Source organism: Euprymna scolopes, chromosome 29 (assembly GCF_053919585.1).
Source record: "Euprymna scolopes isolate OS-2025 chromosome 29, ASM5391958v1, whole genome shotgun sequence".
Lineage (NCBI taxonomy): Eukaryota > Metazoa > Mollusca > Cephalopoda > Sepiida > Sepiolidae > Euprymna > Euprymna scolopes.
The window spans coordinates 88,548,703-88,777,668 of record NC_136510.1 but is presented as its reverse complement, the minus strand read 5'-3'; the positions used below and the strand labels follow the sequence as shown (position 1 = coordinate 88,777,668).

Here is a 228,966-nt window from a genome sequence, read left to right as displayed (position 1 = left end):
CCAACACGTTTAGCTTCAGTCACAAAGGAGACAAAAAATAGGTGTGATACTATAAGGATCTGAGTTACTAAGTGCTGAGAGAGGGGGGGAACAATAGACAGATAGGAAGTGTCTTACAATGAAACGGGAAATAGCAAACAATGAATCGTTAGGTATTTTTTAGATCGAGCCTTTTAGATTTGACAATGACAATAGAAACCTACAGAACAGATAACAAAGAGAACCAAAAACGCTGGACAGGGGTATCAATGAGATGCTTAGAGAGGGAAGGGCAACTTCCAGGTAGTAGAAGTGGAGGGCTTCAGATAGCTACGAGTTGCCATTTGCGATGGATGGGAGCTGATAGCAAGTAGCATTGGACAATGGATGCACAGGTTTTCAGAGCTGACAGCGAAATAGAGAACGAGACAAATGACGAATTACGACTGACAGACGAACGTAACATCAATAGAACGAGGAGAAAACACACACACACTCACGAATCCAACTGTCAAAAATATGTGAACTATTGGTGTTTGTGTTTTGCCTGTTCATTTTTTATATATATATATATATATATATATATATATATATATATATATATACGTTTTATTTCTTATTACCGTATCTTTCTGTTAAGTTACATTATTGTTTCGCAACCCCCCCCCGACCTCATTCCACTCTTTCATCCCAAAATAGCGAACATTTCTGTAAAAGTCTGAGGACGCTACAGACGGACAAAAAAACCGCCGTGTAGCCGAAACAATAATGTAACTTAACAGAAAGATACGGTAATAAAAAATAAAACGCATATTTGCTCTACAACAGTATTGAGCACTTTCTTCAGTTTTTATTAATTACCATCTCCACTATATATATATATATATATATATATATATATATATATAAACATGCATATATTTTTACTTTGTGGACTCACGTGTGTTGTCGTCGACAGTCGCCAGCAAGAAAATGACGATCCGGGAATTAGAAGAATAGTTGAACAAAAAATCCACGGCACACGACATTGGGGGTCGGCGGTCTGTCGGTGGGTCACGTATCTTATCACATAGGAAAAAGCTTCAACTCACTTTTTCTTTGTAATAATAGCATTCATTTCCTCATTCCTATTTACTTTGCCTCCCCACTGGGGCAGAGTTAGACACTAGGGTCGTTTTTTAATGTGGAGAAAAGGGACAAAAAATAAAAATTGTCTCAGTGGCGGAGGATTTCTCCTCCGCTAACTGAGAACAAAAAAAATTTGAAATGTAGCACAGAACAGATGGTATTTATTTGCTCCCCCACCGAGCAAATTAGGCACAAGGCCAATTTTTAATGTGAGGAGTGAAGGGAGGGGGAAGGGAAAAAGGGGACCAGCTCCCGAGAGGTGGGAAATGGGAGCTGGTTAAAGGTCAGGTATGTGGGGTTTCCCCCACATCTGGTCCTTGCTTGCAGTATCTGCCGGAACAGATGGTATTTATTTGCTCTCCCACAGAGCAAATTAGGCACAAGGCCGATTTTTAATGTGAGGAGTGAAGGGGAAATGGGGACCAACTCCCCGGGGAGTAGGGGAGTTGGATAGTGACAATTGGTATGAAGGGTTGCCCCTACATTGACCAAGGTCTTATATGTGGGGTTGCCCCCACATATGGTCTTTGCTTGCAGTATCTGCCGGAACAGATACTACACTTTGATCTTGTTTATATATTTTATTGAGAAAGAAAAAATTGAACATAAAAAACGTACAAAAAATTCAATTCAACAAAATTAGGCACAAGGCCCTACAAGAAATTGGGAGGGGGAGGGTACAGGGTCTTTTTGACTACGTAACAGATGAGACTTTGAAGTCTTACTCTTGACTGGCAACATTTACCAAAATACCTCAATCACTCTGTGGATCCTAATCTAACTAATAACCCCAGCGTTCAATGTAAAATTTAACTATGTACAATTTGTATATTCATTTCTGTATGTTGTGTGTGCATTTTTTTTTTTTTTTTTTTTTTTTTTTTTGTGTGTGTGTGTGTGTGTGTGTGTGTGTGTGTATGTGTAAGAAAATAAAGTTCGATTTCATTAGAAAGAGTTCTTGAATTATTTGGCATAAAATGTTCGTGGAGTGGGAAAAAACTAATGAAAATGTTCATTTCAAAAAAAAAAAAAAAAAAAAAAAAAAAAAAAAAGGAAAAAACTACTAATGTGTTGTTAGTAAGACCCCCCTGTACTATTCTATGTGGCTAGATCCCCCACTGTTTTCCGGGGAACCGAAAACAAGCAGAGCATCCCTAATGGGGTTTGGGGAAGTCGCCTTAATGGAGGTGGGAGAAAATAAAGCAACGGATGGAGGGGGTAGGAAGGTGACCTCTGAGTAGGGGGATGACCGGGGGCATCAGAAAATAAAGATGAGGAGCAGGGGGGTTGGGCAGACTCAGAGGTTCTCTAATACCAAAAAATAAAATCAGGAACAGGATCTCATTTGTACCACCAGTCAAGAGTTACTTTACTGAACTTCTAATGCTAACCTAGGCGGGATGGGTTCCGTAGGACCCAGCACCGCCCATGCCATGCCTAAGGAGGGAACACGTATTGAAACTTGGCTCCTCGACGGATGCACAAACTAGTGCTGTGCACCCACCTCTTGTCAAATTCCACTCTAGGCAACCTCTTCCAATCGCATCTGATCTTTACTTTAAGCAAATGTTTAAAGTAAACGATCAGATCCCGATCAGGAACAGATGTCCCTTCGTGGACCAACTTGAGGCGCGTGATCCAAATGGTCATACGCGCTACTGCTAGGATCGCCAGGAAAACCAAACTTTCCTCCCTGGGGAACGGCGGCTCCATGTTGTACACAAAAGTTCCTACGTCGAGATCGAGCAGACACTCGGCATCGATGCGAGCTGTTACCCCCTCGACGTACCTTAATAGGGGCTGTATCCGGCTGCAACTAAAAAACGCGTGCTCGATTGTTTCGGGCTCGCGTTCGTCACAGCACAGACAGAAGCGGCTGGTATGTTCTTTATACCAGAAAAGTACGTCGAAGAGGGGCAGCGCATTTCGGACCAGTCGCCAAGTCAGGGAGAATTCCGAGTTATTCAGAATCTCCCGTCCCGGCGCCCAACGCCATTGAGAACGGACAACCTCCATCGACCATCCCATCCGCCTACAAAGTGGATCCTTCGCGGTCCCCTCCACTAAATCCCGATACAGTTTCTTCCTTGGCTGATCGAGGACATTGGTCCCCGGCAAAGCTCTAAGAGCGGTTCGGCATTCGGAGAAGAACTTGGACTCCCCCTTCGGTCTACGACGACCTTCTACCGAAGGGTTGGGTTTGAGATTGGGAAACGAGTTCTCAACCACAGGGACCCAAGGAGCGTCTCCTTCAAGCGAACGACCCAGGAAAGCCAATCTCTCGGCGTTTCTATGACACAAGAGACTGGGCTGACCCAGGCCTCCCTCGCTCGGATTTTGAACACAGACCTCTCTGCAGACATAATGCTTACCCTCGTTCCACAAAAGTGAATCGAGGCGCCCTTGTAAGCGGGTTAGTCGTTCTGCAGGGAGAGGAAGTACAGACAAACGGTAAAGGATGAGCGGAAAGACGTATGTAGCACACGCCTCCGCCCGACCCTTCAAGGACAATTTCCTTCCAATCCAAGTCTTTACTGACGATTTTACCTTAGACTGTACTTCCGACCAATTCTTTTCCAGCTGAAGTCCCGGTCCAAACCAGACACCGAGAATGCGGACCGGTCCATCGGTCCAGCTGAAAATACCTGGAAGCGAGTTTACCCCGGTCCAGGCCCCCAACCGCAGGCCAACAGACTTGCTACGGTTGAAGATGGCCCCTGTTACTTCTTCGTATCAAGCGAGCGCCTCGACCACCGCTTGAACGTCCGTGAGGCAAGACACGAACACGGTGACGTCATCGGCGAACGCGGAAACCCTGGCTCGTGTGCCTCCAGGGAGAGCTATTCCGCGCAGGACTGGTGTAGCCGCCTCGTCCCTTAACTTGCGAAGGAGGGGTTCCAACGCCAGGACATACAACAGAGGCGACAGCGGACAACCCTGTCGCACCGACCGAGAGACAGCGAATGACTCCGACAGCTTACCGTTGATCTGCACCGCTACCGTCGGCCTGTCATACAGAACAAAGATCCACTTGCGGAAGTCCGGATTAAATCCGGCGGCCTCTAGCACAGATCCTAGGAACCGATGGTCGACCCTATCGAATGCCTTGGACTGATCCAAACTGATCAGCGCGGCTTCGGCGTCGTCTTCTGTCCCCTCTATGATCGAGCGTATCAAGTGCAAATTGTCTTGAATCGATCTCCCCTTCACAGCATAAGTCTGGTCCGGTTCGATCAAGTCAGTGATGACAACCTGCAAGCGATTCGCAAGAATCTTTGCCAAAATCTTTAACTCTGTGTTTAGCAGAGTCAAGGGCCTAAAATCATCAAAGTTTTCCCTCCCACCATGCCGTTGACCTTTCCTCAGCAATGTGATCACACCTTTGGTCACCTGTCCAGGGATGGAACCCTGGGCAAACCAATGGTTGAACATATCCTTCAGAATAGGGACCAACATGGGCGACAGCCTCAAGTAAAACTCGTAGGGTAGACCATCAAGCCCCGGGGATTTGTTATAGCCGACCTGCTTCAACGCAGTAATGACCTCATACACTTTGATCTTGGCCTGAAGGTCAAGATGTTGTTTATTTTTTCATTGTTACGGCCGTGACGTCACCCAAATGCTTTCGAACATTATCTCGTTCTGTGCTCCATCGTTCTCTATCTCTTTTTTAGTAGTCTTTTTTTTCTTTACCAGTGAAGTCATTTTGCATGCATTTGCATATAGCTGTCTGCGCTATGTTACACAAAGTGACAAAAAACAAAGCAAATACGCAGAGTTTGACAAAAAATTAAAAATAAATATGGAACATGAAAAAGTTAGTATACTTATGATGCTAGGAATTCAAGGACAAGATGGGCAATCTTCTATCTTTCCATAATCAACACTCTGATCCCCGTCTGGCATCAATTGAAATAAATGGATCTCGTCTTGGGGAGGCTCCATGTTTTGACAAGCTTCTAGGACTGACCTTTACTCCTGATCTGAGATGGAACACTACATCAAATCTGTTGCCAAGCCTGCTGGAAAAATGGTGGGATCATTCTACCGCTCCAGTAAGTATCTCACTGCTGATGTAATTCTCTACCTGTGTAAAAGCCAAGTGCGTGCAAGGATACAAACTGTTGCAACATCTGCATATAGCTGTCCACACTATATTACACGAAGAGACAGAAAAACGAAACAAGACAACTGAAAGGAACATGGAACATGGAACATGAAAAAGTTATACTTGTAATGCTAGGTACAAGTGGAACACTCTTCAAAAAAAACTGAAAAAAGACTAAAAGAAATTAGAACCAAAGGTAACATTGAGACTCTGCAGTGTACAGTAATGACAAAAGCAGCTAAAATCTTAATGAAAATCCTCGAATGCGGCAACCAACTCACATAAACTATGAACACTAATCAGCAACAAAGAAACAGAAATAAAACATTGCAAGGGAATTTAATCTGGAGACTTTTCATCTTGAATGTCTTTAAAACATGAATAAAATAAATATATAATTTTTTAAAGAATCCATAAGCCTCGTCTAATACCATACAAAGTAGCTGTGAAGGATCGAGGTGGATGGAAAGACCGAAGAGGGAGAGCACTAACCAGACCTCCACTGGAATAGTGCAAAGAGGGTTGAGACCTTTGGGGAGTTTATTGCCATTCAAATCCAAGTGAAGACCAATAATCGTTGCCAAAGAGAAATCAATAGTAAACGACTGTTGCGATGACGCAAAGTCATTTGCAAAGGTTATCAAAAGAGATGGAGAGTACTGTGAATCTGGGAAGACCTGTCACCCAGTTTTAAAGTTGGCCTGCTAGAGCACTTCCGGTGTTGCCTGTCGGGAGTGTCCTTTGAATGGAAGTCCTTTTTTTGTACACATGCATGACGATGTGTTTCATTTTTTTTTTTTTTTAGAATAAAAAGGTGCACCAAAATCAGTTTTCAGTTTGACTAGACGTGAAATACGCGTTTTTAATCAAAGGGAAATTTCCCTTCGTGTCTTGACAGATGGCATTCATAGAAACTAATGCTTCTGTGGTTGAATCCCTTTCGTGGAGAGCTTGAATTAATCCTCAGTTGGGGAATCTTATGAAGGAAGTGCTGTTTCAACTTAATTTCTGCCATGAACTATAATTGAACCTTTCAACTCTGCAGCAGTGTGTGTAATCATTATTCTACTAAATCCTTGGAATTTACTTAGTCAAAGAAGATTACTCGCAAAACCACTAACAGCTACGGGGCATGCTGAGATGCATAGTTTCTTCAACACTGACTGAATCGGGAGATTTTTTGCAAGGTCGTAGGTGTTCTAGCTTTGCAAATTTAACGTCTTCAAAAGTCTTTTACCTCTGTGAAATTAAGGGTTATAGTCAGCTAACGACCTTCCTTACTTCTGGCATGGCTACTACCGGAAGCGGTGACAAGGCAAATCAGTTCGTTCTCTTTTTTCTCTCACGCTTATATTTTAAGAATTTTTTCCCCCTCTTAAGTCTGGGCGGAGGTGGAGTGAGGTCAACATGTTGCAACTGTCAGGATTAGTTATTCGGATCTTGTATATTTTCTTGTTAGGGAAAGGTAGGTTTTTTGATGACAATGTACTCGAGGGGCCTTTGCACGCCTCCCTTCCTCTCGCTGCTCGTCCCCTTCCGCCAATTCCAGTTACTACAATTTCTTCAGTACCTAGACGACAACCTCGCAGACGAGAAATGACGTTGGGAATTCCATTGAAATTTCAACGTATCATCTCCCTTTAATACAAAAGCTAAAGTCCTTACACAAAGGTGGAATTAAAAGTGTCTGGAAATTATCCTTCCAAAGGGGACCTTCAATTAAATAGCAAGAAGGTTATACAGAAGGTGAAGTCATTTGTTTAAATACCCTTTGAAAAGGAAAATTCCAGAAGATTCCGAGGAACCATTTTAAAAGAGAAGTCAAAGCGTAGGAAACGAGGAGAAAACTGTCAAGGAAGGGAGTGAAGAGGAAAACTTTTACAGACGTCCTGAGAGAGATTTCTGCAAAAAAAGGGGGAGGGGCTGTATTATTGTACACATAGATTCGAAAAAGTTGTCAAAAAAAAAAAAACGGAATATATAAATATTAAATGTTAACAAAAGCTACTTTTCTACGTAACTGGATAATTTTTTAGTGTTTTTATTTAATGTAACATGTTTGGGAAAAGGAGTTAAAAATAAAAAAAAAACAGACAAAATACTGTTAGAAACTCGCTCAATATGTGTTACCGTAACATAGGCTGACATATATTCGGTTGGTTTTTATCAGTATTTTGTATATTTTTTATTTTTAACTCCTTCTCCCAAACTTGCTATGTCAAAGAGAGAGTCGGGCACCATTTTTAATTTTCCAATACATCGGTAAACACTGTATGTTTTTCGAGCTAAATAAACATGCTACATTAAATAAAAACACTAAAAAAACTATCTAATTAGGTAGAAAAGTAACTTATCTTGCCTTTGATAACATTTATTTGTTATATATTTGTTTTTTGACAATTTTTTGGAATCTATGTGTACAGTAATACAAACCTCTTCAAAAAAGTGACTAAACAACAAAAAAAAAGGAATTTTAATGTATGTAACATTTTTTAATTTTTTGTTCGTTTCCCTTCCCCTTTGCTGAGTAAACCTTCAAAGGACTTGTTACTGAAAAAAAAAATAATTCTCCTTTTGTTGTTTATAACAATATATTTTCAAGGACTTTTTTGCAACCCTTCTACGTTTTTTATTTTAATTCGTGTTACCTTCGTTAACATTGTTAACTCAGCTTTAGGTGTGTCAGAAACTGATCTTACGAATGCATGAAATATATTGAATAATTCGACCCCTTGTCTTTCCAAGCTTATAACTACTCGAAAAATGTAAACCCTAATTTTTTTTTCAATTAAAGAAGCAAGGACCAAGGTTTCATTTAAAAAAAAAAAAAAAAACGTGGTTTTAAAAAAAAACAAAAACTTAGGACTTCACAGATAAATTTCTAAAAAAAATACTTTTTTTTTACTTTGAATATATTATTTATTGATATTTTATCTTCAATTTGTGATAAATAAAACTTTGGTGAGTAAATTAATTATTTACTTTTTAATAGACATTTCAAAATGGGGGGCTGAATTAATTCGATCCCCTGTCTTTCCAAGCTTATAACTACTCGAAAAATGTAATTCAAACCCTAATTTATTTTTCAATTAAAGGAGCAAGGACTAATGTTTCATTAAAAAAATAAATAAATAAATAAAAAACGTTGTTTTAAAAAAAATAAAGGTTTTAAACTTCGAACTTTACAGGTAAATTTATAAAAAAAACTTCTTTTTTTTTGTTTTAAATTTGAATATATTATTTATTGGCCTTTTCTCTTCAATATGTAATATATAACACTTTGGTGAGTAAATTAATTATTTACTTTTTAATAGACATTTCAAAATGGGAGGCGTGAATTAAAAAAAAAAAAACGTTTGTCTTAAATATTATATTCGGTTTATCGGAAAGAGCATAAAATGTTACATTTACCCTGAAAATATCATAAAAATTGAATCAATAGAAAAATTTTCATTGATTTTTAAACTTTTAAAATTGAAAAATACTTAACTCGTAAAATTCAATTGCTTTTATTACTGTTTTTTTTTATTACTGTTTTTTGTTTTTCTTACTAAAAAATAATATTTCTATTATTTTTTATACAACTTTAATAGTTTATTTTGGAAGTATAATCCATAAAGAAAATAAACAACCCACTTTTAAAGGAGAAATTACGAGGTTTTTTTATACTTTATTCGCAGTTTTGTGTTAGGGGTGTCAAAAATTCCTACAAAAATTCTGATACACCTTACTCTGCTTAGGGACATAAAAGCAGGTAGCCTTTCTGTGTTAATAAAACTGAAGTAAATCACAACAGGACAACCATTTGTTGCTCTTTCTTTTCTGTATTTGTTTTCTACCTTTTTCCATTTCTTTCACTTTGTTATACTAAAGTCGAGTTTTGTTAACAACCACAAAATTCCGACAATATCTCCCCTGTGTGTGTATTCTTCCTTTGTTACGTTTTTTTGATGTTTCTTTTTGTATTTAATAATCATTGGAAAGTTTTTTCAGTCTTATTTAAAGTAAGAATTATTAAAATTAGTTTTATTATTATTATTATTATTATTATTATTATCATTATTATTATTATTATCATTATTATTATTATTATTATTATTAATATTATTATTATCATTATTATTATTATTATTATTATTATCATTATTATTATTATTATTATTATTATCATTATTATTATTATTATCATTATTATTATTATTATTATTATTATTATTATCATTATTATTATTATTATCATAATTATTATTATTATTATTAATATTATTATTATTATTATTATTATCATTATTATTATTATTATTATTATTATTATCATTATTATTATTATCATTATTATTATTATTATCATTATTATTATTATTATAATTATTATTATGATTATTATTATTATTATTATTATTATTATCATTATTATTATTATTATTATCATTATTATTATTATTATTAATATTATTAATATTATTATTATTATCATCATTATTATTATTATTATTATTATCATTATTATTATTATTATTATTATTAATATTATTATTATTATTATCATTATTATTATTATTATTATTATTAATATTATTATTATTATTATTATCATTATTATTATTATTATTATTATTATTAATATTATTATTATTATTATCATTATTATTATTATTATCATCATCATTATTATCATTATTATTATTATTATTATCATTATTATCATTATTATTATTATTATCATTATTATTATTATTATTATCATTATCATTATTATCATTATTATTATTATTATTATTGTCATTATTATCATTATCATTATTATTATTATTATTATTATTATCATTATTATTATTATCATTATTATCATTATTATTATCATTATTATCATTATTATTATCATTATTATCATTATTATTATCATTATTATTATTATTATTATTATTATTATTATCATTATTTTCATTATTATTATTATTATTATTATTATTATTAAAAACAATTTTTTGCTCTTTTTTTTACAGAATTATTGAAAACACTTTATAAAATTTTTTTAACTATTTTGAGAATATTTTGTATTGGATAAGTTTTGTTTTATGATATTTGCAATTTTGTAATTTTGATTTCAATAATTTTATTCTCACACTTTCATAAACATATTTATTATATAAATTCAAATAAAAACTTTTATTTATAAAATTAAAAAGAATATCTTTTATAATTTTATGAACATATTTTTTATAAAATTTCAAATAAAATAAAAACTCTGTTTTTTTTTTATTTTTGTTATTAAAAATTAAAATAAAGACTGTACTATATAATTTTTTAAATTTTTATTGTATATTTTTCACTCGTGTCCTTTTCTTATATTTTGTTATCGCTTCACAAAAGAAATGCTGAAGAAGAATAAAATTGAAGGAACTAATTTACCTCCTCACCGCTTCCGGTGGCATCCTCGCTGGAAGTTGGGAAGTACGTTAGCCGACTATAAGCAAATTAAGTCTTCACACCAGACTCGAGAAAGTACCACCACCGCCCACTTGTCAGAGAGCAATCACTGATACTGACATGTACGATAATTCCTAGTGAGTATGCATGTTTTCATTATATCTCTTCACAATTTTCTGTCTTCTGGATATGTATCAATTCTTCAGGATTGGAGAATGCCATCGTTATTGTATAAAAGACTTTAATTGGACGACAAAAGCTACGAATACCAAAGAAACCAAGAATAAAATCTTTCAAGGGAGAAAACTCTTACTTTCTAGCTTTGAGTTATTGCCCTTTGTTTATTTGTTGGTTTGTCTTATTTTTAGTTATTTTTGGTTCTACTTATTGTTCTACTTCGTTTATTTATCGTTTTTAAGTGAACCTATCTCGAAAATTGTCTTTGTCTGTCTGTCCATCTGTCTTTCTGTCACGCTTAAGTATTAAATAATATTTTCATCATTAAATGTGTGGATTGAATAGACAAATACTAAGAAGAACAAACGTCAATAATTTCCCTCACTCTCTATGTGTACTTAAAACTAACCGAAAATTCCATGAACAGAGTTTCTTTCCTAGAACTGTTCGTCTGTGGAACACAATACCTTGTGGATGCTTCTCAGTTGACTATGACATGATCGTTTTCAAATCTGCTGCCACATCTGGGCCGGAGTTACTAAGAGTACCCTCTCCTTCTTTGACAGGGTCCAAAACCGTCTTCGAAATCTAGTGGGTGAGGACCTTTTCGCCTTCTTACTTCCTCTTTCTTACTGAAGAATGCTGCGAGTTTATCTCTAATCTATCATTACTTTCATGGCAGGTACTCGACTGAGCTCCAATCCATGGCCCCCTCTCCCCACTTTAAAACTTTTTTAACAAATACTTGTTAAGCTACACCACCCGTCAACAACTTCCCTCGCTCTCTATCTGTGCCTAAAACTAAACGTCAATTCCATGAGCAAAGTTTCTTTCCTAGAACTGTGGAAATAAAACAGTCGAGTAATTCTAAGAAAAAATTAATTTTTTTCAACTATTTTCACTTAAAGAATTACAATTTGTGCTTTGTAGTTGGTTTGTAATTTTCTTTTTCTTATCGAATTGTTTAATTATATTCATTTCAGAATTGAAAATTGTACTTTATATTTTGTAATTTTAGAAATAAAGGCAAAAAGCCATAATAGTGGCCAGACACTTAATTAAATGTTAAGTTAAATTAGCAGTTACTATGTTAATGTGTCAAAGCTATCTTATGAATAGGGCTGTGACAACAGCATATTCTTTTCATTGTTTTGACTCTTGAGTATATATCCGTTAATATCTTATATGTTTTTATATAGACGGATGTGGTTCTCGATTGATTAAGTGTGTCTAACTGTGTCGGATATATACAAGAGAGTCAAAAGAATGAAAAGAATATGCTGTTGTCACAGCCCTACTTATGAGTCACTTGGCAGTGATGAAATGATTTAAATTAAATAGGAAAGAGGAAAAGAATTAATCGGCCGATTAACATTACAAAAAAACAAATAAAAAAATAGAAGGGGGGAAACGGCGCTAATTGCAGAGGAATCGTTTTTTTTTTTTTTTTTTTTTTCAATTACTTTTTATTAAGAAAACATAACTTGGGCGAATTATGAAAAAAAAAATGATGCGACTATTTAACAATGCAATTGTTATTGCGAATGACTCATAATATTTATTAAACAATATTTATTACAGATTTAAATACGTGCCTTCCGTAAGCTTCCAGACTTTTTTGTACAGGCATTTAAACTTGTTGCAGACTTGAAAATTCAGTATGTTATTGCTATACATCTTATGAGATGACTGTTTTATGAGTTTAGATCCAAATGAACAGCGAGAGCAGGAATTGGAATACACCCTACTAAAACCTGATTGTCACAGCTGGTGAATTTCAAAAATGCAATCTGGACGTGAGGACACTTTAGAAGAACGATATGCAATAACATTTTGTTTTAAACTTGGAAAAAAATGCCAAAGAAACGTATGGAATGCTTCAGATTGCTTTTGCACCATCTTGCATGAATCGAGCATCAGTTTTTGAGTGGCATAAGAGATTTAAGGAAGGCAAGGAATTTGTGAGGGACGATGAGATTCGTGAGAGGAGTAAGGAAGTCAGAACACAAGAGTTGATTGGCCAAATAAAGAATTTCATGGATAAAGACTGTCGTGTGTCTATAGAGACAATAAGCGCACAGTTTGATGTCAGTGTGGGAACTGTACACACAATTATTTGCAAGGAACTGAAGATGTGGAAGATTTGTGCAAAATTGTCCTGACCATTGTATCTGGAGGAATCTTCTGCCCAGCACGACAAAATAACCATGAACAGAATTATTCCTGATTGCTTTCATATTAGATCAGTCACCTGCTTTCCATGATCTCGGAGGGGGATGGATGGCTGAAGTGGGTTCTCAACCTTGCTTAAGCATCTGCAACAGCGCATTTCCTTTGAGAGTAGTGTTGTCTTATCACCCTATCCAGTGCTTAGTATTCCCAAATGGTCACTTACCTAGTACTGGCCAAACTAATCGTTGCTTAACTTTGGTGATCTGGCGAAAACTAGTGTGTTAATGTGATTATGTTGTGAATAAAAAGTCAAATATGCATAGTTAAAAAGAAAGACTTGTTTTCACTTTGGTCAGTAAAAATTCTGCAAGCAATTAGGAAAATTAGTAAAAACTTCTGCAAGCAATTAGGAAAATTGGTAAAAAATTCTGCAAGCAATTAGGAAAATTAGTAAAAAATTCTGCAAGCAATTAGGAAAATTAGTAAAAAATTCTGCAAGCAATTAGGAAAATTAGTAAAAAATTCTGCAAGCAATTAGGAAAATTAGTAAAAAATTCTGCAAGCAATTAGGAAAATTAGTAAAAAATTCTGCAAGCAATTAGGAAAATTAGTAAAAAATTCTGCAAGCAATTAGGAAAATTAGTAAAAAATTCTGCAAGCAATTAGGAAAATTAGTAAAAAATTCTGCAAGCAATTAGGAAAATTAGTAAAAAATTCTGCAAGCAATTAGGAAAATTAGTAAAAAATTCTGCAAGCAATTAGGAAAATTAGTAAAAATTCTGCAAGCAATTAGGAAAATTGGTAAAAAATTCTGCAAGCAATTAGGAAAATTAGTAAAAAATTCTGCAAGCAATTAGGAAAATTAGTAAAAAATTCTGCAAGCAATTAGGAAAATTAGTAAAAAATTCTGCAAGCAATTAGGAAAATTAGTAAAAAATTCTGCAAGCAATTAGGAAAATTAGTAAAAAATTCTGCAAGCAATTAGGAAAATTAGTAAATAATTCTGCAAGCAATTAGGAAAATTAGTAAAAAATTCTGCAAGCAATTAGGAAAATTAGTAAAAACTTCTGCAAGCAATTAGGAAAATTAGTAAAAAATTCTGCAAGCAATTAGGAAAATTAGTAAAAAATTCTGCAAGCAATTAGGAAAATTAGTAAAAAATTCTGCAAGCAATTAGGAAAATTAGTAAAAAATTCTGCAAGCAATTAGGAAAATTAGTAAAAAATTCTGCAAGCAATTAGGAAAATTAGTAAAAAATTCTGCAAGCAATTAGGAAAATTAGTAAAAAATTCTGCAAGCAATTAGGAAAATTAGTAAAAAATTCTGCAAGCAATTAGGAAAATTAGTAAAAAATTCTGCAAGCAATTAGGAAAATTAGTAAAAAATTCTGCAAGCAATTAGGAAAATTAGTAAAAAATTCTGCAAGCAATTAGGAAAATTAGTAAAAAATTCTGCAAGCAATTAGGAAAATTAGTAAAAAATTCTGCAAGCAATTAGGAAAATTAGTAAAAAATTCTGCAAGCAATTAGGAAAATTAGTAAAAACTTCTGCAAGCAATTAGGAAAATTAGTAAAAAATTCTGCAAGCAATTAGGAAAATTAGTAAAAAATTCTGCAAGCAATTAGGAAAATTAGTAAAAAATTCTGCAAGCAATTAGGAAAATTAGTAAAAATTCTGCAAGCAATTAGGAAAATTGGTAAAAACTTCTGCAAGCAATTAGGAAAATTAATAAAAAATTCTGCAAGCAATTAGGAAAATTAGTAAAAAATTCTGCAAGCAATTAGGAAAATTAGTAAAAAATTCTGCAAGCAATTAGGAAAATTAGTAAAAAATTCTGCAAGCAATTAGGAAAATTAGTAAAAAATTCTGCAAGCAATTAGGAAAATTAGTAAAAAATTCTGCAAGCAATTAGGAAAATTAGTAAAAAATTCTGCAAGCAATTAGGAAAATTAGTAAAAATTCTGCAAGCAATTAGGAAAATTAGTAAAAACTTCTGCAAGCAATTAGGAAAATTAGTAAAAAATTCTGCAAGCAATTAGGAAAATTAGTAAAAAATTCTGCAAGCAATTAGGAAAATTAGTAAAAACTTCTGCAAGCAATTAGGAAAATTGGTAAAAAATTCTGCAAGCAATTAGGAAAATTAGTAAAAAATTCTGCAAGCAATTAGGAAAATTAGTAAAAAATTCTGCAAGCAATTAGGAAAATTAGTAAAAAATTCTGCAAGCAATTAGGAAAATTAGTAAAAAATTCTGCAAGCAATTAGGAAAATTAGTAAAAAATTCTGCAAGCAATTAGGAAAATTAGTAAAAAATTCTGCAAGCAATTAGGAAAATTAGTAAAAAATTCTGCAAGCAATTAGGAAAATTAGTAAAAAATTCTGCAAGCAATTAGGAAAATTAGTAAAAAATTCTACAAGCAATTAGGAAAATTAGTAAAAAATTCTGCAAGCAATTAGGAAAATTAGTAAAAAATTCTGCAAGCAATTAGGAAAATTAGTAAAAAATTCTGCAAGCAATTAGGAAAATTAGTAAAAAATTCTGCAAGCAATTAGGAAAATTAGTAAAAAATTCTGCAAGCAATTAGGAAAATTAGTAAAAAATTCTGCAAGCAATTAGGAAAATTAGTAAAAAATTCTGCAAGCAATTAGGAAAATTAGTAAAAAATTCTACAAGCAATTAGGAAAATTAGTAAAAAATTCTGCAAGCAATTAGGAAAATTAGTAAAAAATTCTACAAGCAATTAGGAAAATTAGTAAAAAATTCTGCAAGCAATTAGGAAAATTAGTAAAAAATTCTGCAAGCAATTAGGAAAATTAGTAAAAAATTCTGCAAGCAATTAGGAAAATTAGTAAAAAATTCTGCAAGCAATTAGGAAAATTAGTAAAAAATTCTACAAGCAATTAGGAAAATTAGTAAAAAATTCTGCAAGCAATTAGGAAAATTAGTAAAAAATTCTGCAAGCAATTAGGAAAATTAGTAAAAAATTCTACAAGCAATTAGGAAAATTAGTAAAAAATTCTACAAGCAATTAGGAAAATTAGTAAAAAATTCTGCAAGCAATTAGGAAAAATGTCCTCTCGTTTCTCTTTCATATCTATGTTCAGTTGACGCTCAAACATCCACCATCTTCGGCTGAAGGTAGCTGCAGACAGACATTCGACAGTCTGTGACAGTCTTTAATCATCTCTCCTTTGTTTTTGTAAACTACACACGCTGGCCGGTAGAAACAAGCTCAAAACCTGACACTCCTGAAAATACATTATGACCACGTGGGTTAAAAAAAAAAAAAATAGCAACAATTTTTTCTTCAACATTAAAGAAAAAACACAAAACTCAGTTTTTTTGCAATGAAACAAAATAACAAATAGTTTTTATTTGGGGTAGAGAATAAACTATATACACGCAATAAACACCACAGACATTTTTGCATGTAAGAAATCCCATCTAAAAATAAAAAGTCTATCTTCCTATCTTTCCTTTCTTCAATTGGACACTGTCCAATCTTCGTCCATCTATAACAAACAGTACAAGTGATTAAAGAAATCATTTTGTTGTTCTTATAAAAAAACGTTCTGTTTTCACTACAAAATACTCCTTTTATAGGAGTTGGTCTTAACATTTCCCTGATTATGTCAGCTCTTATATATTAGTAGTATGCAACAAAAAACAAACCCACACACACGTTTCACATTTTTATGGTCTTACATTTTTTTTTTGTCCGACTCTCAGTCATGAAACTGTAAATATTTTTGTCAATAAAATTTATTTTTTTGCAGAGCTGATTGTCCGACTCTCAGTCATTTTCTCGATGAAACTGAAAATACCTTTTGTCAATAAAATTTATTTTTAAATCATTGCAGATATTTGAAGGTGATTTTATTTTTTATTTATTCATTTATTTATTTTACTTTTATTTTTATTGTTATTTAATTTTATTGATTTACTGTTACTGTTTAATGTTACTGATAAAGTTCGCTTTGCAAATAAATATTATTTGCAAAGCGAACTTTATCAGTAACATCACACGATCACAGTGTAGTATCTGTTCTGAAGCTACACTTTACTTTTTCTGTTCTCGGTCCGCGGAGGAAGGATCCTTCATGACTAAGACAATTTTTATTTTTGTCCTGTCCAGAGTGCCCCCTTTTGAGGAACTGCATTTTCCCCACATTGAAAACCGACATTGTGTCTAACTTTGCCCTCGTGGGGAGGAAAGTAAATAGGAACATCACTCAGCGACTATTTCCGGTCATTCAAGGTCAATGGCCAAGGGTCATAACTAAAACTTTAAATTTAAGAGTAAACAAATCTCCCTTTTCCTCGCCGTGTAAGAATAACTTTTTAATTTTTATTTTTTAAAACAAAAATACTTAATGAATGTGCATAAATTTTACCGTATAAACAAACAAAAGCCACGTGAAATAAAAATTAGAATAAGAATGGACCCGGATTTAAAAAATTAAAACAGAAATAGATTTGGCGCTATTTGCGTTTTGTATTTCTAAAGTCTATGTTCGTTGGGAAAGCAAAAAACAAACATTTTTCACTATTCACCAATCACATCCAGTGTTAATACACTTGAAGATGGTCGGGGGTTACAGCAGCCGAAACGTTGTGGAAAAAAAACAACCAAAATGAAAATAACAGAACAGAAAATACAAAAAATAAAAAATAAGAATTACTTGCACGGATTTCTTTCCTTCAAAGGGGAATAATCGGTATAATATTTATTTAAGAGTTACTTCCCTTGCATTATATAACCCACTCGTTACGACAAATAGTATAGAATGAAAAGAAGTGCTTCTACTTGATAAGAGTTTTTTTTTGTTTTGTTTTTTTTAATTGGTTTTGTTTTTGTCTATCGAGTATTTTGCTTTTTTAAGTATGGCATAATCACGTTGACACCAGTTCCCACTGGATCACCGAAGTTAAGCAACGTTGAAACTTGTCAGTACTAAATGGGTAACCATTTAAGATTTCTAGGTGCTCGCTGCTGCTGCTGTATTAGGTGTCAGAATTTTGGGGGAATTTTTGACAATCCCAACACAAAACTGCGAATAAAATATAAAAAAAAAAAAAAGTCGTAATTTCTCCTTTAAAAGTGGGTTATTTATTTTCTCTATGAAATATACTTCCAAAATAAACTATTAAAGTTGTTTAAAAAATAATAGAAATATTATTTTTTATTTAAAAAAAAACAAAAAAAAACAGTGTTTATAAAGTGCCGGTGCGTGCGTGCGCGTTCAATCAGCCATATTTTTTTTTTAAGTATGAAATCAATTGAATTTTACGAGTGAAATTTTTTTCAATCTTTAAACTTTAAAAATCTATCAAAATTTTTCTATTGGTTCAATTTTTACGATATTTTCAGGGTCAATGTGAAATTTTATGCTCTTTCCAATAAACCGAATATAATATTTTAGACAAACGTTTTTTTTTTTTTAAATTCACCTCCTCGTTTTGAAATGTTTATTAAAATTTAAATAATTAATTTACTCACCAAAGTTTTATATATCACAAATTGAAGATAAAAGATCAATAAATAAAATATTCTAATTTAAAACAAAAAAAAAAAGAAGTGTTTTTTTGGAAATTTACTTGTAAAGTACAAAGTGTAAAACCTTTCTTTTTTTTTTAACTATGTTGATTTTTTTTTGTTTTTTTTTTTTAATGAAAGCTCATGTTATGCTTATATCGTCAAGTAAATACCGGACGCTGACGACAATTTTTTCTATTTCATTCAATGTTTTCTTTTTTTAGATATTTAAAAAAAAAATCACTCAATAAAGTAGAAATAAAATATAATAATCAAAAACTCGTGTATTTCATTAAGAGAAAAAAAAACGATCGACTGGGTTTTTTGTTTAACGGCAAAACCTTATAAGTGAATGTGTGCGTTTTTCCCCTACGGAGGCCCCAAAATACTAATTTTGGTTAACAGCATGCAATAAAAAGAGATATTAATTATGGCGTTTATAAGTCACCTTAAGATAATCGCGAAAAAAATCAGAGATTTCTCTCCCTTTATTTGAACAGTCAAAAAATCTGAGTTCACGTTTTTTTTTAGGGAGGGGGGATCCTTGTTTAAAAAAGTATTTTATTTAAAAAGGACATCGAATATAAGTATAAATATGGATAAATTATTAACAATAACCAATAGAAGTACACATTGAATAGAATTTTTTATAGGTAAGTGATTTTTGGGAATTTATATATATTTTTTATAATCGAAATAAGTAAAATTTCATTGATTTTCTTTAAATCTTTTTTAAAGAAACCCGATTAAAAAAACAAATATTGCATAATTTGCTAGTAAACTTGTTATTTTTTTAAATTTTGGTCTTTGCTCCTTTAATTGAAAAAAAATAGGATTTGAATTACATTTTTCAAGTAGTTATAAGCTTCGAAAGATAGCAAGTTGAATTATTCAAGTTCATATACGGCATTTTTAATGGCCGCTTGTGATACACCTAGTGCTGTATGTGCTCTTTGCTTATCTCGGCTTTGTTTCCAGTTGTCCTGGATTTCTCCTTGCCGCTGGGCTCAAACAGTGCCAATTCAGGAGAGGTGTGGTTGAGGATTGTACAACCCTTGCCTCACAATTATAAGCGCAGCTGCCCCTACAGGGTTTTTTTTGTTTCCGGACTGAACGGAAGTATCGATTTTGATCAACTTGTTGCATGTAGGATTCGTGGGTTCCTGCTTCTTTCTTTCTGAATACTACATACGTGCAATTTAATGGCTAAAACTGATAGGGGGACATGGTTTTGAAAGCTGGCTTATCATATTTTTTTTGTAGGCTTCTGATTACTTTTTTATTGTGTTTAAAAGATTAAAGCCTAAAATTAATCTCCAAGAGGAAAAAAAAATTTTTTACACACGAAAAAAAGTTATAATGAAAAGTTTTCGGTAATGGTGCATACAACCAGACCCCAAGTTTCAAACATGGCGGCTGGTCTGTCAATTGAGTTATGGAAGCACAAAATGGATACAATACTTTTGCTATTCTTCAAAACTGATTACTTTTGGGCAAAATGTTAAGATATTTTTACTAATATATTTTTTTATAACATAGTTACGTTTTTTGTCTGGTTTTTTAAATATAGATACGTTTTCTTTTTTTAATGCACTAATTTAAATATACTTTATTTGCCGTATACTTTATGTAAACCTGCACAGTTTATTACGATCATCACCGATTCAAAAAAAAAAATTAAACATGTTTATAGTTAACTATATTTCACGTTTATTTTTTACCCTCCTTATGATAAAAATATATAAAAATAAGTAAACTTTCTTAATCCATTGATTTTGTGTTTTTTAGTTGCATATATTCTTCAAATAACTTTGTTTATATTTTGTCAAATAGTTTAGATATTTCTATGCGATTAAAAACGCAAAATCAATTGATAAAGAAAGTTTACGTATTTTTATATATTTTTATTATAAGGAGGGTAAAAAAGAAACGTGAAATATAGTTAACTATAACAATAATTTTTTTTAACGGCGACGACTGTAATAGACTGCACAAGTTTAAATAAAGAAAAAAAAAACGTTTTTGAAAAAAAAACGTTTTTGAAAAAAAAAACATAACTATGTTATAAAAAATATATTAACAAAAAAAAATCTTGATATTTTGCCTAAATATATAGATAAGCGGGAGTATTGTATTCATTTTGAGCTTCCATAACTCAATTGACAGACCTGCCGCCATGTTTGAAACTTAGTATCTGGTTTTATGCACAATCACCAAATGTTTTCATGGTGGTGACAGAAACTGGAAAGTAAAGCTAAAGTTGGAAGTTAAATCAATTTATTGTAAAAATCCCTTAAAAAGATAAATATTAGTTTTCTGGAACTATTTAAAAGATAATTGGTAAAGTAAAGTCTTAAGATATTGAATCAAACAATAAAAACAAAAAAACACCTTGTTTTTACGTAAGTATGGCATAATTAATTTCCAAAATAGACAGTTTAGTAACAGATCCAGCTTTGCACAATCAAAATAACAAAAAATCGCTCATAAGTTCTATGAAAGCCCAAAATGTTAGAAAGTCAATTCTGAGACTGACATTGACTCCTGATCTGAAATGGAGCACATACATCAAATCTGTTGCCAAGATTGCTGAAAAGATGGTTGGATCTTTAGGAAGGTATCTTACTGCTAGTAAAATATATTTAATGAACACAGCATAAAATGAACAGCAAATTTCTTTTTAACAATAACAACGTAGAATAGGGTTTTATTGGCAGCAGGAACTGGAAGGTGTGGGAGCCTTTCCTAGTCTCACGCAAAAACGCGCGTTCACATCTCAAGCCATATTTCTTGTCATGTACATACGTGCACAGAAACATATGCGCACACGTATGCACACAAGGACAACGTCACTTCTCCTTTCAAAGGAAATCCACACATGCGCAAAAGACCACCGGAAACAAGTATAAAAGCAAGAGCAATAAGCAGCAACTTTCGTTTTGGACTAGCTCTCGAGCTGAGAGGTTCGGCGAACCAGCCGCCTCCCTTTTGGGAGGCGCGTGCTTGCGCACGTCACGTCTCCTGCTACTATGTATGGGGCAAGAGCTAACAGACAGTACGTACACTTTATACGTTTTCTATCTCCATGGCCTGGATTGACTTTTTTTCATTTTCTCTCTGTCTCTCTATACTACAATAGACTTTCCTTCTCACCAGCTAATAGCGAGAGACGCACACCAAACTGGATCGACTTTTTCTCATTTTCTCTCTCTCTCTCTCTATACTACAATAGACTTTCCTTCTCACCAGTAAACAGCAAGAGACGAACACGGACATGAACACGTGTTGTACCCTTTTCTTTCATGTGTTTCTTCACGAAATAAATTCTAGTTCATTTATATCAAGTAAACGCGTTGTTCATTTCTTCCTCAAAGCAATTCATTTTTCCTTTCCCAATTCAAATCATTTCCCATATTTTGTACGACTGGGGGATATATATAATATATCCACCAGTCCACTACAAAGGTTAAACAAAGATAAAGGAAGAAGGTTCTTTTTGAGGTCGTTGTCGGTCAGTCAGTACATTTCTTATATCGTCCCCAGCTATAATAGCAGTTTTCTCCAGTGGAGACCGTCAATGCTAGATCAAGATGTCCGGTGGTCAGGGGACAAGAGAGGATACGTGTTGCTTAGCTAAAGTCCGGTCCTGACTGACTGACATTCCCTCAGGTCTTTTTAGGGAGCAGATGAATTAATGCGCCCTCTTAGTTGATAAGTCAGACTGTGGCCAAAGAACTCAGATTGGGGGAGGGGCATTGATTCACTAGAGAAAATAGTTCTCTGTAACTGCTACAGATCACTCTATCGCTTCAGTAAGTATCTCACTCTGGATACGATCCTCTACCTGTATAAGAACCAGGTGTGCTCTACAATGGAGTTCTGTTGCCACATCTGGGCAGGAGCTGCTTGGCACTCCCTATCCTTCCTTGATAGAGTTCAAAATTGATTTCAAAATCTAGTAGGTGATGCTTCTTTCCCACAGAAGAGACGTCACCAACCTGTCTCTGCTCTATCACTATTTTCATTGGTAAGTGCTTGTCTGAACTCCAATCTTTGGTCCCTGCTTGCCAAACTTTCACAAAAAAACACTCGACTAGCTAAAACCACTATATATGATTTTCCCCACTCTCTATTTGTGCCTAAATGTAGACGCAGATTCCATGAACAGAGATTCTTTCCCAGAACTGCCCGCCTTTGGAACACTGTTCCATTGGCATGCTTCCCGGCTGAATACAATAGGGTAACCTTCAAATCTAATGTAAACAAGTTCCTGTCGGGTCATCCGCATAAATAATCAGATTCTACTCAATTTACGTCATTAACGATTATTTCACTACCACTTTACATTCATTAACACTTATCCTCGAGTGGACTTCAGGACTTAGTAAGTGGTAACCCATAGTAAAAAAAATAGAAAGGAATTGAAATATTATTGTTCTTTAATTCCTATATTTTTCATAATCATAAAAATATTCATTAATTTCGGTAATCCTATTTGTTGAATAAAAAGGAAGTCGTTGTTTAATTAAAATATTTACATACTTTTTTATATGACGACTTGATTTATTCTCGAACGTATTGCAATGATAAATTAAATTGATCCTTTTTAAAATAAAGTAAAAGAGCATTTCAAGTGTGAAAAAAGGTCAGCTTGTAGAGGACTAGGATATATATATATATATATATCCTAATCCCGTTACAAAAGAAAAATAATGAAACAAATGGAATTGAAGGAAACAAAAACTCAATTGATGGATAAGATAAACGTGTCGTTTATTTACTGTTGAAAGAATGAATGTTTTAGATATAACACGTGTTCATGTCCGTGCGGGTGTAACCATCGTTTGTTGCGGGATTGGTAGTATATAAGGAAAAAGGAAATGTGTGTTCATCTCACGTTCGGGTCACTATTGTTTGTTAGCGTGTGGGAAGAGAAGTGAGTGAATGGTGGAAAATGGGAATGATAGTCCAGTGTGTAGACAAAGAAAAAAGTAGAGGGTTGACATCAGTTAAACTGTGCGCCATGTTAGCCGTCAGCTACGCGGTGGTGTTCTCTGGCACAAGTAGTAGATAGAGAGAGAAAGAGTGAGAATATCAATCCAGTTCATGGAGAGAGAGAAAGCGTATAAAGTGTACGTACGGTCTGTTAGCTTTTTGTCCCACAGAGTAGCAAGTGGTGTGAGGCAAGCGCGTGCCTGCCGAAACGGCGGTGGCTGGTGCGTCGACCATTCACCTTGGAAGGCGAGATGGAAAAGGAAGATGCTGGTTATTGCTCTTGCTTTTATACTTGTTTCCGGTGGTCTTTTGTGCATGTGTGGATTTCCTTTGAAAGGGGAAGTTACGTTGTCCTTGTGTGTGTACATGTGCGCGTGTGTGAGTATACACGTGAATGTGAGTATGTACGCGAACGTGAATATATGTACGTGTGTGGACGTGGGCGCGTATGTTTGTGTGTGCGTATGTATATGACAAGTAATATAGCTTGAGATGTGAACGCATGTTTTTGTGTGAGACTAGAAAAGGCTCGCGCAAGATAAAATCACTGATTACAATGACCATTGAAAAAATAAGCAAAAACAATTTATGAATAATTAAAGAGATTAAAGTTTCTCCAAATTAATGGTTATTAAAAATAATACCATTTTTTAAATTATTTTTTTTTTCTTGATAAAATTATTTTTTAAAATAGATTATTGGAGTGCCATTAACTATAATCGAAACCGAAACCAAGACCTGAATAATTCTTGGTAAAATTATTTATGAAAAAAAATAGATGACTTAAATAGCATCAGCTATAATCGAAACCGAAACCCAAAATTGGTAAAATTATTTATAAAAAAATGAAATGTCTTCAGTGCCATCAGCTATAATAAAAATCAAAACTTATGAAGAATCCTTGGTAAAATTATTTATGACAAGAAATGGAAATACATAACAATTAAACGACCCGGATGTAAGAAAATAACACACACGCTATTGTATTAATATATATAGATTAAAAATAATGTCATAGTTTAACTTTTTTTTTTTCTTATTGATCCTGGATCTCATTTTTTTTTTTTTTTCACTAGATTATAAAATAAGTGTTTTTATGCTGATGCTTACACCATCATGTTTCCAAGAAAAATCTATGATATTTAAAATTTTTGTGTGAATTGTTATCATTAAAATCACATGAACTTTTTTTTTTTTTTTTAAATTATATTATTCTTATTGGTGAAGATATTAAACAAACAATACTTAACTCAATGATAATATTGAAAGTTCAAAAAATTAATTTTTCTTTAAGTTTTATTGATTTTATTAACACAGACTTTAGGGGCTTTTTCGTAATTGCGCCTGAAATATTAATTTTTTTAATTATTAACATCTACAATGCTTTATTTTTATTTAAAAAAGCAAGCAGAAATTCATGCATCTTTTTTTTTATGCATAAAACTTTAACTTTAGCAAATGTGTTTGTTTTTTTTTACAAAAAAAAATCGTTATTACTAAAATATAAAAAATAATAATGGATTCGTTATATTCTATGATTGTTAACTAGTAAATACTGAAAATTTCATTAAAACTGATTGATTTTCTGAATTTTTATGAATTTTTACATGAAGGGAGGGGTCAAAATGTTTATGCATTTTAGGGACTGACCATTTATTTTGCACGTACCTAGTATATTAAGACAAACGGTATTGAATTAAACGGAGTGCTTCAGTTTAATAATGATTGCTTATTTGTTTTTTGGTTTTGTTTATTTGTTTGTTTTGAGTTGTTTTTGTTTTATTTTTTGTTTGTTTTATTCGTTTTTTTGTTGTTTTTTTTTTTGTCCAGTGGATATTTTGATCAACTTGTTGTATGTAAGGTCCGTGGGTTTCCTGCTCCATTCTTTGTGAAGGGGGGGGGGGTAACATACAATTATACAGTTTCAGTTTTCATCATTCCGTGTAATGTTTCTGTAGCAGTTTCTATATGCCCAGCTTGTGTATGTACTTCATGTGTGTTAGTCTCCGCATTCAAGGATTTTCCTTAATATTTCAACCGTTTTCATTATTGTTATCCATTGTATCTTCTCAGCCATCCCTCTAATTCCAATATCACTCAATCTCTTCTTTTTATTATTATTTTTTTACTCACTAAGAATTCTCACACAAACCATAACCAGCAATCATTCACTTAAAATAATCTGTGGTGTTCCCTGGAGTCTGAATCTTATTGGTGACATTGCCCACCTGTTTATTCCTTAAATTAGGTTTCTGTAAAGTGTCGGCAAGACAACCTATATTTGAAAGCACACCAGTTGCCATGAATGTCTTGTTTAAGTAGCCTGCTTTCGCCTCTCATGCAAGCAGGCGAGTCTACTTTTAGGGGAGTGTGACGCCAAGACCACTCTGGTTTTGTAATTAGTTGTCCTGGGTTCGATTCCACCTCTACATGCCCTCCCCCTTCCGGGGCCACAAGATACTTGCATTGTGGTCCAATGATTTGAGGCTCTGGAGTGGTCGTGCGATATGCTCTATATCTGTGGGGATAGGTTCCTGGGTGGTGGCGTCACCCTTCTGCTATGACGCACCTGTTGATCTTCCTCAACCTCCATCATCCCAAGGGATAATGTGTCATCCATTTCCATCTGTTCTGGTAGTGTCGGATGTTTGGGGCTGGTGTTGATCCATACATGTGGAGGACCATTGTCCCAGTATTTCGGGCCCTGTTAGGTTGTCTATGGTATCCAATATTCCTGGTGGCTCCTCAGGTATCAAATGACAAGGGGTATCTACCACAGGGTTTATTCTTCGGAGGAATCTGCGATTACGACGGGTTACCCTGTTACCCAGCGTTTCAACCACCCTTCCTGTCTTTGCCCATCGGCGTGGATGTGGACCAACTTGGATTTGAACCTGCACTGTTTCCCTGATTTTCAGTTTTAGATTGTATTCCCTTACATTCCGTAAGTGTCTTTTTGTCATCGCTGTTTTCCTATAATGATTGATTTCTCTCCAGCGTTTATGGATTTGATATCGGTCCTGGAGCACTGGGAGATGGTCCTTTATCACGTGACCGTAGAGCATCACCGCTGGAGACATATGTAGGTCTACCGTATGCCTTGGTGACCCATCCTTTTTCGGTGCAACCCCACCATTCTGGAGCACCATGTTGTAGGTGTACCCACTGGTACAGGTTCTATGATGCCCAATGCCATGTCTCAGTCAAGGTCCTCCTTGACTCTTTTCTTCCAATGGTGTGGGACTGGGATTGGAGTGTGAACAGCTGAGCGTGTGGCCCCCAGGATGAACATGATGTCCATGGGTTTTCCTTTCATCACCTACAGCTGTTGATGTGGGCATATATTGAATGCACTGGACGCAAAATGCTCCTTCATCCATCGTTCCAATCGGGGTCTGTTTTTTTCCGTAGGGGCAAAAGGGATATTGTCTGGCTTGGGTGGGACATTAGTTCTTTGTGGGCAGCACATGGTGCCTTTCCACCATCGCTAGTTGCCACGTTCTGCTGTGAAGTTAGGTCTAGAAAGTTCTCTGGTACCAGACCAAGGTTTTTTGGGACTGACTCGGACAGGCAGGAATCTGATGTATTTTTTTACACATATATAATCTGACGTGTTTCCCGTGATCCTACTCTGATTTTAGCAAATATCACACCTTTTATGTTTAGTAGATTTTCTGTGATTCCCCGAATTTGGTTTCTGGTCGGTACTAGATATTTGTCTGAAAACTTCAGAATTTCTTGGATTTCTGGTCCGCTAGAGCATGTCTGAGCCTCAGTGTCTGCGATCGCATCAATCCGATGAGTATGGAGGCCAGCTGGCCCTATGGAGATGCGCCCGAATTCTGCATGGGACTCTGGAATCGGAGTTATCTCTACCATCAGGGTTGGTGCTGGATGAGGAGTACCTCTTCGGAACTTATTTTTGTTCCAAATAAGGTGCGGCTTCACCTCTCTTTTTTATTTGTCCATTTTGGCAAATCATCCGGTTACGACCCTTTTTGTGTCCTTGGGTAGTGAGAGTTCTAGATTCTGTTCCGACCACTCCCACTGTAGATCTCTTACTGAACCCCTGCTTCAGTTTTCGGCAGACCCTTTTTAAATGTCCGGTCAAGCTGCAATTGTGACAAGTCATCTTTGCTGCTGGGCAGCCCCCTCGTCCTTTTGAGCCATGAGGGTGTGAGCTCTTCTCACACCATTTACAGGGTTCAGTGTCTCTCGGGGTTGATACGATCTGGTTCTCCCAAGGCCGCTGCATGCAGCCCGACCTCTATATGCTCGTTGTAGTAGGGTATACACTACTGTTAAGATGGGGGATAGACTTGTCTGTGGTCTCTAGGCTGACAAGCCTGTTGAATTTTTCTTCCAGTGTCGTAAGCGTTGCAGCTTCTGACAGCACCTTGCTTTGATGCTCCAGGTTTGCCAGCCCTACCACCATTTGTCCTGTTACCATATCGTTGGAGTAGCTGTCTGGTCTGCTCCTGTGGCTCATGTTTATTAGTCCCCGCATTCAAGGGTTTTCCTTAATATTTCATCTGTTTTCATTATTGTTATTCATTGTATCTTTCCAGTCATTCCTCTGATTCCAATTTCTCCCATTCTTTTTTCAAAGTTTTTTGGACTTGTCCCTAGTGCTCTTACTATTATAGGTACTATCTTGATTTTTTTCATCATCCATATCCCTTTCAGTTCTTTGATATTTATCCTATGGTCAGCTAGAACAGCAATGTCTACAATTTGGCAGGACTTTTCTTGTTGATTATTATGACATCCGGTCTTCTTGCTTGGATGGGTTTATCTATTTGTATGTCCGTGTCCCATAGGATTTTGTGATTTTCGTTTTCAGTTACTGTTGCTGGCTCATGTTTGTAACTTTTGTCTGCGCATTCGAGATGCAGTTGTTTGCACAATTTCCTGTGTACTGCTCTTCCTACTTGGTTGTGCCTGTGCTTGTATTCCTTTTGGGCTAGTTTGCTACATTCACTTACTGTATGGTTTATCGTTTTGTCTCTTTGTCCACAGAGTCTGCATTTCTGTTTTCTTGTGTTTTGTCGATCTTTGCTTTGATGTGGTTGGTTCTTATTGAGTTATTTTGTGCTGCCGTTATTAGGGGTTCAGTTTCTCTATTTATGTGTCCTTTTATCATCCATGTTTTCGTTATTCTCATCTTTTGTTATCCTTGCGAATCTTCCGTGTACTTTTCTTGTCTTATCGTTTGTCTCTCTGTTTTCTGTTTTGTTTTTTTTCAGTGTCTCTCGTTGCCAGAATTATTCTCTCAGTGTTTTGCATTATGTATTTTTCTAGTTCTTTTTTGGTGTCATTCATACAGTCTTCTATACAAACCAGTCCCTTCCCACCATTTTTCTTTTTTACGTAGAGTCGGTCAACATCGTCCTTCGGGTGCAGTGCATTGTGCATGATCATGAGTTTCCTGGTCTTCTGATCGAGCTATTTTAGTTCTTCTTAGTCTATTCTTCGAACGGTCCATAGTATCTTACTAATGATACTGCCCATATATTTATACCTTTTATTAGGTTTCTGCTATATAATTTAATTTCCAGAAGTTTTCTTGTTCTCCTGAGGAATTCCTTTCTAATTCTCTCTTTAATTTCTGTTGCTTTGGTGTTGTCTGCTTCCAGAACACCCAGGCGTCTTGTTCCCTTAGTGCCCTCATCTCCATTTGGTTGGGTACTTTTATGCCTTCTGTCGTCTCCAGTTTTCTCTTTCTTATAACTAGTAGTGCACATTTTTCCATACTAAATTCCATTTGGATATCCTGGCTGAAGATCCTGGTAGTGTTTATTAGTGTCTCTAGTTCATTTTCAGTCCTTGCGAAAAGTTTCAGATTGTCCATATACATCAGGTGATTCATTGTTTCTGTGTTAGAGACCTCATATCCGGCTTGGCACTTTCTCAGTATATTGTTCAAGGGCATCATGGCTATGAGGAACAATAATGACGATAGTGAATCTCCCTGGAAGATGCCTCTTTGTATGTTAATTTCTGTTATGTGTTGTCCATCAGCTGTCAGTTCCAATCTCCACGTTTTCATTGCATTTTCTATCACGTTGATGATCCTGCTTGGTATTTTACACATTTTTAAGCATTCTATTATCCATATTTGGGGGATCCTGTCGTATGCTTTTTGTAATTAATTCACGCCATGGTGAGATTCTTTCTCTTTCTTTTTACCTCTTTTAGGATTTTTTGGTCTATTATTATTATTATTATTATTATTATTATTATTATTATTATTATTACTGTTGTTGCTGTTGTTGTTGTTGCTGTTGACGACGACAACTCACAAAGAGCTTTCACACAGGTCATCAAAGATCCCTTCTTGAAAATAACCTGTGATTTTCTCTGGAAGCTGAGTGGCAACAAGTCTCCCCAGATTTCCAGTACTCTCTACCTCTTTCGATAACTAAGGGAACAAGACGCCTAGGTGTTCTGGAAGCAGACAACACCAAATAAATTTGCATTATCACAAGAGCTGTTTACCATTGATTTCCCACTGGCAGCGGTCATTGGTCTCCACAGGAATTTGAGTGGCAATAAGCCTCCCCAATAACCTTTATCCCTAAGTGGCCTTCGGGCCTTGATAAGTGGTGACCCCATGTAAAAAAAAAAAAAGGTTCTCAGTTCTCTTTGCATTTGTCCATCGGAGGTCTGATCGGTGCTTTCTCCTCGGTCTTTCCATCCTCCTTGACCCTTTTCGGCTATTTGGCATCACTCTTTTGGGGGGAGGGACGGTGATGGGGCAGTGGGAAGGGATTGGTGTGGGGATAGAGAATTTGTAGATATGCAACTTCAGTGTTCTTAGTTATTCCATTATTATTATTATTATTATTATTATTATTATTATTATTATTATTATTATTATTATTATATGTTCTTCTTCAGTAGATATCCCGTTTTTAATGATGACTAATGTTTCTCTCTTAAACATATCGTTATCATTTGTCAAGTGTCTCTTTCGTTGATTTCAAAAGTAAATAGATCCGCCCAACTGTAATATTTACCTAACATTTCAATCTATATGAAGTTAACGCATGGCTGGCATCTTGTTATTTCACAGGTTGACTGCGATTGTATTGTCAGTATCACGTAACCTTGTACCACGTCACCAGGGTGCAATGCACCGTAAAAAGAAAAAAAAAAAGATACTTGACGCAAATTCAATGCGTTTAACAACTAGGCAGAGATCAGTAACACTATCTCTTCATCTCTGTGTTCATTTAAACGCATCAGAGGAAAAGAAAAGAATCTTATTCTTTCACGGGTCATCGTTTTACAAGCGTGTAATCGTTTTAGCTGTTTTTAAAATGATCATCATAGTTGTCAACAGACCAAAGTTCAGATCGTAAGATATTATCGTCACATATACTAAATGGTTCTATTATTGCGGACAATGTGATGCATGCATTCGGAAGTGCTTTTTTTTTCTTTTTTTTTTTTTTTTTTGTGTGTGTGTGTGTGTGTGTGTGTGTGTGTGTGTGTGTGTGTGTGTGTGTGTGTGTGTGTGTGTGTGTGCATACAAGGTGGGGCTGAACAACTTGCTTATTTGGAATTAAAATTAAATCTAAATAAGCCAGTTGCTCTGCCCCACCCTGTATATATGTGTGTATGTGAGTGTGTGTGTGTGTGTGTGTGTGTGTGTGTGTGTGTGTGTGTGTGTGTGTGTGTGTGTGTGTGTGAGAGAGTTCCCTATAGACTCGAAAGCGGCTAGGCCGATTTCTAGGAAATTTTACATGAAGGTACTTTATGTGCCTGCCAGTGTTCTTAGATAGGTTTGTATCATAATGCTTTCGATAAGTATCGATAAGTATTGACAATCGAAATAATCTAATGAAAGAAGGAACAGGCGATTTCGACCAAAGTTTACACCTTACACAGACTAACATCAAAAGTGCATTTCAGAAGTTTTATTACCACACAAGGGGTAAATTCAACAGTAGGTTCATTAATATGACAGGTGTATGTTCGAAATGAATGTGTCTGTTGAAAGCACAATTGCACAATGATACTTGACTTTTTCATTTTAAACTTAAATTCAAGCCATTACTTCCACACAAGCAGTAAGACCAGGCATATAAAATCAACAGTAGCTTTTTTGATATGACAAAAGTGCGTTTGAAATTAATGTTTCAGTTTATAGCACAATTGAAGCATGATACTTGATTTTTGCATTTTAAACTTTAATTCAAGCAATTATATATAAAAATAATTTTATAAAATCAACAGTAGGTTCTCTATAGTGCAATGTAGAACACAGTATATTATGAACTGTCACTGCAGGGAGGCATGTGAAGTTTTCTTCCAGTGCACCACAATGGGCCCCCAATTAGAACAAGCAATCAATCGATTTGATTGAAAAATGGGCGATTTCATCGATTTTGATGACAATAAAAGTATGGGGGTGTGAAACATTTGTTGATCATCATTCAATCCTGGGAAATGTCGGGTCTCCCTGCTAATATATATATATATATATATATATATATATATATATATATACATATACATATATATATATATATATATATATATATATATATATATATATATATGCATATATATATAAAATAAAAATAAAAATTACAATTAAATTTACCAAAATGATCCAAGATAGTAAAATTAAAGTATATTATAAATATTAAAGAATTAATATTTATAAAGTTATCTCAGCCAGATGTAAAAGCTCAATAAAACCAAAGTGTTTTTTAATGTTTTATTAACTGTTTGCTCGTATGTATATATATATATATATATATATATATATATATATATATATATATATATATATATATATATATATATATATATATATATATTTATTCAATTTTCACCCCAAACAAGGCACAGTGCCACTTTGAAGCAGGGGGCTACTATCAGGGACTTAATTAGCGGGGCCATTATGAAGGGAGATGAGTAGAAAGATGTTTGTTAACATTACACTTGAACTTCTGCATATCATTGCAGTGGGGAAAGCAGAATCCCGGAAGGGAGTTCTAAAGACCCGCAGTTCTGGGGAAGAAACTATTGAAGTAAAAGGCTTTCTTGCACCTAGGGATCTCTACTGTAAAGGGATGAGACTTAGTAGCTTGTCGGGTTTGTCGGGGGTAGTTACGTCGGGGAGGTACAAATGTTTGCAGTTCGTCAGAGCATTCACCATTAAAGTATTTGTAGAACAGGCAGAGGGATGCAACATCTCGTCGATGGGACAGAGGCTGAAGCCTAGATGACAGTTCAGGACCTATCAGGTTAGCGACTCTCTTTTGAACCCTGTCCAGGAGCGAGAGACAAGCAGCAGATGCACCAGCCCAGATGTGACAACAGTACTCCATACATGGGCGAATGGTTGCCTTATAGAGGTATAGGATACTGTCAGGCGTAAGTAGTTTTCTAGCATGGTAGAGGGAGCCAACCTTCCTTGCAGCAGCCTTGGCAATGCTCTCAATGTATCTATTCCAGTTCATATTCCCTGTAAACGTTAGGCCGAGGAGTTTAAAAGAAGTACTTTCAGGCAATGTGCTCTTGGCCATTGCTATTATATATATATTATTATACTGTTGGCAGAATTTTTTCAGTAACTCATAACAACAACACAATATGTCATTCCAAAGAGTGCTCAATGCATGAAACAGAGCAATATATTGATTGTTGGAGAGCTATTGGCTACACATTAGCAAACGTGTTTCAATGACCCCCTAGCAGGGAAAATCACCTCATCAGGCCAAAGTGGATGGTTTTTGGCCTGATGAGGTGATTTTCCCTGCTAGGGGGTCATTGAAACACGTTTGCTTATGTGTAGCCAATAGCTCTCCAACGATCAATATATATATATATATATATATATATATATATATATATATATATATATATATATAGATATATAGATATATAGGCCACATACAAACCACAACAAAAATAAAAAATAAAAAGAGGAACACCACATAGAGCCAAGAAAACTGCAACCACAAAAATATTGCAATGTTGACATCGAGTGATACAACATCAAATAGCCAAGAAGGGCCAAGCAGAATGGAAAGACCGAGGAGAAAAAGCATTAACCAAACTTCCACTGGATGAGTGCAAAGAGGAGAGGTCCATTACCACCCAAATTCCATAAAGAGACTCTGACCTCTAAATCTCTTTGTTCAAACTCCTCGGTTCAACGTTTACAGGAAACATGAATTGGAACAAACATATGCCATTGTGAAGAAAGTGAGCTCTCTCTATTGTGTTAGAAGGTTACTTACACCTAAGAGTATCCTGCACCTCTACAGGGCCACCGTTTGCCTATGCATTAAGCATTGTTGCCACATTTAGACTGGTGCATTTGCTACTAGTCTCTTACTCCTAGACAGGTTTCAAAAAGGGAGTCACCAATCTAACAGATCCCACACTGTCGGGCAAACTCCAGCTTCTGTCCCATCAATGAAATGTTGCATCCTTGTGCCTATTTTACAAGTACTTTTCTTTTTCACACAGGCATCACCACATTATCAAGGCCAAGAGGCCACTCAAGGATAAGGGTTAAAGAGTGCATAGTAGAAATTAGACAATATAATAATCATTAGTAACGAAAATTCGGTAAATTTGATAACTCATATGGAATGGCTCATTAAGAACTTATTTACATTAGACTTTAATAGAAAGTGTTCTGACAAACTCCAAGCCCTTGTACCCAATTGATATAAATACCCCACAAGCAGCAAAATCTCACCTCTGCACTGTAGAGATCCCTAGATGCCGGGTAGCCTTCTACTCTAATAGTTCTTTTTTCTTTTGAACTGCCAGGCTTTGGAAATCCTTCCCTGCTTCCCTGACAGTGCTGACATGCAGAAGTTCAAGCGTAATATGAACAAACATATTGCTGCTCAACTCCCTAAATAGTATCCCTGTAAATTTTGTCCCGAATAGTAGCTCCTTACATCTAAGTGGCATTGTGTCTTGTTTGGGGTGAAAAAGCAACAAAAAAAAAAAAAAACTTCTCATTTAATTTATTTGTAGCTTTTTTATAATCTTAAGGAACTTCCATTGGATTACAAAACACACAACTTTTTTGACTGGTTTAAAAAAAAAAAAAATACCTTTGTAGTTACTGGTCTTACCGGAAATGCTGTGTTGAGCCATCTACATTAGTAATGAAAATTCGGTAAATTTGATAACTTATATGGAATGGCTCATCAAGACCTTATTTACGTTAGACTTTAGAACTTATTTACATTAGACTTTAATAGAAAGTGTTCTGACAAACTCCAAGCCCTTGTACCCAATTGACATAAATACCCCACAAGCAGTAAAATCTCACCTCGGCACTGTAGAGATCCCTAGATGCCGGGTAACCTTCTACTCTAATAGTTTTTTTTTTTTTTGAACTTACATCTAAGTGGCATTGTGTCTTGTTTGGGGTGAAAAAAAAAACAAAAAAACTTCTACTCATTTAATTTATTTGTAGCTTTTTTATAATCTTAAGGAACTTCCATTGGATTACAAAACACACAACTTTTTTGACTGGTTTAAAAAAAAAAAAATATACCTTTGTAGTTACTGGTCTTACCGGAAATGCTGTGTTGAGCCATCTACATACAAACCATTTAAAAAAAGATCCTTATTTGAATGTCACGGATTAAACATCTAGTTCTTTGCACGTGACCACAATAAATGAAGAAAAGTAGGAAATGGATCTTGGGTTTACTTTGCACATCCGCATAATTCTCGCTTACCTTATTCTGTCCTTCAGTTCTCATGTTAGGAAATAGGTCGAACATAAATAAGAAATATGGTAAATCATATTGTAGACACGTTTTACCGGAAGTGAGGGTCAGCTGATCGGATCTGCGTGTCAGTCATGTGATCAGGTTGGCTGGAGTCAGTGAGTTTGGGTTTGGACGTAGAGAAGAACAGATGGCTTAACAGGTCGTCCCCTCCCCTTCACTTGAGGGGGGGGGCGCTGACGTGTGTGAAAATAAGAATCAAGCAAGCAAAGACATTCACTTTCCATTCTTCTGCGAACGACACCTGGAAGGTGAATAAAAATTATATAAAACCAATTCATCGTCTTGGAGTGAATGAATATTCGTCCAAAACAGGTTGCAGTCTCCCCTCCAAGAACAAGATGAATTCCAGATGGACAGGATTAACGACGCATGAAGATAAGGTATGTCCAAAATACATGTACCACACGCACACGCACACACACACAACTGCATATGGACAATTAGATATGAATATATCACAAATAGACAGCAACATTTAGATGATCACACAAATGGTCCCCGTTTATAATACAACAATACAACACTCACATTCCATGAGCGATGTTTCTGACAAAGGGGGAAGAACTGCTCTTTTCTGGGACAGAATCTATTCCATTTAACACTTAACGTTGGCAAACTTTTAACATTGGAGTAGTATTTTTTAAGGTCCTTACATCAAGTGGTTTCATACTTTGTCTAGAGCGATTTCCATAAAAAAAAATCAAGAAGTTATCAATCACCTCAACAAAGGCTACCTATATAGTGAAAAGCAATACGGATTTCATCCTACAAGATCCACTGCTGACATACTGCCTGTAATATAGCATACAATTAGTGAATCTCTCGATGAGGGTTTTGTTTCTAAGGTAATAGCTCTTGATGTATCAAAGGTTTTTGATAGGGCCTCACAAACTTGCTAGTCAGAATATCTGGCAATGACCATGTTATAGTCTGCTGGGAAGCAGTCACATGGTAATGTGCTTCATAGATGGAAAGTTTTGGGGGAAAAAACTTTGTTGGTAGAAATTCTGTTTGATATTACACAAAGGAAAAAAAAAATTTTTTTCTCACTGAGAGGTTTATAAAGTAGTTGTTGATGGTCAAAAGTCTGAAACACACAGGCTCAATGCTGGCATGTCTCAAGGATTGATTCTGGACATGACTCTTTATTTGATCTTCATTAATGATCTTTGAAATCATATTCAGAAGTCATTCGTTGACTTATAAGCAAACCATGCGACTGTCTATGGCAACACTTTGAAGAACATTGGTGATCATGACCTTGCTGAATCCCTTCATTTTGTATTATTTGGATTCATCGGACTACTGTTCTCATCTCGAGTGTCGTTTACACAACATTTTGGTCGATGTAACCTCCAACCTTCTTCAGGTGTATGTTGTCGAACTCAAGAATATTTTTCTCAAATTCGGGAATTTGGACAGAATTTTGAATAGAACCCTAGAGGTAGCATGCTCTTGTTCCATCAGCCATGACTGGATAGGGGTCCCAAGTGTATTTTTTGGTCACCCACACTTTCCCGCATTCGACAGAAACACTCCTGAGTTCGACAAGATACACCTGAAAAAGTTACATCGACCGAAACGTTGTGAAAATCACACTCAAAACGAAAACAGTAGTCCGATGAATACAAATAATACGAATAACCAATCCTCTTTCTTTTGATCTGAAACACATGGTGAAACTAAGAAAAACGTTGTCTGTTTCTTGTAACATCTCTAACACCTCCTTTCACCACCAATGCTCAGATCCCTATCTTTCTCCAGTCGAAATGAATGGCTCCCTCTTTTTTAGGAAGCCTCTAATTTTGATAACCTCCAAGGATCGACTTTCACTCCAGATCTGAAATAGAAAACTTAGATCAATTCAGTTACTAAAGTTGTTGAAAAAAAAATGGTTGAATCATTCTATCGCTCCAGAAATACATGACTCCTGATATAATCCTCTATCCATATAAGAGTTTGATGCACTCTAAGATAGAATACTGTCGCCACATCTGGGGAGGTGCCGCTCGGAGCACTCTTTCTTGCCTTCACAGAGTACAGCGTCGACTTCACAATCTAGTGAGTTATTTCTTTTCCCCAAAAGTCTCTTTCTCACAGAAGAGACATTGCTAGTCTTTCTCTACCCTTTTTTTATTTTCTACGTAAGGTGCTCAACTGACCTCCAATCTCTGGCTCCTTCCTTATAAGATATTCACAGCAAGAACCTGTCTCTCTACCATAGCTACAAACAATTTTTCTTTCTTCCTTTGTGTGGTTAATATCAAACAATATTTCCATAAAAAAGTTTTTTTTTCTAAGCATTTCACCATTTATGGAACACATTACTACAGGTGCTTTCTTGCAGACTACAACGTAGTCATCTTCCAATCAAATTACAGCAAATACTTATTATAACCTGTCCTCATAAAAAATCCAATTTTGATCATTCAATTCATCAGTTGGAATCGTCTCATAATATTCTTCATCATTCAACTGGGACTACATCCATCTCATCACATGAAGGTCAGTTTTATATGCCGGCATGTGTTAGATGGCTTTAAGAAATTGACCTCCAAGCAAAACTATTTCTGTCCATTTCTCAAATCCATCCTCATCAGTTCCTCTCGTGTTTTTCTTGACTTTTCCTATTAAAATGACCCTGCTACCTCAACTGTTCTACATCTAATAATCTAAGAACTCTCATCCATTCTTCCAACGTGGCCATACCATCAGAGTCTCACATCTCTCAATACTGTCCACATTTAATCTCTCTCTGACGTCATCAGATCTAAGACTGCTTTTAAGTCACATTTTGCATTCATCATGTCACTTTTTTTGTTGCCGCCCCCCCCCCCCCCCGACAAAAGGAGGGTGGACCTGTAAATTCACCCTTGTCCATTTGTCTGTTCACACTTTTCTCAATAACTACGCTTTGGAATGTTTTGAAATTTTGCACAAACATTAAATATGACATGAGTAAAAAAGTAACATAACAGATTTTTTGGAAAAACTCCAGTTGCCCCCCCCCCCGCCCGGATGCCTTTTTAGTTAAAATGGCTAAAATTGACACTTTTGTACTTATTAAAAAAAAATTGATACCTTGTATTTTTATAAAACTTTCTGAAAAGTTGTGACTAACTGATTTCTATATAATTTTGTTTGTCTATACTTCGCGATAACTCTTGGGTGTGTCCCAGGGGTTCTCTTAGGGTTAACCCTTATCCTTGAGTGGCCTCTTGGCCTTGATAATGAGTTGATACCTATGAAAAAAAAAAAAAAAGAAAAAGTCCAATGTGAACAAGTTCTAATTGAATCGTCCCCCTAAGTAATCCAAGTTACAAAATTCCCACTGTTTACTATGCTAAAATCACAATGACTAATATACACCTATTAACCCTTATTGTCGAGTGGCCTCTGGGCCTTGATAAGTGGTGACACCCTTGTAAAAAAAAATAAAAAAATAAAAGCACTCCATTTTTGGGACTATTTTACCATATTTATCCAAAATTTTCTATGTATATCTATTTTCCATTTTTTCATGGTGCTGAACTCAAATTTAAATATGTTAAGGCCTTGGGGACTTTTGGGGCTAAATGGGGGGTGGGGGCAAATGATGGACGTTGTCATTTCCTTTTTTGCATGGTGCAGAACATATGTTAAGACCTAAAACTGCACCGTTTATTCATTTTTCACCAGGATTTGACGTCCGCTGGGGACTTTGGGGGCTAAATGAGGAGGCGGGGGGGGGGGCAAATGCTGAACTTAGTCATCTTTTTATGCCTCCTTCACTGTGCACTCACGGGGGGGGGGGGCCATGCATGTTTCACTTTTTTTACTTGGAAGTCACTACTTATCAAAGCCTGAAGTCCACTCGAGGATAAGGATTAATGAAAGTAAAGTGATAGTTTAGTAATCGTTAATGGTGTAAATTAGGTAGAATTTGATTATTTTGGGGGACAGTTCAATAAGAATTTGTTTACATTGGATTTGAAGGCTACTATGTCATATTCAACCGGGAAGAAGGCTAACAGAACAGTGTTCCACAGATAGGCAGTCCTCATATCATTTCTCTCCATGCAAACGCATGTCCTCAACACATCTGTTCAACCCTTATCCTTGAGTGGGTTTTGGCCTTGCTAATTAAGTCTAGTTTTGAAATGGCCAAATGTTTGATGCACGTTCATTTCGCTTACTTAGTGGATAAGTGTCTCTTAAATCGACTCATGGGAGTCTTAAAGTAGCAACATTCAAGCTAACAAGCTTTTATTAAAAACCACTTGAGAGAAAAAAGAATATTTGTTTGAAGGGCGCCATTAGCTGGTTTTAAATTTTGTGTGAAAAAGAAAAGATGATTTATAATCTCTGAAGTTATTGTCAAATTTTTTTTTCTTTCTTTTTTCAAGTGAAAGTGAATGGAAGAAGAAATAATTAAACCATCGATGAATATAGTTTCGATTATTTGGACGACCGTTCTTATTACGTTGAAATTCTTTTACAGATTTGGGGGCCATGTTAGATCTCTTAAATTCATTTAATGTGTAACAAATAAAAGAAAATTTTATTTTGGGGGAATTTTTAACATGAGTATCGATAATCTATATAATACTAGCAGGCCACTCCGGCATCGCCCGGTCGTAAAATATGCTTAAATATGATATTTTGATTAATGCAGATTTCGTATTTTACGTACTTATTATTATACTAGCCTAGGTACCTGGCGTTGCCCGGGTGTTTGGAGGTGTGTGTTGAGCAAAAAAAAAAAAAATGATAGTAGGCAGGCAGGCTCGAACCCGTACCACGAAGGAGAAAAAGAATGTGAAAAAAAAAGTGACGTGTTTGCCGTTACGCCCATCGCCAAACCGGAAGTGACGTAGATTTAAATTAAGGCTAGACAATCCAAAAGAGGGTATGACTTTTGAAAATATCGGCGAAAAAAGCGACCCGCTCCTTGTAGAAAAGTGCCCAGTTGTGAAGGAATTAATGTTTTTAGCCGATTGTCAATATTTGTCGTCTGAAGGGTCGAGCTTCAAAATGATCCCGATCTTGTGAAAATCCGGCGCCTCTTGTCGAAAGTTTTAAGCGGGCATACAAACATACATACATACATGCATACATACATTTATAACAGACAGGTGAGATTTATATTATAGATTATATTGGGCTCCAATATATAGTAATGATTTAAAAAGTTTTTTTAAAAAATGACTTGTGCGCCACCACCGAGAAAACCAAAACGTTTAGCTTACAATTTACTTTTTCCTTTGACATTAATGCTTGAACTATGAAAACGTTTGCTGCAAGACTAAAAATTAAATCATGAAGCAATATCTATTGCGTTACGCATGCATATTCGTAATGCCGTCGTTCGACCTTCACCTGGCAAATTCCATTTTTTTTTTAAATTTTCACACTTTTTCACCAATTTTACCCGGCTGAACCCCAAATATAAAGTTTAGCATGGGTTTGAATACCCTATATATTAAGTTTCATGTCTGTAGACCAAAAACTGACAGAGGAGTTTGATAGGCAAGGCACTGTATGTAGATGGAAGGTTAGCTCAGTCCTCCTGCTTTCCAATATATGTAATTGTGGCATGTGCACATATTTAATACCAAGATGAAAAGATGATGGAGTTTATAGAGTTCCATCATCTCGACCGCCATCAATCATGATGTATTCTAGATTATTCTAGAGAAACTTGGATATCCTGTCCGTTTCGTGGAAATGTTGAAGAAGAAGCATCCTCTTTTCATAAATAGTTAGTCCTTTTCCGCCTCCTCACCTCTTTTCATAGAAAGTTGATATATCTACCTCTTCTCCTCCTCTTCTTTTCATAAAAAGTTTGTATATCTACCCCTCCTTCTCCTCTGTCTTCTCCTCCTCCTATTTTCATAAGTTGCCATGATTTTCCCTGTTCTCCAATTAATAGAAAAAAAAGCAAAGAAGTAACAGGTTACGTTGTACAGTGTAACCCGGATATAAGAGACTTATTGTCGTTTTCTAAGTCGCTCTTATATCCGGGTTACGCCGTACATTTACACAGGCTCTAATTTGGGACCAGATAAAAATCTCTCTTATATCCGTTTTTCTTATATCAGAATCTCTTATATCCGGGTTCCACTGTACCAATTTTTTGTTGATCTGACTAAAGGTTTCAACATGATCAATTGTGAGGCACTCTGGATTATTCTAGGCAAACTTGGGTGTTCTGTCCGTATTTTATGGAAATGTTGAAGAAGTTGCAGCAGCACATGAAAGGCCAAGCGAACATTAACGGTATATTGTGTGAATCAATATCAGTAGAACATGTTGGGTAACATACCAGCACCCACGTTTTTTTTTTTTTTCAATTTACTTTGTTATAATGTTATGTTTTTAAAGACAATGATGTTGGAGTGTCCTTTCGTTTTGAGCTTCCGTTAGGCTATTCAATTATCGATGTTTGAATAAAGATTCAAAATCCTGTCACGCTATCATCCGTGAGTTGTTGTATGTAGATGATGAACATCTTGTTACACACCCAAGGGAGGACATACAATTAACAATGGATGAATTCTCAAATGCTTCCAAAGCTTCTCGTCTGACCATCAGTTTGAGAAAAACCGTTGTTATGTATTCACTTGCAACTGGAGTGCCATATGTAGGACCAACTATTCTGGTTGACGGGAGGATATTGAAGGTTACTGATACCTTCAAATATCTTGGTAGTTTGCTGAGCAGATATGGAACATTAGATACTGAAATAACTCACAGGATAGCTCAGGATAGCCCTGCTTTTGGTAGGCTTGAAAAACGTGTCTGGTCGGATAAAGGAATCAATGTAAAGACAAAGATTAGTGTATGAGGCATGTGTCTTCATTTGTTTACTGTATGCATCGGAAGCATGGACTACATACTGAAAGCATCTTAAAACTCTAGAAAGGTTTCATCAAAAGTGCATCCGTAAACTACTGAACATCAGTTGGAAGTCCTCACACTGTCGCCCTGGGTCAATTCAACCATCATAGCATAAAGATGAGGATTATCAAAAATCAAACGCATTGGATCGGACACTTAGTGAGCATGAGAAATGGTAGAATGCGAAAACAACTGCGTTATGGTGAGCTTTCCATAGGAAAGAGACCGCAGCATAAACCTACAAAACGTTTAAGGATGCACTGTGGAATAACGCTAAGCTGATAGAAATCAATGTTAATAAATATGAAATTCGAAATGTGGATAGAAACAAGTGGAAAAAATTAATCATTGAAGGATGCAGAATTTTGAGGAAAATCGTGTTAAGCCTGCAGTATTGAAACATGCTCTCAGATCAGTGTGTATGAGGCATGTATCCTGATGATCTGCTGTATGCATCGGAAAAATGGACTACATACCAAAGGCATCTTAAAGCTTTGAAAAGGTTTCATCCAAAGTGCTTCTGTAAAATACTGATTAGTTTGAAGTCCTTTCTTGAACAATCTAACAAGCATGTCGCCCATGTATGGCATATTGTTGTCACATTTGGGCTGGTGCATCTGCTGCTGGTCTCTCGCTCCTAGACAAGGTTCAAAAGAGAGTCGCCAATCTGATAGGCCCTGAACTGGCATCTAAGCTTCAGCCTCTGTCCCATTGACAAAACGTTGCATCCCTCTGCCTGTTCTACAAGTATTTTAATGGTGAATGCTCTGACGAACTGCAGACACTTGTGCCCCCACGACGTAGACACCCTCGACAAACCCGACAGGCAGCTAAATCTCACCTCCACACAGTAGAGATCCCTAGATGTAAAAGATCTTTCTACTCCAGTAGTTTCTTCCCCAGAACCGCTAGACTCTGGAATTCCATTCCCTAACTGTACTGACATGCAGAAGTTCAAGTGTAACGTGAACCGACATCTTGCTGCCCAAATCCCAACATAGTGCCCCAGCAGTTGCTGCCCCTGATAGTAGCCCCCTACACCAAAGTGGCAATGTGCCTTGTTTGGGGTGAAAATGTAATTTAAAAAAAAAAAAAAAAGCATAGCATAGAAATGAGGATCGTCAAAAATAAAAATGTGTTGGACTGTGCACTTAGTGGGGATATGAAATGATAGGATACCAAAACAACTGCTTTCTTGTGTGCTTTCCATAAGTGAGGGATCGCAGCAGAAACCTACAAAAAGGTTTAAGAATGCTTTGAGGAATTACCTGATGGAAATCGATGTCAATAATTGGGAAATTTGAACTGTGGGTAGAAACAAGTGGAAAAAATTAATCATTGAAGGATGCAGAAATTTTGAGGAAAATCGTGTTAAACATGCAGTAGTGAAACATGCTCCCAGAAAGCAGGATGAATCTGTTAGGAACAGTCTCTATCAAACTACTCTGTTAATTTCTGGTCTACAGACTTTAAACTTGATATATATGGATGTGTGGAATGAATTCGATTTGCTTTTTAGCTGATAAAAATAGCTGATAAAGGAGTCAAAATGTAAAAAAAAAAAAATGAATTTGGCAGGTGTAAGTCGACTAAACATGTTACTTCTATGCAAGTACAAATATACATTTATACATTCAACAATATTACTTTTTTAGTTTTTATATTTTTTTTTTACATAGGAGTCACCACTTATCAAGGCCCAGAGACTACTTGAGGATAAAGGTTAAAGGATGTACAGTATCAGAATCATAGTAATCGGTAGAAGTGGAAATTCAGTAAATTTGTTAAGTGGAACTTGTTTGCATTGGACTTGAAGACGGCCATATTGTAGTCAGTTGGAAAGCAGGCAAATGGAAGCCAGTTCCACAGGTGTGCTGTTCTAAGAAAGAAACTTTGTTTATGGAATCTACGTTTAGGTTTAGGCACAGATAAAGAGTAGGGGAATTTATAAATTAATTATATGCATATGGATTTAATTCAGTTGGTGACAAATAAGGTTATAGCACGGCGCTAAATGTTTTGGTTTTATTTAAGCTGATGGCACTCAAGTAATTTTTTTTTAACATGTTACTTCTACGCATGCACAAATATACATTAATAAATTCAACAACGTTAATTTTTAATTTTACTGGCGTATTGGTTTAACTCAGTTGGTAACGAATAACGCTAGATCACTACAATGGGGGATTCAGTCACAGAAAGTATGAGTTCCCAATAAGACTCGCTGTCAGATGAAGCGGGAAAGTTCCCTTGATAGAGGGGAATATTTCGTGTCTTTCACATCAACATTGAAACTGGAAACTTGGGAATTAATCCAAACTCCCCACAATGGGGATTCAGCCACAGAAAACATGGTTTTCTGGAACGCTTTCTGCCGGAATAAAGCAGGGAGAGATCGTTTAAAATGGAGACAATTAAATTATGTTCATTCAGTTCAACGTTAGATTAAAAACTGATTTTTTTTGCGCCTTTAAATGTGGTGCTCCTCGTGATAATCATGTTTGAATAAAAAAAGGAGGAAAAAAGAAAATGTTCAATATAACTCCCGAAATGCAATAGCAGATGTGCCTAGACATTTGTGAATTTCATCACACTCCCTAAAGAGGAGCAAAAACGTAATGAATATTCATTAAATTTTTTTAATACTTGTACAAGATGCCTTTCCATCTGTCAAATTCTACAAATTAAATTTGAACATCTTCAAAAGGTTTTTTGATCCCCCTTACAAAAGGAGAGTGGACCTGTAAATTCACCCTTGTCCGTTCATCCGTTTGTCCATTCATCTGTCCGCACTTTTCTCAATAACTACGCTTTGGAATTTTTGGAAATTTTGCACAAATATTAAACATGATATGAGTAAAAAAAATAACAGAATGGATTTCCGAAAAACTCTGGTTGCTCCACTAAGGGTGCTTTTCAGGTTAAAATAGCTTAAATTAACACTTTTGTACTTATTAAAAAAAAAAAATGATACCTTGGATTTTTATAAAACTTTCTGAAAAGTTGTGACTAACTGATTTCTATATAATTTTGTTTGTCTCTACTTCACGATAACTCTTGGGTGTGCCCCAGGGGCTCTTTTAGGGCTAATAAAAACACTCCATTTTTGGGACTATTTTACCATATTTGTCCAAAATTTTCTGTGTATATCTATTTAGCAGTTTTGCATGGTGCTGAACTCAAATTTAAATATGTTAAGGCCTTGAGGACTTTTGGAACTAAATGGGGGTGGGGCAAATGACTGCGGACAGAAACCACGCTAGATGATCTAAAGATCACGCCCTCCCAAGTACATGATATCATAAAAAACCCTAAACACCTCAAAAGCATGTGGACTTGACCTCATCCCAGCTGTGCTATTAAAAAAATGCTTCACTGAGGTTGTTCCTGTTCTCTCTAAACTCTTTAACAAATGCCTTAACGAATCTTGCTTTCCTGGCTGCTGGAAAACTACTTCTATGATACCAGTTTACAAAAACTCTGGCGAAAGAACTGACCCATTAAATTACTGTCCAATTAGCCTCCTCCTCCTCTTTTCGACAAAATATTTGAGTCCTTAATTAATCAAGCTCTAGTCAACTACCTCACAGCTGCTAAACTTCTGTCAGACCACCAATATGGATTTAGGCAAACCCGTTTTACTGTAGATATTCTAAGTGTAATCTCTGAACGTTTATACCAAGCACTGGATAAGGCAGGGGAGGGGAAGGCAGTAACCCTAGATATATCTAAGGCTTTTTTTGTATGCCACGATGGTCTTCTCATGAAAATAAAATCCTATGGTATTACTGGACAAATGCTTAGCATAATTAGATCCTTCTTAAATGAGAGAAGAATCCAGGTTGTCCTCGATGGGCGTACGTCCAAAAAATTTGATATAAATGTGGGAGTACCTCAGGGATCGATCCTTGGACCTTTATTATTTCTGATATTCATAAATGACTTACCTGATAAAATTGTCTCTGAGATGGGTATATTTGCCGACGACACCACGCTCTATAGCAGGCATATGAGAAAACTAATGAGCACATATCTAAGGTAATGGCCGAAACCCTAGAGGAAGATCTTCAGTCTGTAGTAGAATGGGGTCATAAATGGATGGTAACGTTCAATGCTGCCAAGACAAAGCTAGTTTCCTTTAATAATTACATGAAACCTTACCAACCACCAATAGCTATCGCTAGAGATATTTTATCTGAGAGCACTTCGTTCAAGCTCCTTGGCTTAACGTCCACAGGAAACATGAATTGGAATAAATACATCGAGATTATTGCTAAGGTTGCTATAAAGAAGGTGGGCTCTCTCTATCATGCTAGGAAGTTACTTACGCCTGAAAGTATCCTGTACCTCTACAAAGCCACCATTCGCCCATGTATGGAGTATTGTTGTTACATTTGGGCTGGTGCATCTGCTACTAGTCTCTAACTCTTGAAAAGGGTCCAAAAGAGAGTTGCCAACCTAATAGGTCCTGAATTGTCATCTAAATTTCAGCCCCTGCCCCACTGACAAAATGTTGCATCCCTCTGCCTGTTTTACAAGTATTTTAATGGTGGATGCTCTGACGAACTATATATATACATATATATATATATATATATACATATATATATATATATATATATATATATATATATATATATATAAACACACACACACACACACACACATATGGTGATTGTCACTTCATAGAAGAAGACCATTTTTCATACTTTTAAAAAAATATTTGTTGTTATTTTATTTTATTCATTTTATAATTGTTTTTATTTAATTATTTATTTTATTATCCATTTTATTTTGTTGTTGTTGTTGTTGTTTTTTATGCACATATACATATATACATATGGAGATGTGATCAAGATGCAGTTTCTATCTTCTGCGGGAACGAAGGTGACTTTTCAGACCAGCTCTGCTCTTACACAGTTCGTTGCAGAGGTCACACTTATGCTGAGATTGAGGGACGCCAACTGGTACTGCTTTATTGTGGACATTCATATGACACTTCAGACCTCCACTGGATTTCCAGACCATGGAGTAAATATAACATCTGTGCCTTGCAGTGTTTTCCTCGTCAAATAAAGACTGATTTCCATGTGATCGTTTGTGGCTAACTAGATCAGCTCCAGATATAGTCATTTTACCGCATAAATCACATAAAATAAATATACATACATATACACATATATATATACAGATACATACATATATACGTATACATACATATATATACATACATATGTATACATATATATATACATACAAATGTATGAATATATATACACATATGTATACATATATAAACATACACATATATATATTCAAAGAGAGTGAAGAGAGAGTGAAGAGAGAGAGAGAGAGAGAGAGAGAGAGAGAGAAATTGTAAAATTTAATTCCAGTCACTACAGAAAAGTCAGTCAACATTCTTTTAATGTAATTAATATAAAAGTTCGTTTTAATAATTTTTAAATAGAAAAAGTAGGCTTTTGATATTAATGTTGTAGTGAGAACAAACTCAACTTCATATATATATATATATATATATATATATATATATATATATATATATATATATATATATTGTATACACAAAAGTTTTTAGATGATATAAGTCATTGGTACCGTCGGTTTCAAGCCCGATAATTAGGACTGTTTTAGATATCCATATCAAGCTCTCTTTATTGGCTGAAGAGAGCTTGATATGAGTATCTTAAACGGTCCTAATTATCGAGCTTGAAACCGACGGTACCAATGAGTTATCTCATCTAACAATTTTCTGTATACAAAATACAAAATATAAATATGCTCTTATTTTTCGGATTTTCCTTTTAATTGAGCACTCTGCTTGATTTCTTTTCCCCCAAAAAACTAGTCATATATATATATATATATATATATATATATATATATATATATATATAAAAGTGAACGTGTCTGTGTGTGTGTACATTTCCCTACACAATAACTCTGTCAATTTTTAGTCTACAGATTCGAAATTTGATATACATGGTACTGAGATTTGGGAAAATCTTTGTGATCGGTTTTCGGCTAGAAATTTGGCTGTTAAGGGGTCAAAGTTCAACGATTTGACTTTTAAGAATTCTATCAAACTCCTCCGACAATTTGGGGTCTAAACACTTGAAATATTAAATATAGGTTCCTTGGACATGGATCTAACTTAATAATTTGATTTGAGCTCAAAACAATAAATGTTAAGGGGTCATAATAGGGGTCTAAGTTTAAAAAATTGACCTTTTTTCTTTTTTTTTTTGCTCAGCATACACCTCCAAACACCAGGGCAACGCCGGGCAATCATGCTAGTATATATATATATATATATATATATATATATATATATATATATATATATATATATATAATGGGTAAAGAAATTCCAACGAAAGAAAGATGTATAGAAAAATGTATATTTAAATAAGGGGGTGGTCACCAACAATGTGTATTTTTTAACATTATTTTATTATTCCGTGTCTTGGTTTTTCATTGAGAATTATGTTTAGATCATTGTAATAATGTTTTTAAATCATTAAAATCATTTTTAACGCGTTTCAGACGTTCTGTGAAGCGTCCTCTTCAGAAACTATTTTCAAAATGTGTTGGAGATGCAAAAATAGCATTTTTGTAGTTCATTTGAAATGTTTCCAAGAGGTGGGAACGTGTAAGTGTCTACTATTCATTGGAATGTTCAATTTATATTACTCTTTTATTGGGCAGTCGAACTACATTCAGTCTAGTCGGCTAGACTGAATGAACTACAAATAACACCGCGGAAAAGAGGATATCCACTACCACTATCCACAAACAACCCAGAACTATTTACACAGATAACAAAAAACCTTATCCTCCTCAATCAGGACGACAAACTAAACAACATACTTAAAACAACAAAAATAATAAAAAGCAAACACCAACCCAAAAACTTAAAACACATCCTAACTTCCTCAAAACTCGTTCCACACACTACAAAAGGGGTTACAAAATGCAACAAACCGCGATGTGGAGTATGTGACATAATAATAAAAGGAAACACATACACATTAAAAAACCCAACACAAACATTCAAAATAAAAAAGGATCTAAATTGCACCTCCAGAAATGTAGTAGATGCACTAAGATGCACAGTATGCAACAAATCCTACATAGGCACCACCAAAAATTTCAGCAATAGAGTGGCCTTACATAAGAGCAACATCAAAATTGCAGATAACAGACACCTCTATGTTTCAAAACACATACACACATGCAGTGGAAACAGCTTCAAAATAATGCCAATCTTCTAAACAGACAATTATTTTTATTTACTTACACAGGAAAAAAACTTCATTACAAGATTCACTCCTGAACTAAAACCAACACACAAAAACATGAAATACAAGGCACACTTGCATGCACATCCATATACATATACACACCCACACATAAATCAGAACCGACACATTAAAACACATACACACGTGCGCACATACAACCACACAAAGACATAACACCCCTATCTCTAATACAAAACACTGAACAATACCAACCCTACTTAACCTCGAAACCAACAACACTAGGAAACACCTAGAACCATAGTATAATATCTGTTCCAACACCTCGCTCCCCCTTCAGTCAGTGGAGGAGAAATCTCTCATGACTGAGACAATTATCATCCCTTCTATCATCCCCCCTTCCATACCTATACCTCTCCAATTGGCCCCTCCCCTCTGAAGAACGAGATCTTCCCCACACTGGGAACCGATCCTGGGTCTGGCCATACCCACATGGGGAGACAAATAAATAGAAACATTAAAAAATCCCCTATACACCCCTCTATCTAAACAAACATAATATAAAGAATACCCGAACAGTCTAAGACTGAAACAAAAAATCACAATATTAAAATCTAAGAATCAAAAAAATAAATATCAAAATAGGATGAAAGCACCCCTACCCTTATCTCAGAAGAGCTGGTTCTCCCCCCCCCCTCTTCACACATACACATTAGGAACGACCTTGGATCACAGTTACCTTCCTAGGGAAGCAAATAACTTCATAATACTATAAAACAGTACACACATTCTTCAAACCAATAAAAGAAAACACACACACACACATCCTACCCTAAAGGAAACGAAAAAAACACAAGCAGAAAGAGAGAGTGGGAGAGACTACAGTCCAATAAAACAGTAATATAAATTGAACATTCCAATGAATAGTAGACACTTACATATTTCCACCTTGGAAACATTTCAAATGAACTACGAAAATGCTATTTTTACATCTCCAACACATTTTGAAAATAATTGCTTCACAAAACGTCTGAAACGCGTTAAAAACTATTTCAATGATTTAAAAACATTATTACAATGATCTAAACACATAATTCTCAATGAAAAACAAGACACAGAATAATAAAATAATGTTAAAAAACACACATTGTTGGTGACCACCCCCTTATATATATATATATATATATATATATATATATATATATATATATATATATATTGTCAATTTTAATTACAGTTACCACAAAAAAAGCATGATTTTTTTAATTATTATAATATAATTATTTATATATATATATATATATATATATATATATATATATATATATATATATATATATATATATATATATATATAAAACATGATTGTGGATTTATTCCGTGTGTGATAACTGGATCGAAAATTTGCTGTATACATCCTCGGAAGGAAACTATATTTTTATTGAACTTATTTTCATAAGTTTGACCATTTTATAAGACATATATACCTTAAAAATATACATTTTTATAGCCACTCAAGGTATATATATGCACACACACACACACACATATATATATAAAAAGTGAACGTGTGTGTGTGTGCATTTCCCTACGCAATAACTCTGTAAATTTTTAGTCTACAGACTCGAAATTTGATATACAGGGTACTGAGATTTGGGAAAATCGATGTGATCGGGTTTCAACCCGAAATTTGGCTGTTAAGGGATCAAAGTTCACCGATTTGAGCTTTGAGAACTCTACCAAACTTCTCCGCCAATTTTGGGTCTAAACACTTGACATTTTAGATATTGGTTCCTTGGACATGGATCTAACTTAATAACTTGATTTTAACCCAAAAGAATAAATATTAAGTGGTCATAATAGGGGTCAAAGTTTAAAAAAATTACCGTTTTTTTGGGGGGGGGGGTTGCTCAGCATACACCTTCAAACAGCCGGGCAACGCCGAGCACCCATGCTAGTATATATATAAAAGTGAACGTGTCTCTGTGTGTGTGCCTGTGTACATGTCCCGACGCAATAACTCTGTTAATCTTAAGTCTACAGACTCGAAATTTGATATACAGGGTACTGAGATTTAAGAAAATCTTTGTGATTGGTTTTCGGCTAGAAATTTGGCTGTTAAGGGGTCAAAGTTCAACGATTTTACCTTTGAGAACTCTACCAAACTCCTCCGCCAATTTTGGGTCTAAACACTTGAAATTTTAGATATAGGTTCCTTGCACATGGGTCTAACTTAATAACTTGATTTGAGCCCCAAACAATAAATGTTAAGGAGTCATAATAGGGGTCAAAGTTTTAAAAAATTGACCGCTTTTTTTTTTTTTTTTGCTCAACATACACCTCCAAACACCCAGGCAACGCCGGGCTGAAATGCTGGTGTGTGTATGTGTATATATATATATATATATATATATATATATATATATATATATATATATATATATATATATATATATATATATATTAGAGAGAGAGAGAGATTTATGGAATTTTCTCAGGTCAAGATACAAGTGCTTACAGTTAACACTGTTAATACTACTAGTATCACCAACGTGACCACCACCACCACTACTACGCGTATATTACTCTACCCACCCCTATTTCAACCACCTGCTGATTCTTGAATACGATTTCAATAGTTGCCTCGCCACTCCTTTTTTTCATTCCCTCTCCCTACGTATTTCCCACTTCCTACCTGAGCGACATTATTATTAGTCGGTCCTTGGTCGCCATACCGACGACAGCTCGTAGTCTCCAAAGTTTGTGATTTTAAAAAAGAAATTATTCTATTTTTAGAGAAAAAAAAAATAATAACAAACAAACAAACAAAAATAACAGAGTCAAACTAAACAGGTGTTTTAATTATTATTTCTTTAAATTATTTTCTTACCTGTTGTCCGGAAGAGCGATTTCTACATCTGATTGGGTTTTACCGCGAACACTAACAGGATAAGAAGAGAGTTTTACTCCACTCTCTCTATCTTACCCCCTCCCTTTTTTTTTTTTTTTTAATTTGAAGTTGTTTTGTTCTCCCCACCCCCAGGTAAGTTCTTTTTTTTTTTCTTCCAAGTTAAAAAGTAAATTTAAATTTGTACATTATTTTATGCTTAAAATTTCAACTTAACAATTGAAGCTTTGTCATTGTCATTTTGTTCGAAGTCCATTTCTTAGACGTCATTTGTTTTTTTAATACTTGTGCGTCTACGTTACTATGCTGAAAGAAACCCGTTCTTAATATGGGGAGGGGGTGTTTTGTAACTGTTCTTTACGTTCACCTAACAATTTAATTACCAAAAATATCATAAAAATTGAATTTAACTTAAATACTATTAAAAACAAAAAAACAAAAAAGAAACAGTAATATTTTATTTAAGCACCTGTTTATTTTATTTTAAACGGGATTTGATTTCGTGACCTACATAATCAAACTAGAGTAATTATATTTGTTGTCAAAACCTGAGGGGGAGTGCTTTCTAACTGATGCCCTCCTGCTTATCTCGGATTGGAGTATAATTCTGTTTGGTCACGAATGGTGAGGTTGGTGGGAGGGGGGTCCTCCCAGGCATTATATCTTCCCGAACAAGAAGCGATTGATTTATAGCCGATCGCCCTACAACATTCTTTTGGCGCTTCTGTATTTTAACATCCCCCGTGAAAATTTAGAAAACTATTCTTGAAATATGGGGAGAGGGGGCATTAACTCTTCCCTTGCCGCGCACGGAACTCTAACATAAAAACAAATGTTTCACAGCTGCCATATTTTAAAATCAAATTTGATCTCGCCTGATCAAATTACAAACTCTAAAATAATACTAAAACAACTTCGGGTATTTTGCAGTATAGACAAAAAAACTAAAAAGTGATTTTAAAAAAGAAAAAAATGTTCCAAAAGCAAGATCGGTTACTTTTCCTGGATATTTTTAAAAAACTTATTTTACAGCGTTTATGTAGTTTGAAACACAAGTAATGTCGAGTCTTAAGTTAGAACAAGAAAAAAATGGCCGACATGAGACTAGAGCACCTGAGGAGTCTCGATAATCGGTCAAAAATAGAAAAATGAATAAAATACTAGTAGAAATCGCCGTGCCAAAAATGTATAAACGTCTTTTATTCAATTGTAGTATAGTGACTCTTGAAATATTTCGGTGAAAAAAATCTACATATCGATGTGTGTGCTAAATATGTTTTAAGCAAAAGCAACGATACTTACATTAATCGAAAATAGTAATAGATTAAAAAATTACGAAAATTCATCGGGTGCTTGTTAAGATAGTCGACAAATTGATTTTTTTTTTTTTGTCGTTTTAAGCAAAAACTAAATGACGTACTGAATTATGTCAAAAATATTAATGTAGCTAAAAGTTGCGAAAATTCATGCTATTGTGTTTTTAATAATTAAAAAAAAATGTTTATCGCTATAGGCTACAAATGTTGGAACTTGGAAACCATTAAAATGTAATTTTTGCATTTCGAATTATGTCCCTTGTGTGTGAACTCTACACCATCTACTTTACAACAAAAAAACAATGTTGCCCAATTTTATGTAACTTTTATTTGTAAAGTAGTGCACTTACTGATCCGCGCTATTTTTTAAATCGTATTTCCAAGTTTAATTAAAGTTTTATCATTTTTTTTATTCAATTGTATGGTTATAGAATAGGTACAAAACACCCTCCCCTCATGTTAAGAATGGCTTTTAAATAACGTTATTATTTCAGCACGGATCAATAAGTGCACTAGTACCATAAAGTTTAACTTTCTACCCGATGAATTTCCGTAATTCTTGGATATATTACTATTTTTGACATGACAATCAAGTTCGTAATATTACCTTTACTTAAAACAACATATAAAAAAAATATTTTTGGTATTATTTCAGAAAAAGCGTGAACTCTAACTAGCAGAAAAATATATTATTTTGTAGATTTCGGTGTGCTGAAAATGAATATCGCATTTTAATTTTCCGTAAATAATTAGTTTTCCTGATATCAAGCAATATCATTTCTTGTATTATTATTGGTGGACATCTTGGTACGCGCGCGCTTGTGCGTAGTTTCTCGGGGTTACGTTTACACGCATACCAAGATAGTCACCAGCAATAATATAAGAAATGACATTGCTTAATATCCAGGAAACTACTTACTTGCGGAAATTTAAATGCGATATTCGTTTTCAGCATACCCGAAAACTTTCAAAAGTCATATTTTTAAAGGAAAATGTTAAGGTGGAAACCAGGTAAAAATGTACCAAAAAATCAATCTCTCGACACTATCTCAACAAGCACCCCCTGTTTCTTCAATAATGAATAATTTAGACCTTATTGTTCAAAGAAATTGTTAAAAATGTACACACATGTAAACAAGCAATTTTTTAAAAAATAAATTGCTTTTCTTTTTAATTGTCTTTTTTTCTTTCGTAAGCTAAATGAACGCTTTAAAATACGTTAAAACAGTTTTTTTGTTGGTAAAATCCATTGAAAGCGGTCGGTGGTTCTATGAGAAAATAAAGCTGTGTACGCATTATAAATGTTTCTTTTCTGTGTCTTACGTTATACATTAGTACATTAGGGGTCATTTCGAGTTAAGTTTATTTACTGAATGCACCCATCTGAACTAGAGAAAATCGTGATTTAAATGTGTATGTCTCGTCTAAATAACTAACGATAATTCTCTGATATGGCCGACCAGACGGGTGATCAAAAAGTCAGATCGAGCGTACCGGAAAACGAAATGAGATCAAATTGACAATTGGCACCCTTTTTTTTTTTTTTTTTTTTTTTTTGGCTTGAACTTTGCGCTTTTCAGATTAATTTGTTATGTTTTATATTTTTAAATTTAAAAAACATTTGAAAAATAATAATAAAAAAACATTTGAAAAAAAATTAATTAATTAAAATTCATTATAATTATTTTCCATGTTTTCTTTTGTTGTTGTTGTTGCATTTATTCTACCTAAGTAGGAAATAAATTTTTTTTAAATTGTTTCTTTTAGAATTTCCGAGTTGTCAATTTGGTCTCATTTCGTTAGTCTCATTTCGTTTTCCGGTACGCGGTACGCTCGATCTGACTTTTTGATCACCCGTCTGGTCGGCCATATTAGATATTCATCGTCAGTTATTTAGACGAGACATACACATTTAAATCATGATTTTCTCTAGTTCAGATGGGTGCAGTCAGTAAATAAACTTTTGACTCGAAATGACCCCTAATGTACTAATGTATAACATAAGACACAGAAAAGAAACATTTATAATGCGTACACAGCTTTATTTTCTCATATAACCACCGACCGCTTTCAATGGATTTTACCTTTTTGTTGTTGTTTATACTGCAAAATAGCCATCCATTTAATGTATTAATGAATTTCAGCGGCCGTTTTCGTTGTTAAAACCAAACTCCTATCCTTACATCATCAACGCTCTGATCCCCAGCTGGCATCAATTGTGATGGATGGCTCTCGTCTGGGTGAGGCCCCGTGTTTTGACAAGCTTCTGGGTTTGACCTTTACTCCTGATCTGAAATGGAACACGTACATCAAGTCTGTTGCCAAGGTCGCAGGAAAGATGGTGGGATCCTTCTACCGCTCCAGAAGATATCTCACTACTGATGCAATTCTCTATCTATATAAAAGCCAAGTACGGCCAAGGATGGAATGCTGTTGCCATATCTGGGCAGGAGCTGCCAAAAACAGCCTATCATGCCTTGACAGAGTACAAAATAGACTTCGTGGTTTAGTGGGGGATGCCCTTTTCTCTACCCTGCAACCCCTCTCCCACAGAAGAGACGTTGCGAGCCTATCCTTGTTTTATCGTTATTTTCATGGCAGGTGCTCGTCTGAACTCCAATCCCTGGTCCCCCCTCGCCAAACTTTCACGAAAATCACCCGTCTAGCTGAATCCACTGTGAAAAATTTCCCCCACTCTATATCTGTGCCTAAATCAAAACGCGGATTTCATGAGCAAAGCTTCTTTCTTAGAACTGCACGCCTGTGGAACTCTGTTCCGTCTGCCTGCTTCCCTCCGGACTACAACTTGGATGTCTTCAAGTCTAATGTTAACAAATTCCTAATGAACCGCCCCCCTAATTAAACACTTCATAAAATCTCCTCACTAACGTGATGTACTTGCAATAACCCTTATCCCTGAGTGGCTTCCGGGCCTTGATAAGTGGTGATCACTGTGTAAAAAAAAAAAAAAAAAGGTGGTGTCTTGTAACACGCATGCGCATTAGTATTTGTACAGTTCAGAAAAAAACATGGCCGCTAATGAAACCACAAGGGATTACATTGGCTAATAATGGTCTTAATATTTAGAAAACTATTTGTCTGACCCAAATTTAAATGTAATATTCATTTTCATCAGAAGTCGTCTGTTTAACGGTTTGAATCCAAGTTTAGCGTTACAAATTCCAGAGAATTTTTTGAGGATCGGCACTATTGCTAAACGAATTATTTTGCTCTAAATAGTATTTTTTGTTTAAAAAAAATAACCATGTTAAGCATAGAACAAAATATCGATGCCGGTGATTTTGTTTACTTTATCGCCATCATCTCAATTGAAAATAAAAATGTCCGCTTCTTGTTTTCTCCATAAAATCATCTTTTAATCTGATTGGTTAATTTTTTTTCTTCGAGAGTGACCTGCCCTTTCTTTTTTTTTTTTTTTTTTTTTTTGAGCGAGGTGGGGGATTTCACTTTATTTAAAATAAAGTAAAACAAACGAGAAAATTATTAAACAAGATTTAGTTTTTTTTCCTTCAATATTACGCTTTTCTCGAAACTTATTTTACCGAATCCGTACAAATGTAAAATAAATGTTTAATGTTTGTTCTAATACTGTTTAATAATTTTTTCGTTTATTTTATTATTATTTTTTTTTTTTTTAATAAAAGGAAAATTCCACAATCACCCCGCCCCCAATTGAAGGGGGAAAAAAACAAATCCTGTTTAATAATTTTTTTTCGTATAAGTGAAAATCCCCCCCCCCAAAAAAAAAAAGAAAGAGTAAGTCACTCTCGAAGAAAAAAATTGAACAATCAGATTAAAAGATGATTTTATGAAAACAAGAAGCGGACATATTTATTGTTAATTTAGATGATGGCGATAAAGTAAACAAAATCATCGGCTTCGATATTTTGTTCTATGCTTAACATGGTTATTTTTTAAACAAAAAATACTATTTAGCTCAAAATAATTCGTTTAGCAATAGTGCCGATCCTCAAAAAAATTCTCTGGAATTTGTAACGCTAAACTTGGATTCAACCATTTATCGAGCAACAACTGCTTTTATTAATATTGTTTTTGCTTAAAACGACATTTAAAAAAAATCTGTCGATTCTATCTCAACAAGCACCACGCACCGCGCACGCGCACATATACATATACATACATACTAGCATAGGTGCCCGGCGTTGCCCGGGTATTTGGAGATGTATGTTGAGCAAAAAAAAAAGTGGTCAATTTTTTTAACTTTGACCCATATCATGACCCCTTAAAATTTATTGTTTTAGGCTCAAATTAAGTTATTAGTTAGTGTTTAGACCCAAAATTGTCAGAGTTTGGTAGAGTTCTCAAAGGTCAAATCATTGAACTTTGACCCCTTAATCGCAAAATTTCTGGCCAAAAATCGATCACATAAAATTTCCCAAATATCAGTACCCTGTGTAGACTTAAAATTGACAGTTATTGCGTAGGGAAATGTACACACACACACACACACACATTTTCACTTTTATAGATATATAGATATATATTACGTAGATTACTGTTTTCTTAACCGTATTTATCGTTTAAAAAAATCTATAAAAGTGAACGTGTCTGTGTGCCTGTGTACATTTCCCTACGCAATAACTCTGTCAATTTTTAGTCTCCAGACTCGAAATTTGATATACAGGGTACTGAGATTTGGGAAAATCTTTGTAATCGGTTTTCGGCCAGAAATTTGGCGGTTAAGGGGTTAAAGTTCAACGATTTGACCTTTGAGAACTCTACCGAACCCCTCCGCCAATTTTGGATCTAAACACTTGAAATTTTAGATATAGGTTCCTTGGACATGGATCTAACTTAATAACTCGATTTGAGCCCAAAACAAATGTTAAGGGGGTCATAACAAGGGTCAAAGTTTTAAAAATTTACCGCGTTTTTTTTGTTTTTTTTTCCTCAACATACACCTCCAAACACCCGGGCAACGCCGGACTGAAATGCTAATATATATATATATATATATATATATATATGTATATATATATATATATGACAGAGAGAGGTTTTTCAGGGTGTTCACATATAATCGTCTCAAAACAAGAATATTATTTTTTATTCAAGAGGGGGTAATTGAGTGTTTAACTTATACTAATATGAAAAAAAAAATGTCTGTGACAAAGCCGCGGAGGTACAATTACTTTTCCATTTTTTTATTTATTTATTTATTTATTTTAAGCGTGTTACTACTTCTCTTTGCTAATTTAAGAACTGGGTCGCCTTAGCAGGAACAACAAAGGGAACCAAGACCGGTACATTCAAATAATCACCTGTAATAGGACTTGAGGGAACTCAGGTGTGTATTGTCAATGTCAAGGTGAAGGATGGGTGAGGGGCGGAATACAATTCTACTATTACGTGCAGTAACCCACGAGGTTTATTTATTTGGTATTATTATACAAACACCGTGACAGCGTTAGGGTTTAGGGTTAGGGTTAATTCGCTGTCACGGTGTTTGTATAAATTTACCATTTATTTTTTAGGCAATATTCAATTTTCTTTCTTGCCTGCCCCTGTTTCGAATTCGTAACCGTGGGCCGCCATCAATAGACTGCCTGCAAAAATAATAATAATGTTACATAAAATCTTTGGTAAATTTTTACGATGTGCCCCAGCGTATTATAAACACCCCAACCTCCTCGTGTTAAGAATGTCTTTCAGAATACCCCCCCCCCAACAGCGGAAGCCGTTCTTAACATGGAGAGGTTGAGGGATTATTCTGAAAGCCGTTCTTAACATAGCGTGGTTGGAGGTGTTTATACTACGCTGGGCCGGGGCAGGTCATAAAAAAATACCAAATCTTTTTTCTGGAAAAATTGGGTTTGTATTACTGTACACATAGATTCGAAAAAGTTGTCAAAAAACAAATATATAACAAATAAATGTTATCAAAGGCAAGATAAGTTACTTTTCTACCAAACTGGATATATTTTTCGTGTTTTTATTCAATTTAACATGTTTATTCAGCTCGAAAACCATACAGTGTTTAGCGATGTATTGGAAAATTCAAAATGGCGGCCGATTCTCTCTTTAACACGGTAAGTTTGGAAAAAGGTGTAATAAATAATAAACTAGACAAAATACTGTTAGAAATTCGCTAAATATGTTACCGTGACATAACTTGACATATATTCGGTGGTTTTTAATAGTATTTTGTCTAGTTTATTATTTATAACACCTTTTCCTGAACTTACCGTGTTAACGAGAGAATCGGCCGCCATCTTGAATTTTCCAATACATCGGTAAACACTGCATGTTTTTCGAGCTGAATAAACATGTTAAATTGAATAAAAACACGAAAATTATATCCAGTTTGGTAGAAAAGTAACTTATCTTGCCTTTGATAACATTTATTTGTTATATATTTGTTGTTTTGACAACTTTTTCGAATCTATGTGTACAGTAATACAAACCCGAAAAATTTTATGATTAAAACTTGCTGGAATTAATTTTATTTGGTACTTGATGACGAGTGTGGACCCTGCGCAAACGTATGCGCAGTACATCAAGTAGATATTGGAATCAACAGCTAACTTATATCGGACTTATATCAAAACTAAATTTCTTTCACTTTTTCGTGCGCTATTTTATTTTATTTCACAACCACATTTTTTTTTTATTATTATTAATCGAGCGTGTTTTCTGTTTGGACTTTTTTCTTTGAGTAAATTTCATTCATACTTTTATTTTTATTTTTTTTTTTTTTGCCTGAAAAAGTTTTTCATGGCTAAATAGACCAATGAAAACCTTCTGCGCATGTGCCGTAAGGGAGTAGTTCTTGGAAATCAAACGTTCTCGCAGGCTCCACACTCGTCAAGTGCCTTAATTTTTAAATGAAAATTAGGGTTTGTTTTATAATAGACAGCAAACCAAAAAGTGGCTTTAAAAACCCCCAAAATACAAATACTTATTCAAATTGGCACTTATGGCGGCAATGAAAAGTAAAGAAAATACAGAAAAGTCCGTACGATGTACGTACTCGTTATAAACGAAGATGTCATATTCCAAACATCACGTAATTTGATCAATTATTTTTTTTTTTTTTCTTAAGAAAATCAAATTTTGCGACTAAGCGAATCGTAGTGCTTTCGTCGGGCATGAAAACATGAGGAGGCAACTCGGTACTTGTACAGTTTAATCAAGATATTAAAAAATGAAAATATCGAAAAAAGGTTATATTGCATGTATCCGTTATGGAATGAAGTTCTCCGAAAAAAAATGTCACTTCATTTCATCAACTAGTTTTTTTACAGCGAAAAAAACAACTTGTTATGATACCGAGCAAAAGGTTCGATTTTTAGGAAGAAAAGCTAGTATTAAAGATGGGGAAGGTGTGTCGGCGCTTTACATTGAGTTATCTCCCCGTGGCGTATTCAACTGATTCCATAATGGCTGACTTCAACGCGCTCTGATAAGAACGTGTTTTTCCGCTGTAAAAAAAAAAACCCAAAAAAACTACTCTATCAAATTAAATTAATTTTTTTTTTTTTTGAGATCTTCAGTCCAAAACGAATACGTACAATATAACCTTTTTTTTCTTTTTTTTCCGATATTTCATTTTTGAATGTCTTTATTAAACTGTACAAGTACTGGCAACTCGAATCGAAGCATCAAGATAAAAAAATCAATAGTTTAGTAGACTAGTGGTGAAATCGTAACTTTTGATTTTCTTAGTTAAAAAAAAATACTATTGATCGAGTTACATGATTTTTGGAATATATCTTCATTCGGTAACGAGTACGTATACAGACTTTTCTCTATTTTCTCTACTTTTAATTGCCGCTATTGTAATATTCTTTGCTTTAAGAAGGAATAAAAACAAAACGCTTGATATGGTCAAGGAGTCGTGATATGACCTCCATTTTTATTTTCCGTAAACCCTCTTAAAAAGGAAGGGGTTGTATATCTTAAACTGTGTTGCATACTATCACATCCCCTTCTTTCAACGAGTATAGAAAAATATAAAAGAAAAAGTTTTATAAAACGATGATACAAAATAAAGTCAATTATTAACTGTCCTGTCTCTAAATCTTTTTTTTGGGGGGGGGGGCTGATGACACGTCCAAACCTGGTTTTTAACTGTTGTAGAGTTGTTGTAGGTGTCTGTGTCTTTTTTGTTTAAAAGGTGATTGTTGCTTTCATGTGCTGTTTGTTTCTATATTGGGCGAACAGTCTTTGGTATGCTCCTGAGGAATCTCAGGTAAGTGTTCGGACGTGATGTGATTCCGGAGAGGTTTATCCTAAGTTGCTGTCGTACCATCTACGACCTTGGTTCTCTGCTCATTTGTGTGACAAGTGCAGGAGACCACTCGCCTGCTTCTTTATTTAAAACACATACAGGTTGTCCTATGTGCAGTCTGGGCAGATCTTTTGTATGTTGGTCATGATACATCTGATTTTCTTGCCTCTAATATAGTCGTGTTATTTTCTTGTTAGTGTTTTGGTTGGTGCATTTGACTGAGATGTTTCCAGCTATATTCCTTATGTATAGAAGTTCACCTGGTGATAGAATGGTATGACCTAGAGGAGTCGAGTGCAGGCATAGTAATACCACGTCAAAATCACGACCACTTGAAACAACTTTTTTTAATGCAGATTTCACTGTCTGACCAGTGTTCCGCAAAACCATTTGACTGCGGAAACTTGGGTGAGGGTGTGCGATGTTCAAAGCCCCATTTTTTTTTTTTTTTTGCGAATTGCTTGAAATAGACAGTGTTAAAGTGTGGGCCATTTCACTTATCGCTAGGGCTAGGACAACAGCATATTCTTTTCGTTGTTTTGACTCTCGAGTGTGTATCCAATGATACTTTATATGCTTTTATATAGTGATGTTATTCTCTGTTCATTAACTGTGTCGAATATATACTTGAGAGTTAAAACAATAAGAATATGCTGTTGTCATAGCCCAACATATCACTTTCTCTGGAATCCTTTGTTCTCCAAATATTTGCTTTGTCAGTTTGATAACTTTGTGACTGAAGAATTCCTTTAAACAATCTTACTGTGAGAACTTGGAATAATAGTCCACAATGGGCACAAAGTTGAGACCTTCAATGTGAGTGAAAACCGGTCGCCACTATCTTCCATGGCATCACTGGAATCTCATGAGGCATCAGGAGTTCAATACTCTATTCTTTTTGGTGCTGCTGATGTTATGGTACATTGTACTATCCTTGTTAATGTTGTGCCAAAAAACAACTTTTTGGATGGAGTTAACATTTCTCCATCCCTTGGTGTCCATAATGTATTTTCTGTAATGATTCTTGTTGCATTGATTTGGGTATTATTTTGTTTGATTTCAATAATATTCCATTTTCAATGGATAGTTCATCCCGATAGGGCCAATAAGGTCTCGTATTTTTGTCCAGTTCTCTGAGTGTGTCTGGCCAACCTCTTAGAATAATGTCCCTCAATTCACATAGTGTGGCATCCTCATTTGTTACATGGTGTAACTGAGCTAGTTTTTGAGTTGAAAATTGAACAAAATCCACCCGCAGGTCCAAGACAATGGCTTTAGCCTTTTTATTTGGTAACCTTGAGAATCCATCCACTAATGTCATATCTTTTCCAGGGTGATATGCAATCCTCATATCATCCCCTTGCGAACATAACAGCAAGTGTTGAAGGCGAGGTGGAGCTGCAACCAAATTTAAGTTGATCATTTCCAGAGGCTTATGATCACTTTCATAGATCTAAGTTCTAAATCGTTCACAGCCAAAAGCAACTGCAAGATGCTCCTGTTCAGTCTCTGTTAAAGATTTGGATGCAAATGCTATGGGTTTTCCCCTTTTGAAGGAGAACGGTACCAAGTCCTCTACTTGATGCATCGACTTGGATAATGGTTTATTTTGCAGGGTCAAAGTACGGCAGCAACATATCCTTGCAAATGAGATACTTGATTTGCTGGAGGGATTTCTGCTGATTTTCTGTCCACTAGTACTCCACTTCTTTTTTAGGAGATTTTTCAATGGTGTTGTGAGATCTGACAGGTGTAGAATGAAAGGTGCTATGTACGTGATGATTCCCAACACCTCTGCAGGTCGGTGGTGTTCAATTAAAACCGATTTAAAAATATTATTGCACAAAAAATTTCTACTTTTTGTAGATAACTACGATCTCTAGTTTGTCTCTTTTTACAAAATAAAGTACAGAACCCGGTAATTAACCAAATGAACAGTTGTACATATTTAGTCAAACTGTATTTCATATTTAGTATACAAATGTTTATAATATTATTAATCATTAAACTGTGTAAATCTTAAAAAAAAAACTAACAAAATTGTAACTAAGATTAATTATTAATTGCAATTTGAAGAAGATAAACAAAGGTTTTTTAAAAAAATCATTAAGTCGTTTTAGTTGCACCATACTTTGTATAGTTAACACAAGTCTGACGTCACAGAATTATGTGCTCTGTCCTTCACAATCGTTTGGCAGTACCTATGAACAGTTTGGCCTTCAAACATTTGATTGTCAGCTATTTTTCGACGATTTTATTGAAAAATATATTTGATAGTAACTATTAAAGAAAATGTTATAAATATTTTTCAACTGTTGAGGATAACAGAATAGTATATATATATTTGTATAGCAACTCTTCATTAAACAAATTCGCCATTTACAGGTTTCTTTTAGCAAAATCAGAAATCCAGTGCTTAGTATGAAAAGCTAAACACATCGACTTTCTCCCTTATTCATTGAAGATCAAATATTTATTGACCAATTTAAACTACCATCTTATCTAATGTAGGAGCTTTAATTATGTTATTAACTTGTCAAGATATGACGTGTAAAAGACATTGTCAAAGGAGATTGAATCTTTTTGTTCCCAAGTAATAAATAATTGGGAATTAACTATAAATTATGCTTGTAAAGAGTAAGTATTTTAAAGTAAATTCTTAATTAAATATTTGCCCCTAGCTTTTCTAAAGACAGTGTCTCGTTTTGATTTCAATTTACGTATATCTTAAATGCTCTCATAAAATTTAATTCAAATGGTGTGTACTTAAAATATCTTTTTAACAAAAGTTGACATATTGAAAACGATGTCAAAATAGTTTAGCGGATAGAGAGGGGGGGTCGATAATCCTATCACATTTTGTCTTGCAATGTTTTAAAGTTTACTCTAAACTTATTAATCACCTGAATATCGCATTCACTTTATGGGCCTAATCCTACTTCAAAATTAATTTTATATAAAAAAAATGGTATGCAAGGTGGAGTGTGACAAATTACAAACGGTAGAAAAGGAAGAACCAAATAAAATGAGAAAAAGATCAGGTTAATAAAGCTCTCTAAAATCTATTCAAAGTGTAGCCTGTTCACCGTTTTCAGGATTGTTTTAAAAACCTGAAAACAAGCAGGCCAATCTCCAAGTGTGAATGCGAACTAGTAGGCGGTAAAAGAAAAAAATAGGGATAGAGAATGTGCAACGAGTGTGATCTCTAAAATAAAGTTGCTTTTTTTTTTTTTTTTTTTTTTTTTTTTAAATAAAGTACTTTATATCTATATATTATCCAGTTTGGATACTCAAGTGCTGTGAATGTTCTGAACTCATTACTCAACTAGACTTGGGTGTAGTCATGTTAGGCAAAGCCTAAAATACTGAGGTTTTTTTTTTTTTTTTTCTCCCTTTCACTGAAGGTGAAGAAAAATCGGCCATGACAGTTTGGGAGATAAACGTGTTCCTTACATCAGACTTTAATCATAACCGTTCTTACATTACGATTTAATCTGTAAGTTGTTAAATAAATCCATATTTTTGTAAACGTACAAAATGCACTTAGGGGTGGTGCATTAATTATACGCATATTATTCTAAATATTTTTTCTCGAATGTTTTCCTCACAATTAAAAATTGTGAGACAACTAAAGATTTATCTTTCTTTTAAAACCCAGTCGATTTGTATCAAGTTGTTGTTAATGTACAAAATGCTATTTGAATTAATTTACAATTGAAAATTATCGGTTGATATGTAAAATACAAAGATGGTGTAGGAACAGAATAATTAACAACACCCTCTCCCATGTTAAGAATGAGTTTCTAAAGAATATTACTCTTCAGAAAACCATTTTTAACATGGGTAGGGAGGCTTTTTAAAAAATTATTCTCTGCCTACCCTTTATTAGTGAATGTTTATATTTGTTTTTATTATAATTATAAAGATTTGGTTGGCTATTATCTTGATTTGAAAAACCAAGATACATATAATAATAATAGTAAAAATTAAAAATAACACTATAAGCAAATTTGTAGATTCACACCTTAAAACTAAATACCCATTCCTCTGGAACCCCCCCCCTCCCCCCCCCAAAAAAAAACAAGATACTAATTTTTAAGTGACTAGCCTGGATGTCCGGAGTTGTCCGAGTGTTTGTAGGTGTATGTTGAGCAAAAAAAAAAAAAAATGCTAATAGGCAGGCAGGCTGGAACCTATACTGCGAAGGAGCAAAAGAATGTGAAAAAAACAAAATATGACGGGTTTGCTGTTGCACCCATCGCCAAACCGGAAGTGATGTAGGTTTAAATTAAGGCTAGACAATCGAAAAGAGGGGATGACGTTAAAAAATATCGGCGAAAAAAGCGACCTCTCCCTATAGAATACTGCCCAATTGAGGGTGAAGGAATTAATGTTTTGGGCCAATTTTTCGATATTTGTCGTCCGAAAGGTCGAGCTTCAAAATGATATTGATATCGTGAAAATCTGTCACTTCTGTCAAAAGTTTTTATGAGACATACAAACATGCATACATACATTTAAACAGACAGGCGAGATTTATACTATAGACTAGTGGGGTTGCCCGGGTGTTTGTCAGTGTAAAAAAAAAAAAAAAAAAAAAAAAAAGTTTTTGTAGGGAGGTAGGCTCAAACCCGAAGCCTTGAGGCAAATAGCCTGATAACTTACCACGACGCTATGAGGGCAGGGAAATGATAATGGTTGAAATTAAACGTTTAAAAAAGCAGGTGGTTAAACGAATGTCAACGTGTGGTTTTGTAGATCAAACATCATGCCATAGAGAAATGAAATCACAGCGCAGCGCAAATTTTGTAACATAAAAGTCGCTGGGGTAAAAGATAGACGCGACCTTGTTTTGCAAATCTGAGATATTATAATCTAGTGAGTATATAAAAAATTGTAAGGAGGAGTGACCTCCCCGGGTGCCCACCCCTCCAAAAACCTTTGCCGGACATAAAAAAAGATGCACACACACACACACATTTTTGCTTTTATATTATAGACTAGCGGGAGAGCCCAGGTGTTTGGATGTGTAAAAGAAAAAATAAAAGTTTTGGTAGGCAGGTAGGCTCGAACTCAAGCCTTAAGGTGAAAAAGAAAGCCTGACATCTTACCATGATGCTAAGAGGGCAGAGAAGTGAGAATGGTTGAAATTAAACGATTAAAAAGTGACAGGTGCGTGACTTTAATGAGGTCAAACAAACACCATAGGGGAATGAAATCCCACACTTGATTTTGGCTGCAAGCCAGTTTCTGCGTATTTGTTTGCTTCCCCAAGATATTGGGAGAAAGCCAGCTCCCCATAAAAAGGGGAGTGTTCAAATGAATAGCAATTGTCTGATATGACAGGTTTTGCCCGCATTAATCAAAGCTTATTGCTTTCAGGATGTCCCTGGCACGAGTGCCAAGGAGACACATTTGCTCCGAATTCAGTTTCACTTATATATGGAAAAGACAAAGAAACACACGGGGAGTAAGAAATTTTGCGAAAACAGCGTGTAAAAGTCACTCAAAAGATAGACGCGACCTCCTTTAATAAATCATAGATATTATAATCTAAGTAGTGTATAAAAAGTTCCACCTGGTAAAAGCCTTTGCAAGACATACAAAAAATGTGCACACACTAGCACACATTTTTGCTTTACATGTAACTAGTGTGGGTGCCCGGCATTGCCCAGTTGTTTGTAGGTGTGTTGAGGGGAAAACAAAAAGCTGTAGAAAGCAGGTAGGCTCAAACCCGAAACCTTGACGCGATAAAGTGATAAAAAAATCTGACATCTTGCCACTCGGCCACGACGGGACAGGGAGTGAAAAGCATTCTAATTTAATGATTAAAAAGTTGACATACAGAAAGTGAATGAATCACGCACTTAAATTTGGCTGGAAGCCAGTTCTTTCCGCCCTGGTGGGGGAAATCAGCTCCTCCCTCTTGGGGGGGGGGAGCTCTGGCAGTGTCTAAATGAATTGCATTTGTCTGATTTGAAGGGGTATTCCCCACAAAGTTGATTGCCTTCAACACCTACTGGCCATGGAGCCCAGCGATTCAATATTTTTTTTTTCTTTCCCCCTCTCCCGAATCCGTTTCACTTTTATACGAAAAAGCCAAAGAAACACACGAAGAAGAAAATACCGCAGAAATAGCGTGTAAAAGTCACTCAAATAAACAATAGCTGCAACCTCGGTTCATAAATCATAGATATTATAATCTAGGCAGTATATAAAAAGTTTTAACAGCCCCCCCCACACACACACACATTTTCGCTTTTATATTATAGAATATTTGAAAACATTTGTGGAAAAAAAAACAATTATGGAGATTCTGCAGTATATATAACAAAACGAAAGTGGTAAATAAACAAATATATAACGAATGTTACCAAAGGCAAGATAAGTTACTCTTCTACCTACCGCGATAAGTTTTTTTTGTGTTAATGTATTTTAAAGCTTTTATTCGGTTCATAAAACAAGTGCAGTTGGTATGTTAAACTGGCAACAACATGGCTAACAAGAATTTGCCGTTTTCAGTGTCCGTAATGGCTTAAAGCTCGAAAAATAATTTTAAAAATATACTGATAGAAATCAACCAAATAAGTGTCACTGACATTTATTGGATGAAATTCTATCAATCTTTTATTTTATTGATTTAAGTGATTAACGAGACTTTCCAGTTGAATGTCTGATGTCAACCAACTTACCAACTTGGCACTACTTGTGTTTCAAATTAAATAGACGATTTAAACTTTGTGTGGTTTAACAATTTATCAAGGTAGATAGAAGAGTAACTTATCTTGCCTTTGGTAACAGTTATTTGTTATATTTGTTTTTTGACCAATATTTCGTTTTGTTGTATATACTGCAAAATACTCTAAATTATTTTAGAATTTAGAGTGGGAGATCAGTTTCGTATAGAAATCTAACATAAAATGATCAATATTCCAATCCATTCTAGTAGTCTTCCAAATTATCTCATTGCTTAATATCCGGAAGACTACTTGTTTGTGGCAAATTTAAATGCGATATTCGTTTCCAGCATACCGGAAAACCTTTAAAAGTCTTCAATATAATGTGATTTTTAAGGTGGAAAGTAAGTAAAAACACTTCCCCCCCCCTCCTATACATGAGGGCAAAAGAAGAGGGAGATTTTAATCCCCCTCCTTACAAAAGTGAGAACTGACCCCTCCCCCTCCCAATATAAAAGAAAAATTTCCCTTGCGCGGATGGGACTCCCACTCCCCAAAAATTGTGAAACTTTGTTTGTTTTTAATTCAACCATGAAAAGGTTTTTGTTTTGTTTTTTTAATTCGCAATTAAAAGTACAATTTCTAATTATACAAAATAAAATGTTTGATTTTTGTTAATATTAATTAAAAAAAAAAAAATAAACTAATATCCTCTCCCTCATTCCTAACAATCCCACCCCAAATAGGGCCAAGTAAGGGTTTCTTTATGATCAAAAAGAATGACAAATATTTGGCAGGCTGAAAGTTTGACTCCTTTTTTTAGCGGTGGGTGGGAGGTGCTACCTACATAAATACTATGGCGTTGTAAGACGTTTTTTCCCACGGGTTTTGAATTCAATTCTTTTTTTTTTCTTTTTTCTTTTGAGGAGTGGGGCGGGGGCTATAAACACTACAATAAGTGTTTGTTTGTTTGTTTGTTTTTTTATTTTGTAGACTTTACATATTTCCATTTTTTAGTCTTTTTTTTTCTTCAAATTCTTTTTCATTCCATATAAAAAAAATTTTCAAACAGATTGTTTGAGGAACATAGATTTGTCTCTGAAGAGTTGTCTAGTGGTCTTCGGCTGATCAACGAAAGACGTACTTCATAAAAAACAAAAACAAATAAAAACTTATGAGCTTGAAATAAATGCATCTGGTTTTGGAATGATAACTAATTGTGTGTGTGTGAGGAGGGGTTGTTTGTTTTTGTGGTTTTTTTTTGGTTTTTTTTCTACTTCTTTCTTTGATAACATGGTTTCAGAAGCATCCAAAGGTAGATTTCCACTGTTTTAAACATGTACTCGTTTTTTTTTTGTTTTTTTTTTCAAAATTACCAGAAGAAACGCTAAATTTGCCAAAACATACCAGACCCTATTGACTTATCTATACCACATAAGAAGAAAAAAAAATGCAGAAATTCATTGAATGAATATATACCTATCTATATATATCTATAAGAGTGTATGTGTGTACATTTCCCTACGCAATAACTCTGTCAATTTAAAGTCTACAGACTTTTAATATGATATATAGGGTACTGAGATTTTGGAAAATCTTTGATCCGTTTTCGGCCAGAAATTTGGCTGTTAAGGGGTCAAAGTTCAACGATTTGACCTTTGAGAACTCTACCAAACTCCTCCGACAATTTGGGGTCTAAAACACTTGAAATTTTAAATATAGGTTCCTTGGACATGGATCTAACTTTATAACTTGATTTGAGCCCCAAACAATAAATTTTAATGGGTCATAATAGGAGGCAAAGTTAAAAAAAAATTGACCGTTTTTTGTGGTTTTATTTTCCTCAACATACACCTCCAAACACCCGGGCAACGCCGGGCTGGAATGCTAGTATATATATATATTACACACACACACACACACACCAGGTCATAGGTATTTAATAAATTTAACGAGGTTATTAAGATTGCTCAATAAAAGAGTAAGATATACTTTTATTAATAAAAGCAAATTTACACATTCTCGACATTGGACATGATAATCTTTCGGACAAATGGTCGATTAAAACCAGAAATCCTCATTAGGCAACTTAATACATGGTTGCTCTCCACAGAAGAAAATAGTCCTCAAGACTTTTTAATGTTTTGTTTGAAAATTTTAATTCATTTTCAATAAGATTTTATATATATATATATATATATACCCCTCACGGTTTGATCCAAATATTTTTGCATGAAAGTTTTAGAACATTGATTGGATTTTATTTTTCTCCCTCGCACGGCAGGAAGATTAGACACAACGCTAGGAAAATGGGATTTGAAAAGAGTCGGCTCTCTAAAGAAAGAGCACTCTGGCCTAACAAAAATTGACAAAGCTACTCCATCAGCATTCCCCGGATATAAGCATTAAACTAACCTTCTCAAAGAGCGGGAATGTAAAGCCTGGGAGGGTTAACCTCCTAGAACTGCACAAGATCATACCATGAAGATATAAAGAACTTGAAGCATAAAACTTTTATCGAAATGATTGGATGTGGCATTAAATAACTTGAAAACGATTGATATGCAGTTATAAGAACAAAGTTTAATTGTCTGAATACACGCAGATGAATAATTCGCACGAAATCTTTTATACTTTGGAATTTTGTAAAGTTTTATTAATTCTACTTCATCTGTTTCACACTCGCTTTTTGATTTTTACTTTTTAATGTGAGTCTGAACAAACAAGGATCTTTTGTCTTTCGTTTCTACCATAGTTCACGCTACGCCCTTAAAGTCCATCAATAAAACAAACGTGCGCATAATGCATGACACAACCGTAAAAACTATGCGATTGGATTTTAAATGAGGCCTTAGGGGGTGGCTTAACTATCATGACCATAGGAAGATAGCCAAATAAAGCTAATTTGTTTAGTTGAATGAAAATAACAATCACGTTTCTGAATTTTTGAGATGAGGATTGATTATTGGTATTCAAAATTTCCAGACTACTGTTTTCATCTTGAGTGTTCTTTTCACAACGTTTTGGTCGATGTAGCCTCCGACCTTCTTCAGGTGTATTTTGAAGTCTACACAGAATTTCGAACAGAACCTTTTATTTAATCCACAGAAATAGCTTGTTACTATTATGTCAGCCATGACTGGGTAGAAGTCTAAAGTAATTCGTAATCGTATTTTGAGTATCGCACACAGAGGATTGAACCTTCAACTTCCAGAAGAGTAACTTTACAGCTGAATTTTACCAAGTATTTTATCCACTACATCATGAGTCCTCTGGAGGTTGAAGGTTACTTGTGAGCAACACTTAAAGTATAAGTATGAATTACTTAGGACTTCTATGCAGTTGTGGCTGACAGGACAAGAGCATGCTATCCCTGTAGATTTAATAAAGAGTTCCGTTCAAAGTTCTGTGCAGATTTCAGTTTAACCAGATGGACCTGCAGAAGGTTGCAGGTTACATGGATCAAAACGTTGTGAAAATGATACTCTGCATGAGAATAGTTGTCTGAAGATTCCAAATAATATGAAAAATAATTAACTAGACCCCCTCTATCTTTAAAAAAAAAAAGGGGGGGGGAGCATAATGCCCAAGTTAAATTATCCATTATGCCCTCCCACTCCTTTTTTTAAGATGGAGGGGGTCTAGACAAAATGTTTGCCTACTCTAAATTACTTTCACCAAAATACCGCATTTACCCCATGGTTTTAATCCTACTTAAAAGATCCCCCCCCTTTTATTTACCTCCTTTACAAGGTCAAGTGTGGGTTTGATGAAAGTGTTCCTGTGGATTGGAACTGAACACACAGATTTTCAGTCTGTCATTAACTACTTAATCACAGTCAGCCAACAGGTAGTGTAAAATTCCATAATTCACAGCTCTTCCTCTAAAGCAGGAGTCCTCAAACTCTAATAACAACCTTTGCTGTTTATAACTTTATTCCATCTGCCAACGAGTTTATAAATGCTTTGCTTGTAAAATTTATGTTGTGATGTGAAATATGAATCTAACTCGTGTTTAATCTCCTCGTGGTATTAATCTAAGGCGACCTAACTTGTTATGTAATCTTCAAAATAAGTGATAATCTGAGGGAGCTAGCTCAGGAGAATATGTAGGATGGGGCAAGATTTCCCAACTGAATTCTCCTTGGAAATCTTTGCTTAGTAGTGCTGTGTGAGGATGAGCATTATCATGATGGAAGATGACTGTTTCTGTTGACAAACGAAAGTCGTTTTCTGACGAACATGGGTGAGAATATTGCAGAAAAATATAAATGATGATTTAATAATCTGAAGAAAAAAAAAAGTTATATATTAATCATGTTTTAGGCATAAAAATATGCAAAAAATAAATTCCAATGGTTTACAATGCCCCCTTCTACAAACCGCCAAAAACTTTTGCACTGATTTGATATATGTATCTAATATATAAGTGACCTTGTATGCCTGAGGAACGGCCTCTACCAAACTCTTCTGTCAATTTTTGGTCTTACAGACTTGAAGTTTGATATATAAGGGATTTGGACCTGTGGAACAAATTCGGTTTGGTTTTTAGACGGTAAAAATAATAAAAGGATATGTAGGATGGGGCAAGATTTCCCAACTGAATTCTCCTCGACTCTGTTTCTGTTGACTAAAGAAAGTCGTTTTCGGACAAACATGGGTGAGAATATTGCAGATAAAAAATATGAATGATGCTTTAATAATCTGAAAAAAAATTTAGAATTAATCATGGCGATAGGTTTAAGTAATAAAACTATGCATAAAATAAATTACAATGGCTTACAATACCCATTCTACAAACCGGAAAAAACTTTTGCATCGAGCCGATATATTTATCTAATATATAAAAGTGACCATATCAGTCTGATAAACGGCCTCTACCAAGCTCTGTCCTTTTATACTCAGTCCATAATGTCATATTTTCACCAGATCAATACCGGATTTTTCCCGTTCTGGATGTTACCATCTTTCCCATTGGATTTTTAACATATTCTTGTTCTCCCTTTTTTCCATTTCTTGCTTCCTCAATCCCCTTGAATCCCTTCAAACTGTCTCAAATTGTTAAATGACATTTTTTATGCAAATATGATAAACTTCATATTTGTTTCCTGTTATGCATTAACCTGCAAAATTAATTGTATATTTTGTAAACCCTCTGATAAGAATTGCATTCTTCGAAACTCCATGGAATAAGGTTTTTCTTGTTTTATTTGTATTCCTTGTCGAATAATTAAAATTTTGTATACTTTCCTTATAGATTTGAGTTTTTCTTTTTCTTAAATTTGAATAAATTTTCAATATCAAGATTTTTAGCGTGCGTGCGTGCGTGTGTGTGTGAGAGTGATGTTTGCTCAGTTGGTAGAGTATTTGCCTAGCATGCAATAGGCTCGGGTTTCAAATCCCGAGTTCAGATGTGTCTAACTGAGAAGCCCAAATGAGGGTGAAACTTGAGTCTTGGACTTCCAGTTTGTTGGCTTTTATGAGCTGCAACCTTGTTGGCTGTGGAAATAATTATATATTCTCTCACTTTGCTGACTTTAAAATTTCATCTTGAAAATGAAAAACTGTTTTTGAAAAAGTTTATTAATAATGATAATAACCTTTGATCTCTATAAGATGATTCCATTTGTCAATGAACTTATAAATTCCTCACTTATAAAATTCTTTAGATTTTAATGTGAAATATGAATCTAACTCGTATTCAATCTCATCATGATGTTAACCTAAGGCGACCTAAATTGTTTTATAATTCTCAAAATAAGTGATAATCTCAAGGAGAGAGGTCAAGAGAATACACAAGATGAGGCAAGATTTTACAATCAAATTCTTCTGAATCTTTTTTTTACAAGGTGGTCACCACTTATCAAGGCCTTGAAGCCACTCGGGGATAAGGATTATTGTGTGTACAGTATGTTAATGTTGAGATTTGATAAAATGTCTTACTTAAGGGGGCAGTTCATCAGGAATTTGTTTATGTTAGACTTGAAGACATCCAGGTTCTAGTCAGGTGGGAAACAGGCAGACGGAACAGAGTTCCACAGGCGTGCACTTATAAGAAAGAAGCTTTGTTTATGGAATCTACGTTTTATTTTTGGCACAGATAAAGAGTGAGGAAAATTTTTGACAGTGGTTTCAGCTAGACTAGTGCTCCTTGTGCGAGGGGGGCGGGCAAAGATTGGAGCTCAGACAAGCACTTGCCATGGAAGTAATGATAAAACAAAGACAGGCTCGCAACATCTCTCCTGTGGGAGAGAGGTTGCAGGGAAGAGAAAAGGGCATCCCCCACTAAGCCACGAAGCCTATTTTGTACTCTGTAAATGCAGGATAGGCTGTTTTTAGCAGCTCCTGCCCAGATGTGGCAACAGTACTCCATCCTTGGACGTACTTGGCTTTTATATAGATAGAGAATTGCATCAGCAGTGAGATATCTTCTGGAGCGGTAGAAGGATCCTACCATTTTTCCAGCGACCTTGGCAATAGACTTGATGTACGTGTTCCATTTCAGGTTGGTCAGTTGTGCTGTGTGAGGACAAGCATTATCATGATGGAAGATGGTTTCCTTTTTTGTTGACTAAAGAAGATCCAATACTAAACTTTCATCTTCTCCCATCCACCCCCACAAGATTTTGTCCTTGTTTGAAATTTTAAAACAGAATGATTATGCCTTCTGCTCTCTGTATACTTTCATTTATTTGAAAAAATGTTGGTGATTCTGATCTAAAAAAAAGTATGGCATGTTATTCTTAAATATTTTTATACGGCATCATCACGTTGACACCAGTTCTTATTAGATCACCAAAGTTAAGCAATGTTAAGAAGGGTCAGTGCCAGATGAGTGACCATTTGGAAATACCAAATGCTCTATATGGAAGACCGTTAATACCGCTCTGCAAAAAACACCTGCATATAATAATGACGAATTTAAAACACTTGTTTTTTAGTAAATTTTTTTTTAACCTTTTAAACCTAAAAAGAATTCTTTAAAAACTTATTTTTTTTCAATGAAAATTCAACATACAACACAATTTTTTCTGAATATTTTTAATATAAATGATAAAGGAACAGATGTCAATCGACTCGCACATTTTTTTTATTTATAAAAAGAATTTTTTTTTTTTTTTTTTTTTTTTACAAGGGTGTCACCACTTATCAAGGCCCAGAGGCCACTCGAGGATAAGGGTTAATAGGTATACATTAGTCATTGTGATTTTAGCATAGTAAACAGTGGGAATTTTGTAACTTGGATTACTTAGGGGGACGATTCAATTAGAACTTGTTCACATTGGACATTTTCTTTTTTTTTTCTTTTTTTTTCATAGGTATCAACTCATTATCAAGGCCAAGAGGCCACTCAAGGATAAGGGTTAAAGAGTGTACAGTAGAAATTGGACAATATAATAATCATTAGTAATGAAAGTTTGGTAAATTTGATAACTTATATGGAACGGCTCATCAAGAACTTATTTACGTTAGACTTGAAGACAACCATATTGTAGTCAGCCGGAAAGCAGGAAAACGGAAGACAATTCCACAGGCGTGCAGTTCTAATAAAAAAGCTTTGTTCATGGAATCTACGTTTAGGTTTAGGCACAGATAAAAAGTGGGGGGAATTATTGATAGTGTTTACAGCTAGACGAGTGTTTCTTGTGAAAGTTTTGCGAGGGGGGACCATAGATTGAAGCTCAGTCGAACACTTTCCATGAAAATAACGATACATCAGAGACAAACTTGCAACATCTCTTCTGTAAGATAGAGGTTGCAAGGAAGAGAAAAGGATATCTCCTACGAGGCTACGAAGTCTATTTTGAACTCTATCAAGGCAGGACAAGTCCTTTCTAGCAGCTCCTGCCCAGATGTGGCAACAGTATTCCATCCTTGGACGTACCTGGCTCTTATATAGATAGAGAATTGCATCAGCAGTGAGATATCTACTGGATCGATAGAAAGATCCCACCATTTTTCCAGCGGCCTTGGCAACAGATTTGATGTACGTGTTCCATTTAAGATCAGGAGTAATGGTCAAGCCCAGAAGCTTGTCAAAACTTGAGGCCTCCTGAAGACGAGAGCCATTCATTTCAATTGATGCCAGATGTGGATCAGAATGTTGATGATGTAAAGAGAGAAGCTTGGTTTTAGATGCATTAAAAGTAACCAGCCACTCCTTTCCCCATTGTACTACATGCTCAAGATCAGAGGAGAGAGAATTGGAGAGAACTTGGTCGTTTACTGTCTTAGATGTGCTACCATAAATGGTAGTGTCGTCAGAATAAATGTCTACAAATGATTTAAGGATGTGATTTGGAAGATCATTAATGTAGATCAGGAAAAGAGTTGGGCCCAGGATGGACCCCTGAGGGACACCGGCATTAATACTGTGGGCTTCTGATTTTTGCCCCTCAACTACTACTCTTATGAACCTATCAGAAAGAAATGATTTAATAATTGAGAAGACATTTCCAGCTATACCATAGCTAGAGATCTTATGAAGTAAACCTTTATGCCATACCCTATCAAAGGGATTAGATATGTCGAGCAATTGCCCTAGAAAGGTTGCCTCCGTCGAGAGATTTGCTAATCCTATGAGATATAACTGTAAGCACATCTGCTGTAGATCTAGCAGAACGGAAACCATATTGAGTGTCACTAAGGTTATTTTTGTTGAGATGGTTGATTACTTCTGTATTTAACACAGATTCCAGCAACTTACTCATGACGCACAGGAGACTTATTGGCCTGTACTGAGAGGGGGATGAGCGATCACCTGAATTCTTAAATACAGGGCATACAGATGAAATTTTCCAGAGAGATGGGAAACTATTCTCCTTAAGACAACGTTTAAATAGTTTTGTAAGTATGGGCGCTAGTTCAGGTTGAAGTTTTTTTGAGTACAATAATTGGAATACCGTCCGGGCCAGTTGCTTTACTGGAATCAAGGTTTTTGATTAGCTTGGAAACATCACGTACAGATATACGTATATCACATAGTGTGTATTCAGATACAGGAGGAAATATTGGGGGTTGGCGGCCTTGATCGCAAAAGGTAGAATTAGCTGCAAAGTTCTTGACAAAGAGTTTGGCTTTGTCTGATGCTGACGAGATTACCTCAGGTCCATTGATGATAGTTGGAATGGAGCGCACAATTCTGTTCAGAATTCTGTTTGCTATTTGCCAAAACTGGTGGGAACCAAGCCGCTGCTCAGCTACTTTGGACTTAACAGATTGAGCATACAACCATCTTGCGCTCTTTATTACTTTCTTACAATGGTTGCTGGCAGTCCTGAAAGCGGCTTTAGTTTCCATACATCTATTACGTTGGAAACAGTGGAAAAAGTGATTTCTGTGCGCAATGGCAGCAGCACATTATGGAGAGAACCATGGTTGGCTGTTAGGTTTTTGCTGAAACTTTTTCGAGGGTATGAAACGATCAATACCTACAATTAACCATTCCGTCAGGTCTAATACTATAGAGGACACATCCTTTTTAAATATGGAATGCAGAGGTAGATCAGTTATAAATGTACGGAAGCTATCCCAGTCAGCCATAGTGTATCGATATACTGTACGATGGAGAGGTACGTCCGGGGACTTATTACATTTCATTTTTATCTTAATTGATACAACAGAGTGGTCGGAAGATCCAAGAGGCGACAGAACAGAAACTGAACATAGTTCAGGGCAAGTTGTGAGAAAAAGGATTTTTCGTAATTTTTGAATAGATTACTATTTTCGACATGACCGTTAAGTACGTAATATTGTTTTTACTTAAAACATATTTAAAAAAAAAAATCGATCTGTTGACTGTATCTTAACAAGCACTCATTTTGCTTACTCTCTATCTGTGCTTAGAACTAATCGCAAATTCTATGAACAAAGTTTTTTTTTTTCTAGAACTGTTCGCCTGTAGAACTCTGTACTGTAGGGCTACTTACTGACTGCATAGTGGTTTTCAAGTCCAATGTAAACAAGTTCTTGTTGAGCCATCCCCTTAATCAAATTCTACCCAATTTCCACCATTACCGATCACCACGGTGTTCTCATTGACCACCTGACACTCATTAACCCTTATCGCGTGACTTTCGGGCCTTGATAAGTATTGACTCCCTTGTAAATATATATATAATATATATAAGTTTTTAATTCGACTGTGTTTGGATTTTACCATTCTTGGATTTTTTACCCTTCACCGGACTATCCATTCATGTGAAATCTTTTTATCATTTTATCTTTTACCTCCTATTCCCCTTACCTCACCCTTTTTTTTTAACCAAGTAAGATCTGTGACTGACTTGTGGTTCCATTAAATACTTTTACATGCAAAATCCGATCCCGCATTTTGCTAATTCCTACCCTCTGATGAGAAGGAGAGTATTTCTTCGAAACTCCGCGGATTAAGGACTATCCACTTATCTTGTTCTTCCTTTTTAAAATTAAATGTTTTTAACTCTTTTTCAAGATGTTTTTTAACATGTTTTATTAATCATTTGTTCATATATATATATATATATATATAGTAACATTATCCAAAGCACCGGAAATGATTTTAATCGTAAAACATTGCTTTAACTATATATTTGCATTAAAAACTATTTAATATATCATAAATACTACAATTTGGGCAAAGTTATCAGGAAATTGCCGCTTAAGGCATTGCTCATTAGGTAAAAACTACTTCAAGCTCTTATGCTCGCTATAAACATGTTTACATTTGGCGCAGACCGTCATCTTGACAGTTGAGTTTCGATCCTGGCTTGTAGCAATTGCTTATCTAGTCACACTGATGATCAGTAAATAGTGAAACAGTATTGTCTCTGGATGACTGTAGACACACACACACATGCACGCACTGTAAGAAATTTCTTTCCTACACACTCATTTTCCTCCCTGCAGAAGCAAATGAATTCCACAAACAAAAGCCATACCTTTTAAATTCAAAATTTATTCACAAATAAGAGCAATGAAAGTTCTTTGGTTCTGGTATAGTCCTTTGCAAAACGGTGGCCCGATTTGCTTCCATATGCATGGAGCCTTTAGTTCGAATCCTATTGTTGGAATATTAGTTCCTTGTTCCTTTGGAAGAATCTATGAATGTTCATGGAGAACACGGCGGGAATGATGGCGCCTATAATCAGGCATAATGTGAGCCCCTTGGGCCTCAAACAGAAATGAGATAAGATTCAATCGGGATAATAACATGCCGAACAGTAGTAGAATGTCTTGATTTGAATAGGTTCAGCAAAATAAGTTGTCTCTGCTTGTAGAGATATATCCTTCATTCACCAACTGTTTGGTGTCCATGAAGGAATTGTCTTGGCTCCCTGGTGGGGGAACCGCTGGTTTGAGTCTGTATCAATCCGTGTTATTTCTCGGACTGAAAAATAAACGCATGGATACAAAAAAGGCGCCAAGTCAAATCACCTGACACATTCAAATTTGAACCAATCACAGACCGGCTACCAAACAGTGTAGGCGGCCTAAAAGAAATATGGGGTTGAATGTGGAATTTAGAACCGTCGTGTTGATATATATATATATATATATATATATATACACACACACACACACACATATAACAACTGACAAGTTTCATGATTTCAAATTTCATGATGTTGACCATCTTGCAATTTATTCCTTTAATTACGTTGACATTTACAATTCATCACAGTAACAGTTTCGTAGTGCAAAATAATTCATTTAATTATTATATCAATCAATAAATCTATTTTGCCTTTAACACATCAGAAGGAATAGCAACTATCAATCCACTAAAAGGAAATAAAATGTATTTGGGAATGATTACGAAGTCCGAAAATTGGCAGAGAAGTTGCAATTACCTTTTATTTTATCTTTTATTTTGAATTTACAATAAAGTCACTAAAATTTAAATATTCGTATTAAAAATTTGTATTAATTTTGATATAAAAAAAATTCTATCCAGTATTTTATTAATTTATTTATAATTAAGCTATATATATTTACTTAGATAATATTAATAATTGTAATATATATAACATATAGCTATATTATTTCATTTTATACGAAACTAATTCCAAAATATATAGTCGATTTCCAGTTATATAATTGTTGATTTTATCCTAATTTTATATCCATATATAATTTTTTATTACTATTTTAATTGAATTTATTATTACATAAATTATAATTATTTCTTATGTCATTATTTTTCATTAATATTAATTTTAATATAAAATTTCTTTGTAATGTTTTATAATTTGTTTAAAATCAATTAAAAGATTGATAATTCAATTTTAAATTTAAATTAGTTGTTTCCCTTTATCAAAACCTAGTTATGTTAAACGATTTTTTTTAACTTATATTGATAAATATTTATCTAGTTTTATTGCTTTGTTATATATTATTTATTTATTAATCCAATTTGTACTATAAATTGAATTATAATTTGAGTTAAATATTAACATTTAAAACATTTCAGTATAAAATAATCTATATGTATGAGTTTTATTTATCGATAGTTTAAGTTAAATTATAATATTCAAATGAACGATTAGGTAGTATTCCTATTATCACTCCATAATTATAATTCATCTACTCTAATTTACTGAATTCAAATATATCCCAATTTTTTGCGTTATAAAACAGTCACTGTCAAGAATTGTAAATGTCAACGTAATTAAAGGAATGAATTTGTAAGATGTCAACATCATGAAATTTGGAATATAGACGTTTGTTATTTGTTTATTGTATGCTCTGTAATTACATTGAGCTTCATAGATTAAGGATTAGTACATAAAAACAAAGTGAAATATAATTAAAATTTCCTATTTTCATATATATATATATATAGAGAGAGAGAGAGAGAGAGACAGACAGACAGAGAGAGCGGAATCAAAAAGGAGCAAACCAAGATGTGTTCATGAACGTTTCATCTTTATTTTGAGACTTTCTCTGGGTGAATAAAATTAAGAAAACAAAACTCCAAATATTTGAAAATATATTTTTGATGAAACAGGTTTATGCATTTCATTACATTTCAGAAACAGAAAAAGTCGTTGGAAATTCAAAAAGGGAGGGGGGCATAGCATTGTGAAAGAGTTTTTTTTTTTTTTTTTTAATAACATTATATAGCCGTTAATATATTTAAAAAGATATGATGCAATTCATATTCCTTTTGGAACAAATATATCCGTTATAATTTTGATATAGATGTGTAAATGAAATGAATGTATTTTTGTTATGTAATTTATTGACTAATTGTGTATTAATTATTATAGAATGTAGTTTCTATAGTGTGAGAGAGTTAACCAGTGTCTAAAATTAAATTATGTTCTTTTAATAGAAGTTTACTTATTAATGGTGATACACTATAGAAACCTCCATGTTGTTTAATTATGCTTGAATTTACGATAAGCGCTGATTCACGAAGTCTCCATGACGGTTTATTTTATTTATTATTTTTTTTTTTTAATTAACTATTTTTGCTTGTTTGAAGTCAAAGTATGATTATGCTGCAATGGATGAAAGAATAATGCATTCAGAGAATTGCTATTTCTTAGATTTCTTTTATGTTCATTGAGCCTTTTCTCTAATCTGCATTGGGTTTCACCAACATAGATATAATAGCAATTTCGGCAAGGAACAATGTGTATATGCCTGCATTGGAAACTGGTTTGTTTTGGAGCTGTTTTGTTTTTAATGTCTGTTTTATAGTTTGTGATGTGATTTGTATGATTGGAATTCCTAGTTTGTTTAGTGTGTTGCATATTATTGTATTATTGGCGAGAGAAAGGTCTGGTGTATATGATTTTTGATTATTTATCCTAGAAAATATTTGTGGCATATTTCTTAGCATTTAATATAAAATATGTGGAATATTGCAAAGTTTTCAAAGTGAGGTATTTGAATTCTTCATCCATTTTGGACTGCAAATTCTGCACGTAGAAAGTAACCAATTTTTATACCTGTTTTTATTTTGTCATTATGGTGTGAGTAGAAATGTATGTAATCACTTTTTGTGCTTAGTTTTACGGTTAACTTTGAAACATAGTTTATTATTGGATTTTATAATAAGTATGTCTAGGAATGGTAATGAGTGATATTTTTTTCTGTTTGATAGGTGAACTTTATGGAGGGCTCGGCTGTGTTTAATTTGTCTTTTATATTATCCATGTGCATGTTTTCAGGAAGAAAAATTAAAATGTTATCAATGTATCTAAAATATTCTGTGTTTGAAGGTAATCTCAATTTGAAAGGACCAGATTCTAGGAAAAGGCAGTCTATCTGACCTGTTTCGAATATTATTCAATCAAAATTGTTTTTTTGGTGCATAGTCCTTATAGCCAACTGTTTTAGTAAAGGATTTTCTTTTGTAAAGTCGGGTGAATCTTTTAATATACACAATTGCTCTAAAATAAGTGAGTAAATGTTTACTTCAACTGCAACTCAACACTCACCTCACTGACGACTTTTATAAATTTTCTGGTATGATGAAAACGAATATCACAGTAAAATCTTAGCTAGACAAGTAGATATTAAGCATTTACCCCTCCCCATTATATTACTTAATGTTAGTGGCGTTTGCCATTCTTAACATGGAGAGGAAGGGGACTCATTTAGTTGGGGGGGGAAACATGGCCGCCAGTGAAAACATAATGGATTACATCGGATAATAAAGGCCTCAGTATCTAGAAAACTACTCCTCTTCCGCAAATTTGAATGATATTAGTGTTCAGCATACCTGAAAACCTATAAAAGTCGTCAATTTAAAAACGAATGTTGAGTTGCCGTTAAATTAAAAGAAAAATACCAAATAATATTGTATTTAGAAAAGATTTTTTGCTAATAAAGAAAAAATGTACAGTAATGGCTTTTTTTTTTATATCTCCCTAAATAAGTGTTATTTATTTATTTTATTTTATCTATCTTTTGGTATTTGTGCACTTATGTCACTGTGCTGAAATAATGTTATTTTGAAAGCCATTCATAACATGGGATGGTGTTTTGTAACTATTCTGTACTTCCTAACAATTTGATAAAAAAAAATCATAAAGCTTGAATTTAACCTGGAAAAACTATTTAAATATAGCGCGGTGGGAAAAGTGCACAAGCACATTTTCTGTAATAAAGAAAACAAATTTACAGTAATGGCTTGTTTTGTTTTTGTTTTGTTTTTTTTTTTTTTTTTTTTTTATTTTTTTAAATCTTTCTAAATAAGTGTTATTTTTACTTTTATTATTTTTATTTATTTGTTACCTGGCCTTTGAACAGAGATCAAAGTGTAGTATCTGTTCTTTAGATGTTGGACTTCAATTTCTTGCTCTGTCAGTGGAGGAGAAGTCCTTCACAACTGAGACAATTTTTAAGTTTTGTTCCTTTTCTCCACGTTAAAAAACGACCCTGGTGTCTAACTCTGTCTCGTGGGGAGGCATTGTTAATAGGTACATTCACTTGGGTTATAAAACATTTTCTCTCAACTTTTGTTTGTTCGTTTCTGTTCCAATATCGTGGACAAGCAGACAACCATCTTCCCACCTCCACTGAACACTCACTCACACCCACACAATTCATTACAAACAGAAATCCAATCCGGAAGACATTTACTTTCGATGCAAAACTATGTCGTAGGTAGGGCCTGATTCATTAAAGTTATGGTGTCTCACCTATGACTACATTTTCTCCACTAGATAAAAAAAAAAAAAATGGAGAAACTTGCACACGTTATTTTCAGTGGTTTTACCATTGTCCGGAGTTATCAAACAAACAACAAAATTTTTTTTAATTTTATGCAATTATTTAAAAGTTCTGAATAAAAATGAAAACTATTGTTTAGGTACGTGCAAAATGAATGCCGACGCTCACAATGTATATGGTTATTAGTAGTAATAACTATTATTAATATTAGTATTGTTAGTAGTATTTGTTGTATTATAATATTGGTAGTATTATAATACTAGTATTTTTAGTAGTATTATAATACTAGTATTTTTAGTAGTATTTGTAGTATTATTATTTGTTCACAAGTTCTCACACAGGTCGTCATCAGAGCTTGCTCACCGACAACAACTGATGGTGTTCCCTGGAGTCCGAGTGACAAGTCTCTCCAGATTTCCAATACTGTCCACCTCTGTCAGTAGTCTTTGCAAATGGATTTGCATCATCACGACAGCCTCTTGCCATCGACTTCTCACTGGCAATACTTGGATGCTTCGCTCATGTGTTGCGCTGACCTGGTAACGGAGTTCATCTGGAAACTGGTGGTCCCCAATACCCACTGGTTGGAGAAAGCGCTGCGGTGGCCAACTCAAGGTGTGGCTCGCAATGGTCAAGCCAGACATGAGACTCTTATCTGATCCTCATGTTTTTAATTTCCGACGCTGGAATCACGAATGGCTAGATGATGATGCTGACTCTGCTTATGAGGGTGAACAGCAATGGCGCGATTAACACCATTGGAGTTGGCTCAACCCATCCCAGATGAACGCCGCTACATGTACAACCAAGTAAAAGACTTAAAAGGAAGGTGTTGTCTCAGAAGAACTGATTATACTTAGCACTTTTATCCATTCTGTCACGGATTCTGGCACAGATTGAAGGTTTAATGTTTAGTTTGGCCTATACTAAAAATTAAATTCTTTTTGTGAAAATTGCTCCAGACAAGGCATGAAGCCATTTGATGTAAGGAACAAAAAAAAAATAACACTTGAAGGACAAAAAAAAAAAAACTAGCCGCCGATGAATGTTATATGGATAGATTCCCATCCAGAAAACTGCAGTTTTTCCCTATTTGTCAGAAACAGTGCTCATGGAATGTGAGGAGTAAAGGACGAAATATGGGAATTAATTACGAATTACTAAAAATTTGTACCTGGTCATGACTGATGGAGTGAGAACGGATTAAATGATGGATTCTGTTTGAAATTACGTACAGATTTCAAAGTTCAACCAGATACACTTGAATATGGTCGGAAGTTACATAGGTTGAAACATTGAGAATAACATCCGAAATGAGAACAGATTGCACAGATCAGAAACAACTCGGGATAAGGCATAAAGCCACTTGATGTAAAAGGCTACAAAAAAATCTCACATTGCACCTATCAGTGTGTCTACATGTTTTAAAAGATTAAATAGTTTTAATCTTTTAATAATACAAAATACTGTAGAATTCAGTTTATTTACTATCCTTGAGGGATTAACCTCTCCAAATTTAAGTTGGATTAACAAGAGAAGAAAAAAAAAAGCGAACAATAAAAATTAAGTGTTACTTAAGGGACGTTAAATGACTTGACCTTGAAAAATAGTGTTGGATATTTTTTTCTTCTCATTTTTTTTAATGGAGAAAAGTTTTTATTAAAAAAAAATTTGTTCAATTAAAGATTTAAATTGTGACATACCTTTTTTGGGGGGAGGGATTTATTTATCTACTAGACACCGCAGGGGTCTAGACGGTTTGTATCACGAGTCGTCTAGACAAAACATAAAAGATATCTTCTTTGTCCCCCACCCTCATCTTTCCAGTTTGATTGCCATTGTTTTGACATCATCAACTGTGAACGGTTATCCCCATCTGTTTTAGTGGATGACATCATTCCGTGTACATGGGGACAGACAAACAAGCAAGGTCTACAGAGTTTTAGTATGTTTCTCTTGCCGTTCGTTTTTTTTTTCCCCCTCTTTGGCGGGCCAGTGTTCGAACATTCTGTTCAAGTGTACGGATCGCAAGAGAAAGAAACCGGAATTATACCTGCTGTTCAATGAAACGTGCATAAGAGAAAAAATGCTGCCCAAATATACTAATTTTATAGTTTTAGTGTTATACTAGACCGCCAGGTGTCTAGACGGTTCGTTTAGAAGTTGTTATGAGAGGGCATTTTCTTTATTACATGTTATGACATTCTAAGTGACTAGAATATTAAAATATTTTTATTTAGAACTTTGTTTTTCTTTTTCTTGTGACGCAAGCCAGCACCACTTGTTAATTTGCATATTGCTTAAACAGCTTCTGCTGCTACCTTCGCTAGCTACATATCACACATCCACGCTGTTACATCTACATTTCAAGTACTAACCCATTATTATAATAAAGACCGTATTTCTCATTATCATAATTATTACTAGTTATCATATTATTACTATTGTGAATAGTGTTAATAGTATTATTGTTGGTATGACTACTACTACTTTGTTTCTCGATGTGTAATCTAATTACAGCTCTAAAAGGATAGAACAAATACCAAATAACTGTTATAAATGTGAATGTTGCATTGTTAAAATTAAGTAGCTGACTTGCTATTTAGAACTCCGGTACTGTTTCTAGGATGAAAATCCAGCCGAAAGAAACTTAAAAGCCAACCACCGCATTATTTGAAGAAGTTGGAATTTCGGTAAATACAAAGATTTCTATATATTTTCTCACTCGCCAAAGAACTATATTCTAATATTATTAGATTTTACTTGTACATAAAACATTTGATTTGAAGTTAGTAGTTCTTATCTCCCTTTTACTATCAATTATCAAGGCTATAGACCTTATAATCGTTTCAAAGTTAGTAACAGTAATACTAAGAAAGTGTATTTACTTGTAAATATTATTTGTATGTTTCGTTTTATGTTAAAATGAATATGAGTTTTATTTATTTATTTTTTTAATTTGTTGTTTGTTCATATCCTTCGACAAATACGAAACAGATGACCTGTGACTCTTGAAGTCAGTTAGTCTAGATAACAACTCATGAAGGTTAACTCCCCTTTCATTCGGGTCTGATAGATGTTAAAAACAATAAATTGTAATTCGGTTTAATTACTTCTAGAAAATACTCTGACCTGGTTGGAATAATTTCCATATAGAAGCAATCTTAAAAGATTTAACTCTGTATTTATCAGTGCAGTTACTCTTATTTATTTGCTTCCCCACAAGAACAAAATTTGACATAAGATCGTTTTTGATGTGGGATATCCAGATCTCCAGAAAGGGGCACACTGGATTAGTAGTCAAAAATTAAAAATTGCCTTGGGGGTTCTCTATCGCTGACTAAGGACAAAATTAACTTTGGAACAGATACTACACCCTGATTCCAGCCAGTACAGTTGTTACTTCCCTTTGTTTGGAACAAACACATTTTGTAATTTTTTTTTTTTTTTTTTTTTTTTTTTTTTTTTTACACAGGGATCACTACTTATCAAGGCCCGGAAGCCACTCAGGGATAAGGGTTATTGCAAGTACATTACGTTAGTGTGGAGATTTGATGAAATGTTTACTTAAGGGGGAGGTTCATTAGGAATTTGTTAACGTTGCACGTGAAGACATTCAAGTTGTAGTCAGGTGTGAAGCAGGCAGACGGAACAGAGTTCCACAGGCGTGCAGTTCTAAGAAAGAAGCTTTGTTCATGGAATCCACGTTTTGATTTATGCACAGATATAGAGTGGGGGAAATTTTTCACAGTGGATTCAGCTATACGTGTGTTTTTCGTGAAAGATTGGCGAGGGGGGACCAGAGATTGGAGTTCAGACGAGCACCTGCCATGGAAATAACGATAAAACAAGGATAGGCTCGCAACGTCTCTTCTGTGGGAGAGAGGTTGCAGGGTAGAGAAAAGGGCATCCCCCACTAAGCCACGAAGTATATTTTGTACTCTGTCAAGGCAGGATAGGCTGTTTTTAGCAGCTCCTGCCCAGATATGGCAACAGTATTCCATCCTTGGACGTACTTGGCTTTTATATAGATAGAGAATAAATACCCATGCTTTAAATTACTGAGTATCTCCTGGGTAGGTACTAGGTGATAAATGGAAAATTCTTATAAGATCTATTGCTTTTTCTCAGTTCTGATAAAACACTTTTCACACTCAAGTCTATTTTTCAGCTTCTCTAAAAGTTTAAAAAAAAAAGAAACAAACAAAAGAAAAAAATGATGAAATAAAATTATATTATATACTAGCAGGCCGCCCAGCATTGCCTGGTCATAAAATACGCTTAAATATATTTTAATTAATGCAGCTTTCATATTTAATTATATTATATTGGACCCAATATGTAGTAATGATTTTAAAAAGTTAAAAATGACTTGTGCGTCACCACTGAGAATCCAAACCAAAGCGTTTAGCTTACGATTTACTTTTTCCTTTGATGTTAATGCCTGAAATATGAAGACCTGTTTGCTGCAAGGCTAAAAATTAAAGCATGAACCAATAGCTATTACGTTACCCATGCATATTCATAATACTATTGTTTGGCCTTCACCTGGCAAATTTTTTTTTTTTTTTTTTAATTTTCACACCTTTGCACCGATTTTCCCTGACTAAAACCCAAATATAAAGTTTTGCATGGATTCGCATACCCTATATATGAAGTTTCATGTCTGTAGACCAAAAACTGACAGAGGTCAGTAGGCAAAATTTTTAAACATATATATATATATATATATATATAATGTTTAAAAATTCACGACGGTTCTAGGTTCGATCCTCGGCTTGGGATAGGTGTTAGTCTAGCAGCACTGATGAGTTGTGAAACAACGAAACAGGACTGTATGTCGATGACTAAAATATATTTCATATATATATATATATATAGGTTTGTTTTCTATAACCTTTTTAAGCAAATATTATGCAAGTGTAAGTCATGTACAATATCTGCATGAATATAATTACATGCAATAGTTAACTAATGATTATCCCTTAAAAAACTGAAAAATCTAATAGGGAATTAATTAAAATGAATGTTTGAAAGAATATGCAAATTAGCTAGATCTTTTGAGGATGAATTCAATTCCATGACCAAAATATAAGAAAGTTGTATTTTCTTTTTAAATAAATAGAAAAATGTTTTTTAATATTAATGTCAATACACAAAAATTCCGAATATATAAGAGTATAGGTATGTATTGTATTATACTTGTAAAAAATAAAAGGGGGGGCTGCTTAAACTGGAGGGATTTAATAAAGAAACGATGTGACTAACTGTGACTTGTTTGGATTATTTATGCATCACAAGAACCCATCAAGTGTCTACCAGCTGCAATATTAACTTCACAAGCGATCCCTAGTTGCAGGCGGTAGGGGGGTGGATGAAGACATTAGGTTTTTGCAGCTCTTCCAGGGAGGTATCACCGTCCTCCTACATACAGTGCATGATATTCCCAAATAGTCACCCATCTGGTACTGACCATGCTCAAAATTGCTTAACTTTGGTTACCTAACAAGAACTGGTTTGAAAACATAATTATGCTGTATATAACAATCCTTCAAAAAAAAAAAAACAGTCAAATATTGATTTTATAGGAAGAAAACTATTGATGACAAAAATTGAATGCGACCGACTTTACTTTATATATTAGATTAAATTTTTATTACATTGTTTTTTTTTTTGTCTTGTCTTTTGATTTCTGTTTCTTAAGTAGATAATTTTTTTTTTTTTTTTTTTTTTTTTTTTTAATTTTACCGTGGAATTTCCTAGGGTCCTATTGATTTTATAACTTTTAAATTTCTTTTTACCCGAGTCAGCGTTGTTAAAATTACTTGTGTTATATATAAGTAACCACTTTTTGGTCTTTTTTTGTTTTGGTCTCTGCACACAATAAGGACACCCTTTAAGTTTGTGATTACCAAGTAATTGCATATATTAGAAACTTAACCTGTAACCTGTGTTTCTAGCATATAATTAAGATATGCAGGCTTAAAAAAAACTAAATAGTATAACGAAGGTTTCAAGCCGTGTATGATTTGTTTTTGTTTTTTACTCGTGTTGGTGACAGGCATGAATCCACTTCTCCTTGCACAGTTTTTTTATTTTACTTATGCAGAATAAGGACCGTGCTATCGTCAGAATTTTTCAGGCAGATTATGTAAAACATTAAAAGGTGCCGAAACGCTAAGCAAGACCGTCTTAAAAGACAAGATGGCCGGTGAGCAAAAATAATTTAATCTGCTGACGTCATCACGGGTAGTCACCGGTAGGCATTCGTAACGTCTTGAAGTCAGTGTAATATTTCTTTTTTTATTAAAATGCCTTCACGGTGCATCGTTCCAACTTGCTGAGGAAATTATCGTAAAGGACCAAAAAGTGACAGTATTTTCATTTCCGAAAGATAAAGAATTATAATGCAGTAAAAAAAAAAAAAGATTTTACACCATCTCCATTCAGCAAAGTAAGTTTTAACGTGCCCCCCCCCCTGTATTTAACACGATGTAACTATAATTTAATTCAATATTATCATCCTAAATGTTCTACCATTCAAAAGAAGAAGCTTCAAATAAATTGCTAATATTAAAAAAAAAATTTTTACAGCATACAAAACTAATGAAAATGCGAGACAACATCGACTCTTTAAAACACGATTTTTTAAAGCTGTTGACACACGTTTAAAAATCTAACAAAAATTAATTTTCCTGAAATTTTTCAATATTTAAAAATAAATTATGCCGGCTGATAAAATTTTTAAACTTTTTTTTAAAGCTAGAAAGATAAAATTTAAAAATACTTATTTTATATATATATATATATATATATATATATATATATATATATATATAATGAAACTAAACTAAAAAAAAAAAAAACGCGCGTTCACTCGTGGTCTTAAACAGTCTTGGCCTTCGGGACCAGATCAAAGTGTAGTATCTGTTCTCCAGATGCTGCATTCTATTTCTTGTTCTCTTTCGGTGGAGGAGAAATCCTTCACGACTGAGACAATTTTTATTTTTGTACCTTTTCTCCACGTTAAAAAACGACCCTGGTGTCTAACTCTGTCCCGTGGGGAGGCATAGTAAATAAGTACAATTCATTTCATTAACGTAATTGGGTTTGTATTACTGTACACATAGATTCGAAAAAGTTGTCAAAAACAAATATATAACAAATAAATGTTATCAAAGGCAAGATAAGTTACTTTTCTACCAAATATTTTTCGTGTTTTTATTCAATGTAACATGTTTATTTAGCTCGAAAAACATAGTGTTTACCGATGTATTCGAAAATTCAAGATGGCGTCTGATTCTCTCTTTAACACGGTAAGTTTGGGATAAGGTGTTATAAATAAAAAACTATACAACATGCTATTAAAAACCCGCCGAATATATGTCAACCTATGTCACGGTAACATATATTGAGCGAGTTTTTAACAGTATTTTATCCGGTTTTGTATTTATAACACCTTTTCCCAAACTTACCGTGTTAAAGAGAGAATCAGACGCCATCTGGAATTTTCGAATACATTGGTAAACACTGTTTTTCGAGCTGAATAAACATGTTACATTGAATAAAAACACGAAAAATATATCCAGTTTGGTAGAAAAGTAACTTATCTTGCCTTTGATAACATTTATTTGTTATATATTTGTTTTTTGACAACTTTTTCGAATCTGTGTACAGTAATACAAACCCACGTATTTTAACAAACTGAAAATATGGATATAAAAAAAATGATTTTGCATGTTATTTTTGTTATGTGGTGAAATAATCTTAAATAAGAAACATGATTTTTTCTTTAGGTTAATTTTTTTACTGTGCAATATTTCATGAATTTATTAAAAATATTGTTTTTGATTTTGAAAAAAATATTGTGGTTCATTTTGATTTAAAAATATTCATTTTGATTAAAAAATATTCATTTTGATTTTTAAAAAAAATATTCATTTTGCTTTAAAAAAAAGTTTAATTTTAATATTTGTTTATTGTCTTAACTCATATCAAATGTTTTGCTTGTGTTCTGCTTCAAATATTCATAATCTTACATGCATAATTTTCATTTAATTATATTAAATAAACTTCAAGTTTATTTCAAATCAAATCGTGTTCCTTCACTTTTTTAAAATGTAATTTATAAGTAATTAAAGAACGCATTCTAATCTTTAAAATCTATAATACAACGAAATATTCAATTGCTTATAATATACTTAAACAAATAACTTGTGTTTTTTTTTTATTATTTTTTTATTATTAATATTAGATGAGTTTCAGTATAAATCGTGTTCTTTCTTTATTTCTTTATTTTAATCCAATTTTGAAGTTTTGTAACGCTGTCTGTAAAAATTACTGTTCATTATTGACAGTCTAAGAGTTCCACATATCTTGCTTGTTGGGACCTCGGTGATGACGTCATTTTTTCAGCTTTATAACGAAGGCCACGCGCTAAGCCAATGGAATCGCAGCAGGCAATGTCATTTAAGAAAACATTTATTTGCTATCATCTGTTTACTATATTTTAAAAAAAATATTTATCTTGATTTGAACAAAAAAATCCTAAAAACAGAAAAACCATACAAAAATTTTTATTTTTAACCTCTATAGTGTTACTGTTGTGAGATAGGGTGGTGGGGGGAGTAAAGCTTTTAATGGAGGTATATTTGAATTGAATGTTATTAACAATGCTCACTGTTTGTATGACGTCACTAAAATAGCATTTTGATGGAGTCCATTGGAAAAAATACAGGTGCTTCTACATTATTGGAACGAGATTTTATAGTTGATAAATGGAGTTTTTAGATTTAAAAAAAAAATGGTTTCAACTGATTTCTTTTGTCAATTCTATTAAGTTATAATGGCAGCTTCCAAATTATGCAGTCGGAATTTCCTGAATATTACTGAATTGTTAAAAAAAAAAACTTTAATCGTGTTAGCAGGTGAAAAACTGCTGCCATCTTTGTTTAATTCAAACGGAAAATTACCTCCTTGTTGAACTCTACTGTGTTTTACGATCGTTTTCATCAAATTCTATTTTTTTTATTTTCTTTAATAAAAAATTTTGTACACAAGCAATTTTCGTAATTTTTTGATATAATCACCTGAAAAATACGAGGAATACATAGATACCATTGTTTTCATGTGGAATTCAGTTTTACAATTTCTGAAAATCTCATCCCAATTCTGTAGATGCGTCAAAAAACAAAATCACAATAAACCAATAACATACGTCAAACCATACATTTACAAAAGGAAGTTGATTTATGGAAGTTTAGTGTTTTAACTAAAAAACGAAGACAACAAAAGTTTCATTCTAACATTTAAAAACAACTTTATTCATTATCTCCGTTAATAAGAATAAAGGAAAGAAGCGGATTAGCAGCTGAAAATGTTCTTGTGGGATGATTAATCGGGAATCGGAAAAATCGGATCTTTTTGATGTATCGAAATCAGAGAAATTAGTACCTACATTCCAATGCCAATAAACGATTCTTTTAATTTTTTTTTTTTTTTTTTTTTTAATTTAATTCTGTTAAAAGAAAAATCTTCCACTGCTGGAAATCAATAAAATAATAAATATTTATTGATTTTGAATTAATAATGATAAAATAATAAATATTTATTGATTTTGAATTAATAGTAAAACTAAAATCTATAGATCATCGCTTACACATATTTTTTACGCCTGAGAAAATATCTGCACATTTAACATGTGTTTTTGCTATAATTGTGGAAAAATAACTACTTCATAGTTAAATATTTAGAGTTTATAAAGAATCGGAATCTGGGGAAAAATATTGGAATCGTTTCCTCACTAGTGGAAATGTAGATTAAATATTAGACAGTCTTGTTGATTAAAATAAATATAAGAAAAGGACATTATTGATAAGTGTAACGTAATCCCCCATTGAGGAGCGTTAGAACTACGCTGAGGTAGCTTTATATTCCCGGGTGTCGCCAGATAACCCAAGGATTTAACATAGAGAAGATAAATATATATATTTTGTTTCATGTCAAAATAGATATTGTTTGAAAACCAGAGAAATATATTTTTACGGCTAAAAGTTGACAACAGGAAATTTCACTTAGAACCTTGTCTGGCCTTAAACGAACCCAGGGTCGGATGTCAGAATTGACAACTGGCCTGGAGAATGAGTACTTAGATTTCAGTGTGGGAATTGTACCCACGCAAAACCTTAAAGGCTAAGGATTTCGTGGAGATTTTGTGGCAAAATCTTATTGGTTGGGGGAGAATTTCCACTCCCATCCACATACCTTGCTATATATACGACTGTCGTGCAAAAATTTAGGCAGAAGAGAAGAGGAGCAGAGATAGTTGAGTCGCAGAGTGAGTGGAGAGTTTCAAAGCAGATTGCTTGTTGAATTCGGGAAGAACAGGTCATATAAACCTACCGTTCCCTGAAGAGAGGACCCCTCCCCACCTCATCCATCCGTTTGTCGCTGTCTGTGAAGAGAGTTGAGACTTTGAAAAGAACTTACAAAATCTGAATGAGAATTGTAAAAACATTTTGTACATAATTTTGCGATAATTAAGCTTCTGTAGATAGACTACAATTGTTTGTTTTCTTCCCGCCTGTCGCTTCGATATTCGCTTTCAGCATACCAGATTTATGTAACAACCTCCAAGGAGTCTAGACGACACGTGCCGAGAATCCAGAAAAATAAGAGTCTTTAACAACCTTCTCGAGGAGGCATTACATAAGTATGACAATAAAAATTAACAAAATTATTTTTATTTGCACTTTTAATTACAACATAAAAAAAAAAATAAAATAACCGTTTCGATGGCAGACACACCAATTGCAATTGTCCCTAAAAATGTTTCCAACGTCGTAGCCTTTTCTTTTATACCAACAACCTGTGTTTAAATTAAAGACAAAAAGTACAAAACACATTTAAAACTTATGCGATTTACTTCATAAAGTTAGTATTTTTTTAATATAAATTTATTTTTGTTCTTAAGTATTCAAGTAACAGTGTTATATTCTAACGAAAACTTCATAATACTGGATAAAACTAGATATGAAATCTACGTGAAAAAATAAATATTTTTTGCGAATATTATTTTATTTGAAATTTTATAAGAAATATGTTTCTGAAATTATAAAAAATAGGTTCTTTTTTTAATGTAAAAAATAAGTTTTTTTTTTTTTTTATTTGAATTTATATAATAAATATGTTTATGAAAATATAAAAATAAATTTGAAATCAAAATAACAAATAATTTATAGGTATGAGAGAGAGAGAGAGAGAAAACCAAAAGAACTGATTTGCCTTGCCACTGCTTCCGGTAGCGTTACACCGGAAATTAATAAGTACGTTAGCTGACTATAACCGAATTGTTTTTGAAATCACAAATTAGGAGGCTAACAATTTTCTGACACCGATTCCAATACTTCCAAATTAATTTTTTTAAATCATTCGAACACTGGAGGGTACGAACCCACCATGTGTCTTGAGGATGATTTTCTTCCTAATGCATGGTCAACGATTGGTTAATTTAACAACTTCGTAACCTATATGAAAGCATTATCCAGAATCTATTTTTCTTTTTTGAGCGTGATCATTAAGAGATCAACATTTGCTAAAAGTGTGTGTGTGTGTGTGTGTGTGTGTGTGTGGCTTCCGAAACTACTGAACTTATCTTTTGCAAATTTCACACAAAGCTAATTTATATATCTGGCAGTGTTCTTAGATATGTTTTGTACAGAAATTAATCTGATAAGTATCGAAAATCGAAAGAATCCGATCTTGAAATAGCTCTGCTCTTTCTTATGGATAAAAAAACTTTTACAAAGGATTTTTTATGTTACACCGGCAAGGGAGATAATAAAAGTTCAGTAAATCATTTCTTCTTAAAAAGGAAACAAAAAAAGACAGATTTTTGTAATCTGGAAATATAGCTAAGTGGAAAAGCATTCGACTACGGATCGAATATGTCAAACGAGCTGAAAACAAGGAAGCAGGGAATAGATCAGACAATTCTCTGTAAATACATGTCATAATAGTATTTACAGAAAAGACTGAGACAAGCAACATCACGTCTGTGAGAGAGGTGGCCGTGAAGAAGAAAGTGTGAGCTAAGCAAATTACAGAGACGTTTCTGCAATTTATCAAGAAACTTCAAATAGGACAGAGATCCACCAGACCAAATATGACAACAGTACCTCATACATGTTCTGATAGTAGCTTTGCAGAGAATGAGAAAGTGTTTAAAGTGATAGAGAGAATCTACTTTACGAGAAGCAAAAGAGCAATGGATGTAATATATGAACTACAAGTATTACTTGCAAGTGGATATAAATCCTGTTATCTCTATATAAAATTAGATATGAGAGAACGTGAAACCGATACGGTAACATATTCCTGGGATATGGCTGTTATGTTTTTTTTTGTTTTTTTTTTTTTTGAAAAAGGTCAAGTGTAGTAGTTCTTGACCTTTTTCTACCCCCTATAGTTGTTGAACTTTACTTTCATGTACATCTTCCTTCCATCTTCAACCAAATCTTGAAAAGTTCTGAATGAATTTGAAAGAAACAAATGTTGCATGCATGGTCCCGCGTGAGTGAACAGTAAACAAGGCATAAAAAAATGACTAAGTTCAGCATTTGTTCCCCCCTCCCCTTATTTAGCTCCAGAAGTTTGCAGGGGACGTCAAATCCTTGTGAAAATGAACAAACGGTGCAGTTTTAGGCCTTAAAATGAGTAAATTTGAGGTTCTGCACCATACAAAAAAAAAAAAAGAAATACCTAAGTTCATCATTTGCCCCCCCCCCCCACCTCCATTTAGCCCCAAAAGTCCTCAAGGCCTGAACATATTTAAATTTGAGTTCAGTAAAACTGCTAAGTAGACATACACAGAACATTTTAGACAAATATAGTAAAATAGTCCCAAAAATGGAGTGTTTTTATTAGCCCTAAGAGAACCCCTAGGACACACCCAAGAGTTATCACAAAGTATAGACAAACAAAATTATATAGAAATCAGTTAGTTACAACTTTTCAGAAAGTTTTATAAAAATCCAAGGGATCAATTTTTTTATTTTACTAAGCACAAAAGTGTCAATTTTAGCCATTTTAATCTGAAAGGCACCCCTAGGGAGACAACCGGAGTTTTCCCGGAAAATCCATTCTGTTGCTTTTTTACTCATATCATGTTTAATGTTTGTGCAAAATTTCAAAAAATTCCAAGGCGTATTTATTGAGAAAAGTGCGAACGGACAAGGGTGAATTTACAGGTTCACCCTCATTTTGTCGGAGGACCAAAAAATAATAGAAAGCATTATTTTCTGTTTACTGAACAAAAAAATATTCTACATAGTAATACACTAAAACTACTTCATATGCGTATGTTATCACCTTGCACACACTGATGAACCAATGAGATCGTCCGATCGTGATTGATGCTTTAATAAGATAGAAAATTCCAAACAATACAATCTTAAATATGCACTTTTTTCAAAAATGTAACATTCATTTTATTGATTTGAAAAATTTTTAGCTGACAATTATTTTTCCAAGCCAAAATAGTTATCGTCTATTGCTGTGGCCTTGAAAGAGTCGGTAATAATTAGGACTATGACAACAGCATATTCTTTTCCTTGCTTTGATTCTCAGGTATATATCCATTGATATCTTATGTTTTTATGTCGAGTGATGTTGTTCTCGGTTGATTTAATTGTGTCTGTGTCGGATATATATACTCGAGAGTCAAAACAATTAAAATAATATGCTGTTGTCCTAGCCCTAGTAATAATCAAGACAAATGCAATGGTGTAATTAACAAAAGTATGTTACAGAAAGTATGCATCTGAGTCTGTGGCCATAACTACCATAACGTATAATCACATTTGAAGAACCAAAGTTAAAGAGATGGAATGGCAGGTGTTTCAAATCTCTTGAAAAATATGATTAATTTTATCACCCTTGTTTTCACTGGCGGTCATGTTTTTTCCTAAGTACTAATGCGCATGCATATTACAACCCCTCCCCCCCCTCATGTTAAGAATGACGAATGCCACTAAAATTCACTAAGTAAAACATTGGGAAAAATGTCTTTGATATCCAGAAAACTACTTGTCTGGCCCAAATTTGAATGTGGTATTCATTTTCAGCATACCCAAAAAAGTTGTCAATTTAAAGGGTTTGAATTGCAGTTAAAGTAAAAATTTACCTTTTTTTTTTTATATTCTATTTAATGTTTCTACAGAAAAATTAACACTAACAAGAAATGGAAATGTCGAGAAGGAAGACAAAAACAAATAAAGTAATTTTTTTTTTTTTTTAAACATTAGTGTAAGGTCATTTGTTTACTAAAAAAAAAATTCTAACTTCTACCCAGAGATCTAAAAGAGGAAATGACATTAATGGAATAACTGACTTAGTATATGATTTACAATTAAACCTCTCCCACTAAAAATAAATACCGTATATTTCGGCATATAAGACGACCTTTAAAGTTTAACAAAAAAAAAAAATCGTCTTTAAAAACCAATATTTCATATGATGTTGCAATCTCTAACCTGGGCTAAACAAACATGGTTTCCTGATTTAGCAGTCGTCTTATATGACGGATATATGATAAATTTATTAAAATTTGCTCCAATTTTCTACCTCGTCTTATCTGATAGTCGCCCTTATATGCCGAAATATGCGGTAGATAAAAAAATAATAGAAAAATATGCTTAGTTATTTCATCATTTAAACAAAAGAAATTAATTTATTTGATTTGCTGCAGGCGACATTGATATTTACTGTGGTATGACCATAAAATAACATTATCAGTCCACACAAATTTCAGATGTGAAGCACTTACTATTTGATGAAGAGGTCTTTTCTCGAAATGTAATGTGGAATCCCTCACACTAGATCAAGGGATGTCGGTTGACTCTTCTGCCTCTAATTTTTTATGCTATCTGGCATTCTTATTTTCGTTTCTCTCTCTCTCTCTCGCTCTCTCTCTCTCTCTCTCTCATCAAACGAGGAACTAAAAGAATATAAAGATAGGAATATTAAGTCTATGTAATTGAAAATCAAAAACCGTTCTTAAAAATCTTTTTGCATGGTAATGAAACTACTCAAATGCAATTGTGATGTTAGACTGTGTAAGGTGTTAACTTTGATCAAAGTCGCCTGTTTCATTGGATTATTGATTATTGATACTTACCGAAGACATTCTGATACAAAACTTATCCAAGAACACTGCCAAGCACATGTGAAATTTCATAAAAATCGGCTCAGCCGTTTTTAAGTCCATAGGGAACTAACTTGCACAGATACACACGAAGTTCCTTTTATATAATAGCAGAGATAGAGATTTACAAAGGTATAACAATTCTTATGCAAATCTTAATTGTGCAAATAGATTACATAAAAAAAAATTTAACAAAAAAAAATTGGTTGTGTGGCTAAACTTGGGTGATTGCATACATTTTATGTTATCGGATATGTCATGCTCCAATTGTTATGAATATTGTAAGCGATTTTCTAAGCATTTAAATCTCGATCCATATTTGAAAAAAATGCACATAAATATATTTAAATGCATTTTTGTGGTATTTGAGCATCAAGTCACTTTTGTTATATCGCAATTGCCTATGACGCCAACATCTGAAGACACACTTGAGTGAAATTAAAAATGAAAAGAAAAGCTGTTATACATCCTAGTGGCTGACTTGAACCACCAGACTCTTTTAGATGTACCCCCTTTCAAGTGGGAATTGATTGCTTATTGCTCCTTGCCTAAAGCGCCCACACTGGAGAATGTTGATCGGTCTGTTCTCAAGTGATGTTGTTATTGTCAGTGTCTTCTTGGAGATGGTTTTGGCTACATTATGTAATGTTGTCCGGGAACCAACACATTGTCACTTTCAGTCGCAAAGTAGACAAAGAATAGAAAAAAAAACTTCAACTTGCTTTTCTGTTGTAACGTTATTTATTTTCTCATTCTTAAGCCATGATGCCATCCACGTCTTGGGATCTCAAACATTATTCCCATCTCTAATGTTTCTCATCCTGTGCGTAACGTCTCTCTCACGATCCACTTTTTTTTTTTTCCTTTTTATGTCCCCCCCCCCCCCGACAAAAGAAGGGTAGGCCTGTAAATTCACCCTTGTCCGTTCGTCTGTTTGCATTTTTCTCAATAACTACGCCTTGGAATTAAAAAATTTGCACAAACATTAAACATGATATAAGTAAAAAAGTAACAGAATGGATTTTCCGGGAAAACTCCGGTTGCCCCCTAGGGGGTACCTTTCAGGTTAAAATGTCTTAAATTGACACTTTTGTGCTTGTTAAAAAAAAATTTGATGCCTTAAATTTTTATAAAAATTTTTTGAAAAGTTGTAACTGATTTCTATATAATTTTGTTTGTCTATACTTTGCGATAACTCTTGGGTGTGCCCCAGGGACTCTTTTAGGGCTTATAAAAACACTCCGTTTTTGGGACTATTTTATATTTGTCCAAAATTTTCTGTGTATTTCTATTTAGCAGTTTTGCATGGTGCTGAACTCAAATTTAAATATGTTAAGGTCTTGGGGACTTTTGGGGCTAAATGGTGGTGGTGGAGGGGGGGGGGCAAATCATGGACTTAGCTATTTCTTTTTTTGCATTGTGCAGAATTCAAATTTACATATGTTAAGGTCTAATACTGCACTGTTTGTTCATTTTCACCAGGATTTAGTGTTCCCTGGGGACTTTTGGGGCTAGAAAGGAGGGTGTCAATGCTGAACTTAGTCATTTTTTTTTTTTTATTCCTTGTTCACTGTGCACTCATGTGGATTATGCATGCTTCACTTGTTAATCTTTAGAAATCCGGACTATATATTAGGTACAATATAAATCTTTCATAGAGAATTGGCTCTATAATAATAAATACAAAATGTTCATAAATTAAAATATACTTGAACATATTTTACGACCTGCCATGGACGGGTGTGTCTACGCCACTTGCTAGTTTGCTAATATAATTTGAAAAATTATTACTAGAAATCAGTAAGAAAGTTTGTGCCAAGAATAGATTCTTTATCAATGTTGGCATTAATATCACTACAACTTCACAATCTAGTGAGGCAGGGGAGACATCTCTGTTCTTTCCTAGAGACCCATTTTTTATAGAAAAGACATTGCTAGTCTTTCTCTACTCTATCCTTATTTGCCTTGTTGGTGCTCGACTGAGCTACACTATCTGGTTCTCCTCCCCTTTCCATAAGACATTCGTAGCAAAAACTCATCTACTACCACTGCAGGTCCTGGATATAACCTTAAACTATATCCAGTGGTGAGGGCCCAGGTTGCAGGCTTTGGGGGGTGTGGAGCCACCCTTTAATTACCATCGCTCCCAGGTCCACTCTGACCCGGAGTGGTAGTACCTGTTAGGGTTCCAACTATGGGTTAAATAGAAACCGACTTGAAAACAACAAATATATTCTATTAAAAATTTTTTTCTTCAAAATCTTTGGATTCGGCATTAAATAACCTGAAAAGGGTTGATATGCCGTAAAACAAAAACAACCAACCAACCAACCACCACTGCAAAGAACTTTCCTGTCTTCCTAGGTGCACTTAAAATCAAACAATTTCTACAAAGTTTCTTTACAAGAACTTCCACATACCACGGGACTGCTTTGCTTCAGACTACAACATGGTTGTCTTCAAGGCCAATGTTATTTACCAAGCTGTACTCTTTAAGTAAAATCAAATTTTTTTCAATCCTCTCATAGCATTGTTCATCATCCAACTGACAATCTCCTTAACCTTTATCCTCCACTCACTTCTGGTCTTTGTAAAAAAAAAACCCCAAAAAACTGAAAAATCACCAAAATCGAAGTGGCACTCACCGTAAATGAGTTGAACTAGCTCCTTCCAAAGGAAGAAGTTTTTAGGAAATATCCAACTTGCAAGTAGTTCCCAGTCACATATATATCCCAATCAAGGAAAATGATGACATTAGGTTCTTGCAGAGAGGTGTCTGTTCTTCTGCATACAGCAGCTGGTATTCCCAAATGGTCACTCATCTGGTACTGACCAGACTCAACATTTCTTAACTTTGATGATGTAATGAGAACTAGTGTGAAAACATGATCATATCTTCGTAACGCCTGACTATTAGATAATTTACATTTGTTTGCCTTAGTTCTTCTGTTGGTAAATCCAGCTAAGTTCTCAAGTGCCAAACAGCAAGAGAAATATTTTTTTTTAAATGTCAAGTGCCCAATAACCAGAAGAGAGCAAATATTTACCCGTTGAATAAGTCTGTCTGCTTCATGCATGCCTAAATAGCTTTTACTTGCATTCCTCCATTAGACTACACGAGCTGAAGTCCCCTCCCCCAACTCCCTCACTAACCAGTGTTATTACTATCAGAATGGAATGTATGTCTCCCTTAGCCATTTCTCTTGCTGTCTCTTGTTGCAGCCATATTTTTCATGGTTTGTACATGCAATCTATTGTCCAGAAGAAAAATTAATTTCTACTATAATCCTCCCAGCTTTTCTACCTGGGTGGTGCAAGCATATCAGTGGACAGCTTAAGACCTGGGCAACAACCATAAATACGAACTTGGTTGAATTCTTGGGTCCACAAGTGGTCGGCGTTTGAAGCTTAAACAAAATGTCCTCCAATTTCACAAAAATTGCGCTTTTATGCAAATACTAAAAGTAAACTCATTACTCCTCTCCTTCCAATTGAAAATATAACAAAAATGGTGATTAATATTTGTTTACATTTTTCAAGTAGTCATGATTGCAAGGGGAGACAACTCGTGCTTTAAATCTGACTTGGAGACAAATTCCTTTTCAGCTGACTCCAAACTTATGGAGAAATATATTTAGTTAGTCATTCATGTTACATAGACGTGTGGATCGTTTGACGTTCTGTGTTCTAGTTCCATTAAATCATGTACGCTTATTAATATTTGGGAGCAAACGTACAAACCCAAAGTTTTCTTCTGATTATTGAAAGAATAGAATAGACAGCAACTTTTAGAGAAAAATAACTTGAAAAGGGCACCTATTAAGATGATGGAAGAAAATGAGTGCCACTGTGACAGCTCCTATAACCAAGTTGATGCCAAAATAATGTAAGCAAACATTCATTTTGATCCGATCTGTGATTGCAGACCAACACTGATAAGATTAATTTATTGCTTACGTTTTTTAATAGATTGAATCAAACTGAAATATAATAATAATAATAAATATACGGCCAAACTCCTTGCAAACTCCTGGCTTCAACTTTAATCTTCACCAACCGTTCCTACTGTCTCTTTCTGAGCTGTCTCCCCCCCCAAAAAAAGAGAGACTGCGCTGTGCTCTCCTCTTCATTTTCTTTTTCACAGCAGTCATTGTCCTCATATGCAAATTAATACCATATGTATATTAATAAACCAGCTATAGAAAAGTTTTTCTTTTCCCTTTCCTTTCTTGATTCTGTCACTCGATATGATAGACAGAGGCGCCGTTGCTTGTATGAGTCATGCTTTGCATTACTTTCATCCAATCCAAAATTCAACAAGCTGCTTACATTCTTTAAGTACCACAAGGGAAGATAACTTGCATTTTATTAGGTCAATGCAAAAATGTTTTTTATCAGATATATATCTGTCAAAAAATAGGATTATTTTTGCACCAACCTAATACTTTCTGTTGTGTATTGCTTTTAATTAAGAAAAAAAAAGTTCAAGATTATTTGCTCTCTTTGACTTCCAGTTTCTGATCATCATCATCATCATCATCATCATCGTACAAATCCAAAGATTCTATTGTTGGCATTGGTTTTTCCGATATTTTTGTAGTCAGAATTCTTTCTAGAAAGACATTGGGTACTTACAGGAGGGACCACAAGGAGGTTGCCAACATCCTAAGTGAAAGTGATTTTTGTGGAACAAACTGAATTCGAACTTGAAACATCCAGACTGTTGTTAACCACTCAACCACTGTCACCTTTCCTGGTTTCTGCTATAAAACATGGGGGCTTAATATGTCATATTTACTGTTACTAAGTAGCTGAGTGTTGCTACCACAGTCAATTAAAGGAAAAGCCTGTCTATCGAGCACATACAGTGTGATGATTTATGGGATACCTGGCCAAAGATTGGTTGGTTTGGATAAATGATACCACACTTGGATACTGGATGATTAGACATGGCCACACAGACTAAAAAGCCATTCTTAACATGGGGAAGAGAAGAAGAGGTGGACTTTCACATTATATCATATAATGTGAGAGTCCCCCTCTATATGAACGAAAGATAATCACCAATCAATCTTATTTGTTCACCTTGTTCTGTATTTCAGAACAGAATCCGGAAGTCAAAAAGAGCTCTCAATCTTGACTATAACCAAAAAGATAACGAATCTTGATATTTTTATTTGTTTCTTTAAATTTTTTTGTTTTTTATGTTTTTTTTCAGGATTCATGATGAAGACCTTGTTTTTATTATTGGCTATTTTTGCTACACAGACGAACGCTGGTAAGTAATTAAAAACCAAAAACACCAACACATGTAAGTAATTATTACAAACTAACAATAACTTTGTTTCTGAATTTTAGAGATGGAGATGGATTTCTTGTATTATTTGGATTCTGCAGACTAAAGAATCTTTCTGCCAAACTCTGGGAATCTTTATGTTAATGGAGTACATTATAACAAATATAAATTTAAAACTAAGGCATGTTTCTAAATTTTTGAGAGGAGGATTACTAATTTGTATTCAGATGTTGTGAAATACTATTCTCATCTGCCATTTGCACGTTTCAATCGATTTAACCACTGACCATTTCTTCAGTTCTAATGTTGAACTCTTGGAATCATTCTGTCGAACTAGGGAATCTGCACAGAATTTTGAACAATCCTTTACATAATCCACAGGAGTAACATGTTCTCATTCTGTTAACCATAGGTAGAAGTCCTAAGTAGTAATTCACAATTGTAGTTTGAGTATTACCTGCACTGAGGATAAAACATTCAACCACTAGAAGAGTGTAAATTCCAATTGAATTTTACCAAATACCTTATTCACTATGTCACAGACCCTTGCGGAGCGCAAAGACCCGTGGCATAATAAAGTTGCGGTTCCAATCCTCAGCGCAGTCTACAGTCAAAAATTACAGTTGTGAATTACTCAGGACTTCTACCCTGTCATGTCATCTCTATGGATTCCATGTCATGTCATCTCTATGGGTTCCATTCGAAATTCTGTGCAGATTCTCATGTTTGGCTAGATGCACCTGAAGAAGGTCAAAGGTTACATCTATGAAAACTTGAAAATTACACTCAAGATAAGAACAGTAGCGTTATCCAATTATGTTAAAAAGAATTTTCTAATTTCTATTTTTTTTTTTTTCTTTTTCAAAACGTCGATTATTTTCTTAATGACAGTTTAAAGGCTTCTACGCAATGGAAATGAATAAATACAACTTATCTCCAGATATTTTTTTTTTTTCACTTTTCTTTTTGCTAATTTTTAAATTTGAAGTAAGCACTATGATTGGTGAAATCTTATGTTGATTAGCCAATCAAAACTCTTCTAACAGAAAACTGATACATAGAAAAAATCTCTTGGATAAAATGTAGTTTGTATTAAATGACAGTAGTAGGACTTCTGAATGTGAGTGAAGAGACCTCCCCCCCCCCCTTATCTTTTTTTTTTTTTTTTTTTTTTTTTAAATTTCACTAAAATGAAAATGTAGAATTAAATGATGGGAACAAGTTAAAGTATTTCCCATTAAATAACTCCTGAGCACATTAAACTTGGAAAGTATAGGGAAATGTGGTATTGAACAAAAGACTTCGATGGTATAGCCATATTGAAGTAATTAATGACAGTTTGGAATTAGATGTAAAACAGTTAACGTATCAAGATTCAGTTCATGTGGAAGTACAAAAGAAAACACTGGAGAAAGTGACTCCTCCTGTTTTATGTGATTTCTGCTATCAATTGTAGATCAGCAAAATATTAAAAAAGAAATTGGTATTTTTAATTAAAATTCTACTCAATAATTTTTCCTAATTTTTGTATTGTGAACTAAATCACTGCAGGGACGCATGTAAGCTCCTTCCCAGTGCATTGTGGTGGATTCTTGCCTAGAGCAGGCAATCAAGCGATTTATTAAATAGCTAAAAAATATTATGATATTGTTTGCCGATGGTTGCTGCGATTTCATTGGTTAAGCGTTTTAATACCTTCTTGTGGTTTACGAAACCTACCCAGTGACGATAAAGCAGTCCAGAAAAATATCTCAACAAAACCAAAAAATAATTATCCAGTGTGTATGAATCTATCCTACAACTTGTTTGAATTTAGGTTAATATGTCGTAAAACAAACAAAACTAAAAACGGTTTAAGAATTTCACCGATAAGATTTTTATTTTATTTATCTTAAGATTAAAAAAAAAAAAAACCCTCTTTAGTATGCATTGGAATTCCTTCTTTTTTTGTGTGTGTGTGTGTGTGATATAAAATGGTGGTAGTTTTTTTTTTCATCTTGGTGTTTTTTTTGTTTTTTTAATTGACACTATTGTTCATTATGCCTACCTTATGACTAGGACCAAAGTGTAGTATCATTTTTTTGTGTTTGTACAAAGAGAGGCGACAGATCGTTTTTTTTTTTTTTTTTTTTTTTTTTTTAATGTCCTTTTTTATTTTTGTTTCTATCTAGAGTGCCCTCGTTGGGAGGCAAGTTAATGAGAACAATGTTTTGTTTATTTTTGGGGGAGGGGGAATTATATGCTTAAGATAATACTGTTTTTAGTTCTTGGTAGGTATGCGAGTGATGGCTGCAGGTAGCTGTCAAGTGTATGATATAACTTTCCCATCCCCTGCATTACCCCCTTTCCTGCCTAACCCACTCCAGTATGCTATGAAGTACAGGTCAGAAGATAACAATAACCCTAACACAATAAATGTTATCAGATTTTTATTTATTTTTTTGTTTTTTTTATTTATCTATTTATTTATTTTTTCTTAGATGATTTGGTCTTAGACTTTGTTTTATGGCAGCATATCCATCCTTTTCAGGTGAATATTGAGAAGATGGATTATTGTTGCTACATCTGGGGAGGAGCTGCTAAGTTTACCCTTTCCTGCCTTGAAGTCCTCTTCTCCATGTTACTTCATCTCCTAGGAGAAATTTTTTTTTTTTTTACACAAGAATCACTACTTATCAAGGTCCGGAGGCAACTCGAGGATAAAGGTTAATGGGTATACATTAGTTATTTTTATTATAGCGTAGTAAACATAAGCAGTGGGAAGTTTGTAAATTGGATTACTTGGGAAGACGGTTCATCAAGAACTTGTTTACGTTGGACTTGAAGACAACCATATTGTAGTCAGCTGGAAAGCAGGCAAACGGAAGAGTTCCACAGGCGTGCAGTTCTAAGAAAGAAGCTTTGTTCATGGAATCTACGTTTAGGTTTAGGCACAGATAAAGAGTGGGGGAAATTATTGATAGTAGTTTTAGCTAGACGAGTTATATATATATATATATATATATATATAAGAACAAATAATAAATAAAACATGTTAAAAACACTTTAAGAAGAGTTAAACACATTTAATTTTCAAAAAGGAAACCCAAATTAAGTGGATTGTCCTTAATCTGTGGAGTTTCGAAAGAAATATTTTCCTTCTCATTAGAGGGCAGGAATTAGCAAAATGCAGAATCGGATTTTGCTTGCAAAGTATTTAATGAAACTACAAGTAAGTCATAGATCTTGGACATCACACAAGGATTTTACTTGCAAGTAACAAAAACAGGCTATAGAATTCTTTCACTCTTTGAAGATGGAATTGATATGGTTCGAAATTAGAAATGTTTCTACTAAAAACAGAGGAATTTGCATTTTTACCCTTCACCGGACTATCCATTCATGTGAAATCTTTTTATCATTTTTTCTTTTGCCTCCTTTCCCCCTTACCTCACCCTTTTTTTAACCAAGTAAGATCTGTGACTTGTGGTTTCATTAAATACTTTTACATGCAAAATCCGATCCCGCATTTTGCTAATTCCTGCCCTCTGATGAGAAAGAAGAGTATTTCTTCAAAACTCCGGATTAAGGACTATCCACTTATCTTGTGCTTCCTTTTTAAAATTAAATATGTTTTTAACTCTTTTTCAAGATGTTTTTTAACATGTTTTATTAATCATTTGTTCATATATATATATATATATATATATATATATATATAGTATTATTTTGAGAAATCAAAATACTTGGTTTATAAATATGATCTCCTTCAATGCATTTGGGTTAATTTTGACTCTTAGAATTCTTAGATGTCTGACTCCAACTCCTTATTTTAAAGATTTCCAATTTATCCACTGTTGATTCTTCAGAGGTTAAAAAGTTCAACTTTGACTCTCCGCATCCTTAAGAATCAAACTTCAACTCCTTCCAAAATGTCCAACTCTGATTCTGCAACCCTGCTGCATGTGGCAAGTTTCTTGAGCTTCATCCCATCTTAACCTGTTAGGCGCTTTCACTTTATTCAGAATTTAGTCCACAAGAGCATAAATATCCATAGTGCCAGATTACATGAGTGATTACTAGGCTTTTACAGATGGTGCAAAATCTTCCAAAACCGCTTTTTACAAACAAAAACGTTTTTTTCTAATATTACTTCATAAGGGTTGATATATTATAAAACAAAACTAAAATGAGGGTTGTTATGCCGTAAAGCAAAAGCAAAATAAAAGTTCATGTGCCGTAAAACAAAACTGAACCAATTTAATTGGTCTTTGCTAGAATTACTTTATCAATTATACTTCCTGCTTAACTTTTATTTTTATTTTTAAGATTGTCCATCTGACTGGATTTCCTGGTCATCACATTGCTACAAATTGATATTTTATCCATATGCAACCCGAGACAATGCCAGTATTCAATGTGGGGTAAGTCTTTTAAATAAGCCATGTTAACAAAAACATCAAAATATTTTTTTTTGTACTAATGTATTCTCTAGCAAACAAGTGTACACCCTCCATAAAAACTATGGAGTGGGTAGATGTGACACTACGTGTCAACCCCCCCCCCTTAAAAACTCTTCCTTCCCCCTCCCCCCAACATTGTTCTATGGTTCTGGCCATGTCATCTTTTTACATCTGCAAAGTGAGGCGTGCACAGGTCCACAAGTATAAAAATAAATATAATTCTGAATGAAAACACAAGATAACGCTGACTCCGACACATTTTTGTAAATGTTGGTTAGACTCTGAATGCATGTGTAATGGCATCAGAGTGCAACTACCCTCTTCTAAGCACTAAGGTCCACATGTACGTTCTGTTGAGATTGTGTTCGTCAGTTGGTTGATCAATTCATTATATAGCTGCTCTGAGCTACGATCTGTGTTCAACTGTGTCCCAAATACAACTATTATCAAGTGTTCAAATACAACTATCATCAAGTGTTCAAATACAACTATCATCAAGTGTTCAAATACAACTATCATCAAGTGTTCAAATACAACTATCATCAAGTGTTCAAATACAACTATCATCAAGTGTTCAATTGCCGTTGACGATTGCAAAACGCTCCCAACTGTTGCCAACTGGATATTGTCACAAAAATGTTGCAAAACGCTTCCTACTATCATAAAATCATAGCCACCTAACTCTATATGTATATTTACATTTGTAACATTATCTGGTGACCAACACATTGTAGTTTTTAGTCGCAAAGTAGAAAAAGAACAGAAAAGATGGAGTCCCTCAGGGGTTCTTCCTGGGCCTAACTCTCTTCCTGATCTACATCAATGATTTTCCAAATCACATCCTAAGATCATTCGTAGACATTTATGCTGACGACACTACCATACATGGCAACATTTGAAAGGCCGTAAATGACCAAGTTGTCTCTGATTCTCTCTCCTCTGATCTTGAGCACGTGATACAATGGGGAAAGAGATGACTGGTTAATTTTAATGCATCTAAAACCAAGCTTCTATCTTTACATCATCAACGCTCTGATCCCCATCTGGATTCAATTAAAATGGATAGCTCTCATCTTGGAGTAGCTTCATGCTTTGATAAGCTTCTGGGCTTGATCTTTACTCCTGATCTGAAATGGAACATGTACATCAAATCTGTTGCCAAGGTTGCTGGAAAAATGGTGGGATCCTTCTACCGCTCCAGTAGATATCTCACTCCTGATGCAATTCTCTACCTATATAAAAGCGAGGTACATCCAAGGATTGAGTACTGCTGCCACATCTGGACATTTTTGTTGAACCGTCCCCTAAAGTAATCCACTTTACTAAATTTTCACTACCAACGATTACTACAATATTATCCCATTGACTATTGTACACTCATTAACCCTTATCCTTGAGTGGTCTCTGGGCCTTGATAAGTGGTGAATCTTATGTAAAATAACTGGCCAACAATCCCATGTCAACCTTCTTTGTTTACCTCAGCGGACAACTTCCTATCTATCATTTCACCAACCCTATTTCCTATTCTTTTGTTATACTCCTTTTTTTTTTTTACTTCCAAACACTTGGTCAATGTTGATCGCATAGATACACTTTACAAGTTTTTGTACGAGTATTCATATAAAATCGTAAAATTATGTCAGTAATTTTACGATTTTATATTCGTTTCTGATGAACTCATATATATATATATATATATATATATATATATATATATAAAATATTATTTGCTATAAAATATGTCAGTTGTAGCAATGGTTACCCATTATTGTCCCAATTACAACAGGAAAAATTGCATGCGCAAAAGTAACTGTTACATACTTTGTGTTGTTTCTGCTATCAAGACATCACTTATAGACAATGCATTCTATCGTTTGAGATGGTATGCTTCTGGGAACTCAAGGAAATAACAACGCACTTTGAAGGATGAACTGGAAATGTTTTTGTCTGGCACATTTTTTTCAGTTGTGTGACACTATTACCTGTGTGACAAAATTATGTGACAGGAGCAAAGTATATTTATTATAGACAAGAGGCATTCCAAAAGTAATGCCCCCCCCCCATTTTTTTATTCTGCTCAAATGGATAAGAGGGGATTGCAAATTGCATTATTATGATGACTGAATTTATGCATTCATGACCTGAAAGTTTCATCTTTCTGTTGCAGATATTGATGGTGTGAGACTCTAAGGAAGCAACCCCTGTCATGGACATGTGTTGAAAGTAGAAATGCATCATTGAATTCCTAGCAAAAGTGCATTGAAAATGGTGGTGACTATGTAAAAAAAAAATAAATTCAGAAGCATAAACGGACGTTTGTTTTAATCACACCACTCCTGTCTTCATAGCTCTCCAACATTTTGAGTTAAAAAAAGATAGGCTATACTTTTGAAACGACCCTTGTGTATATGTGTGTATGTGTTTCTTTTAATGTCAGAATTTTTATTTTAATGCCAGAATTTTTATTTTAATACCAGAATACTTTTTAATTTCCAGATACTTTTTTTAATTTCCAGATACTTTTTTTAATTTCCAGATACTTTTTTTAATTTCCAGATACTTTTTTTAATTTCCAGATACTTTTTTTAATTTCCAGATACTTTTTTTAATTTCCAGATACTTTTTTTAATTTCCAGATACTTTTTTTAATTTCCAGATACTTTTTTTAATTTCCAGATACTTTTTTTTAATTGCCAGATACTTTTTTTTAATTGCCAGATACTTTTTTTAATTGCCAGAATAGCTTTTTTTTTTCTTGCCAGAATGCTTGTTTTTTCTTGCCAGAATACTTTTTTAATGCAAGAATGTTTTTTTTTTGTTTTTGTTTTTTAATGCAAGAATGTTTTGTTTTTTGTTTTTTTAATATAAGAATGGTGTTTTTTTTTCTTTTGTAATCCAAGAATGGTGTTTTTTTTTTTTTTTTGTTTTTTTTTTTGTAATCCAAGAATGTGTTTTCTTATGTAAGAATGTGTTCTTTCATAAAAAAATAATTTTTTTATAAGAATTTTTTTGTGTTTAATGAAGTCTCTTCTAATTTTTTATTTCTAGATATATGGATCTTCTCTTGTGAATATTAACTCTCCAGCAGAAAATAATTTTATTAAACGGACACTTGGTTCGATAGATATGCAACGGTAAGTTACCTTCCCCCCCCCCCCCCCCCCGTTTTTCCTTTCCTTTTTAAAGGAAAGTTTTTTCAGATTTTTCGTTTGCATTCATATGCTGACCAATTTTTTTTTTTTTCTCTCCAAACAAGACATATTTCTACCTGAATGTAAAGGGGTTACTATTCGGGATCATGTCTAGCAGGGAACTGTGGAGAGTTGAACAGTGATATGGTTGTTCACATTACATTTAAACCTTTGCAGATTAGTACAGTCAAAAAACAAAGGGAATGCCAAAGAAGAAACTATTCAAGGCTTTCCAGAATCTAGAGACCTTAATAGTGAAGGTGTAGGATTTTGCTGCTTGTGACTTGTATGTACATTAAGGGGGCACAAGTGGTGGGAGTTCATCAGAGGATAATCCATTAAAGTACTTGTAAAACAGACATAAGGATGCCATATTGTGGTGATGGGACTGCGGTTGGAGCTTTGTAGCTGTGTGAGATCTATTAGGTTTGATTGTTTTTGGACTCTAAGAGCAAGAGACTAGTGATAGATTCACTAGTCCAGATGTAGCAACAGTACTACGTGCATGGGCAAATTGTGAATTTGTAAAAATATAAGACACTCTCTGGTGTGAGTAATTTTCTAGCATAGTAGAGGGAGTCTACCTATTTTTTTGGAGATGGAAATTGCTCCACACTTGATGTAAGGAGTTTAAAAAAGTACTACTTCAAAGTCAAAAACAAACCAATAAGTGTTAGATATATTCGGGTCCAGAATACTGCAATTTTTTTCCCTTTGTCAAAAAACATTGTTCATGAAATGTGAGAACTAAAGGATACAATAAGGAAGTGAATTATGAGGGTGCTGCAGATAAACCCAAGGTGCAAAGTTGTTGAAATGGGCTTCCATAACCAGATATATTCCGGAGTTACATTAACTAGTACGTTTCAATTTGAATAAAGGTGATGTTTGATACTATGGTTGATCTCCGGCCATTAAGGAAGGAAGTAGGAAAAAAAATAAAGTAGGAAAAAGATTTATCAATAGACAATCAACAGAAATTCGATCTTAATAGAAACAGAGACATAAGGGTAGATTTAAATTCGGGTGACAAATAATTATAACAAAAGGACTGAACAATAAGAGATATTTAGTTTTATGACGCTAGGGAGTGCCATGTGATGCAACAGACAATGAGATTTTAACAACAATAGAAACGATTCACGGACCACAAAGGTCAACTTACAATCAACTGACGACAGTTTGAGTCAGACTTTTTATGACAATAAGAGTTGAGAATTGAGTTGGATGCTTGAGCAGTTGCACTTTGTAGACAGATCGTAGCTTGGGACAGATTGGAAAAGTTTTGAGAGATCAAAATGAGCTGAGGGCATCACACGAACCCAGCCTCGACAGGACGTAGATGTGAAACTCATCATGCAGAAACACACACCCAGAGTCCAATCTACATATGTGAAGCATCAGCGTGTGTGTTTTTCTTGTTTTGTTTTATTTTTCTACTTGTGGATTCATGTGTCCCATTGAAGGTTGCCAGTCGGAAAAAAGATGACAACCCAATCAGAACAAGAATGATGAAAGATGGAGAACAAAGCCACAGCACTCAATGTTTGGGGTTGGCAGTTTGTCGGTGGGGGGAACCACGTGGTGTCATAGGTGGAATAATATTGTTTGGTCCACTTTCACACCAGACGTCCATAGAATGGAAATATTTTTAAGCACAGCAACAATGTACAACAGATGAAGGATGCAAATGTTGAATTTCCACAGGTTTCACTATTTTTGCTTGTATGATTAGGCATTCATGAATGAATTAGAAAAGCAGTCAGATGGAGGGCATGTATTAATAAAAAAATATATATATATTAAAAAAAAGAGTAACATTACTAACAATGTGTAGAAGTTGCCCACAATTCTTGTATAATTGCCAACATAACTCCTTTGCAATACAGATTATTTGATATTATTTTTGTTTGTGATCTCTTTGCATGGTTGGAGAAAGCCACCATTCATTTTGTGTATCAGTTTCACTGCAAAATTTTTACTTTTCTGTAAAGGAGTACTCTAAGATGTAATGGGATGTGTTGGAAAAATTTTGATTAGCAATTTTTATTTTCTTTACTTTTTATTTTTTATTGTTTTTTTTTTTTTAATTTAATGTGTCATTTCTATTCATTTTAAGAATTTTTTCCATTTTATTTTTTTTTTTTTCTCCATTTTTTTGTCTATTTTAGGGAATCCTGGTATACAAGTGGAGTCATGTACACAAATGGCCGTTACAAATGGTTGGGTGATGGCACTAACTTTACCTATCCAAGTGAATTTTGGTTACCTGAGGCCGAATCAAAAACAAAGGGTCAATATGTTGCCTATGAGTTCATAAGTAAGTATACATGTTCATACATTGAAATGAAGCCAATCAATCTTAGAACTCATTCCTCTTCTCTTATCCGCATATAATAATGTGTATGTAATATATATATATATCTATATATATATAGTCTAAAGAAGCTTGGAATAAAAAAAAATGCAAAAATAAAAATAAAGAATGCAGTTTAGATTCCCGGAAGGAAAAAAAAAATTAATTTTAACCTATTGCAGACTAAGCAGCTACATAATCCGAATTCTAAAATGTTTATAATGATAAAAGAGAATTCATTTATATATGGAAAAGAAAAAGAAAAAAAAAAGGCCTTAACTAAAATTGTTAAATAGACTTAGCACTTGCATAAGCCGATTTCACAAAAGTCTTCAATTTTAAAATGGAATTTAACTACATAATGGTGAAAAGAGAAAACCTTAATTAAAATTTTGTAAATAGAAAACGAGGATCATCAGCTTCTTTCCATGTAGCTGTTTTGGAGATGTTTCGAAGAGATATATATATATATATATATATATATATATATGGATTTACTGTACATATATACGTATATATATATATATATATATATATATATATATATATGGATGTAATTCCAAAAGGATCAGATTAATGTCTGTAGGAAATCACACACGTGTAGAGCTGAGCATATATAAAGGTAAAAAAAAAAAATCCAACATAAACTTAGCCAAATCCCATAAATTTATTGCAACCCAATGTTTGGCTCATCAGACGAGAGGAGCTAGTCAGGTTTGTTGCTGACTTTAATTTATAGTTTACTATGGCTGTAAATCAATTTTTTACAATCTGATGAGCTCATCTCATCTGCTGAGGCCCACACTGGGTTGAAATAAATTTGAGATTTGCGTTGGATTTTTTTCTTTTAACCCTTACATAATGAATGAATGACAAAAGTCTATATTCCAAAGTTCATGATGTTGACCATCTTATAATTCATTCCTTTAATTCAGTTGACATTTACAATTGACAGTATCTGTTTTTCAGCAAAAAATCAATCACTTAATTATTATATCAATAAGCGAATCTATTATATATATATAAATAAAAGTTTGTTGCAAAAACAATGTCCGTTTTTTGATGTGAAGTTGAACGTCAAAAAACGGCATTATTTTTGCCCCAAGCTAATATATACGTCTTATATGAAAAAACAAAACTATACGCGCATACAAACTATTACAACATTTGTCCCAATTAAAACATGAAAAATAAATTTTATATATATAAATGTTGGGGGGGGGGGGCGATTAATCAGAATCGAAAAAATCAGACATTTTTGGGGTAGCGGAATTGAGAAAATGTGTGCATATTTTCCGATACCGAAAACGATTCTTTTAATTATCTTTATTCATTTGATATTGTTTAAAACCAAATTCTCCACTGCTGATAATAAAATACGTATTCATTGATTTCAAACTATCACTAAAACTTATAAATCATTCCCACAAGTGTCTTTACATTTGAGGAAATATATGTACATTTAACGTGTTTTAACGGTAATCAGGAAAAAATAACTTTATCGTTGAATATTTAGAGATTTATAAAGAATCGGAATCGGAAATAAATATTGAAATCGTCCCATCACTAATATATATATATATATATATATATATATATATGAATTCACTGTTTTAAGCACTGTTAGTATATGAAATATGAAATTTAAACTTTAACGGTTTTAAAACCAAAACTATATATAGTGAATGAATGACAAAAGTCTATATTCTAAAGTTCATGATGTTGACCATCTTACAATTTTATTCCTTTAATTCAGTTAACATTTACAATTCTTGACAGTATCTGTTTCATGGTTGGTTGGTTGGTTGTTTTTGTTTTACAGCACATCAGGAGGGGGGGGGAACTAAGGGAGCGACGATTAAATATTTCTGCTGGTCGCCATAGGAGATTGTTGGTAGGTTGGTTGTTTTTGTTTTACGGCATATCAACCCTTTTCAGGTTATTTAATGCCGAATCCAAAGATTTTAAAGGAAAATGTTAAATAGAATATTTGTTGTTTTCAAGTCAGTTTCTATTTAACCCATAGTTGGAAACCTTACAGCTACTACCACTCCGGATCAGAGTTGTTGCGGACCAGGATATAGTAATCCTAACTCGCTACAAAAAGAAAATAATGAATGGAAGGAAGGAAAGAAACTCAATTGCTAAGTAAAATAAACATGTCATTTATTTTCTGTTGAAAATATATGCTTTAGGTGGAACACGTGTTCAGTTCAGTCGTTGACGACTACGCGCGTGAAAAAAAAAGAGGAATAAAGTAGGGGGAAGAGAAATGGCAGTCCCACATGTAGAAAAGGAAAAAAAGAGTGTTGGCTTCAGCAAAGCTGCGCGTGCATGGTAGCAGTCATCCACGTGGAAGTGTCTTCAAGCCACAAGCTGTGGACGCGAACTTGTCTGGTTGACGAACCAAGGCAAAAGGGAAGAAAGAGGAAGTTGAACGTTGTTGCTGACTTTTATACGGGGGTCAGTGTTCTGACTGCGCATGTCTGGATTTCACTTAAAAGGAAGTGACGTCACAGCTCGGGTACATGCACACAATGTGCGTGTGTGCATATGCGTATATATGCTTGTGAGTGTGTGTATGAGGATGTGTATGCATGTGCGTATGTGCGTGCGTACATGTGGTTGTGAGGAAATAAACATGTTCGAACAGAGTGGACCTGGAAGCAATGGCAATTAAAGGGTGGCTCCACACTCCCCAAAGCCCGCAATCTTGGGTCTCACCACTGGATATAGTTTAAGGTCATATCCAGGACCAATCTGTTTCATAGCACAAAATCAATCACTTAATTATTGTATCAATTAGTGAATCTATTTTGCCCTTAACTCATCAGAAGAAATAGCAACAATCAATACATCAAAAGGAAATAAAGTGCGTTTTTACATGATTAAAATCCAAAAATTGGAAGAGAAGCTGTAAATACCTTGTTTTCATTTTGAATTTAAGAAATAAAGTCACTCAACTCATCTATTCGTAGTAACAAGTTCAGATTATTTTAGATATATTCTGCCAAAAATGTTCTATTCAATAATTAGTAAATTTATTAATTATAATTAATGTATCCATATTTATGAAAATAACATCAATAATTATAATCTATTACACACGTTTGCAGATACGAAACTAAAAAAATATATGTACGCGTGTGTGTAATCTTGGAAGTTTCTCAACCTTTAAAACTAAAGGAAGATAAACGAAATATGAAATATTAAGGATGAGGGGGGGAAAAAAACAAGAAACTCTAATAGAACAATGCATGGGGTGTTTTAAGATAATGCAGGCGGGGGGGGGGGGTAAAAAAATACAAAGTGTCAAAAAAGGAATACAATAATGAGGAAAAATATATAATATGACAGCGGATAAAGGAATAGAAATAAAACATATATATATATATATATATATATATATATATATAGGCATATAAGTAATAAAAAAACAAAATGGTTGCATAATTTTATATAAACAGATCCAATAATATCTGGCAAACAGTGGATGAAGTCATATTCGTCAGACAGTAGTCTAAGACATAATGGGGATATTATCCGCTAAGTAGATTCTTGAAAAGTTTGGTCAGCTAGTAAAAATGCTGAGATGATTATGCATCAAGAGCGATTAAGTCATGGTTTTCTTAATTGTAGGTATCCTCAAGTGTAGAATTGGAATATTGCCTCAGTGTTCAAAATATAACACCAATGATTAGGGACGTCAGTGTCTTTTTTTTTTTTTTTTTTTTTTTTTTTTGTTATAAAGGAGTCCCCACTTATCAAGGCCTGGAGGCTACTCAAGGATAAGAGTTAATAAGTGTACAGTAGTCAATGGGACAATGTCGTAGTAATCATTGGTAGTGGAAATTTGGTAAACTGGATTACTTAAGAGGACGGCTCATCAAGAACTTGTTTACATTGGACTTGAAGATGACCAAATTGTAGTCAGCTGGAAGGGAGAGAAACAAGAGTGTTCCACAGGTGTGGCGTTCTAAGAAAGAAGCTTTGTTGGTGGAATCTACGTTTAGGTTTAGGCACAGATAAAGAGTGGGGGAAATTATTGATAGTGGTTTCAGCTAGAAGTGTTTTTCATGAAAGTTTGGTGAGGGGGGAGGGGCATAGATTGGAGCTCAGACGAGCACTTGCTATGAAAATAACGATAAAGCAGAGACAGGCTCGCAACGTCTCTTCTGTGGGAAAGAGATTGCAGAGAAGAGAAAGAGGCATCCCCCACTAGGCTACAAAGCTAAGGTCTTTCTAGCAGCTCCTGCCAAGATGTGGCAACAGTATTCGATCCTTGGACAAACTTGGCTCTTATTCAGGTAGAGAATTACATTAGCAGTGAGATATCTACTAGAGCGGTAGAAGGATCCCACCATTTTTCCAGCGACCTTGGCAATGGATTTGATGTACATGTTCCATTTTAGATCAGGAGTAAAGGTGAGACCCAGAAGCTTGTCAAAACATGGAGTCTCCTCAAGATGAGAGCCATTTATTTCACTTTATACCAGATGGGGATCAGTGTTGATGATGTAAAGCTAGAAGCTTGATTTTAAATACATTTAAATTAACCAGCCACCTCCATTGATCAGCGGAAAGAGAATCGGAGAGAACTTGGTCATTTAAGACCTGTGAAGTGTTGCCATAGATGGTAATGTCATCAGCATAAATATCTGCGAATGATCTTAGAATATAATTGGGAGATCATTGATGTAGATCAGGAAGAGAGTTGGGCTGAGGATGCTTTGTTATATGAAATGATGTGGTTCTGAATGACACTAAGTGTCAGATGATATGTGAGATGTTTGGAGAAAGTTGTGTATATTATATCGTAGATGTTATTTTATATGTGTATAATATCGTAGATGTTATTTTATATGTGTATAATATCGTAGATGTTATTTTATATGTGTATAATATCGTAGATGTTATTTTATATGTGTATAATATCGTAGATGTTATTTTATATGTGTATAATATCATAGATGTTATTTTATATATTTTCTCAGTTTAGTTATGAGGAAAACATTCCTGAAATGAATTCATATATAACTCTGCATGTATGTGTTGTTATTATTAAAAAATGGAAAAAAAAAAATAAACAGCCAAACCTGCTTATATATTTTCAGTTATTCTCACAATATTTGATAGTATCTGGAATTTAATTCCTTTTGAATTATCTCCCCTGAAAAGCAGTATGCTTTTTCGCTTTTTTAAAAAAAATTATTTACTTTTTTTTTTTTTGCTTTTCAGCCTTTTCATTTTTCTTAAATTGAATTGTGTTCAATTATTTTTAATTAAAAAAAAAAAAAAATTTTTTTTCTCTTGTAGATAATACCTATAGTCTTGTGCGGAGTGTTGCTGATATTAAACGCTGTTACATTTGTGAAATTGATGAAAAAGAAAGTTTTCGAATCTACCAAAAGAAAAGAGACTTTGGTGAGTGACAAGTAATTCATTATTTATCTCTGTAACAATACATTAATTTGTTAGTTTATGCACGCATTTGTGTATATTGCCTGGGTGCCTGGCAATACCCAGGTGTTTGGAGGTGTGTGTTGAGCAAAAAAAAAGAGTGGTTGTAGGCAGGCTTGAACCCGTACCGTGAAGAAAGAAAAAAAAAGTGACGTCTTTGCTATTGTGTCCATTGCCAAATCGGAAGTGACGAAGGTTTAAATTAAGGCTAGTCAATCAAAAAGTGGGGATGACTTTTGAAAATATCAGCAAAAAGAGCGACCCCTCTCTGTAGGAAAGCGCCCAGTTGAGCGTGAAGGAAATGTGATATAAAGTGGGGGGATCACTTTTCTGTATTAATTTAACGTAAAATGATTACCCACTTTACAACCAGTCAGTCTCAAAGCCATTCAAGTCATTCTCCAGATCATTCAAGTTGTTTTTGAAGGATTCTAGTTATTTTTTAAGCATTCAAGTCATTCTTAAGATCATTCAGTACATCCTTAAGTTCATTAAAATCATTCTAAGTCCTTTACTTTTTATTTAAGTCATTTCAGCCCATTTTTCGATCATTTTAGTTTATCTTTAAGAATTTCATGTCGATCCTACATTCACACACTACATGACAGCACGTGACTAATGGCTATCGGCCTTGTTGAGTTCGGTCCCACCTCTGTCTCACTATTTTTTTTTTTTTTTTTTTTTTTTTTTTAATTTCGTCCTTGTACCAATATCCTACACCTGGGCAAAAGTTAATTACCAACTCATTGAATTCATTATCCTCTTTGGCCTAATGGTTAGCGTGGAAAACTAATTACCCACCTCTTTTTTTTTTTTCATTTTAATCACGTCAAAGACATTCTTAACATCACTTCGTTCTTGCGCCAATATCCTCCACTCCAGGTACCGCCTAGTACTCCCCAGTCTTCCCATAAATCGAGCAATCCATGAATTTTGAATATTTTTTCAATCTTCTTTCAATTCATACAATATCCACAATATATAAATTCTCTAACTCTTTAGAAATTTTTCCCCCATTTTCCTAGATTATGGCAAACCTGTGCGTGATTTGAACCACGTGAAACGAGGCCCAAAAATAATCCAGGAACCAAAAAGCGCCATTGTTATAGGATCACCATTAATATCCTACATGCAGTGTACCGCCTTTGGTAATCCACAGCCGACATATGAATGGTACAAGGGCGACAAGAAGGTGACGTCTTCTATGGGCTCTCACTACACCCTGACGAATGGAAGGTTAGCCATTTCACAACCAAAAGAGGCAGAAGATGATGGACGTTACACATGCTTTGCTACAAATGAATTTGGGACCACCAGAAGCCAAGATGTGTACTTTTCTTTTGGGGGTAAGTTTTTCACTTTCTTAACTATGCTTTTTTTTTTTTTTAATATTTATAATTTAATTAAGAATATTAAATTTATAAAAAGAGGGGAAATTTATTTTATTTTTTTTATTTTATTTAAAAATTTATTTAAAAAATTTAATTTTGTTTAATTTTTAAAATTTTCATTTTTAATTTTAAGAAAATTCATTTTTAATTTTAAGAAAATTCATTTTTAATTTTAAGAAAATTCATTTTTAATTTTAAGAAAATTCATTTTTAATTTTAAGAAAATTCATTTTTAATTTTAAGAAAATTCATTTTTAATTTTAAGAAAATTCATTTTTAATTTTAAGAAAATTCATTTTTAATTTTAAGAAAATTCATTTTTTATTTTAAGAAAATTCATTTTTTATTTTAAGAAAATTCATTTTTTATTTTAAGAAAATTCATTTTTTATTTTAAGAAAATTCATTTTTTATTTTCAGAAAAATTCATTTGAATTTAAAATCATCATTTTTAGTTTAAAAAGATTTTTAGTTTATAAAAATATCATTTTTTTAAAAAAATCATTTTTTCATTTTTCAAGAAGAATGTTTTTCATTTTTAACTCAATGGAAAATGTTTATTAAAAAGTTTACATTTTACATGTTGGAGGGAGGGTTTTTATTTTATTTTTTTAACAAAGGAGTCACCACTTATAAAGGCTCGGAGGCCACTCGAGGATAAGGGTTAATGGCTATACATTAGTCAATGGGATTATAGCGTAGTAATCATAAGTAGTCAAAATTTTGTAAATTAGGTTACTTAGGGGGACGATTCATCAAGAACTTGTTTATGTTGGATTTGAAGACAATCAGATTGTAGTCAGGCATGCACTTCCAAGAAAGAAGCTTTGTCCATGGAATCTACATTTAGGTTTAGGCACAGAGTGGGGGAAATTATTGATAGTAGTTTTGGCTAGACAAGTGTTTTTCATGAAAGTTTGACGAGGGGGAGACCATAGATTTAAACTCTGACAAGCACTTGTCATAAAACTAATGATTAAGCAGAGACAGACTCGCAACGTCTCTTCTGTGGTAAACGGGTTGCATGAAAGAGAAAAGGACATCCCCCCACGAAGCTACAAAGTCTATTTTGAACTCTGTCAAGGTAGGATAAGATGCTTCCAGCAGCTCCTGACAAATGTGGCAACAGTACTCCATCATTAGCCGTACCTGGCTTTTATATAGGTAGAGAATTGCATCAGGAGTGAGATATCTACTGGAGCGGTAGAAGGATCCTACCATTTTTCCAGTGACCTTGACAACGGATTTGATGTATGTGTTCCATTTCAGATCTGGAGTAAAGGTCAAGCCCAGAAGCTTATCAAAACATGGAGCCTCCCCAAGACGAGAGCTACTCATTTCAATTGATGCCAGATGCGGATCAGATTGTTCATGATGTAAAGATAGGAGCTTGATGTTTGATGCATTAAAAGTAACCAGCCACCGCTTTCCCCATTGTATCACATGCACAAGATCAGAGGAGAGTCAGAGAGAACTTGGTCATTTACGGCCTTTGATGTGCTGCCATAGATGGTAGTGTTGTCAGCGTAAATGTCCACAAATGATCTTAGGATGTGATTTGGAAGATCATTGATGTAGACGAAGAAGAGTCAGGCTCAGGATGGACCCCTGAGGGACTCCAGCATTAATACTGTGAGCTTCTGATTTTTGCCCATAAACCACTACTCTTATAAACCTATCAGACAGAAATGATTTAATAATTGAAAACATTTCCAGCTATACCATAGCTGGATATCTTATGAAGTAGACCTTTATGTATTTTGCTATATAAGTTTGTTTATCATATTATCTACCCAAGCAAAAAGGGAGCATATGTATGCTAATATCTCTACTATTATATAAAAGGAACTTTGTGTGTTTGTTCCATATGGACTCTAAAACGGATGGGCTGATTTTTATGAAATTTCACACAAAGATACTTTATATGCCTGGCTGTGTTCTTAGATAGGTTTTGTATCAAATTGTTTTTTGATAAATATCAATAATTGAAAAAATCCAATGAAAGAAGGAACAGGCGATTTTGACCAAAGTTAACACCTTACACAGCCTAACATCAGTGCATTTAAAGTTTTATTACCACACAAGCACAAAGGCCTGACATATAAAATCAGCAGTAGGTTCTTTGATATGATAGGGGTGCATTTGAAATGAATGTTTGTTTAGAGCACAATTGAAGCATGGTACTTGACTTTTGCCTTTTTAAACTTCAATTATATGTAAAAATTATATAAAGTCAACAAGTTCTCTACAGTGCAATGTAGACTACAATGTATTGTGAACTATCACTGTGAAGAGGAATGTGAAGCTTTCCCCAGTTGCACCATGATGGGTCTCCAACTAGAGCAGGCAATCAATCGATTTGATTGAAAAAATGGGTAATTTCACCAATTTTGATAAAAATAAAAACAATATGGAAATATGAAACATTCATTGATCATCATTCAGTCCCGGGCAACATCAGATCTCCTTGCTAGTATGTAAATATTCCTCTTTAGTGATATTTTAATATAGAGACTATCAAAAGTATCTGACAAGACGGAGCAAAATGGAAAATGGCAGAATAACCAAACCACCTTCTCCCATCCCTGACAAAACCTGAACCAGTTTACCACCTAAGAATGAAGAATTGTTTTGGGCCATTTTATTTATAATCCGAGGCAACACCAATCAAGAATATACCATGTTTGTGGTTGTTTGGTTTGTAGTTATTTTTTAGATGAACATGCATACCTGGATATATACATACAGACAGCTGCCGTTTATATAAGAGACTAGTAGGGTTACCCAGCGTTGCCCGGAGCAAAAGAGAAACATATTTCTATTAAAACTTCTTTCAATCATTCCTCCTCACCCATTTTAACCCTTCACTCTCCCCAGTTCCCTCTTTCTCCTTCACCAAGCCAATTCTTTTCTGTCTCTACTTCTCTCCCTCTCTGCTTCTCTCTCTCCCTCTCTGCATCTCTCTCTCCCTCTCTGCTATTCTCTCTCCCTCTCTGCTATTCTCTCTCCCTCTCTGCTATTCTCTCTCCCTCTCTGCTGTTCTCTCTCCCTCTCTGCTGTTCTCTCTCCCTCTCTGCTGTTCTCTCTCCCTCTCTATTTCTCCCTCTCTATTTCTCCCTCTCTATTTCTCCCTCTCTATTTCTCCCTCTCTCTCTCTATTTCTCTCTATCTCTCTCTATTTCTCTCTATCTCTCTCTATTTCTCTCTATCTCTCTCTATTTCTCTCTATCTCTCTCTATTTCTCTCTATCTCTCTATTTCTCTCTATCTCTCTATTTCTCTCTATCTCTCTATTTCTCTCTATCTCTCTCTATTTCTCTCTATTTCTCTCTGCCTGCTGCTCTGCTCCTCCCCTCTCTCTCTTCTCCTCTCTCCTCCTCTTTTCTCTACTTCTTTTTCATTTTTCCCCTTTCTTTTGAACCCTTCACTCTCCCCAATCCCTCCTCCACCATGCTTATTCTTTCCTTGTTTGAGATACACAAATATTTCAATTATATCTTCTTTCGCTACTTCTCTCTCTACTTTTTTCATTCTTTCCCCCTTCCCTGATTCTTCTCTAGCTGGATATACATATGCAAACTATCCTTTATATAAGATTCCTCTCGGAATTAATCCACTTTTTTTTTTTTCAAATTAATACATAACACTGAAAAAAATAGACTCAGTTTAGATCTAGAGAATTTTTTTTCTCTAAATTTTAGATCTTCATATGGGAGCAACGCCAATCAAGAAAATACCAACTGTGTGGGTATTTTTTTTTGCTGTGTTTAACTTTAAGTCAGACATACAAACATACACAAAGTCAAGAGTCCTTATTATAATTATAAAACTCTGTGGACCTTGCTTGCATCTTATCTTCAACAATCAGGAGATTCCTTCTTTTTAAAAAGGGATAGCAGGTGAATTTATATAGCTATATATATATATATATATATATATATATATATATATATATATATATATATAATTTTAATTCAATTTTAACCTCACTTTGAAGTAGGGGGCTACTATTTTTGGACATAAGTTGTAGGGATAATATGAAGGGAGGTGGGCAGCAAGATGTCTGTTCATATTACACTTGAGCTTCTGCATGTCAGTACAGTTGGGATAGCAGGATCCTGGAAGACAGTTCCAAAGTCTAGCAGTTCTGGGGAAGAAACCATTGGAGTAGAAAGCTTTCTTACACCTAAGGATCTCTTATGTGAAGGGGTGGGATTTAGCTGCTTGTCAGGTTTGTCGGGGCTATTTACATCGAAGGTATAAGTGCTTGTAGTTTGTGTGTGTGTATATATGTGTGTGTTTTATTTTTTTATTACCGTTTTATCTGTTTGGTTACATATGTTTTGGATGTTGGACCATGTTTACGATCCAACAGCCTCGTCAAACCTTACAGAAACCTTTTGTCAGATCAGGTTTCTGTAAGGTCTGACAAGGCTGTTGGATTGTAAACATGGTCCAACATCCGAAACATATGTAACCAAACAGATAAAACGGTAATAAAAAAAAAAAAAAGATAAAACACATATTTGCTCTGCAATAGTATTGAGCACTCTCTTCAGGTTTTTACTAATTACCAGTTTTACCAAATATATATATGCGTGTGGCTCAGAGGCTAAGGAATGAGGGTGGAGAGTTGTATGTTTTGGTTTTGATTCTAGCTGATGGTACCCAAGTTATATATATATATATGATTTGCTCTCACTACTGCTTATGAGATTCTGTATAATAATAAATATGTAATCTGCATTAATTAAAATATCATGTTTAAGCGTATTTTCCGACCAGACAATGTCGGGTGGCCTGCTAGATTCTATCATCAAACAATCTTTTATTTTTATTTTCTCACAGAACTTGGAAGATTCAATAACATAAAACCAGAAGGAATAACAGCCAAATTATTTGAGGGCACAAATCTCAAATGTCAGCCGCCGTCGTACAAACCAGGTGAAACATTTATTATCTCTCCATCAAAATGGTATAAATATTGTGACGTGGTTAAACGTCTAACAAAAGAAGAAATTAAATAAGAACATCAATAATCTTTACTTGGTACGCACAAAAGAAAACATTTAAAACAAAAAGCAAAACGAAAAAAAAACGTATGGCAATCTTGACAATTATAGGTTGAATAGAAAAGCCCAATTTGCTTCTTAATGTTTTCTTCAAAACATTTCTTGAATTTTTAAGAGAAAAGCAAATACAGCTAATTTTTTTTTTAGTCGGTCATCATTTTCGTAAATTTTATTGCTTGAGTGATTCTGTAAGGACCGGGAAAGATGGTAGTCGAATGGATCAATATCAGGTGAATAAGACGAATGAGACAGGACTTTGTAATTAAAACTCATGACTTTTTCCTGAGTGACTCTTGTTGTGTGGACTTCGTGTTATCATACTTCTTATAGAGTAATGGTGACCTTTTTTTTTTTTTGTTTTTTGTTTTTTCAACTTTCCAAAATCTTTTGAATGAAAATTTTTTTTCAAATAAAATAGAATCATTAAAAAAATACTCATAACTATCTTTCTTTTTTTCTCCCCTCAGATATATATCAGCTGGCAATTTAAATTAAAATTCTTGTGCACTATGTATGTATTAATACTGTAATACCTTTAACATACATAAATGTGTCACGGTTTCCAGATTTTAAATTATTTGATCAGGAGATCCTATTTATTAAAAAAGAAGATAGAAGTTGATAACATACAATGAACATAAAATTAGCATATCTTTATCCTTATTTAACGTTCGTAAGATGTTATCACCTATCCTCCCTTTTAATAAATAGAATCTCCTGATCACCGAAGATGCAATGTCAAAAAAAAAATAAAAATAATGAACAAATGTTATTTCTGGTTAAGATCCAAGAGTAGTATCTGTTCTGTCCGTATATATAGCATAACCATGTTGACACACCGGTTCTCTCCAGATCACCGAAGTTAAGCAACTTTGAGCCTAGCCAGTACCAGATGGGTGACCATTTAGGAAGGTGAGACGCTGTATGTATCACAAGGTAAAATACCAAGTTTGGAAACTGGCACAGTCTATCCTTCTCTCGAGGGTAGATGGGCCTCTCTTAAGCCATGGTAGACAACTCATTTAGTGATGGCGTCACAATACAAAAAAATACCCTCGATAGCCCTGGCGAAACATCAAATACTCGGCTACGGACTAGATTTGAATTACACGACAAACTCATGTAGTGTGTTCAATCTTGGCTGTATCCCCATGTTACATTACCTTTACTGGCTAAGATCCAAGGGTAGTATCTGTTCTGTCTAAATCATCTCTAACAACTCTCTCTTAATCCAAAAGGCATCAAACTGTCTCATCCAATATATAACCCGATCTTCAAACGATTTTATTTTATTATTCATTTAATCATTTATTTGTTTTGTTCTCCTTAGCAATTCAATATCAATGGTACAAGGACAATCCAAGCAACTTCATCCGAACCAATCTCCAAAACTATATCTTCATCTCCAAGAATGGACGACTATATTTTTCTGAGGTCAGTAACAGTGATGTAGGAGATTACTTCTGCGTCATATCATTGGTCAGTGATGAAGACAGCCAAGTTTTCAGTAATACACAGATGCCCAGTCGGACAAGCCTGGGACTTACGCTAACAGTCAGAAGTGGAGGTAAATGCCTGGAATTTTTTTTTCATTTGAAATTGTTTATAATATTTAAATTTTATTTTTTTAATCTAATATATAAAATGCACTGTCTTTCTCCATATTTTCAAATTATCTCTTCTGAAACTAAAAGTCGTAGAGTCGCACTAGGAGCCTCAAATGATTGGATTTTTTTATGTACTGTTCTTTTATGGGTCTTTAGTCGGTTAAAATAGTTTTTAAGGAGTCAAAAAAGGGGAAAAATCGAAAAAAATCGTTATAAATTTTGTACATTCATTTTAGTTTAATTTAAAATTTTTAATCAGTTCATATGCGTGTCACGTTGGTACAGTGGTAATGTCACCAGCTTTGAATGTTACAGTTTTGCTTTTTTGTTTCAATTCTAGCTGATGGCGCCCAAATATTTTTTTTTTTTATACTTTTGAAGTCATGACTCTATAATAATATATACGAAATCTGGACAAATTAAAATATTATATTTAAGCATATTTTCTGACTAAGCAAAGCTCTTGAACGTCGTTTGTCTGTGCCACATTCTTTTTGTAGTCTTTTTTTTTCTCTTTCCTTACCTTATGGTGACATCAACTTTGCACACATACTCTGTTACAGACATTTTGGAGTCCTGTTCAAGGTTCAACCGCTTGAGAATTCTTGGTGCATCTAGATTTTGGCCGTTTGTTTTAAAGTCTTTAACTTTGAGTTGTCGGCTTACTATTTTAAGTTGACATATTCCTGTAAAACTTACTTGCATTAGGAAATGAAAAAGGAAGCGAACCCAAACAAAGAGGGTTAGCAATTAAAGCCATCTGCTTTTTGACGTTCATAACAATCACTTAACAATTCAGTTGCTATAAACTCTCACTAATCAGGAGTTCAGGTCATCCATATATTGAAAACCAACTTTCCCTGGACAACGTCCTTATTTTAGCTCCAACCATCCATATAATCTAAAAAAAAAAAAATTGTCCTTTACCTACAACTTAAAGCAAAGGCAATATATAGTAAACGCAATATATAGTAAACGCAATATATATCAAGAGGAGATGGAGAGCTTAAAAGAAATCCTTCACTGAAACAAATATCCAGAGAGGAATGTCATTTGCTCCAAGAAATCTGAACAAAACCTCAAAGGACATGTTTATGAACTTTTGAGATGAGGATTGGTTATTTATATTATCTGGATTTTTCAGACTACTGTTCTCATCTTAATTTATTAATTTATTTTTATTTCGGACTATTAGTCTCATCTTTATTAGTTGTTGTTTTTTGATCTTTTTATTGGTTTGTTTATTCACAACGTTTCGGCCAACTATTCCTCTGGCCTTCGTCAGGTGGTAACCGCGACGGATAGGAACTTCGAATCTCCTAACTGCATTCTCAGCCATCACTGCCATCTGTAGTTGTTGTCGTCTCACCACATTTTGACCAATTAACCTCTGGCACACTTTGGGTGGGATTGAAACCGCTGAGACTAATAGTCCGAAATAAAAATAAATTAATATATAATGCTCATCTCAAAAAATGAATTCCAATTAAGGAATAATATATATAAACCAATTTGAAAAATCAATTGTAAAAGTGACCTTCTCTTGAAGGTTAAAAGTTCAATTATCAGTGTGGGTAACCGAAAAATACAATTGTAGATTGCTAAGGACGTCTATCCAGTCATGGCTGACAGAACAAGAGCATGCTACCCTTGTGAAGTAAATAAAAGATTCAGTTTGAAATTCAATCCAAATTCCCAAGATCAATGACTCAAAGAAACAGTGCATACGCTGGGTGAAAATGACCTAAGTAAACCTAGTATAGCCTTTAATGCAATTTATAAGAAGTATTAAGCAACGTTAAGCCTGGTCAGCACTAAAATGGGTGACCATTTTCGAATTCCAGGTGCTGTATTTGCTCTCCATTTATTTCAGCATTGTTTCCAGTCAGTCTTGGGCCTCTCCTTGTCAATGGACCTAAGCAGTGCCAATTTAGGAAAAGTATGGTTGGAGATTACGCAACACTTGCCTCCCAATTACATGCATAACTACCCTTAAAGGGGTGTCAATTTTCTTTTGAGACTGAACAGAGGCATCACATAAGAAGCATTAATTATAAATAAAAGATTAGATTACCATTTAATATGTATTTTATATATGTAAGTGAGAATGTTCGTGTGTGTGTGTGTGTGTGTGTGAGGATACTTCTCAACCTATATACTCAACGAATTTTTGATCTACAGACTTAAAATTTGGTATATAGGATATTCAGATGTGAAAAACTTTATCGGCTTTCATCCGGAAAAAAGGGCTGCTAAGGGGTCAAAAGAAAAATTGGTACTTGGGAGTCATCGGATTTTGATCAACTGTTTCACTAATGTGCATGGCCGTGAAACATGACGGCTTTGTTAAGTATAAGTAGGTTTGAAAACAAGTTGTAAAGATCGTGTGAAACTGGTCTAATGGTTATCGGTCTTGACTCGCTGTCTTTAGGTTTTGGTTTTGTGCTCAGCTCTAGTATTTTTACAAGAATTAAACAGTTTAGAAAAAAACAATACCTGCATGCACCTTGCACATGTCTCGGTTTCTATATTAATAAAAAATATAATATTTATGCCTATTTTACAACTGGGCAATGCCAGGCAGCTTGCTAGTTTATACTAATTTCGCTATGATACATAAGTACGTGATATTTTCACCTGAAATGCGTTGGTTTAAAAGATCACCCAATTAGCAAGATCAGCTTTTTTTTAACTGATATTTTACAATGCAGCCCCTGTATATGTTTAACAGGACAAAATAGATTCAGTTTAATTAGAATATTTTTTAATGTGGGAGAGAGGTAATGTATCATTTCTGCTGTCATAAGATATTCTTCCCAGGAATGACGTCCTTTATTTTAGTGGAAGGGAAAGCAGATAATGTCCGTTCGTCATGATATTTCTATATACTATTATATAAAAGGAATTTTGTATATGGACTCCTAAATGGCTGGGTCGATGTTTCTGAAATTCCACATGAATGTGAATAAACTTTGTGCCTGGCAGTTTTCTTATGTAGGTAGGTTTTTTATCAGAATGCTTTCGATAAGTATCTATAATCGAAATAATCCGCTAAAAGAAGGAACAGACGATTTTGACCAAAGTTAACACCTTACACAGCCCAACATCACAAGAACATTTGAGAAGTTTTATAACTGCTGAAGCAGAAAGGCCTTGTATATAAAATCGACAGTAGGTTCTTTGATATGACTGGGGAGTGCATTTGAAATGATTGTTTCTGTTTAAAGCACAATTGAATTATGATACTTAACTTTTGCATTTTAAACTTTAATTCAAAGCATTATATAAAAAATAATTTTGATTTTTAAATTTCATTTGTTTTTTGATTGTTTTTTTTTTTTTTCCTTTTGAGGTATTGGAAATATCGCTCCAAATATTCAAAATGAATTTCCAGCAGTTTTTCCCGGACAACCTTTGGAAGGGCAGACAATCAGTTTAGAGTGTTTTGCATATGGGACGTAAGTAGGAATAGTCATTATTCTAAATATTTTTGTCAATTTGTGTTCTTATAAGACATATGTAATTAGATTATTTTAAAAAATGGGTTGAATGTAAAAGTGCAGGGTTCAAACAGGCTTGAAAACTCCTCGATTTTTTTTTTTTATTTTGACCTTGAAAAGGCCTTATTTTAAAACATCCTTGAAAATTTGAAAAATGTCTTGAAAATATCTTAATGTCTTAAAAAAAGCCTTGAAAATTGTATTTATGCCCAGTAAAAATTTGTCGAAATATTAAAATTAAAATAAATACTATTAAATTAATAAAAATACCATTTTTAAAATATTTTTGAAATATTGAAAATATAATCAAAATATTCTGTTCTGAAATTGCATCATATTATTGTGGATACAATAGTTATGTCCCTTTATTATGAAACTACCTGCTGATTTCCATATAATAACATTAGGTAGTTTTGTAATAAAGGGACATAAATCTTAAATTTAAAAGTAAAATGAACACAGCATAGTGCAGTCTACAATAATGAAAATAACATTTGATCACACTTGATTGGTCAAATATAAGTGGGTCAGGGATGGAAATATGACTGTTAACAGCCATGTTGTATGTAAAAAGGCATTTGTTTTGAGCAAAATGGATGAAAGTGCTTTGAAATTATACATGGTTGGTACTAAACACAAAACAAATGAAACCTGTAAATAGTTGAGCAGTTTTGATCTGCATTGGAGAACTTCATGTAAATAATTGTTTGACCTTTAAGACTACTTCATGAAATAAAGAGATAAATGAAAATGACTTTTCCTGTTAAGTTTTATTGGTTTATTATATCACTAGCAGTTCAGCCCATCTTTGCTTGGGCCCTATGTACTGTTCATAACTTTATATATAAATATTTGTAGTCATCGACATACAGTCCTGTTTCGTATCACAACTCATCAGTGCCGCTAGACTAGCATCTCTCCCAAGCCAAGGATTGAACCTAGAACAGTCGTGTTGACAGTCGGCAGTTCTCCCACTCGACCATGGAATCGACGCCCGTAAATAACTCGTCGGAATGTCTATTTAAATAGACACCCACCACCACCTTTATAGTGCTCAAATCACTTGTTCGTAAACAAACAAACAACGAGCATGGTCCTCCCCAGAATGTGCTGCTGCCATCGCGCACAAATCACTTTTTCCATAGCTACCAACGTAATAGATGCACTGAGACTAAAGCTGCCTTCAGGACGTCCAGCAACCACTGTAAAAGAGTAATAAAAAATGCAATAGAGTTATATATGCTCAGTCCGTTAAATCCAAAGTAGCTGAGTAGCGGCTTGGTTCCCACCAGTTTTAGCAAATAGCAAACAGGATCCTGAAGAGAAGCGTGTGTTCTATCCCAACCATCATCAATGGACCTGAGGTCATCTTGTGAGCATCAGACAAGGCCAAACTATTTGTCAAGAACTTTGCAGCTAATTCTACCCTATGCGCTGAAGGCCATCAATTCTCCGTATTTCTTCCTATAACGGACAACACGCTCTGCAACATACAAATATCTGTGTGTGATGTCGCCAAGCCAATCAAGAACCTTGATTCCAGTAAAGCAACTGGCCCTGACGGCATTCCAATCATTGTGCTGAAAAAACTTCAACTAGAACTTGCTCCCATACTTACAAAACTCTTTAAGCGTTGCCTTAAAGAGAAGTGCTTCCCAATACCCTGGAAAACCTTATCAGTATGCCCTGTATTTAAGAACTCGGCTAATAAGTCCTCTCCCTCTCAGTACAGACCAATAAGTCTCCTGTATGTCATGAGTAAGCTCCTGGAATCCATATTAAAGAAGTAGTCAACCACCTCAGCAGAAATAACCTTCTTAGTGACATGCAATATGGTTTCCGTTCTGCCAGATCTACAGCAGATGTGCTAACTGTTATATCTCAGGATTAGTGAATCTATTGACAAAGGCTTCCTCTCTAGGGCAATTGCTCTTGACATATCAAAGGCCTTCGATAAGGTATGGCATAAGGGCCTACTTCACAAGATTTCCAGCTACGGTATAACTGGAAATGTTTTCTTGATCATAAAATCATTTCTCTCCGATAGGCTCATAAGAGTAGTAGTTGATGGGCAGAAATCAGAGGCCATCAATATTAATGCTGGAGTCCCTCAGGGGTCCATCCTAGGCCCAACTCTCTTCCTGATATACATCAATGATCTCCCAAAACACATAAATCATTCGTTGACATCTATGCTGACGACACAACCATTTATGGCAACACATCAAAGGCCATAAATGACAAAGTTCTCTCAGATTCTCTCTCCTCTGATCTTGAACATGTGATACAGTGGGGGGAGAGGTGACTGGTTACTTTTAATGCATCTAAAACCAAGCTCCTATCTTTACATCATCAACGCTCTGATCCCCATCTGGCATCAATTGATATGGGTGGCTCTCGTCTAGGGGAAGCTCCATGTTTTGATAAGCTTCTAGGCTTGACCTTTACCCCTGACCTGAAATGGAATACGTACATCAAGTTAGTTGCCAAGATCGCTGGGAAAATGGTAGGATCCTTCTACCGCTCCAGAAGCTATCTCACCCCGATGCAATTCTCTATCTGTATAAAAGCCAAGTACATCCAAGGATGGAGTACTGCTGCCACATCTGGACAGAAGCTGCTAAAAACAGCCTATCCTGCCTTGACAGAGTACAAAATAGACTTCATAGCTTAGTGGGGAATGCCCTTTTCTCTTCCCTGCGGCCTCTCTCCCACAGAAGAGACGTTGTGAGCTTGTCTTTGTTTTATCGTTACTACCATGTCTTGGGACGGGATCCTGGTGGTTGAGCAGCCCATGACTAGGGAAATAAAAAAGTTTTCGCCCTGCAACACATCACTTCGGCCTTTACCTCGACTAGACGGGAGGTCAGAGAGACCCGATCTGATCAATCGGCTAGTCATGCCAAGCCCTAACACTTACACTGGCAAGTGCTAATTAGAACATCAACAAGGAAAAAAATTGAAGTTTAAAGATAATACAAACTCTTACTCTTACTACAAACACAGGCAAACCAAATATGTGTTATAAGGTGGTGGCAAGGATCAATCAATTGCTGAGATAAAACCACAACTGTTCCCTTCCCAATGTTTCTCTTAAACTGGGAAAATGAAACTAAAGGAGGAATCAGGAAGCGATGGCACAAACTCAACTGATTCAATATATCTTTTTTGTATCCTTCGGATGAAAGGGCGAATGGGTTTCCCTCCTAACATCTCCCACATTTGGGCTCCAAGGAGGGTGAGGCGCAAGAAAGATGAAAAAACAAATCAATGGATCTAATAATTAAAAACCCCAGAAAAACGAAAAGAACCCACTCTGACGTTTCAGATGTTACCAGCTCAGACAGTGAGCAAGAATTTGAACCTATTGATAGAGAAAACTTCCCAAGATTCATAGTAATTGAAACCCTGGAAGGAGAAAAGGTCAGCGATCTATCTCCATTCCTAATTGAAAAAATACTAACTCAAAATAGCAACCCTAAAGCGGTAAAAAAAATGAAAAATGGCAACCTACTGGTTACAGTAGACAACTACAAAGACGCAAAGAACCTCCTAGGAATCGAAAAATTCCATATTCATAAATGCAAAACTTCTGCCCACAAAAGATTAAATACCTCCAAAGACGTCATAAGAAGCCATGAACTAACCTTAGCTATATCGGACGAAATCAAAAATGCCCGAAGAAAACAGGGAGTGATTGATCATGTCCAAATCAATATAAAAAGGAACAGTCAATCCATACCTACAACAACGTACATATTAACATTCAATACCCCTAAAATTCCGAAAGAGGTTAAAATTGGGTATACAATTGAAAAAGTGGAACTATCTATACCAACCGCTCTGAGATGTTTTAAGTGCCAAAAATATGGGCAAGTCCTTGAAAATCTGTATGAACCATGAATGCAAAAATGGGTTGAATGTCAAATGCAGTGATAAGTTCTGGGAACATGTTTACCAGAAAGAACAGTTGGTGATAAGTCATACACCATCCACTATGACTATGCAATTTATACAGCTATGTACCTAAAAAAAACTTATTTATTAAACCTGACAGTTATGTTGGACAAAAAGAAAAAAGAACAACCTTAGAAGTTAGTGCCTCCAATGATGTTGGGGCAAACATACCTAAGAGGGAATAGATAACGAAATACCAAGGTCTAAAGGTCTTGTGTCTGACATGAATGAAACTGGAATCTTAGGAAGATTGTCCATCATTCCTGTAATTATAGGAACAACTGAACTCATGAAAAAGAATTTTAAAGACTGCTTGGCAAATATATCAGGTGAACCAAGCGCAAGAAAGATTCAACCAATTGCACTTAAAGGGATAGCCAGAATCTTAGAAAGATCTCTTGGTTGGAATGTGTAAGATAGCTAGGTGAATGTCTAACATCCAATAAGTGCCCCAACTGAAACAAAAAATAAAGAAATTGAAAGAATATATATATATATATATATATATATAATGAAAATTTTTGGAGGGTACAGAATTTAATAATGGCTAAATACAGACCAATCAACATAATGATTTCAAAACAAAAAAATGAAAAAGGTTAGCTAACCAGGTTTCATTCTTTGCTCAACAGAGCTAAATCGAGGAAAATACGATTAAAAAAAAAAAAAAGTCATGAATATGGCGGAGGAGAAAAAAAGCGAAAAATAAACCGGGGGAAAAATTACATAGAGACTAAATTAAGTCCTAAAAGGTTTTCTTTTTGCTTGCAATATATATATATATATATATATACACTAGCGGACCATCAGGCATTGCCTAGTCATAAAATATGCATAAATATTATTTTTAAAGGGGTTTGATAATTATAATTAAACATGATTTTGTCTTTCAGAGCTCAGTTAAGTTACAGATGGTCACGAAAAGACAAACCTATGCCCGAAGGCACAAAACTTTCTGATTACAACAGAGTTCTTCAAATCCCTAATGTCCAGTTGAAAGACTCGGGTGTGTATACTTGCCATGTCAGCAGTTCAGCAAATCAGGGCGATTCCAAAGACTTCAATCTTAACATCCAAGGTAAGTTTATTACCCAGCAATTTCAGAATGCATTTTGGGTTTTGTTGGATATTTGCACTGTATGCTGAACAAACATCTTTGACAATTTGAATTAAAATAATTCACTTAATATCTTGTCAATATCTAGGATGTGTCTACCAAGAAATCGGTTTATCAAAAGTTTGCACCTATTCTAGAGGGTGGAACGATAAAGTTGTCGCCCAACAACACTACAGCTTTATTTTAAGACTTTTATTGAAAAAATCCATTCAAGTAACTTGATTATGTAGTAGAGATGACGTCTATTCAATGTAAGCATCTTCAGCCTCAATCACCACCGCGATACGGGTCCGGAACTGGGAGCATGCCTTTTCCACAAGCACCAGCAGGATCTTTATGAATACTCTGCAGATGGCAGTGATAAGGCTGGCTTTGGTGCTGTGAGAGGTCGTGTTGATGTTCTCGACCTATAATCAAACAGTTGTCCAGCGGATCAGATCGGAAGAGAAGGGGGCTTGTGAGAAAAGGGTACAAAATCGTAGCGCTACTTCTAAAGCTAAGTCGGGGTCTCTTTGGACTTGTGGGCTGGTGCCGAGTCTTACTACCACACCTAAGGTCTGCCAGTGGTCACCTAATTGCACTGGGGGATCACCACATTTTTCAGCATATTTAAGTACACTTTGGTGTTGACTTTAAAGCCTACTTTGAAAATGTGAGGTGGCATGATGTTGCCCTCACTTGAAACCACACCAAAGACCATAACCGTGGCCAGAAACTTTGTTTTGATCACCCTGGGCACATCCCAGTTATTTGTGGCAATCCAGCAAGGCCTTTTGAGAGTGCTGGCAATGGTCCTGTTGTCATAACTTGGATTGGTAGAGAGCATGAGTTGTTCAGTGGCGCATCTCCGATCTTGCTCGTTGAACATTGTCACTTTCAAACATCACTCTTGTCCAACTAGTAGATGGTCTTCAACAAAAAAGAAAACTGGTTTTCATCAAATGGAAATGGAATCATGTCATCTTTTCTAGGGTGACAATTTTATCGTTCCACCCTTGAAATGCTAATGTCCACATCTTAGCTGTGTCAAGGTCATCACTGCTAAATGTATCTTACTTTACTCTGAGCAACAACCTGCCAAATTAGAAACTACCTGCCAAACTAGAAACTACCCCTAGTCTGGGTGCTTGGCGTTGCCCGGGTGTTTGGAGGTGTGTGTTGAGAAAAAAAAAAAAAAAGGTGGCAGGCAAGTTTGAACCTGTGGTGAATGTGGAGAAAGGTATTAAAAAAAAATGGTAGTAGTGTGGGGAGGGAATCAGTTAGGGTGAAGAGAGGTGTTTTGTTTTTTGTTTTTTTAAGAGATAGCAGGCTCGAATCCGTGACGCGAAGACGGAAAAGAAAGTAAAAGAAAATCTGACATTTTAGCCGATGACACGACTGGAAGTCAAAAACGTTGAAATTAACCGAAGTCAATCCAATGGTGACGATGACTTGCTAAAACGTTGGCAAAAAAATCGACCTTTCCTTGTACAAAATGGCCGAGTTTAGAGTGAAAGAATGAATTTTTGGGGGCCAATTTTTCGATATTTGTTGTCAGAGACGCCGAGCTTCAAAATGATACTGACCTTGTCAGAATCCGTCCCCTCTGTCGAAAGCTTTTGTGAGACATAAGCATATATTCATACATACATACATTTAAACAGACGTGAGATTTATATTATAGATAATAGTCGCTGACGCATGTTAGCAGCAGCCCCATGACCAATGGTGAGACGATTAATCGGAATTGAGGAATCAAAAAAAAAAAATCAGAACTTTTGGGAGTATTGGTATCGGAATAAGAAAAATTTGTACCTATTTTGCGATGACGAAATCGATTTCTTTAATTATCCATTTTATTTGAGTTTGTTTAAAACAAAATCTTCCGCTGCTGGTGGTAATAATAAGATAATGAATATTTATTGATTTTAAAACACCAAAATCTATAGACCTCAACTCCCCCCCCCCCCAAGTGTTTTTATGTTTTAGAAACATATGCACATTTAACATGTGTTTTTATGGTAATCGGGAAAAAATAACTTTATATTTAAATATTTAGAAATTCATAGAGAGTCAGAATCGGTAATTAAGCTCACTCTTTAATGCCTCCATTCAGTCTCGAGACAATGGATACTCTCTGTATGTGTCGTTGCGTGTTTAATTTTGAGGGAAGGTTATGCAATCTCCGACCACATCTCCCCTAAATTGGCACTGCTTGAGTCCAGTGGCAAGAAAAAGTTCTAGACGATTGGACACAATGCTGAGATGTGGAGTGTGGGGGAAAAATAGAAACGGACATACGCATGACCTACCTGTGAAGCGCCCACGTGTCTGCTTGTCATGCGTGTTGGACAGGAAAATTAAAAAGCAAGATGGCATCTGTGATATTTAACAGAAACGGTCTCGTGTAATCTTGCGAGATTCACGTGGATAAATGTAATATAAAGCAGGTCGCTTGGAGGTGTGGGAGGAGAGCTTTGGCTGTTCAAACGCTAAACAGGTGACGTTACGAGACAGATTGTTACTCAGTGCATTGGGGCGAGTGAAGGAGGTTCCAGTTTACATGGAGAACACATACAGCACCTGGGATTCCCAAATTGTCACCCATTTTAGTACTGATCAGGCTCAACATTGCTTAACTTTGGTGATCTAACAGGAACCGGTGTATCAACGTGATTAACATATCGTTAATTTAATGCAGAATCTGTAATTGTATCGGAATCGGGAGAAATAATAGAATCGTCCCATCACTATGCATGACACGTAGGCAAATGACCAAGCCAGTGTGCGATGTGATGTCATAGTAGAGGAAGAGAAGGAAAAGAAAGAAAAACTGCAAAGACTAGGAGAAAAAGTGCGTGCTGGTGTGAAATGGACGTGTGGCCCCGTGATTGGCGATGAGAGACTTTTAAGCTCATGTCGAGATGGCAGGATCTTGTAAACATGGCACACCAGATGAACTGAAACTTGTAAAACGAGATGTAATACACTATTTTGGAAAGCAAAATGAATAAATTTCAACTGAAAAAGCAGTTATTGATCCACTTATTCATAAAAATAAATTCAGTATTAAATATATCTTGGCAAAATAATCCCACGAAGCAGCAACTTAATGGTTACCTACCTGCCATATCTAATACAATCGGGGAGAGACGCCTACAATTTGCCGGTGACTGTCTTAGAAGCAAGCATGAATTGGTGAGTGATGCAAGTAAAGGCAACCTAGATCCACGTACATTCAGCAAATAGCAAACGATGCCAACTGTGAACCGGAAGGTCTGAGGCAGCTGATGAAAGACAGGAAACTCTGGAAAGGAAGAGTCACATTGGCCCAGGCAAGGAGCCCATCCTGATGATGATGAAAAAAGAGGAGTCAAATTTCTCCTTTTTGTTTGTTTCCTCACAACTGTCTCAGACACGTGTTGGGTACAGGTGTTAAAATGTAACAACACTGTTAAAAAAGATAAGTGATCACATTTATTGACTTTGGATTGAAAATCCTAAAAAATTTTCTTTCCGTATCGGCGACTGATTGTAATGTTATACGTGTTAACATGTAGACATTCGGGACCCAACATGTTGTAGACTCAGTCACAAAGGAGACAAAGAATAGGAAAGAGAAAAGAACTTAGTCCTGGTTCAGGTTTTAAGAAAAGACCTTTATTCCTCATTCTCCCGCCGCACATGAATTCTCGTTACGGCTGTGACGTCACCCACATCTCTAACGTGATCATCCGCTTTCTCCCTGGCCTCTGTCGTTTCAAACATGCTCTTCGGTTTGTGCATACATTCTATTTTATTGTCTGTCGAATAAAGAAGAGGAGAAAAAGGAGTCTCATTCTAACATTTAATGAACAGCTTGTTTTAGGAAACGGGTTAGTCGTTAAGAGTTTTTGTGCAGAGACGTTGATGATTATACAAGCCTGTTGAAAGAGAGAAGAGTTCATGTTTGGTTTGTGCCCACAGTAGTAGTGGAAATGTGCATCACAAATAATTAGGGACAGTACTGTAGGATGAGTACGGCACAGTCACGTTGGCACACCGGTTCTCACCAGATCACCGAAGTTAAGCTATGTTGAGTCTGGCCAGTACCATTTGGGAAGGCTAGGTGCTGTATGTACCTTCTGGGAAGGTTGGGCGTGGGGCGAGCACCCTCACCCCGAAAAAAGAACTCCTCACTACAAAAGCGTTTATAAAGTTGTGGATGGCCTATGCCCCTCCAGGGGTACAAGACTATGAAGGGGCATGGATGGATTGTAGGATGAGCTTGTGTGTGTATCGCATGTGGAGATAGCCATGTTGTATTCCGTCATAGTCAAACTCCGAGACCGTAGGCCGGGTGTTGGTTTGTTGATTCCCAAGAGAGAAGTTGGGGTGAGGCACAAGTCTGTTCCACGTGGAGTAGTTGTCAGTCCAAGATCTAGGGAGAAAGTGTTGCCAGTTTAACTTTTTATAAACTCGGGCACGTAGCTGAGAGCTGGCTTCTGATTGGACAAGCCAGGAAGGAAGTGTGTTCAAAATCTTTAGTCGCAAGAATTCACCTTTGCTTATGTTTGTTGCAGTTTTGTCTGCTAAAAGCCATTTTCCCTACTGTGATGTCATTTCACACATGGCTTGGATTTGCATCCGTGCTCTGTTGCCTGATAAGTGTAAATCACTCACCCTCTCGATCATTCTCAGCTGATTAACAATCCTATTTCTGATTGGCTTTATGCACCTTTAGTAATCACTTCCTAACACTCTGTGTCATGCCTTATTTAATTTCTTTTAGTTGAAAGAGGTATGCACTCTACTAAGTTTACTATCTGAATGACCATTTATTTTTCTTTTCCAGCTCGGCCCAAGTTTCATTTGCCACTCCAAGACCAACTGGTTGACATCGGAACGCAGTTAACCTGGAGATGTGAAGCGTCGGGCAAGCCCTCACCGACATATTATTGGTACAAGAATTCTGAATTATTAAAGCCCAAACCAGGGAAACTAATCATTATGAACAATGTCCTCATCATCTTAAACATCCAAGAGTCTGATAATGGAATGTACCAGTGCAAGGCGACAAACATGTTCGGTACAGCTTTTACAACAGGACAATTAAAAGCACTCGGTGAGTTGTTTGTTTTATTTTGGGCTTTCTTTTCCTGAAGGTTTCAAATTTTCTAAACCAGAAAAAAGTATTTGATTCACAGTAATAAGTTTTTATTCATTTTTTTTTTGTTTGTTTTCTTAACGTTTCAATTTTTTCTAAACCAGATAATATATTTAATTCATACTAATAAGTTTTGATTCATTCCTTTTTTTTTTTCTTTTTTTGTTGCATATGCTTTGTTAAATAGTGAAAAATTACTAAACAACTCCTCAGAGACAAATCTGTTCCCTAAAAACAGTTGGAGGGACTTTTTTTATATGGGATAAAAAAGGATTTTGAGAAGAAAAAAAAAAATGAAGGTATTTAAAATCTGCAAAAACATTAATATATAAAAGAAGAAACATTTATTGTGGTGCTTATAGCCACCTCCCCTCCCTCTGATAATTGAATGCAAAACGCATGTGTGGAAACCATCTTATGTCACCATACTGGATTTATAATCGTAAGTTATGTATATAATTTTTTTTTTTTTACATGGAGGTCACCACTTATCAAGGCCCAGAGGCTACTCAGGGATAAAGGTTATTGCGTGTACAGTAATCAATGACATGGTATTGTAGTAATCATTAATTGGAGATTTGATAAAGTGTCTTAAGAGGGCGGTTTGTCAGGAATTTGTTCATGTTGGACTTGAAGACATCCAAGTTGTAGTCAGGTGGGAAACAGGCAAACGGAAGAGAGTTCCACAGTCGTGCACTTCTGAGAAAGAAGCTCTGCTCATGGAATCTACGTTTTGATTTAAGCACAGATAAAGAGTGAGGAAAATTATTGACAGTTTCAGCTAGACGGGTATTTCTTGTAAAAGATTGGCGAGGGGGGACAAGAGATTGAAGCTCAGATGAGCACTTGCCGTGGAAATAATGATAAAACAAAGACAGGCTCACGACGTCTCTCTGTGGGAGAGAGGCTGCAGGAAAGAGAAAAGGAAATCCTCCACTAAGCTACGAAGTCTATTTTGTACTCTGTCAAGGCAGGATAGGCTGTTTTTAGCAGCTCCTGCCCAGATGTGCAGCAGTACTCCATCCTTGGATGTACTTGGCTTTTATACAGATAGAATTGCATCAGTAGTGAGATATCTTCTAGAGCAGTAGAAGGATCCCACCATTTTCCCAGCATCCTTGGCAACAGACCTGATGTACGTGTTCCATTTCAGATCAGGAGTAAAGGTCAAACCCAAAAGCTTGTCAAAACATGGAGCCTCCCCAAGATGAGAGCCATCCATTTCAATTGATGCCAGATGGGGATGATGTAAAGATAGAAGCTTGGTTTTAGATGCATTAAAAGTAACCAACCACCTCTTCCCCCACTGTACCACGTGCTCAAGATTAGAAGAGAGAGAATTAGAGAGAACTTTTTCATTTACGGCCTTTGATGTGTTGCCATATATATATATACTTTGAATAAACAGATAAAACTGTTTTTAGAACACATTAAAGATGCAAAAATATTTTATTAAAAAAGGAAGAAAAATACGATCCAATTTTTTCCTTTTTTTAAAAACATGTCTTATTAATTTTGGGTCATGTCTGATATGGCCCGAAATTAATAAGAAATGTTTCAACTTTAATGAAAACAAAATAAAAATAAAAATTCTTCGGCCAGGTTTCACTTTTATGTCATATATTGCATATGCCTGATTGACTCTTCCCTTGATCAAACACCTACTCCACCCTATGCTCCAATGTTTTCACCAAGGTAACTGACGCCACATGTTCTTCGCTTAACAACTTGCTGACCCAAACGTTATCTGCCGTGGATTACTCTTTTCATCTTCTCTCGTTTTAGTTCTGACCATGTCGTCGTCGTCTCTTACGTGTAGATGGATACCGAAAAGGTGCACACAGGTTTTCAAGTGTAACACTGCCTCCAACATATTCTGAGCTCTGAGTGTGTGTGTGTGTGTGTGTGACACCATCATGGGAAACTACCCAGGCTTTGCATCTGCTGTCTAAGCTGTGTTTGTCTGTTGCTGTCAGTCCATCTTGATCTCCTAAAGTTTTATCGACCTAGCCCAAGCCACATGTCAGTTGAAACTATTAAGTTTTCCACTGGACTCTGAACTCTAATTAGCCGAGCAAAAACAAATTATTGCCCCATCACTAAAATCTTTGATACATTAATCAATCAAGCATTAGGGCTCCATCTCACAAAAGCTAATCTTCTCTCTGACGAACAGGATGGATTTAGGCAATGTCATTCTATTACAAATATTTTAAGTCCTCTCTGAATGCATATACCATGAACTGGATAAGGTGGGTGAAGCCAGGGCTGTAGCCCTTGATGTATCCAAGGCCTTTGATAAAGTTTGATATGAAGGGCTGCTAATGAAGATTAAATAGTACAGTATAACTGGACATATACTAAATATAATTAGATCCTTCTTGGACAATAGGACCATCCAGGTTATCATTGATGGACATTCATCCAAATAGCATAACATTAACACAGGAATGCCTCAGGGGTCAATCTTTTGACCACTATTATTCCTGATATCCATTAATGATCTCTCTGATAATATTGTGTCGGAGATGGGCATGCACGAGGGGAAAAATGGATTTACACAAATCTAAGATAATGGCAGAATCCTTAAAAAAAAAAAAAAATGACCTGCAGACCATAGTTACAAGAAGGCTTACCAATCACTGATATCCATGACAAATAACTCCCTACCTGAGAATTCTTTCTTTTAAACTCCTCAGCTTAAAATTCACAGGCAACATGAACTGGAACAAATACATTGAGGACGTTGCGAAGGCTGCTGCCAAGAAGGTATGTTCTGTTGGGATAGAAGATTACTCACACCTGAGAGTATCTTGTACCACCACAAAGCCACCATTAACCTACAGTCATGCTCATATTTACTCGCACGGTCCAATAAAAATCATATTTTGTTAATAAAATCTCATAAAAATGGTCAGAATCGAAGGTTATGTAGTTTCATATGTATTTTGAACTGTTCTTTCCGATGCAACAATTGGATTTAAAAAACATTGAATACTAAAGAAATTACAAACAAAATTTATAAATTATCGTGTTCAAAATTATTGGCACAGTTTATTATTTTCATTTATTACCAGTATAATTATTATATATTTTCATCTATTACCAGTATAATTATTATATATTTTCATCTATTACCAGTATAATTATTTTCATCTATTACCAGTATAATTATTTTCATCTATTACCAGTATAATTATTATTTTCATCTATTACCAGTATAATTATTATTTTCATCTATTACCAGTATAATTATTATATATTTTCATCTATTACCAGTATAATTATTTTCATCTATTACCAGTATAATTATTTTCATCTATTACCAGTATAATTATTTTCATCTATTACCAGTATAATTATTATTTTCATCTATTACCAGTATAATTATTATTTTCATCTATTACCAGTATAATTATTATTTTCATCTATTACCAGTATAATTATTATTTTCATCTATTACCAGTATAATTATTATTTTCATCTATTACCAGTATAATTATTATTTTCATCTATTACCAGTATAATTATTTTCATCTATTACCAGTATAATTATTATTTTCATCTATTACCAGTATAATTATTATTTTCATCTATTACCAGTATAATTATTTTCATCTATTACCAGTATAATTATTTTCATCTATTACCAGTATAATTATTATTTTCATCTATTACCAGTATAATTATTATTTTCATCTATTACCAGTATAATTATTATTTTCATCTATTACCAGTATAATTATTATTTTCATCTATTACCAGTATAATTATTATTTTCATCTATTACCAGTATAATTATTATTTTCATCTATTACCAGTATAATTATTATTTTCATCTATTACCAGTATAATTATTATTTTCATCTATTACCAGTATAATTATTATTTTCATCTATTACCAGTATAATTATTATTTTCATCTATTACCAGTATAATTATTATTTTCATCTATTACCAGTATAATTATTATTTTCATCTATTACCAGTATAATTATTATTTTCATCTATTACCAGTATAATTATTATTTTCATCTATTACCAGTATAATTATTTTCATCTATTACCAGTATAATTATTTTCATCTATTACCAGTATAATTATTATTTTCATCTATTACCAGTATAATTATTATTTTCATCTATTACCAGTATAATTATTATTTTCATCTATTACCAGTATAATTATTATTTTCATCTATTACAAGTATAATTATTTTCATCTATTACCAGTATAATTATTATTTTCATCTATTACCAGTATAATTATTATTTTCATCTATTACCAGTATAATTATTATTTTCATCTATTACCAGTATAATTATTATTTTCATCTATTACCAGTATAATTATTATTTTCATCTATTACCAGTATAATTATTATTTTCATCTATTACCAGTATAATTATTATTTTCATCTATTACCAGTATAATTATTATTTTCATCTATTACCAGTATAATTATTATTTTCATCTATTACCAGTATAATTATTTTCATCTATTACCAGTATAATTATTTTCATCTATTACCAGTATAATTATTTTCATCTATTACCAGTATAATTATTTTCATCTATTACCAGTATAATTATTTTCATCTATTACCAGTATAATTATTTTCATCTATTACCAGTATAATTATTATTTTCATCTATTACCAGTATAATTATTATTTTCATCTATTACCAGTATAATTATTATTTTCATCTATTACCAGTATAATTATTATTTTCATCTATTACCAGTATAATTATTATTTTCATCTATTACCAGTATAATTATTATTTTCATCTATTACCAGTATAATTATTATTTTCATCTATTACCAGTATAATTATTATTTTCATCTATTACCAGTATAATTATTATTTTCATCTATTACCAGTATAATTATTATTTTCATCTATTACCAGTATAATTATTATTTTCATCTATTACCAGTATAATTATTATTTTCATCTATTACCAGTATAATTATTTTCATCTATTACCAGTATAATTATTTTCATCTATTACCAGTATAATTATTTTCATCTATTACCAGTATAATTATTTTCATCTATTACCAGTATAATTATTTTCATCTATTACCAGTATAATTATTTTCATCTATTACCAGTATAATTATTTTCATCTATTACAAGTATAATTATTTTCATCTATTACAAGTATAATTATTTTCATCTATTACCAGTATAATTATTTTCATCTATTACCAGTATAATTATTTTCATCTATTACAAGTATAATTATTTTCATCTATTACAAGTATAATTATTTTCATCTATTACAAGTATAATTATTTTCATCTATTACCAGTATAATTATTTTCATCTATTACCAGTATAATTATTTTCATCTATTACCAGTATAATTATTTTCATCTATTACCAGTATAATTATTTTCATCTATTACAAGTATAATTATTTTCATCTATTACAAGTATAATTATTTTCATCTATTACAAGTATAATTATTTTCATCTATTACAAGTATAATTATTTTCATCTATTACAAGTATAATTATTTTCATCTATTACAAGTATAATTATTTTCATCTATTACAAGTATAATTATTTTCATCTATTACAAGTATAATTACAATCAATTTCATGTTTGACATGGTTTCGTTACCTTTTTATTATGCTTATTTAATGTTCATTTTAAAATAATCTTTTTCAGATAATTTTTAGACAGCGTTTGTTTTGAATTAATTTAAACCAAGGAGTTTTCGTTATGGTTAAGACTAAGGAACACGGCGAAGATCTCAGGAAGCATGTGATAGCATGTCACTCCAAAGGGATAAGATTTCTAAGAAGCTAAACCTTCCCAAATCCACCGTTCGAGCCATCATAAAGAAGTTCAAATCACAAGGTCACGTTATAGATTTGGAAGGTCGGGGGAGAAAAAGGCTACTGTCCATAAGTGCAGAGCGAAAAATAGTTCAACATGTCAACCAAAACCCAAGGATCACTGCTGGGGAGATTGTAGAGAAAGAGAAAAGTTCTGGAATGAATGTGTCTTGACACACAGTTGGTAAGATTTTGAAGAGAGCTGGTTTGAAAGCATGTCGCCCGAGGAAGACTTCCTTATTGAAACCTGTGCATCTGAAAGCAAGGCTAGAGTTCATAAAGCACCATATTGAAGATGCTGCCTTCTGAAAACATGTTAGATGGTCCGGCGAAACAAAATTTGAGTTAATTGGCCATAATAGTGTTTCTTCAGTTTATAGGAAATCTGGCGAAGCCTTCTTGCCTAAGAACACCATACCAACTGTGAAGCACGGTGGAGGCAGTTTGATGTTTTGGATGCTTTGTTGCCACTGGACCAAGACGACTTGTTAAGGCATCATGAAAAAGGAGGATTATGTTAAAATCCTGAATGAAAACCTGAAGGACTCTGCTAGAGAGCTGTCACTTAGTCGATCTTGGTGCTTCATGTAAAATAATGACCCGAAGCGTTTGGCTAATCTGACTAAGAAATGGGTTGAGGACAACAATATCAATGTTTTGGTGTGGCCATACCAGAGCCTGGACCTCAATCCCATTGAAAACTTGTTGAGGATTTTAAAATGGAGGGTAATGGAGAGGAAGCCTAAGAATCTGTGTCAGTTAGAGGATTATTGTCAGGAGGAATGGGCTAAATTTACTGCTGAAGAATGCTACAAGTTAGTGGAAAATATAATAAACGACTACAGCAAGTAATTAAGGCTAAAGGCCATACAATCGATCATTAGAATTACGGTGCCAATAAATTTGAACAAGGGAATTTTGAAATATCGTTTGTAATTTCTTTATTATGTATTTTTTTGGAAATTCGATTGTTGAGTTGGAAAGAGCAGTTCAAAATATATATTATACTTTGTGATTTCCTTTGAGTTAACCTTTTTCTGAATTATTTTTAAGATAAAATGAGGTTTTTATTGGACCGTGCCAATAAATATGATCATTGTATATATAGAGTATGGTTGCCACATCGGGGTTGCTGCATCTACCACTAATTTCTCCCTCTTGGATAGTCTAAAGAAAAATATCCAATCTAATAGGTCGTTCTTTTTCACCTTTTTTTTTTTTTTTTTTTTTTTTTTTTTTTTTACATAGACGTCACCACTTATCAAGGCCGATAGGCCACTCAAGGATAAGGGTTAAAGAGTGTAGAGTAGTCAAAAGGACAATATAGTAATCGATAGTAATGGAAGTTCGGTAAATTTGTTAACCTAAGTGGAACGGCTCATCAGAAACTTGTTCACATTGGACTTGAAGACAACCATATTATAGAAAGCTGGAAAGCAGGAAAACGGAACACAATTCCACAGGCGTGCAGTTCTAAGGAAGAAACTTTGATCATGGAATCTATGTTTAGGTTTAGGTACAGATAAAGAGTGGGGAAAATTATTGATAATGTTTTCAGCTAGTCTAGTGTTTCTTGTGAAAGTTTGGCGAGGGGGGACCATAGATTGAAGCTCAGTCGAACACTTTCCATGAAAATAACGATAAAGCAGAGACAAACTCGCAACATCTCTTCTGTGAGACAGAGGTTGCAGCGAAGAGAAAAGGACATCTTCCACCAAGCCCCGAAGTCTATTTTGAACTCTATCAAGGCAGGACAAGTCCTTTCTAGCAGCTCCTACCCATATGTGGCAACAGTACGCCATCCTTGGACGTATCTGGCTCTTATATAGATAGAGAATTGCATCAGCAGTGAGATATCTACTGGATCGATAGAAGGATCCGACCATTTTTCCAGCGGCCTTGGCAACAGATTTGATGTATGTATTCCATTTAAGATCAGGAGTAAAGGTCAAGCCCAGAAGCCTGTCAAAACTTGAGGCCTCCCCAAGACGAGAGCCATTCATTTCAATTGATGCCAGATGGGGATCAGAACGTTGATGATGTAAAGATAGAAGCTTGGTTTTAGATGCATTAAAAGTAACCAGCCACTCCTTTCCCCATTGTACAACGTGATCAAGATCAGAGGAGAGAGAATCGGAGAGAACTTGGTCGTTTACTGTCTTAGATGTGCTACCATAGATGGTAGTGTCATCAGCAAAAATGTCTACGAATGATGTAAGGATGTGATTTGGAAGATCATTAATGTAGATCAGGAAAAGAGTTGGGCCCAGGATCGACCCCTGAGGGACTCCAGCATTTATACTGTGAGCTTCTGATTTTTGCCCATCAACTACTACACTTATGAACCTATCAGAGAGAAATGATTTAATAATTGAGAAGACATTTCCAGCAATACCATAGCTGGATATCTTGTGAAGTAAACCTTTATGCCATACCCTATCAAAGGCCTTTGATATGTCAAGAGCAATTGCCCTAGAAAGGTTGCCTCTGTCGAGAGATTCGCTAATCCTATGAGATATAACTGTAAGCACATCTGCTGTAGATCTAGCAGAACGGAAACCATATTGTGTGTCACTAAGAAGGTTATTTATGCTGAGATGGTTGATTACTTCTCTATTTAACACAGATTCCAGCAACTTACTCATGACGCACAGGAGACTTATTGGCCTGTATTGAGAGGGGGATGAACGATCACCTGAATTCTTAAATACAGGGCATACTGATGAGATTTTCCAGGGTGATGGGAAGCAATTCTCCTTAAGACAACGTTTAAACAGTTTTGTAAGTGTGGGTGCTAGTTCTGGTTGAAGTTTTTTGAGTACTATAATTGGAATATCGTCAGGGCCGGTTGCTTTACTGGAATCAAGGTTTTTGATTAGCTTGGCAACATCACATACAGATATTTGTATATCACATAGTGTATTTTCTGATACAGGAGGAAATATTGGGAGTTGGCAGCCTTGGTCACAAAGGGTCGAATTAGCTGCGAAGTTCTTGGCAAATAGTTTGGCTTTGTCTGATGCTGACGAGATTACCTCAGGTCCATTGATGATAGTTGGGATGGAGCACACACTTCTGTTAAGATTCTGTTTGCAATTTGCCAAAACTGGTGGGAACCAAGCCGCTGCTCAGCTACTTTGGACTTGACGGACTGAGCATACAACTCTCTTGCGTTCATTATTACTTTCTTACAACGGTTGCTGGCAGTCCTGAAAGCGGCTTTAGTTTCCATACATCTATTACGTTGGAAGCAGTGGAAAAAGTGATTTCTGTGCGCAATAGCAGCAGCACATTCTGGAGAAAACCATGGCTGGCTGTTAGGATTTTGCTGGAACTTTTTCGAGGGTATGAAATTGTCTATACCTACAATTAACCATTCTGTCAGGTCTGATACTATAGAAGACACATCCTTTTTAAACATGGAACGCAGAGGAAGATCCGATATAAATAAACTATCCCAGTCAGCCATAGTGTATCGATATACTGTACGATGGAGAGGTACGTCAGAGGACTTATTACATTTCATTTTTATCTTAATTGATACCACTGAGTGGTCAGAAGATCCAAGAGGAGACAGAACGGAAACTGAACATAGTTCAGGGCAAGTTGTGAGAAAGAGGTCTAGGAGACTTGCATACTGGCCGTCATTGTTGGGCACACACCTATGCTCCAACCCTGTTCCATCGCCAAAATGTTGCATCTCTGTGCCTGTTTTACAAATATTTTAATGGAATCTGCTCTGATGAACTCCTTGCACTCATACTGCCAACAAACCCATATAGCAACAAAATCCCACCCCTTCACTGTTGAGATCTCTAAATGCCAGAAAGCCTTCTACTCTAATAGTTTCTTCTCTCAAACGGCTAGACTTTGGAATTACCTTCTTGGTATCTGCCTTCCTGACTGTACTGATATACAGATGTTTAAATGTAACATAAACCAACATCTTGTTCATCTTCCCTAAGCATCGTCCCAAATAGTGGCCCTTTACGTGCAAGTGGCAATGTGCCTTGTTTGTGGTGAACGCAAGTTAAAAAAAAAATAAGAAGTTTTTGAATTAGGCTGATAAAGTGGAAAGAAAACTTTGATAATCACCAGATGTGGAACATTCACCCAGAGAACTTTGTTCGTTATGTCCACCCATTTAAGAAAAGTCGGTACTTCTACAGTTTAATCTGGACATTCAAAAATGAAAATATCGAGAAAAAAAGGTTATATTGTACGTATCCGTTTTGAACTGAAGATCTCAAAAAATAAATTTCACTTAATTTGATTTTTTTTTTTTTTTTACAGCAGAAAAACACGTTTTTATGAGAGCGTGTTGAAGTCGGCCATTATGGAAATTTTTTTTAACATACCACGGGGAGATAACTCCCTGTAAAGTGCCAACACTCCCTCCCCATCTTTAATACTAGCTTTCCTTCCTAAAAAAACAAACCTTTTGCTCGGTATCATAACAAATTGTTTTGTTTTTTTTGTTTTTTGTTTTTTTTTGCTGTAAAAAAAAGAAAAAAAAAAAAACTACTTGATGAAATTAAGTGAAATTTTTTTTTCAGAGAACTTTGTTATATTGTACGTATCGTACAATATAACCTTTTTTTGATATTTTCATTTTTTAATGTCTTGATTAAAATGTACAAGTACCGATAATTAGCTTTTTGTATATTTTTTTTTTTTTTTTGGAAATGTGGACTTGTGATATCTTGCTTATAAATATAAGTCAAATCAATTATTTACAATCCTAGTTTTTTGGGGTTTTTTTAATCTTTTCCTTCAGTCATGGAACCAAACTTTTTCAAGTATCCTCTCCCCAGTCGAGTATTGGCTTCTGTAAATGGAAACGGAACAATTGCATGTCAGCCTGAGGGAGTTCCAACACCAACAATCAATTATTACAAGAACAATCAACTTTTGTCCGTGTCATCTGTTTCGGGTCATTTCATTTTAAGTCCGACTGGAGAACTGACCATCACAAATGTGCAGAAATCAGACACAGGAGTCTACAAATGTGAAGCAACTAATTATTTGGGAAAGGCTTCAGATTCTACGAATTTGACGGTTGTGTGTAAGTATGATGCTTTCTTCTGTTGTCCCATTGTGACTGGCTTCCCCTTTCCTGTTTTTGAGTTACTGGCTCATCCAAACTTCCTCTCGGAAGAGAATTTCATTATTCTTCTGTTGTCCCTAGTGTAGGAGTAACTGGCTGTGACCCTGTGGCGTAGCATCAGATTTTGTCGCCCGGGGCAGTCAGAAAATTTGCCCCCCCCCACCATCTCTGGCATATAATTACCTGTTTTGCTCCCCCCCCCCCCGCTGACATTACCTGTTTTGCCACCCCCACGCCTACTGCTGGCATATGACAACCTGTTTACGCCTTCAAAATTCAAAAAAGCCCTAAAAAATATTTATTTTCATTGAACTAATATTCACACAATTCCCTTCAGATTAATGTTTACATAAATCCCCCCCTTTTTAAATTTTAATTTAATTTAACAATTTCTTTCCAATAATTTGAATAATAATAAATATGTAAACGTTAATCTGAAAGGAATTATGTAAACGTTAATATGATACAAAAGAAATCAAATTTTTTTTTTTTTTTTTAAACAATAACGTATGATTAAAATTATGCCGACCCTTGGAACGTGCCGCCCGGGGTGGACCGACCCCGCCCCCCCCCCTTCCTGCACCGCCCTTGCTATGCCACTACTGTTACCTCTACTCATCTAGTTGTTCCCCGGAGTAACTAGCTGGCTGCTACCGCCACCCGCCCAGTCATTCCTCCAAATTTATTGAATTGAATCCCTATACACCTTTTTTCTTTTTTTTTTTTTTTAAACCAGCATCAACAGTCATCGCAATTCCACCACAGCCGACAACTGTAATCTACAACGAAACTGCAGTGATGAAGTGTTTGGCTTCTTACAAACCTTCTTTAGACATCTCTTATGTTTGGAGTTTTAACAGACACAGAATCAATTTTAGGAACAATCAGTTCTACGTAAGGGTAAGTAGGACAGTTGTAAAGTCCACAGAATTTATGAATCTTCACATATTTCATGAGAACATGCGTATATTTCACCATATAATAAAGACCAGTGTGTATTTATTTGTAAATATATAACTTAACTCAGCAATTTAGTTCATTTACCAATTTAAATAACTTCTGGTTTTGAAAATAAACATTTTCTTTCTTGATGTACCTTAATTATTAATTGCTAGCAGGACCCGTTCACCGGCATTGCCCAGTGGAAGCCTCTTCCCTCCCCTCGCAAAAAAGTAAAGTACAGTTGTTGATAACCTATAGGTACTGTTTGAATCTGGAAAAAGCAAATAAGGGAATGAATGTGTAAATCTGTATGCAATGATAAAATCAGGAAAAATGATCCATTACAATAAGAATAGAAAGTATAAACAGATTTTTTAGAATTTAGGGATTCTCACTGTATATGAACTGTTTAGATTGATAGAAACTCCCTATTTTAAGAACGGCTTTCAGAATAGACACCACTGACCTCCCCTTGGAATATACACCCCTAACAATTTATCTTTCTTACTAAAATGAAATAAAATAATTTTTTTTTTTTTTTTTTTTTTTCATGCGTACATGAATAAAATTCACTGAAAATCTAAAAAATAAATAACTGGCTGTGACCCTGTGGCATAGCATCCGATTTTGTTGCCCGGGGCAGTCAGAAAATTGCCCCATCCCCCATTTTGTTTTTGACTTTCCAATTTGATGTTTAAGTTTTATGGATGTGGACGATTATTTTTAGCGGTGATTTGGTGATGGTAATCTGATGATAAATGAGAATTAGCTAAGAACATCAAAGCTGAGAATGTTTATTCAACACTTAATGGCTTTACCTATTACTTGCAATCCCCCAATGATCCATATTCTCGAACCAACCCTGGATCCCCTAACGATCCGTATTCTCGAACCAACCCTGGCTCCCTTAACGATCCGTATTCTCGAATCAACCCTGGCTCCCCGAACGATCCGTATTCTCGAATCAACCCTGGCTCCCCTAACGATCCATATTCTCGAATCAACCCTGGCTCTCCTAACGATCCGTATTCTCGAACCAACCCTGGCTCTCCTAACGATCCGTATTCTCGAACCAACCCTGGCTCCTCTAATGATCTGTATTCTTGGATCCAACCCTGGCTCCCCTAACGATCCATATTCTTGGATCCAACCCTGGCTCCCCTAACGATCCGTATTCTTGGATCCAACCCTGGCTCCCCTAACGATCCGTATTCTCGGATCCAACCCTGGCTCCCCTAACGATCCGTATTCTCGGATCCAACCCTGGCTCCCCTAACGATCCGTATTCTCGGATCCAACCCTGGCTCCCCTAACGATCCGTATTCTCGGATCCAACCCTGGCTCCCCTAACGATCCGTATTCTCGGATCCAACCCTGGCTCCCCTAACGATCCGTATTCTCGGATCCAACCCTGGTTCCTCTAACGAGCTGTATTCTCAAACTAAACCTGACTCTCTCAACGATCCAAAGAGAGTAATCTTATCATTAGAAATGAAAAAAATGAAAATAACCTTTGAAAATAAATGTTGATCGACATTTCTAATGCAGAACAAATGGATCAACTAGTCGTCAGATCCAAAGAATATCCGTTCTTTTATTGCAAGACACAATGAACATGTGAGTTTAATATTTTTTGCACTTTTTCATTTCAGGGAACCAATATGAATCGTGGAGATTTATACATTCGAAATGCCAATTATATACACGATGGCTTTTACACCTGTTCCATACATACCAATGTTGACAAGGTGTCTGCTGGAGCCTTTCTTACAGTGAAAGGTAACTTTTAAAACTTAATCACTTTAACTTAAATGACCATTATCGATCTGTCTCTACATTTTTCTCTCTCTTTCTATATATATATATATATATATATATATAACCTTATGGGCTGCATTGCCCGTCACCGGGAGAAGAGTAGGGCTGCACCTTACCGGTAATCCCCACTCCCGACACTCAGGGTCACATTTTTAAAACTAAAAATAAAATTTTAAAAAACACTTTTCAAATAAAATTCAATATCTTTATACCTGTTTACTATGCCTCCCCACGGGACAGAGTTAGACACCAAGGTCGTTTTTCAACGTGGAGAAAAGGTACAAAAATAAAAAATTGTCTCAGTCGTGAAGTACTGATCCTCCACCGAAATAGAACAAGAAATGGAAGTGCAGCATCTGGAGAACAGATACTACACTTTGATCTTGACCAAATCTTTGTAACTTGACCTTTCAAGTCTCCAAATTAATTTTCTTCAAAACTTTTCAAAAGCTTCTGAGAGCCTTTAAACTGTCAAACTCTTTAAGAATTATTACTGGCGGATTTTCATCAATCCGTCTTGTGATTTGATCGTCTAGTTTTTATCTTTGTCTTTATCTTTACATTGTCTATTGGTTAGGACCCTAATATCTATGTGTGTATGTATGTATAGATATCTATGTGTGTATGTATAGATATCTATGTATGTATGTATGTATACACACACACACACATACATACATATATATATATAGAGAGAGAGAGAGAGAGAGTGGCGATGGGCGAAATTCAATTAGCAAAATTTATTTTAATTGGAATACAGAAAAAAAACTCAAAGAAAATAGAATTTATCCTTCAAAGAAAAAACAAATAAAATAGAATTTATATAAAAGAACAAAAACAAGAAAATTAGAGAATAAGTACACACGATTCATTATTTTGGTCCTCATAATTATCAGATTTAATGAATTAAATAAAAAAAATATAGCGGAAGAGAAAGAAAATATATACTAATTAAATATAAAAGAGATAAATATTTAATTTAATAATTTATAAATGGACGTGCGTAATGAAAAAAAAAACAATATACCATGTGACATGGCGCCGTAGATACAAAATAACCTTTCCAAAGTTAACGACCATATATGAGAAATACCATTAATCGAAAGTTTTTGTTTTATACCAAAAAGGTAGGTATAGCGAAAAGTTACAATTAAAGGAATTTCAAAAACGATTTTTTGTTTGGCTATTGATAGTTGTATTTGTGACAGCAGTTCTTCAGACCTCCATAATTCACAAGGAGTAGTTAACACCTATTATTTTTTCTTACTTTTTCATTGCTTTTACACGTTGTTTCTAACGTGAAGAATAAGTTTAGCCAAACTAATTTTGAAATAGAGTATATCAAAGGAACACATATAAAAATGATACCACTATAAAAAACAAATGAAATACTAGATAAAATTGAGCAAACATAATTACCAAAATTACAAAAAAAGATTAAAAAAAAAAAAATGGTGAAGTTTGTTGAGTGAAATGAATTATTGAAAGAAAATTAATTGAACTAATAGAAATGTTAAATAAAAAATGTCACATTTCAATATTTTTTTAATAATTAAATTCTCAGGGTTGTCGAAATTAAAAATTAAGTGATTTTTTTTTTATTAGACTTATTTCGAAGCTTGCTACCTTGAAAAATACATTTAAAACGCTGTTTTTTTTTTAAAATAAATTGAAAAATAAACGCAATTAAAAAAATTTAATTGATAATTGAAACTTTAAAAACATATTAAACATTGAAAAATTACTTATCTCACAAATTAACGTCCAATAAAGTAGATCCAGTCTTCATACAAGAATTCAGTTATAATAAATATATCTTTCCCAAACTTAAAAATTAAATCTTTTTTTTTTTTTTTTTTTTTTTTTTTTTTTTGAGAGAGAGAGTGCTTTAAAATCGCCGGGGAGTGCCGCCTAAAATTTTAAAGAAGTAAATTTTAGGAGTTTAGTGCCTTTCAAACGGTTATCATAATTTATTATCATTTAATTTCCTTTTTTTCCTCCCCCCACACCTTTCCACGTGGTTCAGTAGTTAACCAGTGCTCCTGTTGCTGTCAGTCAGCTATCTTTACCTAAGTTTTAATTTCTAGTTAAAAGAATTTTTCATGAATAGAATCAGCATTTTTAAAAATTATTTTTTTACTTGTATATATTGTATTTACTCTTTGAAGTTAAGGAGGGTTAAAAAAATTGGTGACACCTAGATGGTGACGTAGGCAAAAAAAAAAAAGACACTGCGATTTCACCCTCGCTAATAAAACTGCCCTGAGTGACTAGTTGGTAATTTTTTGTTCCTTTTCTTTTTTATTTTGCTCCTCCAATTTATTTGGATGCTTCATAGTTAAATGTTTTAACATGTTGGTTGTGGTCATGTTAGATGGTTTTATTCCTCGCGATATTTAAATTTGACAGACTTGCAAAGTGCTTTCAACTCATCATCTTCATCAACTTCAAAAAGTTTTGATGCAAGACTTTTTTTGGACTTTGGCGTTGTGCGTTCTATCCCAACCATTATCAATGGACCAGAGGTCATCTCGTCAGCGTCAGACAGGGCCAAACTATTTGCAAAGAACTTTGCAGCTAATTCTACCCTATGCGACGAAGGCCATCAATTCCCCATATTTCCTCCTACAACACAGAACAAGCTAGGTAACATACAAATATCCGTGCATGAGGTCGCCAAGCTAATCAAGAACCTAGATTCTAGTAAGGCAACTGGCCCTGATGGCATCCCAATTATAGTGTTAAAAAAGCTTCAACCAGAACTTGCTCCCATACTTACGAAACTATTTAAGCGCTGCCTTAAGGAGAAGTGCTTTCCGACCCCCTGGAAGACCTCATCAGTTTGCCCTGTATTTAAGAATTCAGGTGATAAGTCCTCTCTCTCTCAGTACAGACCAATAAGTCTCCTGTGTGTTATGAGTAAGTTGCTGGAATCCATATTAAATAGAGAAATAGTCAACCACCTCAGCAGGAATAACCTTCTTAGTGACACACAATATGGTTTCCGCTCTGCAAGATCTACCGCAGATGTGCTGACGGTTATATCCCACAGGATTAGTGAATCTCTTGACAAAGGCTTCCTTTCTAGGGCAATTGCTCTTGACATATCAAAGGCCTTCGACAAGGTATGGCATAAGGGTCTACTTCACAAGATTTCTAGCTACGGTATAACTGGAAATGTTTTCTCAATCATTAAATCATTTCTATCTGATAGGCTAATAAGAGTAGTGGTGGATGGACAAAAATCGGAGGGCTGCAATATAAATGCTGGAGTCCCTCAGGGGTCAATCCTGGGTCCAACTCTCTTCCTGATCTACATCAATGACCTCCCTAAACACATACTTAAATCATTCGTTGACATCTATGCTGACGACACGACCATCTACGGCAACACATCAAAGGCTGTAAATGACAAAGTTCTCTCGGATTCTCTCCTCTGATCTCGAGCACGTGGTTCAGTGGGGGAAGATGTGGCTGGTTACCTTTAATGCATCCAAAACCAAACTCCTATCCTTACATCATCAACGCTCTGATCCCCATCTGGCATCAATTGTGATGGATGGCTCTCGTCTGGGTGAGGCCCCGTGTTTTGACAAGCTTCTGGGTTTGACCTTTACTCCTGATCTGAAATGGAACACGTACATCAAGTCTGTTGCCGAGGTCGCTGGAAAGATGGTGGGATCCTTCTACCGCTCCAGAAGATATCTCACTACTGATGCAATTCTCTATCTATATAAAAGCCAAGTACATCCAAGGATGGAATACTGTTGCCATATCTGGGCAGGAGCTGCCAAAAACAGCCTATCATGCCTTGACAGAGTACAAAATAGACTTTGTGGCTTAGTGGGGGATGCTCTTTTCTCTACCTTACAACCTCTCTCCCACAGAAGAGACGTTGCGAGCCTATCCTTGTTTTATCGTTATTTTCATGGCAGGTGCTCGTCTGAACTCCAATCCCTGGTCCCCCCTCACCAATCTTTCACGAAAAACACCCGTCTAGCTGAATCCACTGTGAAAAATTTCCCCCACTCTATATCTGTGCCTAAATCAAAACGCGGATTCCATGAAGAAAGCTTTTTTCTTAGAACTGCACGCCTGTGGAACTCTGTTCCGTCTGCCTGCTTCCCTTCGGACTACAACTTGGATGTCTTCAAGTCCAATGTTAACAAATTCCTAATGAACCGCCCCCCCCCTAATTAAACACTTCATCAAATCTCCACACTAGCGTAATGTACTTGCAATAACCCTTATCCCTGAGTGGCTTCCGGGCCTTGATAAGTGGTGATCACTGTGTAAAAAAAAAAAAAAAAAAAAATCTGCTAAAAAAGACAAAAAGAAAAAAATATAAAGAGATGGGGCAGTAAATTGTACCAACCGGTAGTTAACAAAAAAAACTTATAGTATTTAATTTTTGGAACCAATGTATAAAAGTTTACATAATGAAATGGAAATATGCATTTTCTTTTGAATTTTTTTTTTTTGGTTGACTGTGTTCAATTCACACATGGTTGATGCGGTTCAATATTGCTAAACTATAAGTCTTAAGTAAAATTCTATTTATAAATACTTTTTAAAATGAAATTATTTAATTAATCGTAAATATTATTTAGACATAAAAATTAATTGATTACAAAACCTTTTAAAAATGTATATATTAATTTCTTTTTCGTTCGGCAAAAAACTGCGCAAAACACTTTTAATTTTCAATTTAAAATTCTAGAAAAAAGATTATATTATTCTGCTTTTAATATAATCAAATTCAGGATTTTATCTTTCTGGAGAAAAAAATTTAAAAAATGGATTTTATTTCAATGAAATTAAAAAAAAAAAAAAACTTGACTGAATTGAATTAATTACCCTTGAATTAACGAAGGGGTTATTTAATAACTTTAGGTTTGGAAGAGATAGGTATGGGGTCGATTTTTGGAAACTTCAAAAGAAGCCGACTACTATCAAAACTTTGCGAAATAATACAACGTGATCAATTTCATTTTAGAGATATTTCTTTCAAAAGCCTTCTTTTAAAAAAAGAAAAAAAGTACATTGTTCTATTAAACCGTTTACTGTTTAGATAATTTGATTTTGCTCGTTTTATTTTAAGAAAATATAAGTTGAAAAAGCATTTTCATTCAGTATTAGAAGATTTGTCAGTAAAAAAAAAAAACAATCGCCAAAAAGATAAACGTTTTTTTTATTTTTACTCACAATGTAGAGCCCTGCATACTTCTTTTCAAGTTAACTCTTTTGTAGTTTTGATTACAATAGATCTGAATGAATGAACCTTGTAAGGGAGGGGCACTAAACATTGCCCTGTTAATAATGAATTTCTTTGGTTTCTTTTTATAACATGCTACATTTCTCTCTTGCGGTTAGAAATATCAGGAAATTTTTTTCTTTTTTTCAACATCAGATTAAAAGAATCGTAATGAAGGAATCGGAAAATTAAGGTATTTTTAACGATGCGATTCCGATTCCGATACCTCCCAAAATACACGATTCTTACGATTAACGATTCCGATTCCGATTAATCGTCCCACCACTAGTTGGGACCCTAACAGGTACTACCACTCCAGGTCAGAGTGGACCTGGGACCAATGGTAATTAAAGGGTGGCTCCACACTCCCCAAAGCCCACAAGCTAGGGCCTCACCACTGGATATAGTTTAAGGTCATATTCAGGACCCCTATTGAGGGACTTTTACCCTCTGCAGGGGGGGCAGTCGGCATATTCTAATGCCCCACCGACAGGGCCAGACGTCTTTAGAAGGGAGATGTTTTTGTATACGTAGAGTTTTAGTCGATTGGTGGTTAGAGCATGAAGGAGACACAGTCAAGCCAACCAGTCATAATGGCTAGCAACACCCATGGAAGTGTGGGGTCCAACGCCTATCAAATGTAAGGAATGTAGGACCAGCTTGCAGCTTTCCAATGGGGAAACTTCTGTAATAAAGTTGTTGAAAAGACAACACGAAATTTGTTGATTCATTGAGGAGATGAATCTTTGTAACTTTCTGCCAAACAAGACCAAACATGCACTAGGTAAATTTCTCCGATTGGCTTAATGCAAATACATAGAGAACTGTTTCTGTTTACTTTCCCCACGAGGGCAGTTAGACACCAGGGTCGTTTTTTAATGTGGAGAGAAGGAACAAAAATAAAAATTGTTTGAATTGTGAAGGATTTCTCCTACACTAACCGAGAACAAAAAATTGAAGTATAGCCTCAGAACAGATACTACATTTTGAGTTATATATTTTTTATTTACTCTGAAAAGTTTACAACAAGTCAGTAATAAACAAAAGATTAGGCACAAGGCCACTCAAAAATTGGTGAGGAGTGTGTATGGTCACCCTCGTCCCTGTACGTTTGCTAGTTTAAACTTGATTCTAGGTGAAGTTCTCATTCACCGCAATACCTCAAACACACCGGGGGGGGGGGATCGTCCTACCTAAGATTTCCAAATCTCATATCACGCTCGTGTATGTATACAACCCCACTATTTTACATGCAGACTGTTGGAACTTTGTTCCTTCTATTTTCATCCTACTTACTTAGGCCAATAAGCATCTTGTGTCTTTGCAATAATCATCTTTAGTTCTTAACTCCTTACATCAAATGGCTTCATGCATTGTCTGGAATGATTTCCATTAAAATTAGATTTTACATTTTTTTTATCTATTGATCTAAAGATAAGGTGATTTAGTTCTCACATATTATCAGCGTTTTTTTTTCTTGTTTTTTTTTTTTCTGACAAAGGGGGAATAGTTGTTGTTTGCTGGGTCGTAATTTATCCGTATAACATTTATCGTTAAAGCAGCATTTTTTTATTATTTCATGCCTTGTTTGAAACTATTTCAATAATATTTTTTTTGTTTAAACTATATAAGATGCTAATGTTTTTTTTTCTTTTTTAATAATTTTTTTTTTTTTTATAATTTCAGGTCCGCCAGGAGAACCTCAAGGTGTAAAAGCAACTACTAATGGACCCCGCTCTGTCGAATTGTCGTGGTCGACTGAAGTTGACCATGGCAGTGCTGTTACTTTTTATTCGATTGAATTCAAGACAAAATTGCACAATGTGTGGACCCTCATTTCTGCGCTGACAGGTTCCAAATCAGGTAATCTCAAAGAATGAGGCAAATAAATTTTTCTTGAATTGGAGTGGGTAGAGGGTGTAAATCTAAAAATGGAAGTGTGGAATTAAATTTCACATGAAGGTACTTTATGTGCCTGGCAGTGTTCTTAGATTGGAATGTCTTCGATAAGTATCAATAACCCAAATAATCCGATGAAAGAAAAAACAGGCGATTTTGACCAATTAACATCTTATATTGCCTAACATCACGAGTGCATTTAAGAAGTTGTGTTACCGCATAAGCCAAAAGGCTCAACATATAAAAGCAGCAGCAGGTTCTTTAATATGACAGGGGCACATTCGAAATGAATGTTTCTGTTTGAAGCACAATTGCACCATATTACTTTACTTTCACATTTTAAACTTAAATTCAAGCCATTATCAATGCACAGGCATATAAAATCAACAGTAGTTCTAGTGTTGGGACGATTACTCAGAATCAAAACTTTTCGGGTTTTGGAATCGGAAAAAATTTCTAATTTCCGATTCCAAAAGTGATTCCTTAAAAAACATGTTCAACTTAATTTTACATTGTTGGTACTAAAGATGCAGTGATCTCAAAATCTACATATCATAAAAGTGATGTAAATTTATTTTACTAGTGCTAAAAAAAAAAAAAACTGAAAAAAAAAAGCTTTAATGAATTAGTGGACTTAGAGATTTTTCACACTTCTAAGCTAGACACATTTTGACTGATACGTTTCTTTGATTTCAGAATCTCCCGCCTGTTAAGTAGTGTTTACTTGTCATAAAACCAAGTTCTTAATATGCGGATAAAAAGCCATCAACTCAAATCAAGTAATAACCAATTCATGTTTTTAATTGAAGCAATTTTGTCAGTTAAGTTTATATTTCTTTCCACTGATAAAACGCAAATACACAGATGAAGACTGAAAATTCTTCTGCCAACAAAAATGTTAGTATGTATTTTAAAAAAATATATTTTAAAGAAATTTAAAATATATTTTACTAAGATGATTTTTTTTATATATGGTTTCATACATAAAATTATATTTTCGTGTAGAAGTTAAGTGGATTATTTTAATGTTGTAGTAGCAGTAGTAGTACATAAAATGAAAATTAAATTTTAGTTTGTTTTTTTTTGTTTTTTTTTCTCTCAGGTGATTATGTATGGACACCCTGAAAAATTTTAGAATTCAGAGTTTCACATATAAATTTAACGTAAAAGAAGACACACATTTCTGAGCTATTATAGTGTTTTAAGGCAGTTTTCTGGGTGATTTGGGAGGGGGGTAATATTTTTAAAATGATTAGGTGTGGTTTTATAATTATTTCAGTCAGACTTTAGTTTAGTGGTAAAAATATGAAAATTCATAGAAGAAACTGATACCCCAGTCCAAATTCTAAAATAATTCTTTCGATCTTTGTCAAGTTTTTTAGAATGTTCATTCACACGCAATTGCTTAAAAAGTAGAATCTCATTTTGGAAGAAAATGATTTAGTTACAAATGTTATTAATTAACTTGCACTGAGCTACAATATCATGTTTACTCCTATTCAAAATAGTGCCAATATGTTGGTGTGTGTGTATATATATATATATATATATATATATATATATATATATATATATATCTCCATTCACGTGAAATCACCTTTTTTTTCACCATATTCACCTCTGCTTCACTATTTGTTACCAAGTAAAATCTATGACTGATTTGTAGATTCATCAAATACTTTTGCAAGCAAAATCCGATTCCGCATTTTGCTAAATCCTACCCTCTGATGAGAAGGAAAGTATTTCTTTGAAACTCCGCGGATTAAGGACTGTCCACTTATTTTGTGCTTACTTTTTAAAATTAAATGTTTTTAACTCTTTTTCAAAGTGTTTTTTTAACATGTTTTAACTACTTGTTCTTATATATATATATGTTTGTTTACTGTTTATTTGGGAAATAATTCCAACAAAGTGATCGATTACAAAGAAAAAACTTTTTCAATATAAGAGCTAAGGTTAAAAAATTGATAAGATAGATTAATTACCTCCCTTAGACCAACTAAAACTAACAAATAAGACTGGAAACCATGCGGATAAGAAAAAAATAGGACAGCACACATTTACTAAAAATGCATTAAATAAAAAAAATTAAAAAATTAGAAAATTGATAATAAAATAAAAAATAGAGATAGGAATAAGCTATAGTTAAATAAAAATGAACACTATTATAAACAATAAATGCGGTCCTGCTTTTCCTCAAACAGAAAACAACCTGGCTGACGAGAGCCTAACATTATTTATGATTTGCCATTAACTGGTCCCCATTATGTTGGGATTGAAACCGACTGTACCACTGTTTTTCTGACCTTCTGTACATTTAAATAAATAAATATATATATATAATTAAAAGAAAATTTTTTTTTTTTTGATACATCTATAAATACAAAAGCGAAAATGTTTGTATGTGTGTTCGCTTTTTCTGTATTTGTACAAAAGGCTTTTTTCAGAGAAGCGGTCAGTCGCTTCACAACTTTTTAAAACTTTTTATATCACATATAAATCGTAATATCTCACAGTTAACAACGAAGCTCGCCTGTCTATTTAATTTGCTCGATTTCAGGAAGATAAATATTCAACATTTGTCGCTCGCCGCATGTGGGTTAGTCTTTTTCCTATAACATCTTGGGAAGCGTTCCCGCAGTAAATGAAATACTATTCGGCAGTCAAACTTGACCTCATTAACTCATTAAAACGGGCACCTGCCAAATCCAAGTAATTAAATAAATTCAAACGTGTTTCCGTTAGCATCTCGCGGTGGGGCAATGGTTAACGTCGCACATTTTTGTTTTTTCACACTTTAATTTACAACTTTGCCTCAACGGTTCGGGTTCGATCCTCATACTTACTTTTTTCTTCCACCTTCCACCAAAAATATCCTTATGGTTTGAAATAAAAAGAATACTTATCAATTTTAGGTTAAGTTTTCCGGTATTCCTTATACCATTGTTTTAAATGCCTAAGTTTTTATCACATGAAAAGATTTTATGATTTATGTACGAGTTTCTCCAATGTGTATTTGGTATATAAATTATCAGTAAGATACAAAAAAATGAACGTATCCATTATTATTATTTATTTTTTTTTTTACACGGTGGTCACCACTTATCAAAGCCCGGAAGCCACTCAGGGATAAGGGTTATTGCAAGTACAGTACGTTAGTGTGGAGATTTGATGAAGTGTTTACTTAAGGAGGCGGTTCATTAGGAATTTGTTTACGTTGGACTTGAAGACATCCAAGTTGTAGCCCGAAGGGAAGCAGGCAGACGGAACAGAGTTCCACAGGCGTGCAGTTCTAAGAAAGAAGCTTTGTTCATGGAATCCACATTTTGATTTAGGCACAGATAAAGAGTGGGGAAAATTTTTCACAGTGGATTCAGCTAGACGGGTGTTTTTCGTGAAAGATTGGTGAGGGGGGGGGCCAGAGATTGGAGTTCAGATGAGCACTTGCCATGGAAATAACGATAAAACAAGGATAGGCTCGCAACGTCTCTTCTGTGGGAGAGAGGTTGTAAGGTAGAGAAAAGGGCATCCCCCACTAAGTCACGAAGTCTATTTTGTACTCTGTCAAGGCAGGATAGGCTGTTTTTAGCAGCTCCTGCCCAGATATGGCAGCAGTATTCCATCCTTGGACGTACTTGGCTTTTATATAGATAGAGAATTGCATCAGTAGTGAGATATCTTCTGGAGCGGTAGAAGGATCCCACCATCTTTCTAGTGACCTTGGCAACAGGCTTGATGTACGTGTTCCATTTCAGATCAGGAGTAAAGGACAAACCCAGAAGCTTGTCAAAACACGGGGCTTCAAAATTATTAAAGCGGAAAAAAAACTGACGTAAACAAAGTGTTGGTTGATTTTTTTTAAAGCTTCAAATATCAGAATATTTCTATGTAAATAAACTTAAATCGATGCCATTTAATGAACTATTTCGATAGAGGCGGTGGTGAACTGTAGCTGTGTTTTGTCGAGCACTTTTGCTATTGGAATTGGTAATTGTATTGGAATCAGGAATCACTAGTAGGTTCTTTGATATGACAGGGGCACGTCCAACATGAATGTTTCAGTTTAGAGAACAATTGAAGCATGATACTTGACTCAAACCATTATATATAAAAATAATTATATAAAATCAACAATAGGTTTTCTGCACTAGACTACAATGTACAAAAGGAACTCTAACTACCAACCTTCTTTCTCGGTGTGAGTTCCCTATGAACTCGGAAACGGCTGGGCCGATTTTTATAAAATTTCACGCAAATGTACTTTATGTATCTGGCAGTGTTTTTTGATAGGTTTTGTATCGAAATGTCTTCGATAAGTATCGATAATCGATATAATTCGATCAAAGAATGAACAGGCGATTGTGACCAAAGTTAGCACTTTATATAGCTTAACATCGCAATTGCGTTTGAGAAATTCTATTGCCACACGAGTAGAAAGGCTCGGCATGTAAAATCAGCAGTAGGTTCTTTGATACGACAGGGGCGCGTGCGAAATGAATGTTTCTGTTTAAAACACAATTGAACCATGATACTTGACTCTTTCATTTTAAACTTAAATTCAAGCTATTATCACAGCACAAGCAGTAAGGCCAGGCATATAAAGTCAACAGTAGGTTCTTTGATATGACAGGCACGTTCAAAATGAATGTTTCTGCTTAGAGCACGACTGAAGCATGATACTTGACATTTGTATTTTAAACTTTAATTCAATCCATTATATATAAAAATAATTTTTAAAAATTAACAGTAGGTTCTCTACAGTGAAATATAGACTACAATATATATGCAGGAAGGCATGTTAAGCTTTCTTTCGGTGCACCGCGGTGTGTCTCCAATTAGAACAGGCAATCAATCGATTTGGGCGATTTCACTGATTTCGATGGCAATAAAAAAAAAAATGGGTTCTTGGCCTTCAGGCCAGGATCTGCCCTCATGGGGAGGCAAGTAAACAAAAAAAAAAAAATGGGAGTGTGAAACCTTTGTTGATCATCATTGAATCTCAGGCAACATAGCCTTCCTGCTAGTTTGTATATAAATATATTTATATACATATGTGTGTAATATATATATATATACACACACACACACACACATATGGGTACAATAAATGGGCTAAAAATTAATATTTTCTTATAAATTAAACCTATCAAAATAGTAGAATTTCTACCCAATTAAGAGAAGCAATTCATAAATTGAATTAAAAAGATGAATACCTAGAACTTTATTAAGTCAACAAGGGTGAAATGAGAGGAAAATGAAAAAGAACTTCTTTAGGCCATGCCATTTTGAAGCTAAATGTTTCTCATCAGAGAAAAAAAAATGGCACTATAACATTTTCGTTTGTGCCCACACACCTGCTTTATCTAGAATATTGAGTTCATCCAGATTGAGCACCTGCTAAGTTCCAAGTGACCTGCTGCATGATTGCATATACCTGTTGCATCTAGGAAATTGAATATTATTTATTGTTATTGGAGAGACCATTCTCCACTCACAAAAGCCAAGCAGCAAATTTACTAACAGTCCCTATGGCTTCACCTTTATCTTTGTTTAATGAGGGACCCTTAAAAACTCAACCAGACACTTGTCATTGGAACTACTGCTCAGAGCACACAAAACGTGCATTACCCTAGGTCCATGTGGCAGTTCTTTTAGCAAGCTGGCTGGTCGTTTGTTAGATGTTTGAGTTTGAGTTCTTTTTGTAGGTGCTTTGGTGAATAGCTGATCGTGGGCTTTCAAATCCAGCAATTAAATAACTGAGATCATTTTCTTATAAATGAGAATAATTCATATTTCAGGGTACACTTTGTGCAAAGGACAGTTAATTCTTCAGGTTCTTAACTGTTTCAAGATGCAGGGTTTCCTCAGTCAGAGGAAGAAGAGCTTTTCAACTTAGCTGTTTTGGGGAAGTTATCTACTCTTGGGCAAGAGCCCAAAGCCTAAGTGTGTACTTTGCAATGCTCAGCAAGCAAATCTCTTTTTCTGCTAAACACAATGTTTTTTTTTTTATTGAACCCTAATTCCGAGTACCATCTCTTTAAGATTAGAATTTCCTCCTCTATCGTTTCCTTCCAGTGTCTTTCTCTTTTTACTTTATTCTTCTGGATCTCTTTTCTTTCTTTCTTTCTTAAACCGATTTTTCTCTTTAATTCTCTTTTTCCTTTTTCTTTCTTTCTTTGTCAAACCCCTTCTTCACTCCAAAGAAACTTTATTATCACCTACAAGGATGGGGGGGGGGGGTCACTATCATATCAGCCATAAAAAAAAAAAACATTCATTTCTTTCTTCACTATTTGGTCCATCTTCAACTTCGTGCCAAACACTCCACCTAACCCTTCGCCCACAAGCAAGGTGACTTGGTATTGCCCGGTACATGCAACAGTGTTACAATATTATAATAATTTCTTTTTTTTTTTTATTTTACTTACAGAAATTCCCAGCTCGAAAATGATGCTGATTGATAATAGGAAAACGACAACCATACACAATTTGTCACCAGCTTCAAGCTACGTATTCCGTGTCAGAGCAATCAATAGATATGGCGCTGGAAGACACAGTTTTGCAACTGGTAACATTATTAATTGTTTATCAATTACTAATTTTTTATTTTTATTGTGAATTTAAAAAAAAAAGATATATTTTTGATCGGGATGGGAGAATTTTTTTTACTTCTGTTTTTTAGTTTGTTTTTTTTTTTAATTTGGATTTTTTAAATCCATGTTGCTTGTATGTCTATTTCCCTGTTGCATCTATGTCCATTTCTCGGTTGCCTGTATGTCCACTCCCTTCCCCAGTTGCCTGTATGTCCCCTCCCCCTATGTTGCCTGTATGTCCACTACTCCCCTCCCCTATGTTGCCTGTATGTTCATTACCCTCTTCTGTACCTGCTGCCTCTGTCCACTGTCCCCCTCCTTGTTGCCTCTACGTCTTTTATTTCATCCTTTGTCTCTGTTGTCTTCGTTGTCTCCACTTTTTGTTTCCTTCATCTTCTCGTTCATTTTTGTTCATTTCTGCATGTTTTGATGTATATTATTATAAGATTATTTTTGTCTTTTAATGTCACCGTTTTCCTTTGTATGACCATATTTCTTGATTAGATTGGGTTATAATTCCATCGGATAAGCCAACAAAAGCCCCAGAAGAAGTTGGAGGTGGTGGTGGGAAGGTGCAGACTCTCACAATGAACTGGAAAGTAAGTCTTTGCAATATTTAAATTTTTTTTTCCTCACAACAAATTTATTGCTCAGCATTGGTGTAGCAGTTGTCCGGATTCTGGACTTGATTTCAACATCGTGTGGTCTCAGTCGGTGCTATAAACAAATCTTCATGTGAATTACAAAAACTTTTGGTGCCTGTCCAGAAAATAAAGAAAAATTCTACAAGATGTATGTACCCATGGTGAAATGAAAATATCATAATCCAAAAATTATGTAGATCAAGTAGTTTTATTTTTAAATGTGAAAATTATATTTTATGAATATCGGCCATCTTGAAAAGATATCTTAAAAATCAAGGGAGATAATTAAACAATACTTCAAAACTTGTGAGATCTATGTTGTAACACCAAGTTCTCATGAAAATGATTTTAAAAATGAATTTTTCTTTTTGTCGTTCGTAAATTGATTTTTCATTGAAACAAAGCTTTATGTAACAAATAAAACTATCTCTTATAATAATTGAAGAAAAATATTGCTATAGAAATAAAAAAAAAAGACAAATGTAAATTTATTTTTTTTTCTGGACATCGCTGTTTTCAAAGTGTTTGGTAGATAATAGTTAATATTACTTGACAGATCGTGACGTGAATGCTTCTACTTGATCCTTACCGACTGAAATCAAGAAGCTTCTTCAGCCATCTAAAACCCCTAACAACATCTCAGGAAGAGACCAGAATACAGCTGTAAACCAGGCAGCTACTGATATGGAAATCTCTCCTTTGGAAGAGCTCCCTCTCAGTACTCTGGCTCCAGTGGAAAACAACCGTCTGAGAATGGGGATGGGGTGACCAAAAGTTGCTCTGACCAAACTATAATGGTTGTGTAATGTGGGGAAAATGTCCTCCCAGCTCATTACTGAGCTTAACACAAAAAGCAAATAGCTACTCTCGTATCTCTACTATATAAATAACCAGCAGGAGGGATTATCCTTGGTTCCTTCCTGTTTAGAGGAGGTTATCCCCGATTACTTATCATTTAAGGGAGATTAACCCTGGTTACTTTTTGTTTAGGAGATATTATCCCCGGTTGCTTTTTTTTTTGTTTAGGGAAGATTATTCCTAGTTACTTCTCATTTAGGGGAGGTTATCCCTGGTTCCTTCCTATTTGGGGGAGGTTACCTCTGGTTACTTCTCGTTTGGGGGAGTATAGATAAATTTTAGGGACTATTTTACCATATTTATCCAAAATTTTCTGTGTATGTCTATTTAGCAGTTTTGCATGGTGCTGAATTCAAATTTAAATATGTTAAGGTTTTGGGGACTTTTGGGCTAAATGGGAGGACGGGGCAATTGATGGACTTCATCATTTTTTTTTTTTTTTTTTTTTTTTTTTTTTTTGCATGGTTCAGAACTCAAATTTACATATGTTAAGGTCTAAAACTGCACTGTTTGTTCATTTTCACCAAGATTTGACGCCCCCTGGGAACTTTAGGAGCTAAATGGGGGAGGGGAGGGGCAAATGCTGAACTTAGTCATTTTATTATACCTCGTTCAATATGCACTCATGGAGGGGACCATGCATGTTTCATTAGTTTTCAATTAAATCACTTAAATGTTTAATCATATTTTTCTTTCTTTTCAACTCCATTTTTTTCGTAGCCAATGTCCAAAGAAGATTACAATGGACCTGACTTCCACTACATCGTATATTGGAGGAAAAAGAGCAACAATGTTTTAAATAATCCGAAATGGGAAATGGCAAGTTTATTTTTGTTTTGTTTTTTCTGAATGAATCTTAAAAGAAAATATTGGTGATATTGAATTTTTATTGCTCGCTCACTCCCCTGTACCTAATTCATGGCTGATGACTTCCATCGACGCACTGCATCTCCTGCACAAAAGTCATAATTATTTTATTTTATTTTTTTTTTTAAAAAGCATCATATATCTTTTCAGGGTAAATAAAATTTTTAAATTGAAATTTAAAGTTTGTTGGAATAATTTTTTAAATGCAAACTTAATATCAAGTAAAAATGAAATCAAGAATCACAAAAAAAAAAACAAAAAAAAACTGATTTCCTTTAAATTTCAATTCTGGTTTGCAATCAATTATATTTGCTTCTCAAATTATCTCTTGCAATAAGTGCTTATTTTTGCTTAGTTAATACTAGTTATCTCCCTTCCATAATTGCCCGAAACTCCGTTAGCGCCACATACTTGCAGTTCTGTTAATGTAACTTTTTACTCCCATAAGGTGAGTCACATGTTCATAATGTTTTTTTTTTTCATTTGAAAATAGAAAAAAGTGCCTGAAAATGTCAACCAACTTGTGACACTGGTCGGCAAACAAGACTATTATTCTGAATATGAAGTGAAAGTTCAAGCACAAAACAGACTCGGTTCCGGACCAAATTCCACAATTGCTGTTATCTATTCGGCGGAAGATTGTGAGTTTGTTTTCCCTTAATAAATTAGCCGGTTATATGCAGCTAATGTACTTCCTAATTTCCAGTGTGGTGCTACTGGAATCAGAAGTTGCCATTATTTTATTTGTTTTACGTTTTATTTGTTTTACGTTTTATTTGTTTTACGTTTTTATCTAGTCTATATATTTTATCTAATTTGTCTAGTTTAATTTCTATTTGTCTGGCATACTTTGTAGTTGCCTTGTATACTTTCTATTTATTTCGTTGTTTTATCTCGTTAAATTTCGGTCTCTCTCGTTAAATTTCGGTCTCTCTCGTTAAATTTCGGTCTCTCTCATTAAATTTGTTTTTTTATGTCGTTTTTATTATTGTTTTTTTTTTTTTTTTTTTTGCCCCCTAATCTCCTCTTTCCTCCCCTCTCTTTCTCTTGTGTCCTTTTCCCGCTTTCTCCCATTTTCTTTTCATTTGTTTTTTATTTCCACTCTGTTGTAATTTTAAAAAAATCAATTTTCTTATTAATTAAATTTATTTTATTGATCCCAATAACAATTACATTTTTCCATTTTCTCCTGTTTCAGTGCCTGGCACTGCCGTTAAGGACATTGAAGCGCTTCCTTATAATGCCACAGCCATTACTGTTTATTGGGATCCAATACTGGATAAAAGAGAAGTGGTTAAAGGAAAACTTTTAGGATACAGGGTATGTACACCTCTACTTAAATCCAACACAAGTTCCAACTAGATGTTCTATCAATAGCTCTGAAAAAATTTGCAGATTAACGTGGATGTGAGTTAATGTAGATATGAAATTGATTAGCTTTTCTTTCTTTTTTTTTTTTTTTTATTCAGATAAAATATTGGTTGCGTACAGACAACGAATCCCGCGCCATTGAGGCAATTATATACGGACAGACAAACCACGGAATGGTTATTGGATTATTGCCGAATACATATTATACCTTCCGTGTTCTTGTCTTTAATACTGCAGGTTTTGGACCCAGAAGTGACGTTTACTTTGCAAAATGCTACCATCTTCGTAAGCAAATCTATTTTGTTTTATCACTATTTCCCCCCCCCCCATTTTTGTTTTGTTTTTCTCCCTATCTTTTGGTTTTTCTTATGTTGTGTGGGTTGAGTAAAAGAAAGTTGGAATTGACTGTATCCTGGTAGGATAATTTTGCAATTACAAAGATAGGAAAGATGAGGTATATGCTGACCTACAGACCAAATGCCAGGAAAGATGATGGAATGTAGAAGATTATCATTTAACTTTGAGAGTTTGAGAATATGTTGACCAAAAGATTATCAAGCATTCACTCCTATTTAGCAACAAAATCCCACCCCTTCACTGTTGAGGTCCCTAAATGCCAGAAAGCTTTCTACTCTAAGAGTTTCTTTCCTCGAACAGCTAAACTTTGGAATTCCCTTCCTGCTACCTGCTTCCCTGACTGTACTGATATGCAAAAGTTTAAATATAACGTAAACCAACATCTTGTTAATCTTTCCTAGACATAGTCCCAAATAGTAGCCCCTTACGTCCAAGTGGTGATATACCTTGTGTCACAAGAAAACAAGGCAGAAGTGTCCCCCTTCCCTTTAATTTTATTTTGAATATATATCGGTCAGACACCCCCACTCCACCCCATTGCTACCGAGACATGCGTCAACCAAATATCCACGCATTTTTATTCAACTACATAGAAAAAAAACATTTTTTGCACCAACCTAATAGTTTAAAAGCAATAAATATGTATCATTTTTTGTTAGCACCATCAATGGAAAATTACGAAGTGGCTTCAATAAGTTTCCAGACTTTTTTGTACGGGCATTTAAAATTGTCGAAGACTCTTGAAAATTCAGTGTGTTATTGCTATACATCTTATGAGATGACTAACGAATTTTTATGATTTCAGGTTCAAATAAACAGCTACAGCTGGAATTGAAATACACCCTACTAAAGCCTGCTTGTCACAGCTGGTGAATTTCAAAAATGCAATCTGGAAGAACAATATGTTATAAAATTCTGTTTTAAACTTGAAAAAATGCCACTGAAACGTACATAATGCTTCAGACTGCTTTTGGGGTATCTTGCATGAATCGAGCATCAGTTTTTGAGTGGCATAAGAGATTCAAGGAAGGCAGGGAGTCTGTGAGAGGTGTAGGAGGAGTAAGGAAGCCAGAACATCAGTTGATTGGCCAAATAAAGAATTTCATAGATAAGGACCGTCATGTGTCTATAGACAATAAGGGCACAGTTTTATGTTAGTGTGGGAACTGCCCGACAATTTTTTCGCAAGGAACTGAAGATTGGGAAAGTTCCTCACCCTCCCTATAATCCAGACCTAGCTCCCTGTGACTTTTAGTTATTCCTTAAGCTTAAGGAAAACCTTAGAGGTTGTCATTAGGAGACAATTGAGGAGATGAAATCGGCTGTGACGAGGGTCATTGACACGTTCACACAAGAGGACTTCCATGTAGCCTTCCAGAAGTTGTTGGAAAAGTACAAGTGCATTGCAACCGGAGGAGATCACTTTGAAAGGGACTAGAGTTTCATGTGTGTACTATCAATAAAAATACTCAAACAAAAAAAGTCTGGAAACTTATTGAAGCCACTTTAAAAAAAAAAAAAAAAAAATGCTTTTTAGGGAATCCGAAATAAAAGATGCACTTTAAATTTTTTACAACCTATCAATCATTCACGAACATATGACGTTTTGGTTTTGGTCCAGAATCCCCCCCCCCCCCGATAGTAAAAAAAAAAAAAAAAATTTTTAAATAGTAATAATAAATAAATAAATAAATAAACAAAACCTGATGACGTGTGTACCTGTAATGAAACAAAACTATCATATTCCAAAATTCATGTAAATTGATCAAGTAATTTTATTTTCATAAAGAAACTCATTTTTATGCATTTAATGGAAATTTGTAGTCATTACAGCATAAATCTAGTATGATGTATTGAGTTGTCTCCCTTTGTTTCTTGAAAAATTTTTCAATATGGCAGGCAAGATAGTCACTCCTCTGATATTTATAAAATTTGATATTTTTTAATTTTTTTATTTCAAAAATAAAACTACTTTATGTGATGTTTGGAATAGTCATGGGCACATAAATCATACAGATTTTTCTTTATTTTTATTTTTTAACATAGAGGGGTCCTGGATATGACCTTAAACTATATCCGATGGTGAGGCCCCAGCTTGTGGGCTTTGAGGAGTGTGCAGCCACCCTTTAATTACCATTGCTTCCAGGTCCACTCTGACCCAGAGTGGTAGTATCTGTTAGGGTCCCAACTATGGGTTAAATAGAAACCGACTTGAAAAAAAATATATTTTATTAAAAAAATTTTCTTCAAAATCACTGGATTCAACATTAAATAACCTGAAAAGAGTTGATATGCCGTAAAACAAAAACAATCAACCAATTAACTTCAAGGAAATTCTGGATAAGAACAAAGGGTTTTTTTATTTTCGAAAACTGTCAGATTTGTTAAGAACAACTTGTAGACTTAATCTAATATATAAAACTCACTATGCCCGTCTGTCTCCATATTTTCAAACTCCATCTCCTCCGAAACTAAAAGTTACAGAGTGGCGCTAGGGGCCTCAAATGATTGGATTTTTTTATGGACTGTTCTTTTATGGGTCTTCAGCCAGTTAAAATATTTTTTAAGGGGTCAAAAATGAGTCAAAATTGAAAAAAATCATACATTTTGTACATTCATCTTAGTTTATTTTTAATTTTTAATCAGTTCATACGCGTGTCATGTTGGTACAGTGGTAACGTCACCAGCTTTGATTGATTGGTTTGGCTTCTGATTTGGATTTGAGCTGATGGCACTCAAATACTTTTGTTTTTTAACTTTTGAAATCACAACTCTATAATAATAATATATACGAAATCTGGACAAATTAAAATATTGTATTTAAGCGTATTTTACGCCCGGGCAAAACCAAGCACCCCCACCTCCGTATCAGTTTTGTCTGTTAATGAATTATGTACCATAATGAATGATTAGTTCTTGTCTAGAATTCCCCCTACATTAACAATATAGAAACATGTATGATGTATGTATACATGACAAAACAATCATATTCCAAAAATCATGTATAAATTGATCAAGTAGTTTCTTTTTTTAAATAAGAAAATAAAATTTTATGAGTGAGCGTCTTGTCTGTCATTTTGAAAACAATCTTAAAGAAAAATGGGAGATAACTTAAACTTACTATATTCTACAAATTCCAATTAATCGCTTCCAAATGATTTTTCTTGTGAAAATAAAACTACTTGATTAGTTTACATGATTTTTGGAAAATGATATTTTTTGTTTTGTCACGGGTTGTACATCATAGAGATTTTTCTTTATTTTTTGTTTATTAATATAAAAAGAAATTCTGGACATGAACCCAATCTTCTAATCAACTACTATATTTTTTTGTTTTTTTTTCTCCCCAGCTCCCCAGGACTATCCGACTGAGGTAGATGTACTGCCAAATGGCAAAAGTTCTTGCAAAGTCACATTCAGAGGAATAAGCACGTATACCGATGAAGAACCGATTCAGGGTTACAGGGTGAGTTCAGATATTCTGTATAGAGTAGAATTTGAAGTCAGTTGACGTCAAAATAGATAATCTTCAATCTATGTCCTCTCCCTCCCTCCATAAAACTTTTTTTCTCCCGTTTTTTTCTCTCCTTTTTTTGTTTCTTTTCTCCTTATTTTGTTTCTTTTCTCCTTATTTTGTTTCTTTTCTCCTTATTTTGTTTCTTTTCTCCTTTTTTGTTTCTTTTCTTTTCTCCTTTTTTGTTTCTTTTCTCCTTTTGTTTCTTTTCTCCTTTTTTGTTTCTTTTCTCCTTTTTTGTTTCTTTTCTCCTTTTTTGTTTCTTTTCTCCTTTTTTGTTTCTTTTCTCCTTTGTTGTTTCTTTTCTCCTTTTTCGTTTCTTTTCTCCTTTTTTGTTTCTTTTCTCCTTTTTTGTTTCTTTTCTCCTTTTTTGTTTCTTTTCTCCTTTTTTGTTTCTTTTCTCCTTTTTTGTTTCTTTTCTCCTTTTTTGTTTCTTTTCTCCTTTTTTGTTTCTTTTCTCCTTTTTTGTTTTCTTTTCTCCTTTTTTGTTTTCTTTTCTCCTTTTTTGTTTTCTTTTCTCCTTTTTTGTTTTCTTTTCTCCTTTTTTGTTTTCTTTTCTCCTTTTTTGTTTCTTTTCTTTTCTCCTTTTTTGTTTCTTTTCTTTTCTCCTTTTTTGTTTCTTTTCTTTTCTCCTTTTTTGTTTCTTTTCTTTTCTCCTTTTTTGTTTCTTTTCTTTTCTCCTTTTTTGTTTCTTTTCTTTTCTCCTTTTTTGTTTCTTTTCTTTTCTCCTTTTTTGTTTCTTTTCTCCTTTTTTGTTTCTTTTCTCCTTTTTTGTTTCTTTTCTCCTTTTTTGTTTCTTTTCTCCTTTTTTGTTTCTTTTCTCCTTTTTTGTTTCTTTTCTCCTTTTTTGTTTCTTTTCTCCTTTTTTGTTTCTTTTCTCCTTTTTTGTTTCTTTTCTCCTTTTTTGTTTCTTTTCTCCTTTTTCGTTTCTTTTCTCCTTTTTTGTTTCTTTTCTCCTTTTTTGTTTCTTTTCTCCTTCTTTGTTTCTTTTCTTTTCTCCTTTTTTGTTTCTTTTCTCCTTTTTTGTTTCTTTTCTCCTTTTTTGTTTCTTTTCTCCTTTTTTGTTTCTTTTCTCCTTTTTTGTTTCTTTTCTCCTTTTTTGTTTCTTTTCTCCTTTTTTGTTTCTTTTCTTTTCTCCTTTTTTGTTTCTTTTCTTTTCTCCTTTTTTGTTTCTTTTCTCCTTTTTTGTTTCTTTTCTCCTTTTTTGTTTCTTTTCTCCTTTTTTGTTTCTTTTCTCCTTTTTTGTTTCTTTTCTCCTTTTTTGTTTCTTTTCTCCTTTTTTGTTTCTTTTCTCCTTTTTTTGTTTCTTTTCTCCTTTTTTTGTTTCTTTTCTCCTTTTTTTGTTTCTTTTCTCCTTTTTTGTTTCTTTTCTTTTCTCCTTTTTTGTTTCTTTTCTTTTCTCCTTTTTTGTTTCTTTTCTTTTCTCCTTTTTTGTTTCTTTTCTTTTCTCCTTTTTTGTTTTCTTTTCTCCTTTTTTGTTTTCTTTTCTCCTTTTTTGTTTTCTTTTCTCCTTTTTTGTTTTCTTTTCTTTTCTCCTTTTTTGTTTCTTTTCTCCTTTTTTGTTTCTTTTCTTTTCTCCTTTTTTGTTTCTTTTCTCCTTTTTTGTTTCTTTTCTCCTTTTTTGTTTCTTTTCTCCTTTTTTGTTTCTTTTCTCCTTTTTTGTTTCTTTTCTCCTTTTTTGTTTCTTTTCTCCTTTTTTGTTTCTTTTCTCCTTTTTTGTTTCTTTTCTCCTTTTTTGTTTCTTTTCTCCTTTTTTGTTTCTTTTCTTTTCTCCTTTTTTGTTTCTTTTCTCCTTTTTTGTTTCTTTTCTCCTTTTTTTGTTTCTTTTCTCCTTTTTTGTTTCTTTTCTCCTTTTTTGTTTCTTTTCTCCTTTTTTGTTTCTTTTCTCCTTTTTTGTTTCTTTTCTTTTCTCCTTTTTTGTTTCTTTTCTTTTCTCCTTTTTTGTTTCTTTTCTTTTCTCCTTTTTTGTTTTCTTTTCTCCTTTTTTGTTTTCTTTTCTCCTTTTTTGTTTTCTTTTCTCCTTTTTTGTTTCTTTTCTTTTCTCCTTTTTTGTTTCTTTTCTTTTCTCCTTTTTTGTTTCTTTTCTTTTCTCCTTTTTTGTTTCTTTTCTTTTCTCCTTTTTTGTTTCTTTTCTCCTTTTTTGTTTCTTTTCTTTTCTCCTTTTTTGTTTCTTTTCTCCTTTTTTGTTTCTTTTCTCCTTTTTTGTTTCTTTTCTCCTTTTTTGTTTTCTTTTCTCCTTTTTTGTTTTCTTTTCTCCTTTTTTGTTTTCTTTTCTTTTCTCCTTTTTTGTTTCTTTTCTTTTCTCCTTTTTTGTTTCTTTTCTTTTCTCCTTTTTTGTTTCTTTTCTCCTTTTTTGTTTCTTTTCTTTTCTCCTTTTTTGTTTCTTTTCTCCTTTTTTGTTTCTTTTCTCCTTTTTTGTTTCTTTTCTCCTTTTTTGTTTCTTTTCCTCTTTTTTGTTTCTTTTCTCCTTTTTTGTTTCTTTTCTCCTTTTTTGTTTCTTTTCTCCTTTTTTGTTTCTTTTCTCCTTTTTTGTTTCTTTTCTCCTTTTTTTGTTTCTTTTCTTTTCTCCTTTTTTGTTTCTTTTCTTTTCTCCTTTTTTGTTTCTTTTCTTTTCTCCTTTTTTGTTTCTTTTCTTTTCTCCTTTTTTGTTTTCTTTTCTCCTTTTTTGTTTTCTTTTCTCCTTTTTTGTTTTCTTTTCTCCTTTTTTGTTTCTTTTCTTTTCTCCTTTTTTGTTTCTTTTCTTTTCTCCTTTTTTGTTTCTTTTCTTTTCTCCTTTTTTGTTTCTTTTCTTTTCTCCTTTTTTGTTTCTTTTCTTTTCTCCTTTTTTGTTTCTTTTCTCCTTTTTTGTTTCTTTTCTCCTTTTTTGTTTCTTTTCTCCTTTTTTGTTTCTTTTCTCCTTTTTTGTTTCTTTTCTCCTTTTTTGTTTCTTTTCTCCTTTTTTGTTTCTTTTCTCCTTTTTTGTTTCTTTTCTCCTTTTTTTTTCCTTTTTCTTTTTTTGTTTCTTTTCTCCTTTTTTGTTTCTTTTCTCCTTTTTTTTTCCTTTTTCTTTTTTTGTTTCTTTTCTCCTTTTTTGTTTCTTTTCTCCTTTTTTGTTTGTTTTTTTTGTGATTTGTTTTTTTTGTGATTTGTTTTTTTTGTGATTTGTTTTCTTTTTTTTTGTGATTTTTGCTTTTTTTTCCTCCCTTTTGTTTCTTTTCATCTTTTTTTTGTTTCTTTTTCTCTCCTTTTTGTTTCCTTTTTTTTCTCATGTAAACTAATCTGTTTCCTTTTTTTTCTCTCCTTTTTTCTCCCTTTTGTTTTACTTTATTTTTCTTACGTAAGTTTTCGGCAACATAATCCTCCATGCATATATGTTATGTCTCAATTGTAAGAAAATATCAAAAAATTTTTATTTTATTTACTTTTCAAAAAAAAAATTAATTTTTTTTTTTTTTTTTTTGTAGATCAAGTACTGGAGAGCTACAGATAACATCCGCGAGGCAAGAATTGTTGATATTGGACGAAATTCCTACGGCTACATTTACAATCTTGAAAGGGGAATCGTTTATAAATTACGTGTCTACGGATTCAGCAGAGGAGGAGATGGCAAAATGAGTTCCCCGGTGACCCGTTTTACGATCACAAAAGGTAAAGTGAACTTTCATTTAAAAACATTTTATTTCAGAAAAAAACATGACTAAGATTTTTTTTTTTTAATTTTTAAATACAAGTTTCAGAAAATGATTTCCATAGACTAAATGTAGTGTGATGCTTCTTTTTTTTTTTTTTCCAACAATAATTTATACCAGGGGCGTTCAAAAGTGAAGCCTCCTATTTTTTAACTCAAAATCTAAAATGTTGAGGAGCTACAAAGATGGGAATGATACCAGTGAAACAGGTGATCTTTTGTGCTCCAAAATTTATTTTTCTATGTAGTCATCAATATTCTCTATGCATTTTTGTTGCGTTGTCATTATCTAAATCCTGTTTATATTTTCTAAGTTAACGGGCCATATATATCTATGTACGTTGTTCTTAGTATAACGGACTGTTGTCCTTGTCTTAAACGTTTATCTTAACAAACCGTGATTCGTCTAGTGTTTTGGCTCTGTTCTTTATTTCTTTCTTTCTCTTCCATTTCCCGCCTTCTTCTTCTCTCTCTCTCTCTCTCTCTCTCTCTCTCTCTCTCTCTCTCTCTCATGCATAGTCACAAACAGAGGCACACTAAAATGTCATGCAAACAAAACTTGCAAATATCTTTGAAAACTATTTTCTTTAATAATTAATTTTCTACCGTATCGTTTTTCATAACTGTTGGATATTTTCATTATAGCGACATAGCAATTAAGTATATATTATGGCACTTGTACAGTTTAATCAAGACATTAAAAAATGATTAATGTAACTTGAAAACAAGAAATGGAAAGAATGAAATGTAAAGACAGAAAAAAAAACCGGGGAAAGGGAGAAATGTAGAAGGAAAGGCTAGAGGCGAAAACGGAGAAACTGATAACGTGCATAATAGCAGGGGAGGTAATTTATCAAGTTTCAAAAATTTTGGCCAATTCAGGAGAAATGAGTTATTTCCCTTGTGTTTACAACACACGTAACAAGCAAAATCATTTTTCGTTTAATCATAAAAATACTTGTTTATCTGTTAAGTCTTATCTTATAATTAGGTAGATAGCATTACTTTTAGTTGAAATTGCTATAATAAGTAATTATCATTGATTTTAATAAAAATTCAATTTTTCGGCTGTCTGACGGATTATATTAAAAAAGAAACAAGTGTTCTTATTTAATATATACCTTGCATTATCTATCTTTTAATCTGTTTAAATTTTAAAAACTAATTTTTAAATTATCTCCCTTGAAAGTTAAAGAAGAAAATAGTTTCAGAAAGGTTTTTGTAATTTATCTTTTCCTTATTAAATCACGGTTGCTTCATTTACAAGAGCGAAATCGATCCTATAGCAGGTAACGTAGATATTTGGAACCACTTCTATTTTACGACTAGCAGGCAATAGTCGACATTCAAGTAAATAGCAAAGGAATGACACCAAATATTAATCTATATAAATAAAACATGTATGTATGTATGTGAAAATATTTAATTGATAAAGTCTTAAATTACTGGTCACCTAACACTAAAATTAACAAGAAATAGTAATTATACACCAATGATGGTTTATAACGAGTAAAATCTTTGTTTGGATGGATGAATAACACGTACAGAAGTATATCAGCAAAATATTCATTTCAACTTGCTGACATACTCATATTACTTTTGCATATGCAAAAATTCATTCATAGCTGTTAAGTCTTATCTGTTGATAGGTCAAATGGTAAGGAATGTAGCTGGAGTGCTGAATGTTTTGGTTTCAGTTCTAGCTGACGGCCCTCAAGTTATTTATTTTTTATTTTTTTTAATTTTTGAAATCCGTATGATATATATATTAAATAGAGAATTGGTTTTGTAACAATAAATATGAAAATCTGCATAAATTAAAATATATTTAAGCATATTTTATGATTCATCAACGCCAGATGCCCCCGCTAGTTTAATATAAACTGTATAAATAAATAGTTATATAAATTAAGCATACTAATGATTCTTTCGGGCTTTTTTTTTTTTTTTATTATATTCATATTTTGTTGTATTAATTGAAGTAACTATAAATTGCTTTAATAGTTATCTCTGGTGCTACCAGATCAGGCTGTCTTTTGGCTTCCTGAGATGAAATGCACCTACATTGATGTTTTTTGTTTTCTGATCTTTTTTGTAAAACTTAATTTTGTTCTGCAAAACCAAAAACAAAAACAACAACCCCCCTCCCTCCCCTTATTTATCTCCCCCCCCCTCCCAGACCCTGTTGGTGGAGTATCAGAATACACCGACTGTCCCCCTGCAGAGAGTAAAAGTCCCTCAATGGGGCCACCTGTTGGCCGTAGGTGGCGACCCGTAATGCCTTAGAACGGGATCCTGGTGGCTGAGCAACTCACGACCTTGGAACCAAATGGCCGTGATTTAGCAACACTCCACTTTGGCCCTTACTTCGGCTAGATGGGCGGTCGGGCAGGCTCGACCCGACCAACCGGCTAGTCATGACAGTCCCTAATAATAGTAAACCCCCATAAAGAGAAACACAAACACATTATACTCATATAAAAAAAAAAAACACACACATACTATCATTAGAAGGCGATGGCAAGGGCCAATCAGATGGTGAAAACTGATGCTATTGACAACTAACCCTTTCTACACCTTGCTGGGTCCAAGGAAATGAAAAAAATCGTCATAAGCAGCTATACTCACTATTTGAGTATATCATCATTGTATCCCTGAGATGCTTGGGCGAATGGGTTTCCCCCCAACCATCTCCCAATTTAGGGATCCGAGGAGGGTGGGGAGCAAGGATGATGAAAAAACAAAAAATATTCTATGGCTTCCAAAAAAACTAAAAGGCCCCATCCAGAAAGCGATGAAGATGAAAACACAAACTTTCCGGAGTATATAATCTTGGAATCGCAAGATAACACACAAATAACAAAAATGTCCCCATTCAAAATCGAAAGAATTATCAACAAAAATCTGAACACAAAACAAATTAAAAAATGGAACTTTACTTATACAAGTATCTACTAAAAGTAGTGCCGAAGAAATTTTAACATGGACAAAGTTCCATGATATAAACATCAATGCCTACCCTCACAAAACTCTCAACACCTCAAAGGGAGTCATCAGATGTCCAGAACTAAACACCTGCTCTCTAGATGAAATAAAAACAAACCTAAAAAATCAAAAAGTTATAGATACTAAAAGAATTACAATAAAAAGAAACGAACAAGCAATTAACACCAACACATACATATTAACTTTTAATACTCCTACTCCACCAACCGAACTCAAGATTGGATATATTAACATTAAAGTAGAAACATATATCCCCAGACCACTTCGCTGCCTAAACTGCCAAAAATTTGGCCACTTCAAAGAATACTGCACCAGGAAAGCAGTATGTCCAAAGTGTAGCAGTAACGAACACCAGGAAACAGAATGCCAAGGAAATATAAAATGCCCAAACTGTGGAGAGAACCATCCAGCATACTCATCGCTCTGCCAAAACTGGATCAAAGAAAAAAAAAGTAAATGAACTCAAATATACCAAAAACATAAGTTTTACTGAAGCCAGGAAAATTATTGAAACAGCCACCACAACAGAACCAACTAGATCATACGCAGGTGCAACCAAAAATCAATTAAAAACAAAAGAAAAAACTGAACTAAAGGAAATCTCTACTCTCATAAAATCACTTTGTGAACTAGTTGAGACATTGAGGGCCACCTTACGGCAACTGCCGTCAACTCCAGCTGTACTTGGAAATAACTACCAAACAATTGAGAGTAAAATCTCACCAGATCCAAAAAACCAAACACAATCCTCTAACAAAAAACCCACACAAACTGAAAACATCCCAAAATCAAAAGAACACTCGCCTAGTACCCTCCGCAAAGGAACCAGAAAAGAAGAAAACCAAACAGTAGACATTCAAAATAGATTCCAAATTCTAGGAAAAATGGAAACCGAAAACACCCTGGAAAAAAAAAGAAACCAAACACAAGCAATCAAGAGGGAAAAAATGAGCAAGAACCCAAAACAGCAACATCCCAAGCAAGACCCAGATCAACGTCCAGATCCAAACAAAAAAAAGAAAAAACCCTCGAAAGCCATGAAGTCATGGAGATTGAGGAATCCAACAACCCAAAACAAAAGAAAGAAAATATAAACCATGACTAACAAAATCCTACAGTGGAACATAAGAGGATTAAAAATTAATATCGAAGAAATACAAATACTTATCAAATCCTTATGTCCTGCAATAATTTGCCTACAGGAAACACACTTAAAAGAAAATGACAAAATTAACATAAAACACTACTCAATATACAACCACATAAACAAATTATCATGCAAAGCCACCGGTGGATCATCAATACTTATAAACGAAAACATTCCACACAGCAAAGTGAACTTAAAAACAAATATGCAAGCTGTTGCAATAACTGCAACACTACACAAAACAGTAACCCTGTGTTCACTCTATATACCACCAAACGAAACAATAAACGAAACAGAATTAAACAATATAATCAAACAACTACCTAAACCTTTTCTACTCTTGGGAGACTTCAATAGTCACAATATATGGTGGGGCAGTAAAAAAAAACAACAAAAGAGGCCAAACCATAGAAAAAATAATTAACCAAAATGATCTATGCCTACTCAACAACAGAGAATACATATATGCACCCACCAACGGGAACCCTATCAGCAATCGATATAACCCTATGTGACCCAACTATATACATGGATTATAGCTGGAGAACACATAAGGATACATGCGGAAGTGACCACTTCCCAATCATAATAGAAAACGAGAATCCCAAGCTAGAAGACAAAACACCCCGCTGGAATTTACAAAAGGCAAATTGGGAAAATTTCCAAAATACATATCAACTGAAGCGAATCCTAACTTAGAACACATCACATATTTCAGCAACACCCTACTCACAATAGCCGAGGAGAACATACCAAAAAGTTCCACCACTACAAAATATAACAAACCCTGGTACAATAAAGAATGCAAAGAAGCTATAAGAGCCAGACGTGCAAACCTAAGGAAATTCAAAAACAGTCCAACGAAAGAAAATTTGGACACCTATAAAAACAGCAAAGCCAAAGCACGGAAAACTATCAAAGAATCAAAACGGAACACGTGGAAAGACTATGTAACAAAAATTGATCAAAACACAAAACCCAAAAAAGTATGGGAGATGGTCAGAAAAATAGCAGGAAAAAATACAAAGAACCCTATTAAACACCTTATATGCGACAACACAAAGATTACCGACAAACAAAATATCGCAAATAAATTAGCAGAACAATTCTCAATGAACTCATCATCAAAAAACCAAAATAAAAAATTCCAAGCTATGAAGAAAAAATAAAAATAAACTTCAAATCAAAAAAATGAAGAAAACTACAATCAATTATTCAACAGCGCAGAACTAGAGGAGGCAATAAACAAATCTCCCGATACAGCAGTCGGCCCCGACGAGATCCATTATCAATTCCTCAAAAAACTACCAAAACCATCACTGGACTACTTATTACAAATTTACAATGAGATATGGATAACTAACAACATTCCAAAAAACTGGAAGCAGGCAACAGTAATCCCAATACCCAAACCAAAAAAAGATCATACAAACCCAACAAACTACCGACCCATTGCACTAACTAGTTGTTTGTGCAAAACTTTTGAGAGAATGATTAACGAAAGGTTAAATTGGTATTTGGAAAGCAAAAATCTAATTACAGAAAGCCAGTCGGGTTTCAGGAAAAATAGAAGCCCCACCGATCACTTAATAAAACTGGAAACACGCATAAGAGAAGCATTTGCAAAAAAAGAACATCTAATAGCAATTTTTTTTGACATGCAAAAGGCGTATGACACCGCTTGGAAATACGGAATCCAAAAAGACCTGTATGAACTAGGACTTAGGGGTAGAATGCCAGAAATTATCAGAAATTTCTTAACAAATAGAAACTTCCAAGTATGGATGGACAACACTTATTCAGTCCAAAAAGATCAAGAAATGGGTGTCCCCCAAGGCAGTATCCTGTCTGTTACCCTCTTCAACATTAAAATAAACAATATCATAAAAAACATAGACCCAGGAATTGAAAACGCCCTATACGTGGACGACCTACTTATATACTACCAATCTAAATATATACAAATAGCCGAACGCAAACTACAACTCTGTCTGAATAAAATAAACAAATGGGCCATAGAAAATGGATTTACATTCTCAGAGGAAAAAACTAAATGCATCCACTTTTGCAAATTACGAAAATTCCACCCCAACCTGAAACTGGATAACAAGAACATCCCACTCACCGACCAACATAAATATTTAGGTATTATATTCGATAAAAAATTGAACTTCATACCACATATAAAATGTTTAAAAGCAAAATGCCAAAAGACAATACAATTGATCAAAGTCCTAGCACACACCGATTGGGGTGCAGACAAAGTCACATTATTGAAATTATACCAAACTCTAATCAGATCTAAAATGGACTATGGATGCTTCATCTATGGAGCAGCAAGGAAGTCCTACATAAAAGAACTAAATACAATCCATCATCAAGGATTAAGATTAGCCTTGGGAGCATTTAGAACCTCTCCAGTAGAAAGCCTCTATATAGAGTCCCATGAGCCTCCACTGATTCTAAGACGACAGAAGTTAGCGCTACAATATTACCTAAAGCTGGTATCATGTCCAACAAATCCTGCATACCAATGTACCCTCCACCCACAATACACACATCTCTTCAACAAGAAAGAAAATATCAAGCCCTACAGCCTCCGGATAAAAAACCTTCTCACAGAAGCCCAAATGGACACTACAAAAATACATAAATATAACAAATCAAAAACTCCACCCTGGATGATCAAACAACCACACATAATATTAAAATTAAATAAATATCCCAAAACGAAAACCCACCCATCTACCTTCCATGAAGAACTACTTATCATCCAGAATACATACAAAGAATATACACAAATTTACACTGACGGATCAAAAGATGGAGATAAAGTAGGATGCGCAGCCATCCACAAAAAAATAAAACTAAAGAAAAGGCTCCCAAACGAATCTTCTATTTTCAGCGCAGAAGCAACAGCCATAGATTTGGCACTAAATATAATAACCAATGATGACCATCAAAAATATATCATATTTACTGACTCACTTTCAATACTCATATCTCTAAAAGAAAAAAAAATGACAAACCCACTTATTACAAAATTGCTAAACAAAATAGATGCCATAACCATAGAAAAAAACATTATCTTTTGCTGGATACCAAGCCATATCGGCATCTACATGAATGAACAAGCAGATAAGGCAGCAAAGGAAACTCTGCAACAAAACCACATAAGTGGAAAAATCCCCTATACAGACCTAAAGACTAAAATAAACACATATTTGAAGAGAAAATGGCAAGAAAACTGGAGCGCATGCACCAAAAACAAATTATTCTAAATAACACCAAATATTGGAACGAGAGACACCAAAAAGTTAACAAGAAAGGAAGAGGTAGTAATGACCAGACTGTGAATAGGTCACACTCACATCACCCACTCACATCTACTAAAAGGGGAGGAGACACCAAACTGTATAACGTGTCAAGAACCCTACACAATACACCATATACTGACAAACTGCATTGACCTTGAACAAACCCGAACAAAGTATTACCAAGAAAACAATCTAAAAACAATATTAAACAAGATTGATCCCCAAAAAATTATCAATTTTCTGAAAGAAACTAAAATATACTCAAAAATATAAGGAAAGACCCCCCCCCCCAAAAAAAAACCAAAAAAAAAAACCAAAAAAAAAAACCTTAAGAACAAACCAATATTTAACACAACATAATGAACCTTTCGGCATTAAACGACCCCAAAGTGGTTAATATGCCGTAAAACAGAACAAACAAACAAACAAACATAATAGTTATCTATATATGTATAAAAGCGAAAATGTATGTGTGTTTGTGTGTCTGCTAAAAACTTTCGACAGACACAACAAAAATTCACAAACTCGGTATCATATTGAAGCTCCATCCTTCGCCCGAAAAATTGGCCAAAATGTTCATTTTTTCACCCCGAAATCGACAATTCAACAGTGGGGGGTCAACATAAACGGTCCTCTCGTGACGATGACTGGTTCTACGCATGCGTCAGATGACATGATGACCTGGTTTACTTTAAATAGTTGAAAAACTGACTAAATTTCATGTACGTCGTGTTAAGCTCAGTTGGTTCGTTATCTAAACGTTTTGGGTTTGAATCGTTTTGGTGTGAGATGTCTTTTTTTTTTTTTTTTTCTTTTTTTTTTTTCGATTTTTTAAATTTAAATATTGAACCAGTATTATTTAAGCCATTTTTCACGTAACGTTCATTTTCTTGTTGTTTTTTTTTTTTACTTCGCTTATCCACCCCCGACCACACACACAAAAACACCGATTTTTTTTAAATTTAATATCGAAATAGGCTTATTTAAGCCATTTCTTTTTTGTTTTTTCGATTTTTACATTTAACATCATTCGTTTGCCTTACATTAGTTTTTTTTTGTGATGTTTTGATTACCCCCCCCCCCCGCTTAAGTTTTAACGTTTTCTTTTTTTACTTCACTTATAACAAACAAACCTGGTCATTGACCTCATTTGCTGAATACCTATTGCTCTACGACTTCTGTGCGCGCACCTGTCAATTTGGTTCTTACTAAAAGATGTTTGAATTTAAGTAACTCATTCTGGCTGGCCGATTTTATTTTCAAACTTCGTCTCAGGGCTTCGGGTTCGATCCTACCAACTTTTACTCCCCCCCCCCCCCCCCCCGGTTTCTTTTTTATTTAACACCACACACACCTCCAAACACCCGGGCAACGCCGGGTACCCCTGCTAGTGTATATAAAAAGGCAAAAATGTGTTAGTTCGTTCACATTTTGTGTATATTCAGCAAAGGCTTTTTGAGGGAGGGGGCGCTTGGTGAGGGGGAGCCACTGTTTCTTAGAACTTTTTATATACTACCGAGATTATAATATCTATGATTTACGAAAGGAGGTCATGTGTATCTTTTATTTGGCCGACCTTTACATGCTATCTTCGCAGTATTTCTTAGTCTCCACATGTTTATTTGGCTTTTCAATATATATAAGTGAAACTGAATCCGAACAAACGTATGTACCTGCCAGGAGGTCCAGAAAGCAATGAGCTTTGATCAATGCAGCCAAAACCCGTCATATCAGACAATTGCTATTCATTTGGACACTCCCCATTTTATGGAGAGCTGGTTTTCCCCAACAGTTTCTCCTATGGCGTGATGTTTGACCTCATTTAATTTACGCATCTGTCACTTAACTTTTTAATCGTTAAATTAGAATGATTTTCACTTCTTGTCCCGTCCTGGCCTAGCGGTAAGATGTCAGCTTTTTTCACACTTTCTGTCCCACCTTCGCGTTGAGGGTTCAGGTACAAGCCTACCTGCTTCCCAAAACCTTTTTTTCTTTTACACCAACAAACACCCAGGAAACGCAGGGTACCCATGCTAGTATATATATATATATATATATATATATATATATAAAGGCAAAATGTGTGCGTGTCGGAACGTGACTGAAGCGGTATCATTTTAAACCTCGATCTTTCGGATGACAAATATTGAAAAATTGTCCAGAGATCATGTTATGTCAAGTTTTCTTTCACGTGTTGTCTGTTTTTGGAAAATCAAAAAACTTTCAAAATACAAGGTTTGTTTCTATATTTTTTTTTTTTTTTTTTTTTTCAACTCAAATAGTCAAAGTGCTACATAAATGGGAGCAGTATCATGAAGACAAGCAACCTTCTGTGCTCCAGAATTTATTTTCCAACATAGTCGATGTACTTTTGTCACAAACTTAATGACGCCTCTCTGCTTTTGACGCACGTCCATGACAGGAGTTGCTTACTTAGACTCTCACATCAATATCTGCAAAAGTGATGAAACTTTCAGATCATGAATGCATAAATTCAGTCATCATAACAATGCAATTTGCAATCCTCCCCTGATCCATTCAGGTGGAATTAAAAAATTGTTTTTAATTTTGTATATGTTAGTTATTTTTGTTTTTGTATACCTTCTATCCGGGTGACATTCTAACATTTTATCTGATAAAATACGTGGCATGTTTATATAAGAATTGTGTCTTATATCTAAAATCTTTTCTTCTTTCCAGATGGAATGGTCCGTAAAGACATGTATGATCCAAACCTGACAAATGCGCTCTATGCTGGAACATCTTGCTGTAAACCTTTTAGTCTGTTGCTTTTAAGCATCCTTGTTGGGGGGATTCTAAATGCAAATCAACATTGACATTTAAAAAAAAATTTTTTTTAGAAAACTCTATTTTTATTTTTTTTTTTGTAAAACTTTTTTTCTTTCCTTCTTTCTTCCTTTTTTTTTTTTTTAGCTTATTTTTCCATTCCCCACCCTCCTATTGTTTTTACATATTTTCTCTCCTTTTTTAATCATTTTTTATGTTTTTTTATGGCGAACGGAGGGATGTATATAAATGCCACTTATTCATGCCTGACATGGAGAATTAAAATGTAAAAAAAAAAAAAAAACTTTAATTAAAATATTCTATCAAAAAATATTTTGTATTGAAAAATTTTTTATTAAACTTAAAAAAACAATTTTAAGGAAATAATATTTTTTTAATCAAATCTTTCTATTTTTAATCAAATTTTTTATTAATTTTTTTTTTAAATATTTTCTTATTTTTTTTCTAAAAAAAAAAAAAAAAAAAAATTTTTTTTAAATTTAATTAAAAATTTTGAGCCACATTACTATAAAAAAAAATGTTCAAATTGTTTTTTAATATTTTCTTGATTTTTTTTTTTTTTTAGCGGGGGTGCAAAAAAATTTTTTAAAAAATTGCTTCCATTTTTTTTTTTTTTTTTTTTTTTTTTAAATTACTCCCAAACACTTGACATTTTATTTCAAAAGGAAGAGAGCTATCCTTTCTAATTGTATTATTATATAATTTTTTTCATCTTCATTTCATTTGCTTTTTATTGCAACAATTCAAGCCAAAATTTTATGGTTACAAGAATTATTAATGGTTGACAACATTTCACCTCATGCAAAAATCATCAACACTAGGTTTTTTTTTAAATTTTTGTTTCAGATTGAAATTGACTCTTGTTTCTTCAGCTTTCGCATGCTCTAATCAAAGTGTATTATCTATTCTGTCCTCAAACAAAGAAGAAATCATTTTAGATTGAGCCAATTTTAATTTTTTGTCCCAATTCCTAACTGGTTCCAATTGAAATGAATGACTTGTCTTGAAGAAGCATCCTTCTCCGACAAGCTTCTAGGACTGACCTCTACTCCTGTCCAAAATAAGACTTTCATCAGATCCATATCCAAGGTCGCTGGGAAAATGGTTGGATCATTCTATCGCTCCAGAATGACACTATCCTCTACCTGTATGGTGGCTTCCTTCAGTCTTCGGACTATGGATACCTACTGTAAGGGTGCCTGTGCGTGAAATTTTTGAGGCAAGAGTTGCACAATCTCCCATCACACCTCTCCTGAGTCAGCATTGTTAAATACCAGTGGCAAGTGGAGGTTCAGGATGACTGGAAACAATGCCGAGATAAGCAGAGAGCACATACAGTTCCTAAAATTCCCAAATGGTCACCCATCTGGTATTAGCCAGGCTCAACGTTGCTTAACTTCGGTAATCTGACAAAAACCGGTGTGTCAACGTGATTATGCTGTGTGTGTGTGTATGTATTATATAAGTAAATTCTTGGTACAGCAAAATGGAAGGAGAAATTTCAGAGGAAACATAATCTAATTTAAATAAAAAGATCAAAGAAACAAAAAACGGGCAGGTGGAATTGTTAAAATTTTCCTTAAGGCCTTATCGTCTGACCCTCTAAGAGGAAACGTCAGAATGATAAATTAAAAGCTAAGAATCGAAATAGGGAAATTGGTTTCAGTTGGAAAACCAGTGAGAGAAAAAAAAAAAAATATATATCTGTATAAGAGCCTAATATGTCCCTTAAAATGGAGTACTGTTGTCACATCTGGGAGGAGCACCCATTTTCTTCCTGGACAAGGTATAAAGCTGAAATCTGAGCAATGTCATTTTTTCCTACTTACAACCTTTTTCTCACAGGATAAATGTTGCGAGTCTATCGCTATTTACATGCTAGGTACTCTACCGAGTTTCAGTCTATGGTCCTTTCTTTGTAAAACACTCACAGCAAACACTCGTCTATCTATAACCACTGTCAACAATTTCCCTTGCTCTCTATCTGTGCCTAAAACAAAGCAAATATTCCATGATCACAGCTTTTATTCCCCAGGGTTGCATTTCTGTGGAACACAGTACTGCAGAACTGCTTAGCAACTGACTATAACATGATCGTTTTCAAGTCGAACAAATTCTTGTACTAGCGTCCTCTAAAATAAATTAATTCCTTTCCAATTTTCACCATTACTGATCATTAGTGTTGTCTCACCTGACACTCATTGATCTTTATCCTTGAGTGGCCTCTGGGCCTTGATAAGTGGTGACTCTAAAGTGAAAAAAAAATCCAGAGTGCACCTTTTTAGAGTTTTATTTTGCACACATTTGAAACTAATTTCTTGATGTGTTTTATTCGTATAAAGCAACACGTCAAATTTACGTCTTGTCTAACATACGAGTTCCATTTTTGTTTAGCTCGTTTTAGTGGAAACATAGTTTTAAACTTTAAAGGTTTCTAAAAGTCATAATCTGTAATGGAGTAGATTGATTTCAAGCCTTTTTTTTTTTTTTTTTTTTTTTTTAAATATCAACTATATCCCAGCAGAGAAAGTCAGATTTAGGTCAATGGTGAGCACTGATACCAATGAGAAATAGATTCCCAATTTGTATCATTTTTTTTTCTATCATTCATCAATTACTTTTAAATTTTTTTTTTTTTTATGCTTTGTAAGGGGTAAACATGAGTATATCGCCACTTGGACGTAACTGGCTACTATTTGGGGCCATGTCTAGGAAAGATTAACAAGATTTTTGTTTGTTACATTTGAACTTCTGCATATCAGTACAGCAAATCATTTTTTATTTATCGATTTTTTTTTTTTTTTTCTTTAAGTATCTTTAAAATTACAAAGTCTGAGCACTAGAAAAAGTGGTTTACATATAAAAAGGACTCAGTGGGTTTAACTTCAATTGGATTTTTTTAAATCTTTGTTTCAATAAATAAATATCAGATTAGAAAAATAGGATGTAAGAGGCGATAAAAAAAATGTATATTCTTTCCATAGAGCTTCACCACATTATTGAGAACAGAAGTTCCAGGGTAGACAGGGTTGTCTCATTTCCGCATAAGGGGCCTCAAAATTGTTGCAGTCTTTTTTTATTAATATAGAGATTAGAATTTTTATCATTCGTAACTTGATGATATACTCTACAGGAGTTTCTGAATCATGATTTTATTTCGTATGGGCAGATTAATGCATTGCAATTAACACAGGTGAACTGTGGCATCCAGATCACCATGAGATGACCCTATCCTTTATGGATAACTAGGATATATATGCTTTTTCAATTATATTTCAACCTTTGTGTATACCAATCCTTTTCATTTAGAAGCTCAATGTTAAACATAACACAGCATATATAAAATAATAACAGTACAGCTACATTTCAAGTACAAAGATGGTGGCTGAAGTAAACCTGCACTGTTGAATCTTCTATGGAATTCCATTTTTTTCCAACATTAGGTTGTCATGCATGCTTTTTTCTAAGCAAAAAAAAAAAAATTTCTATTTTTTTCTGAAGAGTATACGCATGAAAAAATTCAATACTGACATAACTATTCGATTGTTTCTCGGTAATGAAACAAATCCGTAAAAAAAAAAAAAAAAAAATGTGCAAAAATTTTGAAATGCTGAAAAATAAATATTTTTAACTTGGAATGTAACTATACTGTTATTATTTATATACGGTGGAGTCTCTCATGGAAGACTATGGGTAAAGGGTTCAGAAAATAATTTCAACAATTCCTGTGACATCGCAGGTGTGCTTTCAGTCCAGCAGGTGTCTTGCACACTTTCTCACAGATGTGCTTTAACCAACAGTTACACACGCAATCATTGTTTGGTGAATTTTGTTGATGCTGTATTTTTAGATTTGCACAAAGGGCAACCCTTAGCGAAGGTGATTATTTGCAAATTTATCAGTCTTCCTCTGCTGCACTCTCCAAGGAGCAATATTACAATGAGATTGATTGATTGTTTGAGGAATTGACTTTTAAAATAAATCACAGAAAAAATATTGTTATCATACAAAAATGTCGTTTGTTTCAGATTAGTTTTTGGCATTCCTAATTTTAATACAATTTCAGCATATGACTCGTGTCTATGGCTCCTGCATATGATATAATCACAATTGCTATGCATTAAATTAGGCTGTATTTTTACAATAACGAATGAATACAAGTGGTTTATTCTGTCTGGTTTATCAGCGTAGACATGGGATTTTACATATCTCGAAAGAAAATGGAGTTAAATGGCACGAACAAAATGGGCAGATGACAGGTCCATTTTGTGAAATTATTTGTTCATCCAAATGTTTGAAAATGATTTTCGAAATAAATATGCACAATTTGAAAACGCTGCTTGAGTGAGTTTGGCAATTCATCAAGAAGAAACCAAGTTGAACTCAAAATAACCGACTGTTGCCAAATCTGCAATTAAAAAAATTTTTTTTTTTTTCTTTAAAGAGGTTTGCACAGGAGCACAACTGTAAGCCTGTTGCATAAATGAAAGTTGCATTATCCAAATTAAATATATTCTCAGATTTAGCAAATTTTGATAATTTAAAACCTAAAGGGGCATAACTCTGCAAAACTTTAAACATAACTTTAGTTCCTTGGCCTTTTTGGTTGAAATCAAAATGTATCTGATCTAATAAATCCTTCTTGACTGGGGCATTTTTTTTTTTTTTTTTTAATTATCCCAATTAAGAATGCTCCTTTCTGGAGAGCTGGATTTTCTTCATAATTTTGTCTAATTTTTTCCTCATGAGGAGGAAAGTAAGTACAAATTTTAGTGATGTAAACTTTATTTAATTTTTTATTTTTAGAATATTTTCTCACATTTCAATACGTGTTTGAATGCATTAAAGTGTTTTAAAATCCGATTTTTTTTTTTTTTTTTTTTTTTTGAGTTTCTGAGGATGGGGCATAAGAACTTATTGAAGATTCAGAAGATGAATATATGACTTATCTAAAAATAAAATTAAAACCTATTCTCCTTAAAATTATTTATCATAATGGTGTTCGCTAATGGAAACGGGGGTTTCAATTCTCAAAAAAAAAAAAAAAAAAGATACTTGATGGTCCCTTTTTTAAGCACTCCTCATTGTAAAGTGAGGATCAAGAGAGTGGAGTAATCCTGGAAAAGAAGTTGTGCCTTCCTCTATCCCTTATTGCTAATGAAAAGGGAACCTTCAAGTTGTCCTTGACTTTTTTACATAAAACAACCATGGATCCTTCTAACAATAAAAAATATTTTCAAATGGTCACCCAATCATAATCATGTGTGCTTTTATAACTTTCATATTCATGTTTTCTAATTTAAGGGTTTCAAAAATGTCAGCTTTTTTTTCTGGAGATTATTTAAATTTCTTTGTTTTGTTTTTTTTCCCAAATTCCAAGACCAGATAAAAATGCACCTTGAGACCTTTTCTTCAATACCAAGAAATGTAATCATTTAACGACTTGTTGCTTTTTATAGATTGTACTTTAATTTCCAAATTTGAATTTTTTTGTTAATTTCTGATTGGATGCCAAATTTGTTTTATTTTTATATTTGATTTCTGATTGGATGAAGTTATTTTTTTTTTATGGGGACAGGGGGGGGGGTGATTTTGAATTTTCGGCAGACTATTTTATATTCAAAACTAGATTATTTTTTATACTAACTTTTGACTATTCTGAGTTATTTTTACAATTTTTCAAGTAATGTAAACTCTGGCCTTCTTTGGTTGCATTTTTTCAAACTTGAGAACCTTTCTGGGTGCTTCTGCAGTTTATAGACTGTGCTATTATTTTAGATAGGATTTTTAAGTTAATTTAATTTTTACTGTTTACTAAATTGTTAGGTGACAGTGCAGAATAGTTAACAAAGCCTTCATCTCTCCATGTAAAAACTGGTTTTCTTAATGTTATTTTGGCATGGTCTATAAACTACACAAGTACCCATTGTTGAACTTGGAACCTGCATTAATGGCCAGAGATCACATCAACTGAAACATTGTAAAAACAAGTTTGGAGATGAAGATTGATTTGTTTTATTAAAGTTACTATTCTCATTTCTGTTTTTAAATTTTAGATAATTTTATATTTTAATTTTCAAATAGACTTTAATATTTTCTTTTTTATTATAACTTTTTTTTCATTAGATATTTTTCATTTGATGTTTTTTAAAAAAAAAGAAAGGAAAACAAAATTTTATTTGTTTGAATTGTTTCCCCACTCTTTTATATGAAACATATGATAATTGTTTAATTTCTTTTTTTTTTTTAAATCTCTTCATTCTTCTCTCAAATCTAATTTGTATACATTTTCATAATAAAATATATTGAAAATAAAATCACTTATGTTTTTCTTTCTTTCTTATTTACTGCAATGAATTCATAAAGCTCCAAGCGTGTTGTATACTTTTCCTTCAATTCATTTAAATTTCTTGTGTCATTTTCCCTTCCACAACATTCAACAATTAATAGATCTGCAAGGTTATTCAAACAAATCCCATTGACATAACAGGTTATGGGCCCAGTAACTTATGTGGTGCTTTCAATAAGTTTCCAGACGTTTTTGTACAAATTTTTTAAAATTGTAGATTCTTGAAAAGTCAGTATGTTATTGCTATACATCTTATGAGATGACTGTCCAATTTTTATGATTTGGGGTTTAAATGAACAGCTACAGCAGGAATTGCAATACACCCTACTAAAGCCTGATTGTTACAGTTGATGAATTTCAAAAATGCAATCTGGGTGTGAAGACAAGCACACTTTAGAAAAACGATATTCAATAAAATTCTGTTTTAAACTTGAAAAAAAATGTCACAGACACATATGTAATGCTTCAGACTGCTTTTGGACTATCTTGCCTGAATCTAGCATCAGTTTTTGAGTGACATAAGAGATTCAAGGAAGGCAGGGAGTCTGAAGGATGATGAGGTGTAAGAGGAATAAGTCAGAAGACTAGAGTTGATTGGTCAAATAAAGAATTTAATGGATAAGGACCATTGTGTGTCTATAGAGACAAAAGGTTCACAGTTTGATCTCAGTGTGGGAACTGTGTACATAAATATTCGTGAGATGCAGAAGATTTGTATGAAGTTTGTCTTGAGAGTGCTCCATCCTTGTCACAAACTATTTGACCAAGATGAGCATTAAGACAGTTTCTCACTCTCTATAGTCTAGACCTTCCTCCTTGTGACTTTTGGTTATTCCCTAAGCTCAAGGAAAACCTTAGAGGTTATAGTTATGAGACAATTGCAGAAATTAAAGAGGCTATGACGAGGGTCATTGACACGCTCCAAGAAGAGGACTTTCATAGGGCCTTCCATAAGTTGTTGGAATGGCACAAGGGCATTGCAGCCAGAGGAGATTACTTTTTTTTTTTACAGTGATCACAACTTATCAAGGCCTGGAAGCCACTCAGGGATAAGGGTTATTGCAAGTACATTACGTTAGTGTGGAGATTTGATGAAGTGTTTACTTAAGGGGGCGGTTCATTAGGAATTTGTTAACGTTGGACTTGAAGACATCAAAGTTGTAGTCCGGTGGGAAGCAGGCAGACGGAACAGAGTTCCACAGGCGTGCAGTTCTAAGAAAGAAGCTTTGTTCATGGAATCCACGTTTTGATTTAGGCACAGATATAGAGTGGGGGAAATTTTTCACAGTGGATTCAGCTAGACTGGTGTTTTCCGTGAAATATTGGCGAGGGGGGACCAGAGATTGGAGTTCAGACGAGCACCTGCCATGGAAATAACGATAAAACAAGGATAGGCTCGCAACGTCTCTTCTGTGGGAGAGAGGTTGTAGGGTAGAGAAAAGGGCATCCCCCACTAAGCCAATTTTGTACTCTGTCAAGGCAGGATAGGCTGTTTTTAGCAGCTCCTGCCCAGATATGGCAACAGTATTCCATCCTTGGACGTACTTGGCTTTTGAAAGAGACTAAAGTTTTGTGTGTGTACTATCAATAAAAGTGCATATATGAAAAAGTCTGGAAACATGTTTAAAGTACCTCATGCATATTTTTAAAATAAAATTACTTTAAAAGTTTAATTTTACAATTTACAGCATAATTGAGTTTCAACATTTGTACAAATACCAAAATAATAAAAGAATGTCTTTCACAACTCTTTAAAAACGATTCTTTGAATTCTTTGCACAGATATAAAAAAAAACTCTGCAGATAATTTCATTCCGTACGTGATTTCTAAACTTTGCTATTTAATGCAGGAAGTCAAAAATGTGGGTAATAATTGCCTATTATAAATGAAATATATGGATGTTGTGAGAATATACATTACTAGCAGGGAGACCCGACGTTGTCCGGGATTAAATGATGCTCAACAAATATTTTATACTCCGATATTTTTATTGTCATCAAAATCGCCCATTTTTATTTTATTTTTTTTTCTCTCTCAATCAAATTGATTGCCTGCTCTATTTGGTGACCAATCATGGGGCATCTGGAGGAAGCTTCACATGCCTCCCCACAGTGACTTAGTCCACAATACACTGTTATCTAGATTGCACTGTAAAGAACCTACTATTTTATAATTTTTTTTTTTTTTTTTTTTTAAATGCGAAAGTCAAATATCATCCTTCAATTCTGCTTTAATCAGAAAAATTCATTTCTAACACATTTCTGTCATATCAAAGACCTGCTGTTGATTTTATATGTTGAGCCATTCGGCTTGTGTGGTAATAGAACTTTTGAAATTCACTTGCAATCTTAGGCTGTGCAAGGTGTTAACTTTGGTCAAAATCGCCTGTTCCTTCTTTCATTGGATTATTTCGATTATCAATACTTATGCAAAGACAACACAAACATCTAAGAACGATGCTAAGCATAAAGTATCTTTGTGTGAAATTTCATAAAAAATCGACCCAACCGGTTTTGAGTCTATAGGAGAACATGGAACTCACTGCGCGTGCACTCACACACACAGTTCCTTATATAAAATAGTAGATAGACATATTTTAGTTCACAGCTCATGTATTGAACATGTTTTCCAAACATAATATTTTGTTCTGATGATGACTAAGACGAAACGTATGCTTAGCACATTTGTTTTAAATCTGTTTATACCTGTTACAAATTATCAGATATAAAGAAAAGATTTTAATCTAAAACATTTTTCTCCATTTTAATTTCTGTAGACACCACCAAACACCCGTGCAACACCGAGTACCCAAGCTAGTCTATAATATAAATCTCACCTGTCTGTTATTGTATGTATGTCTGCCTCAAACTTTTGACAGAGGCGACAGATTTTCACGAGATCAGTATCATTTTGAAGCACAACCTTTCAAACGATAAATATCGAAAAATTGGTTGAAAACATTAATTCCTTCACCCTCAACTTGACACTTTTTTACAGGAAGGTGGGGGGGTCGCTTTTTTTCGCAGATATTTTTGAAAGTCATCTCTCTTTCCGATAGACTAGTCTTAATTTAAACATTTGCCACTTTTGGTTTGGCGATAAGGGCATAGACGTCAGGTTTTTTTTTTTTGGTTTTTTTACACTTTTCCTCCTTCATGATACGGGTTCAAGCCTGCGTACCTACTACCATTTTTTTTTTTTTTTTTTTTTTTTTTTTTTCCTCACACCTCCAAACACCCGGGCAATGCCGGGCACTCAGGCTAGTCTATAATATAAGGGCAAACATCTGTTTAAATGTATGTATGTTTGTATATCTTGCAAAAACTTTCAACAGAGGCGACAGATTTTCACGAGATTGGTATCATTTTGAAACTCGACCTTTCGGACGACAAATATCGAAAAATTGGCTAAAAATATTAATTCCTTCACCCACAACTGAGCTCTTTTCTACAGGGAGGGACAGCAAAAAATCGTTCCTTCATGACAATTAAGCCATACACGCATGGGCAAAACTTTATTTCTTGAATTAGTTTAAATATAAAATAAAAGACCTAATTTCGCTCACGCGATCATAGACCAGTCGGTATAGTATGAACGTCGTTATCTTAAGATTGCATGTTCGAGCCAACATATCAGATATATATTTTTTTTAGTTTTAATATTGAAACAGTTATTTATGCCATTTTTTGTCTGTTTCTTTTATTATTTTTCTATCACGTTTGCAAATTTTTTTGTTTTTTCGAAGTTTTTTTTTTTAAGAAGTTTGAAGATCGTTCGCTTTTTCTGTATTTTTCATCATGTTTGTTGTTTTAACAGGTTTATTACATTCGCTTAGTCTTTATTTTCCGTTTTGTTTGGATTTATCACAACCTCACACACACACCTCCAAATACCCAGGCAACGCCGGGTACCCCCACTAGTATAATATATATAATTATTTTTTGTAAGAAATATATTTCAGTAATACATTGTGAACAATGTACTCACTTTGCATCCATGCGCTATTTACAAACAGAAAATCTTAAAAATATTTCCACAGATGGCAACGTTGGAATAAATGACAAAGAATTTTTTTTTTTTTTTTTTTTTTTTTTTTTTTTTTTTTTTTGCTGTTATATATATATATATATATATTATATTTTTATACCTGACAAATGATCCCTACTTGGAATCTTCATCATCGGACAGATCGATAGGAAGTTTGTTGATCGTTTTCCGAAAGAATTCCTTATCTGCACGAAATATATCAATATGAAGTTTTGCTCGGAATCATTTGAATCTTGCAGAATGTACAGCATGTCAGGGTGGATGTCGCCAACAATCGAATTCACCTCCTCGTCATCGTCGTCAGCTGCGTTCTTGATCTTTTGAAAAGCCATGCAATGCAGGTGTTCCAGTTTGATGTAGCGATAACAGCTGAAACCCATCAACTCGATGACTCTCTCCCATCGCTGCTGAAGGGAATCGGGCGACACGATCAGAAGACCGTTGGTAATAAACAACTTGTGCGCCTTCTGACAACACAGCCACCATTGCTAAGGAGACAGGAAATATTCGAGCAGCAAGAAAAACACGACCATGTGGAAACTGTATTCAGAAAGCTTTCCGATGGGACTCTTTAGGTTGCTGAGGAATGTGTCCAAAGTGTCGGGGGGGAGGGCTCTTGCGTTTGAAAGTGAAGAAAATCGCAGCAGTAGACACTCTGAAAAGATAAAAAGAACACAAATTTATATTATAATAATGTTATGTAATAGATACAAAGTTGCGATTGGTTGGAAAAGGTCACATGTTAAGTTAAAGAGGGGGGGGTTGAAATAGGTAAAACAATCGTTTCCTTTATTTTGTCTGTTAATCCTGACAGAAAATAGAATCTGTAATTATGGAAAGAAAACAGCTATTATCTTATTGTTTTGAATGGGAGGGGGGGATACTATTGGGTTACCAACTATCAAGACCAAGAGCCACTTAAGGATAAACGTAAATTGGGTTTACTAACTCAGACTCATAACTCGCTACTTTTGTGTCCTTTAGTCCTCATATTCCATGAACGATGTTTCTTACAAAAGGGGAAGAATTGCTGTTTTCTGCATGGGAATCTATCCAGCTAACGCTTATCATTGGCCAATTTTTGCCCTTGAAATAGTATTTTTTTTTTAAAACTCTTTACATAAAATGGCTTCATGCATTGTCTGGAGCGATTTTTATTTAAAAAAGTAAAAATAAATAAATAAATAAATAAATTTTTTTTTTTAAGCAATAAGTGGCAGTGCTGGCATACAGCCTTGGTGTCCCATGGTGTTTAGGGTCAGATCCAACTGGCAGATGATATTTCTCAAAAGAATTCATTGGTGTTTAGAGTCTTGTAAAATCAAAATGTAAAAGGACAATGATCAGCATTAACAAAAAATGTTTATCTATAAGAAAAGCATTTTAGCTCGTTACAGGTGCGCACATTTATGACATGTTATTCATTGAGAGTTCGACCAAAGGGAGGTAATTTAGTAATATATGAGTCAGTTTTCAGAAGTTAGAAGATGGTGAAAAAAAATGTCAGATCCAACTGGCAGATGGTATTTCCCAATAGAATTAAAACTCTTAAGAACTTTCAACGATCATAGACCAGTCGGTATAGTAGCAGTGTCGTTATTTTAAGATTGCACGTTAGAGCCGATGTATCAGATATAAATATTTTTTTCGATTTTTTAAGTTTTAATATTGAAACAGAATTATTTATTCCATTTTTTTCGTTCGTTTTTTTTTTTTTTTTTTTTTTTTTCCCCCCCCATCACGTTCGCTGTTTTTTCAATTTTTTTTTTAAGAAGTTTTAACATCGTTCGCTTATTCTTTATTTTGGCATCACGTTTGCTGGGTTTTTTTTTTTTGTTTTTTTTTATAATGTTTAAACAGGTTTATTACGTCTGCTTATTCTTTACTTTCCATTTTGTTGTACATACACCTTCAAACATCCAGGCATTTGAAGATAATTTAGTAATATATGCATCATTTTTCAGAAGCTAGATGGTTAAAAAAAAAATGTCAAATCCAACTGGCAGATGGTATTTCCCAATAGAATTAAAACTCGTAAGAACTTTCGAACATACTCACAATCTAACGGTTTTCGCGAAGTTGAATCAATAAACGGATATTACTTATACTAGTAGGATCAGTGGAAATTCCATGAAATGAGAAATATATTTAATCCAATATTTTGATAAAGCTGATATTTTTCTGGATAATACAAAAAAAATTTATTTTTTTAGACAGAAACCCTAACAACACATGGCAAATATGAGTTTATTCACATTTCTATGAAAATAGTGTCCATTGCATTTTAAATATAGAACTGACACAAATGAGATAAATTAATAAGTGATAATAAATACACAGAAAATAATATTGTGCTACATAGTTCAATCCAAATAAAATCACATTGTAAGAGAATCTTTAATTTACTCTTTTAGTCCAGTACTTCTTGGCAGACAATTTCTTTTTTTTTTTATCATTTTTGCCTTGTTTCTTTCAAATATTCCCTTTTTCACCAACTTCTTTCTTCATTGAAAAATTGTTGCATGTTGAAATTAATACCAGTTTCTGTCTCATACCATTACAACAATGATGATATATTATTACTATTATGAGATTCGAAAACGAGGCTGCGTCAAAGGGAGGTTACTCTTACATTCTTTTCCAGAATTGCCAGACGTTGCGAGCCTGACTTTGTTTTATCGTTATTTCCATGCCAAGTGCTCGTCTGGTCCCCCCCCCCCCCGACAATCTTTCCCGAAAAACACCCATCTAGCTGAAACTACTGACATTAATTTTCCACACTCTTTATCTGTGCCTAAATCCAAACGTAGATTACATGAGCAGAGCTTTTCTTAGAAGTGCACGACTGTGAAACTCTCTTCCATTTGCCTGTTTCCCACCTAACTACAACTTGGATGTCTTCAAGTCCAACATAAACAAATTCCTGATAAATCGCTCCTTAAGACACTCCATCAAATCTCCAATACTAATGATTACTACGATACTATCTCATTTATTACTGTACATGCAATAACCCTTATCCCCGAGTGGCTTCTGGGCCTTGATAAGTGGTGACCTCCATATAAAAAAAAAAAAAAAGCCAAATGTTACGAATTTAGCCTTTTTTTTTTTTTTTTTTTTTTAAATAGTTTGGCCTTCAAAAATTGCATTTATCCTTTATCAAAGCATATCGGAGGACTAGCAAAGGAAGAAACAAGTAGAATATTATAGAGATTCCAAAGCATTTTTCTTTTGAAATTCAGCTTTTTTTTTCTACAAAAAATGAAACAGAAGAGAACTACTTGGTCAACATGTGGAATTTAGATAAAGCCATTGATATAATGTGAAAGATGGATCCAATTATATATAGAATGGTCTGAAGTTCTACCACGGCCACCGAGAGTAAGAAGAAGGCCTGTTAACTGAAAAATGTCTGCAGGCAATGTAGGTAAGATTTGTCAGACTGTCAAACTGTCAGTACTATATGAGGGCCATTTGAAAAAGAACAATAAAACATTTTTTAAAAAGAAAAAGGAACACAGTTCGATTAATACTGAAACTGAACTTTATTCAATATAAAATATAAATATTATCTATGTAAAATTAAGTAATTTTAAAACAATATACAATTTAATACTGAATTATAAATTTAGGGAACAAACAATTAAAGAAACATTAAACAGATGTTTTTTGGCCTCCAGAACAAGATCACAGTGTAGTATCTGTTTTGATGCTACACTTTACCTTTTCTATCCTCGGGCGGTGGTGGAGAAATCTTTCATGACTGAGATTATTTTTGTTCCTATCCAGAGTGCACCTTATTGGGAAACTGGATTTTGCACACAAGATTATGTTGAAATATTTAAATAACTATTTAAATACAGAAATTATATTTAAAGTTTGGGTTTTCTGTTCTATGTCCATTTTTTTCCCCATGTTTTTCATCAAAATGTGTAGTATATTAGTTGTCTCACAGGCCATCATCAGTGATCGCTCACTGACAGTAACTTGTGGTGTTCCCTGGAGAGCAAGCGACAACAAGTCTCCCCAGATTTCCAGTGTTCTTGACCACTTGTGCAGATGATTGCATGTTATCGCATCAGCCATTGGTGTTTCTTGGGGTTTGGGTGACAAAATGTCTCCCCAAGGTACCAGATTTGAGCTGCACACTTCCAGTGGAGATTTGGTTAGTACTCTCCCACCTCGGTCTTTCCATCCTTCCTGACCCTTCACAACTAGTTGGAGTGGCACAGTCGATGTTATCTACACCAGTTTTTTATTATTATTATTATGATTATTATGATAATAATAATAAGGGTGCTTGTGCCGTGTACGCACGTGTATTTTAAATATTATTTCCAAGTTAAATTAAATTTTGGGTTTGTATTACTGTACACATAGATTCGAAAAGTTATCAAAAAACAAATAACAAATAAATGTTATCAAAGGCAAGACATGTTACTCTTCTACCTATCTGGAAAGATTTTTAGTGGTTTCGAAAATCATACAATGTTTATCGATACATTTTATTTGTTATACATTTGTTTTGTTTTTTTTACAATTTTTTCGAATCTATGTGTACAGTAAAACAAACTCGTTATGTAAATTATTTACAGTTAAAATGTTATAAAAAACAAAATCTAGAAGTTTTAAATATATTTCAGAAAAATAAATTACGCCCAGTGCTAAAATATTGAAAATTCACTGATCGTAAAAAAATAAAAAATAAAAATAAATAAATAAATAAAAACTACCGTGAAAAATGCTAGCTTTAAAATATTTGCAAATACTCAGTGAAAAGTTTTATTTATTATTAAAAGAACGAACTGAAAAATATATAAAAATTGTTTGTTTTGCAGTAAAAAAAATAAATAAAATGAAATATTTGACTTTTTCCGATAATAATTATAATTGCACAGTTTTATTTCTATCCGAATGGAGAATTGTTCTTTCTCTTTAGAACATGCATGGACGATCAGTAACACATCCATGCACAATTGGTAGCCATATTTTTTTTATGCCTGTTAGCGTGACCACATGGTTGAATACCGGAAGCTGTCTTTACCGACGTTAATCAGGAAGTGACGTTATGCTGTCATGTGCATCAGTAGATGTATCAGAATTTTTGACACCCCTAACACGAAACTGCAAATAAAATATAAAAAACTCGTAATTTCTCTTTTAAAAGTGGGTTGTTTATTTTCTTTTTGGATTATACTTCCAAAATAAACTATTAAAGTTGTATAAAAAGTAATAGAAATATTTTGTATTTGTTAAAAAACAGTAATGAAATTAATTGAATTTTGCGAGTTCAGTATTTTTCAATTTTTAAACTTTAAAAATCTATCAAACTTTTTCTATTGATTTTATTTTTACGATATTTACAGGATCAATGTGAAATTTTATTCTGTTTCCAATAAACTGAATATAATAGACAAACATATCTTTTTAAATTCACGCTCCCCCCCCTATTTTGAAATGTCTATTAAAAAGTAAATAATTAATTTATGTTCCAAAGTTTTATATATCACAAATTTAAGATAAAAGATCAATAAATAATATATTCTAATTTAAAACAAAACAAAAAAAGAACAGTTTTTTTTTTAAATTTACCTGTAAAGTCCGAAGATTAAAACCTTCCTTTTTTTTAATTTAAAAAAAAAAAAAAAAAAAAAAAAAAACACATTGTATTTTTTTTCTTTTTTTTTTTTTTTAAATGAAACCTTGGTCCTTGCCCCTTTAATTGAAAAAAAAAAATATTAGGGTTTGAATTACATTTTTCGAGTAGTTATAAGCTTGGAAACACAGGGGGTCGAATTATTCAATATTTTTCACGAAGTTTCTGACACGCCTAGTGCATCGGCTTTCTTTACTCTCGGTAGCCACGGTTCTACCCATATGTTGACAGGTTAAAATAATTAGTTTTCCGTTTTCTGACTGTAATTTCAAAGCTAACGGACGTGTATCTGCTGTTGTGCTGAGCATACTTTACGCACCCTCATATGCTACTTTTTTTTACGATCAAGTCATTCGTCTCTCAAATGCAAGACAAAGGACCAAATGAATATTTTATCGCTTCTTTGTTTAGTAAACTATTTGCGTACTGTTTATGTATTGTGTTTATTAACTTCTTTTTATGTTCGCCTACGACAAACTAATAAATATAAATGCTATCTAATCCAACTGTTTCTATATTTCTCTTCCGTGCGTCTTTTAAACGATAACACCACATAAAAAATGACGATCTACACGCAGGGAGAATAATATAGTCCTGGTCAGTTAAACTGATAAAATACTAATATAAAATATTCATATTTTAAAATAACTACAGAATGACAATTGGAATATGGTGTAGAAAAAAAAAAAGTCATTCAAACTTAGTTTTACACTAAGTCTTAAATTGTTGCATTGTTGGCACACTTATTACCTTAAGAAACGGCCTCTTTGTTCAGTTGACAAAGGGGGACACTTTGTATACACGACGGGGGGGGGGGGATGGGCACTTCAACTCGAAAAACAGTGTTTACCAATGTATTGGAAAGTTAAAAATGGCAACCGACACTCTCTTTAACACGGTAAGTTTGGGAAAAGGAATGAAAAATAAAAAACTAAACAAAATACTGTTAGAAACTCGCTCAATATATGTTACTGTGACATGGACTGACATATATTCGGTGGGTTTTTAACAGTATTTTGTCTATTTTTTTTTTTTTTCATTCCTTTTCCCAAACTTACTGTGTCAAAGAGAGTGTCAGTCGCCATTTTTAACTTTCCAATACATCGGTAAACACTATGTTTTTCGAGCTGAATAAACATTTTAAATCAAATAAAAACACTAAAAAATATCCAATTAGGTAGAAAAGTAACTTCTCTTGCCTTTGATAACATTTATTTGTTATATATTTCTTTGACAACTTTTTCGAATCTATGTGTACAGTAATACAAACCCATTTATTTATTTGTTTTACTGCAAAACAAACAATTTTTATATAAGAATATTTTTCAGTCCGTTCTTTTAATAATAAATAAAACTTTTCATTGAGTATTTCCAAATATTTTAAAGCTAGCAGCATTTTTCATGACGTTTTTTTTTTTTTGTTTTTTTTTTTTTTTTTTAACTAAAACGATCAATGAATTCAATATTTTAGCACCGGGCGTAATTTATTTCTTGGAAATATATTTAAAACTTATAGTTTTTGTTTGTTTTATAAATAATTTACATGACTGAAATGGGAAATGAAATAAGAAATTCTCAATTCTTTCCCGAGACATACAAACACAAATTCGTCTTAAAAATTCATTAACTAATCAGTTTTAATTAAAGTTTTAATATGAATTAAAAATAAAGAGTACATTAAATTTTAGTTAACACATTTTCTTAAATAAATGTTGTTTGCACCATGCTGAAATATTATTTAGAAAGCCATTTTTAATGGGGAGGCGGGGGGGGAGCTTTCTAACTATTCTGCACTTTCAACTAACAATTTAATGAAAAAAGGGGGGTTGTTTTACTATACACATACATTCGAAAAAAGTTGTCAAAAAACAAATATATAACAAATAAATGTTTTCAAAGACAAGATAAATTACTTTTCTACTTAACTGGATAAGGTTTTAGTGTTTTTATTTAATGTAAAATGTTTATTCGATTCGAAAATCATAGTGTTTATCGATATATTTGAAACAGACAAATGGCGACGACCTCGCAGTTGAATAGGTTAATTTTGGGAAAATTAGTTCAAACTAAAAAAAACATACAGAATACAGTCTAACAAAACACTAAAAACTTATTTAGCAAACTAGAAAAGTAACTTATCTTGCCTTTGATAACATGTATTTGTTATATATTTGTTTGTTTTTTTGTTTTTTGACAACTCTTTCGAATCTGTATAGTAAAACAAACCCAAAAAAAGATACCATAAAAATTAATTTAACTTGGAAATACTATTTAAAATACATGTGCGTACACTGCACAAGCACCCTTATTATTATCATAATAATAATAATAATAAACTGGTGTAGATGACATCGACTGGCGCTACACCAACTAGTTGTGAAGGGTCAGGGAGGATGTAAAGACTGAGGTAGGTTGGTTGGTTGTTTTTGTTTTACAGCATATCAACCTTTTTCAGGTTATTTAATGCCGAATCTAGTTATTTTGAGGAACGATTTTTAAGGGAGTATATTTTTTTTAAAGTCAGATTCTATTTAACCCATAGTTGGGACCCTAACAGGTACTACCACTCCGAGTCAGAGTGGACCTGGGAGCAATGGCAATTAAAGGGTGGCTCCACACTCCCCAAAGCCCGCAAGGTGGGGCCTCACCATCGGATATAGTTTTAGGTCATATCCAGGACCGACTGAGGTGGGAGAGTACTAACAAGATCTCCATTGGAAGTGTGGAGTTCAAATCCGGTACCGTGGAGAGGCATTTTGTCACCCAAATCCCAAGAAACACCAATGGCTGATGCTGACGAGAAATCAATGAGAACGGCTGTTGCGATAACATGCTATCATCTGCACAAGTGGTCAAGAGGTGGAGAACACTGAAAATCTGGAGAAACTTGTCACTCGGTCTCCAGGGAAAACCACAGTAAGCAATCACTGATGATGGCGTATAAGACAATTCTCAATAAGTTAAATAATAATGTTCCTTGCTAATTTCTTTCCTTGTATTGATAAGTGTTGAGACATATATATATATATATATATATATATATATATATATAAAAATGGTGTAAATTGGGTAGAATTTGATTCATGGGAATGGCTCAACAAGAACTTGTTTACATTAGATTTTAAGGCTACCATGTTGTATTCAACTGAGAAGCAGGCCAGCGGAACAATGTCCCACAGGCGGGTAGTTCTGGGAAAGAAGCTTTGTTCATGGAATCTGCGTTTAGATTTAGGCACAGTTAGAGTGTGAGGGAATCATATATAGTGGTTGTAGCTAGTCGAGGGTTTTTTTTGTGAAAGTTTGGCAAGGAGGGGGGGGGGCCATAAATTGGAGTTGAGACGAGCACTTGCCATGAAAATAACGATAGAACAGAGACAGGCTCGCAACATCTATTCTGTGGGAAAGAGGTTGTAGGAAAGAGAGGCTATGATTCTTCTTTTTTTATTATTTATCTTTATTTTTATTTTTTTAAACGATGATTTAGCAAGTTATAAAGATTAAAATGTCTTTCAAAAATTATACCTACCGTCTGATGTACGAACATGTGCGTGCTTGTATGCGTTCGCTGCACGTGCTGTGATCGTTAGTTTGTTGCATCAATTCAAAGTTGTTGTTCTAATCTCCTCCAAATCAAAGCATAAGTCCAACCTGATGCAGACACCTGTTCCTATTTTACTTACCTCTCCACGAGGGCAGAGTTAGACACAGAGTCAGTTTTTAATGTGGGGGGAAATCCAACTCCCCCCAAAACGGGCACTCTGGATAGGAACAAAAATAAAAAATTGTCTCAGTCACAAAGGATTTCTCCTCCACTGACCAAAGACAGAAAAGGTGGAGTGTAGAATCAGAACAGATACTATACTGTGATCTTGGCTTGAAGGTCAAGCAATGTCTCATTTACCATCTGTACCCCTGAAAAATCAACTGACTCTCAAACATCCAATTCTGACCGACTTCCTCATGCCCGGAGGGTTAGTTCTAACTGCCCTCCCTTTCTCATTTTCTAAAATATATACACCTTTGATCGGAAATCTTAAATAGTCTTGATCTCAATCATCCCCATTCGAGCAGAGAGAGACTGGCTACTCAAGTATGCATTGGAATGTTACTTAGTTCAGCCACCAAAATGAGAAAAGATCAACATCAAAGTCTCATCTGATGCAGGCGGACCATCTGTTCCTCTGAAAATCAACTAACTCTCAAACATCCAATTCTGACCGACTGTCTCATGTCCAGAGGACTAGCTCTAACTGCCCTTTCTTTCTTATCTTCTGGAATACCTTTACCGGCAAATCTTAAACATTTGAACTTGTTTTCAAGCAGCCAGACACTGACTACTCAGATACCCACTGGAGATAACTGCTAAAGAGACTCATCTCCAGACAACCTAGAAACTTTACTTATTCCAGCCACCAAAAGAAAAAAAAAGAAAATCAACATCTATGACTGCCATATTATCCATGGAAGAGCATTTCTTATATAACTGAAACATTCCAAAGTCACAGAAGTACTCACCTTTTTTTTTTTTTTTTTTTTTTTACAAGTGAATCACCACTTATCAAGGCCAAGAGGTCACTCGAGGATAAAGCCTAAAGAATGTGCATTGGTCAAAAGGACAATATCATAGTAATCGTTAGAAATGTAAATTTGATAAAATTGGATTACTTAAGGGGAACGGCTCATCAAGAACTTGTTGACATTGGACTTGAAGACGGCCATATTATAGTCAGCTGGAAAGCAGATAAACGAAAGAGATTTCCACATGTGTGCAGTTATAAGAACTTAGTTCACATTGCTGCATCTTACACATGTTTCATTGAATGGTAGGGACATACCAAACAAATCATCAGACTGACAGGATTTTCTCAAGAAAAAAAAAAAAAAGTTATTTTATATATGCTCTGAACGTGTAAATCCATTTTTATTGAGCTTAATTAATTGTGGTAATTTTGAATCCACTGCAGATAACAGCTAAACAATCAAGAGACTCATCTCCAGACAACCTAGAAACGTTACTCATTCCACCCACCAAAGTAGAAAAAAAAGATCAACATCTATGAATGCCACATCACCTTACAATTATTAAGATAAAGAGTGATATCATCTTGAAGGTTATCTACATAACGTTTCGACCAATAAAACCCGACCTTCTTCAGTAGCATTTTGGGAACGTCACCTTTGTATCTAAATTCACTTTCCAAATTGTCAGAGTTTCCTCCCTTACATGCAAATGCCTACATTATTTATTTATTTTTTTTTTTCCATGGGATAAATTTTTATGTACATAAAACTTATTTTTAAAATTTAAGTTATCCATTCTTGCTAACTGGAGATATATAACTTAAACGTTCCAAAGTCACAGAAATATTCACTTAATTCACATTGCTGCATCTTACACGTGTTTCATTGAATGGCATGAATATAATAAATCATTAGACTTACACGAGCTCCTCAGGAAAAACAATATACAGTTCTTTCATAATGCCTTTAAGAGAAGAATATTGCTTTTTTTGGGGGGGTGGGGACTAGATTTTTCATTTTTATCTGAATGTGTAAATCCATTTTTATTGAGCTTAATTGTGGTAATTTTAAATAATTTTATTGAATATAGACATTATAAGTATACATCTATATATCTATAAAAGTGAACGTGTCTGTGTGTCTGTCTGTGTGTCTGTCTGTCTGTCTGTGTACATTTCCCTACGCAATAAATCTGTCAATTTTTAGTCTATAGACTCGAAATTTGAAATACCGGGTACTGAGATTTGGGAAAATCGATGTGACGGGTGTCAGCCAGAAATCTGGCTGTTAAGGGGTCAAATTTCAACGATTTGACCTTTAAGAACTCTACCAAACTCCTCCGACAATTTTGGGTCTAGACACTTGAAATTTTAGATATAGGTTCCTTGAACCTGGATCTAACTTAATAAAGTGATTTGAGCCCGAAACTATAAATTTTAAGGGGTCATAATAGTGGTCAAAGTTTTAAAAAATTAACCATTTTTTTTGTTTTTTTGCACAGCATACACCTCCAAACACCCGAGCAACGCCGGGCACCCCTGCTAGTTTGTTTATAAACGTGTGTGTGTGTGTGTGTGTATATACATTAAGTTGGTGCAAAAATAATATCGTCTTTTGACATGAACTTGAACGTCAAAAAAACATTTCTGCACCAACCTTACATATAAATAAATAAATATATATATATATATTAAATCTGTGTCTCTTTTGAAGAATGCCGACATCACAATGACAACTCAATGCAAGTAGAGTTTCCCATCTAAAAAGCAGACAATGTCAAACAAAGAAACTACTTTAATTAATGAAACGGTTTTATTTAGATTTTGCTTTTTACAAAAAAAAAAAAAAATGCAACGAATTTAGTTTTTTTTTTCTTCTTTCTTTTCTTTAAAGAGTTTACAATAAAAAAATGTTCATAAAAAAGGAGGGGGGGGGAGACTTTACAATAACCCCACCACAAAAAAACACACATATATATATATATATATAAGGGTGTCATTTAAAAAAAAAATAGTCCAATTTTTTTTGCATCATGTTTTTTTTTTTTAGTCATAATATTATGTTATACAAATGATCCTTGAGATAGACTTAAAACTTATTTGGAGAAAAGACAAACAATTCGCTTTGAAATTAATGCTGAATATCATTTATGATAAAAAAAAAAAAGAAAAAAAAGTCACTTAGTTGAAAAGAAAATATGTATGCAATGTTTTGTTTTTCAAGCCAAATAAACATTTTACATAAAGTAAAAACACTACAAACCTATCCAGCTACGTAGAAGAGTAACGTTACCTTGCCTTTGGTAACATTTGATTTTTTTATCACTTTTTTGAATCTCTGGATTGTACACCCCACCCCAAGCTTTTTCCAATATGGGATGTAAGGTTCTGGTTCTCTCCATATTTTTCTTCTCCCATATAATAGGATAGTAATAACAGTAATTTAGATTTCTGAATTTTAGAGATGAGGTTTGGTATTATTTGGTTTGTTCAGACTACTGCTCTCATTTTGAGTGCTATTTTTCACAATGTTTCAATCAAGGTAACCTCCGACCTTCTCCAGGTGTACCTTGTCGAACTCGAGACAAAAAATTCCCTGAATTAGACAAACTACACCTGAAGAAGGTCGGAGGTTACATCAACAAAAACATTGTGAAAATGACACTCAAGATGAGAACAGTAATACAAAAAAATCCAAATATGAATGATGTTAATTTGTTTCAATTTATGAAACGCGTATCCAGTTACAAATAAAAAAATCATTTAGACTTACACAAGATTCAAACTCTGTACATTACTAAGGCAGTAGCTTTTATCACTCTGCCTATTCCCCTTTTTATCAACCAATTTATGGTTTCTATTTGCGTACGAATAGAAAAATTTCCAAAAAAATTTTTAATTAAATACAAATAAAAATCCTAAAACACAACTTAATATATTAATAGTGCATAGATTCTAGTATTTTTTTTTTTATCATTTCAGAGAAAACTGGTGCCAAAATAATCTCAAATTTTCTAATGTATTTTTATACTAAAAAATAAAATTTGTTAAATTTTGTATTTTTATACTAAAAAACATTATTTGTTAAATATTGTATTTTTATATTCCAAAGGAAACCGATGACAAAATAATCTAAAAGGTAATTTTCTAATTCATTTTTAGATTAAAAAATACAATATTTTAAATATTGCATCTCTTTTTTTCCAAGAAAATTACACAAATCAGCACAAAGTTATTTGGGTGTAATGTTGAAACCTATTTAACTGTAAATAATATACAACTGTGCATTAAGAAAGTACCTGAGATTCTAGTAAGTTTATGGCTATTGTGGTAGATATCAAGAAGATTTTTTAAAATTATCTTCGTCAAATGCAATAAAAGAAACCATAAAAATTTGGTGCTAACACCTTGGGAACCAATCAATCACGATAAAAAATTATCAGTATTGCAGTTCAGACCTGTATCAGTAAATTATCGGTGCAACCAAAAAATATGACACTGTAGTTTGAGCAACATACCCACTCTCCATATCAAATAAGCACTACCCAAAACAACTTGTGGGAGAGACACAAACAAATGGAACTTTTTATAATTTACAGCTTAATACATGTTGAAAATATTTTAACTAATATATATTCATTTGTATTAATTACATTGCTGATTTTATTTGCAATAATTCCTCCAAATTTATACCCAGAATTGGACTATTTAAAAGAAAAAAAAATGGTGGGCTGATTTTAATGACGGGGTTATTGTATAAAAGTACTAAATGTTTTCATAAATAAAGCGGGGGGGGGGATTACAGTAACAGCAGTGTTAAACAAAGAAATATAACTTTCACACTATATTGTTTCCATCTGAATGCATGTCCTTTTTTTGTGCTGTGGTTTTGATGCAATGATCAACCAAGAGGTTTGATCTGGTTGATTTTTTTTTTTTTTTTTTTTACTTCTTTCTTTCTTCACTTTGAGGTTTAAAATAAAAAAAAAAAAATTGGCACAACGATTTTGCTTTGTCTTTTATGAATTATAAAGAAGGCATGATGGGATTGAATAAAAAAAAATGGTGATTATTGGCAGTGAAGAAGACCAAGAAATTTACACTTTTTTTTGTTTCCAAGTCTTTTTTTTTTAAATGCAAATAATCTTTAGGAAATTGTTTTTAAGTGTGGCATAATCAAAAAACGTATTTGGATGTAAGAAAAAGTTTCAAATATTCATGATTATAAATTGTAAAGATTTTTTTTTTTTTGGTTTTTAGTGTAAGAATTCATTTTTATTATGGGATGTTAAAAAAATCTTGTTTTTCCTCGTTCCTTTGGGTTTTTTTTGTATATCATTGGATTTTTTTCTCTCTTTATCGGGATGTAAGGATTTGAGTTTGTATTACTGTACACAAGGATTCGAAAAAGTTGTCAAAAAACAAATATATAACAAATAAATGTTATCAAAAGGCAAGGTAAGTTACTTTTCTATCTAACTGGATACTTTTTTATAGTGTTTTAATTTAATGTAACGTTTATTCAGCTCGAAAAACATAGTGTTTACCGATGTATTGGAAAGTTAAAAATGGCGCCCGACTCTCTTTGACACGGTAAGTTTGAGAAAAGTTAAAAATAAAAAACTAGAAAATATTGTTAAAAACCCACCGAATATATGTCAGCCTATGTTACAGTAACATATATTGAGCGAGTTTCTAACAGTATTTTGTCTAGTTTTTTTTATTTTAACTCCTTTTCCTAAACTTACTGTGTCAAAGAGAGAGTCGGACGCCATTTTTAACTTTCCAATACATCGGTAAACACTGTTTTTCGAGCTGAATAAACATGTTACATTAAATAAAAACACTAAAAACATATCCAGTTAGGTAGAAAAATAACTTACCTTGCCTTTGATAACATTTATTTGTTATATATTTGTATTTTGACAACTTTTTCGAATCTGTGTACAGTAATACAAACCGAATGATTCGTCTCATAGGATGTCATTTTTTTAATTTTTGTTTTTTACTCTGGAATATTATGGGATGTGCAGAAAAAAAAAAACTTTTCTTTCTGCATTAGTTATTACATGTTATTATAGGATGTTTTCTCTTTTATATGATGCTGTTTAAATATTTTTATTTTTCGTCTTTTTTTTTCACATATAATATTTAATTTTTTTTTTCAACATATGGAAGGTAAAAGAAAAGCGGATGTTCTCTTATGAGAAATAAAGCTTTTTTTCCCCCCTCTTTCATATAATAGGATATAAAATATAATATTCCTTCACTGTTACTATAAGATCTTTTTTCCTTTTATACGACATAAATATTTTCTTCTTTTCCCATAGTATTATTAGGAACAAGGAAAACCGTGTTATTACATGATTTAAGAAATATTTTGTCATGAGATGGAGACATTTTTCATTGTTTATATCATGGAATTTAAAGATTTTTTTTGTAGCCATGATTTTTCATCAATCATTTTATGAAGTATAAAAAAGGGCTTATTTACAATCCACAGAGATTCGAAAAAGTACTAAAATATTCAAATATATAGCAAATAAATGTTACCAAAGGCAAGATAAGTTACTCTTCTACTTAGCTAGATAGGTTTTTAGTTAATGTAAAATGTTTATTTGACTCATAAAGAAACTAATGTCAACCAGTATATGAGCACAAGGGAAAATGGCTATGATATATTTGTTAAGCAGCCATTTTTTTTTCTTGGGCTCTTGTGTAAGGGTTTACATTAGTTGTTTTTCAAGCCAATTAAACATTTTACATTAAGTAAAAACACTACAAACCTATCCAGCTACTTATTTTGCCTTTGGTAATATTTATTTATTTATTTTTTTTTTTTACCACTTTGCGAATCTTTGTGGATTGTAACCCCTCCCCACACCCAAAAAACGTTTTCCCAGTATAGGATATAAGTTCCTGTTTCTCTTCATATTTTTTCTTCTCCCATATCGATATTAATTAATAGGATATGTTTTCATTTCATATGATGACAAGTCTTTTTTTTTAACGGTAATATTATGGGATGTAAGGAAAGCAATATGTAAAGCATTATGTAAGAAATACTTTTATTACAAGATGTAAAGATATTTTCTCTACCATATTATGGGATGTAAAAAATGTTTTTCCTTTAATATTATGGGATGTACGAAATGTTTTTCCTTTAATATTATGGGATGTAAGAAATGTTTTTCCTTTAATATTATGGGATGTAAGAAATGTTTTTCCTTTAATATTATGGGATGTAAGAAATGTTTTTCCTTTAATATTATGGGATGTAAGAAATGTTTTTCCTTTAATATTATGGGATGTAAGAAATGTTTTATTTTACTTTTACATCCTTGCAAATATTTTTACCTTCCATATAACAAGAATTTTTTTGCCCATACTGTTGACTGGAAAGAAGTCCTTTGAGATAGTAGATATTTTTTTTCGTTTGTATTGAATACTAAGAAATCCTTTTATATTATGGGATGTATTTTTTTTTCCATCCATATAAATTGATGAAAAAGAATGTTTTCATATTATGGAATGTAAATTTTTTTTTCATTCATAAGAATCCTTTGATATTATGGTATATAGTTTTTTTTTCGTCCATACTATTGAATGTAAAGCAATTGTTTGATAGGAGATGTAAAAAAGATTTTTTCGCTTATATTACTGAGCAAAGGAATTCTTTACTTTATATGATGCAGATATTTTTTTGTCCTTTTTATATAATGAAATGTAAATATATTTTGTATTCAATATGGAGTTTAAGGATTTTTTTTTATTCGTTACAAAATGAAAAAAAAAAGAAACAGGATATACAAATATTTTTCTTACATTTTATAAGGATTTTTTTTTTCAATATTTTTCTTACATTTTATAAGGATTTTTTTTTTTTCAATATTTTTCTTACATTTTATAAGGATTTTTTTTTTCAATATTTTTATTACATTTTATCAGGATTTTTTTTCTTCAATATTTTTATTACATTTTAGCAGGATTTTTATTGTTCAATATTGAGATGCAAATTTCTTTCTTCTGTATTATAAATACAAGGATTTATTTTCTTTACCAGAGGGTATAAATATTTCTAAATTTTTCTCTTCCTCCTCTAAGCGTTAGAAGGAAAATGGGGTTTTCTTTTAATCATAAAAGAAAAAAAAAGTGGGCAGTGGCAACGCAAATATCTGAAATTGGTTATGATTATATTAACATATGAAAACATTTTAATTTCAAATTTTTTCCTGAGTATTCATTTGACTTTTTTTTGTTAAATGGGGGGGGGTCACTTATTAAGGCCCAAAGGCCACTTGAGGATAAAAGTTAATGAATAAGATAGTAGTATAAAGGTGTAAATCGGGTAGAACTTGATTATTAATGGGACTGAATCTGTTTTTAAAACTTTTTATTTATTTAGCGTTCATAGAATAAAAAAAACATGATGTTCACGTCGTTTAACTATTCCGGAAGCTACCAAATCTAATTTATAAAACTCACTGTCTGTCTGTCTCCATATTTTCAAACTATCTCATCCGAAACTAAAAGTCACAGACCGGCGCTAGGGGCTTCAAATGATTGGATTTTTTATGGACCGTTCTTTTATGGGTCTTTTAGCCGGTTAAAATAGTTTTTAAGGAGGTCAAAAAGGGGCCAAAATTGAAAAAAAAAAAAAATCATTAAATATTTTGTAGCTTCATCTTCATCAGTTTATTTTTAATCAGTTCATATGCGTGTCACATTGGTACAGTGGTAACGTCACCAGCTTTGAGTGCTACAGTTTTGCTTTCATTTACTATTCCAGCTTATAGCAACCAATTTTTTTTTTTTTTTTTTTTTTTTTACTTTAAAAATCACGACTCTACAACTTTTTAATTTGAAATTTTTATGAAATCTGGACGAATCGAAATCTCGCATTTAAGCATATTTTACAACCGGGCATAGCCCCCCCCCCGCTAGTACAAGAATAAAGGCTATGGTGCATCTTTTTCTGTTTATGCATTTCTAAGATGAAGATTGATAATTTGCATTCATCAACCTACTGTTGCGCATTGTCATCTTGAATGCTAGTATTACAACCTGGATGTCTTCAAGTCCAACGTTAACAAATTCCTAATGAACCGCCCCCTTAAGTAAACACTTCATTAAATCTCCACACTAACGTACTGTACTTGCAATAACCCTTATCCCTGAGTGGCTTCCGGGCCTTGATAAGTGGTGACCACCGTGAAAAAAAAAAAAAGAAAAAATTTACAACATTTCGGACAATGTAACTTCCAACTTTTTTCAGATGTATCTTGTCGAACTCTGAAATCTTTCTGTCAAACTCTATCCAGACTCAAGTTCGGCAAGATACGTCTGAAGGTCGGAGGTTACATCAGACGAAACGTTGTGTGACTAATATTCAAGATGAGAACGACAGTCTGAATAAGAAACCGGATTTCCTTCTTTCATTGGATTATTTCGGTTAACGATACTTATTGAAAACATTCCGATATAAAACCTATCTAAAAACACTACCAGGCACATAAAGTATGTGTGAAATTTCATAAAACAAAAAAATCGGCTTAGCCATTGTCGAGTCCATAGGGAACGAACTCGCATAGACAAAATTCCTTTTATATAACAGTAGAGATAGAGATTGTTGTTGCGCATAAACATGTATCACTGTCACATTTTCAGAGTTCTGTATTGGCTAACTATTGTGATGTTCCTAAGTTTTATGCATTCACTAATTAGCTAATATATGGCACAAACACGCTGACATACTGGTTCTCACCAGATCACCGAAGTTAAGCAACGAGATGCACCCCCCGAATCAAGACGGAAAGCGACCGTCTATACTCGTCTTCCCGAGATTACTATAGCTCTACAATTTGGAAAGCTGTGGCCGCCAATGCTGTTAAAAACAGTAAGGCCGCTGCTGCTGATGAATTGGCTAAGTTGTCTTTGTCTATTACTAACGGTTTAATGACAATGGCTTAAAAAAAAAAAAAAAAAAAAAAAAGATTCTGATTTTTAAAAATATTTAGCTACAGAGTTGTTTTTTTATTTAGATTACCGTAAAACCCCACATAATATAAGTTATATATTTTCGCAAACGTAAAAATACACTTGTGTTGATGATCTATACTTAAAATGGTTAATATCTATTGATTTTATCTTTAGTAGCAGTAATGGAAAATTAAGATTTAAATAAAAACAAACCAAATAATAAAAAAATTACAAGAATCGTTTTTGGCATCAGAAAGTAGGCACAATTTTCTCAGATTGCAATCCCTTAAAAAGTTCTGATTTTTGCCTTCCCGATTCCGATTAATCGTCTCAACATTTATAGCTACAAAATTCAGTCCTAAACTAATTAACTGATCATTATGAATTTTGAGAGTACTAATGCTAGGCGTAATGAGTCCAAATGTGGGCTATATTTATTTTATACAGAGAAGTCAAAAAGAGAGAATCCAGATAAAAACCTTCGGTTTTTGTGAATGTTTAAGAATAAGTATTAAACATCAATGAATATCAGTGTTGGAACGATTAATCAGAATCAGAAAAATCAGAACTTTTGGAGGTATTGGAATCGGAAAAATTTATGCCTATTTTCCGATGTGAAAAACTACTCCTTTAATTATCTTGCTTTATTTGATTTTGATTAAATTAAAGTCTTCCACTGCCGGTAGTAATAATAAAATACATATTTGTTGATTTTAACTTCCAGTAAAATTAAAATTTATAGATCACCCTCTCACAAGTGTGGTTTTACGTTTGAGAAAATATATGTACATTCAACATGTGTTTTTACAGTAGTCAGAACAAAATAACCGTTTCATAGTTAAAATATTTAGAGATTTATAAAGAATCGGAATCAGTAATTGTATCTGAATCTGGGAAAATATTGGAATCGTCCCATTACTGATAAATATTTCCCAAATTTTCAGTTTCTTTCAAGTATTTCAAAGGGTTCTTCGAGTGCAGGCATGACCATCTGAAAACTCAGATTTCAGATTTAGATTGAATTTAGTCATCTAGTATTTATATAAAGTTGAGTTTTTGATCACACTTACATTGATGTTAAAAGCCTACTTTTCTATTTAAAAATTATTAAAACAAACTTTTTAATATACTCAGTCATGGATATGCGAGCAACATTTTTTTTTTTTTTTTTTGAAAAGTATTTTTTTTTTTTTTTTTTTTGAAAAGTATTTTTTTTTTTTTTTTTTTGAAAAGTATTTTTTTTTTTTTTTTTGAAAAGTATTTTTTTTTTTTCCTTATTTGATGATTGGTTTCATTTAACTATTATATTCAGATCTATTTATTCAAATTTTCTACATTTTGTGTTATTGTGTAGCACTTAGGAGGAGACAGATCTAGCGCACACACAAATGTATTTATATATATCTATACATATGTAAAAGTGACCTACTTCAAGTGTGTGCGGAAACTATCAAGCTCCTTTCTGAATTTTTGGTCTACAGACTTGAAACTTGATATACATGGAAACAATTTCGATTTTGGCCTGTAAAAAAAGCTGTTAAGGCGTCAAAATTTAAAAAAAAAAAAAAAAAAAAAAAAAAAAAAAAACAGTTGACCTATTACTCCTGCTGTTATTTTTTACACATGTGCAAAATGAAACATTCGTAGCTCAAAATCACTTAATCTTTAATCTGTTGTATCTGTCCGTCGGTGGTTCAGACAGTAACAACGCTGGCGAAATAAATAACAACTAAGGTTGGAGCACTAAACACTTTGGATTTGGTTCTAGTAGATGGCACCAAAATCATTTTTTTAAAATAAAATTTGAAATCATTCTTATACTAATAAATACAAAATCTGCACGAATTAAAATATAATATTCATGCGTATTTTACAACCGGACAACACTGGGAGACTTGCTAGTTAGATATAAATGAAGCAACATCCCTTATTGTATATATTTTATACAATCAAAATCATAGTGATTACAATTAGAATAAAGATTCTAGATATATTGTTTAGTGGAAGTATATATTAATCATAGCTTTTGTAAGGGCACAAATGTGGTGAGGGGAAAAAAAAAAAACTGTTCTGTTCAGGGAATTAATTTCATCCGCCCGGCCAGGGGAGTTTCGCCCGGCCCCTGCCCAAAGTGTAGTATCTGTTTTAGCAAATACTGCAATCAAAGACTATATGTGGGTGAGGCAGCCCCACATATAAGACCATTGCTCTTGAGCAATCAATTATTAGTCACTGTAGGGAAAACTCTTCATACCAATTGTCACTATCCAGTTCCTCCGAGGGGGAACTGGTTCCCCTCCCCCTTCACTCTCCACGTAAAAAAAAAAATGGCCTCGTGCCTAATTTGTTAAGTGGGGAAGCAAATAAATAACCGGAAAGGATGAAATCTAGCATCAGGACATATACTTACTGTATGTTCTGAGGATCTTGAGCACCAAATTCCACTGTACTCTCTATTATATTGCATGGATCCCCATCTCAAAATATTGTCTAAACAAACAGTTTTGGTTTGAGAATGATGGGACAAAGGTATTGGGAAGACTGTGATGTTGGAGAACACAATGCCAGTCAATAAAGTGCGTTACACTTTGGCAGGCATATGTAGACAAATTAATTAAAATAAGCTTTTTCTTAGAACTGCACGCCTGTGGAACTCTGTTCCGTCTGTCTGCTTCCCTCCGGACTACAACTTGGATGTCTTCAAGTCCAATGTTAACAAATTCCTAATGAACCGCCCCCTTAAGTAAACACTTCAGCAAATCTCCTCACTAACATAATGTACTTGCAATAACCCTTATCCCTGAGTGGCTTCCGGGCCTTGATAAGTGGTGCTCACTGTGTAAAAAAAAAAATAAATAAATAAATTGGTCAAAAGGCCAAATTAGAATCTGTAGTTAGCAAATACTATGTCTAGAAACTTTTTTTTTTTAAATATCAAATTTATTCCCGACTTTTTAGATATTAAAATCGTAAAAAACTAAGCTGATAACATACAAATTATGTGAAATTTTTTACTTATTAGCGGAATTTTATTACACTAATCTTAATTCCAGAATAAATAATACTGAAATATTGATTCGATGCTTCTAACTTATCGCCCTTGGACTCAATCAGGGACAAATTTAAGACGAAACGTCTTCACAAACATCCATTAGTTCAATTCAGTTGTTCTCGATCGTCTTCACATCACCATAACACGCATATATATATATATATATATATATATATATATATATATGAAAAGGATTTCTTTAAATGTTATTTAAAGCATTCAATATTAATTTATACATTACATTGAATTTATTCTACTCTAAGAAATTTGTTTTATCGACTTATAAACTTATCGACATGTTTCTATTTATTTACATGTGAATGATTTACTCCTAACCTAGTTAACCAATCATTATGATTTCTGGAATAATAATAGCTATCAGATATCAATTAATAAATATTTTCCAAATTTCAAGCATTTTACAAACTAAACCTTCCATTTGATCAAGTCATTGAATACCAATTAAGCAAAATTCCCTGAATTTCAATTTCTTCTTAAGACCACTTAAGCTTATGCCTTAATTTCCACTATTTCCCTAACGATTGTACTGTATGCCCACTTTTGATGAGTTGGAGTGCACCTCCAGAGCACTGCACACAATTATTTCAGTATTTTATGGAAAAAAAAAACAAAAAAAAACTGATATAGTCACAAACGGCCTAAATAACCTCTAATTGTTTTCCATCTCTCCTAAGCACTAGTCCAGTCTATTAACACTAAACCAGTAGTAATGGTCTGGGTGTATCTATAGGATATTAAATATGGATTAAAATAAGTACAAAGTAGACATTAAGTTTACTTTTAGCAGCTTCGTAAGTTTCCCTTATTTTGTCCTTTAGTCCTCACATTCCATGAGTGATGTTTCTGACAAAGGAGGAAGAATTGCTATTTTCTGGGTTGGAATCTATCTATCTCGTATTTATCAGCTGTTTTTTTTTTTTTATATAAAGCTCTTTTACATCAAGTGACTTCATCCCTTGTCTGGAGTGATTTCCATTAAAAAATGAGAGTAACAAATGCGTTATAGAAAGAAAGAAATGAGTTGCATGTAGAAGTCTGCAGAAGAAGGAACACAGAAAAAAGGAACAACTGAAAAAGAACATGTTCGAACATGGATCGGATGCACATATCACTTATTGTTGAGTTAGTATAATTAGACTGGGTTAGTGCTTAGGAGAAATGGAGGAATGTACATGATTATAGCTTACTAGAAAGTCCACCCAGTGTTGCCTGGTAAGAATCCCTGTGTATTCTTGCTCCTAGCATTAAATCATTTTTATTACCATTTTTATGTTCTGTAATTAAGTTTTCTTTTTTCTTTGTTTACATCATTTATTTATCCTCTTTATGTTGCTGCTATTACTAAATTAATCTTTGTAGTTTGTTTATTTCCATTATTAAAATTATTCTGTTACTGCCCGCTTATATTTCTACCACTTGCACTCCCTCTATTCTCCTCCTCTTCCTATTACTCGTCTCATACTTCCTTCTAAATATCTAAAAGTCACTTTTCCATCAAGTGACTTCATACTCTCACTTCCACTTACTTTTTCTTAAGCACCAACAAAATTATTATCGATCTTTCTAACAAGAACTCTGAGCATCCATTTTGAGATTCATGTGTCTAATGCACATGGACATGCCTATGAAGTCAAAAGACAGCACAGCTTCCATAACTTTCCGATTTTTTTTTTCATGTTCAGAATTTCTGAAGCATGGAACAAACTTCCAGCATCATTTGTTGGCTGTTATGCCACTGCATCCTTTGGCACACCAATGCTTCCCGAAAATTTGTCGAAGATTAAACCAACATTTATTATAAAGCCTGATCATTGTCATCATAGAAAAAAATATTATGAATTTTTTTTTTTATACAATCGAGAAAGGACGATAGGATTACTAGTGGATATGTTAATTGTAATTGGCATTCTTTTCCTTCTACTTCCTAACTTGTCCATCTCAAAATTGCAGGTTTTCCCATCTATTCATTTTGTTTACTTCACTTGTTTGTATGAGGGGGGGAAAAAAAAAAAAAAAAAAAAAAAAAAAAAAAAGGCGCCAAGTGGATTCATCACTTTATTTTCTCCTCCATTGCAATTAAATCCCATTTACTCCGCCAAAGTCGATTTCAACCAATGAGAGTAAAATTATTGCCCCAAGTTGTTTGAAAAAAAAAAAAAAAAGAAAAAAAAAAAGTGATGTTGAATTATTTCAGCAAGAGTCAAATGAATTACCATAGTTTTCTTCTGAAATAAATTTTGAAAAAAATGGCTGCTTTAAAAAATTTTTTTTAAATGACTGAAACATGGAAGAAAAAAAAAAGGTTATATTTTGATTGTTTCTCATCATCTGGTCCAGCAGAGTGAGATTAAATTTGGGAATAAAAGAATGAAGGAGAGACAGAGAGAGACGGGGTAAAGAATGAAGGAGAGACAGAGAGAGACGGGGTAAAGAATGAAGGAGAGACAGAGAGAGACGGGGTAAAGAATGAAGGAGAGACAGAGAGAGACGGGGTAAAGAATGAAGGAGAGACAGAGAGAGACGGGGTAAAGAATGAAGGAGAGACAGAGAGAGACGGGGTAAAGAATGAAGGAGAGACAGAGAGAGACGGGGTAAAGAATGAAGGAGAGACAGAGAGAGACGGGGTAAAGAACGAGGGGGACAGAGAGAGACGGGGTAAAGAACGAGGGGGACAGAGAGAGACGGGGTAAAGAACGAGGGGGACAGAGAGAGACGGGGTAAAGAACGAGGGGGACAGAGAGAGACGGGGTAAAGAACGAGGGGGACAGAGAGAGACGGGGTAAAGAACGAGGGGGACAGAGAGAGACGGGGTAAAGAACGAGGGGGACAGAGAGAGACGGGGTAAAGAACGAGGGGGACAGAGAGAGACGGGGTAAAGAACGAGGGGGACAGAGAGAGACGGGGTAAAGAACGAGGGGGACAGAGAGAGACGGGGTAAAGAACGAGGGGGACAGAGAGAGACGGGGTAAAGAACGAGGGGGACAGAGAGAGACGGGGTAAAGAACGAGGGGGACAGAGAGAGACGGGGTAAAGAACGAGGGGGACAGAGAGAGACGGGGTAAAGAACGAGGGGGACAGAGAGAGACGGGGTAAAGAACGAGGGGGACAGAGAGAGACGGGGTAAAGAACGAGGGGGACAGAGAGAGACGGGGTAAAGAACGAGGGGGACAGAGGGGGTAAAGAAAGAGGGTGAGAGACGGGGTAAAGAAAGAGGGTGAGAGACGGGGTAAAGAAAGAGGGTGAGAGACGGGGTAAAGAAAGAGGGTGAGAGACGGGGTAAAGAAAGAGGGTGAGAGACGGGGTAAAGAAAGAGGGTGAGAGACGGGGTAAAGAAAGAGGGTGAGAGCAAGCAAAAGGGAGGTAAAGGACAGAGAGAAAGAGAGCAATGGGAGGGTGAAGTAAAGAACAGAGAGAGCAAGGAGGGAGTAAAGGATCAAGGGGAGAGGCCAAAGAAAAGATCAAGCTCAAAGAAAAAGGAGTAGAGAGAATAAGAGGGGGTAATGTTCAAGGGCAAAGAGTAAGACAGTAGAAGCCAAGAGCAGAGAGAGCAAGGGGGAGGTAATAAGTGAAGGATAGAGAAAGTTGGAGCAAAAGGGTCAAGAGCAGAGAAAGTGGGAGGATGTATGACAGAAAACGGAAAAGGGTAAAGTTCAGTGAAGGAAGATAAAAAGAGAGAGTTGGAGGGAGAAACAGAGGGAAACAAAAAGGTGAAAGAAAATGGCGAAGGGAAATAGGGAAAAATAAGCTAACAAATTCGTTTTCTATTAAGTTTGTATACAGTTAAAAAAAAACAAAAAACAAACTGATGCCAATAAAAAAATTCTAGGTATTGTAATGATTTCATTGGAATGACAAAAGAGTTAAATTTCCTCAAAGGATATAAAACAAAGAATGTCCGAGTTTCCATATCCATCTCAGCCACCACAGCTGATGGTGCTACTGTCTATAGCTACACATTGGTTTCTTTTTTTTTTTTTTTTTAGTTTAAATTGAGAGATTAAAAAAAAAAAAAGATTGTTCATTTCATGAGAGTAAAGCCTCATTTTTGTGGGTTTTTTTTTTTTAATAAACAGTTCGCCATTTATCCTTTCTTGTTAGTGTTGATATACAGAAGAACGTTTTTACTTATTTTTTTTATTTTCAATGTCTGCCATTTTTCCCCTTTTATTAATTTGAGATGCATTCTCTTTCATTTCCATTCAGTCAGTCATGCTTCAGTTTAACCTGTCATGCTCAAACTTGCAATAGCATTTTCATTGTGAAATGCGCAGATTAAAATAGATGCATGTTCAGTTTATCAATTTTGTTTTTTGTTTTTTTTTTGCAGGCTCTGAATTTTTGTTTATGGCAGTAAAAAATTTTCTGTTTAATTGTTCATGGTAGAAGTGGTTTGTTCAAGATGTAAAAAAAAAAAAAAATGTCCATGTTACAAGCGACCTTTTTTATTCAAGACACAGTAAAAAGAAGCAATGTTTAATTATTTGTGGCTGTTTAAGATGTTATAATAATAATAAAAAAATGTCCATGATACAAGCGGTCTCTTTTATCCCAAAACAGTATATATATATAACAAATGGTCCTTGGTACAAATTGCCTCATTATTCAAGAATTAAAAAAAAAAAAAAAAAGAATTTAAAAAAAAAAAAAAAAAAAAAAAAAAAAAAAAACGCCCATAGTACAAGTGGCCTATTTTATACAAGACATTGCATTTCCTTTCAAGGTTCCAATGTTGCCTTTTAACAAATTGGCAGTAAAATTTGATAGTTGGCATCAAATCAATATTTACAACCTTCATACAATATTCATATTCAACACTGCTGTTTTGCTCTGTTGGGGAAGGCAAGTTCCCCAAGCTATTTTTTTTTTTTTTTTTTATTACAGAAGCCACTTTATATGTCTTGACATTAACTGGAGAATGTCACCAATAGCAGAGATACTGAATCAAGGCTCTTATTTGGCACAGTTCCATCAGAGGTTTTAATCATAACAATTTACATCCTAAGTTTATAAATATTTATTTTTTCCGATGATGAATGCTACTACTGCTAATATCACTGTCTACCTCTCACACCTAACAGAACTTGGCACTTGGGCAGAATAGTGAATTTTAAAACAAACACATTTCAGGTGAAAACATATACTCTTGTGTCGTGACAAAATTAGTTTAAATTCCAAAATTTTTTTAAGATGACCTAATAGAAAACTAGTAAAAATAGTTTGATTTAGAGAGTTTTATCATATGTTTAATGCAGAAGTGTTCTCAAAGTCCAATCGATTATTTTGACAAAGCTGACTTATC

The 228,966-nt window shown here is 34.0% G+C and overlaps 1 protein-coding gene across 1 annotated transcript; it reads left to right on the top strand.

Moving 5' to 3' along the window:
* The first annotated feature begins 52,170 nt into the window (after window positions 1-52,170).
* LOC145252781 (contactin-like) lies at window positions 52,171-191,354 on the top strand. Its single transcript, XM_080112714.1, has 25 exons — window positions 52,171-52,509; window positions 104,726-104,785; window positions 109,112-109,206; window positions 112,294-112,379; window positions 114,608-114,756; window positions 120,109-120,216; window positions 121,278-121,598; window positions 126,490-126,585; window positions 128,044-128,280; window positions 131,673-131,778; window positions 136,671-136,855; window positions 141,708-141,977; window positions 152,651-152,938; window positions 153,717-153,880; window positions 155,575-155,701; window positions 162,681-162,857; window positions 169,324-169,461; window positions 169,991-170,085; window positions 171,709-171,807; window positions 172,349-172,496; window positions 173,054-173,175; window positions 173,325-173,511; window positions 176,934-177,049; window positions 180,541-180,724; window positions 190,935-191,354. The coding sequence occupies exons 2-25, from the start codon at window positions 104,731-104,733 to the stop codon at window positions 191,069-191,071; spliced, it is 3,690 nt and encodes a 1,229-aa protein (XP_079968840.1). The 5' UTR covers window positions 52,171-52,509; window positions 104,726-104,730; the 3' UTR covers window positions 191,072-191,354.
* The last annotated feature ends 37,612 nt before the right edge of the window (window positions 191,355-228,966 follow it).

Excerpts from the sequence above, each read along its gene's own strand:
- LOC145252781 (XM_080112714.1), top strand. The coding sequence starts at position 104,731 with ATGATGAAGACCTTGTTTTTATTATTGGCTATTTTTGCTACACAGACG. Across the intron at positions 155,702-162,680 it reads AGCCTTTCTTACAGTGAAAG|GTCCGCCAGGAGAACCTCAA; the intron begins GTAACTTTTAAA and ends TTATAATTTCAG. Across the intron at positions 170,086-171,708 it reads CTCTCACAATGAACTGGAAA|CCAATGTCCAAAGAAGATTA; the intron begins GTAAGTCTTTGC and ends TTTTTTTCGTAG.